The 259,879-nt window shown below is 33.8% G+C and overlaps 33 protein-coding genes, 3 long non-coding RNA genes, 1 other non-coding gene and 2 pseudogenes across 59 annotated transcripts; 19 read left to right on the top strand and 20 right to left on the bottom strand.

Annotated features, from left to right (window-relative positions):
* Nucleotides 1-5,391: 5,391 nt before the first annotated feature.
* On the top strand, nucleotides 5,392-7,292 carry LOC108835063 (probable pectate lyase 5). The gene is made up of 4 exons (XM_018608367.2): nucleotides 5,392-5,589; nucleotides 5,667-6,407; nucleotides 6,507-6,645; nucleotides 6,782-7,292. Exons 1-4 carry the CDS (start codon nucleotides 5,471-5,473, stop codon nucleotides 7,001-7,003), a joined length of 1,221 nt encoding a protein of 406 aa, XP_018463869.2. The 5' UTR covers nucleotides 5,392-5,470; the 3' UTR covers nucleotides 7,004-7,292.
* Nucleotides 7,293-8,710: 1,418 nt separating this feature from the next.
* On the bottom strand, nucleotides 8,711-10,232 carry LOC130497887 (uncharacterized). Of its 2 annotated transcripts, XR_008936921.1 has the most exons (3): nucleotides 9,905-10,232; nucleotides 9,531-9,721; nucleotides 8,711-9,349 (listed from the first exon to the last, which is right to left on the bottom strand). It is a non-coding gene; the product is annotated as an uncharacterized LOC130497887 (long non-coding RNA). The 2 variants fall into 2 exon arrangements; XR_008936922.1 differs by having other exon boundaries at nucleotides 8,711-9,721.
* A 6,530-nt stretch (nucleotides 10,233-16,762) lies between these two features.
* On the top strand, nucleotides 16,763-19,173 carry LOC108816707 (protein terminal ear1). The gene is made up of 5 exons (XM_056990381.1): nucleotides 16,763-17,447; nucleotides 17,556-18,048; nucleotides 18,309-18,431; nucleotides 18,513-18,654; nucleotides 18,739-19,173. Exons 1-5 carry the CDS (start codon nucleotides 16,877-16,879, stop codon nucleotides 19,027-19,029), a joined length of 1,620 nt encoding a protein of 539 aa, XP_056846361.1. The 5' UTR covers nucleotides 16,763-16,876; the 3' UTR covers nucleotides 19,030-19,173.
* Nucleotides 19,174-21,155: 1,982 nt separating this feature from the next.
* On the bottom strand, nucleotides 21,156-22,181 carry LOC108815957 (uncharacterized). Its single transcript, XM_018588501.2, has 2 exons — nucleotides 21,951-22,181; nucleotides 21,156-21,472 (listed from the first exon to the last, which is right to left on the bottom strand). The coding sequence occupies exons 1-2, from the start codon at nucleotides 22,053-22,055 to the stop codon at nucleotides 21,386-21,388; spliced, it is 192 nt and encodes a 63-aa protein (XP_018444003.1). The 5' UTR covers nucleotides 22,056-22,181; the 3' UTR covers nucleotides 21,156-21,385.
* A 7,455-nt stretch (nucleotides 22,182-29,636) lies between these two features.
* On the top strand, nucleotides 29,637-31,998 carry LOC108833457 (histone-lysine N-methyltransferase, H3 lysine-9 specific SUVH7-like). The gene is given in 3 exon segments (XM_018606873.2): nucleotides 29,637-30,441; nucleotides 30,570-30,752; nucleotides 30,755-31,998. Coding segments are annotated over 3 exon segments (2,232 nt in total).
* Nucleotides 31,999-33,696: 1,698 nt separating this feature from the next.
* Nucleotides 33,697-36,659, bottom strand: LOC108816993 (protein SIEVE ELEMENT OCCLUSION C). Its single transcript, XM_018589571.2, has 7 exons — nucleotides 36,346-36,659; nucleotides 36,167-36,265; nucleotides 35,636-36,076; nucleotides 35,376-35,484; nucleotides 35,161-35,282; nucleotides 34,428-34,928; nucleotides 33,697-34,351 (listed from the first exon to the last, which is right to left on the bottom strand). The coding sequence occupies exons 1-7, from the start codon at nucleotides 36,562-36,564 to the stop codon at nucleotides 33,809-33,811; spliced, it is 2,034 nt and encodes a 677-aa protein (XP_018445073.2). The 5' UTR covers nucleotides 36,565-36,659; the 3' UTR covers nucleotides 33,697-33,808.
* Nucleotides 36,660-37,134: 475 nt separating this feature from the next.
* On the bottom strand, nucleotides 37,135-40,263 carry LOC108816995 (E3 ubiquitin-protein ligase RGLG5). 2 transcript variants are annotated; one of them, XM_056990723.1, is made up of 10 exons: nucleotides 40,205-40,263; nucleotides 39,469-39,765; nucleotides 39,319-39,403; nucleotides 39,094-39,234; nucleotides 38,908-39,021; nucleotides 38,699-38,796; nucleotides 38,282-38,361; nucleotides 37,958-38,191; nucleotides 37,620-37,866; nucleotides 37,135-37,532 (listed from the first exon to the last, which is right to left on the bottom strand). In XM_056990723.1, the coding sequence occupies exons 2-10, from the start codon at nucleotides 39,721-39,723 to the stop codon at nucleotides 37,452-37,454; spliced, it is 1,335 nt and encodes a 444-aa protein (XP_056846703.1). In that variant the 5' UTR covers nucleotides 39,724-39,765; nucleotides 40,205-40,263; the 3' UTR covers nucleotides 37,135-37,451. The 2 variants fall into 2 exon arrangements, with proteins under 2 accessions (XP_056846703.1, XP_018445075.2); XM_018589573.2 differs by lacking the exon at nucleotides 40,205-40,263 and having other exon boundaries at nucleotides 39,469-39,898.
* A 13,640-nt stretch (nucleotides 40,264-53,903) lies between these two features.
* Nucleotides 53,904-54,882, top strand: LOC108815925 (sufE-like protein 2, chloroplastic). Its single transcript, XM_018588462.2, has one exon. The coding sequence runs from the start codon at nucleotides 53,996-53,998 to the stop codon at nucleotides 54,803-54,805; it is 810 nt and encodes a 269-aa protein (XP_018443964.1). The 5' UTR covers nucleotides 53,904-53,995; the 3' UTR covers nucleotides 54,806-54,882.
* A 2,645-nt stretch (nucleotides 54,883-57,527) lies between these two features.
* Nucleotides 57,528-59,499, bottom strand: LOC108814210 (alpha-L-fucosidase 3). The gene is made up of 4 exons (XM_018586728.2): nucleotides 59,188-59,499; nucleotides 58,894-59,103; nucleotides 58,285-58,457; nucleotides 57,528-58,195 (listed from the first exon to the last, which is right to left on the bottom strand). The coding sequence occupies exons 1-4, from the start codon at nucleotides 59,408-59,410 to the stop codon at nucleotides 57,689-57,691; spliced, it is 1,113 nt and encodes a 370-aa protein (XP_018442230.1). The 5' UTR covers nucleotides 59,411-59,499; the 3' UTR covers nucleotides 57,528-57,688.
* A 1,145-nt stretch (nucleotides 59,500-60,644) lies between these two features.
* On the bottom strand, nucleotides 60,645-62,558 carry LOC108816251 (F-box protein At1g30790-like). Its single transcript, XM_018588822.2, has 2 exons — nucleotides 62,278-62,558; nucleotides 60,645-61,969 (listed from the first exon to the last, which is right to left on the bottom strand). Exon 2 carries the CDS (start codon nucleotides 61,937-61,939, stop codon nucleotides 60,758-60,760), a length of 1,182 nt encoding a protein of 393 aa, XP_018444324.1. The 5' UTR covers nucleotides 61,940-61,969; nucleotides 62,278-62,558; the 3' UTR covers nucleotides 60,645-60,757.
* A 586-nt stretch (nucleotides 62,559-63,144) lies between these two features.
* LOC108815271 (F-box protein At1g30790-like) lies at nucleotides 63,145-65,060 on the bottom strand (annotated as a pseudogene).
* A 2,155-nt stretch (nucleotides 65,061-67,215) lies between these two features.
* Nucleotides 67,216-70,970, bottom strand: LOC108814963 (uncharacterized). Its single transcript, XM_018587619.2, has 3 exons — nucleotides 70,812-70,970; nucleotides 70,544-70,651; nucleotides 67,216-67,704 (listed from the first exon to the last, which is right to left on the bottom strand). The coding sequence occupies exons 1-3, from the start codon at nucleotides 70,902-70,904 to the stop codon at nucleotides 67,456-67,458; spliced, it is 450 nt and encodes a 149-aa protein (XP_018443121.1). The 5' UTR covers nucleotides 70,905-70,970; the 3' UTR covers nucleotides 67,216-67,455.
* An 8,247-nt stretch (nucleotides 70,971-79,217) lies between these two features.
* Nucleotides 79,218-81,552, bottom strand: LOC108836501 (uncharacterized). Of its 10 annotated transcripts, none has more exons than XR_008936669.1 (6): nucleotides 81,184-81,552; nucleotides 80,365-80,855; nucleotides 80,212-80,234; nucleotides 79,951-80,127; nucleotides 79,796-79,865; nucleotides 79,218-79,608 (listed from the first exon to the last, which is right to left on the bottom strand). It is a non-coding gene; the product is annotated as an uncharacterized LOC108836501 (long non-coding RNA). The 10 variants fall into 10 exon arrangements; XR_008936671.1 differs by lacking the exon at nucleotides 80,212-80,234 and having other exon boundaries at nucleotides 79,218-79,255; nucleotides 79,399-79,608; XR_008936667.1 differs by lacking the exon at nucleotides 80,212-80,234 and having other exon boundaries at nucleotides 80,365-80,522; nucleotides 80,688-80,855.
* An 8,176-nt stretch (nucleotides 81,553-89,728) lies between these two features.
* LOC108814154 (uncharacterized) lies at nucleotides 89,729-91,038 on the bottom strand. Of its 2 annotated transcripts, none has more exons than XM_056991210.1 (2): nucleotides 90,533-91,038; nucleotides 89,729-90,305 (listed from the first exon to the last, which is right to left on the bottom strand). In XM_056991210.1, the coding sequence occupies exons 1-2, from the start codon at nucleotides 90,905-90,907 to the stop codon at nucleotides 89,967-89,969; spliced, it is 714 nt and encodes a 237-aa protein (XP_056847190.1). In that variant the 5' UTR covers nucleotides 90,908-91,038; the 3' UTR covers nucleotides 89,729-89,966. The 2 variants fall into 2 exon arrangements, with proteins under 2 accessions (XP_056847190.1, XP_018442160.1); XM_018586658.2 differs by having other exon boundaries at nucleotides 90,539-90,970.
* A 2,133-nt stretch (nucleotides 91,039-93,171) lies between these two features.
* On the top strand, nucleotides 93,172-93,912 carry LOC108817728 (uncharacterized). 2 transcript variants are annotated; one of them, XM_018590491.2, is made up of 2 exons: nucleotides 93,172-93,386; nucleotides 93,491-93,912. In XM_018590491.2, exons 1-2 carry the CDS (start codon nucleotides 93,384-93,386, stop codon nucleotides 93,728-93,730), a joined length of 243 nt encoding a protein of 80 aa, XP_018445993.2. In that variant the 5' UTR covers nucleotides 93,172-93,383; the 3' UTR covers nucleotides 93,731-93,912. The 2 variants fall into 2 exon arrangements, with proteins under 2 accessions (XP_018445993.2, XP_018445994.2); XM_018590492.2 differs by having other exon boundaries at nucleotides 93,191-93,386; nucleotides 93,460-93,912.
* A 59-nt stretch (nucleotides 93,913-93,971) lies between these two features.
* Nucleotides 93,972-97,759, bottom strand: LOC108817770 (conserved oligomeric Golgi complex subunit 5). Its single transcript, XM_018590558.2, has 3 exons — nucleotides 96,614-97,759; nucleotides 95,458-95,931; nucleotides 93,972-95,077 (listed from the first exon to the last, which is right to left on the bottom strand). Exons 1-3 carry the CDS (start codon nucleotides 97,700-97,702, stop codon nucleotides 94,157-94,159), a joined length of 2,484 nt encoding a protein of 827 aa, XP_018446060.1. The 5' UTR covers nucleotides 97,703-97,759; the 3' UTR covers nucleotides 93,972-94,156.
* A 2,008-nt stretch (nucleotides 97,760-99,767) lies between these two features.
* LOC108814373 (protein POLLEN DEFECTIVE IN GUIDANCE 1) lies at nucleotides 99,768-103,228 on the top strand. The gene is made up of 11 exons (XM_018586927.2): nucleotides 99,768-100,494; nucleotides 100,574-100,725; nucleotides 100,840-100,943; nucleotides 101,106-101,194; nucleotides 101,381-101,454; nucleotides 101,582-101,732; nucleotides 101,819-101,986; nucleotides 102,139-102,236; nucleotides 102,308-102,430; nucleotides 102,553-102,621; nucleotides 102,707-103,228. The coding sequence occupies exons 1-11, from the start codon at nucleotides 99,903-99,905 to the stop codon at nucleotides 102,914-102,916; spliced, it is 1,830 nt and encodes a 609-aa protein (XP_018442429.1). The 5' UTR covers nucleotides 99,768-99,902; the 3' UTR covers nucleotides 102,917-103,228.
* A 1,106-nt stretch (nucleotides 103,229-104,334) lies between these two features.
* LOC108817899 (binding partner of ACD11 1) lies at nucleotides 104,335-106,200 on the top strand. 4 transcript variants are annotated; one of them, XM_018590729.2, is made up of 6 exons: nucleotides 104,335-104,470; nucleotides 104,883-104,960; nucleotides 105,050-105,153; nucleotides 105,242-105,317; nucleotides 105,395-105,478; nucleotides 105,547-106,200. In XM_018590729.2, exons 1-6 carry the CDS (start codon nucleotides 104,465-104,467, stop codon nucleotides 106,060-106,062), a joined length of 864 nt encoding a protein of 287 aa, XP_018446231.1. In that variant the 5' UTR covers nucleotides 104,335-104,464; the 3' UTR covers nucleotides 106,063-106,200. The 4 variants fall into 4 exon arrangements, with proteins under 4 accessions (XP_018446231.1, XP_018446229.1, XP_018446230.1 ...); XM_018590727.2 differs by having other exon boundaries at nucleotides 105,544-106,200; XM_018590728.2 differs by having other exon boundaries at nucleotides 105,047-105,153.
* On the bottom strand, nucleotides 106,177-108,058 carry LOC108818515 (ABC transporter I family member 17). Its single transcript, XM_018591507.2, has 2 exons — nucleotides 107,618-108,058; nucleotides 106,177-106,717 (listed from the first exon to the last, which is right to left on the bottom strand). The coding sequence occupies exons 1-2, from the start codon at nucleotides 107,967-107,969 to the stop codon at nucleotides 106,275-106,277; spliced, it is 795 nt and encodes a 264-aa protein (XP_018447009.2). The 5' UTR covers nucleotides 107,970-108,058; the 3' UTR covers nucleotides 106,177-106,274.
* A 292-nt stretch (nucleotides 108,059-108,350) lies between these two features.
* Nucleotides 108,351-110,118, bottom strand: LOC108817898 (heat stress transcription factor A-8). Its single transcript, XM_018590725.2, has 2 exons — nucleotides 109,690-110,118; nucleotides 108,351-109,409 (listed from the first exon to the last, which is right to left on the bottom strand). Exons 1-2 carry the CDS (start codon nucleotides 109,924-109,926, stop codon nucleotides 108,480-108,482), a joined length of 1,167 nt encoding a protein of 388 aa, XP_018446227.1. The 5' UTR covers nucleotides 109,927-110,118; the 3' UTR covers nucleotides 108,351-108,479.
* A 2,996-nt stretch (nucleotides 110,119-113,114) lies between these two features.
* LOC108814193 (alcohol dehydrogenase class-P) lies at nucleotides 113,115-114,861 on the bottom strand. Its single transcript, XM_056991030.1, has 5 exons — nucleotides 114,715-114,861; nucleotides 114,459-114,595; nucleotides 114,330-114,376; nucleotides 113,614-114,256; nucleotides 113,115-113,539 (listed from the first exon to the last, which is right to left on the bottom strand). The coding sequence occupies exons 1-5, from the start codon at nucleotides 114,746-114,748 to the stop codon at nucleotides 113,261-113,263; spliced, it is 1,140 nt and encodes a 379-aa protein (XP_056847010.1). The 5' UTR covers nucleotides 114,749-114,861; the 3' UTR covers nucleotides 113,115-113,260.
* Nucleotides 114,862-115,575: 714 nt separating this feature from the next.
* LOC108814774 (auxin efflux carrier component 6) lies at nucleotides 115,576-119,164 on the bottom strand. 2 transcript variants are annotated; one of them, XM_018587399.2, is made up of 7 exons: nucleotides 118,657-119,164; nucleotides 117,704-118,338; nucleotides 116,752-117,010; nucleotides 116,584-116,669; nucleotides 116,347-116,504; nucleotides 116,111-116,187; nucleotides 115,576-116,005 (listed from the first exon to the last, which is right to left on the bottom strand). In XM_018587399.2, the coding sequence occupies exons 1-7, from the start codon at nucleotides 119,085-119,087 to the stop codon at nucleotides 115,939-115,941; spliced, it is 1,713 nt and encodes a 570-aa protein (XP_018442901.1). In that variant the 5' UTR covers nucleotides 119,088-119,164; the 3' UTR covers nucleotides 115,576-115,938. The 2 variants fall into 2 exon arrangements, with proteins under 2 accessions (XP_018442901.1, XP_018442902.1); XM_018587400.2 differs by having other exon boundaries at nucleotides 116,752-117,007; nucleotides 118,657-119,163.
* Nucleotides 119,165-129,803: 10,639 nt separating this feature from the next.
* LOC108816805 (peroxidase 13) lies at nucleotides 129,804-131,155 on the top strand. The gene is given in 5 exon segments (XM_018589369.2): nucleotides 129,804-130,079; nucleotides 130,190-130,375; nucleotides 130,479-130,644; nucleotides 130,724-130,870; nucleotides 130,873-131,155. Coding segments are annotated over 5 exon segments (1,026 nt in total). The 3' UTR covers nucleotides 131,124-131,155.
* Nucleotides 131,156-132,840: 1,685 nt separating this feature from the next.
* On the top strand, nucleotides 132,841-134,413 carry LOC108815048 (psbP domain-containing protein 4, chloroplastic). The gene is given in 6 exon segments (XM_018587708.2): nucleotides 132,841-133,197; nucleotides 133,474-133,577; nucleotides 133,662-133,773; nucleotides 133,871-133,940; nucleotides 133,942-134,096; nucleotides 134,179-134,413. Coding segments are annotated over 6 exon segments (789 nt in total). The 5' UTR covers nucleotides 132,841-132,914; the 3' UTR covers nucleotides 134,244-134,413.
* Nucleotides 134,414-134,949: 536 nt separating this feature from the next.
* LOC108814247 (carboxyvinyl-carboxyphosphonate phosphorylmutase, chloroplastic) lies at nucleotides 134,950-136,865 on the top strand. Its single transcript, XM_018586781.2, has 6 exons — nucleotides 134,950-135,385; nucleotides 135,492-135,565; nucleotides 135,790-135,872; nucleotides 135,954-135,978; nucleotides 136,075-136,250; nucleotides 136,325-136,865. The coding sequence occupies exons 1-6, from the start codon at nucleotides 135,081-135,083 to the stop codon at nucleotides 136,694-136,696; spliced, it is 1,035 nt and encodes a 344-aa protein (XP_018442283.1). The 5' UTR covers nucleotides 134,950-135,080; the 3' UTR covers nucleotides 136,697-136,865.
* A 583-nt stretch (nucleotides 136,866-137,448) lies between these two features.
* TRNAQ-UUG (transfer RNA glutamine (anticodon UUG)) lies at nucleotides 137,449-137,520 on the top strand. Its single transcript has one exon. It is a non-coding gene; the product is annotated as a tRNA-Gln (tRNA).
* A 1,789-nt stretch (nucleotides 137,521-139,309) lies between these two features.
* LOC108816139 (chaperone protein dnaJ 10) lies at nucleotides 139,310-141,595 on the top strand. The gene is made up of 9 exons (XM_018588709.2): nucleotides 139,310-139,660; nucleotides 139,741-139,800; nucleotides 139,889-139,971; nucleotides 140,053-140,191; nucleotides 140,281-140,410; nucleotides 140,479-140,816; nucleotides 140,899-140,979; nucleotides 141,069-141,200; nucleotides 141,291-141,595. The coding sequence occupies exons 1-9, from the start codon at nucleotides 139,574-139,576 to the stop codon at nucleotides 141,369-141,371; spliced, it is 1,131 nt and encodes a 376-aa protein (XP_018444211.1). The 5' UTR covers nucleotides 139,310-139,573; the 3' UTR covers nucleotides 141,372-141,595.
* A 780-nt stretch (nucleotides 141,596-142,375) lies between these two features.
* Nucleotides 142,376-144,755, bottom strand: LOC108817460 (F-box protein SKP2B). Its single transcript, XM_018590155.2, has 5 exons — nucleotides 144,461-144,755; nucleotides 144,054-144,299; nucleotides 143,603-143,951; nucleotides 143,400-143,541; nucleotides 142,376-143,012 (listed from the first exon to the last, which is right to left on the bottom strand). Exons 2-5 carry the CDS (start codon nucleotides 144,257-144,259, stop codon nucleotides 142,633-142,635), a joined length of 1,077 nt encoding a protein of 358 aa, XP_018445657.2. The 5' UTR covers nucleotides 144,260-144,299; nucleotides 144,461-144,755; the 3' UTR covers nucleotides 142,376-142,632.
* Nucleotides 144,756-148,880: 4,125 nt separating this feature from the next.
* On the bottom strand, nucleotides 148,881-152,510 carry LOC108817461 (ACT domain-containing protein ACR3). The gene is made up of 7 exons (XM_018590156.2): nucleotides 152,248-152,510; nucleotides 151,190-151,298; nucleotides 151,052-151,097; nucleotides 150,853-150,967; nucleotides 150,700-150,767; nucleotides 149,752-150,462; nucleotides 148,881-149,549 (listed from the first exon to the last, which is right to left on the bottom strand). The coding sequence occupies exons 2-7, from the start codon at nucleotides 151,258-151,260 to the stop codon at nucleotides 149,211-149,213; spliced, it is 1,350 nt and encodes a 449-aa protein (XP_018445658.1). The 5' UTR covers nucleotides 151,261-151,298; nucleotides 152,248-152,510; the 3' UTR covers nucleotides 148,881-149,210.
* Nucleotides 152,511-163,427: 10,917 nt separating this feature from the next.
* Nucleotides 163,428-165,129, top strand: LOC108814847 (uncharacterized). Its single transcript, XM_018587477.2, has 2 exons — nucleotides 163,428-164,178; nucleotides 164,779-165,129. Exons 1-2 carry the CDS (start codon nucleotides 163,523-163,525, stop codon nucleotides 164,831-164,833), a joined length of 711 nt encoding a protein of 236 aa, XP_018442979.1. The 5' UTR covers nucleotides 163,428-163,522; the 3' UTR covers nucleotides 164,834-165,129.
* A 758-nt stretch (nucleotides 165,130-165,887) lies between these two features.
* Nucleotides 165,888-168,419, top strand: LOC108814426 (TOM1-like protein 4). Of its 2 annotated transcripts, XM_018586995.2 has the most exons (10): nucleotides 165,888-166,136; nucleotides 166,245-166,392; nucleotides 166,475-166,553; nucleotides 166,640-166,738; nucleotides 166,821-166,934; nucleotides 167,017-167,153; nucleotides 167,247-167,328; nucleotides 167,406-167,491; nucleotides 167,572-167,778; nucleotides 167,851-168,419. In XM_018586995.2, the coding sequence occupies exons 2-10, from the start codon at nucleotides 166,283-166,285 to the stop codon at nucleotides 168,320-168,322; spliced, it is 1,386 nt and encodes a 461-aa protein (XP_018442497.1). In that variant the 5' UTR covers nucleotides 165,888-166,136; nucleotides 166,245-166,282; the 3' UTR covers nucleotides 168,323-168,419. The 2 variants fall into 2 exon arrangements, with proteins under 2 accessions (XP_018442497.1, XP_018442499.1); XM_018586997.2 differs by lacking the exon at nucleotides 165,888-166,136 and having other exon boundaries at nucleotides 166,258-166,397.
* A 7,878-nt stretch (nucleotides 168,420-176,297) lies between these two features.
* On the top strand, nucleotides 176,298-177,018 carry LOC130497446 (uncharacterized). The gene is made up of 2 exons (XR_008936431.1): nucleotides 176,298-176,621; nucleotides 176,732-177,018. It is a non-coding gene; the product is annotated as an uncharacterized LOC130497446 (long non-coding RNA).
* A 2,218-nt stretch (nucleotides 177,019-179,236) lies between these two features.
* LOC108817444 (PH, RCC1 and FYVE domains-containing protein 1) lies at nucleotides 179,237-184,908 on the bottom strand. The gene is made up of 9 exons (XM_018590129.2): nucleotides 184,472-184,908; nucleotides 184,034-184,120; nucleotides 183,861-183,950; nucleotides 183,659-183,745; nucleotides 183,434-183,553; nucleotides 180,524-182,611; nucleotides 180,297-180,443; nucleotides 179,644-180,104; nucleotides 179,237-179,564 (listed from the first exon to the last, which is right to left on the bottom strand). The coding sequence occupies exons 1-9, from the start codon at nucleotides 184,523-184,525 to the stop codon at nucleotides 179,411-179,413; spliced, it is 3,288 nt and encodes a 1,095-aa protein (XP_018445631.2). The 5' UTR covers nucleotides 184,526-184,908; the 3' UTR covers nucleotides 179,237-179,410.
* A 5,086-nt stretch (nucleotides 184,909-189,994) lies between these two features.
* LOC108833372 (nuclear speckle RNA-binding protein A) lies at nucleotides 189,995-191,863 on the top strand. The gene is made up of 6 exons (XM_018606796.2): nucleotides 189,995-190,252; nucleotides 190,484-190,593; nucleotides 190,702-190,948; nucleotides 191,033-191,094; nucleotides 191,191-191,272; nucleotides 191,541-191,863. The coding sequence occupies exons 1-6, from the start codon at nucleotides 190,180-190,182 to the stop codon at nucleotides 191,636-191,638; spliced, it is 672 nt and encodes a 223-aa protein (XP_018462298.1). The 5' UTR covers nucleotides 189,995-190,179; the 3' UTR covers nucleotides 191,639-191,863.
* A 14,720-nt stretch (nucleotides 191,864-206,583) lies between these two features.
* On the top strand, nucleotides 206,584-208,062 carry LOC108814328 (extensin-3-like; annotated as a pseudogene).
* Nucleotides 208,063-214,425: 6,363 nt separating this feature from the next.
* On the top strand, nucleotides 214,426-217,422 carry LOC108817215 (protein TWIN SISTER of FT-like). Its single transcript, XM_018589859.2, has 4 exons — nucleotides 214,426-214,660; nucleotides 215,543-215,604; nucleotides 216,086-216,126; nucleotides 216,967-217,422. The coding sequence occupies exons 1-4, from the start codon at nucleotides 214,460-214,462 to the stop codon at nucleotides 217,191-217,193; spliced, it is 531 nt and encodes a 176-aa protein (XP_018445361.2). The 5' UTR covers nucleotides 214,426-214,459; the 3' UTR covers nucleotides 217,194-217,422.
* Nucleotides 217,423-218,068: 646 nt separating this feature from the next.
* On the bottom strand, nucleotides 218,069-221,445 carry LOC108818054 (tubby-like F-box protein 1). Of its 5 annotated transcripts, XM_056990996.1 has the most exons (6): nucleotides 221,225-221,406; nucleotides 220,686-220,812; nucleotides 220,090-220,511; nucleotides 219,907-219,994; nucleotides 219,125-219,257; nucleotides 218,069-219,038 (listed from the first exon to the last, which is right to left on the bottom strand). In XM_056990996.1, exons 3-6 carry the CDS (start codon nucleotides 220,474-220,476, stop codon nucleotides 218,279-218,281), a joined length of 1,368 nt encoding a protein of 455 aa, XP_056846976.1. In that variant the 5' UTR covers nucleotides 220,477-220,511; nucleotides 220,686-220,812; nucleotides 221,225-221,406; the 3' UTR covers nucleotides 218,069-218,278. The 5 variants fall into 5 exon arrangements, with proteins under 5 accessions (XP_056846976.1, XP_056846973.1, XP_056846974.1 ...); XM_056990993.1 differs by lacking the exon at nucleotides 220,686-220,812 and having other exon boundaries at nucleotides 221,225-221,445; XM_056990994.1 differs by having other exon boundaries at nucleotides 220,090-220,812.
* A 16,845-nt stretch (nucleotides 221,446-238,290) lies between these two features.
* On the top strand, nucleotides 238,291-240,595 carry LOC108818212 (trihelix transcription factor GT-2). Its single transcript, XM_018591111.2, has 2 exons — nucleotides 238,291-238,713; nucleotides 238,957-240,595. Exons 1-2 carry the CDS (start codon nucleotides 238,484-238,486, stop codon nucleotides 240,434-240,436), a joined length of 1,710 nt encoding a protein of 569 aa, XP_018446613.1. The 5' UTR covers nucleotides 238,291-238,483; the 3' UTR covers nucleotides 240,437-240,595.
* Nucleotides 240,596-246,087: 5,492 nt separating this feature from the next.
* On the bottom strand, nucleotides 246,088-248,625 carry LOC108818091 (trihelix transcription factor DF1). The gene is made up of 2 exons (XM_018590954.2): nucleotides 248,158-248,625; nucleotides 246,088-247,684 (listed from the first exon to the last, which is right to left on the bottom strand). The coding sequence occupies exons 1-2, from the start codon at nucleotides 248,427-248,429 to the stop codon at nucleotides 246,289-246,291; spliced, it is 1,668 nt and encodes a 555-aa protein (XP_018446456.1). The 5' UTR covers nucleotides 248,430-248,625; the 3' UTR covers nucleotides 246,088-246,288.
* Nucleotides 248,626-259,879: the final 11,254 nt, after the last annotated feature.

The raw sequence follows: 259,879 nt of genomic DNA, 5'->3' as shown, positions 1-259,879 counted from the left end.
TTTTTATAAATAATTAGCACTGTTTAACATTATATCATTCGGTAAAGGAATATTGGGTCTAATCATTTATATTTCTCAATGATTAGAATGCATTTTCTTGTATTTATATATTTGTTTCACCCGTTTATCCAAGCCATTGCGTTCCGCGTATGTATGTAGACCGTTGACGTATATACTAATCGTCCGCAGTTGACAATAAAGCTAAACTTATGCCAAATTAGAATTTTTCAAATTCCATACTCCTTAAAATGGCTAATCTATCGCAATAGTTTATAAAGACCCTACACGTATATTTAAAGTTATCGTATCGAGATGTTTGGTTCTTTACTTTAAGGCAATTGTATTCTTTTAACTCTTCTGTATCTTGGCGATAAATAAACAAAATAATGACTAGACGTCGGTAGAAATTGACAGAAGTATTAATCTTATACAAGCGGAATACGAATTAACCATAGACTAAACAAGTAACCATATAGTTAGACTCTTAATCTGAAAAATACATTTGTGGAAGTTCCTTTTATAACGAAAGCATACATGTTTAGAATATCCATTTTGCAAATGAGATCATCAAATAAAAATCATACAAAGATTTAATAAGAACGTATACAAGTTGGTGTTTTGGCCGCATATAGAGATCACGGGTCTCCAGTTTTCTTTAGCGACATAAAAATATATCTTAATATGATTTATCCTTTCATGTAACTTTAGGTTTTTGGTAATGAGAAGAGCTAAAATTTTAATGTTATTGGGTGAGGAGGAAACTAAATAATCTAGATAATAACTACACGGTTGAACAAAAAAAAAAAGATAATAACTACACGATTTAACATGTGAAACTTAATATATGTAGTGACTAGTAAAAAATAGCAGAATTACAATTTTAAAATAGTAAAACTTCTGATGGGAAGAAATGAAAGCTTTAATATTTGATATATTTAAAAGAATTGATGGAAAGATAAAACACTTTCTTTGGCAGATTGTATCAGGGTGTGTTGCAGTTAAAAAGAATTTAAAAACCCGAGGAATGCAAGGGGACACTATTTGTGACAGATATGGGAGTACAGAGGAATCTTTGAATCATGTATTTTTTGAATGTCCTCCAGCACGGCAAATATGGGTATTATCAACTATACCAACACATCCACATGTTTTCCCCTCGGAATCATTGTATAATAACATGGATCATTTATTCTGGAGAGTTTTACCCAAAATGACTGATCATCAATTTGTATGGATCCTATGGTATATTTGGAAAGCAAGGAACAGTAAGGTCTTTAGTAATCTGGATGTTGATGCCATGGATACACTAAAGCTGGCTGAAACGGAGGCTACTATGTGGGCTGCGGCCCAAGAGTTGACTATCCGACACACTATACCACCGCAAGCATATCAGCCTCCTTCAATTTCAGGGAGATGGTGCTTCACAGATGGTTCATGGAAGGATAAAGACTCTTTCTCGGGACAAGGATGGTACAGTACTCTGGAAGGATATGAGGGATTAATGCGGGCACGAAATGTTCGGGCAAGTATATCTCTCCTTCACTCGGAGGTGGAAGCATTGATCTGGGCAATGGAATGTATGAGGAATTTACGTCAGTTTCAGGTTACATTTGCAACGGATTGTTCTCAGTTGGTGAAGATGGTTTCGGAACCAGAAGAGTGGCCGGCGTTCGCAAGTTATCTGGAGGATATCAGAAGCTTACAAAGTAGTTTCCATAGCTCACAGCTCATCTATGTACCAAGGACGGCAAATTCAAGGGCGGATCGTTTAGCACGCAGTGCCAGACAACAATCGTCTTTTGTCATTCACATGGATGCCGAGCTACCAGTTTGGTGTAGAGAGTCAATATGAGTCTGTATGTTTGATGGAAAAAAAAAATATTTGATATATTTTTACTTAGTTTAGAATCGGCATTATATTGGTTTCATATTTATATATTCCCTCCGTTTCTTAAAGAGTGTCGTTGTGACATTTTTCACACAGATTAAGAAAGTTGTTGAAATATATGTAAGTTGTAGTTAATTATACCTCTTTGACCAATAATATTTTAGATAAATAAAATTATTTATAAAATCAATGCAGTTTACAATTAATTTTCAGCTGAAAGTTAGTATAATTTACATTGGAATTGTAAAGTGACACTCTTTGTGTAACAAGAAAATGAGTTCAGAGTGACATTTATTATGAAACAGAGGGAGTATTAAGTTGATTTTGAGAATCGCAAAATGTGTGAATAAAAAGACGTGATTTTACGAGTGTGATTAGTAAAAATTTATGAACACACACAATCATTCCATCATTGTGCACATTACCAATCATATCCTACGTAGATAAAAATGTTTAAATCGTATTCATATGGATTCTTCTAATGAATCCACTTTTATCAAGATATCATTGTAAAAATCCTAGGTCTCTCATTTAAATCAATGGGAAACAACTTTTTTTATGGGGGAAACAACTTTATCTTTAAAGTTGTGATATCTCAAATCTCTTATATATTTTTGTCGTTGAACTTTTTAATTTTATCACACTTCTAGTACATTTATTTAATTTTCTAATCAACCAACTTTGTAAACATTTTTCTTTATTGAAATTGGTCTGAAACATATTACCTCATAAAAATAACATATGAAATATAATGAAAATTAATGGTTTTTTGGTACTGGAAGTTAGGCAAATAGAACATTAATATTGATGCATATTAATGATACCAAACCTGTCCTTCTGCAAACTAAAATATAAATTAAATTATTTCATTTTACTATAACAAAACAATAATTTTCGTGACTTATATAGATTTTCTTCGATTACCTTTATCAGTTTTTTTTTTTTTTGTAACTTACCTTTATCAGTTTTGCTCCCAGTTAACTTTGATCAGACTACCTTTGAACAAACTTTTTTTTTTTTGCAAAAGATTTTACCTTTGAACAAACTTAATAGCAAAACACAAACCATATAGATAACAAGAACAAGGTTCTTGATCAACATGCCATCTCCGAGCCGATCACTGGAAAGAACTATATCAGGTTCTGCTCCATTACCAAAGTTATGGGGGAAACAACTTTATCTTTAAAGTTGTGATATCTCAAATCTCTTATATATTTTTGTCGTTGAACTTTTTAATTTTATCACACTTCTAGTACATTTATTTAATTTTCTAATCAACCAACTTTGTAAACATTTTTCTTTATTGAAATTGGTCTGAAACATATTACCTCATAAAAATAACATATGAAATATAATGAAAATTAATGGTTTTTTGGTATTGGAAGTTAGGCAAATAGAACATTAAAATATTGATGCATATTAATGATACCAAACCTGTCCTTCTGCAAACTAAAATATAAATTAAATTATTTCATTTTACTATAACAAAACAATAATTTTCGTGACTTATATAAATTTTTTTCGATTACCTTTATCAGTTTTTTTTTTGTAACTTAACTTTATCAGTTTTGCTCCCAGTTAACTTTGATCAGACTACCTTTGAACAAATTTTTTTTTTTGCAAAAGATTTTACCTTTGAACAAACTTAATAGCAAACACACAAACCATATAGATAACAAGAACAAAGGTTCTTGATCAACATGCCATCTCCGAGCCGATCACTGGAAAAGCAAGATGAACCAAACATAATTTTTGAGAATCATTTGCTGGTTGAGTTTTTCTAAATTAAGGCTGGTTGAGAGCTTTTCAAAAAAGTTTGATTAGTAACCCCAAAAGGTGGAATGATCCCGAATATCACATTTGTTTGTTGATTACAAAATTCCAAAAGAATACTTGAAATCTAGCTACTCTCACTTTCATTCCCAAAATTATGTTTCAGCTTTCTAGACCTTGACCTCGACCTTTATTTTTAGGTCGATTCCCGTTTAAGTTTTTGGGTTCAAATGAAATACTCGTGCCAAAAAAAAAAAAAAAAAAAACTCATGCCTAGGTGTGAGAATGGCCAGTGGCATGCATAAGTAGATCTGATGGCTGACGGTGGAGGGCCTGTTAGTAATGAACGGTCAAGATGAAACCCATGATTGCAGGGTGTGGCCAGACAGGGCTCACATGGACGAACATGACCTTTATGTAGTTATCCACGTCAGCCACTCTCTCTAATCCAGAACCAAAATTGGTTTCCGATTAATGGATCTAGTAACCCGTTCGATGTGCCCATTGTCGTAAACTAATTGAGTTTATGAATAACGTTAGTTTTGTGAGTCAGCAATGATTGGTATGGGAAATGTGTGGGTCCATTAATCCATTGTCTTAATTAACTCTTAATCATTCAAACATGTGTTACGAAATGGAAATTTCAGAAAAAATAATTTGAGATTATTAAATAGACCGACAAATGTAAGTGGTTACGATTTTCTTTAAAGCTAGATAATGTTTTTGTTAACATCTTAAAGAACTATATTATGTTTTTGACCCAAAAAAAGAATATATAATTTTTAATGTTTCAATTTTAGCTAAGAGAAAATAAACGAGGGATGATAGTATAACACATAGGTATTATTACTTTTTGATAATCCAGATCCAAGATCCGATTAATCTCGGAGGTATGGAGACAAAATCAGAATATTTAATAGCTTTCCAGACCAGAACTATCCTACTCGACCACGTCTATGCAGAGTCGGCCCTGGCTAGAAGCCAATGACTCGAACACGAGCGAACTTGTGTTTACGCAACAATTTTGTTTTTTGAAAATAAATAACCTATCACGTCCCTTAATTTTAGCCAAATTTTGCAATAAATTCCGCACTATTATGTTATTACGAAGTCTAGTCATATTAAGAATTGCACCACCTTAGTTTGTCAAAAAACTTAAAAACATTATTCTTCAAATATTTATATTACATTATCCACTTGACATGTGTTCATATTAGAATATCCGTGAAATTGACCAAAATAATCGAGAACTTGGAACTAGAAAAATCAATTTTCTTTTCTAGTTGTTTGATTAGTTTAACATAGGTTTTCCGTACGCAGCTAAACATACGTAGCGTATCAAAGCCAATGGTGTACTTTATACTAGCTTTTTTAGCTGCTTGCGTCGCTCCAATGTACGTATATCAGCAGCCATTCGAAACATAGGTGAAATAATGCACCTTGGTGAATAAAAAAGGTGGTTAACCAAACATCTTGGAAAACTATGTATTAAACTATGCAATCCAAAAAAAAAAAAAAAAACTCACAAGACCTCCCATAAAAGATAAAATGAACCAATTTAATTTTGATTTTTTTTCTCTCTACAATATTCCTATTCAATACGCAGGTATTTTAAAAATCATGTCTCCTTTTTAGTTCATATAAAAACAATCAGAAAATGGGCCCTTTCTTTATTAAAACATAAATTAATTGGAGGAAATTTTCCTATATAAAGAGCACTTTCTCACCATTTTATCTCATCACCAAACAAAATATTCAAATCTCACAAACACATACTAAATAAAATCATCTTGAGAGACAATAAACAGAATGACACTTCTTCACCTGTCTCTCTCCCTGTTCTCATGTCTCTTCCTTGTCCTAGCTTCGACCTCCGTTGCATCCTCTCATGTCTCTGACCCTGAACTCGTAGTTCAAGAAGTTAACCAGTGCGTATAAACTAATCTTTCTAAAATATAAATTTTGTATCATCCGCATTTTAACATTATTGTGTATATATTTGTAGTCAGATAAATGCTTCGAGGAGGAATCTTGGTGTCCTCTCATGTGGGACCGGAAATCCAATCGACGACTGTTGGAGATGCGACCCGAAATGGGAGAAAAACCGACAACGACTAGCTGACTGCGCCATTGGGTTCGGCAAACACGCAATAGGCGGCCGTGACGGCAAAATATACGTGGTGACCGACCCCAGCGACAAAGACGCGGTTAACCCCAAACCGGGAACCCTAAGACACGCAGTGATCCAGGAAGAACCGCTCTGGATCATCTTCGCACGTGACATGGTCATAAAGCTAAAAGAAGAGCTGATCATGAACTCCTTCAAGACCATAGATGGACGTGGAGCGAGCATCCACATCGCTGGCGGCGCGTGCATCACTGTCCAGTACGTGACCAACGTCATCGTCCACGGCATAAGCATCCACGACTGCAAGAAGAGAGGCAATGCATACGTCAGAGATTCACCGTCGCATTACGGGTGGAGGACCGCGTCTGATGGTGACGCGGTCTCTATTTTCGGTGGGTCCCACGTGTGGGTAGACCATTGCTCGTTGTCGAACTGTGCGGACGGTCTGGTCGACGTGATCCATGGGTCAACGGCTATAACGATCTCTAATAACTACTTGACGCACCACGACAAAGTGATGCTTTTGGGACACAGTGATTCGTACACGAGAGACAAGAACATGCAAGTTACCGTTGCTTTTAATCATTTTGGTGAAGGGCTTGTTCAGAGAATGCCCAGGTAAAAAAAAAAAAGTTAATTTTTAGAGCTTTTCTAAACAAGTCCTTAAATTTTAGTATTTTCTGAACTAAAGCCCTATAACTTCTGGAAAAATGGCAGATGTAGACATGGATATTTTCATGTGGTAAATAACGATTATACGCATTGGAAAATGTATGCAATTGGTGGGAGTGCGGCTCCAACGATTAACAGTCAAGGCAATAGATTTCTTGCTCCAAATGACAAAGCCTTTAAAGAGGTAGCTAAGAGCTATGTAATTATATTTTAGCCATATGTATATATCTTTTTTTTAACTAGCCATATGTATATACTAGAGTATAAATTTAACTACAAAAGAAATAAAAAATTAACTACAACTATGTGCTTTTAAAAAGGTGACTAAATACGAAGATGCACCACAAAGCAAATGGAAAAATTGGAACTGGAGATCAGAAGGCGACTTGTTCTTAAACGGTGCGTTCTTCACGCCCTCAGGTGGAAGAGCTTCTTCAAGATACGCAAAAGCTTCTAGTCTGTCTGCTAGACCGTCCTCGTTGGTAGCTTCTGTCACGGGCAATGCTGGTGCTCTCTCTTGTAAGAAAGGATCTCGATGTTAATCTGATCCATCTACTTAAGTTATAATGTACCTAATTAAATGGAAAGAGGATGTGCTCGTCCTCCTATGTCAATATTTTGTTGCCCTTTAATTTTTTATTATGGGGAGGGTTAAAGTTGTAAGTTGGATTTGATGTGTATACTAAAGTATTATATGGATTCCGTTTGGACCAATGGGTTTCTTTTAAACTTTTTGGAGTAGGGACCAATGTATGTTATGGTGGGGGTTTGTACAAGTGCTGCAAGATTGTTGGCTAATTATTGTCATAAATAAAATCAACAGCTTGATTATTGACTGAATGTTGCATAATGTAGCTGAAATGTGAAATATATTGTGTCCTAGTTGAAAAATTATGCTTATGTTTTTGGGATGGCATTTAATTTGTCTGCATGATCTGTAATAAGTGAGAGGCAACTGTCGAGTGTGGTTTTTTTGCCAGTCTGACAAAACTAAGATCAGAATTATCTCCACTAGTTGGACTAGATCTGGCTCTTGCTCTTGTGTTCCTGTGATGAGACGAAATTAAATTCAGCGTTTGATCAATAATTGCAATTGAAGGAGAAGGAGCCGAAAACTTTTTCAGTGTGACTTTAGGATGTAACATTAAATGTTGCCTCTAACTAATTAATCATGAGACGAATGTATCATAAAGGTAATGAAGTTCAAAAACGTCGTACCTCACGGGTTCCAAATTGATTTTGAGTGAGGATCCTATCATTCTCGATATGGAATTAAACTTTGTCGGTGGAGCAATATTTCTCTCTTTCTGTTTTTGATTATTTGAGATTTTGAGCTAATTTGGAATAAATAAACCAATTGCGATACCATGTGATCGTTTTCTTTTTGGCATTTGGAATGGGACAGAGCCTTCACGTTCATAGTAGCTTGTTCCAACGCAAAAGATGAAAAAACAAGAGTCATGTTTCACTTCACATATACCTTATCAATACAAGTTTAATTCAGCTACTGCACTTTTCAGTTTTTTTTTGTTGTGTTTAATAGTATTCATGCGCAATAGTGCTAAGATCTAAATAACTAAAATTGTTCTCAACCAAACAAACAAAGAAAGCTTGATCATTCATGAACACTAGGAGCGAGACCCCGCGCAAGCGCGGGGATATTGATTTTTTTTAGTTTACTGTAATTTTTTTTTCTTTAACTTTGGAGTTTCTGTAGTTTGTGAATTTCTTTTTTTTTTGTTGTGACAAATGTAGTTTATGAAGTTGTTATTGAAGCTTTGCAGTAGGTGTGGGTAGAATTGTATATTATTTCTTTCGTGAGTATTTTTTGGTAAACCGTAAGTCGTTTGTGTAGCTATAACTGGTTATGTTGTGGTGAATTTATGAATTTGTTATTTTTAGTGTTCAAATGGCTCTCCTGCTTCTTTGAATTTGTTTAATTTTTTTGTTAGTGGTTTTATGTGTATTACGGTTATTTGATTGTTTTGGTGTGTTTTATTCTTTTGCAATGAAGACTATTTTAAGTTCATTGCAGAGTTGGTAATTAAATTGCATCTATGATAAAAAAATTATTAAACATAAACGTTTTAAATGTCTTTATTTAAAGAAAAAATATTTTAGGCTGTAATCTACATTTTTTGTAGTCTTCAATTCTATCTCAGAGAGTAAAAAAAAATCATGTTTACATGACCGACGTTTATGCATTATTGACGTTAAACTTTACTGACTTATAAAGTTGAAGAAATCGATTAATAAGTGAAGACATGTTACTCCCTTTGTTATTAAAGTCAAAGTAATTCTTACACCAGTAAGAAATAGTTTACAGCAAATCAGAGAGATCCAAAGTACACAATTCAAAGCAGAGAAAACATGTAGAAATAGACAATTGAAACAGAGGGGTTGACGGTTAGATGGCCTTGCGAGAATCACTTACGGGGGCGTTAGTTATTGGCGGCTGCAGAACCTGGCAGACTTGCTTCACCAAGTCTCAGTGAAATCTTTGGCGCATCATATATGTTGCTGGCAGATTCTGTTGCTTATCCTACCTCTGCCTGAGTGCCAAATAAGATGTGAAGCTTCACTTATTGCTGAGACGGTGAACGTACGCTGAGGCTGTAGGGAGTCACACGTAGCTTGAAAACATATCCATTGCCAGCTAGCTCCTCAGGACAATTTGGTAGCTCCATTTTCTCACCGCTACTAATCTAAATTATGTAGGGGGTTTGTGGGGCTTCAGAGTAAAAGAAACAACTATATACAAATTTTAAGAGGAATTGTGAAAGGAAAACGTAACTCCTCAAGAATCAAACTTGCTGCCTTTTTCTTGATGAGTTTTGTCATCTCTGTTGTTTGTCCCTTCCGTTAGCAATAGCTAGTAGTGAGGAAAACTGGTGCAAGAAACAATGGACCAGTCATGTTGTTGGAGGACACAAAAAATCTGACCACAATCTAATACTTGAAAAGAAAATCAGTTTCATGTGTTTTGAGGAGGACAACAGTGCTAACCTTAGTTGAGTCTATTCTGGAACAACATAAGAGTACTAATGTATGTTTAAAGAATGGTGTTACCTGCTCAATAGAGTTGGAACCGTGGATCACAGAATTCTCGTAGTGACACAAATCTTAGAGAAGAGACCAAAAAATGCTGAGATTATGTACGATGATCAAGAATAAAAGGCGAGATCAAGAAAGAAAAAAAACTTATAGTTCTAAAGAGACGAAAAGGATACAATCAAATCTCCATGTTTAGATGAAACTCACTGCAGGTGATGACAATGCGAGAGAAACTGTTAACAACTGAGGTTGAAGAAGCATATGAAAGAAATCACCAATCGGCAAAAGGTAATGAAGAATGAGAAAATCTCACACACGCAAAGAGAGAAAAGGAAACAAAAGAAGGATTAAAAATACATAAAAGAAAAGGAAGATATTTTAGTTGTTACCATTCATATGTCCTTGAGATCCACTGCTTTTGATTATTTCCATGAAGCTTTTGATATTTCTGATTGTGTTGAACCTGCAATAATTAACTTTTAAGACACCATAACGGAGAGGTCGACATCGTTGAACTTATTTCTCCTATGTATAGATTTGACATGAAGGATCCAAAAAGGTTGAAATTGTAACCGAGTTAAATATGAATAACAATTATTGGCGAAATTAAGATACGTTGAATGATAAGAGAGGCTAAGAGATATATGAAAGGAGAAATCTTTGGGCTTCCAGATTAAATCTTGACGGCGAGAAAGAAGACTGGAAGAACGAAAAGAATGAAACCTTAATCTATTCAACGCATCGTTTGACTTATAATCTAACCGAACATGGAAAACCAAAATCAGACCAAACACCAAACATAATCGACCTATCAAAACCGGGCAGAATGTGGACCCCACAGACTTAAAGAAACGCTGACGTGTACACCTTTAGAAGAGAGAAAAGTCCCTCATTATATATATGATTGTCGGCAGAAGACAGAAGGTACATAATAATAATAATATGATTTTTGAGACGTCCCAATAAAATCTTTTTAGCCAATAAATTTTGAGACGTCCCAATAAAATCGTTTTTTTTTTTTGAATATTCCAATAAATCTTTGCAAACAAGACGTTACAAATCAATGATTCCTCAGCCCCATGGGAAAAAGGAATATATAATTTAATTAACAGTTAATATCTATATAAAATATAAAACTCTCACGCTGGATAGTTTGGATAATGGAGTGTGTTGAATCTGAAAACTCCCAAGAACTTGACCTAAAGATATGGATTAGTATCTGAAAAGAGTATTAAAAACCTAAATAAATATCCTAACTACTCAATTTATGATTATTTTGATCCAAATGTAGAAAAGATATGAAAAATAATTATTAGTTAAACCTGAAATAAGTTAACATTCAAAAAGTGTGATAGAAATTTAGAAAGAATTATAGAAAATTTTAAGAGTCTATAGTATATTTTTAACCAAATCAGAGCACACATAAGTATATAAAACCTGAATGAGACTTAGGAGGGTGAATTCAAATCCCAAAAATCTAACATGAATTCGAATAATTAACCGAACGCCTAGATTAAGATCTTGATTGGTAGAACTGATGAAAAGGCACAGCAGTATGTTGTAGAAACAATGTGTTGCAAAAGCTTTATACTCTTAGTAAATTTTTTAATAAAATGATTAGTACATCTATAGTAGAATACAATTTTTAGAATTATCATAAGAATTAGTATATAATATATATATTAAATTATAATATTTAATAATATAATTGTTATTAAAAATAATGAATCTTATTTATTATATAAATTAAATTAAATTTTAAATATGAATATTATTATTTTAAAAATAAATGTAAAAAAAAAATTTTAAACATAAAGTTTATTTTTAATGTAAATAAATTTTGATATTATCAAAATAAAATAAATTAATTATATATAATTTATTTATAAATTATCATTATTTATTTATTGGTAGAGCAGTAAATGATTCATATATATATAATCATAAAATTATACAACATATAATTTATTTATTTCTAAATAATATATTATATAATATATATATATTTCTTTTATGATATGTAATATAATATATATTCTGTAATGTTTTTTTCTTAAAAATATTGAATGATATGCGTAATTATATAAATTATATTATATTTTTAAATGTAAAATATTTTTATTTTTAAACTTAAAATATTTATAGCAATTTTTATTTTTAAAAGTATATAAATTATTTTTGGTTATAAGCACAATTTTTATATTATTAAATACAAATAAGCTAATATATATAATTATTTTTAAGTTTCTATGTATTTTAACTGCATATACTCTATCAAAGCTTTATATGAGAGTATTGAAAAAGTGTATTGAGAAAATAGCATTTAGAAAGATATTAGCATTTTCTAAATGTTTTTGTGATAAATGTTGATCGGATAATTGATTATATTATGCTAATGCTCTGAACCAACTTCTGAACCAACTTGGTTTGTTTTCCAACTATATTGGGCCCATGTTAAGAAGACCCAAATATCTAAACAGAAATATTCAAAGACATATTTCCATTGGCCCAACGTAGCCCAAATAATTAGAAAACATAACCTTGCCAATTAGACTACCCACAGTCGAATTGTTACCTGCACGTGCCAACTGCCAAGTACGAAAATGTGTTTTTACGGGATCGCTTTCTCCTTCACCGCGACGACCAACAACGATTAGGTTTCTGCCAATAAATAACTTATACAATGATGCTTTTCTAGCTTGCAAACCAGAAAACAAAAAAGAAAACTCGATGACGAGTAAATGAGTTCTTTTAGTCATTAAAAAAAAAGTAAATGAGTTCTTCTACTTTGCATCATAGTAAAAGTGTACACTATCTTTTATGTTATATACTATGTGGTATGATTCGTTTCGTGTTATAATAATTCTACTATGAACCACATGTTTGACCGTTGCTACAAAAAAATTGGTAGTTAGTTTCGTGCTGGTTTACAGAAAAGTTTTTTGTTAAAAGTTCTTGGTTTACGTGTCTTTCTTATGATGAATCAAAAGTTTTGCTTGTTCTTCAATGGTTTAAATTTCATTTTTGGCAACTCTAAAAATGTACTATAAATCTCGAATAATATATACAACATAGTATAGTTCAGTCTTCTATATATTTTTTCACAGTAAGCTGTAGAAGTTCATGTAATAAATGAACTACTGAAGAATACGGCATAAAACACGACAAACCAAATGACAGCCCAAAAACAAGGAAGTAGGTAACAATAACATTCCTTAAAACAAGGATTTCATCAGGGTCCCTCATTGGTCCTACCCTCTTACTCAAATCCCCTACATGTATTAGAGAATGCCTCTGTGCATATACGCTCACGTATATTTATTTATTTATTCATTTTTGGTGAAACATATTATCCAATTGTTTCAACCTTTTTGAGAACTGTTAAATTCATTCTATTCATTGATAATTTTCAAGACAATGCATCTGATTTTCTTTTAATCTTTATTTATCTATTCATTTTTTTGAAACGCTCACATACATTTATTTATTATACACACATATACAATAAATATTTTGGTGATAATGTATCACCATATACAATATATAATTATCTGAAAACATCTCTCTCCCTCTCTCTCAGATGATGAGTGAACAGGAGCGGATGCAGAAGTAAACTTAATAGGGGGCACAAACTATTTTCCACTGTATTTTATTTTTGAGTTGGGAGCACTTGATACATTTTACAGCATTCGTTAAAGAAAAATGAAAAGTTAGTTGGGGATACGTGCCCCCGTACGTTATGCTCTCCGTCATTGTGCGTGAGAAGTAAAAAAGAATATTGGTATAGGAAAAAAAAAGTTTGGTCAACAATTACTCTTGTTTTTTTCATTGTTTACGTGAAAAATATGTTATCTATAGCATTATACACATAAAGATATAACCATACAAACGGAATTTGTACTAAAGAGAATATATCTAGGCAGATGGATGGTGGAATTTGTAGTCAAGAGAATATATCTAGGCAGATGGATAGTTTGCGTTGAGATGGTGAGAGACATGACAGATCGGCCCATGAACCTTTGCGGTGAAAATGGGGAACACGACAATACAAGCGATTGCATCCACATCCAAATTCTATATATTATACATGGATAATGGCACCCAGTTAATAGGAAAATGTGTTCTTCTAGGGTTAAAAGTTTAGGTTTTAGGTTCATTTGTTCTTTGAGTCATTTTTTTAATTTTTTTTGTATTAACGCCAAACGGTATTTACGTTATTCATAAACTATATGTAACTATATGTGGTCATAGTAACAATATCAAAATAAAACAATCAACAAAACATAGTTTTTTATAGGCAAAATTCAGCAGTCTTAGCTAATAATCCATTGTAAAAATTTATGCTCGAGAAAGTTTGAGATTTTGGAAACGTCTATTTAGCGTTGTTACTCTTTGAGCTCTGTCGCTAAATTGTTTCATGCTCTTGAATTGTGAATAATCTTTGCAAGTTCTTGATAATCCGTTTAAAAACATTGACGTATAAAGTTCCGACTAGTTTTTTCGCTATAATCCGCAAACACAGTTTTTATGGTTAGTAGTGGTTATTCACGTTTTGAAGCAATCACAAAAAATTACAATTTGCTTCAAATCGTTCTGAACTTTTTAAAATTAAAAACTGATTCCAACTAGCGTTTGCTATTGCGGATGGTTGTAGGTGGATAAATAAATAAAAAGTTATTTTCTAAAATATTTTAAATAAAAATTTAAATGGAAGTATTATAAATAAAAATATGTACACATTTTATATTTTAATTTATATTCACGATTCACGAATAATATCATAATTTGTTTTTAAATATTAATATACATACATATATAAAGATATACACATATAGAAATGAAACAAAATATTCTCTTAAAAGTTTTACTAAAAATCTTCAAAACAATTTTTATTAAAATTAAAATTTCAACTAATTTAAGATATTAATTAAATAAAAATTATTATTATTATTATTAAACCGCTTCAAAATCTTATAATCAACCAATCACAAATATCCTGCAAACACACTAATTAATTTATAACTGTTGTACCAGTCATAAAAAACGTTTAAAACACTAGAAACCACAATCATCTATATCCGCAAACTCTTACAACCTCAACCGCATCCATTTCAAGCAGTCAAACCCTAATTACTCTTTTCTAACCAAACCACAACCACAACCACTTAGATGAATCATAACGCAAAAAATTATCAACCATACATATATTCTGAAAACTTACGACTTGTGCTGATCGAGAATCTTTTTGTATGTCAAGTTCTGATATTTTTTAATATGCATCTCACGCCAATCTCGAATGCACCCTCAGCATGTCTAACAGTTTCCAATAGATCTACAGTAACTCCTCTAAAAATCTTGTCACTTTGAGCTCAAATGTACCAAACTATTAATGGATGCGAGACTCTGTCATGTTTTAACTATTTTAAGTTGCTTTTTTCTATAAAAGATAATCTAGATTAAAGCATACATTTGATATCGAAAACACTGATGGGTGTGATGGTGTAGTTGTTAAGGACCAATTTTACAGATAAAATTAAAGCATACTGAAATAAAATTATTGAGTATTTTAACGAGTATTTCTTATTTGATCTTCTGTGTGATAAAGCATTGTACATAAATCATTACAACTAACAGAAAAAAAAAGATAAATGGAATAGAGCTTACAATAGCATCATGTGTATACTACAAAGCGGATAATCGGAGAATGATGCATTGGCAAAAACACATGAATTATATCAAATGGTACAAATAAACATTTCAAATCAAAGTTAGAATTAATTTGTTTTTTGTGATCAACCATGTTATTGTAGTTAAATATGAGGAAATATTAGTTTTGCAAATAGTAGATCTAAGAAATTCAACGAGAGTGATGCAAATTACTCAAATTCTGTAAAATTCAACTCTTTAAATCAAATGTTCCTTCAGTTGTGAGAAACACAACAAAAACGATAAAAAGAAAAGCAAATGCGTTATCTTGAAAATTATCAATGAATAGAATAAATTTAACAGTTCTCAAAAAAGTAGAAACAATTGGATAAAACAGCTATAAAGTAAACCAATTGACGAGATAAAAGACTGAAACTAAAAATATAAAGATGTTTATGAGATTAAATGAAATTTGTTTGATGTCAATTTTCCGTTTATAAAAATATAATGATATATGTTTGTTTGTTTCTGCCTTAGTATTATATATTTGTCTTTTGTTTAAATAATGTATTTATGTATGTTCTGCATTAATAAATTATGCATGTTTCTTTCTATTTTAGTAATGTATCTTTATTTCTGTTCTCTTTAGTTAAAAGTTGATGTCAAGCTCGTTACAATGCATTTTTATGTTCATGCATATTGAATATAATATGAATTTCTAAACCATTGATCACCAGTGTTTGATTAAGACGATTTTTATTTGTTTAATCATTAAAATTTTGTTTTGTATTTATTATTAAAAATATCTAGAAAATAAAAACAAATAAAAATATTTTTAATTTGTTTAAGCTTGCCATTTAAATTTGAATATTTGTAATTGATTATTTGTGTTATAAACCAAATATTTAAAACTAAAAATATGATATGAAATTATTTGACGTTATATTCAATTCTATTAAAAGCATTGTTAATGAAAAATTGAATATGTATTAAAATAATATATTAAAATGAAAAGATGATGTTAAATGTTGAAAAATGTAAAAACAATAGTATTGGATAATATACACTATAGTACTTAGTCTAAGCCAGAGAGAAAATTTAAAATTTTCATTAATTATTATATGTACAGTTAAAATTATCATTTTTGGCTTTAAATAGCTTAAAGTTGTGTTAAAATTATTATTTTTGGCTTTAAATAGCTTAAAGTTGTATCGCAAAGATTTTTTTTTTGGTTTTTAATTATATATTTATTCGATAAATTAAGATATATACAAAGGGTTTTATTTGATAACACCACATGATCACCATCTTTTTCGTCGTTGTTTACAATTTTATCAATTTTTTTCCAAACCGCTCGAAGAATCATGGAAATACCAACCAGACCGTCCATCATCCATTGTAGTGACATCCTCAAAGGGCAAAAATATCAAATCCTAGCACGAGTGAGTATATACAGTAAACTATACCATCAGATTAAAGAACCTTGACTTTACTTGTCAAAAAAAATATGAATGGAAATAAATAATGAAAAAAATTCTATAGAATAAAACAAAACTGAAAATCCCACCTTTTGCACTTCATCCCCTGCGGCCAAATAAAGAGAGAGAGTACGATCACTGAGGAAGATCAACGCCCATCACTTTATTACTATCCGTTACCGGTCACCGAAAACACCAGTTCCTTAAACTCTTCACTTTCCTCCCGTTTAAACCGCCATGTCTCTAAGCGGACACCTTAACCCAACAGCTCCGGTGTTCTTACCGGCTAACCTAAACCCAATTCCTTACTTTATTCCGACAAGAATCTACCTCCCTCTCCCTCTACCTCCTCCTCCTCCGCCGCCTCACCTTCGTTTCTTCCCTGGTTTCTCCGGAGCTCTCCCTCCTCCTCCGTCGTTGTCTATACCGACTAGAACCCTAGTGCTCTCACCAGTACCAGGTGACGTCAGCGAGTCATCGATTCGTCGGGACATGGAGGTGTTCGGCGAGGTTCGCGGAGTCCAAATGGAGAGAGCACACGAAGGTATCGTGACCGTTCACTTCTACGATCTTAGACACTCGCAGAGAGCGCTGAGGGAGATACGCGAGCGTCACATGCATCAACAACAGCAGGTTCGTTTCGGAGCCGCGGCGCGTGGGCTCGTCTCCGGAAGAACGGTGTGGGCCCATTTCGCGTTTCCAAATTTCAGGGCCGTCCCCGAAGGGAACAATCAAGGCTCGCTTGTGGTTTTCAACTTAGAACCAACAATCTCTTCGGCAGCTCTCCGTCAGATTTTTGAGGCTTATGGTAAAAAGACAAAAAGCTCCCGACTTGTTTGTTTGTTTGTTTTCGAGTGTTCTGTAATAAAAAAAATACACGCTTTTTTTTTATTCGTTGATTGCATTTAATACGCAGGGAAAGTGAAGGAGCTGAGAGAGACGCCGTTCAAGAGAGAACAGAGATTCGTTGAGTTTTACGACGTCAGAGACGCCGCGTTAGCTCGCCGTGAGATGGACGGAAAATTAATCGACGGTAAACCGATCGTTGTCCAGTTTAGCCGTCCCGGTGGGTTTAACAAAAAACTCATTCTCGCCTCACGTTTCGATAAGAGCTTCCTTTCCAACCATCACCATCACCATCCTCCGCCGCCACCGCCACCGCCACCACCGCCGCGGTTTCGTCAGTTGAGAAGACAAGAGCCGGTTAAGGGAAAACCGGTCAAACCCAACCTCTCTTTGGGTGATAATGAACGGTGCGAGCAAAACAAGAAGCGGTCTAAGATGCATACGAGTACGACGAAGAAGGATCGTATCATCGATGGTCGGTTCATCATAAACGAAGAAGCCATTGCCGAGTCTAGAGACGGTCGTACCACGGTGATGATCAAAAACATCCCGAACAAGTACACGTAAGCATATAATATGCGTTGTCTTTTTCATGAATACTTTGTGATAGCGATGGGCATGTGATCTGTCCATAATGTCCAAAACGAGGAAATGCTTTGTTTCTGTTTTTATTCGGTGTTTGACGGAAGTCAACAGGACCCTCCGGATATAGTCTTGATCTTATGTGCATGTGTTTCTATTTTTGTATACTTAGGGCCCATTGAGATTACTAATATCATTGTCTAGTCAATTTTTTTTTATAATATGGTTTTCCTATGTGCAGCCAGAAGCTGCTTCTGAGTATGTTGGACAGACATTGCAACGACTGTAACGAAAAGATCATCAGCGAAGGGGACCAGACGCCCATGTCAGCTTATGACTTTGTTTACCTCCCAATTGACTTCGGGTAATAATAATCACCTAGTTTTATTTGATTAAAGTAGTAAACTAATAACTAATGAGCTGATTGCATTTTGTTGATTATTAGCAACAAGTGCAACGTGGGATATGGGTTTGTGAACATGACAACACCTGAAGCTGTGTGGAGACTTTACAAGGCCTTTCACAATAATCGCTGGAGACTCTTCCAGTCGAGTAAGATCTGTGAGGTCACTTATGCTCGAGTCCAGGTACACAAAGGTTTAGTCTTTTGGCAAATTACATTGGAGTTATATAATTAATTATATGTAGTTTTTTTAAAAATATGGGAAAAGGGACTTGAGTCGTTGAAGGCACACTTTAAGTACTTGAAGCTGCCAAGAGAAGAAATGGAGTACAAGCCGGTGATTTTCTCGCCGCCGCGTGACGGGCGGTTGTTAACGGAGCCCATCTCCATTATTGTTGACCTCGGGACCAAACCAGCGGAAGATAGCTGTCCCTCTCGTGACGAAACAGTCACATCTTGTTCGTCTTCGATTGAAAGATGTGATGGTTGGCTTGGGGAGAGAATCGAGAACGGCGGTGTCGTTTCGGATGACGAAGGCAAAACAGTAGTGAAAATTTAATGATGGTTTCGGCTTTTAGGCGGCGATCTATAAATATGTAGCTGTATCGATGTCTTTTCATCTCCCTCTCTCTCTCTCTCCTCTTTTCTTTTGCCTTTCTTTTTTTTTCTGTGGGTTTCTTTGGATGTTTAATTATGTGTAAACCACGTTACAGCATTGACATATGCGTATAGGTTTTTAACTATATAAAATATTTCAATTAATATTAGTTCAGTATATAATTAAAATTTACATATCGGAAATAAAGCTAATTAATAAAAGATAACTCTTGCATAACAGTCTTTTGTGTTTTAAAAAAATGTGTAACAGTCTTTCGCGTTTTTGGAGAGTTTTGCTAGTTAAAATCTTCCTTTTATTTTCTAATTTATTTTATTATTTTAATGTTAAAAACATTGCTATATATTTTCATGCTCTTAGATTTTTGTTTTGTAGGAGTGCACAAAAAAAAAAGATTTTTGTTTTGTAGCCAACTTTTTGTTAGGACAAAATTAAGGTTGTGCAAGGAACCTTTGTCATTTGAATTAAGATCGTGGAAAACTAAGCTCATTTTCTAGGAAATTCCACTTATCTATTTCTCATTACTGTGTTTTTAACATATTTATCAATTACTGTATAAAAGCTACTTTCTTGACATCATTATTCATGGTCTTTAAGCTGTTTAACGAATAGGTTTATTATTTAGAACATCTCAAATATAAATTTTATTTTTTATTCTAAAATAGAGTAAAAATGATTATAGAATAAAATATTAGAATTTTATTTTATTTTTCACTACATAATAAAATAATAAACAAACAGAAAATAGAGTAGAATTAGATTATTTTTTTATTTCATACTCATTCTTATTCTATTTGAGAGGAAAAATGGAATATGATTAAAGATGCTTTTAGATATAGTTTTAGTGTTTGTTTATAAATATATTATTTTGCTTTGAATGAACTCTACATAAATTATATGCGCATTAACACATGCATCAAAGGAAATCGTACAGTCACTTCCACGTTTTATCTATCTTTTCATATTTCTTGCCACTCGCCTTTTTGCAGTCTTCTTTAAGAAATTGTATTTTGCATATTTAATGATTCATTTTGAATATCTCTAGTCAATAGATTAATAATAGCTCGCCCTTAAGTCTTAACTTTTTAGATATTCAAACATTTGAATATTAATAAAATTAATATTGTTACCGGATATTCATTTTGATCCATGAATATTTTTAAAATTACAAATCTATTATAAATATAATATTTAATTACAATCTTTTAAAAACTACATTGGCATCTAAATATTTAATTTAGTGAATAAAATATCATAAAACTTTGGCATCTAAATATTTATGATTTATTTATTTCTGACGATACTAAATTTCAATATTTAATTCAATTCATAAAATTGGATATATCTGTATTTTTCTGGTCAAATAGAAATAAATATCTATTAAATCAAATTTTACAATTACTTTGTCCATCCCAAATTGAAAGTGAACAGACGACGGAGCAAGCCACATGTTTACTCTGGTAAATTTGATTCCAACTGTTTGTTATGGGGTTACAATTACATACTACTCCCTCCGTTTTATATTATTTGTCATTTTAAGTCTTTGCACATAGATTAAGAAAATATTTAATTTTACATATTTCCAAAATAAAAATACTATTACCAATACACATCAACCAATATAAAAATAGAATAGAGAATATTTTCAATAAATTTTTCATTGAAAACTGAAACAAAAGTTTTACCTTAGAACGACATATAATTTGAAACGGAAGGAGTACATGTAAACAAATTCTGTTACGTTTCAACATATTATAATTTCGGAGTACATGTAAACTTTTAAAAGGAATTTATAGGGGTGAGATAACACCGTTTCTGAAGAGGTAGTTCCGCCACTCGATGGAACGATCAAGAAGAAGAAATACTACAAAATCAAAACCTGAAAAAAAAAACTCTTCCTGTTCAACTTCTTTATTCCAGTTGAAACTCGACTGATATGTTCTACCTAGTTAGCCGACAAAAAAAAACAGTTAGCCGACACGAACCAGAAACTGGATCTGACATCTGTAACCTCCTTAGACTTGTGCAAGAACACAGAATCCATGGTACAAGGTTAATGAAGACGCAAGTAGAGCAAGATACTGATACTTGTTCACAAGTATTTCATTAGTTGAGAAAGAACAACAAAGACGAAATTATTCATGATCATCCCACGCTTAAAAGCATATATGGTACTCTCGTTTTATGCAAACTCCATTTTAGTCCATAACCAGTGAAAAACAAATGTCAGGAGAGAGAAGTGAAATTGATAATAGTTGATTAAAGAAAGCCAAAAAACATGACAGGAGAAGAAAGATGATCAGGCAAGAGGATCCTCCTCTCTAGCTTTCCGCAGCAGCTCTGCTCTAACCCGTTTCACCTCCGCTTCCTTCTCCATTCTTTCTTGCTGCAACATAAACACATTTTCGTTATTGTTAACAGATCAATTATCACTACTTTGTTAAGTGCAAAAAATCAGTGACACAGCTTAGCTCCTAAACAAGCCGCAATCACTAATCTCTACACAACTCACATCTCTCATCACTACTTAATCAATTGATATCCCATAACTTTCACACAGAAATTAGAGTAAATAAACCAAGCACAAGTTAAGATTAGCTTCTATTCATTACATGATTGTAAAAGTCTAAATCTGTTGTCCGAAGAGCAATAGACGCAAGATATTTTATGTTCCGCTATAAACTAACATTCCATAATCATAATAATGTCTTTATCATCGACAGATTACACACGAATCTGAAGATGAATAAAATCAAATTGGACAGCCTAGGGTTTGACCTAAATCCCAAATGATTCCATTTCGATGAGATTCATACAGTTGACAGCAAAAAAATAAAGGTATTGAAATTTGAGGAGAAAGAAACCTTCTCGTCTTGATGAAGAGCGATCCAGACGTGAACTTTGTCCATGGACTGCCAGAAGGCGAAAGCAGCCAATGTCATCCCAAAGTATGTCAACACCTTCACCATTTTTTACCTTCTCCTCTTCGTCGTGTAAGCTCCTCCCTTCCGCTGCGTTTTGTTTTGTTTTCTCGGCGTCGATTGAGAATGAAGAATCGCAGATCGAGCCCTGAGATGTTGTTGGATGTATGGTGTTTACGGGGTCAGCATCTAGTGCGGAGAGGTTTACCTAATTACTGTGTTACTATCGTAGATTGGATCTTCTTAGTCCCAGAAAATGGCACGTGTCTTTAAGATCAGATAGATTTATCATTTTCTTTCGTTTTATGACATTTACTAAATAACAAATAATAAAAAGTAAAAAATATTATTTTATTTATTTCGAAAAACATTCATTATTTGAAACTTTCCTTTTGAACTTTTCATTTTTGACAAATATTTCCTAAAAATCATTTTTGAAATTTTATTTCGAAATCTGAAAATTCTTTTCCAATTTTTTTTAAATTATTATTTTGAATTTTATATCATAAATTTTGGATCCTTATTCATGTATTTATAAATTTTAATTCAGGTTTGTTTCAAATATTTGCAAGGTTCCGGTAATTTAAAATTTTCAACTCCACTAATGTATGACGAAATTTCTCAACTTAACATATAAATTGATTTTGATTGAAAATATGGATATTAAAACAATAGATATTTTTAATATTTTTTTTTTGTTTTGAATATTGTTTAGTAATTATACACATTTACTTTTAGAAAATTTCAAAAATATCTTATATATTTTGGATATATTTTATATATTAAATCAAAAATTGATTAGTATATTTAAGTATATATAAATCTATTTTGGATAAATTCGGTTATTCAAAATACTTTGATTTAGATCGGATTCGGTTTCAATTTTCTAGATAACAAAATTTTGTAATATTCGAATATTTAATTAATTTCAATTCAGATTCGATACTATTTTTTGGATCTGATTCGTTTTCGGTTCTTCGAATTAGGGTTTTTGTCTGGCACTAGCCAAAACTCTTCCAAATCTATATGTAAATCTATATTAATTGATCCTAGAATAAAAGTGTCTTCTGTTTTTTAATAAAATCTGATCATTTTAAATTTGGTAACTATTTTCTGTGATAATTTTTTTTTTAGTGCTAGGGTATTTATCTTCATATTTTATATGTACGAGGATAAATGCCGCAAGAAAACTGTAACAGCAACAGATGCTCTCTTCTTTGAGTGGCTCGTATTTTTCAGGTATGCCATCTTACTATCCTTTTTCGTCCTGCTTGATCTTTTGATTTTTCTTTTTAGCGTTTGATGTCGTTTCTATATTCTCTATGAGTTATTCCCAATCACTTGTATAATGCAAACACATATATGCTGAGGCATACTGATGGAGAGAATATTTGGATATATTCCAAATATTATTATTAATTAATAGAATAATTATGTTAGGGTTTTAATGGTTTTCCTATTTTAAATTATACTAGAGTTTTCTAATTTTAGTGATTTATTATAAATAGGCATCCAAGCCTAAAGTTGTATTCAGTTTTATGATGATTTAATAAAAAGAGTTTTCCAGAAGAGGTTTTGATAAACCACTGAGAAGAGTATTCTCAAACCCTAAAGAGGTTTTTATAAACCACTGTGAAGAGTATTCACAACCCCTAAGAGCTTTTAATTAAGCACTGTGAAGAGTATTCACAAAACCCTAGATTCGTGTATTCTTGGAATAAACAGATCTAGTTCTATCCCTAGAAGCTTCCGCTACATCAGTTGGTATCAGAGCCTGGTTCTTTTGATTTCTCAATCGAAGACGATTATGGATGTCATGGTGAGTATGAGCATCTATCCTATCAAGGCTGCGTTCGTTAACTTCGTTTGATCAAGATTCGAGGACGAATCTTCTCCAACCCGGAGAGAATGATGGAGAGAATATTTGGATATATTCCAAATATTATTATTAATTAATAGAATAATTATGTTAGGGTTTTAATGGTTTTCCTATTTTAAATTATACTAGGGTTTTCTAATTTTAGTGATTTATTATAAATAGGCATCCAAGCCTAAAGTTGTATTCAGTTTTATGATGATTTAATAAAAAGAGTTTTCCAGAAGAGGTTTTGATAAACCACTGAGAAGAGTATTCTCAAACCCTAAAGAGGTTTTTATAAACCACTGTGAAGAGTATTCACAACCCCTAAGAGCTTTTAATTAAGCACTGTGAAGAGTATTCACAAAACCCTAGATTCGTGTATTCTTGGAATAAACAGATCTAGTTCTATCCCTAGAAGCTTCCGCTACATCACATACACAGCGTCACACACATATTTGTTTTCCACCATATTATTGGAAACAGTCTTTAAATAAAAAGTCTTTGAATAAAAAGTCTTTGAGATAAAGGTCATTGGCATAATTTACATACATGCCAATCAAGAACTCGAGGCCATAGTGACTTGAGTTTGCCTGTCAACTACGTGTAAAATCTTCCGTAATCTGCAGCTCCAAGAAAACCATCTTCAATAGAGTGGCACCTAAATTATAGAGACCAGAATTAGGATTAAGAAGATCGAATAATGTATACATAGGAATTCAAGCAACTTCCCATTCCGTCAAGCGTATACCATACAGCTAAATCATCAAATTCTCTAGGAGTTATGAGTAAATAAAGTGACATGGAAAACTAAACTACAATGGCTAACAACGATCCAAAGTCTGAGGTTGAGGTCGAAGCAAGCAGCTATACAAATATATAGGATCACAGCAACATTAGTCTACAATTGTTGAGAGGAAATGCTAATAAAAAAAACAAGAAATTTTAACTGAAAAATCCAATATATATGAAAAATCATTAAAATGGGGAAAAAATCATCGAAAAGCTTACCTTGATCACAATCAGAAATAACCAACATACAGAATAAGAGTGTTAGGAAGAGATTCTCCGGGGGAACATCGAAGAAAACATTACCACAGTGTGGCCGCCTACTACAAGCACATTGTCTAGCAGCACTGGGACTATTAGGGTTCTGTCGAACAGGTGAAGGTACTGGTCTACGACTAGTTGTCTCATTGGAAACAAGTTGTGAGCTTCCTCCAGCTGACAGGCTTGTCCAAAGCCATACTGTCCTTGCAGCATGAACTAGCACCGCTGATCCTTTTTGAGGCTGTGCCAAGAGAATATTGTACCGTCTCACCCTTAATTGGTGAAGAGCATTTGAAAAGTCTCTATCTCCTGATGAGATCAGCATAAAAGTTGCGGGTGGAGGATTGTCCAATGCCCAAAACAACATGTCCACCAAAATCTTCTTATCACTCGCTTCTTTTACTCCACACACATCACAAACATAGAAGAGAGAAGATGGTAGATCGGTGAAATGGGTTGAGGAAACATTGTTTGCCTTAACTAGAAACGTAGAAAGACTGGAATCATGGTGAAGACGATGGTAAGTTTTATGTTAATATTGATCATATATATGTTTTTAGGTTTTTATTATTTTGGTTATGCCTGATTGAGTAAATTTTACCTCAAAACTACTGTACATTAAGAGGGAGAAGAGCCACAGATTCACAATAACTCATTATTGATTAATTTTTTTTTTGAAACCGTCAATACATTAGAACCTTTTCATTCTCTTCATCAACTTTATTTTAGTTCCTGTGTACTGTACGTCGTAGCACTTCTAACGAGGGATTATAACACAAAGGTTTTGTACTTTGCAGGGTTTATCTACTGAAATTATTCTGGTGGTCATGCGTTTACTGGAGGCTGAGGAGTCGTCTTTGGGTGATACTCTCCCTATTCCTAATAAGGGTCACGTTATCGGTTATGATAATGGCACGGTTTTCGACCCTCCACAGGGAGTTCATTTATGCTAGATATTATTGCTTCATATAAATATAATGCAATATTGCTTGTCTCTTAATATATCCATCTATTTTTCTTCACTAATATATCTCTTATCTGGCTAGCAAAATGTTCTATTTATAAGAGTTTTGTAGACATGGCTAGCATAGGATTATCAACAATTAATGCTACTAATAATCATATATTTGATGAGCTCGGATTTCAAATCATGAGTTATGCATCCATAGTTAGCTAAGGACATGTATACCAAGAAATTTCTAGAATGCTATAACTGCTGTAAGTTGGCTGTTAATACAACTCAGTTTGAATCTCAACTACTATACTATATACATGACGTATATATAACGCATATGAGTTTCATTCTAATATAGCAATGTATAATCTTTCATGCGAGTGCATTCCAAAGTTTTAGCACTAGCTTTTGCACTTACTTATTGACAACGAGTAACATTTAGTTTTTTTTTCTTCTTTCAGTTAGTTCTACCTATCATGTACTAGTTACACTTCTTCTAGAATGAATTAATCTAATTGATTTCACCATCATCAAGATTACTTTGTAGCATAATTTGTTGCACTGTTTCTTCATCATGTTTGTTTTGTTTCTGTCAGACTCTGTTTTGCCTTATCAACAAAAAGAAAAGAAATTGCTGGCGAGCTTTTGGCAAGTTTTTTTTTTTTGAAACACATGCATATATTAATTAGACCAAATAGTTAGGTGAGTGCCATTACAACAATTGCATCTGTCAAGACAGTTTTTGCAAGATTATCAGCAACCATATTCCTCAAACGCGGAATCCACTTAAAGGAGAGAAAAACAAAAGAACCTAAGCAAGAGTGGATGTCTGCCACAATGCTATAGAGTTCCGACATTGGTGAAACATTGTTCACCGCTTGGATGAGTTGTAGTGAGTCCGATTCACAGCAAACGCTGAGTATCTCCATCCTCCTGCATTGAAACACCGCCTCCCGAAGTGCTAGGCCTTCTGCGAGGAGGGGGATCTAACGGAAGTCTCCGTTGAGGAAAAATCTCTGGTGCTTTTGGCAAGTTAATATCCATTTTATTCTCAGATAATTATTAAAATTTATACATCTGACATTGTCGGAATTTTGTGGCAAATCTTATGGTATACCTAACGTCATCAGATTTCACTCTCTCTTAACACTTCCACTATTTTGAGACAACACTCAAACTAACTCAAACACGTACATGCCCCTTGAAAATGTGTAGTTTTTTGTAAAGTTGTTCTTTAGACTTTAAGTAACAATGCTCAAAGATGAAGAACAAGGAATCATACTTGCATAGGGGTGTCAAAATGGGTCATGACCCATTGGTTGACCCAATCCAAGTTGACCCTTTAACCCAAATGAACTGTTTATTTTTGATTCAATGGGTTAATGGATTAACAGGTTAATGGGTTAACAGGTTAATGGGTTAACAGGTTAATGGGTTAACAGGTTAATGGGTTAACAAGTTAAATAGGTCTATTGGGTTGGGTCAAATCTGACCCATTTAAAAAATTTTAATTAAAAAAAAAATCAAAAAATCAAAAAACAAATTCTCACAAAAAACAGAAAAACACAATTTTCCGCCACAACCAGAAATGCAATTTTCCATCAAAATCGAAAAAAAAACAATTTCCCGACAAAACCGGAAAATTGAAAATTTCCGCCAAAACCGAGAAATATAATTTCATGTCAAAACCGGAAAAACGCAATTTCCCGCCAAAATTGGAAAAATGCAATTTCTCGCCAAAACCGTAAAACGCAACTTCCCGCCAAAATCGGAAAAACAATTTTCCGCCAAAACCGAGAAAAACACAATTTCCCGCCAAAAACGGAAAACACAATTTCCCGCCAAAACCGGAAAACGCAATTTTCCGCAAAAACGAAAAAATTGCAATTTTCCGCAAAAACCGAGAAATATAATTTCCTGTCAAAACCGGAAAAACGCAATTTCCCGCCAAAACCGGAAAAATACAATTTCCTGCCAAAACCGTAAAACGCAATTTCCCGCCAAAATCGGAAAAACAACTTTTCGCCAAAACCGGGAAAAACAATTTTCCGCCAAAACCGAGAAACACACAATTTCCCGCCAAAACCGGAAAACGCAATTTCCCGCCAAAATAGAAAAAATTGCAATTTTCCGCAAAAAACGAGAAATATAATTTCATGTCAAAACCGGAAAACGCAATTTCCTGTCAAAACCGGAAAAACGCAATTTCCCGCCAAAACCGGAAAAATGCAATTTCCCGCCAAAACCGTAAAACGCAATTTCCCGCCAAAACCGGAAAAAACAATTTTCCGCCAAAACCGAGAAAAACACAATTTCCCGCCAAAACCGGAAAACGCAATTTCCCGCCGCCAAAACCGAAAAACGTAATTTTCTTTCGAAAGCGGAAAACACACAATTTTCCAAAAAAGCAGAAAAATATTATTTTTTAATTCGATCAAATTGGTCTTAACTTAAAAATGATTCATTATAAAGATGTTGGGTTGATGGGTCAACCATTAATCCATCTGACCCATTCAATTTAATGGGTCATAGGTCAACCCAACCCATTTAATAAATGGATTGGATTGATCCATGACCCTTTAACAGTCAACCCATTTGGGTTATGGGTTGGGTTGACCCATTTGACCCATTTTGACACCCCTATACTTGCATAGGTTGTATTACGTATAATGCTAATTAGTACAAACCCATAAACGTATGTATGTTAAGATAAACCCAAGAACTGCAACAAATTGAAAGTTAATGATGCATTTGACACCCCCCAAACCGGGTTCGAGCCTTCTTTACACTTTTTTTACCAAAAAAAAATTAAAAGTAAATGAATAATAACAATTTTTTTTCATAAATGTTAATAAAACACAATTCAAATATTCAAAGAGTATATGATTTAATCTTTTTTGGGAGTGTTTATCCAAACCAGTCAAATCTTGACTAAACTATATATAGATATGTTGAAATTTATTTTTTAAATTGGAAATAAAATATTTTTATGTTTAGGTCAACTATATTTTTGAGTCAAAACTGGTAAAAGTATGAATGACAACTATTAGATACAATTAATACAATGAAATAAATCTAAGAGATTTTATTGCTAAAATTTGTAAGGTGGAGATAAATCAAACATGATCTAAAGGCCCTTATTCGTTTTTTAGACATCACACATCATGCTGAAATCCTTATAAATAGAGACATTCTCTTTATATTCTTCTTCACTTCCAAATATCAAAGGATCATTGTATTCGGCTACTTCAACCATTTCTGTCAGTAATTTATGTTCTGTTTCTTGTTCTACTTTCCTCTTTTTTTCTTGTTTTCTTTTGAAGCACATATAGTTCTCAGTTCTTGCAATTCAAAGGCACGTGTTAATTTATTGTTATGTTATTCTTACTTAATATTTACTTGGCGTTGAGCTTCTTTCATAAGCATGTTTATGTTTATTAGATCGAGGCTTAATAATTTTTCTATTCTTTCTATGTTTTTGTTGATACAGAGTGTAATTGATATTATATACTTAATTATATACACATATTTTGTAGATAATTAAATGTAATTTTCTTCATTTTTTATTTTCCGCCTTTTCAAAACATCTATTCTTGAGCACTTATTTTGTTTTTTTTCTTTAAAAAAAAAGAATTATTACATATGATATTTTTGAATATATAAAAAAAATCGTTTAATTCTTGGTATGTTTTATATTAGATTGATGTTACTAATCTCTATTATTCTTTTTAATCCACAGCGACAAGATTTTCTTTTAGCATTCGACATGAGTCCAATTGAGGATAAATGGCTTGGAAGTTGGAGTATTGAATCTGACGATGATAACAATCATATTGAAAACATATCATCATCACCAACTTCTCTAATGTTTTCACCGTTTCAATTCCTTGATGATGAAACCTACTACACAACACCACATCTTCCTTCAGCAGTCTCATCCTTTCAAACCATTATCGATGAAGCCTTCATCGATGAAACCTACAACACAACAACATTTTATCCCCTGACGGTCTCACCGCTTCAAACCCCTGATGATAAAACCAACAACATAACATCTCCCTCTACTCTAGAGGTCGGACCTCTTCAAACTGTTGATGATGAAAACCATAACACAAAAACACCTCCTCCTACTCTAGAAGTCCCACCCCTTCCAACCATTGATGGTGAAACCCACAAAACAGAGCCACCTCTTCCTACTCTGGAGATCACCTTGCTTCCAACTGTTGATAATAATATTAACAACACACCACCTCCTCCTCTAATGGACTCATCGCTTCAAGCCATTGTACCATATGAAACCAACAAAGACTCCACTAGTGCTGCTGATGGTCCTGGTTCTGGTGCGATCAAAATCAAACGTGGTCGGCCAAGAGGTTCCAAGAACTTAAAGATGGCCATAAAAAAGCCGAAACCTTATGATCCCAACAGCAGAGTGGTTACGTCTTGCCCAAGTTTCGACTCGGGGATAAGTGAAGCAGAGGGAGAAACAGGAAACAAAGAGGTCGCCGAATCAGTCTTGATGCAGTTTGATGCAGTTAGGCGTCGACTATGTCAGCTAAAGTGCGTTAAAGGTATATTTACAACCAAGGGTGGTCCTGTATCCCCAATTTCTTTTTTTTTTTAAATAGAAAAATTTCTCATAATTGTAATTCTTTTTAAAATAGTTTTGCTAAATTGTTTATGACCCCCATAATTTCAGGACCATCCCTGCTTACAACCGCCCTCACTAACTGTAAGAATTTGGGTGTTAGGACTAATACAAAGAAAAGAATCGGCTCGATCCCTGGAATAAAGATAGGTGATATATTTTACTTTTGGGGAGAAATGAGCTTAGTTGGGCTACACATGCAGATGGTTGCCGGTATTGACTATCTAACTATCAAAAAGGTGCAACAGAAGGTCCTTTAGCTACAAGTGTGGTAACATCAGGACACTACGATGACGAAACAGAAGACCTTCAAACTTTAATCTATACTGGACATGGTGGTCAAGCTACTGATCAGAAACTTGGAAGAGGAAACCTTGCGTTGCAAGAAAGTAAACTGAAAGGAAATGAAGTTAGAGTGATAAGAGGTGAAGAAGATCCCAACAACAAGAATAAGAAGATATACATTTATGATGGGCTTTACATTGTGTCAGATTCCTGGACAGCTAAAGGAAAATCCGGTTTCGAAGAGTTCAAGTTCAAATTGCTGAGAAAACCAGACCAACCTGCTGGTTATGCAAATTGGAGTAAGTGTACGGATAATTCAAGAAAAGATTTGATACTTAAAGATCTTTCATATGGAGCCGAGATTTTGCCAGTCCCACTGGTGAATGAAATTGATGAGAATGACAAGGAGATGCCTCAAGATTTCAGCTACGTCAACTCTTCGACTTGGTCAGGTATGACGATTGTTCAGAACTATCAATCTACCGCATGCACCAATTGTCAAGCTCGGTTATGCGAAGATCCAAAGTGCATTTGTGTCCAAAGGAACGGTGGCGACTTGCCATACCATAACCGTATTCTAGTATGTCGTAAGCCAATGGTTTATGAATGTGGCGATACGTGTCCTTGTCCTCCTGACTGCCACAACAGAGTAACTCAAACTGGTTTGAAAATTCGCGTTGAAGTGTTTAAGACGGAGAAGTGCGGTTGGGGATTACGTACGTTAGAGCCGATTCGAGCAGGAACTTTCATTTGTCAGTTGGTTGGTATGGTTAAGAGACTACATGACGTAGACGACGAATATGTGTTTGATTCTTCTCGCGTTTACAACCAGTTCAAGTGGAACTACGAGCCAGAGCTCGTGGGTGAAGATTGTTGGGACCAAGTCTCTGAAGCTTATGAACTTCGGTGGCAAATGTTGGTCAGCTCGAAAGAGTATGGAAATGTCAGCCGGTTCATGAACCATAGCTGCTCGCCGAATGTTATGTGGCAGCCTATTGAATTTGAAGATTCTCGTCAGCCGTGTGTTCGCATTGCGTTTTTTGCGATGAAGCATATACCTCCACTGACAGAGCTGAGATATGATTATGGAATGTCTTGTAAAACTGAAGAGGTTGGAGAAGATGGGAAGGCAATTTTCAAAGGCAAGAGGATTTGTCATTGTGGTTTAGTCAAGTGTCAAGGCTCTTTTGGATGATTTGGTACCTTTTTTTTATGTTTTGTTTCCTTTGTTATTGTTATTTTTTAGCTTTCCTGTTATGGTTATTGTGGGTTTCTAAAATCTTTAAGCAATAATATTTCCATCAATAAAACTGGTTAGAGTTTGTAAACAATGATTCAAACTAACTATTCATATCCAACTTTTTTTTAAAACAATTCATATTCAAATTGTATTAATTTTTTCATTGTTTAACTCCTACTAAATATCATGAAAATTCTCATATATTTTATATATTTTATTATCAGTTAAACGTACATTATGACAAGGTCCATATCAAACCTAATTAAGTATATATATATATATATATATACATATAAATATTTACACTGTTTAGTTAAATATAAAAGAAACAAAATGATCAAAAAATCCAACATATATACCAATAAATTTACTAAAATATATAGAACAAAAAACTAACCTATTGTTCATATATAGAACAAAAAAACTAACAATTCGAATTGTGACTAGATAAACAATAGGTTAGTTTTTTGTTCTATATATTTTAAAAACTAACAAAAAGAGAAGGCAAAAATGAACAAGGGTTCCATCTGTTACAAAAAATAACAACTAAAAGGCCTAATCTAATTGTAACTAGATAAACTGATGATAAAACGAAAAGGATAATATATAATAAAAATTCTAACTAGATAAACTTTGTTAGTAATTAGATAAACAATAGGTTAGTAATTTATATAGAACAAAAATTATTAAGCCTCAATCTAATAAATATAGAACATAAAATATAGTAACAATCTTAGTCTCTGTGTGTTCCGTATTTTACAGCCAATTTAACACAATAATCCTTCAACCGCTGCATGGTATATTGATAGGACTGAGGCATTTATTCCAAAACTGGCTGAATCGAAACACGAATCTGAAAAGCGCAGCTTAGAACAAGACTTATCTAATTCGGTTATTCTGTTAATTGTGGTGCTCTGTAACTCGTTTTGGTATGAAAAAAGTGGGGTGTGGAGTTACTTAGAAGGAATAAATATAAGAGTTGCGTGTATTATGCTCACTGTTGCTTTTGGTTCATAGTAGTAACCTGTAGAATCTGATATGATCGAAGAACTGAGAAACATAATTAACATTGATCTCGTTAAACCAATTTTTACGGAGCTTATTTAAACAAATTTGGTGAGACTATATTTTCTAACTTGTATGTATTGTACGACTCAACACAGGTTAGAGAATCCAAGTGAAGGAAAAACAATTTCAAAAGAAATGGTTGTAAATGAGCTAATAAATAAGCTCATTATTTGTGTTAAAAAAATGATCACTCAAATCTCATATCACCTAAAGATGATTACTGTTAAGGGAAAAACTTATTACTCAAATAACCTATTTCTGTTAAGGAAAAAGTGTCATATCATTTACAAAACGAAAACAACCGAAAAAGTCACATATATCACCTAAAGATGATTACTCAAATCTCATATCACTCTTATAGACAGTAGTTATAAATTTTATATCTTTAGTTATGCTTCTTTTTTTTAATGCACAATTTTATATCTGTGCCTATATAACTTCTTAAACTCTTCATATTCAATAACACAACACAGTATAACAAACATTCATCACAATAATCAAACGTTTTGACAGCTTTGTATTAAAATTTCAAATCATATTATTAGATAGCAAAACAGAGATTAGATGATGTTAGAAAAAAAAACAGAGATTAGATTTCTTTATTTGTTGGAAAACGAAGCAACAGATTAGAGATTATCACGGGCCATATTTTCACGGGCCATATTAAAGTGTTATAGCAACGGGCCTGTGAGTTTACTTACTGATAGGCAACAAACCTCTTCATGGGCCTTTTGCATTTCTCGCACGTGACAACTCTCAAACCTTCCTCAAACGGAACCACCACCACCACCGTGTGACTCTCTTCGCACGGCTCCTCCTCCTCCGCGACTCGAATCGCCTCCGTGAAACTCATTCCCGCCGCGGAGTCTCCCCACCGCAAGATCCGCCTCATCCTCTCCGTCAGATTCTCTCCGACGATCTTCTCCGTCGATCCCTTCCCGACGATCGCCCAGCCCTTGCGTGTACCGTAATCGAACTCAAGCAGCTCCGTAACTTCTTCGAACACGCGATCGCGTTTCGACGATTCGGTTCGTCTGAGTTTCGATCTTTTGATGGATTCTAATCGGAGCCAGAAGAGCTCTTGTATTGAGCTCTCTTCCTTGGCTGATGTTCGTGTACTGAGTTCAATCAGCTCAAACTCGAACCCTAGATTTTGAATTCTTCGTGCTAATGACTTGGTTTCATCCACCCAATTCGAATCATCGCTTCCGAGTATGATTATCTCTCTCCCTTGCTTCACCTATGAGTATTGATTGGTTTCACAATTTGATTGAAAGAGTGTTACTTTATGATAGTAGAAGAGAAGTTTGAAGTACCCATGTGTTGAAGTCAGGATGAATGCCATCAAGGATAAGCTTCAAGGACCATCTATCATCTTCTTCCCAAAGCTCGTCTTCTCTGGAAACTGTAAATGGGTATGCTTTAACACCCCAAACCAACACCATGTCCATGGCGTTCATGTTCACAACCTTCCCGTTAGTATCCATCACCACCACCACCATTGTCTCCTCGCCATCTCGGTACGGCCATTCTGTTCTTAGGAAGTTCAGTACCGTGGGGTTCATCAACCATGGCCGCTTTACTGAGATGCATGGTAGGGAATTGGAGGAGAGTTTGAAGGTTTCCTTCTCCTCGTATGTCCATTTTTGGGACGTTTGTAGTGGAATCCATAAGATTTCGTAGTTTTGTTTTGTGTTGGTGTTGGAAGGATGATCGTATAGCTGTTGAAGCAGGAAGTGAAATGGCTCTGTGGGTAAGGGTTCTGGCTTTGATAATAGAAGCAGTATTACCTTTTCTTTCAGGTCAGTTATAGCTATCTGCCATTGGATGATAAAAGAATATTGAATTAGTTAACGTTTAAAAAGGTAGTAGAAGTCTTGATGAAAGGTAAAAGAGGTCTGAATACTGAGATGTGTGTAGATGATGTATATTTTAAGGATTTAAAGTAGAATATTTAAATAAATAAAAGGAGAGAGACAGAAAAGAAAGCAAAAATGGGACAAAAGAGGTAAGTAAGATGCAAAAGAAAAAGGATTGTTCTTTTTGTACCTGGCTAGAGTATTGTTGAAGTAGCAAATCATCTTCTAGAGAGAAAAGTAGTTGGAGTACCTCTTGGTTGTCTTGATGAGTCTCCCTGTTAATGTTTCTAAGCCTTTGATGGATTGTTTCCTCTTCAGACATGAAAATATAGAAAGCAATATCAGAGATGAATAGTATTGCCTTAATATAGTTAAAACTGTACTTTCGGAACATCTGGAGCTTACCTATCTGTGTACTGCATTCTTCAACTTGCTTGCTGAGACGGGTATGCATGCTGCGCAACTGATATCCCAAACTCGAAAGCTCCCCTGCAGCTCTCCTTGATTCCGTTGCCTGAGAGTATTTCAGAGAATTCCTAGCCATGAGAAAACTCAATGTTGATATGCTAATATGACAGGAACAGTTTTTTCATGCTGCTTTTCCTTTCGTAGGGATCTGCACCTGTTGGGGCTGCTTGAAACAAAAGAAGTATAGAAAATGTTACCTGTTGGGGCTGCTTGAAATAATAAGGGATCTGCTGCAGGCATGCAAGTGCACTTTTGACGACCCAGTAAGTAGCCAGACGGATGTTAGACATGGTTTCTCCCACAATGCTGCTGTCTAGCTTCGCTTGTTTAAATGGAAGTCTTTCAAACTCAGTGATGCATTTGGTTACGTCAACAAGAGCTTTAATGAGCAAGCCTAGGGAGTTTAACCATGGTCTGAACTTGGTTCTCTCGATAGGCAACTGGTTGAGTGTTGCAATAGATGCTGCCACGGGATCATTAACGCCTAGATGAATTGGTAGCATTAGTCCTCCGTATGTTGCAGCAAGGGCTCCAAGTACTAACACAGCTTTTGCATCCCATCTGTATTCTTTCAGAAGATCGAACAAAAGCATTGTTCTTGTATGGATCTCATTTTCCCCCATGCATGGACAAAGCATCTGCAACCCTCAAGAGTTTCAAGATCTCCGCTCCCAAGCATTCTTACAGGAAGAACTGATTTTTTAGAAGGAAGAGATGATCTGTGTTACCTGAACAGAGATTCTGGAGATAGCGTATGGTAGTGTCTCCTTTGATTCGAAAACTTCAATGTTGGTCATACAGTTTTCAGTCGGAAGCGGCTTAGAAACCTGAAAATTAAGTGGCGTTTGTAATTGGCAAGCGTCTAGACAAGTAGAACAAGCCCAAGGGGGTGGAAAGGAGAGCTCACATCACTTTCCAGAATAAAGCTCAAGATGGCTTCTACTTCTTGAAGCAGCGTTTTGGAATCAATCCAGCGACCGTCTGGATCATGGGTACGAAGTAGCTGCTCAACTATGATATCTTCATTCAGAGCAGAGATGTTCATCGGGGAGTTCATGGTAATTGGTTGTGTTGAAAAGACTTGAATTTGGAGATGTCTTGTCTCTTTGTTTGCGTGATCAGACATAAATAGAGGTCTCTGTACTTGAAGATTGTTCAACAATCTGACAGGAATCTTATACAACGATGTGCAACCATAGCTTTATCTTTTCCATTATTCATTTATTTATTTTCACTGTGGCAATGCTTTTATTGATGAAGAGCAATCAGTCTAGATTACTAACCATCATTGTAAACCTGAAAAACGTTGATTCTCAGACCCAAGTCGCGTTCATGGGACAGTAAATGAAATGATTGATTCTCAGGACAAGTAGCATTCTTAAAAAGAAAGACTTGCGTTCAGGGGAAAGTATCTCTTTAGCTTCATACACAATGAACAGTGAGTGAAACGTTTTATACGAATAAAAGTATAAAGACAAAATCTAGTACGAGGCAACGATTTTTTTACTCTCTAAGATCAAAGATATGGCACCATAAGTAGCCCTCTTGTACTGTTTGTCGTCGAAAGCTCATTAACAGGACCCATAAGATGTCAATTAGTACAGTGAATCAGGTTCAGTACGGCTACAGTGTTGAAGACTGTAGATTTCAGACAAGTAAGGTATAGATGTTGTCTGAGACATGTGCACATACATCATGGGAACGAACATTCAATAAGACTCTTCAGAGAAGAAAGATAGAATTCATATGTACAAAATCTGTTAACACGAGTCTGTTGCAGCAGAATCAAAGATGCTTTATTTTACTTACATCTCTCCCCTGACGATACAAGAGAGAGTGTGTTTTTATGTGCAATGAGAATGCAAAAACTGAACAAATTTATCTACAAATGCAAGCAAGGACACTGGTCATATCTCCACCACAAACCATTGATGAGAACTAGTTCCAAAACTCACTCGAGCTGTGTTCTGAAAGATGTCTGATCACCTCGAGCTCCCCTGAGAGAGTTTTATCTTAATAAAGCTTGATACGAACCGAGATTGAGCTTCGGCAAATGGGACAAACATGGAGGTCTTCCCCACAATCTGAACAAGTCTGTGTCATGAACAAAAGCAAAAGGAAAGCTTTAATGGTTTTGTTTGAAGTGCAATCCTTAAAAAGTTATATAGACTGAAAATGCACCTGATGACCACAATTGAAAGCCATGTTCTTTGGTATCACTAGACATACAGGACAAAGCTGGCCATCGTTACGAGCATTTGGAAGTGGTGCAGTGGCGGCGGCAACACCATTATCATATGGTTGTGGTGGTGTTCTGGTCTGAAAGCTGGTTGATCGAGAAGTTCTTGGACTGTTGTTGCGCATGGACTGAGTAGCATAAGTTGGTGGTGGAAGCGCAAACCTGTTTGGACAGTTTCCAGTTCTTCTTCTGTAAATTTTGAAACAAAAAGGAAAAGAGATATTTATATCACAGAGCTCACATAAGCTGCTTGCTGAGATATGGAAACTACTCAACTCACCCTAGTAAGCCTAGCTCAAGGGTGGCTTTGTACTGAGATGGGATCTCCATCAACGCAGAAAGCGCAAACTCTGCCTCTTTTCTTGCTGGATCAACGTTCTTTGACATTATCTCCGTGAAATTCACAAACTGGAAATTGTCAAAGGCACGAGCGGGGATGTTGTCATCAAACTGTCTCATAGTGTCCCAAGGGCCATCTCCGACACCAACAAGAACTATCGACAAAGGATACTCACTGCAGACATGAATCCAATCACAGTTTAGAAACAAAGCAGAGATGATCAATCAAGAGAATGAAGAAGAAATGGTATGTATTTTTTTTTACCTTGCTCTAACAATGGCGTCAATGGTCTGCTGCTCTTGTGGACTCACTGCCCCATTCTCTGTATCAACACTTCTTGTCACCTAACACAATGAAAACCGCTCAAACAGTTACAACTATACAAGTGTCTGAGAATGCTTATAACCGCACTCACAAGACGGTTCTAATCAATGTTCAGTGTTCAAGAAATTGTTAAGCAGTAACTAATTATCAAAATTAGATAGACAAAACAAAAGAAATTAGGAAAATTTGTAGATTTATACTAATATTATTATTTAATTTAACATATTTAAACTAATTTAGATCGATTTTAAACCTAGTCGTACAAATGGGATGGATTTTAAGAAATAATTTTTTTTAGCTAAAACTGAATTACCACCACCTATACCGAACCATGGTACTAATACAACGGTTGTGTACCTGTCCATCAGCGATAATGAGAAGAACATGGTACTGGCCTCCACTTTCTTCCACAATAGTCACGGCCCTTTCGATGATAGGTGCAAAAGATGTTGGACCTGTTGCACATAACCACAAGGATAATCATCACAAAAAAGAAACGTAGAGCAAAGAGTAAGAAGAACATGAGCAGAAGAAGAAAAAAGGCAACTCTTAAATCTCATTCTAACCTGCAAGGCGTAGCTGGGGGACAATATCTCTGTAACACATTAGAACTTCTTCAAACCCGTTACAGAAAGTATCATTGGGATTGAAACTAAATACATCCTGATCATGTGTTGTAGCTGCACAGTAAAAAAAACAACCTTAAAAATCTATAATCACAGAAATAAACAGTTCTTTGAAGAGGATATTACCATCTCCGAATCCATAACATGGGATCAAGTTGTCTTCATCGAAAACCGATAGAGTCTTTCCAATGATGGAAATAGCTTGCTGATAAGGGTTTGGAGTAGTTCCAATGTAATGCAGGCTCTTCCTACCGAACGATCTCGCCCCTAATAAAATCAAAATCATCACCAGACGTCAGCATTTGATTGGCTATTATACACATAGAGAGAGATAACAACTTGGTCTTTAACCTGTCCACTCGTTGCTCTTGGTGACATCAATACCAACAATCAGATTCGATGACTCCAAACCAGCATGTGCAAGAGCAGCAGTAACCTGTTAAGAGAAAGATAATCAAACAAAAACTCATACAAAAGAAAGTGATGATCTGTAATTCGAACCTCATCGATGGAGCGGTAGTTATCACCAATCCGTGAATACTTCCTCTCAAGATTCTTCTGAGTTTGCCACCGTGGATTGTTATAGGAAGGTGCAGGGCTTGCAGATGGATGGCTCGGTGTGTGATAGAAGCTGCTTTGGTGGTCTCCACTATGCCCCCAAGAAGAAGCAGAGGAGGAGCTCGCAGACGGGCTACCTGAATACCTCCTACTGCTTCTCCCTCCTCTGTTCGAGTCCTTTGAGCTGCTTCCTCCCATCACAGACAACCAAATCCAGATCAAGATGAATAACACAATCGCCTGCAACACTTCAAGAAGCATATGTCAATGATTCAGACAAACACAGCAGAAAGTAGCCTCCTTTATGAATGATCCAGATAGAGATATATATACACACACACACAAAGAGTATTGACTTGACCAATCTCAGTTTTGTTTTGTTTTTTTTCTAAGAAAGTCTTCTCCTTTCACATTTTATTGAATAGGTAAATTTCGAGTGGATTTACATTTAAAAATAAAGTAATATTGTTGAGAGAGTCGCTTTCAAGGAGGACTATAGCATTGGCCGTGAACTACAAGGAAACTCTGATGAGAGATTTTCCGGCGAGAAATGATAAATTAAAACCAGTTCGGAAAATTACAAGAAACTATTAAATTAGATTTTTGACTGATTCAAAAACATCAAATTGCTTTGGAAATTTCCATTGGGTTTAAACTAATCGAGAGAGGTCGATGTTACCTGCAATGCAATTGAATCCGTCAAAGGATTTTTTTTTTTTTTAATGTGTGTGAAGTTGATAATGATATGCAGTAGATATTATTATAATGGGCCCCTTAGTGGACTAGACTCTTAATTATTCTTTTTAATATATTTGTGCCAATGGTATAGGTATTAGGTACCTACATTTCAGAAAAAAATGTGATATTTTTTTAATAAAGTCTGGTATTCATTCAACTGATGGGGCTGGGCCATAGGCTCATTTTTCAAATGAAAACCCAACCGTATTTGGAGCTAACAGAGAAGGTAAGAACCGAGCCCAATAAAGAGAACCAAAATCCAGATTGTAAAGTAGGATACAAATTGACCGATCTCAGACCCAGCTAATGAGTACGTTCTCTTGTCCTCTACGAGATTGAAGATGAAACAAAGATAGGTCGAGGACTGACGGAATAAGCGAAAACTCAGATTTTTTATAGAGAAAATTGGTTTCTATACCCATAACCACTCCCCTAATTTGGCACTTATTACCCATCTAACTAAACAACACTATTCTTTTCCACAAATGTTCTTATACTCTATTTGATGTGCTACATCTAGCTGTCTCAAGTGGAGTCAGATTTTTCATTTTTGTCTTCTTCTTCCTCTAGTTTCACACTCTCTTTCTTCTTCCATTTTATCTCTAATTTCATTTCTTCTTGAATCTGTAATTGAATCGAAATAAATCAACCAAATTGCACATATTTTTTTTGTGAATTCTTCTTATATATCGTTCTTTTTTTTTTCGTTTCTGGTTACCGTGAACCAAAACCCTACATATATCTGAAATCGAACAAGAACTTGGTAGTTGATTTCGTTTCAAGGAAATGTGATTCAGTAAAAAGCTTACTGTCAGCAGTGAGTTCCTGTCGATCATTTTCTTCAGTTGGGTTGTTTGTTTTTTTCTTTTGTTGTCGGATCTGTTGTTTCGATTATTCGGTATAGGAATCATAATTTGTTTCTCAGGTAATTTTGTTTGTGTATCCACATCTGGTAATTTTGTTTTGATCTTTATCATTGTCTGTGTTCTCAAAATAACATTAATATTAGCACGTTAAAACATATATATATATAAAAGTAAATATATTTGTTATACGATAAATTATTGTTAACATGCTAACTTGTTTTATAACATGGTAAATGTTTTTATTTTGCTCGTTAACTTTAATATTAGCTGGTTAACTATATATTTTATCCATTAAATAATGTATTAAATTGATAAATAATACTAAATTATATAGTTTATTATTAAGTTAATGATCTGCTTAAAGCTCTATAAATAAATATAACTTGATAACAAAATTCGTAGCGTGTAACAAATAGTATTTCAGGTTAACAAAATTTGTACCATATTAAAAATATGTTTAGTCGCTAACAAAAAATGTAAAGTGTTTGATGGTAATTCATCAATAAGTTATCCTGTTGTTAAAATGATGAAAAACTAATCTTAAAACTGGGTTTTATTTTTTTTAATCTGTAACTAGATTTTGACCCGCGCTTTGAAAGCGCGGGATATTTTGTGAGAAAATTTTCATTAACAATGTTACAAATGTTTCTTTAATTTGATTTTAACTTTTTTTATTTAAAACAATTTTGCATTCTTTTGTACAAACATGTTTTCCTTTGCATTTAAATCAGCATTTTTGTATCCGATCGGGACCAGTGGTCCAATCAGTAAACTCAGTAATCCGATGTGTAATCTGGTTTGAGTTTCCAAATAAAATTGATTGTTTAAAAACCTGCTAAAATCCAAGACTAACCGGTAAAAACCGATGAGTGACCGATATGTAATCCAAAATGATTTAAATTGTTATTTTTTAAAATTAATTTTAGTGTTTTCATAAATAATTAGATACTTATTAGTTTTCATTTTATTGTATTTTTTATTTTATGTCTTAACTTCGACTTTGTTACAACAAATTGTTTTAGTTAACTTTTATATATTTTATGTGAAAATAAAGAAAATAATTGATTTTGAATCCTTATTATATTTTTAAACATGGTTTTTAATTTATTTTAATATTTGTATTTATAGTTATATATTAAAGGCTTATTTAAACTATCGACCTACGGTTCACCCGAGGTCGACCCTATAACTCAATAATATAGATTTTTAATTAGATAAAATAGAATTTATAAAGGGGGAATTTCAATTTTACCATAGAGCTTACATATAGAAAGCTTATATAAATTGTGGGTTGCCAATTGATACATTGTGATGAAGCTTAGATAAATTGCTTGGTATATTCATTTTGTATACGTTTATATAAAAAATATATATAGAAATCATGGTGTGTATATACAATTAGTTGGCACTGTGTAACTGATAAATCCTAATATATGTATTCAGACTAAAGTTTGTTCACGTTATTATATGAAAGAAATTATATAAGGGCCACTTTTGTTTAGTTGATTAAAAATAATGCATATATAGTATTTCAGTTATAGAAATGTTTGAAATAGTTTATAGTATTCTGCTTTAATAGTATATATTACTTATATTAATTTATGGTTTATAAAGTAATTTATGAATTAGGTTATTTACTATCTTTATTAATTGATATAATAATTTAATTATGAGTTATTTTGATATGTATTAGGAAATGTTTGAATATAGTTAGATACTTTAAATTTTTAAAACATGTTAGTTAATGTTAAACCAAGCATGTAATCCGTTTTAGATTAAAATTTGATTTGAACAAATAACTATATTTTAAAAGTGTTAGTATGGTGTATTAATACAAAAATAATTTACTAACAAAATCGGAAAGCAATGTTAATGCAATCTTGAGAGAATGAGATATTAAATGCTGTAATATTGTGGATTAAATGCAATAAAAACGATTTGTTTATATTTATGGTCAAAATTAAATAATCATTTTATGCATAAATATAGGAGTGGCAAGATTTTGTAATTAACTACAAAAATTAAGGGCAGAATCCTAGTAGGGATTCTGCTTTAATAATATAGAACTTGATTGAGAAATGAAAGAGAAGAAAAAAATAAGTTGGATCAGAAGTGGAATAGGAAGAAAAAAAAAAGATAAAATATGTTGCAGGAAGAAAAATGTGGAGTTTGAAAAATAGGTGGGACCAGAAGAAAGAGGATGTCAGACGAGAGGAAAAGAAGCATAAGTTAAAGAGAAAGAGACTGAAGGGCATTCTCGTCATTCTGATGAATAAATGATATGATCTAATTGCTTTATGTCAATCAATAGGTAAATTGCCAATACATGCTTCTGATATGTGGGTATTTGATCAATTGCCCTTTTTTATATTATTTTTTTAATTATTAAATAAAATAAAAGTTGGTATTACCAACATAGAAAAAAAAATGAATTTACGGTCATGCACATTTTTACAATGCTTTCTTATACCATCGCCGGCATTGTTGTAGGTAATATTTACCCATTACAATCCCGTCCAAATGAAACCAATCAGACCGTACAATTATATATTTATAAGTGACATCGCAAACTCTATGAATGAATAGGGAAAAAACGTTCAGGAATATTAGGAATGAACAGGGAAAATGCATAGGAAAAAAAATGTTACACCAAAAAAAACCCGTAGAGAAATAAAATCATAATGAAGAAGAACATTATTCTTTATCAATTTTGGTGAGTAACAAATTTGTTCTATATTTCTCTAAAATTAAAAAACGAGAAGGAATACAAAAGAAAACTATTTTTTACAAATGGTAAAACAAATTAGGAATAATAAAAAATGCATTATTTTTTTCATTTTTTAGTCACCAGCTAGATTCTTTATGATAAATTAACACTATACAAGAAAGATGGTACGAATATTAAAACATACATAATAGAGTTAAAGGAAAAAACAAACTGTTTATAGCTGGGACACTCCAGTGCAACCGTTAGCTATGACGACTTATTATTTAACTACGATCTCCCAAGTCTCTTTCCGACATTATGGGCTCCAAAGAATCGGTAATCGAATCGAATATGCTTTTGATTTTCTCGGAATTAATTTTAAGAGAAACTAAAAGAATTATTGTGGGAAAAAGGAGTCGTTTAAAAGAGAGAGCGATATATGCACGTACCTCCCACATAGATTGTCATCCTAGAGGCGGCCTTAAATTTCGTTCACCGTATCTTCTGCATTTAACATCAAACCTCAAATGATCCAAAACATTTCGTATTTTGTTTTGCAATCTATTTCATAATAATATATAGCCGCTCTCTTTGAAATCGGTTCTTCAGTTGACTGAACTCACACTACCCCACTCTTCTAAATCAGTCCATTATTAGAACAAAATATCACTCCGCAAACCCAAACTAATCCCCGTATAAATATTGCATTTTTTTTTTGCAACTAAAATATTGCATTTTCTTTTTGGTTTAAATTTCAGTTTTATTGATCAGCAAAGGATAAAAGTAAAATTGAGCTATATATTGAAAAGGATTAATGAAATAACGAAAGAGCAGATCATATAGTCATCTTCTTTCACAAAGCAAAACCGACAAAATTTCGAACGATTTTCTACATAACCTATGTAAAAATAGGATATATTTGATATACAAAAAGAATATATAAGACTATAGACTGAGGTCTCTGCTTATACACAACCTATGTATATATAACTCCCGCTAATTTTTCTTTTACATTTTTCATAATCATATCATATAAATTGCATTTTTATATAAGAAACGGTTCATTTTACAACGAATATTGTGTTTTTTGAAAATGATTTCTAATTGTTAAACGAAGAATTCAACGAATATCTATGGTATTAAAATTATGTCCTTATAGTGTATCATTATTTAATATTTATAAATAAGATGAAAAGGTGCTGCTATCATTTTGCTCGTACTAAAATATTCGGTCTATTATATTTCCAAACAAAATGGAATATGTTGTAAAACTAAGTGGGGAAATTTGTTTCTATTATTAATCTCGACCATGGGTCTTACATATATATATACATCAGGTCGTGTTTATCCTAAGTGGATAAGTACAACAGTCGATAAGCATTATCTCCTGCGGTTGGTACGGTCCTGGTCGGTCCGGTTATGTCGATCACAATCTGGTACATAACACTCCCCCTTGATCGACACATCCGGTACTGGTTCGTTGCATGCTTAATGTTGCCTCATTAAAACCTCTCCTGGAAAACCCCAAAACCAATGTGGCAAAATGGGAAACCATGGACAAGAAAAAGAGTACAACACATGAACTCCCCCTGATGAATGCATCACTGTAGTAGACGCATTCCATCTGGTATCCGAGTCTTCCTGAACGTTGAAGCTGCATGTGACTTGGTGAAGATGATCAACTGGATTCTCTTTGAATGAACTAGTGAATGTTAGACGTCTTGATGTCTTTGGAACTCCATAAAGATGTGGTCAGGATGTACATCTTTGCTGCTGATCACTCCATGTCATGGTCGGACTGATGGCGCTTCGAACGATGCTTGGATGGACTTTATAGTCTGCAATAAAACTCTGCAATAAAACTTTACTTGCATGTCCTTTTCATGTCCAACGGATATACTTTGGTTATATGGCTTTATCAAAACATGGACATTCAATATATATTGAGTCTTCTGACCCAAACACATACGAACCACTTCTCTTTATATCTTTTGCCCATTTGGACTTATTTATCTTCGTATGTGCCAATTGTTTTATCCATTGTAGCCAGTCTTTCTTTATTTCCTTTTGTCGATCAATGTTATGTTATAGACCTTGTCTATACACGTCCATTACCATGAGTGTCTAAGGTAAAACCATAAATAATTATTTGCTGCAATGGAACTCATCAAACTATGAATTCGCAGTCAAATGCACTCATGTCTTTTATACATAGCTATCGATCTTTTCTTGCCTTTAGCAATACTATACTTATTAAGCCACGACCAGGTATGCTTCTGGTCACTATCTTAGATTATGGTTCTCACTTTAGGCGTGCTGACTTAATCATTCACACACTCACACGGCTATGATAATTTCTGCAGTTTTACCATATGTAAGACATAGCATGTTTAATCAATTGATAACTTGTATCATTGAAATCATTGAACCTCTCTTTAGGTTAGTTTGTTATAAACATAACACAAGGAATTATAATATCCTCTATAGGGATATATGGACTGGTTGTACTAATTATTTTCTTAGTCTATCATTCGCAGCTGCCTTGTTTCAGTCCATGAATAGCTTAGGAACAAAACTATTCTATGAGAATTTCTTCTCATCTTTTTGATACTTTTATCATTTCTTTATCCAGTGATCAATATGCTACTTACTACATTTCTTTCTACTTATATCCAGACCTTTTCGAATTTGTAGTAGCATCCACCACATAGGAGTATATCTCCTTATAATCTGTTCCTTTGGTCTCTGTGAGCATCCTTGTGTAATCAAGCCATTCCTTGAATACTTTAAATAGGAATATGAACACCTTAGTCCATGTCTCACGATTTCTTTTCCTTTCCCACACAAGACCTATTTTCACTGGTTTTATCTTATCAGATGGTGTTTCTATATATGGCCAATACACCCATCTCTTTTATAGATTCTTTGAATCTTTCTTTGAACCCCCACGGTTTTCTTTAGTCTATGAATGCATTCTTGTATTCTCGTGGGTTCTGATCCTCGCTTATATCTTTTAAACTCAAGTGCTATTTCCTTATGCATCTTTATCTTTTATGTGTCGACACTTCTTTTATAGTGTTCCATTGTGTTCCAGACATGAACTAATCGATTAGAGATTTCATTCTTACTAAGAACCTTCATTTACCTTGCAGTTTGGCGTCCCAAACTACATGGTCTGGTATCTTAGATGTTTAGCTGCGCAGCCTTATCTCAATGTCTGGTCTGGTTTCTCTTATGACCTCAGATATGTCATTTCTATGCACCTTTCTTTTCATTTCTGAGGTTCCTTATCTTATGGAACATATTGGTCTATCTTTAGACTCTATAGCAACTTGATTATGTCTCTTCTAGGACATTAATTTCGTGGTGCTTAAGCTGGTATGACTTAGTCATTCTTTTTCTTTTCTTTTCGGGTCTAATCTGTCTGGCATTCTTTTAGCTAGCTTTGTATGATCTTTCTTTGGACGTCTTAAATCATATTCTCTGGTCCGAGGATCTTGCCAAGACAAGGATGGTTAATATCATTCCATTTCTTTATACTTGTACCAGCTTATTTCTTTCTCCCCCTGATGTTGGATAGTCGGATTTAATCATACAATCCGTGAACCTTGCCTTAATCTGATCACCCATATTTGGCTCAAGGTTTCTTATAAAATCGTGGGAGAAAGCTTTCTCATATCCAACATATATTCCCAATCTTATCTCATCTTCTTATGAGGTTTCATCCTAAACGGCACATATTATTGTGGTGGTCTAAACATAATCTCTTAGGATGGTCTATGTCTGGATCATGACCCTTTATCATCTTTAGATGGGAATATCTATGCTCATTTTATATGGCCTGATGCATATTTTTATTACATGTAAATCCATGTGTTCCCAAGCATTAGCTAGTGATCTTTGTATCACAAAGAATTCGGCCAAGTTCTATCATGGTCATAGACCATATCACTCGGATTTTTAGTGTTGTTCATGTACCACGGGAGTGTCATTTCTCCCCCTCATGAACATGCTTATAAATCTTTTAGATACTTGGAACATTATAGCCTATTGAGTTTCCCTTGTGTACATGTTACACAACGTGAGATTCTATGGGATAACTCTTTTGTGCCTTTTCTCGATATCAATCTTTGCATCAATTTTAAAGACCTGGATGGCTAGTCCAGTCATGCCATAAAGTGTATAAAATTTCGTGGTCAACCTATCTGGTTACCTAGGCCTTTTGCCTTTATCATACTGATATTTTAGCATAGTTTAGATCAGTTGGGAGTACAGTCTTGACCATTTTTATGCCTTGGGCAATTTTTACTTTCTTTATAATCTTAAGGAACTTATATTTCCTTTGCCCATTGGTTCAATGTGGAAATCATTCACTTTTCAAAATTTTATAACTCAAATGGGACTTTTATTTGGGTGAATAATTCATGTCCCTTTTAGGCAATGCCTTTGGTCGGATGATTTTTAATTACTATACTCATTTTCTAAATTTTTATTTGTCATTTATCAATCAAGGAATTATCAAGCCAATCAAGCAAGATAATATAAGACCAGAATCAACTTTTATTATTGCTATAAATTTTATAAATGACAAGCAAATCAAATCAAAACATAAAACATGAAATCAGAATGTCTGAATCTTTGATTCTTTAATCAATGTGTAAGCCAACCTCACAATTTATATTTTCCATACGGCTTCCTCAGATTTTTCTTATATATCATTTTCATCCTCAATGTTTTCAGGAGGTTTCATATCATTGTCTTGTTTCTCAATGTATGTTTACTGAATTTTATCAATCAGTTGATGGTATCTCGAATTTTCTGCTTTCTTTGCTCGGCTGCCAATAGGCATGATAATAAGTCTTTATAGGTCGTGAAACCTTTTAGACTTATGTGATAACAACATATCCTTTGAATGAAATGTGGAATAGTTCATATAAAATAAGTCCTCTTCTGTTACCACTTCAGCACATAGTTTAAAAACTATAGGTGATTCTCATTTGAGCAGAATGATATTTGTCAACGGATTCAAAATCCTAGAACCTGAGAATCTTTCATTCATCTATGGCCTTTTGCCATAATACCATTGAGAATCTGAAGTTTTGTTTTGACCAGAAGTCATAAGGATCCCTAGTATTTTCATACTGCTCTCTCAGATCCTTAGTGAGATGATAGCACATAATTGTTATGGCTTTTTTTTTTTTTTTTTCACTTTCAGTTACATAATTACCTTGATTAATACATTGTCCGAGTCCTCTTGACATCAGGACTACTGAAGTGTTCATTTGCCATTTTCAATCAATTATCTCCATAAAGATTTTAGGGTAGTATAATCTGAAGTTTCGAAATTCGACATCTGAAATCACATTATCCAAAACATGTCTTAATTTATGTTAAGTAATCTTTTTAGAAAATTTTATTATTCATATCAATATCAATACTTCTTATCACACGCACCAAAGAAAGAATTTTTTTTTTTAATAAGTATTGATGCAAGCAAAATAATCGAAGTTATGATGCAATCTTAGAAAACATTTATAGATGATCAATGAATCAGAGAAGTTTCCCATAAAATTCTATAAAAAGAAATTTCAGAAAAAGAAATTTCTATAAAAGGAAACTTTCTAAAAATGGAAACTTTCTAAAAATGGAAACTTTATATTTTCGAAACTTTATATAAATGAAAACTTTCTATTTTTGAAACTTTCTATAAATGAAAATTTTATATTTTCGAAATTTACTATCAAACAATCAAGTAGACAATCGAATTTCAAGTTAATCAAAAAATAGGGTTTTTTTTTTTTTTTTTTTTTTTTTTTTTGATGAAATCGATCAGATTTAGATTTTAAAGGGGATTGATCGATTTCTAGGTTTTATCGATTTGATCATTAAGATCAAAGAGGTTTTGAGATTCAGAAACCATTGTGGTTTTGATTTTAATTGTAAAACAATCTCATATCGAACTTTTGGTTTAAGAGTTTCGATTTACTCATGGAAGGGTTTGGACCTATTAATCTTTGCTAGGGTTTGATTTGGGGTTTTGCAAAATTTTAATGGTCATTCCTTTATCAATCAACCATGTTCGATTATGAGTTCTTTTAGGTTTCAAAGTTTACCTTTAGAACTTTGAAGTGTAGATTTGGACCACCGAGAGCTGGAACAAGTCGGATCGCGAACTGCATGACCGGAACGGATCAGAAGCTGGTCGCGTGTCTTAGGTTGATCAAAAACCTCTTGTATCTTTAGAAACCTTAATCAAAAATGAATCAAAATAAGTTAGTATAGATAGATGAAGTAAATCGCAGAAAATAACAAAGTATAAAGAGAGGCTGCGGTTTAGGCTTTTGATTAGGGTTTTAGGGTAGTTGACGGCGCGGGTTGGAACGGAGCTTGAGGGCGCGTTTGAGATCGGATTGATACGAGGTTTGCGGCGATGGATTCTTCACGTCAAGAGCTTCAATTTGATATATTACACGTCGTCTGGTTTCTTACGGTTTGAGAGAACGAACGGTTTGAAGTCGTCGAATGAGTTTTAGAATTTCAGGGTTTTAGATCACTTGACGGCGCGTCTTAGAATAGAGCGTGAGGACGCGTCCGGAGTCAGATAGAGGCGAGGCCGACGGCGTTAGATTCGTCTCGTCAAGAGCTTTAATTTGATATATTACTCGTCGTCTGGTTCCTCATGGTTGAAGAGATCGATCGATTTGAAGTTGTGCCGAAATTAGGGTTTTTAGGGTTACTGGCGGCGCGTATTGAAACAGAGCGTGAGGGAGCGTCTGAGATCAGATTGACACAAGGTTCACGGCGTTGGTTTGGTTTCGTCGAGAGCTTCAATTTGATATGTGGCTCGTCGTCTGGATCCTTACGGTTGGAGAGATAGAGCGATTTTAAGATGCGCCATTTTTAGGGTTTTTGGTGGTTTTTGGTAGCTCGGGTTTTAGAGAACGTATCGTGCTGATAACGTGTTGTAAAACTAAGTGGGGAAATTTGTTTCTATTATTAATCTCGACCATGGGTCTTACATATATATATACATCAGGTCGTGTTTATCCTAAGTGGATAAGTACAACAGTCGATAAGCATTATCTCCTGCGGTTGGTACGGTCCTGGTCGGTCCGGTTATGTCGATCACAATCTGGTACATAACAGAATACATAATACAACGCACTAATTATATGATAGCATGTGTGCCTCGTCAACAATAGAACATTTTTAAACGTTGGATTAACCGACACACCTATGGAACGTTAGTAATTTAATACACCATCACACTACATTGTACTTGTCGTATTCAAATCTTTCAGAAGTATCATAGTTAATCAACTGAATTGGAGTCTTACGTAAGCAAGTACGTTGGATTTGTTTTGGAGAAAATAAATAAAGGAATCCAAATTGGTTATTGACTATGCCAAAACGATATGATTCTCGATTAATTATACTATTACAAAATATAAAAATATATTACATAAATAATTTTATAGTCAATATTTTTATTTATTTTATAGACATTCTTATTAAATTATACCATTTTAAGTTGTTCTATGAGATTTATGTTTGACACTATTCCTTGTATTATAATAAAAACTAAAACTTGATATGTGTCTTCGTGCGGATGTTTTGATTTAATTTGTGTTTAACATAACGTAATTTATATATAGAGTAGAATATATTTTTTTATAGTATAGATTTTTGATGATAATTTTTTTTATTTGTACATGATTTTATATTAAAATTTTATAACTTGATGCAATTTGATGTAACTGTACTATTCATGTAATAAACTTTTTTGTTAATTTATTTTAAAATGAAACAACATACTAAAATTTTTGATTTTTTATATTACTTTTTATGAATTATTATTGATTTTATGATACTTTTTTTCTTGAAAATTGAATGCTCAATTTTTTATATTTAACTAAATTAAATAAGGTAGTACTATATTTAAAATTATTTTATATAACATATACTATATATTTTAGTTTGTGTTTTTATTTTCACCTCAAAAAAACAACAACCATTCTAATTGATTAATTTAAATTAATTTCAAATATAGTGGCAGAATTTTATAAATAAAAATAAATACAAAAAGAAAGTGTTTAACTATTATAAATGCAATGGATAAATGTGTGAATAAAAAATACTTAATATTTATTTTATGATATTTTGTTTTCTTGAAAATTGAACTCTCAAAATATTTATAGTTGACTAAATTAAATAAGGTAATACTATATTTAAAAATTATTTTATATAACATATACTATATATTTCAGTTTGTGTTTTTATTTTCACCCAAGAGAAACAGCAAGCATTGTAATTAATTAATTTAAATTAATTATAAATGTAGTAGCATAATTTTGTAAATAAAAAATACAAAAAGAAAGTATTTAACTATTATTAATGCAATGGACAAACCCTTTAACAAAAAAAAAAGTAAATGCAGTGGATAAATATGTAAATAAAAAAGTATTTAATATGCTATTTATGTTTCCAAACAATTTCAAAATGTACTTCAATTTTAATAATATAGATGCAGTGGCAGAATTTTGTAAATAGAAATAAATACAAAAATAAAGTATTTAAACTATGGTAAATTCAATGGATAAATGTGTAAGTAAAAAAAACTTAATATTCTATCTATGTTTCCAAATAATCCACATTTAATATGTTATCCATATTTCTAAACAGTATCAAAATATATTTCAGTTTATAATATGAATTATTTGTAAATTTCTTCTTCAATATTTTGCATAATTCGTTTTAAAACTTAAAATCCTGATCAAGTGGTATAGAAAATATTCAAGTTCCACAACGATATAATCAGTATAGAAGAAGTAAAATGGTCATTGCGATTTTCTATCTCGATAGTTTATGAGAGCACCTTTTAATAGAGGGTTTTTGTTCTTGGGTTCTAAAAATACATATGTGTGTATGTGTATATTGTGTGTGTAATCTAAATACTTTTGGTTAGATTTTTCGTAAATTTTAGAACTTTACAATTATTCACACACATATAATACATACATACACATATGTGTTTTTAGAACCCAAGAGTAAGAATCTCCATTGGGTGCTTTCAGGTTCTGAGAACAATTCTCTCAATTCCACAGGTTGTTCTCTTAATTTTATTTTTGTTTAAAGAAAACTAGTTTCTGCTGGCCAAGTTTTTGTGTAAGTACTAAACCAAAAAGAAAACTTCTTTTTTTGGTAAGTACATAAACTCTTTTTTTTTGTAGAAAGAAAGAAAACAAATGTGAAATGTATAATTCGTTGGACCCAGAGGAAAAAAAACAAAAGAAAAGAAAACGGAGATAATTTAGACCACTAAAGCCACTACTGTCCAGTAAGACAACAAATACTTTTTCTCTAACTGCAATCTTTTCCACAATCATACTTTAAAAAGGATATAAGTTTATTATTATTTTAGTAATTTCTTTAATTACTATCATAGTACTTTAAATAAATTAAGTAAACATAAAAGGTAATTCTATAAGCATGATATTTAATAATGTAGAAGATATTCAGGGAGTAAATTAATAGACTAAAAGTTATATAGGAGAAGAAAAACAGTTTGAAATATTTGTCAACTGATTTTGAACATGGACTGAGATATTCTGAACAAATTTTGGATAGAATTGATAGCTAGAAATGAAGGATGAAATATTTCTTCAATAGATTATTTTCAGTTCTTTTTAAAAATTTATTTCACATGTCATAAGTTATTTTGAAAATGTTGGTTATTTAATTTATTTTGAAACTTTGAAAAAAAATGTATTTTTCTTTTCTGTATTTTTCAATTATTATTTTTGGAAAAAGAATTTCCACGTGGATGATGCTTTTTATTATACAAAGGATTAAAATCCAAATGCTCTTATAGAAAACTCAAATAGATTTCTAATTGCCATCTTCTGAAAATAATTTTTGAAAGATGCAAATTCTTGGATAAAAATAATCAAAGCTTAAAAATAGTGTAATATTAAAATAATTCACCATTATAACAAATTTAGAAACCAAATAAAAAAAATACAATAACAAATGTTTTGGCGCGTTATAGAGAATACTTTCTAATTGCCATCCTCTCTCCGTCGCGTAGTTCAAGGACTTTTCCTCTGATCATCCTTAAATATCTCTCTCTCCCTCGTCTTCTTCTACCCTGTAACCGAACATGAACTCATCGTCGTTGAACGTCCTTGCTTCTCATCCTCTTAGTTCTATCTCAAGACCAACTTTAAAAGCTTTCCATAGCCCTAAGTTTTCTTCTAAAAGGATCAGGTGCATGCACGATTCCAACATCAATCTTAACTTCGGTTCGAAACAGAATCCAAAAGCTCCAAACCACGACTTTCCTGTTTCTTTTGCCACGGCTTTCGTCGAAGCTCCCTTGGGAACAACAACAACACCAACCTCGGCCGACAAGCTCCACCTCCTCGCATCCGAGTTCCGATCCTTAACGGAGCCCATCGACCGAGTCAAACGTCTCTTGAGCTACGCAGCGGCTCTAGCTCCCCTCGACGACTCGGCTCGTGTTCCGGCGAACCGAGTCACGGGATGCACGACTCAGGTATGGTTGGAGATCAAGATCGACGAGTTCGGTAGGATGAGGTTCAAAGCAGACAGCGACTCAGAGATCTCGAAAGGGTTCTGTTCTTGTCTTATCTGGATCCTCGACGGTGCTAAACCAGAGGAAGTGATGGGCGTGAGAGGCGAGGACTTGTCGGAGATGAACGTTGGTGTTCACGGGAAGGTCCGGTCAAGGGTTAACACGTGGCATAACGTGTTGATGAGTATGCAAAAACGGACCAGGGCTCTTGTTGGTGATGCCGACGTGGCGCACCGAGAATTAGACAGACCAGCACCCCATCAACATAATATTTTGTTTGATCATGTTAATGGAAGAAGTTACATGGAATCTTCTAAGGTTCATCGTGGTTACTCCATTTCGCTTCTTCCTTTGGGTTATGATTTTACGATATGAAATGTTGTTGGTGTGTGTGTTTTAGAATGTTTTTGTAAAGTTTTCTGGTACATAAATGGAAAGTTTGTGTTTCTGAATTTTGCAAACTTTTAGTAAGATTATGTGTAATATGACACCCATAAATGTAAGATATTTTATTTGGGTTAATATTTTTTTTTGGGTTGATATGTTACGAAAATAAGTAGTTCTGATAGTTGATTTCACCTGTTGACACTCTTAAAACCTGGGTTTGATTCCAACTTAACACCATTCCACATTATTATTTTTTTCTTGAGTAATGCAGTACATTGAACGCCCTTATTAAAACTAATGCTGGGTCCGCCTCCGTCGTTGGCAACAACAAAAACTTTTAGTTGTTGGTCAAAGAAAGCATAGCGCAGATAAATGATTGCACAAAATAAAAAGAGTGTGTTCAATAAAAAATAAAAAAATAAAAAATAAAAAGATTTTAAACTACTAAATATCGATGATTATGAAATCCTCTCGCGCAAAGTATTGAATTGATGAAAAATAACAAAGACTATGAAACAAGAAAACTATGGCATGATTTTTGTGTGTTAGTAAAGAATATAGGTCGTTTAGGGATTTTCCAAAAGAATTATTGTCGAATATGAAAAATGTCTGGAGCCTCCTTTTACTTATTGAGGTGATAAATAAACCATGGATGATGTTCAGTCAATCGTCACCATGGATGATGTTCAGTCAATCAGTCAAGCGCTTCTCGTCTATCAGATGCCTACTATGATCGACCGGTTTGGGCGGCTCCTCCGTTGCGTGGTAGCTCTTGGTATATTCCGTCTTGATAGACCAACCATGTGTAGTTAACTTGGCAGGTCAATCACTAGATCGATCACCTCTCCTTTTTTCAGCTTGTTCCATTTCCACCAGACTAATTTCATTTACTTGTAACATATTTGAAATTTAATCGTTGGTTTCACCTCAAAACACTAAGAAAGATCAAAGCTCACATTCTCAGTTATTTATGTTCAAATTTAAGCATATGATCGAATCATGGGAAACCTCCATCTCATGCAGATTTCCAGTGCATGAAGACAGTCAAATGTCCCTAAAACTTTTGAGTTTCATTTTGACGTCCGAAAACCTCCAATAACTTGTAAAAGCTTTAAAAGTCCATACACACAAAACACCAATATTTAATAGTTTATTTATTAATATCTGTAATACTTTTATTAAATTAGTAAAATATAAAGTATACCAACTCTAGTTCGCTCAATTTTTGTTTATTAGTATCAAACAAAAATAGTCTAAGCATGAAAAATGTTTGAAAACATGGGAACTCTAATTTTTTAGAACATATGGTGACTCATGACTAGGAGACCAATACATTAACACATTCTTGCATCTTTTAATACTGATCCATCATTCGAACCCAAACCTAACTTTCCACTATAGCCAGTTATCTCTTCAGAACTATTAAAAGTTTTTTTTTAAATCAAAATGTTCACTAGGAATTAAAATGTTGTTTTAAGAGCATTTCCAATTCATCTATATATTTATTTCTATAGTAATATTTAGAGGTAAAATCACTCCAATCAATTTCTATTTTTTTTTATAATAGAGATTATTATTATTTTGTTCTATATTTAGGAGAAGAAATACATTTCTTTCCTTTTTTGTTATATATTTAGAAGAAGAAAAAATTGAAGATGGTGAGGCTAAAATGTATTTGGAATACTAAAATCTAATGGTGCATATTATTGGAAAAGTTGTAAGTGAAAGTAAATCATCACTTGATTGCCTTTAGAAAGAAAAGAAAATTAAATCACTTGGCATCAATTTCCAACCCCTTCTGTCGTTTACCTCTCCATAATTGGACTTTTCTTGGAATCGCCGTGAATGACCATATACGTCTCTATGATGATGATCCAGTAACAGTAACAGATCTTTTTAGAAGCAACTGTTCTCTTTCCTTTCTTGTTTTCACGTTTTAAAGGGAAAAAATGATTTTTATGTTTAGGAGCAGGCCCGGCCCATGACGGAAGCAAAGGAAGCGACCGATTAGGGCCCAAATAATTTGGGCTAAAATCTTTTGTCTAGTTTTTAAGTTACGTGGGCAAGATTTTACGTTTTGGTTTAGATTCTTATATGTTTTGGGTTAGTTTTGGGTTAGGATTCGTATTTTAAACTCCAAAACTGAAATCTCTTATTTATTTTTTCTGTGTGTTTCAAGTGTTTTTTAAACCTCAATAGTTTTCTTTTCTTAACACAATTTAACACAATGATTCTCTATTGAAATTACTCTGTTTTTCTCATTTACTTTTTGTTAAAAGATAATTATATGTTTTCATTGTTGTTTTTGAATTTAATCATATGAAAAGGTTGACATTTGGTTAAGAGTAATAACTAATAACTAAGGACAAATTTTTAAATCTCAGTTAGGGTCTCCGATAGGAACGGAGCGGCACTGTTTAGGAGTTTGATGGGAACAAAGTTATATATTGAGAATATCAAGGAGACACCAAGTTCTAAACTCTTAGAAGTTTTTTTAATTTTTGTGCACTAAGACAAAAATATCAAGTATTATAAAACTTAGAGAGTATCATATTATATTTTACATAGTATAAGTAATAGTAGATTTTATTTGTTTGGTGATCAATATTGTTATATAAACTAATTTAATATAGGTATTTTTATTCGATCATCCTCCATATAAATATGCTTGTATTCTATGATGTTTTGCATCCTTTGTAGAGTTGATTGATTATGTAAAATTGGGTTGATAATGATGAAGCTTATCTCACCAAAAATCTTATTGCACTCTTAAATAAGCTCATATCAGAAAGAGCCAAAACTCAGAATTCTAGTAAACTATAGAAACAAACTCATTAAAAAAGCAAAGCTTCTCTCTTCTTCTTGGTTTTGTCACTGCCTGTGACAGGCCATGCTCAACCCAGTTGCAATCTTATCAAAGATAAATTTGTTAGCAGCCTGCGTGAAGTGCACACCGTCCCATATCACAGCCTTGTCAGGCTCATCGCACGGCTTTCCAATGTAAACCTCTTTTCCTTTCACAGTCACCTTCTTCCCACACCAAATGTTTTTGTTGTAGTTGTACTTACCTCCATGACCGCAACATGAAACCAACGACCTCTTGAAGCCGTGACCCTGTGCGTGAACAAACAACTCATGCTTTGCAGAGTAGACATCTACGTAAGTGATGGCGGCTTCAGACAAGGAAGCTCTAAGCTCGATCACTGCTTGTTTTAAGGCGTCATTGAATTGTTGAGCCAAATGGTTCAAGGGAGAGAGACATCCATGTGAATCAAAGTCTGATGCCTTAAGCGGAAACCATTCGATCACATACGCTAAACAACCCATAGGTCCTGTGTTGTGAATCCAAAAGTATCTCCCTCCTTGTGCGTAAATATACTATTCAACAAAAATAACAAACACATTTATGATAATCACTTTTAAGCAAAGGCATTGGTTGGAACAGAGTATAAAACAGAGAGGCTGACCGTGACAGCATTCTTGAACTGGCTGATGATCTCAGGAACATCTACTGTTCCAATTTGTTCCACTGTTTTATTGGCGAAGTAACCAGCAGTGAGATCGTTTTGTCCGATGTCAAAAGTGTACAACGCCTGAGAGAAACTGTCGGCTTCAGGCAGCATGGTCGTATAAATTCCTCCTGTTACATTTTTTTACTTGGTGGTAAATAGTAAACCACTTTTTCACATTTGGATAAAATTAAAACGCTAGTTGTTGCCATTCGAAACGTTTATGAAGTTTTCGACGTTTTTGAAATATTATTCCACTGTGTACTACGGTGTCCAAAAAAACTTTATTTCTCTAACACTAGCTTGTTAGCACAAACTAGTTAAAAATAACCAAATCTAAACGGGTATATAGTGAGGATTTTAGGTATTTTGGAATATTTTCTGATAAATTTGGACAGTTTAGCTATAAAATATCTGAACCAAATCGTAACCAATTGGTAAAACCAAATCGTAACCAGTTTAGCATTCCTAATTCAGTTAGTACATTATTAATCTAACATATCAAGTCAAACACATTTATCTCTTTCTTATCTCAACGATACAAGTGAGTGAGGAAGAGGCTCGTACCGCGACTGCGAACGGTCTGGGATCTGTTGTGAAAATTGGAGAACTGTACGAACTGAACATCGAGTGAAAATGGACTGAAACCACTTTGACGAAGAGTGGAGTTGAGAGCTCTGATGGGAGATCCGGCCGTAGCAAAGTTAGCGCCGTGGCTGAAGTTCGAACCAACCGAGTCTAGGAACGCACTTAGATATGGCAATCCAAGACTCTCCGCTGCGCCAAGAAAGCGGAGACAAAAATCATTTAAAACGCATTAACAAACGTTTGATAAGTGTACTGATTTAATTGATTTTTTACCTATGAAGTCAATGACAAGGCGACCGTCGCAGTACCTCCCTGAGGGTGAGCCGAAGAAGGAAGAGCCGTGAGGAGGACCAGCCTGGCCAAAAGCGGCGGAGAGACCGCCGGTGTCGGAGTTAGAGTCGCCGAAGTTGAAGATTGCTGGGAAATGGCATTGAGCATGGGCTGATGATAGTGATAGCAAAGAGAGAGCAAACAAAGAAGATATGATTGACTTCATATTGGTAAAGAAGAAGAAGAAGAAGGGATCTAAGAAAAGTAGCTAGTTACAAGCATCCAGCCCAATCACGATACTCATCATCTTAAAACAGAGATACAAACAAAAAAGGTACGAAAATAAAAAGAATATCATTTAGAAAAAGAAAAAAAAGTGACCCCGACTGAAAAAGAAGTAAAGACCGAAAAAGTAATAATAAAATGGCAATAATGAAAAAAAATATTTTTTAACTTGTCCCATATTATTTTTTTTGAAAACATTATAAAAAGTTATGTCATTTTTCACCAACATAATGATTTTTACATTTTTTAAGATAATAGATTAGTCTATCAAATTAAATATTTTTTTCATTAAATTAATCATAAATTTACTTAATAATCTATAAAAAAATATTTTTCTTTTTTTTCTTTAAATGAAAATTACAGAACTACACAATATTATTAAAATATATGACAATTTTAAATAATAAATAATTGATAAAAAATTTGTTGTATTCTCTATAATTTTTCCTTAACTATATATCTTTGAAATAAGTTAAATAATGACATTAACTATATAATAAAAATTCGATTTTTCATATAATATTATATTTTAGTTTTTAAAACGATTATAAATTAGTAAAACTGTAAAAATTCGACATCGAAAATTCTGTGATCAATGTTTAGAAATTTAACTTATTACAAACCATATGAATATGATAAAACATTAAAAATTAATAATAATCTTATTTAACTGGTATTCAGATTAGTTGTCTAAAGATGTCCCAAAAAACATGAGTGGATTGGCTAGATATACAAAAGAAACATAGATATCAGGTAACTGCCCAAAACAATAGATACAAAATTATTATTAATTTTTAATCTTGTTGGGTTCATTGCCTCTATGTTGTTGGGTAACTACGTAATATTTATATTTCTTTTGTATATCTAGCCAATTCACTCATGTTTTTTGGACCATGGGATGTGGTTTGATTGTTTGTTACAAATGTTGAAACATAATAAACCTATACGACTCACTCCTGTGTGATGATGATCTTGTATCTTCATTGTGACACTATCGATTAATCTGTAAGCCTTTGATATAGTGATCTGAGCTGTAAACATCAGGTGCCACTTCTACTTCGTTTGTCTGTTAATCTAGAATGCTAGTGCTTCTGGACCTTTGTTAATTTGTTCGTAACTAACTAGAGTATTTGACAAAAAACAAAGCAATCTAAGATCTTCAAACAAACAAACAAAAAAAAATTTCCAGGAACTAATGGTTTCTACAAACGCTGATAATCAACTCATGATGAAATTGAATGGAAGAAGCTAATTAAAATCCCTGAATAATAAATATTACAAAAAACCATCACAAGAACCTAATATTCTCAATGTGACCTGGAAAACATAATATCGTCATAAGACCATTAAGCTGACCGATCCCACGGATACGTCTGAAATCACCATCCACCATTCCTCGGATCTCTGCTTTTCTTATACTCTTTTTGTCAAAATTATAATAGCAAACATAAAATAGCTGAGATGACTCTAACTCTTGCTTTAAATACGGGTTGAACACCATAAGCTCTCCCGTATGACTCACTCCTTTGGACCTTACGTAAAACCCAAGTAAATCTTCCCACGTAGAAGGTAAGTCACACCTCATGCTCGACCATTCCTGTTTCTTGTCATCCTCAAGAACCCACAATGTCATAAAATTTTCAGTGCAAGAATAATCTACACCTCCCAGTTTCCCCTTGTAATTTATAAGAGTGATTCGGTGTATTTTCGCCTCTTTGGGTGTTTTAATAAGCTCAATCATCTCTGATCTAAAGTTGAACTTAACTATTCTTGACTTTCCAACCCCGTAGTATAGTGCACCATCAATGCATGTCTCTCCGTAGACAGAGTGATAGTAATCTCCGGTCGTGTTCTCGATCTTTCTCCACTCTTTCTTAGATGAACTCACAGTGCAAACAAAATGCTCCAGTTGGTTATTTCGCCTTTCATGGTCGAACATCATCAGACACAACACCTTGTATTGATCTTCGACTGGATCGTAGCCAAGACGTGCGTACAAGTGTCTTCCGTCGGGTGTAACGTCTGGCAATTTTACAATTTGTCTAGTGGTGGGATTATAAACGGTGATCGGATTATAATCGGGTCTCTCACCTCTGAAGCAGACAAAACCGTTGATAGAACCAGAGTCCAAGTAAAAGCCGGGTTCCAAGTTCATCATGTCGTCTCTGGCCATGACTGTGGAGGATTTGTCATCGTCGTTGTTGTCATGTTCAGGAGCCGAGAAGATGTAACACTCTTTGGACCAATAGCAACTCAAGGATAAAAGGAGATGGGGACGAGCCTTTGACCTAGTCAGGAACAAGTCTGCGAAAACTTTACTGCGGATAGTAGAGAACCACAGCTTTGACACGGATTGGAATCTGATAAGTGATTTGGGAGGGAGTAGATAGAGTATCTCAACTAGGAGATCGAGAGGAATGGTACTTGTGCAGTTTCCATCACCCAAAAGAGACTGTTGCCTATATTCCATGACGACCGCTTGGTGGTGAATTCCACAACCCTAGATAATGTATAAAAATAAAACAAAAGTATCAGCTAAAAGAAATATATATAAACGGAAAGAAGGAAAAGTGCACAAAATAAGGATAAATAAAAACTGATTTCAATATTTTTTTTTCCTTTCCAGAAAAAGTGCACAAAATAAGGCTCATGAGAAGCGAGAGACCCATGTTGAAGAAGACAAGGCGATGGTTAAAAAAAAAAAGCACATGTTGATGATCAAAGAAGACAACAAACCAAACAAGTAGCAAACCCGGAAGAAGCAACATCGAAGCCAAGAAAACAAACCATAGAAGAAAACTTGCTTACCTAAGAGAAAGAAAGCAAGATGGACAAAAAGAAGCTCTTGGAGATTCCTCTCTTTGTGTTAAAAAAAAAAGGAGATTCCTCTCAAGAGGGAGACAAGAATCACAAGAGAAGAACGAGAAGATTTTAATCAATGGATTCATGAGGAAGTGTTGGAACTGAACCTTTGATTAATATGTACAAAAGAAGTGGAAGCAAGAAAACTTTCCACACGAGAAAAGAACAAAAGGAAGTGACCAAGGAGAGTCACGTAGAAATAGAAAGTCACCGTGGGAGAAGATGCCACTTGACATTGGTTACAAACCAAAGAGGAATTGAGTTGTGACTTAGTCGCAACAAATAAAGTCAAGATGCAACTAGCCATGTGCTTAGACAAAGCCAACACAACAAAGAGTGTTGTGTTGGTTAAAGTCTACGTAGTAAGGTGTAGTTGTTAGAGTTGTTAAGAGTGGTTAGTAGAAGTAAGGGCTAGACTTTAGTTGTTAAAGTGCATATGTATGTAGTAGTTAGTGAAAAACTACTATAAGTATGTATGTGTGTTGCTGTAGAAAGATGATCCGATTCTAATATGAAAAAAGAGTTCGAGAAAATAACAATATATACATACAAATATAATATCTCTTCTCTGTCTACAAGAATAACGACAACGTGAGAGAGTAAAGAGAGAAGAGTAAGCTTGTGTGATGATCAATCACAAGAAGAAACAGAGAGTGAGTGAAGAAAAAACAAAGACTGAACAAAACAGTCTTGAGTGAACAAGAGAACAAAACAGAGGCTCGCCGTGAATGGAGAGGTCAAAGCCAAGAGAGAAATCACAACACTAACACGCTCACCAATCAGATAGCAATAGTAAACACAAAAGAGCTCAGATGACTTTCAGGATCTTGAAACAACTATAGCCTCGTTGGTTTGAATTTCTCCGGTGAACAAAACTGTCTCCTCAGTTAACAGAGATCTTGCCACTCACGATTCACATCACATGTCATTCTTGTTTCTTAGTATCTTGCACAATCCACATAACCATCTCAGATGAATGGTAAGTCATACCTTGAACATGCTACTTTTCTTTGGTGAGTTATAAGTCTTGGATAACATGAGAGTGCGTTATAGTCTTTGGGTCCTTGAATAAACTCAATCTTCTCGGACTTATCATCGAATCTAGCTATTCTTTTATGACCAAATCCATAGTATGCAGCACCATATCGTCTTTCATGAAGTGGTAAGGATATTTAATGACTTTCTCAATGTTTTTCCACTTCTTTTGTCGAGATCCCAGTGTAATAACGAAATGCTTTTTAACGTCTTGTATACGTAGTCACCACCTATTGATCTGAGCTGTAAACATCAGGTGTCACTTCTTAGTTTGTCTGCCCTTGAATGCTAGTGATTCTGGACCTTTGTTAGTTTGTTGGTAACTATTTAATTCTCTTGAATTTAATACTCGTCGATTGTTTGTTTATTACACTCCATGATCACTAACTAGAAATTTTGGCAAAAAAGCAACATAATCTTCAGAAACAACTTTTTTTCCAGTAATTAGTTTCTAACAAACGCTGATAATCAACTTATGATCTTCAAATTGAATGGAAGAAGCTAATAAAACCGTGAATAGTTATTACAAAAAAAAAACATTACAAGAACCTAAAATTCTCAATGTGACTTGTAAAATATGATATCTTCATATCAGTTAGCTCACCGATCCCATGGATACGTCTGAAATCACCATCCGCCATTCCTCGGATCTCTACTTTTCTTGTACTCTTTTTGTTAAAATCATAATAGCAAACATAAAATGGTTCAGATGGGTTTAACCATGGATAGAACACCATAAGCTCGCCCGTATGACTCACTCCTTTAGACCTTACGTAAAACCCAAGTAAATCTTTCCACCTAGAAGGTAAGTCACACCTTATGCTCGACCATTCTTGTTTCTCCGCATCCTCAAGAACCCACAGCGTCATCGAATTTTCAATGCAGTGATAATCTACACCGCCCAATTTTCCCTTGTAATTTATAAGAGTGGACTCGTGGTATATATGTTTTCGAGATATGGGACTCTTGGGGTGTTGTAATAGACTCAATCTTCTCTGATCTAACGTTGAACTTAACGATTCTTGACTTTTCATTTCCGTAGTATATAGCACCATCAATGCATATCTCTCCGCAGACGGAGTGATAGTTGCGTCCGGTTGTGTTCTCGATCTTTCTCCACTCTTGTTTCTGAGATGAACTCACAGTGCAAACAAAATGCTCCGGTTGGCTATTTCTCGATTTAGAGGGGACCGTCACCAACACACAACACCTTGTATTGATCTTCGACTGGATCGTACCCAAGACGTGCGTACATGTTTTTCATTCTGTACATGTTTTTCACTCTGTTGGATGTAACCTCAGGCAATTTCACAATTTGTTTAGTGGTGGGATTATAAATTATTATCGGACTACAAACGCGGAGCCCAGAACCAACACCTATGAAGCAGACGAAACCGTTGACTGAACCAGAGGCCAAGTAGTAGCCGGGTTCAACGTTCGTCATGTGGTAACTGGACATTATCGTGGAGGTTTTGTCATTGTCGTTCTTGTCATGGTCAGGAGCAGAGAAGATAAAACACTCTTGGGATCGTGTTCCCCAATGGATAAAAGGAGACGAGGACGAGCCTTTGACCTAGTCAGGAACAAGTCCACCAAACTTTTGCTGCGGATGGCAGGGGCGGACGTAGGTGTTCGCATAAGGGGTCAACCCTACTCTTTTTCATTTTTTCTATATTTTTAATGAAAATATCATTTTCTCCAAAAATATCCATACTTTTACAAATGATATTAATTAATGACATTTGAATCTTTTGATTTTGGGACTGCAGATATATATTTAATGGATCAATGAATAATAAGACTTACACGTACTTATAAAATATGCTACTTTTATTTAATAAATATTTTAAGTTCAAATGTTAGACATATATATATATATATATATATATTCTGAAACTAAATTATTCAAAAAAACATAATGACATCATAATGCTATTTTCTTAAATCTATGTATCATAAAATTAATTTTAAATCTAAAATAAAAAATAAAAAAATACAAACTTATAATAGGTTATTAATAACAAAAATAAGCTAATATTGTCATATTAATAAGTTTTATATTATCTTTTTATTTGGATAACATAATAAAAATATCATAAAAGTTTTGAAGAGTACAAGTTTATGTAATATTAAAAAATATATGATTAATTTAATACAAAAATAAAAATGCTATCAGATATTTTATGTTTATTGGATCATTGGTATCCGATCACATATTAATAACGAGTTTTTGGATTTTTACCGGGTTCTATCAGATTTTTAATTCACAATTTTTTATTAAATCTGAACTGAATTATATACAAGTTACGGGTCTATCAGTTCAGCAGATCTGGGTCGGATATGAAAATACTTCTTAAAACTCAAAAATTATTTTTCAAAAAACTTTTAAATTATATGTTCTCTAATAAAAAGTTATAAATTCATGCAAATCACTATTGACCAAATATTTTTTTCTATTTCTTTTTATTTTGAAGAGAAAAAATAAATGATAAAAACATAAAAACTCAATTGTTATGATCTGAAACAAAAATAATGGTAATTTGTAAATCAATTTTGGGTTAATAAGTAAAAACATACCCGTATTTTTTAAGTGCAGGTCAAAATCTAGTTAAATATTTCAAAAGCATAAAAATGATATATTTAATGGTTTTTGAATTATTATTATTATGGAGTTTTTCATATATGACCTAAAATTTTAAGTCAAAAACAAAACTAATCCATGTTTTTTTAAACCTTCATTTGTCCTGTTCATCATAAAAGTTCGAGTTATTTACGAAAATGTCATTATTATTATATTTCTTTTCCGAAAATTAGTGTTTTACTCTGCTATTCACATTTTCATCAAGTATTTACAATATTTTTATTACCATTAATATACTAACTACTATGACCAACCAATTTGAAGCTCTTAGTGTACCAAAAATTGATTTTTACTCTTCTTATCTCATTTCCTATGTATAAAAACCATATATCTTTCATATTCTCTCTAAGTTCATCTAAAATACTAGGATTTTGATTCTAAATTTGTAAGGTTTATAGATACATTGAAGTTCATGATTTTTGTCATTAACGAGTGGATCACTTTTCTGGTGGAATTTTGTTTGCTTGGAAAAACTAAGAAAGTTATCTCTTTCCTTGTGAAAGATTTTGATCTTGGAATATGGGAGAGAGATTTCTTTCTTAACCGCCATCAAAAACCAATACAAATTTTATTATTAACATCAGTTTAAGTATCTATATCAATGAGATTTTACCAAAATTTTCAATATTAATTATAACAAAACGCGTACCAGAATTTTGAACTTCAAAAATTGTAGTAAACCTATTATTTGATTACAATTAAAAATTTACATAATATCTAAACTTAATTAAAACATTTTCTTAGTCAATTTAGTTTCATTCCATTTCATTCACGTACTTTTTTTTATCCTGAATGAACTATAACTATATTCATTTTGATTCCATTGATTCTACAATAATTTTTGGAATGAGATTTATTTTATATTCCGGGTGAATGGTAAAGAATATTTGGAATTCAAAAGAATAGACCATTCCATACAATTCCATTCCAAAAAATATAAAACCAGTTGCACCTAATAATATTTCTTATAAACTAATTTTTCTGTAACCAAATTGTCTAGTGGTAAAGGAATTATAGCGGGAGTTTCTGCCATGGATTTTATTCTCATTGGCCACCTAACCTTGCCATATTGATAGATTGGTTGCATAACCGCATGTAAGACTTTATAGAATTGATTTTTTTGATCTATAAAACCTTTTTGATCCCCTCGATTTAAAAAAAAAAGAAATAAATTTTCTGCAATCAATCCGGCCACGTGCATGGACAACTAACGTAACTGATTATAGTTAAAGATTTTTATATAACACAAGTAGCATCATCACTACTTAGTAATCATAATTAAGTTCATCAAACAAGAACACTTTTTTTTGTCAAAGTCCCATGTCTGATTATTGGCACACATATATGCATCTTATTTATTATTTGGGATACAATCATTACTTTTTTTAAGAACTGGAACCGGTAAGGTATTTGGCTGCAGTCAGATTCGTCCTTTCACTCCATTCGCCCTAGTGATGGCCCCAGCTGGTGTTACTGGCCCGCGAGTACTCCGAAGACTTCTCCACTACTGCACGGCCATTGCCATGGCTGGGGTTCACACTGTCATAATTTGGAGGAACCTGGGGAGCCATAAACCTGTCTTGGTACTTTTTCCCATGCGAGCCATTGTGCTGCATCCTATGCTCTCTGTAGTGCTGCATCCTGTGCTCGCCATAGTATTCATCTTCATGCCGCCCATGCTTACCCTTCTTTCCATGCTACATTATCATTGGCCAAATTACTTATGGTGACACCCATACAAAACTATAATTCTTTTTAATAGGATAGACGATATGTGCATTTAAACATGCCTAATCATAGGATTATATCAGATACATAAATATATGAATAAGAATCACCAATTTCTTTAAACAAAATCTTAGGACCGATGTTCGTGAGTTCCATATATTGTAAAACAATGACACAGAAATGTAATCAAATCATTTATATACTAAAATGCAAGTTGTTTGGCGAATCAAATACTAGCATGTGGCAAAATTTTAAATAAATTAAAAATTAAAATCATTTATATAATAAAACAAAAATCATTTTTACCAATCAAACTTTGACATATGTCTGTGTTTAATAAAACTCAATATCAATAAAAGACTTCTTTCGACTATTGATTTTTCTGAAACTGTAAAAATCGAAAACCCTAAATTTTCTCAATCAAAACCAACACGTTCATATTCTATTAGGTTAGAGCCATCTATAACTTCCAGTCAAGTTCTCCATTTCAAATGGTTTCAATTCTTAAAGTGACTTTCATGTAACTAATTTTGTTCTTCCTCACCCTACTCTTTCCATCGTTTCATCTATTTATTTTACTATTCCAATGTAAATTTATATTTAATTTCACCTAAAAATTAATTGTAAACTGCACTTATAAGTTTATTTATCTCAAATAATATTAATCAAAAATATGTAATTAATAACAATTTACATATATTTCCGTCACTTTTTAATCTGTGCGAAAAATGTGAAAGTGATACTTATTTAGAAATGGAAGGAATATTAAGTTTTATGTTTCTTGTCTTCTCAATTTTATATTCTCTAATTCTTTCTTCGCCAACATATTCTCTAATTCTTTTTGCATGATTGAGGTTGAAGATGATAATATCTAGGTATACCTAAGTATGATCTGTTTCAAATCTTAAAAAAAAAAATCTCTTTGTCACCAATTGTAGCAATTGTAAGTATATCTGATAATCTGGTATTTACAAACTAAGTATTTACAAATCTGTTTGTTATGGATTGACTATTTTACGAATATTTTTTATAACAGATATGTTTTGTCCTATTCTTGAAATTCCAGGTTGGTGATGTCTACAAAGGAATGCGTTTGAGAAGAATTCCAAAATGTATTTTTTCTTCTTTTATTTTTGGTTGGACAATTATCTTTCTACTAGACTTCAGGTATCAAAACTTCTGAATAAGTAGTTCAAAACATATTTTCTCATAATTTGTTTTAGTTTCATTTTCCATTTTTTATAGTTAAAATAAGTAAATTTATATTGTAAAGAAGACTTACTTATGAACAACTAAAATGAACCGATCAAATGTAATAATTATACATGTTTTTATTTTATTTTTTATTTCTATCTTAATTTCTATCAAAATGGCTTCTAAACATATATCTCTTTTTCACTAAAAGGAACTTGAATTAACATAACAATCCTATTAACGCTTTGAACTGTATTCTTTGAATGCAACACTTCTAAGTTTAGATATCCATTTTATCCATCTCCAAAAATATAACTAAAAATAGTAATTAGTATTTGATAGAAAAACAGAACATTCAATTTTTAAAAACAAATAATTTAAATATAATAAAATGGCCCGTGCACAGCACGGGGTGATAATCAGGGGCGGAGCTATTAACAACGAAGGGGGGTCAGCTGACCCCAGTGAAATTGCTAATTTCTTCACTAATTACAGCAATTTTATTTAAATGACCCCCATATTAATTGTGCCTGACCCCGTTTCTATTTTAAACTTCTCATTACTTGAAAAGAAGAAGAAACACTTTTGTCTCGTTCTTTCATGACTAAAAGGAAAATATAATAATTTAAGATCTCTACTTTCTGTTTTACGTGTAAGAACATTAACTGTGGCATATTAATTGCAAAATGAATTTGTATCCATGTTTCAAATTTCCAACCTTTACAGAAATAATAAGTTCGTGTTTTCGGTAAGAAGATTACTTATTTTGTATTCATTCCGTTATAAAATAATATATATTTTAGATTTTTCACATATATTAAGAAAATATTTTAAATTTTGATCATTAAAATTTATTTTGTAATTAACTACTTTTAATCAATTAGAATTCAATACACACATTTGATATCTTTGAAATTTACATTATATCATGCATTGAAAGTGTAAAAGAAAATATATTTTCAAAAAAGTTTTGTATAAAATATGGATTATTTTAAACAGAAAATATTTTTTTTTTCAAAATGTGGGTTTAAAAGTAGAGAAATTCTTTTAGATAGCATTTTTAGTTTATTTTCACAAAATAGTATTTAAGGAGGAAAAATGACTAAATTTTTTAATTAAAAATTAAATATACATTTATACCCTTTAGATTAACTAATCTAGGTTTAAAGTTTTAAGTTAAGGAAGTTTTGAGGATGAAATTTCAAATTTCAAAAATTAAAAATAAATATTAAAATTTACAAAGAAATATTTTGATTATTTTATTTTTAGAACTGTTTTTATGACAAATTTTTTTAAAAAAACTATTTGAGAGAATTGCCCTTAAAAATATATAGGTTTACTAAAATGTAGGTTATTTTCTAAATGTTTAAACTAATTTTACAGTAATTTAATAAAATTATATTAATTTTTGCATACATCATTTATAATATTTTATTTTTATTTAAATATATTAGTTAATTATTTTTAAATAAATTGTGACCCTAGTAAAATATAATCTTGGCTCCGCCACTGGTGATAATACTAGTTGTTTATAGTAGTGTGGTCACTGCACCATCACGATTTACACAAATCATAATACATGTTTTTATAAGAAAGGGATTTATATAAGAGCACCTTGGGAGGAGAAAAGAGAAAGTTGAATACTGGGTTCACCACCATCTTTGTTGCTTTTTCAAACGGCTGCACCACCTTCTCTGCCACATTACCTACGAACCTCGAAAGCTGTGTAGTTCTATAGGTTAAAATCGACCACTAGCATTATAACTGATAAAAAGAAAAGAACACCTTGGACGAATATATGTACTTCAAAACATAAGATGTCGTGTTGCACAAAAAAAAAAAAAAAAACATAAGATGTCGTGACACCAAAAGAGAAGCTTACCTTGTGGTTAGGCTGAGCCTCGCAGTCTGAGTCTGAGTCATCAGAGCTCATGTAGCTGCAGTTTCTTTGATCCTTTCGGCCGTACCTGTTCATTTTTCTTATATATATACTTGTCTTAGTTTTTAATGATATGGATAATTTCCTAAACCTTACTCGTGTTCTATTTATATATAAATCTTGTAGTGTGGCATAGTGTTCATTTAAGATAGTGTTTGATATGATTCCTTCTGATAATTGTAAAATATTGATATTTATCTGAATCTTATGCTCTCTTCTGCCACCACCATGCCAAATTTGAAGAGACATAATTGTTCTGATTCCGTTCGTCTTTATTAACAAATCTACACGTTGGAAATTCAAATTTTCTAATAGACTGAGTATTGATGTAAGCATATTAAAAAAAGAAAACATATCTAGTCTAGTTCAATTTACTAAATTTTTTTTTGTTTTTCTGTCAATTTCGGTGATCATTCAGATTTTAGAATTATGTATAACTTAGATAAAGAAATGATACATAACCCTTAAATAACCTGGAAACCCAACCCAAAAAGTACTCAAACCAAGACCATATAAAACAGAAGAAGAAAAATTCATTGTATTAAACAAAGGTTAAGAGACCTGCTCCACAATTAAATGAATTAACCAAGGTTTAAAGACCTTTTCCAGATATATAATTAACAATTTCGCGAAGTCTATAACTAGATAGAATGAAAATTTTGGTTTGAAGCGTTTACAACCCAGCCCAGCCCTGGGTGGCCTCTTGATTGTTCTGCTTTTTTGGAGGAGAGACGTCAAATAGTCGGGACAGGCACTTCCAGAAAAGTGGACAGATAAGTCCCTTTCTCTTGTGGGAGAAGTGCCACTACGTACTCGCGATGAACACGGTCGCTTCACTGTTGAAAAGACGTTGAGATTCTAAGAGAATCGTTTTATCAACATGTCCCTTCCGCTTTCAGACATCAGGTTCATGACGTAGTGATGGTGACGATAATGATGCTGACGACTTCTATGCTAAATTGGTGGGTTGTTGAGTACCATTTTTTTATATTAAAGGTCTTGTTTGCTCTCTTCTTGTCATCTTGTGGTCGAGATATGTTGGAGATCAACAGATGTACCATTTATAAAAAGTTTTTTCTTGGGTCATCAACTAAGGCTTGTGACCACTAAATGAATGAAAAAAAATGAACAAAATGAAAATAAAATTTCATTTGAAAAATTGAAAAAAAAATTAAAATAAGAATTTTTGTTTATTTTGTTCCTCATCAAAACTGCAGAGAAAATTTTTTCTTTATAAATTCATTCCTCCATGAAAAATTTAGGGGAAAAAAGTGAGACCTACCTATAACCAATTTGACAGAAAATTCAACCCAACTAGTATAAATTTTGAGAAACAAAAAATTCACTATTATTTCATATTTAATATCTATTAAAAAAGAAACAAAACAATAAATATTTGTCAAGTTATATTTTGTTTTTAAAATAAATAAATAGTAGTAATCACAGAAAAATTTTAAACCGTCAGCAAAATACTAAAACCAACATTTTGATAAATCATAAACCCTAAATTATAAATATACTAATTAAATCTTAAAAACATTAAACCCTAAATCCTTAACCCTAAGTTCTAAACACTAAACCTTTGGTTTAAGAAAGGTTTAAGAGTTAGAATTTAAAATTTATCCAAAGATTTAAAATTTATGCTTTAAGATTTAGTGTTTTGCTGACGGCATTAACAATATTTAAAAAATTTCTATTTTGGTAACTACTGTTACTTTTTATTTTTCAAAAATATAATATAACTTGACAAATTTTTATTATTTTGTTTCCTTTCTAAAAAATATTAAATCTGAAATAACTAAATACTATTGGTTAATGAACCTATAGGTTCACCCATAGAGTGAACCCAAGAAAAAGCTCTTTATAAAATGAAAGACGTTTGATTGAATTTTAACAAAATTTAGGGTCTTACTGGTTAAAACGTAAAAGTTGTGGATGCTGTTGGAGGAGATTATAAATATGGATAATTGCGATTTCAAGTACTATTATTAAGAATTTTGTATAAATGGTATAACAGTTAGAAATTGGTGTATTTGCAGAATATTTATAACTCGTTAATTATGAAATGTTGCTTTTATTTAATAGAAAATATAAATAAAAATATTATTTAAACAAGATTGTTGAACTCATTATTTAATAATATGTTTTATTTAATATTTTCCTTAATAAGGAATATTACCTTACGTTATGTTAAATATCTACTCCTATTTATAAGGAACATCCGTTAGTGTATCTTAAATTGTTGTTACTAATCAATTTTAAAGAAACACTACAACCAACTGATAATTAATCCAATGTCTCGATACTAATCGATTTTTATTATAACACTATGCTACTGCATTTTCAAAGCACGGGATTATTTTCAAAACAAAATAAATGTATATGATATAAATTTATATTTTTGATTGTGCATTTATATTTAAATATTACACCTGACACGTTACATTAAGTGTTCAAAAACCTGACTCGAATTGTCGGTTAAACCGATAAAACCGATGACCCTATATGTAATTCGGTTTGGTTTTTAAAAAATCGTTATTTAAAGATTCTATAAACTCGCAAAAAAGCGAACCTGACTACCAGTTGAACCGATGGTAATCCATTATGTAATACAATTTGGCTTAAATTGTTATATTTAAAGTATTTTAATAATTCCTGAATGTTTAGATGAACGGTGAATATATTATGAATGTGGTGCTCCAATTTTACAAAAGTTAGTCATACAAATTTCAAGTCAAACTAATTTACCATTTCGTTGTAAGTTTAATGGATTAATATTCGAGAGGATACATACTAAAGTAGAAATAGATTTGAGTATCAACGATTCATATACGATTATTACAATTTAGTGATTTAAGTATGAAATAAATATAATCTTTTATTCATTTATTTAGTTTACTTTTATTGTTCACATGTTATTAGAAATTTTTTGATGTTTTGTTTTTGGTTTATTTTAAATTTCATCTCATTATTCATATTAAACATTAAAATATTTTTAATTTAATCTTGTTATATATTTTTATTATATATCTAATAATAATTTGTTTTGATTGGATTTTGACCTGCAATTTAAAGTATATATAATTAAATTAAAATTTATATGAATATAATTTTGTGAAATAGGATAATTCATTTATATAAACTGCCTCATATCAATTTTAATTATATTTTAAAACTTTAAATTACAATACAAATTTATGTTATATTTTGTGTATTATAAGTTAAAAAGAATTCTTTAAATTACAACAATTTTAATTATATTTTTAAAACTTTAATTCATCACGTATTTTTTTATTGAATTTTTATTAAACCTTAAGATATTTTAATTGTTAAAAATTCAAGTAATAACTAATTTTAGATTTATAATAACTATTACTTGAACTTTTTAAATAAAAAAAAATAAAATTTCTTAAGGTTTGATTTTTCCCTTTTGAGTATTATTATAAGTTTAACAGTTTAACTTGAATTATTATAAGTTTAACAGTTTATTAACGGGGAAAACAATTTCAAGTAATTTTTTTTTTCCAAAAATCAGGTAAAACTGTTAAACTTATAATAATACTCAAAAATAAAAATCTCAAACCTGAAGAAATTTTAAGTTATTTAAAAATTTCACGTATTTATTTATTATAAATTTTTTAAAATTATATTAATTATTTTAAAAAAATTCTTAAGGTTTGAATTTTTCTCTTTGAGTATTATAAGTTAAACAATTTTACTTGATTTTTTTAATTCGTGCTTTTAATTTAGACAATTTATAAAAATTATTTGAATATCTTTATTTGTTTAATTTTTTTTAAAATCGATTCTTCTAAAATGTATTTTAATTTTCTAATTTTTATTTAATTTTATGTTTTTAATTAGAAAACTGACACATCATCAATATTTACACTAAATAAACAGGTCCAATTTGCTTTTTAACTTGATGAAGAAGTAAGCCAAATTTAATGTTTTGTGATAAAGATGTCATGTTGAATGTTTAAAGTGATAATGAAAAAAATTAAAGGTTTGAAGATCAATAAGTACTATTTTAAAGGTTTTATGTGATTTTTCCTTTGTTCTTTGATATGTAAATAAAAAAAAATTATTATGCTACTACGATTATCCCATTTCGTTGGCTGAGGCAAACTGAAAAAAGAATACCAGAAAAAAAATTTGCACTAAGCTTTTGATATGTTTAAATAGTATATATATTAACATTTAGAACTGTTTCTTTTCAAAAGATTATTATAGCTAGAATAGATTTTTCATCCGAGTGAATATACCAATCCAATATATTCACTATTGTCAGTATGTATAATATTATGAAGGGATGATACTTATACCAATTTCCAATGCATGATTTATTTATGCTAAAAGAATCATGTTATGGTATGATATGAAAACAAAATCATAATAGTAAAATCATTAATCTAGAACAAAAATATATTAATAGGAGTGTTGTTAAGTAGCAAGGCCGAGACGCTGATAGATTCAGTTTACAAAGTGTCTTGCCATTTCATTGATTGACCACACCAAATGGATAACCGTTAAGGGTTGCAAAAAAAAAAAAACCATGCTATCGTATGGGAAAGCAAAGTGAGATACTTTCGCGTTCATGGCATTTGGATGGAAGGCAATGGAGCCAATATTATATATGCGGTTAAACCTCTACAATAATACATCTGTAACAACAACAAAAAAAGGCCAATGAGAGAGTGAATCTCCCTGTTAAGAGGGCTAAACAGCCTAAACTATAGGAGAGAAAGGAGTGGATGGAGAAAGTAGAAGATTGTAGGAAGCTATATTAGGGATGTGTATATCTTCAACAAGGACGAGGTGAGTGAGTTAGTGTCCAGCAAGCATTTCTCTCACACAAGCTTTTCTGGATAGATGGTGCGGGATTAATCACACCACATGTCCTCTTTGTAGATCCATCCTTTAGTTATGGATCATACTTTGTGGAGGAGACTAGGATGTTTATTTTTCACTAATTAATAAAGTTCCTTGAACTGCTCTGCCTTTGTGGTGTTGAGCTTAATAAGATAATTAAAAAAAAGTTGTAATTCTATTTAAAATTTCACATGATAGTCGTCTAGTACACACCGGCTTTGTTACACTACCAATAATAAAAGCAGTACTTAGGACACGATTAGATATTGCAATTTACATATCATAGAAATCCTCTATGCTATCCGAAGATGAACAATGAGTATGTTTTCCAGGATGACACTAGATCGTGGTGGTCATGTCCACTTGCTGAATTTCATGTGCTCTAGTTTGATGAAATTCTCTGCTTCTTTGTCAATATCCTCATCTTTTGCCATCATCTCACTCTTCACCTTCCTTTTATGATGAGACGACACGTTCATCACGTTACTCAAGTCTTCGTATTCCATAACTTGACTCGGCTTCTCAAACATGGATCCCCTGTGAAGGTGAAGGTGATAGCGATGGTGATGGTGATGATGAGCGTTATGCTCAAGGAAGTTACCAAAAACCATTTTTCTAATAAAAGGTCTTGTTTGCTCTGTACTTGCTGTTACATTATACATTTGAAATCATCCTATATATAAGACGTGTAATAGGATTGAAGTCTAATGATAAGGCTGAATCCGATACCCGTTTGGATAAATAAGATTATTCCAGGTTTGGCCAAAATTCTTGGACCTTTAAATTTATAGATTATGCATTTCTTTATTGTTGTATAACTTTATGGTTTAATATTTAGGGTTTTTAGTGATTTAAATTTCCAACTATTTTTAATGGAAAATCTCCAACTAAAAATTTATGTTTTTAAACATTCAACTATTAAACTGTTAATGTTGTTAACCCTCTGTTAAAAAGTTTTTTTTTCTAAACGGAGACTCATTAAATTGAAACAATATGTTTCATATAATTATAGAACCGACACGAGATATTTACAATCAATAGATATTTTAGTGGTTTAAACCCCTAACTATTTTTAAATTAGAAAAAAAATATTCAACTAAAATTTTATGTTTTTAAACCCTCAACTATTAAACCTTTAATGTCTTTAATTCTCTGTAAATAATATTGTCTTTTTGAATGGGAACCTGTTATTAAAACGCGACCTTGCATTTAATCACGAAAACGATACATGATGCTTAAACACCATTTATCGATAGGAGTGGATAATCACGATTCATCCCTATTTTTTTTAGAAATTAGGATTTTTCCTTTTCAAGAACCATCAAAAGTAAGTTAAATTAAAAGGCTATGTTGTTTCTAATCCTGAGTCTTTCTCTTATGTTCACCTTTTAAATAAACTAGATCGTTTTCCGCGCTACGCGCGGATAAGTGCCTCTAAATTTTACAATTGTATGTTGCATAAATTGTAGAATTATTTTGATTTTTAAACTCATTTTGAATTATAATGATAGCAATTTGTTTAGATTTTATTATTTTCGTGATAAGCATCTTCATTTTATTTTTGAAGATGAAAAAGAAAATATAATTCCATGTATTTATTTTGTGTTTATCTACATTTTTCTTTCTTATTTGTTACTTTTTATAATTAGTGATATATATACACATATAATAATTGGATTTATCATTAAACTAAAATATTTTTATGAAAACAAATAAAATAAAATAAGGGCAATTTTCTCAAATAACAGTTTTTAAGTTTTTGTCACAAAATAGCTCTCAAAAAATAAAATAACCAAAATAGCACTCTTTTGTATTGAAAATTTTAATTTTTTTATTTTATTTTTAAAAATTTGAACATCCCACCCCTTAACTCTAAATCCTAAGTCTTAAATTAATTAACTCAAGGGTTATAAATGCATATTTATCTTTCAATAAAAACTTGTTTTGGTCATTTTTTTCTTTGTGATGCTATTTTTGCGGTATCATGGTATTTTTCTTATTAAATAATTTATATAAGCAATAACAACAAATTTATTTGTATTTATTTGTTAAAGGGATTTTTCGTGGTATTTTCTTTTTTATTATTTAGTTGCAAGAATAATATTTATTTGTTATTTAAGTAGAAAAGTTAACCTTTATTTGTTTTATTTTTCAAAATATTTTATTAGTAATGGAAATTATTTTTTATAAATATTTTCAAAACATCTACCTCCAAAGGAGAATATTTTGAAAATATTAACTTTTTATTTACAATAAGTACCTCATATTTATAAAATATTTAAATTAATTTTATTTACTTTTATTCTTTTCAAGAGTTCCATAGAATTATGACTTCGTTTAAATTAAAATTTCTTTAAAAGACTGTTATATGAAGAAAAACATGATTCTATTTTATATAAAAAAAAATATTTCCCAAAGTGATTTTTAGCTATAATTATTAAAACTTGAAAGTTAAAAGACCATTTGAAAATATTAGTTATGATTTTATAATAAATAAATAGTATTTTATATGAAAATAGAAATTTATGTTTTAAATTAAAGAATATATAGTTTGATTATAACTTATTTTCTCTATTGTATCTTTTAGAAATGAAAATAACAGTAGATAGCAAATGTATTTATCTTATACATTATATATCAATGTTTTGTTTGTCAACATGGTTGATATGTTTGAGTGTTTATTTAGTTATTATATAAGGTATTTCACAATATAATTATACATGGATCAATAGTTTTATTTATTTTGATTAATATAGTATGTAAAATTTGATTCGGTTTAAAATTCTTGTATTTTTTATTTATTTTGAGATTTGTAGGTTTTGGGTAATTCCAAGAATTTGGTTTAATAACATCACTTTATAACAATTATATATTTGTTTATTTTAATTAGATAACTATTTATAAATTAATATAAAAGACTGGTTAAAGATAACAACATATTTTAAAATAACAAATTATTAATGTTGTAATCCAAAATAATGTTTTTGTATAAATAGAAGATAAAAATTTAGAAACTGAAAGATTCATAACATAGTATAATTTTTATTATACAGATAATATATTTATTAATAAATATCTATGAAAAAATTAAGTCCGCATGTGCGGGTAAAGCACCAAGTTTACAAATAATCTTAGTTTTGACTTTAGAATCATTGAGTTCTAATACCAAAACTGAACAAAATGCATAATAGAAATAAAATTAAATAAAAAATTGATCCAAACGTAAAAAAACATACCATTGTCCAAACCAATCCAAAAAGAAAGAACAAACTTTCTAAACAAACCATCACCGAACTTGATATTTAAATCATATAAACCAATAAAACCATCACCGAACTTGATATTTAAATCATATAAACCAATGATGACTCTCTAAATTAAGAATCCCGGCTTTTTCTAAAAGAGCATAGTCTTTTTTTAAATGCTGGTTTGCAATTTGAATGATTTTTTGTCATAATAACTCTAGTTGAATTGCAGTGGTAGCTGGCTCGCCATGCCTCCTTCCGTTTATTTCCCTTCATATAATAATATTATTCCGTTTATTATCGAAAAACACAGAAACACAGTGCTGCAAGAAAACTTGTTTCATTTTGCGGAATTAAAAAAGAAGAGCTAGTAGAGTAGTTGTGACAAAAAAAAAGAGTAGTTGTGACACTACACTTATGCGTAATGATGTCCGATGGTTGAGTTTTTGAAGTGGCTTCTTTGCAGAGGGGCTACCTCCCTCAACTGTGATTGCATCGGATGCCTTCATCCATGGCCACACCAGGGAGACCGGTACTGGTTACAGGAGGTTCAATGTCAGCACCGAGTCCAGTGCTGTTGACAGGCATACTAACATGGACACTATCAGAACACGGTCCCAGCCCTTGACATAATAGGCAGACATGTATAGAAGATGTAAAGAGGTAAGTCAACAAATTTTTCCAATAAATAATGTCTGTTTTTTCACATTTGGAATCCTTGTTTCCACTGGCTCTGTGCATTAATGAAAACTATGACGCTAAAGAACACTTAGCTAGCCAAGAAAAAAAGAGTTAAGTTCTGGGTTCTACCTTGTTTTGGGACCTAACATTCTTGCGCATCTAATAGGTCTTGCATCTGGACAGCACTTTTAAGCTTGGTCTGCAAAAAGGCAAGAAAAAAAGCTGAGAATATATAAATTAATCAAGACACAAAAGTGGATGACAGAAAAGCTCGAGACTCTCACCTCATCTCTCAGCTTTCCACCATTGTACTTCAAGATCATGATACAAAAACCTTTAGCTCAGAGAAATGAATCACTTCTTGGAGAGTGCTGAGAGATATCTAGGGTTCTATGATTGAAGTACCATATGAATGCATGTGAAGACTCTCAGACTGTCTAATTATATACTCCGTCAGCGTCCTTGAAAAGGAAGATAAGAAGCAATAAAGATGAAGTAGTGGGTTACCAAAAAGCTTTCAGTTAAACTTAAATTATATATATTACAATTCTTTAAGTTATTCCCCTGCCTGCATCCAATCAAGAAGAACGATTCAAATTCACACACACATAAACGATATTCTTATTGAATCATGAGAAAGGTATATATATATATATATGTATATATATAAATATATATGTGTGTGTAAACTAACTAACCAAATGAAGCTTGAGGACTGATATTAATCTCATGGTAGACAGAACTATACTTGATTCTGACTATGGTCCTCGGTGGCGGCGCTCCGACAGGAACGGAACACTGGTTACGCTTCTAAACTAACATTCCTTTTGATCTTATTTCCATGTCTGACTTCTTGCTTAAATAGAAAGGAGATTATGTAAAAAAAAAGGAGATTATGTGGATGGAAAACAATGATATGACCTTGCAGTTTTTTTTTAAGAATCAAGCTAACATCATAAGGAATCGAACGAAATTATTTTGAGCAGAACAAATAATGAAAATTAATAGAGTAGACACAAACCTTGATTGTTAAACTGTGATACCCGTTTCACCTTTTCTAGATCAGCTGGAGGATTCTCTGCTGCTGGTGGTAGCTTTACAGATTGGCTTGTTGAGAATTCTTTGTTGACAGGATCAATCTTCTTCCTGACAAAAACAACTTCTTTTCACTCGTGATCAGCCAAAGCTTCTGTATGCAATTAGACCATTGAGATTCTTAGTCCTCAAACATTAAAATACTGAAAAGAATCAAATGGTTCCTCTCTTAAAAAAAAAGAGATTTGATCCACAAAATTCATCTAAGCCCTAGGAACCAGACTAAATCCAGCTTTTCATGATATTGATTACTTCAATCCCAAACTCAACACATCCTTTACGGACATATCACACAAAACCCAAAAGAAAAATATATTTTTTCTGTTCAACGTAATTGCCAAGTTGTGAAATCAAAATTCAAGTACACATAAAAAAAAACTAAATAAGATTTTAAAATGAGGATGGTAGCTTTTCATATATACCTCACGGATCAAGACGATGCCTTTAGTCTCTTCCTCGACACGACCAAGCTGAGCTTAAATTGAAATCACCAACAACATGGTTGGAGAAAATGACTACCAGGGAAGGTTGCAATAGATTAACAAAATGTGAAGCCGGATGGATATGTTTACCGATATCAGAAAAGCCGGATGTAGTTTGTTGAAAGAAAAGAATATGGGTATATAAAGGAGGAGGAAAAGAGGGAGGCGAAACGAAATCGTTAAGAATAAAATGATTGATGGAAGTAAAGAACGGTATTGATTGATGAGAGTCGGCTGAGTTTCTATGCTGTTCGATCGGAGAAGAAGAACTGTTACAGAAACGTAAAACTCGTTTACTCCGTCGCATTTTTTTTCTCAATCATCTTTCAATATACTTGAAGCCTTAAGCCCAAATAAAATGTTTTTAAGTCCATACGTAAACAGAAAGCCCAGACGGAAAATAATTGTGTTAAAATCCAGTATGACGTGGACAATAAAATACTCCTCATTGGTTGATTTAAATTGAGGACGTGGACAGGCTATCTATGGAGTATATTCTCCTTTTAGTATTGTATTGATTTTAAGTAAAATTTTGAGTGTAAACAGGTATATAACCTAGATTACTTAACATTCCAACAGACTTTTTGACTTATTAGTTTTACCATTGATGGTTCTTGAACGGGAAGAAAAAACCTACTTTTTATGTAGGGATGAAATGTGATTGTCCAAGCCCAAAATTTTAAAGCATTTTGTTTCGTTTCTGTAATTAAATGAACCGTTGCTTTCTAATTTAACGGATTCATGTTCAGAAAAAACAACTTTGTTTAGAGAGGTCTAAATGCATTAAAAGTTTAATAATTGAAGGTCTAAAAACGTAAAGTTTTAGTTAGGTGTTTTCCATCCGATTTAAGAACAGTTAGATATTTAAATCACTAAAATATCAATTGATTGTAAGTATCCCGTGTCGCTTTTATAATTGTATAAAACATCACGTTTTAATTTAACAGGTCTCCGTTCAGAGAAAATAATTTTTTAATGGAGAGTCAACGGCATTAACGATTTAATAGTCGAGGGTCTAAGAACATAAAATTTTTAGTTGGAGGTTTTTCATCCGATTTAAAAGTAATTGGGGATTTAAATTACTAACACTCTAATATTTATAAATAACAAAAGATTAGTACATCTCGTTAGCGTTAGAAAGAAAGAATACAAACAGGTTAACATGGAAACCTGAAGAGGTGGGCCAACGATTAGAGGATAGTTGTTATTGAGAACGAGAATATATGCTCATGTACAGACAAATAGTACCATGAAAGAATACATTCAAGGTACTAGATGCATTTATCAACTGATCAAAGTGGCGTGTCTGACCGCAACTTTAGCAAAGAACATTGTGTAAATGCAAAAACGACACAAACAATAGTAATGCAAAAGGCAAATCAGAGAGATAAAATACACAAGCACACCCAATAGTTTTATTAGAAATCGCCTTGTACAACTCAATTACAAGTTCTGCTTAATCAGCCTCGCTAGCCTGTTAACACCCTAACAGCTGCTACTGAACAATTCCTAAGCTACCCGCTTATGTCTCTCCACCGTCAAGTACTTCAGCCCCTGCTTCAGCACGACCCAGAACACTTCCAAACACTTCTCTCTCTCTATAAGATCAGCCTCTATGTCTCTGTCTCTCTACAGACGACCCATAGCTATCTTATATAGTTCTCCACGTTCCCGAAACCCTAGTCTCCAAGGAACCACAATATGGATATCTTCCATATCAATAAGTGCAACTTTCCTTTTCTTGGAATGCACTTATTCCTCTTCCTTTAAGTCATAAACTTGCTCCCCAATTTTATTCCTCTTTGCCTTTTCTTCAAGATACTCCCTTGCTCTCCAAGTCTACACGACTCCAGCTTAGCATCTCGACTCCACATGGTCTTCACCACTCACTACGACGTCTGCTTCAGCAACTACGTCAGCGACTACTTCAGGGCGGACATCTTTACATCAACACATTGGAAAAATGCATGTAGCTATGTTCAAAAGGGTTATCACTATGTTCAAAAGGGTTATCTTTTTTTTTGTGGAATGGTCTCTTCGATCATGCATGTTGATAGAAATTGCATCTAATGCTTGCAAATATTAATCACACAAGCATGGTTAAGTCGTAAGATCACAGGTTTAGAAATATATTAAGCATTCCGGGCTCGAAACCTACCATCTCAAATATATATACCAGTTTGTGTAACCAGATAATTCACATGAACAACCGAATTAATCTACCCGGCACCGGTGGATAGACCCAGAGGATTAGTTGGTTGGGATCGGCTAGCCCGGATACCCGAGGTTATCAAATTTTTTTTTGAAGAGTCTCTTAACACAGACCACGTAACCTTTCTGGTGGGTCTTAATTTGATCCATCCTTTTCATGTAGACTTTAAGTCAACTTCGATATTCCTCGTCGAGATATTGCTACTTTAACTGCCACAACTATTTTACATGAATACTGTTATTTTTATTTTCCTTACATAGATTTATCACGAGTACTATATTAAGGCGAGCAGCCCAACTGGTACTCAGCAAAGCAGCAAAGCCCAATCAGTAAGGACAGAAGAGACATTGGGCTTTGCTCAGTCGACGAGATCCATCAGTGTTCCTGCAACAAGACAAAGAGACTCAGTCAATAAAGGAGAAAGCAGAATCTCGTTAGCAGTAAAGCAGAGTACAGTCAAGCAGCCTCATCAAGTGGATCTATCAAACCGTTACGCTGCATTACAGGATGAGGATGCATGAGCTAATGTATGAGCTGTCATGTGACAGCAAGGCATTGATCTAGATGGTTCCTTAAGCCTATATAAGAGTATGCATTGTAACCGAGAACAATCAAGTTAATGAAATGAACATTTGAACTTCAGTAAAATACAAAGCTTTATCTTTTATCATCTTTGTTTCCTTTCAACCCACATGGTATCAGAGCCATGGAGGGCAATCACGATCCGCTGTCTACCACTCATCTCACTATTACTCAAGTCGTTACCCTAAAGCTCAAGGAAGGCAACTACTTGCTATGGAAGCTGCAGTTTGAGCAGTTCCTATCCAGTCAGCAGCTCCTTGGCTTCATAGATGGTTCGCAGGAGAAGCCTTCTCCAACAATCACCGTTCAGAATGGAGAAGAGACTACAGAAGCTGCGAATCCTGAGTTCCCAAAATGGATTCAAAAGGAGCAACTTGTTCTCGCGTGGCTCTACGGTACACTTTCTGAAGATGCGCTCAAATCCGTGTATGGTTTACACTCCGCTCATGAAGTCTGGCTTGCTCTTGCCAAAAAGTACAACCGCATATCAGCAACTCGCAAGCTGGATCTACAGAGGCGTGTGCAAACCACACAGAAGGGCAACAAACCGATGACTACCTATCTCGCTGAAATGAAGTCCCTTTGTGATCAGCTTGACTCCATTGGTGCGCCTATCAGTGAACCAGAGAAGATCTATGGCGTTCTCAATGGGTTAGGAAAGGAGTATGAATCGGTTTGTGCCATTATCGAGCATTCCATGGACTTGTATCCAGGCCCTTGCTTTGAAGATGTTTCACACAAACTCATCGGTTTTGAAGATAAGCTCCAGTCCTACCAAACGATGGCCACTGAAGCAAACCCACACCAAGCTTACTACACAAACCGTGGAGGATATTCAGGCAGAGGTCGTGGTTACAACAGAGGAGGATACAGAGGACGAGGATACACCACTCAAGGAAGAGGCTTTCCTCAGCAGTTCGGTCAGAGTGCAGGCCGTGGCTCCTCTTCTGCTTCAGACCAACGCCCTACCTGTCAGATATGCGGCAAATACGGCCATCCAGCCTACAAGTGCTACAAGAGGTTCGATCAAAACTTTGTTGTTCACGAGAATCCTCAGGCTCTTGCAGCGATGACCGGTGGAGCTCCGATGGGTTACAATGGAGCCGAATGGTTTCCTGATACTGGTGCGACTCATCATGTCACTAGTTCTGCTCAACATTTGGATACTTCTCATCCCTACGGTGGCTCAGATCAAGTGATAGTAGGCAATGGTGAATTCCTGCCTATAACTCATGTCGGGTCTGTTGCTCTTCCCTCGATGACAGGTACCTTACCTTTAAACGATGTCTTGATCTGTCCATCGATAACTAAATCACTCTTGTCTGTATCTAAACTCACGGACGACTATCCTTGTGCATTCACGTTTGATTCTGGTGCTGTGATTGTAAAGGACAAAGTGACAAACCAGCTTCTCAGTCAGGGACGCAAAGTTAAAGGGCTCTACAGATTGGATAATCCTCAGTTTATGGCGTTTTACTCTTCAAGGCAGCAGATTGTCAGTGAGGATGTTTGGCACAAGAGACTGGGGCATCCGAATCAGCAAGCTCTGCAACATCTATCATATATCCAAGCTATTTCTTTCAATAAGATCACTCAGTTGTTGTGTGAATCATGTCAGTTAGGAAAGTCTTGTAAACTCCCTTTTTCAAACTCAGATTATAAAGCTAGTAGACCTTTGGAAAGAATTCATTGCGATGTCTGGGGTCCAGCTCCTGTTCAATCAGTGCAAGGTTTCAGATTTTATGTTGTGTTCATCGACAACTATAGTAGATTCTGTTGGTTTTATCCACTGAAACTGAAGTCTGATGTTTTCTCAGTATTCAAGTTGTTTCAAAACGTCACAGAGAACCAGTTTAATCAAAAGATCTCCATTTTTCAAAGCGATGGTGGTGGAGAATTTATTAACAAACAGTTTCAAGAGCACTTTGCCTCATGTGGAATCAGACATCTAGTCTCCTGTCCGCACACTCCTCAGCAAAATGGAATTGCAGAGAGGAGGCACAGATACATAACTGAGCTTGGTCTGTCTATGTTGTTTGATGGGAAGCTTCCTCAGATGTTGTGGACCGAAGCTTTCTTCACAGCAACATTTCTGAGCAATCTCCTACCAACTTCAGTTCATGAAAAGATGATTAGTCCCTTTGAAGTTCTTCATGCTAAGCCTCCTATCTACACTGCTCTGCGCGTCTTCGGTTGCGCCTGTTACCCGTCTCTGCGTCCTTATGCTGCAAATAAGTTTGATCCCAAGAGCTTACTATGTGTTTTCACTGGTTATAATGAACGATATAAAGGCTATCACTGCTTTCATCCCCCAACAGGCAGGGTTTACATTAGTCGTCATGTAATCTTTGATGAGCAGAGGTTCCCCTACACTGATACTTATAAGCACTTACTACCCTCTGCGACGACAACCTTGTTATCTGCCTGGAATCTTCAAACTCTTCCTCCTCAAGCAGCAACTGAAGATGCTGATGATACACAAAATACAGAACCTGATATTCCTCGGATAAGACATCATCCTGCAGTATCTCCTGCTCATTTACCTCCATCTCCTGCAGTGAGCAACAATGTAGCTGATCAAAACAGCTCACCAGAACAGAGCATTGCCTCTAACGACTCGGCTCAGTCTTCTGCTTCATCTGGTCAACATGAGATAGAAGTTGAGATGCCTCCAGTGGTTCAGCAGAATCAACACTCTATGGTCACTCGAGCTAAGACAGGTGTGGTTAAACCAAACCCACGTTATGTTCTCCACACTGTTAAAGACTCAGTGAAGCTGCCAACTAGTCTTGCTGAAGCTCTTGCCCATCCTGGTTTTAATGCAGCAATGAAAGAAGAGATTGATACGTGTCATGAAACCAATACTTGGAGTCTAGTTCCTGCTCCACCCGACACTCATTTGATTGGTTGTGGATGGGTTCATCGAGTTAAACTACATGGTGATGGAACAGTTGAGAAGCTCAGATCACGACTAGTTGCCAGAGGAAATCAACAAGAAGAAGGAGTGGATTTTCTTGAAACATATAGCCCGGTGGTAAGAACATAAACTGTAAGAATGATACTACACTTTGCTGTAACAGAGAAATGGGTAATCAAGCAACTCGATGTTAAAAATGCTTTTCTACATGGAGACTTGCATGAAACGGTTTACATGAAGCAGCCTCCCGGATTCCAAGATAAGGAGCATCATGACTATAAGGAGCATCATGACTATGTCTGCAAGCTCCACAAAGCTATTTATGGTCTCAAGCAGGCTCCAAGGGCTTGGTTTGACAAATTTAGTTCATTCCTCATTGAGTTTGGCTTCACTTGCAATACTGGAGACCCTTCTCTCTTCGTGTATCAGCATCAACAGAGTGTGATGTTCCTATTGCTCTACGTTGATGACATGATTTTGACGGGAAGTGATCAAGACTTGGTTAAGCGTTTGTTACACTCTCTGAACACCAAGTTTAGAATGAAGGATATGGGTAAACTGAGTTATTTTCTCGGCATACAGGCTCAGTTCACTCATGACGGTTTGTTTCTGAATCAGTCAAAGTATGCCTCTGATCTTCTTACTGCAGCCGGGATGATCGACAGTGCTCCAATGCCTACTCCATTACCTCTACAACTTGATCGTGTTCCTCATCAAGATGAGCTCTTTGCTGATCCTACTCACTTCAGGAGCATTGCTGGGAAACTCCAATATCTTACGTTGACACGACCAGACATACAATTTGCGGTCAACCTGGTCTGTCAACGTATGCATATGCCTACAATGTCTGATTATCTTCTTCTCAAAAGAGTCCTGCGTTATCTGAAAGGTACCATCGAGATGGGATTATATCTTACATCGAACTCAGACTCCTTGGTTAGAGCATATTGCGACAGTGATTGGGCAGGCTGTAGAGATACAAGAAGATCAACTGGTGGGTTCTGCACTTTCTTAGGATCAAACATCATTTCTTGGTCAGCTCAATGACAAGATTCAGTATCAAGATCCTCCACTGAAGCAGAGTACAGAACTTTATCTGACACTGCAGCTGAGTTAGTATGGATCACTGGTATGATGAAGAGCATTGGAAGAAAGCAAGATGGTCCGTCTGAGATCTACTGTGATAATCTATCCGCAGTTCATCTCACAGCCAACCCCGTTCTTCACAAGAAGTCAAAGCATTTTGCAACTCATTATCACTTTGCCCGGGAAAAAGTTGCTGATGGATCTCTTGTTGTGAAGCACATACCTGCATCTCTGCAGATAGCAGACATTTTTACTAAATCTCTGCCACATCAAAGCTACTTCTCTTTACGGTTCAAACTCGGTGTGGATTTGCCACCCACCTCGAGTTTGCACGGGGGTATTAAGGCGAGCAGCCCAACTGGTACTCAGCAAAACAGCAAAGCCCAATCAGTAAGGACAGAAGGGACATTGGGCTTTGCTCAGTCGACGAGATCCATCAGTGTTCCTGCAACAAGACAAAGAGACTCAGTCAATAAAGGAGAAAGCAGAATCCCGTTAGCAGTAAAGCAGAGTACAGTCAAGCAGCCTCATCAAGTGGATCTATCAAACCGTTACGCTGCATTACAGGATGAGGATGCATGAGCTAATGTATGAGCTGTCATGTGACAGCAAGGCATTGATCTAGATGGTTCCTTAAACCTATATAAGAGTATGCATTGTAACCGAGAACAATCAAGTTAATGAAATGAACATTTGAACTTCAGTAAAATACAAAGCTTTATCTTTTATCATCTCTGTTTCCTTTCAACCCGCATACTATACATCATATTTTTCACGAGTACTATACATCATCTTGTGAGATCCCAATATATGTTTATCAATGGCCGTTAGCCACATGCATGCACAGACCCTATCCGAATCTAAATAAAGCGAGTACTATACATCATCTATGTGAAGTATACCCCATATTCTTACAAGATGATTATTGGGGTTTAGTGGCATGCACATATGCCATGATTAGACAGTAGACTACAATGGAACTGTTAGAAGATGATGTATAGTACTCGTGATAAATCCCGAATTCAAACTGAAAAGAAAACAATTGAAATAACTTCTTTAAATTAGTTTGAATATTGTTGCTTATAATCTGATAAATAAAAAACTAATCCAAAACCAACTAAAATCCCGATTGAACATCTATCAGCTACCAATAAGACAGATATTTTTCTATCAACAGGTTAGTCATGTCTCTAAGTTGAATAGTCGGCAATTTCATATGTTTTGTTATATTTTCTTGGAAATGATAAGCCTATATTTTAGGCTTTAACTGACTCAATACAATCCAACTTTGATACATATGCGTCAACTGAATTCAAATCACCAAAAAAAAAAAAAAAATCATTTCTAATTTTGTTTTATTTTATTATGTTAATACTCCAACTGCATTTGTTGGATGAACGGTAAATCCAAGTGAAGCAACTGGGGAAGTTTTATAGTTTTAAAGTGTGGTTGCAGTTGATGATGTACTTGTAAGTCAAAAGTGACACAAGATGATCTCAAAATATAATTATTCAATTCTTGGGTTTAAAGCTTTGAATTTGTAAGGAAAGATATATTATTTCCAAACACCCTAATTTAATTAACTTGCAATCGATCGACGATCATCAAGTTTTTCTTTTTATTTACAGGCCATAATATTTCTTCAAACTAATCTTTGTGAAATCAAATTTTCCATGTGCATGGGAATATCAATTGATAATACTTGCATCATTTTTATTCAACATAAGCAGCAACAACAACACTCTTTAGTAATCATAAGTTCATCAAACGAGAACGCATACTTTCTGTTTTTTTTGTTAAAAGTCCCATGTTTGGTCTTAGTACGATACTGAAACATGTTCATCACACACGTCTTAGTTATAATATTATTATTCAGTATACATAATCATTACTTTTATTTTGAACTGGCAGAGTAGTTGGTTGCAGCTAGAGTCCCTTACTCCCCCACCCCGCCTTGTAATGGCCGCCACCGCTGTTGCTGACTGGCCAGTTTTCCGAAGCATTGACCACTACAGCATGGCCACTGCCAGTGCCATGGTTTGGGTTCATGTAGACATGATGTGGTGACATCTGAGGAGCCATAAGCCTGTCCTGGTGCTTCATCCCGTACTCACCGTGGTGCTGCATCCCGTGCTGCTTCATCCCGTACTCACCGTGGTGCTGCATCCCGTGCTGCTGCATCCCATACTCACCGTGGTGCTGCATCCCGTGCCCGCCATGGTATGCATCTTCATGCTTCCCCTGCCATCCATTACCCATCTTTCCCTACAAATCATCATTAACAAAATTAACAACGGTGAGAGAAACTATTTATATCATAGAAATTATATCATAAAAGACTTATCATATCAATAGAGATAACATATATTAATCAGATTCCATTTTATTTTCAGCAATAATGCATATTATTGCGAAAAAGATGTCAGGCACTTTGAAAGAATGTCTTGAACGTAACATGTTTTTAGGTTGCGACACCTTACAACATAGCTTACACTTACACTATGGTGAGGTTGAGACATCGGAGGTGGGGGCATGAAGTTCATATGAGGTGGCTGCTGGTGGTGGTTTTTGCCGTGGTGCGGTAACACAGTAGTGTGGTGGCTTCGGCTGCTCTTATAGAATTCCTCTACATCTGAGTCGTCTTCATCAAAGAGAGGCATGTGAGCCATGGGTGGACGGCCGTGGTTGGCCGGAAGCCTCACGCGGTGGTCGTAGCGGGCTTGACGGTCAAAGTAGCCTCCTTCTGACTCCATATGAGACTTGTACTCCTTGTGCTCCTCAAAGCCGTAGCCTCTGCTTCTGTGATCCTTGTGGCCGTAGCCATTGCCGTATCCGTGCCCGTACTCTGCGATAAGATTGTCAAGCATTTATTTATTTATAAATATACTTGGCTTAGTTTTCTTAGATACAAGTACGTGATTTAAAATATTTCTGGTGGCTCTATATATATACAAGATACAAGACTTGTAGTGTAATGTTTGTATAAAGTAGTGTATTCCCTCTGGCAATCACTTCTATATCATGATGATATTTATCTGAATCTTATTCTCTTTTCCACTACCACCATACCGAAAGTTGAGTAGACACATTTGTTCAGAATTCTGATTCGGTTCGTCTGTTTAATTGATATTGTCCATTCACGTGTGAAATTCGAATTCTAAATTGACTTTATACTAATAAAAGGATACTAATCAAAGTGAAATTAAACATGATATAGTTCTATCGATTGAGCTTTTGCATTAGATTATATGACTTAAAACTATAAGGTGGAAGTAGAACATGAAATTGAATACTTTTATGAATAGATTGTTCTCATGATTCGTCTTGTTTTTACATAAAGCTTTGTGTTCATATTTTCTTAGATAAGTACCGATGATTATTTGTAACCTCACTCTTTTTTTTTTATCGAATTGTAACCTCACCTTAAAATCAAAAGCATCTTTGATTCTTAGCTGATTAGTTTGTGGTGCAAGTTCCAAGTTGAGAGTTTGCCGTACTCATAAGTCATATTGATTATTAAAAAGTTAAGTTTTCTTTTGATAAATTAAAAAGTTAAGTTGCATTCATCGTTTGTAGATACTTTAAAGATTTGACTCCGAAAGAAAAACGATTTATATAGCGATAAGCATGAACTTCTTTTTTTTTAAGTAGATAGGTTATTTGTGCATCTAATAACACCACTATTACTACATAAAAAGTTAAACAAATAAATAAAAAATAGTAGTATTTAAAAATATATTTTAACACCGTCAGCAAAACACTATACCATAAAATCTAAATCCTAAACACTAAACCATTAGATAAATTCTAAAACTTAGATAAATCACAACCCTAAATCAAAAACATTAAACACTAAATCTTAAAAACACTAAACGCTAATCATAATCTCTAAACTCTTGAATATATAAGGTTTAGAATTTATTGTTTAAAATTTAATATTTAGTATTTAGGGTTCAATATATTTTTCTTACGGCGTTAAAAGTATTTTAAAATTTTCTTTTTAGTAATTATTACTATTTTTTATTTATTTATATCCAAATATTTAGGAGTTAGGATTAAGGGTCTTGTATTTTTAAGATTTAGTATTTTAGTGTTTAGTATTTTTAATTTAGAATATAAGATTTATTCTTGGTTTAGGTTTTATTCAAAGATTTAAGGTTTAGGTTTTATCCAAGGACTTAGAGTTTATGATTTTGAGTTTTGTTGACGAAGTTAAAATAATTTTAAAAAATTTGTAATAATGCTATTTTTTATTTATTTTTAACATTTTTATTTTAAAAATATAATATAATTTGAAAATATTTTTGTTTACTTCTTTAAAAAAATATCAAATATAAAATAACAAAATCATATTAGTCGGTGAACTTACAAGTTGATCTTAGTGGATAAACCCTTTTAAGTAACTCGAATTAGATTATTTTGCTGTTCTCAGATTTGAGTTCCCGCCTTCAAATCCCTTTTCCCTACTTTAGTTTCCACTGTTTTCTTACGGACAAGCAAATGAGATAGGTTTAGAAGAGTTGATGTATCTTTTGTTTCATGGGTCTTTCTAAGATGTTTTTAGGCTAATAAAATTGCATTTTGTATCGTATCTTTAGGAGTTGTATAGATGTGTGTTTGTAAGATTTTTGCCTAAAATAAATAGAGTTCTAAAGTCTCTTTGATATCTTGACAAAAAGTTGTATTTTGACTGGTAAAAATTTTACTACTTCGGATATCCAATCTCTCCTAACTTAATACCCATTCGGGTATTTTACTACTTCGGTTCGGATTTCGGTTCGGGTTTTTTGGGTCGGGTTCGGGTGCCACTTCGGATATCGGGTAAAGTGCCCACCCCTAAGTAAAATAGGTTGTTTCAAAATCCAAAACTCATCTTTTTTTTTTTTGTAAGAAGTATTAAATTTCTTATTTGAATTCGTGGATTAAGGAAATTTCCACAAAAGTATGTGGTATAGACAAAAGTGGAGATGTAAAAAAAGAAAAAAAAAAGGAAAGAACAAAACGTGTAATCATCTCAATACTTAAATCCCAAAAAGGGAACACGAGGCTAATGCGTTTGCATAACGATTGACGACTGATAATGGTCTCAAAAGGATATCCACCAGAATCTTCTAGTTGACCAACGACTTGAGTCCACATTGCAGCAGCCTTTTAAGTCTCTCAACGTTCAAAACCCGACTCTTCCTCGAGTTTCAATTATCAAAGGAATGGTCAATTTCGAAGAAATGTGTAGAGGAGAATCGTCACAATCTGACACGTAACCACATCTCACCGAGAACGCAGCCCTTGTCTCGTTTCTCTTCATGTTTGTATATAAACATAGAGAGATAAGATCAAGAAAGAATGGTGAGTCGTCGCTCTGTATATTATTATCTTCTTGCCGTTCTGCACCAACCTGATTTCTCTTCTCTACTTTCAGACATAACTCGTGTGTAGTTTTCACCTAGCAGAACAGAGTTATAACTGGGCTTTTCTTTGTTTGTCCTCGGGTTTGTGCGGTGAAAATGGAGAACAAGATCAGTAATGGAAACGAAGATGGTCCGAAACATAGCCAAGTGGTGAAGATAAAGAAAGAATTCGAAAAGATAAGGCAGCCATCGCTGAGAAAGGTCCTCGCCGAGATCAAGAGGCGTCAACGTTCACGTTCACCACTCGGCTTAGGTGAGAGATCTATTCCCGTCGGGAACTGATGAGAGATATAGTAGTAGTACTAGACTACTAGTAGTAGAAGAACCTCCTTACGAGAGAGGGTTCTTAATACTTATATAGCGTCTTGCAGCCTTTGTTGTATATATGACAGCTTGTATTATGTCATGTAAATACTCTTTGGTAAGAACATGAACTATGAATCTCCCTTCTTTGCAGAGTAAAACTCTGATGTTAACATAAAACATACACAGAAGAAGCAAGAGTTCTTCAAACGAAACCAAAAAAAAAAAAAAAGCTCTATGTAGAAGAAGGCACAAGCCATGTCATGATGTCTGAATCTCGATTTACATGACACGAGGTATTGTCACTATGACTGTAAGAAAACTCCTTGAGACAACAAAACATGTTATTGATTCGAAGAACTCTTAAAAGCCTTGAAAAGATGAAACAAAGCACACATAAGGAGCTTATAAGTTTCCTTCTGTCAAAGAAGAACCAATTTGAAGCATTAGTGGATACACTGGACTAAACTCCTTGTCCCCTCTCGACTTGATCTTCACTGCATAATCATCCAAAGTCGCTTTTATCCCCTTCCAGATCTGATCCTCTTTTTGGTTATCAAGCCACAGTGAGTACTGCTTTGGACTCAGTCTGTTCTTCTGCATCGGTGACTCTAACTCGTCTGGGCCTCTCGTGTAGAGATGATGTAGGACGATGCTCGGTGGTAGATCCTGGATGAGAGGAGATGATCCCATTTCAGATGTTTCCAGGAAAACCAATGGCCTAAATGCTCTAAGAGCTCTGTACGGTGCACCGAGCTGCTCCACAGGGAACAGATTCTGTCCCACCGCGAGTTCCAGCTCTGCCATGTCTCTAGCCATCCTGAGTTTCCCCCATTCTGATAGTGGTCGCACCAGGGAAGCATGCCTTATGTAGAAGATCAAAACCCTTGAAGCCATTTGTCTCGCGAGTCTAGTGCAGATTGATTCTGTCCCTGCAGTGTTAGCACTTGCTGCGGAAGGCAACAGCCTGGATAGGAACTCCCTACGGAAGTGAAGAATCGATTTCTGCAACTCCTCCATGTATGGGGAGGTGTTACTGTCCAAGGCAGCATCGTCAACACCAAAGTTTTGGTCGTGGATCTGAAGAATGCATGACTCCAGCTGGTCTCGCATCGCTTTAAACAAAGGTGTAACTGGCTCGCACGCCGCAGCGTATATCGCACCCAGATGAGGAGATAATACATCAGCGGCGATACTGGGAAGGTCCGCTACCATGGATGAGATATGCGTGTGGATTCCTTGCAGATGCTGACATAATGTGAAATTCCTGATCTGTGTTGAAGTTGCAGGACCTGTTATCTGGCGTGTCTCAGGCCCTGTAGAAATCTGCCATATACATGTAGCCGCGTTACATATCAAATATAAAAGCATACATAATGGTCTAACTTCTCTTTCTGCTAAACCCCAATTAATATATCAGCCAAAGGAACAGCTAACACATGTACATTTCATAGCACAGGTAAAAATAGCTCTAGTTTCCTAACAAGGAAACTATAGTAGCCGCACGAATTATTACTTTATACACACACATTCTACCCTTACATCTGCATGCAACCTGCATTATATTCAAACAGAACTTGAGGCCATACTATTCAAAGTTTATAGAATCTACACTCAGTGAGATAGTGCGAATAGGAAGAGGACAATGTCTACCATATACCACCAGTTGCGAAGGGAAATAGAAGACAAAAAGAAGTAACGTATACCTGGCACTCAGCTCGTTGAGCAAGGTTACTAAGAGCCTTGCCTATCTCACGCAAAACTAGAAGAGTCAAACGACCATCTGGATGAACAGCCTCAATCTCGTCTTGAATGTGTGACAGTACCTGTGAGATCTGTTCTTTGGAAGGTAAGCTCCCACGGCTCGACATAGGGAATATAGAGTTCACAAGATCTGACAACCGTCCAAAGCATAGTGATAAGAAAGCAGTTTGGAATATTGCAATGCACGAAACCATTTGTTCTTTCCTTTCTGAATCAACCGCAGGTAACACTCCTTTCACATCGGTGTCGCGAGCGATCCTCTCAAGGAGATTTTCTATCATAGACACCAGCTTTGGATATCCCATGGTGAATATTTCTTTCACAAAACTCGAAGCTGTGAATGCAGACTTCATTTGGCTGGTAAACGCCTTCACAAGTGCGTCCCAGACTCTGTCTGTTAGCATAGAATCACCTTCCTGTCGCATATAAACACTTCACATCAGCAATATAACCTCAAAATAAAGGCTGGAATCTAGTTTAACCAATTTCTCCCCTGAATCACAAAAACATAGAAGGATCATAAACTAAAGTTGATCAAACATCAATCATGCTCGATACATGTGACGAGAATCTTCTCATGCATATCCAAGAACACTCTATCTTTCTCTCAATTATATTAAACTAACGAATAAACTCTGAGAGCCTAAATTTCCAGTGAAATTCAAGAAGTTCCTTATACCTTGAATCTAACCCTGACATCACAAACCAAATGCTTCATTTTTATGCAAAAGCATGGAAGCATCACTAACTAACGTTGACCAACACCAATAATGCTCGCTGAATGTGACAAGAATCTTCTCATGCATATCCAAGAACACACTCTCTCTCAATTACCTAATGCAGCTTAAACTAACAAGTAAACTCTGAGAGTCTAAGTTTCCAGTAAAATTCAAGAAGTTCCTTATACCTTGAATCTAACCCTAACATCACAAAAAACACACACCAAAGGCTTCTTTCTTATGCAAAATCATCTACTAACATTGATCAAACATAAATCATGCTCCCTAAAAGTAACAAGAATCATCTCATCCACATCCAAGAACACTCCATCTTTCTCTCAATTACCTAAATGCAGCTTAAACTAACGAGTATATATACCTTGATGACTTCATCAAGAAGAAGAACATGAGTAAAAGGATCCCTCTTCTTGGACAACACACGCTGCAAATGCCACACAGCAACCACAATAGCATACAACTGATCCATACAACTCCCCATCCTCTGCCAAAGTGCATCCCTAACCTTACCTCCACCACCGATATGCGGCGCTCCGCTAGACCTAATCCCTCCAGGCCCAAACCCACCACCACCACCAGGCCCACCAGAAGAAATCGCTTTCATATCCATAGCAACCCCAACGCTCTTCACAGCCATCCCCTTGTACTTGTTCACCAACTGATCCACCGTCTGCTTCAGCTCCCCGAGGTTATAGAAAACCTGCAACCCAGTCCCAACCTCGGCTTGATTCATCCCTTCCACGCCTCTCTCCAACACCTTCATGGCTTCAGATCTCAGCTTCTCCCCGATCTGGTCGACGAACTTGATCTCCTCGTCGATGGCCTCGATCCCGAAGAGATCGTACTCTCTGCACATCGCTGAGATCTCGAAATGGAGCTGCGCGGATTTCGCGAGATCGATCTTCTCCGGATCCGATCCGTCCGTTAGATCGCGGAGCTTCTTGGAGAGGCGGAGCGCGCGGACGGAGTGGGAGAGGAGCTCGGAGGCGGAGTGGAGGTTGGTGAGCTGGGTGGATTTGGAGCGGATCGAGCGGACGGGCTCGGAGAGGTCGGATCTGACGCGGCGGATGGAGGATTGGAGGGAGGAGACGGAGGAGCGGAGGGAGGAGAGAGAGGTCTCGGCGTGGGAGAGGGAGGAGAGCTGGGAGAGGAGCTCGGGGTGGCGGGAGACGACGTCGGTGCGGAGCTGGGCGTCGAGGAGGCGGATGGCTTGGTGGAGACGCTCGGCGGTGGAGGCGGGGGAGCCGGAGGCGAGTGCGGCGGAGGAGAAGGTGGAGGAGGAGAAGGATGGGGAGAGGAATGGGGCGAGGATGGGGTCGTTGGCGAAGGAGTCTAGTGGAGAAGATGAGTTGGAAGACGGTGAGGGTCCGGAAGGAGGTGGGTTTTTGAAGGTGGAGAGACGTTGAAGAGAAGGTGAGGATGACGGAGAAGGAGGTGGAAGTGCCATCATGATGATTCCTCTCGCGGGGATGGATTATTCGATTATGAAGTTGATCTGATCATCCGTCAGCTATGTGACCTTGCTGATTTGGTAGAGTATCAGTGTATAAGAAGCCTTTTAGGCTAAGGGGTCTTGTAAATGTTGTGGCCCAACAAAGGATTAACATTATATGTTTGGTAAGCTATACCAAACATTATTACTTAATCTGTTGAAAATAACATATTTTAACATTTGAAACCGGGTTTAAAATTTTGTAACCTGTAAAATATGAGGATGATTCTATTATTTCGTAAACATTACAAAACAGTTTTTTATTTGAATTTATTTGTCGAATACCCAAAATCGAATGTGAACTCGACTTTGATTCAAATCATGTACACTGTTTTGATGATTATTTAAAAAAAATAAAGAAAAATATTTTGAAATCATTATAAAAAATTCACAAATTGAAAATTTGGAAAAAAATATTTTACAGATTTTGAAGTTGTAAACAATAGATCCTTTGTTTTAACGTTAACTAGATTTTGACCCGTCCGACCGGGCGGGTATTTATTTTATATTTTTAATTTTTCTTTTAATATTAAATGATGTATTTGTAATATTTAAATATAAATTTAGATTGAAACTTAGTTTTTACAGTTATAATAAAAATTAAAATAAAAATAAAATATTATGATATAAATTTTAAATTTCCTAATTAAAATAATATAGAAGTGAGTCTTCATTTTTTCCAATTCAAAAATCTTAGCATCTCTCAAATACAAAGAAATAAAATTATAAATACATAAAATATATAATCATATTTGAAACTATAATTTCTATTAAAATAAATTTGTTAAAGAAAAATAACGTTGTGCTGTTTTTGTTTAATTCTAGAGTTTGACCCGTGAGACCGTGACAGTACAAATATTTTTTTTCACTTAAATTTTTTTCTCTGTACTAATGGTATACTATATATATTTGTAAATTAAAATGTATTACATAATTGCTAATATAACATTTTAAAACATAACGATTTTATTTATTACTTTAAAATAATTATATTTTCTGATTTAGTCATCTATTATCATATAAACAAATTTTATATTTATAACTAATTGGACATATATAGGAAGCATTATGCTAATAATATATGGAAAAAATATTTTATTTATATGTTACATGAATTGATTATGACGTGTGATTTTTTATTTTATTATTTATTACTAATAGATATTAAAAATATTTAATATTTTACAACGAAATATATTAGGAAATATATTTTAGTTAAGATTTTATTAAGGAAATCTATTATTTAAATTAGGAAAAAACATTAAATGCTTAAATCTATTATTTAAATTAGGAAAAGACAATCATACTTAAATATAACTTCATTCAATGCTTCAGTGGCATGACAATGTAAATATAGTAAAAAATTAAGGGTTAATCTAATTTTGTACTTCTGTTTTAATAGAATAGATAATACTTTTGTTTCACAAAAAATATTGTTTTGATAATTTTTTTTGTTACACAGAATATAATAGTTTTACAAATAATTTTATTTATTTGAAATAATATTGGTTAAATATATGTAACTAATGAGAAAATAAATATATTTTACCTATTTTTAATATGTATGAAAAATATCAAAGTTACATTATTTATAGAATGGTGAGAGCATGTATTTTCTGGTTTATTAAAAAGCTTACGACTATTTTTCCTAAAAAAATATTTTCTATGTCATTATAAATGTCATTTGCATTTTTCTTGTTTCGAAATAAGGGTTATTCTATATTTTAATACAATATTTCATATATATAATCTATTTATTTTTTATTTAAATGATTATATAAATAAGAGTATATTAGTATAATGTAACAATTTTTTAAAGTCCATTAGTTTTTTTGTATCCAAGTGGGCTACTACTGTACATAGGGATCTCTGATTACTGATGGAATGCGGGAAATCACACTTTTGTCACAGCTAAGAATCGTGAAAGCGACATCAGGTGACACTTGTCAATATATAATTGGCATGCTACGTCACCGTCCCTCTTGAATCGCTTCAAAACGTACGACGCCTGCTGCCACGCATCTAAACGGCGTTTCCCAAAAACAGCGTCTCCGCCTCGACAACGACAATCCCCTCGCCCCTTCCACCTCTCCTCTCTGTTTTTCCGATTTGGCGATTTTATTTTGCTTCATCTCTTCTCCATTGGTTCCTCTTGACAATGACGGTTAGGTCCAACGGGAGAAAACTCTCCTTCGAGATTCTCAGCTCCTTGGACAACGACTCACGTCCGCCAATAATCCCCCGTTCCAGCTCAGATCCGGTCACCGGAATCGACTCCACTGAATCTCCTAAGCGAAGGAGACAAAGGAAGAAGAAGAAGAAGCACAACAAAGTCGAGACTATCCCTGAGAATGGCGATCCTCAATTCGCATCGATCGCGAACGGTTCCGTGGAGGATCCCAGCTGGGCCTCCTGCGACGACGGCGGTGGTGAGAGATCGGTTTACGAAAACAGGTTGAATTACTTCAGCAGCAGTGGTGGCAGTACAGTAACGCAGACGATACAGCACAACGGGTTCAAGTTCGGCGAGCTGAGGCAGAGGAACGTCAACGGGAGTATGGACTCGACTAACGATGAGAGATTCTCCGAGACCGTGGCTTCTTCTGATAAGGAGAATCATCCGCCGTTTCAGGAAGTGCAGAATCAGTTTCCGAGGAGTGAGACGAATGGGGGGAATGTTGTGGTGACGGCGAGACTTGACACCGAAGCTTCTTTGGACTGGAATCAGCTTATGGCTGATGATCCTGATTGTAAGGTTTCAATCTTTTTTCATTTGTTATCTACGATTGTTTCCGTGTAGTAATGTTCTGTGCTGTTTGTTGTTATCAGTTCTTAGTGCTGAGACGAGGTCACCTATGAAGTACTTTATGGGGGAGATTTATGGTGGGGTCTCGTTACGGAGCACAACCACCACTGGGAATGATGTTGAACGGGAGAGGATATATGATATGATCTTCCGCTTGCCATGGCGATGCGAAGTGGTAAAAAACACACTCTCTGAACGTTCTTGGTTTAGCTTCCTTCTTGTAGTTGATGAGTTTGAACGTGTGGTGTGAGGAACTACCTAAACTGAAGTTATATTACATCTTATGCAGCTTCTACACACTGGCTTTTTTGTCTGCGTCAACTCGTTTCTGTCATTGTTGACAGTCATGCCAATAAGAGTCCTGCTGATGTTTTGGGGTGCTCTTAAGAAGAGGTGAGTTACTTCCTAGATTCTTCCTTGATAGTATAACATGCTATGGACTAGTCTATATTACCACAATGTGCATCTTTGACTCGACTGTATATATATCTTCGATATAATAAACGATTCTGTTGTTCCGATTGTGAGGAAGTAACTTAGTAATTTTCGTGGCAGGCAGTTCAGGAGGCCTTCCTCATCGGAGCTGTCTGATCTTGCTTGTTTTCTAGTTTTGGCGTCTGGTACCATTCTTCTTGGCAGAACAGGTGCACTAAAATCTTCTTGATTTGCATATTTTACGTTTAATCTATCAAAACATGTCTAATGAAACATGGTTTGGATAGGGCATTAACTTTGTCACTTACTAGAATGGACTTTTCTGTTCAGCTCATCAAAAGTGATGTGGAAATGAATTCTCCAAACAGTTCTCTAATTTGTTTTGTTTCCCGCAGATATCAGCCTGATTTACCACATGATTCGTGGTCAAAGTACCATAAAACTATATGTGGTTTATAATATCTTAGAGGTAACTAGATTTTTTTCACTTTTACTTCCTTCCATCACATGCATAAGTTAGTTGGAAAGTTCACTGCTTCTATCCAGCTTGCTCCCTGCTCTATCCAATTGGTACTAATACAGATATTGTGTTTCAGATATTTGATAGACTCTGTCAAAGTTTTTGTGGAGATGTATTTGGGGCTCTGTTTAATTCCGCAGCGGGACTGGCTATTTCCCCTCCTGAGAAACTGAGATTTTCTACATGGAGATTCGTTTCGGATCTGGCATTAACGATGGTTGCGTCGAATATCCTTATGACTTGTTTCCTAGTTTGGTTCCTGTTTAACTACTTTCACATCTTTATTCTCTTGTCTCCTTGACTGTCTCTTCACTTCTCCATTCATTCATTCTATTAGCTCAGGCAATTACGTTGTCAACTTGTATTGTTGCTCACAACAATGCCTTGTTGGCCCTTTTGGTGTCAAATAACTTTGCCGAGATCAAGAGCAGTGTCTTCAAGCGTTTCAGCAAAGACAACATTCATGGTCTAGTATATGCGGGTAAGCTTCTACTACATTACCTTAAGCTACTCCCACAGATTTGAACAGCAGCTTAGTTCTTTTCCAACCACCTTTGAGGATGTGGTCGGATTGAGACTCTAATTCCAGCTATTTACTGGTATGATCTGGTTCTTTTACTATTTATCTACCAGATGCAATAGAGAGATTCCACATATCGGCCTTCCTAGTCTCTGTTTTGGCTCAAAACATTCTCGAGGCTGAAGGTCCATGGTTTGGAAACTTTGTCTACGTAAGTACTGGTAAATTAAACACAAGTCTCTTTACAGGTTGCTCTTAATTAATTTTACCTGGACTCTGCAGAATGCTACTATGGTCTTCTTCTGTGAGATGATGATAGACATCATCAAGCATTCATTTCTTGCGAAGTTCAATGGCATCAGACCTATAGCGTACTCTGAGTTTCTTCAAGCTCTCTGTGAGCAGGTATTAGATGATATAAGCTTCTCTCTCCCTGTCTTTGTTCCATTAGCCCCATAACTTATATTGCTGCGAGTGTTGTGTTTCTGACATCCATTTATCCTTTTTCTGGTAATCTTCCATGACAGACTTTGAACATTCACCCGGAAGATAGAAAGACAAATCTCACATTCGTCCCTATTGCACCCGCCTGTGTGGTATATTCCTCTTCCCTTTTGGCCTAGAAACGTAGGATTCTTGTGTTGAGTCAAAATGAATAAGTGAGTGTTTTTTGAGTTTCAGGTGATCAGAGTACTGACTCCAGTATATGCGGCACACTTGCCTTGTAGTCCCCTCCCATGGAGAGTGATGTGGATGGTCTTTTTATTTGTCATAACATGTATAATGCTGACAAGTCTCAAAGTTCTCATCGGCATGGGACTTAGGAAACATGCAACTTGGTATATTAACAGATGCAGAAGGCGAAACTCCTCCCATCTACACAACGATTAGTCTTGAGTCTTAAAAACTACAGAGAGAATTGAAGAAAGGTCTGACACCTCAGCAGGATGGAGTTTGGTTTGCAGAAGGAGGAGTAAAGCTACCGGGCTGCACTCAACTCCGATCCAATTCACAAGTTCGTTTTGAGATATGAGATCATCGTTGTGATCTTATACATGTTTAATATTGGATGAAGAGATTTTGGTATCGTTAGGCAAATATGTACAGAGAGATTCCATGGACCATTTTGGCAAAAGAACAAAAAAGCTATCGCAGGACAAGTTGCCATAAATACTACTCTCCCATCACAGGACACTTTCATCCCATTACCCTCTAACATGTGATGCAGTGTGAATAAAAAGAGGTTCATTAATCACGTGGTTCACCATTGGGTTTAAGATCAACTTTGTGATCCTATACGTATTGAATATTCAAGGAATCGATTTTTAACATGTGTAGAGACTCTAGAGAGTGAGATTGCCTCTTCTATATAAAAAAAAATACTTCGCTTAAACCCTTAAAAAAACAATTCTATCTGTTTTCTTAAATTAAAATCATGATATGCACCCACACAAATGTATTTCTAAATGATTGATGTTTTAACTTTTGTTTTATATTTAAACTTATTATAGACTTTAATAAACTATATGAGTTTAGAAATAGAGTATAAAAATATGAAAGATTAAACTTTATTAAAAAGAAATAAAAAATTAATCACAAATAAACACAGAAAAAGTTTTAAAGTAAAATAAATGAGAAGAGGTACATAAAATTCTTTTTTTTACTAAACAAGAGGTACATAAAGTTGAAGAGTGAGAACTGTGTAAAAGTGTATGTATTGTATGTAAAGAGAATTTTAGAATTTTGTATATATATATATATAGAGAAGTAAATTTACTTGTTTGTCATGCTGTTTTTAATTTTAGATTTAGTCATATTTTATAATTAGTTATTAATCTTAATAAATAATTTGAATGATTTATTGATAATTTATTATCATCTTGAAAATAATTAAAATAATATAATGATAATATCATAGTTAAAATATTTAGTAATATTAAAATATTCTATATTTTATAATATATTTGGTTTATTATTATTAAGTCGATTATATTTTAATATATATTTATGATAGTATATAACTTACCCATAAATTTAAACAAATTTCATTAATTTTATAATCATCATTATCTAAAAAAATTATATATTATATTATCTAAAATAATTTATATCACAATATTTTAAAAATAAATATAAATCTGTGTATAACTGTATATATTTTTCTGTGTATTATAATGTTTTAAATTTTATTTAACGTAATAAAAGATATTTTATCAAGATTAAAAAAATATTGTATATAAAAAATTAATATTCAATTGATTGTGCAGAATATATTACTAGTCATAATTTCCCAAAATATTACGACTTTCTAACATTAAAAAAAAAGGAAACGTCATAGAAAAGTATTAAAAATCTGGTAAACGCTGTGACTTGCAACCCTTTTCTTCTCCAGTAGATTTGATTTTCCCACTTTACACTTTCTCCACCGCTCCTGCAACAATGTCGGTAAGCTTTCTCTCCCTTCCTTTTGTTTTCTCTTCAGATTCGGGTTCTCAAGTCTTATGCTTCCTTCGTCCCTCTATCTTCAGATCTAATTAGATAAAGAGTTGCGTTTTTTTTTTACTTGTTCCCCGTGATGAAAGTTGTACTGAAAAACTTGAGATTTCCGCTAAAAATCATCAACTTTACACCGACCCTTGATCTGATGATGATATTGAACAAGTCTTAGATCTCTTCACTGTGTCGGTTACCAAAAAAAAAAAAAAAATCGAAACTTTCTTCATTCAAAGTTTTTTTTTTTTTTTTCTGAATGTGCTAACTTTAAACCTTGATTCTTAGAAGATTCGATTTCACTTAGTTATTAGCTCTGGCCTTTTCTTGTCTTTTATGAATTGTTGATCTCTATATATCTCTACAGGCTGCTTTCATTCCTTTAGATCATCAATCTCACCACAACATCCTCATGGACTCCCAGCCTACTACTACTACTTCCCCTGTAAGCACAATATTTCTTGTTTATTATCCACTGGAACAATATGTCTATAATAAGCCTTCTTGATTCGGTCCCGTTCGTGTGGCTAGCAGGTGAAAACAGTGAAGATTAGCAATGTTTCACTCAACGTTTCCAAGAAAGATGTCAATGAGTTCTTTTCTTTCTCCGGTGACATTCACTACGTCGAGATGCGAAGGTAAACTTGCCCCTTGTTTTGTTATAACATGATCTTTTACCCCCAAAAAAATATCTAATGTTAGTTTTACTTAAATCATCAATCACAGCGAGACGCAAGAAACTCAGCTTGCTTATGTTACTTTTAAAGATCCACAAGGCGCAGAAACTGCTATGCTCTTAACGGTATGTACTTTCTTTATGTGTTTGATTGAGCATATTGTTGGAATGTAAGATTATTATTTATACTTCTTTCTTTTTAGGGAGCTGTCATTGCTGATCATCGTGTCAGTATTACTCCTGCTGTGAACTACGAGCTACCACCAGAAGCCCTTGCACTTGACTCGGTAAATCCTAATTTGCTTTAATGTTTCACCTTCAGTTGTGTCATGTTTTGTCTCCTCTGTTGCAGCAGGAATACTCATTCAATGGCTTCACTGTCAAGAAAGCCGAACATGTAGTAAGTATTATGATGGAAAGAGGTTACGCTGTCGGCAAAGACGCAATGGAGAAAGCCAAAGCCTTTGACGACAAACACAACTTGGTCTCAAACGCCTCGGCAACCATCGCCTCCCTCGACAACAAGATTGGTCTGAGCGAGAAGCTAAGCATGGGAACAACCGTGGTCAACGAGAAGCTGAGAGAGGTGGACGAGCGGTATCAAGTGAGGGAGATCACGAAATCTGCTCTAGCAGCTGCTGAGGAGAGAGCGATCAGCGCAGGCACAGCTCTGATGGCTAACCCTTACGTCTCAAGCGGAGCTTCTTGGTTATCAAACGCCTTTGGTGCAGTGACAAAGGCCGTTAGAGCTGAGAATGGAGGAGAGGGGAGGAAAGAGATTATTCAGCTTGATGACACTTCACCTAAAGCTCCTGCTGTTGTTCCTGTTAGCTCGGTGGACACAGACTTCATCACCAAACTAAGTTTCTAAAAGATTGCATTGTCTCAAACTCTCATTCTTTGTGCATATATATGCTTTTACATATTCATTTGTCATCTTTTCATTGCACAAACATAAACTTTATTGTTGTTTTGTTGGTTCTCATTGTTTAGAATTTTTTACCTTGAAGGTTTAATAATATAATTCAGCGGAAAAAAAAATATAAACCTTATTGTTACATTCAGACAACATTTGTCATATTCTTAAGAACTGAGTTGAAGAAACCTCCTTGCCATTGGATGCGTAGCTTGAGATAGCTCATCAGGTTTAAGAACTTCGACGATCTCTCCATCAACGACAAGGCAGACGATATCCGCAACTCGTTGGATCTGCTTGATACTGTGAGAGACGATCACAGTCGTGATCCCTCTCTGCTTCTTCAGTTTCACTATAACATCCTCGACGTTCTCCGTCGATATGGGATCCAAAGCGCTCGTTGGCTCATCGAGAAGCAGCACCTCGGGGTCGTTGGCTAGAGTCCTTGCAAGTGCTACTCGCTGCGCTTGACCGACGGATAACTCAGAACCAGTCTTCTTTGCAAAAGAAGCATCGAGATCCGCGAGAGTTAGCAGCTTGTAGACATCTTTGTCACTTAGCTTATGCCCTCTCAGGTTCGGACCATATCTCACATTGTCCGCAACCGTCCCTGTACAACCGAAACCAATCATATAAAAAACAAGACATGTGTAGTTCTTAAAATCGGTTTAGCAGCAAATCAATTTTACTCTGAAACTATTTTCTTAGTGTCTGACTATTGACTCAAATTGTTTAACTCATTCTAATTCATTTTAAACCAAATCTACATTATTATAAGAAATTGTGTTAAACATGTAATAATGTTGTTATAAATCTATAAATGGACTAATTTATTTAGTTTTGTAAATCTAATTTTGATAATTCAATCAAAATAATTTTAAAGTTAAACAAAAAAATTAAAATATCTTAGAAAAAATAAAAAAAATATATAAATAAATCAATTATTTTTATTTTTTGAACATTGGTAATAACAGTTACAGCAACAGTCCCTGTGAAACCAAACATAAGACCATCTCTAACCCACTTCTATTTTAATTTCTATATTTTCCTCTAAAATAGAAAAACTCTATTATATAGGTGGATTTGTTCCAATGTATGCCTCTATAATAGAGTTTCTCTATTTTTTTTTTTTTGGACAACGAGTTTCTCTATTTATAGAAGAAAATATAGAGATATGCTATTTCCATCTCTAAATATAAAGGTAAAAAATAGAATTCCTCTATATTTTCCTCTAAAATAGAGAAACTCTATTATAGAGGCATATATTGGAGCAAATCCACCTCTATAATAAAGTTTTTCTATTTTAGAGGAAAAAATAGAGGTGTACATCGGAGATGCTCTAACATATCAGAAACCAGACATTGGTTCCAAACTCCAACTATAGTAGTAACCTTCAAACAATCTTAAAACTCTTGACTTGTTCACACGTTTTCTATAAAGCAGCAGACAACTTTTCTAGATCGATTGAACAAGAAAAAGACGACTTTTTTTTAATTTTGAATTGTAGTACCTTCAAAGAGAACGGGAAGCTGGAAAAGCATGCCGACTCTACGGCGGAGAGCGATAACGTCGATGCTCGCGATGTCTACGCCGTCCAAGAAAACAGTCGTCGCCGGAGGCTCCCAGAGACGGTTGAGAGATCTCAAAAACGTTGACTTTCCGCTGCCACTTGGACCGATCACGCCAACGATCATCCCTTTTGGTATATCCATCGACACTCCTTTCAGAATCAGAGATCCGTCATCGGAGACTCGGGTCAGGTCTCTCACCCGTATCTTCGGTTCTTGACCAGACAGAGCCTCCACGTCCAGTAGGTGCTCTCGCAACGCTCCATTGGATTCACCAGACAAGAGTGATGGCATCGTCTTTTGAGTTTTTTTTTTAATCTTTTTTTTGTGTTTCAGTTTTGATGGTTGAGCAGTATAAGAAAAAGGTCGTCTTTATATTCAAAAGAAAAAAGAAAAAAGGTTGTCTTGTTTTAATGACGTGTGAGCAATAAGATCACAAGACGAGATGAGGAATCAGTCAGTTGATAACGACTGTTTATTATTCCTTAATACAACCAGTCTCAGTTAATACCTGTTCCAGTTATTACAAGATTTCTCTGCTTATGTTTTAAGGAAAAAAAAGAAAGAAAAAGACAGTACCATTTTACTTTTTTCCATAACAAATCAAGGCTTATGTACTAGTTGTCGTTACTACTAAACAAAAGTAAAATCTTAGCAGACTTGTATAAGTCCATGTTTCTAAAACTTTTTAATATTTAGTAAGATGCTGTAAGAATAGCTCCGGTGAAAATAATATTCCAGAGCCTAACTTTGTTGTTTCATTATATATAATAACAAAAGTTCAAAAACTCATTCTCTGGCTACTTACTGATCTGAAGCCAGTAATCTCATATGCTGTGTAAGAATCTCAAGATTCCTAGACCTCTCTGGAGTAAGCTGTCCAATATCAAAATCAAAGTCATCTGCTTTCTCCATTTCTTCTTCTATCAGCTCCAGCGCTAGACTCTTGTCTAGTTCCATTCTTCCATCTTCATCCTCCTCCTCCTCCAGTGTCACATCATTCTTCTCCTGCATCTTATTCTTCTTCTTCTTTGAAGGGCTCAACAGCAAAAGCTTTTCCCAAGCCCCATCATCATACAGATCAGGTATGATCAACGGCACACGATTCTCATCCAAGCAGAACTTCAACATATCCGCATTTCTCAAGAAATCATTAACCTCGTTGGAGCTCGATTTTGCTGCTGTTCCCTCTGATGGTGTCTTCTGGTACGTTACTAAAGGAAGACCCTTCGAGTTTGTTGTTTCTCCTTCATCGGTAACTTCTTCCAAAATCTTCGCCCCTCCTCCTCCTCCTCCTTCCGTCTTTCGCCAACTGTTTTCCTTAGGCTGAAGCAACTGAACCAACAGACTCGGGTTCTGCATAACCATAACCAAAAACGAAAGCATCTCTTGCTGACTCTCTTCCATCCCTTGAACCCTGTCTTCCAAGTGCAGCATCTTAGCGTCTGTGCTCTCCTGGTACTGCCTAACTTTCACCAGCTCCTGCGCCAATGCCTTCTTATCCCCTTTCAAGACATCAACTTCTTTCCACAGCTCACTCTCCCCACTACACTCTTTCTCCTGACAAGCATCATCAGCATCAGCTGTACAAGTCTTTCTCTGATGCTGCTGCTCACTACTAGTACTACTCTGAACATTCTTCCTCCTGATAACATTCTTTAACAACTCCTTTTGTCCTCTCACAAACCCATCATTAGCAAACTCCCAACGATCTGCATCAACTTTTCTAAATCCCTGAAACCCAAAAAAAAAAAAAAAAAAACACAAACTTTACTCTTCTCTCACCACCACATCACTATAATTGACCCAAAAAAAAAACATCTTTCTTGATAAAGTAATCAAATTTAACCACTAGTTTGACAAAGTAATCAAATTTCTTTAAAAAAAAAAAAAAAAGAAATCAACTTTACAGATTTCAAGAAACAACAAACGGGCAAATTCAAGAAAACATCATAACAGTTCTTTGATTCTGATGAGAGCCAATTCTAGCGAGAAAGAGAGAGAAGAGACTGACGTAGATATTGAGCTGACGGATGAAGCTAGAGAGGTTGCTGTGTTTGAAGTATTTGGGCAAGAGGTGAGTAGAGAAGAGGGTGGTGTCCGAGATAACGAAGCTGTTGTCTCCATTACTACTCCACGAGATGATGGAATCGGTTGAGGAATCGTCGACCATCTCGTAGCATTTCCTCAGGAACGGAGCCACTGAAGGAGACGAAGAAGAATCAACACGGTCCGACGATGATTTGACCATACCTCTCGAGTCTCTGCTTTTTGAATTCTGAAAAACCTAATTTGTTTTTTTGCTGAGATTAATAATGAAAAGAGAAAAGGACTTTAGAGAATTTTAGGGTAGAGTGGGAAGAAGAAGAGGATGAAACTTGTGCGCAGGGCAAGGGATCGCTCCTCGCAATCGAAACGAATTTTCAAGGAAGTGAGACGGTTTTGTCGCTTTGTTTTGTTTTTCTTTTTTCTTTTTAATTGGTAAGTTTAGATATTTATAATTCTTCGGGCCCAGTTTCGAACACTTGAATGCCACATAAACATTTTAGGGCTTATTTGTCAAAAAAAAAAAAGATTTGAGAGAGAAAAAAGAGTAAAGAAATAGAAAGAGAAAATAGGTGAAAAAGAATAGTTTTAGTTTTTTTGGCAAAAGAAACAGTTTTAAGCTTCAACTAGATTTTATTTTCCTTTTTTTTTTTTAAATTGACAAATATTTAGTAAATGTCATATTTTCATATATTTGTTTTTTTATAAAACACTTAAGCTTTTTATCTTTCTTTATCGTGTTTCATTTTAAAAGAGTATAGGTCTCAGCACAATATCCGAACCCGAAGAACCAACCCGAAACCGACCAGAAAATCAGGATCCCGAACCGAATCAGACCCGGAATAAATATCCGAATGAGTTCTAAATTGCTATATCCGAAGAACCGGTCCCGAACCCGACCTGAACCATGAGTACCCGAAGATATCCGAAATGTGAATATATATCTAAAAATATATGTTATAATTATATTTATAATTATTTTAATATTTTAAATTAATATTATAAGTTAAATATAGTAGTTATTTTTGGTACTTTTGAATATTTTTGAATAAAATATGATAGTTTGGATAAAAATTTGGGTATCTGAACGTCGAGGTCTAATGAGTATTTATGTTTAGAAGATTAAACTTTCTTTTTAATGAATTAAGTTGGTATAATTCTGATAAATTAATTTTATTATGTGGTTAATTTTTTTAATAAAAAAATAAATACTTTTAGTAAAGATTTATACTTTTCAATGAAAAAATTCAATTTTTTATGAATGCTTAAATTATATTAAAAAAGAAAAAACATAATAATTAAGTGATTAGTTTTTGTTCACTACACAAAATATTAAGAATGCTTGAAAATAAATAATTTGAACTTGGAAAAAAATAAGAATTGGATATGATTTCTTAATCGGCCCAAATGGCCCAAAAGAAATAATGTGGGCAATGGGATGAATAAAAAAAAGGCCCAATACAGATGTGTTATTAATATTACTTGATTGCCCTTAATGAAATATGCGATGTTAGTAAAGAAAAAGGTATTTTTAGTAAAAAAAAATAATAGGATCATGCTTTAATAGTATAGATTGGTGACCAAAATTTTGGAACAAAATGATCGTGAATTTTTTATTCCTTTATTTTAGATCATTCATGTTGATTTTTTGTCAGACTATAAATTCACGAGATCCACTATCGGAAATATATTTTAAGTTTAGATTTCTTAAGTATTTTTTGATGTTTTAAATATATTTTAGATATTTACTTTTGACTATATTTTTAAAGTATTTTGAAAAACTTAAAAGTATATTGTATCTATTTTGGATGTTTTAATATATATTAAATTTTAAAATAACTAATATATTCAAGGATATAAATTTATTTCGGATGTATTTGGCTATCAGAAATATTTTGGTTCAGATCGGATTTGATTTTGATTTTTTAAATACCAAAATTTTAAACATATTCGGATATTTAATCAATATCGATTCAAATTTTGTAATACCTTTTTGGATCAGGTTCAGTTTGGTTCTTCGAATTTAAATTTTTTGCCGAGTCCTATATATAGTCTTAGAAATAAAGGTTTTGGTTTATTTGATTACCTTTAAAAAAAGCTTTTGTTATTTTTTATAGTTTTGAGCTTACATCCCAAAATATTTCAAGAGCGGACCTATATAACACACATAAATATTTGTACTTTATGTAATTTTGTTTGTGTCTATAATTTTTTATAATTTAATAAAATTTAGTCGGGGATACCAACAAGAGACCGCCTACTACGTTGGGGACTGGGAGTTGATGGAGCCTGCTTGCTCTGCAACTCGGCTCAGGAGTCCAGGGATCACATCTACTTCAACTGCGACTATGGGTATAACCTATGGAGGAAGATAACTGGGAGGCTGCGCTTGGTGGCTCACCGGAACTGGCCCGATACTGTCGAACAGATGAACTCTTTGCCTCCGCCAACTGCTCAACGATCTCTAACTCTATTGGCATGGCAATCGACGTTCTATTGGGTCTGGAATGAGAGAAACGCTAGGCTCCACTCCAACACCTTCCGATCCATAGAACAACTCTTCAAAGTGATTAATACCCAACTAAAGAACAAGCTCCAGAGCTTCAGAGGGGACAACCCAACCCGATCATCACAGATGATGCAAAACTGGTTGAGAAGTGCTTGATCACCATCACCGCTGCTCTCTTATTTCTCCTCTCGTTAACAACGAGGCTAACTAAAGACATCGATCAGAAGACTATCAGACTTTCAACTTGGGCTTCTCTTTTACTTTTTTTTAGGCTATTAGTGGGTTCTATATGTGATTCAAACTTGGGGTTGGGCTGACTATAGCCAATGGGTTTGTAAAAACATTTTCGGTCTTTTTCTTTATTTATGCAAGCAAGTTACTTGTTGTTCAAAAAAAAAAATGCAAGCAAGTTACAAAAACAAAATTAGTCGGGGAAAAAGAAAACACGTTATTAAAAAAAACACACAAACACGACGGTCTGCTTAAAATGTGGGCTGGTATTAGGCTAATTGCGTTATTGGGTCGACATTAAAAAAACCACCTCTAGTAATCGGAACTAGTGAATCGAACCGATAAAATTGATTTTTGTAGTGAGGAGTACCAAACATCTTGACCGCAAAATTGGTTGCGGGCCTCTAGCAGTCTCTTTGCGCAGGGAGAAGATGGATTCCATTTCATCTGTTGTTTCCGACCACACCGCATCACTATTGTCGGGGAATTTCAGTTTTGCCAGCTTCTAGCTTAAGTAGCCTTCCCGCCGCCAATCATTTCCTTCCAAACAACGCCGTTTCTTCTCGAAGATGTTCTAGATAGTGCGTAGTAATAATCTAAAGATTCCCTTTTTATAAGTCTAAAAGATTTCCTTCTTAATAGAATGAAACAACTATCATAACGATATGTTAAAATAGATTTAGAGACTTAAAATAAACACATTTCAGAAAAGCCAAAAGCAATAAGAGATGAGACAGTAGTCTACTAATAAGTAGACATTTTATTATTGGTAAGGAGAATGTTTTTTGGTTTTCATTTTTCAAGCACCCATGGTGATGATGCAACGGATACTCTCTCCCTTCAACATGTAGTCAAAGGCCTTGTTGATCTCAGAGAAGGGCACTGTGTGAGTGATGAACTTCTCAAGCTCCAGCTCCTTGTTCATGTACTTCTCCACCACCCCAGGAATGTCAGTTTTGGGTTTGTAGTTCCCAAAGAAAGTTCCCTTGAGCGTCCTCTCGTTCAGCAAGTTCATCGGATGTGTCTTGAACGCATCGTCTTTGCTTGGCACACCTACCAGCACCGCAACACCCCACCCCTGAAAAAAACCAACAAAACATCACATGTCACATGTCACACATTAATAAATGGTTTGGTCTGAATAGACATTACATCGTGAACACATTCGAATGCTTGAATCATAGCTTGAACGCTTCCAGTGCACTCCACACTCCTGTCCACACCACCGTCCGTCATCTCAGCTATGACTTGCTGAACCGGTTTATCATGTTCCCTAGGGTTCACAAACTCCGTCACACCGAACTTCTTAGCTTCCTCGAATCTCTTGGGGTTAAGATCAACACCGATGATCCTACCGGCACCAGCCATCCTAGCACCTTCCGCAGCAGCCAAACCAACAGCACCTAAACCGAAAACGGCGACGCTCTGACCTTTCTTCGGTTTCGCCACGTTCAAAGTCGCTCCCATCCCGGTGGATAAACCGCAGCTGACGATGCATACTTTGTCGAGAGGAGCTTCGGGGTTGATCTTGGCCACTTGACCGGAGTGGACCACGGTGTACTCGCTGAAGGTGGAGGTCCCGAGGAAATGGTGGACCGGTTTGCCGTTGATGGAGAATCGAGACTCGCCGTCGTGTATCATCCCTCCTCTCTCCGTGTTGATCCTGAGAAGGTCGCACATGTTGGATTCCTCCGAGTGGCAGTGACGGCAGTCTCCGCATTCTCCGGTGAAGATGGGGAGAACGTGGTCTCCTGGTTGAAGATCTGTCACTCCTTCTCCAACACTCTCCACAATCCTATACAAACAACATATAACAACTTATAAAAGCAGAGACCAAAACTGAATTAAGATTTAGAGAGATTGATTACCCTCCAGCTTCATGTCCGAAGATACGTGGAAACAAAGGCGTTTGTCCCTGTGGAAGACGACAATATGCTGAGTTTAATTACAGAACTAAGAGAACAGAAGAACATGAGTTCTTGAATCTCTTTTATTACCTTTGCTTCCCAGAAGTAAACATCAGTGTGACAGAGAGAAGTGAAGAGAATCTTGATTCGAACTTCGTGCTTCTGCGGTGGAGCAACCTCTACTTCCTCCATCACCAGTGGCTTTCCAGCTTCCCATGCCACAGCAGCTGCAAACCACCAACCATTAAAACGTCACCGTTTTGGGTTAGTTTCATCATATAACAACACTTATGATCAGAACCCTTTTATACAAAAAAAAAAAAATAAAGGATATAAAAGATGAAACCTTTGCATCGAATAATCTGTCCGGTCGTAGACATGATCAACAGTGATGAACTTATAGATCTTTCTTATGTTTTTTTTTTGTTTGTGTTTGATTGTGAGGAGATGAGAAAAGACGAATGTTTATTTATAGTCGAGAGGCCATGTGTTGACAGATAACACAATACCACTGGGATAGTTTTGGGTTACGCCTTTACTAGGGGCGTTTTTTTTGCCTAATTCCACTTGGCGCTTACGGTATTCGTCCACGTGGCATTTTATTATTCTCTAGTTACGAAACTTTATCAGTTAAATTATATTGAAATCTCTTAAGTAATTACTTTCGTCTCACGCCGTGGTTTTTTTCTTTCTAAAAGCAGCATGTCGGCACCCATCGAAATGGTTTGTCTCGGCTGTTTAACGTTAATTTGGAAATTAGGTGGCATTTTTAATATTATCCTTGGCCATCAAGATTTTTATTTTTTATTGAAAATGTATTCTTGGGCATCAAGATGCAATTTAATTTTGTTTTTTATTAATGGTGCTAATCTTGATTGGCTTTTAATTACCTTCTTTACCGTCATTCTCAAGTCTCAACATAGATAGCATTGTGAGAGTCAATTTATTGTACTTTTACCTTCTTCCTTATTACTTGTTTCTTCCGAATTCTATTCTGAACCGACAATGTATTTTACTTTTACATTTTCTGGTAATTCATGATATATAGTATATACTATCCTTCAAGTAAACGTTAGGATGGTTATGTATTTCAAGAAAAAAACAAGGGTTATATACTTATATATGACAAAGTCATACGAGCTAGCTAGGGTCTATGTAGAATGATAGCATTTTCAATTATTCATGTGTATTATTGATTGTCACGTAATGCATAAATAGTATTTGGTTTGATATTGGTCTTTCTGACAAGAATTTTCATGATGATTCTTATATGGATCATGCTTTCACTATTCATAAACCCATTTAGCTTTACAGAAATCCAACGTTGAAACAATATTCACGACTAATTCTTGACCTTAACCTCTAGGCACATGCACTTACCTTCAATGTTAAAAATTAAGTAAGTACATAATTTAAAACGTTCCCATAACTATTGAGTCATGGACCAGTAATTTGAATGTAAAAGCTAATCTTTTCTTACAAGCTCTTAATGACAACTCTTAAGAGCTCACTAGTCTCTATTTCCACGTCTGTTTATCGTGAATTTTTATTTCTTCAATGTTGTTGTGAATCATAGGCCCAAGAGCACGTAGTACAGAATAGTTACCGGTAAAGATACTATCATACCAAAGATAACCCTGAAGAAGAAGAAAACATCAACACACACATAAATTCCACATTTTAAAACACTCAAACCATTTGAGTAGAAATGATTAAAAAATATATAGAGAACAGAAACTCACAATGTACTGAGTAAGTCTGGATGCAAACCATACTCCCTCGCAAACACAAACGGTACTATTCCTTGAGGCAGAGCCGCCTATGCATGAAAGAAAAACATATAGGTCTCGTCAAGCTTACTAATATACCATTGATAATCAGCATTATACATTTTTCAAAATTATAGCCATATGAAATTATATATACTATGGGAATTAATTGAAGGAAACTCTGAATACTCATATGAACCAATGTTTACCTGTACGATGGCAGCATGCAACCTAGAACCTTTCAATCCAACGATAACTGAAGCAGCAGCCATGAAAGCGGGACCTGTGATGAACCTAATCAACATCCCAATTGTTGCTTTCTTCGCCCCACAATTGATCATCTTCGGCTGTAACGCCATGAATAGGCCTGTAAATATAAATTTATTGACAATTTGTACATATGCTTTAAAAAAAACATTTTATCTAGCTTATGAAAATTAACATACCTAAACTAAACATGGCCATTCCAAGACCTGCATCTGATATTATCTTTATCGAAAACGCAACAATATCTGGCACCGCTATATTCCATCTGCTCATCCATTATCACAAAAAGCTAAATTTAACAATCAAAATATAAGGTTATAGAGGGAATTAAAGAATGGATTACTAACCTGAAGGATATAAGTGACCAGACAAGACCTATGATGCTAGAATAAGTGTTAGGGTTTCTAGAAAGCTTGCGTCCCACGACAGTTAGTATGAGCCGCACCATCAAAGCGGCACTTGGCATTTCTTGCTTGCCAATAGCAGCAACCGGAGCTGTGTCTTTCCCGGCGGCTCCTTCCTCCATGGAACAAGCAACACCGGCTGCCGTAGGCGGTGGTGCTGCCCTAAGTGCGTCTCTGAAACTGATCTCCTTCTCTGGAACTGCTACATAATCATATATACACACGTCAGCAATGCAGACACTACTATATAATCGTCTTGTTACTAGTAGAATGTACTAATGGGAACATATAGTTAATAGAGAAGTATATAAAAATCATGCGTCGGTTACGCTGATGATTACACACGTGCTCAAGGAATATGATAGCATCTCTCTTTCTTAGAAAAAAAAGATTGACTTGTGAGACCAAAAAAGTATGGATACAAAAAAGTCAACATCTTGTTCACCATTTTTGTAATTTTATTGATTATAGTAAGCTTGCGGGTGGTATAATGGGTCCGCTTTATTTACATGCTTCATCATGTTGTTTCATTAGAATCTTAAGCTCACAATCACGAGATAAATGATAAAGCTAGCAAAATTCAAAATATGCAAACAAAAGATTAAATCAATTGAAGTTAATTAGATTAGATTTTCAATTAGTATGTTTATATTCCTTGGGGTTTGTAAGGTAAAAGTGACACAAGCCAAGTTTTAATCTGAAAAAGCTGTATTCTATGAAGTCTGACAAGATTTTTTATTCCAGATTTTAATAAAACAAAAGGCCAACTAATAAAAAAATAGCAAATGGAAATAAAATAATTAAGACATGAAAAAGGCTTAAGGAAAATGACTAAACGCCGCCGTGTCAGTGTTACGAAAACGAGAAAGCACCACATCTTTCAAAGAAAACGTACCGTTAATACTATCCTTGCCTACATGTCTTTGCCCTGACTCCCACGTCATCTTCGGCGACGCCGCATGCCGGTATATTCTCCCGGCGACAGGAGATTTCATCCAAACCGGCGTGCCGGCTCCGTTAACGTCAAGCTCGTTGAAGTTCGAGGCACGTGGCGTAGGCTGCAACGAGTAAGCATCGGAAGAAGCATAACCCGATAGCCTCCTCGGGCTGACACCACATCCGGGTCGGGTAAACCCGAACCCGCCAAGATCACCGTTACAAAACATGATCTCGTTATTACCGTTATAAAACTGAAGCGCACCACTTCCCCCTCCGCCGTTAAAGAAACGGTTAGGAGTGTTGACGGAGAAAATCTCGGCGTTGGAAAGATTTGAGGCTCGAGGGGTTAGGCATAGAGAGGATGAGACAACAGAGTCGGGTACGGATGATATGGACCGTCGGATCCTCAGCATTACACGACCGTTGATATCGGTTTCAGTTTCTGTACGGAGAGGGTCCATGCCGTCTAAGGAGATGACGTCATCGTCGACTTGGATCCTAGTGATTGAACCGGCTGCTTGACCCGGAAACTCGGTTCGGATAAGCAACCTGGCCCCACGGAGCTCAAAGAGGAAGAGTAGTAGAGTATACCTAGACATAGATATATTTACATTTTGTATCATAGGTTATATAATAGTTCAACTGATTAAGCAAATCATGTATGTTCGAATCAACTAAAACACCACACAGTAACAAAAAATTCATCTGATTGTGCTTGTTTTCAGTCAGATATATAAATCGGTAAATAATTTATTAATTATTAGTATTTTTTCCTATACTTGGTAACAACTATAATGTTTTATAATCATAGACAAATTTATTAAAATAATGTAGAAATTCTAATATTTATATTTATACATAAAAATAATGTAAAGAAAGTAAACGTATATGAAAAATTGAATAACGTACCAAATGATGCATTGAAGAACAACGAGTTGGACCATGAGGTTCTGAGTGTAGTCTCCGTACATAGCTTGAAGCAAAGGGATGCCCATAACGAGAGTATTAGGGAGCGTGGCGACTGAGAAGAGAGTAATGAGCCAATCGAGACCACCTGACTTGAAGAGAATGGCCCATAGAGAGAGCAAAACTAAGACCATGACTTTAGACAAAGTGTCGGCGATGATGAACATCATGTCCATTTTGTAAGGGTTGTTTTGTGAGATGAAGTGGAAAGAAAGGATTGGGACGGCGAAAACCGAGACAAAACGGTTGATTCCAGAGCATTGTTCCGCCGTGAAGATCTTCCACCATTTGACAGAACCATAGGCTACGAACATGGCGAAGTAGAGTGGTGCCATTGCACACATCACTTTGTAGAATTCGCTTCCAGTTATCATCTTCTCTGCTCTGAGTCTTCTTCTTTGTGGGTTAGTTAAGGTGTGTAGTTTGGTCGAGACATGTCATATGTGCAAATGTGTGTTGGGTTATATAGGAACTTGTTGACGAGGTTACCCCTAGTCTGTTTGTTTATTTGCGTATCCATCATAATTAATGTGATGACATCCTAGTTTTCATGGTGTTCTAACTTCTTAAAATTATTTTAGGTAACTTCAAATATGGTTTTGGATATTCCGGTTAATGGTATATGGAAAAACTTAGAAAAAATTGATTTGATTCGTCACTAAAATAATTTTTTTTTTGGTTTTACATCCTTTTAAAATTTTAGAGTTAAACGTGATCGAGATAAAGTAGTAGAAAGATGAGTAACATATTAGAAAGTGTCGTGTGAATGATACCAAATACTAAAAAAAATCACGGTGATTATAGGGTCAATAAAAGAAACTTTCGAGCCTCTAAAAATTAACACACTCATGTTAGAATGGAACACATAGGTTGAGTTAATGGGTATAGAAAATTCATTAACCGTGAACAATGGAGGCATTACCGTTTTACTTTTCATTTCTTATGTCATCTGAGAGTTATGATCTAATCATTTTTCGAAATTAAATTCAACTTTTTATAAGTTTACTATATAGTAGTATACATTATTTTCATTATAAATTTTAAGAGTTAATCAGAAAATATTTTCCACCAATTATATTAGAACATCTCCGATGCTAAGATATTTTTATATGTTTTTATAAATAAAATACAATTATATTTATAATAGCTTAACTATGTTGTTAATTTTAAATTATATATGAACGTTAAATTAGTTATAAATAGTCATAACATTGTTTCAGTTAATTTAAAATTTTTTTGTTTGAAAAAAAGTTCTCATAATCTTTTTTCTCTACCTTAACTTTTTTCTATATATCAAGTAGAAAAAATAATATTTACCTTATACATATATGCATATATTTGGTCCATTCGGAGATGAAGTTGGAGATGAAGTTTCTCAAAATTTTGGGGTGGTGTTTTATAAATCCAGTGTGAACAAAAAAAAAATACATGTTTATTTAATTGTGGCATGATTTATTTTCTTCAATAATCTTTACAAAATCGGTAACGAAGAAAAAAATCATTTTGTATCATTTATTGGTGTTCAGTGTTTTGACTAAGTAAGCTTTTCACCTTTATTATCTACCTAATTTTGTTGTTTTTTCACTCTTTCTCATGATCAGGTTAATTTATTTGGTATATTTTAGGAGGTGATTGGTTTGATTGTATTTTTAAAGTCTGTAATGTAAAATTTAGTCAGTAGAAACTTTTTCACTATATATATATATCGGCTGAAGCTATAAAAAATAAATAGAAAAAATAAGAATACTTAAAATATATTCTGCAACCATATATTTTTCCTATAACACAAAAATGGCTTCAGTAAATAAATTGTTTACAATAAATTTTTAAATTTTTTGTTGTGGTTTTTGATGTTGACTTAAAATATGATTAGTAATTTTTAAGGTTTTAAATAAAAGTAAAAGCTAAATTATGTATCTACAGTCCAACCAATTACCAGAAGAGTCATTTACAACCATTGAAATATTTGATATTTATAGGAAAAAGAGACCAACGGTTATAAAATTACTCATTTGCTATAGAGTTGTTTTGTTATCATCGACAAAAGAAAAACGTAGATGAAGATAATCATCGTCATTTTGTTATAAAAAACTAAAATAAGTCTCAAATTTTTATTGGGACATCGAAAGAAATTAAATATGCTTTGTCGAAATAGGCTTTCACCCAAATTACCTCCCTAACTCTTTTGTTTTCTTCTCTTGCTTACGATAAAACTTGTTGTTTGGTGTATGTTATAATAGAAAACTAAACTGCTATTTAAGTCAAAATCCACCACAAATTGGTGGACGAAAATGAAAATTAAAATAATGCAAAGTAAAGCGATAAGCAACCTAACAAGATATTCACTTATGAGTCATATATTTGTCTTATGCAACTTGTTTGATGTAGTTAAACCTCTATATATATATTCCTACATTTCATTCTGGTACACACAATATTATCATGAGACTCGTATTCTAAAATAAAAGTAAATGGAGACATCAATAGTTCAAGAGACAAAATTAAGTAATTGGTAAGGAAGCATAGTATTATCCTATTAATATATGATTACTTTTGTAACTCTACGGATGTCAATTCTTCAACAACAACAACAAAAATTACATGTCAACTTAGATGATAAGAAATTGGCCTGCATAATACGGATTACCTTGTTAGTATAGTCACATACATTTACGCACGTCTATATTAATTATATACATGCAATATATAATGTGTGCATAAAGGAAGAGAAAGGAGATCCTCTTAGAATCTAAGATCAATGATATTAGCGCCATGGGTGGAGACTATACGGTGTTAGCCTTTTGCTTTAAAGCTTAAAAGATTTTGGCCTTTTCAAAAATTTAAGAAGTAAAGTCAGACCTAACCTTTTTTCTTATTGAAGACAAAAATATATTTTGTCAATAAAAGGCTATACAAAAGTTCGAGATTATTGATTCCGTCCTATATGTCTAACCTAAACATCTATCTTAATTACTATATACTAATTAACATGTAGACAGGATCCCTGTAGGATATATTATAAAATAACGTTCATCTATGATTATAGTTTCCAACCGCAACAGAAATGACAGTAAAATGTTGATGTAAAATGTCAACCCTGAAGTAGTCGCTGACGTAGTTGCTGAAGGAGACGTCTTGTTGAGTGATGAAGACCATGTGGAGTCGAGATGCTGAGCTGGAGTCAACAGACTTGGAGAGCAAGAGAGTATCTTGAAGATATGGAAAGAGGAATAAACTTGAGAAGCAAGTTTATGACTTAAAGGAAAAGGAATAAGTGCATTCCAAGAAAAGGAAAGTTGCACTTATTGTTATGGAAGATGTCCATATTCATGTTGCCTAGGAAACTAGGTTTCAGGAACGTGGAGAATAATATAAAATAGCTATGGAGTCGTCTGTATGAAGAAAGAGACACAGAGGCTGAGTTTATAGAGAGAGAGAAGCTCTTGGAAGTGTTCGGAGTTGTGCTGAAGCAGTGGCTGAAGTACTTGACGAAGGAGATATATAAGCGGTGTAGCTTAGGAATCTTTCAGTAGCGTGTGTTAGGGTGTTAACACTAGACGTGTAAAAGCTGAATTAAGCAGATCTTGTAATAGATTGTTTAAAGAAGATTCTAATAAAGCATAGTGGTTGCTTGTTTTGTTGTGTCTCTCGGTTTACTTTCTGCAGTACTATTGGGGTGCCCCTTTTGTTCCAACAAGTGGTATCAGAGCGGGTCACCTAAGTTACTGGTGAGGATCCCGAAGGCAAGAGGAAAGAAGGGAAGATAAAGTACAGCAGAAAGCATGGTGGTTGAGTTTATGCTAGATCCAGAACAATATGGGCATTGGAAAGCAAAGATGAAGGCAAGCTTACAAAGTATTGATATGGATGTTTGGGCATCAGTAGAAGATGGCTATGAAGTTCCCAAGACAGTAGATAAAGATGGTGTTGTGGTCAACAAACCATTGGCTAAATGGACAAAGCGTGAGAAGGATATGTCAAGACACAATGCAAAAGCTTTATTTGGTATTTTTACATCAGTCACAAAGAAACAACTAGATCTTATTCAAGGATGCAAGAATGCAAAAGAGGCGTGGGATATTCTGCAATTACACTTTGAAGGAATTGAGAAGGTTAAGAGCTTAAGGATGGATTTTCTCAAATCAAAATTTGAGAACTTGAAGATGAAAGAACATGAATCTGTATCAGATTTTAGTTCTCAACTCAGTGGGTTAGCACAAGAGGCTCGTGTTCTTGGCATGGAATACAAGGACAAGAAACTGGTGAAGAAGTTTTTAAGGTGTCTACCAGAAAGATTCACAGCTTATAAGGCAGCAATGTTTGTGTCTCTTGACATAGATAAATTCAGCTTTCATGAAGTTGTAGGGATGTTAAAAGCTCATGAGATGGAGCTTGATGACGTGGGGAATCATACTGAAGTGAATTTGGCAGTTGATGAAACAACAAGTCAAAAATCAGAGAATGAAGATGAGGTGATCAAGATGATTCGCGTGCTTCACCAAGTACTACAGGAAATGATAAAGTGGCAAGGACATGAGAAAGTTGGTTTGAGAAAGCGAAGACATGAAGCTGGCGAGCAATGTGTCAATACAGAGGTGCAATGTTACAAATGCAGAGGATATGGGCACTTCAAAAGGGAGTGTCCAACTTTCAAGAGACTAAGATTCAAAAGCGTTGAGGGTAATGAATTTGGTAATGCTCAGAAGAAATGTGACAATTTACTGAAGCAAAAGAATAACAGTGATGTCAAGAATGAATCTGATATTGATTCAGATGATAGTGAAGAGTTGAAGAACTTGGTGGCGTTTACAACTTTTGAGTCTGGTTCTAAGACGAAATCTGCGGCGGGATCTGCATCAGCATCTGTGACAAGGGCTTCATGTGGAAGTGATGATGATGATGGGGATTTTGATCTTGCTGAGAATTCTGGAAAACTGTATGAGAATTGGCTCAAACAGGTTGAGGCGAATTCAGAGTTGACAAAGGAGAAGGTCAAGCTAGAAGCTCAAGTTGCTGAAGCACTTAAGTATGCTTCAGAGAAAGAAGAAGAAGCACGACAGATTAGTGCTCAACTTGCAGAGACTCAGAAGGGTTTGAGGATGCTGAATGGTGGGACGAAGCAGCTAGATCATCTTCTTAGTATTGGGAAAAGTGATCGATGTGGCCTTGGATATCAAGGAGAAAGTTCTACAGCTAAAAGTATTTTTGTATCAGCAGGGAAACCTGGGGTTTTAGCTACGTCTGCTACAAGACCAGGGGTTAAAGTGTCTGCAAAGAAGACATCCAATGGAAAGACTACAATGAAGACTGTAACTGATGTGAAGAACACGACTGCTACACGTACTGCTACGGCAACTGCTACGGTGACTGCTCCAGAGAGAGTTTCTAGATTGAAGAGTGCAACTCAACGGAAGTTTCGGCCTGTTTGTCATCATTGTGGTGTTATTGGGCACATTAGGCCAAGGTGTTACAAGTTATTGAGGGAGAAGAACCAAACGGTGCAAGCTTATGGTATGAGGAGACATGGTCCTATATGTTATTCTTGTGGAGTTCAAGGACATATTCGACGTGAGTGTTTCAAGTCTGTTCAAAGGGCTAATCATGGAGGATTTGGGCTCAGGAATAAGTGGTCTAGGAGATTTGATCACTATGGAGATGGTGGAATGAGATTTCCTCCTTACTTTGGAGGATATAAATCTTCATATTAGTTTTTGACCATGATGTGACTCATAGGGGGAGAATGAAGACGTGGTTTTCTATCTAGAGGTGATGAGTTCACATGCATAGTCAAAAAGGAGGAGATAAGTATTAGTTCGCGGAGTACTACAGGAGGTAGTACGTAACATGTTACATGAAGCTGGAGTTATATTAGAGTACGTGTGTTGATTGCCTGAGCTTGGAAAAGGAAAGAAGATACGTGCCTTATGAGAAAGATATACCTCGTAGAATAAATAGAGAGGTTTCCTTAGTGTATGTTACTGCTTGGTTTCGAAGCAGTGTTTGAAGTAGTTCATAATGGAGTCCGATGTGGACTTAGTTTTATGGCATTGGAGTTGATGTTCTGTGTGGTGGAGTTAGCCATCGTGTGGAGCTCGTGGTGAGCGTGTGGTGCGTTGAAGATAACGTGCTCTTGGTGTCGCTGGTGTGCGTTAGGTGCTGACGTACTTGGTGAAGTACTTCCGAGAAGTGGACAAGATTGAAGCATAGACTCAGGGGGAGTTTGTCTATAAGGCTTGACATTTAAGCATATGTGTTTTAGCTTAGTATGCAATCAAGCAGGGGGAGAATGGTGACGTTCTGGTACAAGGAGTGCATGCATATCTCGTGAGGGAGAAGAGTATGGTGGATGACGTCCTGATGTAGATTGTGCTTATCTCATGGGGGAGAAAAACATGGTGTGGTGCACATCCCGTGGGGGAGAAAAGCACAATTAGCATGGAAGCTTCCAAGTGGGAAACATGGTTGTTGAACCAGAACAGTATTGTGCTTGATTGGCACACAAAGCTAAAAGGGGGAGATTGTTGATGTAAAATGTCAACCCTGAAGTAGTCGCTGACGTAGTTGCTGAAGGAGACGTCTTGTTGAGTGATGAAGACCATGTGGAGTCGAGATGCTGAGCTGGAGTCAACAGACTTGGAGAGCAAGAGAGTATCTTGAAGATATGGAAAGAGGAATAAACTTGAGAAGCAAGTTTATGACTTAAAGGAAAAGGAATAAGTGCATTCCAAGAAAAGGAAAGTTGCACTTATTGTTATGGAAGATGTCCATATTCATGTTGCCTTGGAAACTAGGTTTCAGGAACGTGGAGAATAATATAAAATAGCTATGGAGTCGTCTGTATGAAGAAAGAGACACAGAGGCTGAGTTTATAGAGAGAGAGAAGCTCTTGGAAGTGTTCGGAGTTGTGCTGAAGCAGTGGCTGAAGTACTTGACGAAGGAGATATATAAGCGGTGTAGCTTAGGAATCTTTCAGTAGCGTGTGTTAAGGTGTTAACACTAGACGTGTAAAAGCTGAATTAAGCAGATCTTGTAATAGATTGTTTAAAGAAGATTCTAATAAAGCATAGTGGTTGCTTGTTTTGTTGTGTCTCTCGGTTTACTTTCTGCAGTACTATTGGGGTGCCCCTTTTGTTCCAACATAAAATCTCTTATTATCTTGTATGTTTATATAAGCACACGCATAAACCAGACAAAGAAATTAAAAATATGAAATTTGCTTTCTCGAATCACGACTCTCGAATGAAGTTGTCTTTCTCGCTCTATGTATATTGCAATATTAGATCACATCGTCTCTTTATGTTGTCATAGAACACACTTACACACAAATATACAAATGAAACACGCCGTCGAATACGATGTCTTACATGATACTCCCTTCGTTTCAAATTATACAATATCTAGAAAGTTTATGTTATTTAAAAGTAAGATATTTTAAAGTTTTAAAGTTAACTTTAACTTCATTCAAAAATATTCGACTAATAAAATTTTACAGTTTTTTTATAATTGACTGAATGATTTTAAAATTACATCTTCAAAAATATTTTTTTAAAAATATAAATTTTTTAATCTTTGTGTATTTAACCAAAACATCATATATTAAAAACAAAGGAGAAACTATGTTACAAAAGGTGTTAGAAAAAAAATATGTACAAAAATATATATTAAACAACAATGATGATGGAAAAGAAGACTAAGAGGAAGCGCATGGGATCGAGGAAAAGGGAGGAAATAGTGTGGGATTATGGGTAGGTTATAAATCATATCAAATTCAAGTGCGAGAAATGATTAATTCATTTCAAAATTATAAACTACATACTCTATTATTTATAGTAGTAAAAATATATAAAATGAAATTTTGGAAAGTCAGTGAAAAATGGTCTGAGATAAGGGCGCAAGAACTAAAACGTGTCTGGTCTAGTCATTGGGAGAGAGAGAGAGGTAGGGAGTGTGTATATCAAAGGAAAGTGACATAACATAAGTCTAACTCTCTTCTCTTCGCGTGCCATCAATTCATCATTTTGTTCGTTTCTTATTTTTGTTGCTTTGGGTCATTTTCCACCAACCTATGTATTTTTCGTTACAAACACGGTTACATTATTCCGTATTGTCAATGTATACGCATATGTACATTAACAACGTACATAACATTTGATAAGATATTTAGATACGTAGAAAATTTAGGTATTTCGTTGTTGCATACTTTATAAAAAACATCTAAGTTCATGTGTTCTTGATCCATTTGAGTTAAGCATATATTAGAATTCCACATCGTTTAGTAAAAAGTAGTAAAAGAATAGGATAGCTTCTTATATATTGTCCAAAGACCAACATCTCACACAATGTGGGATCCTGATAATCTATGGAGAGATGTGAGTGGAATACAATCCAATGAAATCAATCTAAGTCCACCATCCGAGAAATACCACAACAAAATAGAAATACCACAACAAAATAGGTCATTTATATATAACACACAAATGGAAAACTGTCTATGTAGGAAATAATCTGATGGATCAAACTATAGACTCTAGTATCATACTAATAATTGGTATAACTCATATTCAAAATCTAATTCGAGAGTAAAAAATTGTCACATTACATATATACTATCCAATGACCAATCGTTCCATAGGATGTGGGACTCTAATAGCATATACTTCAATATTTTTTTTGAGAAAAGCCATGATCTTTTGCGTTTCATGTACTATATGATCTAGTTTAATAAGTGGTTTGGCTTAAGAAAATCTATAACTTTAAGTTTTAAGTAATATCCGGTTCAGACATTCAGGTTTGCTTTCGAGGCCTTAGGAATAAAATATTTGTTGGCCCAATTGTTCATAAAATATAAATCTCCATCACTTGTTTAGTTGTTTACAAGTGTAAAATATAGCATTTTCTTTAAGTTTAAAATGCTCTTGATGTAAAAAGAAAGGCTTTAAAATTAAAATGTAACCAATTTGAAGCATTTATGATCATAAGCAAATTCAAGGAAAATATGCAATCGCCAAATTAATGTTTCCAGTTCAAAGACTTGAGATATTGTCATCTTGTGATATAGAACACACAAAAGGATTTCCAAGACATTTTAATTTATTAGAATAAGATCATATACGTAGCTGCATATTTACTTCTCTCACATTTAAACACTAGATTACTACTTATCAAAGTTTCCAAAAAAACACACTAGATTACTACTTAAGTTACAGTACTACTTATCAAAGTTTCCAAAAAAACACACTATATTACTACTTTTTTTTTTTTGGTAAACCGGCTTAAATATATATATATATATATATATATATATATATATATTACTACTTAAGTTACAGTTTTCCTGATGAATTATTAGAAATATTATAACTGTTTTTGTATCCTCTTTGGCACTCTTCTGTTTTATAAACTCAAAGAAAGAAGACGATGCAGAGAATGCAAAATCCTAGAAACATCCTTTGCTGTTATAGCGAACAAGCCGACTTCCACGTGCTAGCTGCTATATTTAACAAATATCCTCACGTGACAAAGAACTAACCTTGTATATAGACAGAACGTCGGACCATTTCCAATGGTTTTACCTAATTTTTCATTCTAAACTGGTATAACTCTGTAGTAGAGTTGGGATATATTCTAATGATATTTCATTTTAAAATGGAAAATACAGTGATAGACAAAAAATAATAATTTACTTAATTTATATATAAATTAATCTAATTTTACTCTATTATAGAGTGAAAAATAGAATGCTATTAAAATATTTTTACTCTAAACTCTATTTTAAAATGTAAAATGGATGAGATTGGAGATGTCCTTATAACATTTATTTTGAGTGAGAGAGTAGTCTACCTAAGAACAATTCATCGAACTTGTCGCACTTCTAAAATTTGTTGCCATGTGGGGTTATTTGGTTGAGCTTTTAAAATATTCACATTGGCAATTTGCAGAGAAAACAAAAGACGTTACGATTAATTTTGTACATATCTCTTTAGTTTCTGCATGCATGATGCAGTTTCCTAACGTTAATACTCGCCACGTTAATATATTATCCACGTTTTAGTTATATCCACGTTAATACTCGCCCTATATTAGGGATGTCAAAATAAATTATCGCTTATGAGTTGACTGAGCTCACCTCAATTTTTTCATGAGCATAAATTATATTTCTTAGACTTATTTAATAAATGAACTTTATAATCGAATTTAAATTAGATCACAAATTATATGAACGATCTTTAATAATGAACATGATCTAACTCATAAGCTTGATTGTTTTCATATTAAATATATATATATATATATATATATATATGATTTCTATTTTTCTTAAGTAAGAAAGATAGTTTGTATATTAATCATATTTATTTATTTTAATTAAAATGTTTTCACTTTATATATTTAGATATAAATATAAAAGAATATTGATATCAATGTTCATATCATATATCTTTAGAATTAAAATATAAAACAAAATATTTTCAAGACTCTCATGTAAATATATATACGATTGGAATAGATGAAGAGTTTGAAGATGAATCATCTCAAAAGATCATTGATTCAGCTTTGATTTAATATATTATTAGGTGTTGGTTTTATTCAGTATTTAATACTAACATTTTGGGTTTCTAATATTTGAATTTTAAATTATATTATCAAAAAAATATTCTATATTTTTATAATTTTATATATTTTATATTGATCGCGAGTTAGTTCATTTAACTTATAATCTAGATGATCTGAGTTCAAGTTTACATATTAAAACTCATATAATAAATGAGCTGAACTGAACTATCTCATGAAAGAGTCGAGTTTATTATAAGTGGAGCGAATTAACTCATTTTGACACTTCTACTTTATATTGAGTTTTTTATTTATAAATAAATATGTAAAAACCTTACTTAATATTAATATTTTGTTTAAATCTAGAATTACGGTTTACAAAATTCGAATAAAAGTTTTGTCACTTCCGTAAGCATTTTAGGCAGTAACAGCTATACAAATGCAATGAATGACATTGACATAAAGTCAAAAAGTATATTTAATATCCTCCATGCATATAATTATAGACGAAGCAAGTAAACCTTTCCAACATACCTTAAATGATCATTCATAACAAAACGAGCCTCGAAGTAAGAGAGAGTTTACCGAATCATTCCTTTAGTTCGAAAATGATCGCCATTGCAATATTTCTAGCTTTGTTCTTTGCTCATGATCAATTAAGTTTTTCAGAGGCACAACTCCAATTTGGGTTCTACTCAGATACATGTCCATCAGCAGAATCCATCGTACGTGACGTGGTTCAACAAGCAGTGACCAAGGACCCTGGAAATGCTGCTGTCTTACTCCGTCTCCACTTCCACGATTGCTTTGTTGAGGTATGGTTCTAAGAAAAAACCATTGCAAAAACCATATGGTGTCACTATTCTTCAAGATGCTTTTTGTTCCGAGTTTACCAACATAAATTGGTTTGGTTATGTTTTTGGAGGGTTGTGATGGGTCTATTCTAATCAAACACAAAGTAAATGATGACGAGAGGTTTGCTCCGGGTAATGCTGGCGTGGGTGGTTTCGATGTTATAGATAATGCTAAATCAGAGCTTGAACGTTTGTGTCCAGGCGTTGTGTCTTGTGCTGACATCGTTGCTCTTGCTGCTAGGGACGCTGTCGTTGCGGTAACACTACAATACTTCCGACCAAAAAAAAAAAAAAGAAAAGAAAAGCAAAAGGACCATTTTTTATCATTGTATTCATGTTATTGTTTTTGGCAAATAATAGGCAAAAGGACCTTTTTACGAGGTTCCAACAGGTCGAAGAGATGGCCTGACATCAGATAAGAGAAACGCTGCGAACTTGCCAGATGTTGAAGATTCCATAAACATTTTGAAATCAAAATTCAGAGAAAAGGGGCTTTCAGATAAAGATCTTGTACTTCTTAGTGCTGGTACTTATCCTAATCTCAACAACTTTACGCAAATATAAATATATTTTGTTAATCGAAACTTTATAATTTCTGGTAAAAGGTGCACATACTATCGGTACCACAGCATGTTTCTTTATCATGTCACGCTTAGATGCTCAAGATTCAACGTTAAATCCCGAGTTTTTCCAAGTGCTGAGATCAAAGTGTCCGAGAGGTGGCGATGTGAATGTAAGGATACCGTTGGATTGGAAAGCCAGTTTTTGTTCGACGACCAAATATTCAGGAACATCAGAGATGGCAAAGGAGTTATCAAATCGGATTCTGTACTGTACCAAGACAATGACATGAAGAATATAATTGATTCGTATTTGGCAAGGAACGAGAGTTCGGAGGCTAATTTTGCTGCGGATTTTGCTGAAGCTGTGGTAAAGATGGGTGCCATTGGGGTGAAGACTAATGTTGAAGGAGAGATCAGACGCATATGCAATGCTACAAATTAGTCTCGATCTATGATTCTTAAGATCATGATAAAACATGTAAACAAAAAAATTGGTAAAAAAAATAAAACCAATTTGTATAATAATATCTTAAATAATAATTATTTATCCATTTTTATAAAATGCAACATTTACATCCGCAGCAGCTGTAGTTGTTAGATATGTAAAAAATATTGACAAAAGTCTTTAACAACAAATTTTAAAATAGAAAATCACAATTATTTATCCGCTTCTACAAACTTCAATATCTATAACAAGTATTTCCAGACTATATTTAAGAATTGATTTGTACATGTATCATCATTACAATCAATCTCAATAAAAAAATGATATGGTTTAAAAGAAATATGACATGTCATCAATTTAATTGTGACATGTAAAATTTTCTATATTAATATTTATGTTTTTGGCAAGATTTCTTAAATATGGTAATGGTTATTTTCTATATACGGATACATATTTTTGGCAAAGTTTCGTAATATAGTAATAATTAATAAATTTTACATCAAAAAAATTTATATCAAAAATATTATTTTTCTACAAGTATCCATTTTGGTAAGATTTTTAAAATATGATAATACTAATAACTTTTCTATATCTATTAAAATAAAATAATTATATATATAAATAATAATTACGAATTTAATTATTTTTCATCAATTTATGAATAATATTTTATATTATCAAAATAAGTGTAGTTATAATTATAAATTTATCAACTTATATATGTTATTTATATTAATGTATATATTTATTAGACTTAATTTAAAATAAAAATTAACTGAATAAAATATAATATGAATAATATAACTCTATAAGTTTTAATTATTATTATTACGATTTAAATAAAATTAAATTAAAAAGTTAAAGTAAACTTGAATAAATCAAACTAGAAAAATTACACTATATTTTTACTTTTTAACTAATAAAATTTAAATTTAAATACTGAAAATTAAAAATTTGTTTATATAAAAGTATTTTTAAAATTTTATATCGGCGCATAATGGAGGAAAACTCCTAATTCTCATTAACACAAATAGAATACACACAACTGCTCTATAACACTACATTCACCATTAGCTTTGGTTATTGCTAAAACTCTTGTGAGCTCTGAAGTATTTGATCAATCAAGTATTCTCATACAAATACATTCGTAAATGTACGTGAACTTGCAATATACTTAACCGTTTCACCATAATATCTTGAGTTCGAATATTTCTAGATAAGATTTCGCGTAAAGTTTAGAACTCCACAGTTACATACATGTATACACTTTTAAGTTTCCAACATTAGAACTTCCTATTAGAGGTATTTTAGAATCATTTTATTTTATTTTTTTCTTCTCAAGAATGAAACATAAAATTCATGCATATATAAATCATCTAACAAAAAAAAAGTTAATCATCTAACCAAAGAAATGATTTTTCAACCAAGTTGTTTTGATCTAGTGGTAAAGGGACTCCGACTGGAGTTTCCGTCCTGGGTTCGATTCTGTTTGGCCACTGGGGTTAGCTTTAAATCGCAGAACACGTGGATTGCCGTTGGTTTTAGTGAGATTAGTCTTTGGGCCTAGAAATCCTTTGGGATCATCCCTGGTTAATCAAAAAAAAATGATTTTTCAAAAAAGAAAAAAAAATGAAACATTTATCTTGTGTATGCGCGCTTCAACATGACACGGTGGTGACACGTGTGAGGCTATAAAACTATTAGTATCAATCACAACAGAATAGAAGCCACACACTCTGTTTCGATCTCTCTCGGTATCGCAGCGAGTTCGAAACAGAGTAGCGAAGAATGGAGACGGCTCTGCTCCGGTTCTGCGTTAGTTTCTCCGGTAACCCCCACCACAAGAAAATCGCCGCTGCTCATCACAGAGCCAGTTGTGAGATTCCGGGAGGATCATCCGAAGACGAGTGGTCTGCTAAGGTTTTGAGTAGAAGATCGGTACTTGCGACGGTTTCTGGACTCTCATTGGTCTCTTCGACGTCTTTAGCGTTTCCAGGGGAAGGATTAGCTGTCGTGAAACAAGGTCTTCTCGCCGGGAGAGTTCCTGGTCTATCCGAACCCGATGACGAAGGTTCTTGTCTCTCTCTCTCTCTCTTTTGTCTGTATATGTTTCAAAACGCGACCGAAAGAAAGATAAAATATTCAAATTTATGTAAGATTGCAATTTAAATTTGCATGTAGATAGATAGTAAAAATATAATCCATTGAATCATATATATTCGCAAATCTTTAGGCTTTTATTTCTCCAAAAAAAAAAAAAAATCTTTAGGCTTTAGACATTGCTTCTTGGAGTTGTATATTGAGTTTGGTGGGGGTGAAAATGTAATTTGGAATGGTCTCAGGACAGGTTGGAGAACATACCGAAGACCAGACGAGAAGTCAGGAGGGCATGGGGTTGGTTGGAGTCCTATTATCCCTTACGCCTTCTCTGTTCCTCAAGATTGGAACGAGGTTTGCTTTCTTCTTTTTGTTTATTACTTTTTTTTTTGTTTTTAATTGCAATTCATTTTTAGTCATTATTTATATAATCTATAGGTACCTGTGTCGATAGCTGATCTCGGTGGCACTGAGATTGACTTGAGATTCGCTAGTCCTAAAGAAGGCCGCTTGTCTGTAATTGTCGCTCCCGTTCTTAGATTTGCAGATAGTAAGTGCTCTCCCTCTCCCTGATATTCATATCAGTCTTAACATTCATGTATAATGATGATTAATTATTATTGGTTTCATGAATTGTTTTTTGACAGACCTTGGGGACAACGTGAAGATTGAAAACATTGGAACACCAGCGAAGGTGATCAACGCCTTTGGACCAGAAGATCGGAGAAAACGTTGAAGGGAAGGTGTTAAGTTCTAACGTAGCGGAACACGAGGGTAGGCTCTATTACCAGTTCGAGCTAGAGCCACCTCATGTACTCATCACTGCGACAGCTGCTGGGAACCGCCTTTACTTGTTCAGTGTCACCGGAAACGGTGAGTTCAGTATCTCTCCTCTAGCAACAGTGTTTATATGATACTTTGAACACATAATTATAAATTGGTTTTGATACTATAGGGCTTCAATGGAAGAGATACTACAAGGATCTGAAGAAGATAGCTACTTCTTTCCGCGTTGTTTAGAGACATTTGCAAAAAGTTTTCTTTTTGATTCATGCATGGGTTCTTCTACAAGTGAACTCAAATAGTTTATGGATGACCCACCAGTCTCGTACGTCATATATATTTGTATAAAGTTGAGAATCCTGTAACTTTACAGTAAACCAAATCCAAGCAGTACATTAAGTCTGGCATACTGTCTTCTCGATTTAGATCCATATAAAAAGTAAAAAAAGAACCTGGTGGTTTGTCTATGGCCTTCACTGGGAGGGATCCATTTTTATTGCATTGAGCCATAGCCATTGCCATAGTTCCCTTTTCGTGACTTACTTGCAATGGAAGTAAAGTTGTGCCTTCGACCTATCCTTGGTTAATTGGTTTTAGGCATATGGCATTTTACCCCGATATTTTTTGGGTATTTTTTTGGATATTCGGGCACTTCAGATAATTTCCCGGTATTAAATACCCTAACCAAACTATAACCGTTGATTTGCAAACATTAAAAACCGAACTAATACCAAACCGAACTAAAACACTAACAGCTCTTTAACAGATCTAAAGCTTTTGTACCCCAACCGACTGTGATCTAAACCAAAGATCTCAATGTTCAGGCCTACCGTTTAGTACTCGTGATTAAAATCTCATTATTTCACTAAACCACCAACACCCACAACAAAATAAGACAGTCAAATTAAAATCCAAAGCACGTGGGTGTGTTTACCTAACCAAACACACTTCACTTCTGGTCCATTTATCGGCCTCGGTTTATCACGTCTCTCCACAATCCCCCAATCAAACAAACAAACACGATACAGAGAGACGGTGAAGTAGAAAAGACTTATCGAGATATAGCTTCCAAGAATGTCGATGATGCTCACGGCGGTCAAAACCCCTTCCCTCTGCAACAACACCCTAAACCTGACAGCTTCACCGAGATTCCCACAACGTGCCAATCCTCCTCGCGCAGCGAGATCGGTGAATCCGACGGCGAGGATCCAAACACGCATCCATCGTCTGATCCAAGACCAAGGCATCATCCTCATGCCTGGATGCTACGACGCTTTATCCGCTGCCATCGTGCAGCAAACCGGATTCTCCGCCGGTTTCATCTCCGGTTACGCTCTCTCCGCTTCTCTTTTGGGTAAACCGGACTTCGGTTTGCTAACGTGCGCCCATTTGACTCTCTCTACTCCTTTATCTTCTTTCTTTTGTTTAGACTTTTTTGTTTTGTTTGTACGCTGTCGTTTTATTTGTTTTCTTTTGTCGTTTTAGACCACCGGAGATGGCTGCGACGGCAAGGTCCGTCTGTGCTTCGGCTCCAAACATCCCCATTATTGCAGATGCCGGTAAAGTTTCCAACTTTCTTAGTAAAGTTTCCATCTTTTGTTCAGACAAAAAAAAAGTTTCCATTTTTGGTAGTAAAGTTTCGAACTTGCTAGTAAAGTTTCAAACTTTGGTACAAAGAAGAGACATAATAAAAGCTTGTTGATTTTTTTTTTTTTTGAATAGAGCATGACTGAGATGAAACTATGCATAGCTCTTACTTAGGAGATCCATTGATATGTTTCAGATACTGGTGGAGGTAATGCACTAAACGTTCAAAGAACTATAAAGGACTTAATCGCAGCTGGTGCTGCTGGTTGCTTCCTTGAGGTATATAAAGCATTAAGTCTTGTTGTGTATTGTATTTTTTAAAAGTTCAATTTGAAATTTTGTTTGATTATTTCTTGGTAGGATCAAGCATGGCCTAAGAAATGCGGTGAGTGTGTGTGTGACACATTTTTTTCTTCATCAAGTCATTGTGATAAATCATTTCATTTTATGATCTTTATGTGTTTTTTTTTTTCTGTGTTAGGTCATATGCGTGGCAAACAGGTTATATCAGCAGAAGAACATGCTGCCAAGATAGCATCAGCACGAGACGCTATTGGAGATTCTGACTTCTTCCTTGTCGCTAGAACAGACGCACGTGCCACTTCTGCTAAATCAGGGCTTGAAGACGCCATCGCTCGTGTCAATCTCTACATGGAGGTATAGGTACCAAATCACATTACAGATATGGTATCAAATGTAATAAAAGCAGATTTGTCTTTTAAACTGTGAAGGCGGGAGCTGATGCTTCCTTTGTGGAGGCGCCGAGAGACGACGATGAGCTCAAGGAAATAGGCAAACGCACAAAGGGTTTCAGAGTCTGCAACATGATCGAAGGCGGAGTCACGCCGTTGCACACGCCTGAGGAGCTTAAAGAAATGGGGTTTCACTTGATTGTTCATCCCTTGACCGCGCTCTATGCATCGGCTCGAGCACTTGTGGATGCTCTCAAGACTCTTAAAGAAAACGGAACCACGAGAGGTCACTTGGAAAAGATGGCGACTTTTGAGGAGTTCAATAGTTTGGTGGATTTAGAGTCGTGGTTTGAGCTCGAAGCTCGTTATTCGAACCTTAGGAACGCTCTTGGGACGACAACAAAATCTTGAAGAGGCTGCTGCTGCGTACTAGAGAGCCATAAGGTTTTATCTTCTTTCAAATGTCTCTGAAGCTCTTCTGTTTTGCTAATTTTACAGACGATTTATTTGAGCAATTGTCTCATCAATAAGACAATAATGTAACTTTTGCAGTCGTATAAAAGTTCCTATTTCCTATTTATCCGAAAATTATTGGCTGGTGGAGAGTCTTTAGTTCATACAAAAATGAACCGTTAAAAAGGCTGTCTATTCCCCTATTCAAATTTAGCTGTGCTAATGTAACAGGAAAAGTATTCAGATGATATGGATCCCAAGAGATGAGCGAGAACCTCCACCAGCCTTCTTGTACTTCCAGACAAGTAAGGGGTTCCTCGAGGTGCTGGTGCTGAGTCAAACAAACGTCAAGACTCTGTTGACGAATGAGCTTAGGCAAAAATGATCTCTTAGTAAAGTGTTGTGTTACTCGCACTGACCCTTGTCTACTTAAATTTTGTATTATTATTTCTATTTCTTGTGTGGATGGTACAAGAAAAGCCATATGTTTATGGGGATAGTAGATTTCAGTGTCGTATGTGAAGCTAGGTAGATGTGAAGTTTAAATCTCGATGAGGTTAAAATCTTGTATTCACAATTTGAATAACGAAAGTTAAAGTTGAACAAAAAAAAAGGCCATATGTTCCTCTTACAAGTGTCATCTTCATTTAATTTCCTGGTATAAATTTTGCATATGTTGAATAAAAGTATTGTATGATTGAAGTCAACAAGGTTCTATGGTGTAGTGGTTAGCACTCTGGACTTTGAATCCAGCGACCTGGGTTCGACTCCCGGTAGGACCTCTTTTTTTTCTTAATTTTCAACCTCTATTTTTATTCTTCATTCCTCTTAGAGCAGCATTAACGGGAGTGTTTAGTGGAGTGCTTAGGGTTTTTTGTAATTAAAAAAAAAAGAAAATTACCTTTTATTTGAAGCGCCGTGGCTTAATTAGGAGGCAGAAGCAGCGTTGCTTATGGACACGCGTCATACATGGAAATCTTCTCCTCTCTCTCATCTACATCTCTTTCCCGACTGATCAGTCGGTTTCTCCTACCGGACTCCTACCTCACCTTCGACCGTCGTCACTAAAGGAAGCAGCTTCGATCCTCATCTCAATCCATATCCACTCGACGAGATCTCTCTTCCCACCGTGATGTCGAAGGCTCGTGTATCTACACCGACGTGAACATGATCCCGTCCCAAAGAGTATTGGGATTACGAGTCTCTCAATGTTGAGTGGGGGTAAGATTGAAAGTCTGAGTCTTTTTGTGGAATTGATACGAAAGTTTGAGCCTTTTTGGCTGCTGCTGTGTTTGATCTGTATGATGATGCTTTTGTTAAAAGATTCAAGCTTTTCTCTCAAAGACATAAAACTCTTCCACGAGACCTCTACTTCGGCGGCTGCTGCAGAAAAGAAAAATCAAAATCCTCTCAATGAATTCCTGGGGTAAATCTAATCTGGTCGAATAACTGTATTGTTTTGTCTTTTTGAAATTTCTGTTATGTTATCAATATTATCCTGTTGAATCATGTTCTGTTTTAGCCTACGTTTTAGGCTTATAGCTCTATTTTCGTTTCGATTTGATTATCCTGTTAAATCACATGCTGAGTTGATTCGATTCTTAAATCACTTCTTGTTTTGCCTTTTTGAAGTTTCTGTTATGTTATCAATATTATCCTGTTCTGTTTTAGTCAGTAAAGATTCAAGATTTCTGCTGTATATGATTGATTACATGTTTCCTTTGTGTTTGTGGTCTAACATAGTCGTTGGTTTTCTTAGAGTGATATGTATTGATGGAGTGTGTAACAACGCAGGTGTGATGGAGTGTGTAACAACGCTTCAGAAGTGACCAGAGGATACTTGAGAAGTGGGAGACTTCATTGGCTATGTGTGTAAGTCGGTGGCTTTTCTTGCTCATTTGTTGGCAAAGTTTCCTTTGGTAGTCAGCATGTTCTTGTTCTTACAACTTAGATAAAAACAGAGCTGAATTACAACATTCAGTTTATGTTTCTCTTTGAAGGATGATTGCGTCAACACATCATGTATACCTCTGATGTTTATGTTTCTCTTTGGAACCATAGAGTTGCTTGTTTCTGTGAGAACTAGAGAAAGTTTGAGCTTTATTTTGGTTTATAAATTAGTTGAAGCTATTGGATCATAGATGATATGTGCAAAGACCTGTTTGAATATAAACAATGTGCAGCCAATTAAGAACATTACAGATGCTAAACTGGCAAAAAATTTGCAGTCAGTTCTCAAAGAGTTTCAGAAAGCTCAAAGACATTAAAAGCTTAACAATTTTTTTAAGCATCCCAAAATAAGCAACTTTGCATTGGAGGATCAAATTTAGAAGTTTTTTAATTTGAGTTCTTAATACATAATTATTACTAAAAAATGAATAAGCACTCCTAATGGAGTGCTAGGGTTAATGATGCTCTTAAGTTTCATTTAGCTAAATGATTAAATATACAGATGACAGTCATATTGCATAAATCATCATCTTCTTTTTTCTTCGGTATGTTTAACAATACTGAATAATAAAAAAGCAAATGAATAATAAAAAAGGAAGCATGAGATGAATGATGATATAAAGCAATTGAGTGGACAGTTAAAAAGAGATAGTGAATGTGTAGTGTAGCCTCCCGCTATAAAGTTTTATTATTAAACCAAAAGTGCATAACTGTAAAGACATCTCCTATCTTTATTTGCTTCTTCAAGCAGATCACACAGACCCTGACTCTGTTCCAACTTCTTCTCTTCCCCACATCTCCTAAAAGCTTCACACACAGACTACCAAAACCAACCTTTATTTTCTTATCTACACAAAAATTTACATCTCTTGCTTTGATCTGATCATGGTGAAGGAAACAGTGTACTATGATGTTCTTGGTGTCACTCCCTCCGCTTCCGAGGAAGAGATTCGCAAGGCTTATTACATCAAGGTTTGTTGTTTTTTATAATTTGCTTTCTTTTTTTAAAGATTTTTCACTGTTCTTGGATGACTGACTTTTTAACTCTTTAGGCAAGACAAGTTCATCCTGATAAAAATCAAGGTGATCCTCTAGCTGCTGAAAAGTTTCAGGCAAGTTCTTTATAATAACATCCATTTTCTGGTTTTTATTAAATAGTCTTTGATAAAATCAAGAGTTTACTTCTTCGACACGGAACAGGTTTTAGGTGAAGCTTACCAGGTTCTCAGTGATCCTGTTCTTCGTGAAGCTTATGATCAGACTGGAAAAATCTCAGCTCCCAAGTAATGTTTTCTTCTTTTGAAGAAACAATGTTTTGTTTCTCTCTTCTTTCTTTGAGAATCTTTAATGGTTTGATGAATCAGAGAAACTATGGTTGATCCAACGGCTGTCTTCGCTCTTCTCTTTGGAAGTGAACTATTCGAGGATTACATTGGTCACTTAGCTGTTGCATCAATGGCTTCTGAAACCGAAAACGCTGATCAGATTCATGACAAACTAAAGGCAAATCAAACTCATATATTTTAGATAGCTGTTTTATATACATCAATCTTACATAAACAAAGATCATTCTTCCTTTTTTTTATTTGCAGGCTGTTCAGAGAGAAAGAGAAGAGAACCTAGCTAGGTTTCTCAAAGATTTTCTAAACCAATACGTCCATGGAGACAAAGAAGGTTTCATACACCGTGCTGAATCTGAAGCCAAGAGACTATCAGATGCAGGTCTTGTCTCCATCCTTCCTTTATTTCTTTTACTTGTTAGTTATTCTTATGAATGGACTTGTGTGTAGCTTTTGGAGCGGATATGTTGAATACAATTGGATATGTATACACAAGACAAGCAGCTCAAGAGCTTGGGAAGAGAGCTCTTTACTTAGGAGTTCCTTTTGTAGCTGAATGGGTTAGGAACAAAGGGCATTCTTGGAAATCACAGATGAGTGCAGCCAAAGGTGCTTTTCAGTTACTTCAGCTGCAAGAAGAGAGTAGCCGGAGATTCAGGAAAGATGGGACTAGTCCTGCCAATGAGTTGGAGTCTCATATTCAGACAAACAAAGAAACACTGATGGGATCTCTTTGGAAACTCAATGTAGTTGACATTGAAGTGACATTGTTACATGTGTGTCAGATGGTGAGTTCTTTTTGAATGCTTATGTATGTTGGATCTCAAGACACAAGATATGAATGATGGTGATTGTTGAAACTATGGTTAGGTATTGCGTGAAAACAACTTGAGAAAAGAGGAGCTTAAGTCTAGAGCAATGGCTCTGAAGATTCTTGGGAAGATTTTCCAGGTTTTTGTCCAACAAGATAAAACCATATCACATTGCTTGATCTGTTTTTGTTTCTTTTGGCTGATTCAAGATTATTGTTGCTTGTACAGCAAGGAAAGCAATCTAGGAACGGTGCAACATCAAGAAGAGAAGATGAAGAAAGCAGTGATGATGATGATGACAGTAGCAGCGATGATGATTCTTCACAACCACTTTCATACAGAACTCCTCTGCTCACTCAGGTACAATTCTCACTTAACGATTCATTTTATGATGCTACTTGTTAAATCCATCAACAAATGTTTAGATTCTTGACTTTAATATTTTTACAGGGGATTGGTAGACTCTTCAGATGTCTCTGCAATCCAGCATTTGATGTAGACGATGATGAAATCGTATACAAAGGCAAATGATCAAATACCACATTGAAAGTGATGGTATCACATGTGCATGTGATTGCAGCCACAAAGTTATTTATTCTTTATATATATAAATTTATATTTTGCAATGATGATGATTGATGGATCAAACTTTAACAAAGTGTTAAAAATAAGTACAAAAGTGAGGAAAATGCACTGTTTGTACTTTGTAATCATTTACAAGATTGCTTTATAATTTTTTGTTATAATATTTCTTCCATTGGTGCTATTCACACTCAAATTGAGTATTCAACAATTATCAACAACCATAAGGGCCAAATGATCTCAGACAAAGCTTTTTTTACTTAACAAAAGAGAGCTTAAAGCTTATTTGTCTGAAACATCAAGCTTCCCCCACCTCTTCACTATCTTTGTCAATAGTTTCAGCACATGATTCTATCTTTTTATCCTCGGCCTTCATCTTCTTCTCTTTCTACTGTCTCTTGCCTGAATCTTGCTTTCCAACTCAACCACTTCATCTTCAACAAACCTGAGGGCCAAGTGACTAGAAGTTTTGTTTCATTTTGTTGCAATCTTCCCACTCCCTGTGCATTTTCATTCTACTCCAACTTGACTCCATTTTCATTTTGTTATTCATATTATTGATGGAACAATTACAGAAGATTCTATGCATGCAGATGTTTATAAATTTGTTAGAACTGAAAAGGTAATTTACTTTGTACTCAGTTCACGGTTAACTTGCATGGTCAAGTAGAACCTGGATTTTTCTTTTTTCACATGCTTCTCTGTCATCAGTGTCCTCACAAGCGCTGAGTTTTCCCAATCTTCAGAGGATGCAAACATGTTGGAAGGTTATGACTTCTGATGTTATACAATAATGAATAACATGATGTTATCGACGTGTCATTTCATATATATCATAGTTTTTTATAGTTAATGATACTCATCTCATATTCTCATGTATGATTATGTGATAGCATATAAATGATATAGTTAACAAGTATTTTTCCATTTTTATCAGAGTAAAACAAAGATAATAGGTAATCTGGAGTCTGGATATTTATATATTATTGATGGAACAATTACAGAAGATTCTATGCATGCAGATGTTTATAAATTTGTTAGAACTGAAAAGGTAATTTACTTTGTACTCAGTTCACGGTTAACTTGCATGGTCAAAGATTGGAAGAAAAAAACTCAAACAAACAAGCCTTTATTTATTTAACCTCTAGGCTTGTATGTACACATGCCCAGGGAGAGAGAGAGAGGGCCCCTCTTGTCTTTACACACTAGTTCAATGAGCAGAGTGAGGTAAAGCAGAGTGTGTGTGTGCGCGGTGAGCCTGGAGGATGCAAGCACAATGAACCGAGGTTAAGTTCAGACAACCACTCATAACAAGTGAATGCCTGCCTGAACAAGTGTGGAGCGCAGGGAAAGTATCGCAGACCGCTTGAACCGCTGAAGGTGTGAGGTAAGTGCATTGGCTAATGTTAAGGCTTCTTAGTCCTTCTTCATCGAATTTGCCTTTCTTTACTGATCTCCACAACTCATGTTTGTTCTTCACTCCGCTCTGAGCCAGCGAGTACATGGCCCTGTCGGTTATGTTTCTGCAGTAGTATAGCCCTAATGACCTCAAGTGTACACAGCGATTCGCCAAAGCCACCACACTCTCATCTGGAACAACAACAACAACAACAACATGAAATGTCTTAAGAGGATACAGAAACTCTGATGGTTGGATCTGAGATTTATGAGACCATAAACATACTTAGGAGATGCCACAGTGTACAATACTCTGTTTCGCAGATAATGTCATTTTGATTTTTTTTACACAGATTAAAAATAATTAAAATGCTTACATCCATTTAACCAAATACTAATAAATAAAATTATTTATAAGATCAATATATGTTATAACTAATCTTAAGGTTAAAATAAATATTTACTGCATTGCCAGAGTAATTTTTTAAAATGTGGGGCTAATTCTAATGTTTCATCCGGTTGTGTCTAGAACCCGCCCTGACTCTTATAAACCGTAAAATCTTATACTTAAGTGTTTACCTGTAATAAGTACACAGCCACAAAGATCAAGGCTTCTTAGATCAGGACAGCCATCAGCTAAACTCATGACTCCATCATCACTTATCTTCTCACACCACCCCAAGTTTAGCGACTGCATTTGACTACAGTTCTCTCCAATAGCCTGCACACATTTGTTTTAGTTTGCTGATATATACAGAGAGAGTTTAATGTATAAACGGTACCTGCAATGCGTTATCTGATACAGCTTCCACACAACCACAAAGATTCAGAACTCTGAGCTTCCTGCAAAACCTTGTCAAGTACGCCAGAGCAGAGTCGCTGAACGAAGTGCAGCCGCTAAGGTTGAGGCTAGTGAGGTTAGTGCAACCGCGAGATAGAGAATAGAGGGAATGGTCAGTGAGTTTCAAGCTTTTGCTTAGGTCAAGATCTTGTAGCTCGTGACAGTGATTCGCTATGGCTTCCACTGCGTTGTCTTCGAGTTGCGGTTTGTCTTGTCTTAGTACTAGAGTCTGAAGCCTACCGAGTTTTGGAGCTAGAGACAGAACCAAACCGTTCATGTTCTTCTTGCACCTAAACAAGTAACACACATAAAATAAAATAAAAAAATCAAATATTCCTCCTAGTTTCTTACATAATCTTGGAACTGAAACCATCTTGGAGAAACTGTTTTACCAAGAGAGGGAGAGACGAGTGAGACCAAAGGAGATAGCATCTCTCCAGCCAGAGCAAACACCAGAAGCAATGATGACCGTCCGATCATCAACAAGGTTAAGGATCCTCATGAGAAGCTCCACAGGGATGTCTTTCCACTCGGTGATCACGATTCCTTCCATCTTCTCGAAGCATAGGCTAACTGATCCTCCTCCTTCACTCACCATCTTGTTTAATATACTGACTCTATTAAGCGGTTTCTTGATTCTACCCACCAAAACGTATGAAAAATAAATTAAAATTGAGACTAAAACGCAGTAAACATTAAATGTCTTTGCGAAACTCTTTTTGATCACTTCTTTTATTGTGCAGCAAAAAAAAAAAAACATAATAAATCCTCTGTTGTTTTGCTTGATGATTTAATATACCTCTGAATAAAGTGTTCTTCGTGCCTCTTTTTCTGGGTTTCGAATTATTTGCGACTCTGTGATGTTCTCGAGTCTTCTTAGCTCTTTGTAAGCAAATGAACCCCGTGGACGCTTTGTGAGAATGATAATGAGAGAGGAGAAACAAAATTACCAAAAAGGAGTTTGTATTATCAAAGGGGAAAGAGGCAAAGACTAAACGTACGCGGAATGTCTATACGACACGTGATGCCACGTGTCGAAACCTGACTGGGGCTGCATTACTATGAATCTATCTTGAATTCGACCTTTTCTTTCTTTCTTTTAGTTTTTTTTTTTTGTTTGAAAAAGTTCTTTCTTTTAGTTTCATAATAATGATCACAGTTTGTAATATGATTATGATTATAGTTGTAGCATGTTGACAAAAAAAACAAAAATTCTTTTCGTTTCAGATATTTGGCGAACTAAGATCCAATCGATTAACTTTCAAAAAACTATTTTATCGGCATACTGTTTATATTATTGTTTTGGTCAAACTGCTAATTTTTTTTGTGTCAAACTGTTGATTAAATTTTATAAAAAATTAGGGGGAAAATAAGATGAAGCCGGTAAAACCTTTTACTTATCCATGGAAGCCCGAAAGGATTTATACTAATATAGTTTAGAGATTCTATTGTTATATGATGGCTCTGTCCTAATTGATGTTTTGGTGGAATATTGTAGGAGGGAATTTTATCCGGAGTACAATTATCTAATCTATTAATTTAGAGATTATCTACTATTTGAAGTTTTCATTTAAATTTTGGACTCTTTCATAGTTGTTGTTAGAATATATCATGCCTCTTATACAATGCAACCTATCAACTTAAATTAAACCAAATCTTAACCAATATAGATTAGTTAAACCTAACCAATAACATTTTTATAATATTTTTGGTTTATCTCTTAATATAATTAGATCATATAAAACTGAACCACTCTTAAATCAACGAGTTCCATATCATTCCAGACATAAGAGAAAAAATATCCGACTCATTTACAACGTAAGCATACAAAGACCATGTATGCTTATACTCATTGATCTTCCAAAAACCAAATAATTGTGGCATAAACTAACATAGGCTCATGTTCGTATCACTAACTTTACTTCCATATATTTACTATTCACCTACATCATATCACAACATACACAGTTATGCAAGAACATGATTTTTTTTTGTTCAAACAACCAAATAATAGTGGCATATGGTCAGTAGATTTTTTAAATATGTTTTTTTATATATTACATTTTACGAGACTATGTGTATAAGTTTTTTTTTTGAAAAAGGACATAACTATGTGTATAAGTTAAAAAATAAATAGTGTGACAAGGCAAATTATTATACTAAAAATGAAAGAAGATTAAATACAAACTAATAACAAGTACAACACAAATTATAATACTATTAAATTCTATATATATTTAATAAAATATTATATATATGTTTAATATGTATATATATATATATAAATGTTACACAAAATATATATAATATTATATACACATATTATATATACTATATATTATTAATTGAAATTTAACAAATCAATTTCCGCCCTTTAGGGCGGGTCCTAATCTAGTTATTCTTTATTTAGGTGTTACATTTTAGTTTTAAATATTACTTGAGTTGCATAAAGCCAATTCACAAAATCTGTTAGAAGAGAGTGAAATAATGAATGTTCTCTGCTGTATATTTATGAAGTGCCACTGATTACTAACAAAACGATATTGCAAGACGAAACTTCCACCTTCTATATAAAAGAGAATCGCGAAATGAAACACTCTTGACCGTAATAATAAGATCCATATAATGAAGAACAGAATAAAACTCGCAAGAGCTACAAAAGTGCACCTTAGGATGAGGATGTACTTGGGTTGGTGAGCACGTTTTTCAAATTCCCACCAATACTTCATTCCTCCACCCATGGATTCACTATTAAAGACTTGATTGGTTATATACTTACTGACATGTTTTGTTACTAATCAAAGTTACCGTAATCTAGTAACATCTACATAATACTCACTGTATTACATGTTTATAGTTGACTTTAGATTAATAATGATTCTTCTTAAATACTTGTTTTACTAGTATGAAAGTTATTGGACCGCTTTGATAAGCATATATGTTTACCATTACTATGATAACGAGTAGTAAACAGCTAAAAACATATGTTAATTTATTTAATAAAGGGAGATTTGATGAGTAAATTCTTTGGCATGTCAACGAAAGATAAATCTAATAATAATAAAAACTGTCTATCTTCGAGACCTCAATTAGCCGGGTTGGCTTTGTTTTTTTTTTTTTTTTTTTTTTCCGGGTTGGCTTTGTTTGTATGCTCACGTAACATATAAGAAGTCTTCAAGAACAGTTATGCCATATATATAAAAATAAAATACGCAACCTGAATCTTAAATATAAACGTATTATTTGATTGTTTCTGTGAGAACGAGTACATATAATTCTTCTGTAGGGGTCACGCAACGAGATTATACCTTTTAAGTATTGCTTAAAATACATATATGGACATTATAAAGAAGTATAGAAAGGACATGGAAACAGCAAGCCGTTTACTTTTTCTTGATTTCATGCATCATTTAGACTTTAGACCGGATAGCTAGGCTGGTTAGCCTTATCCGAGGCCGCACTCCATGAGGTTTTCTTTTATCGCTTCCCTACTTTCTCACATCTACTCTTCTTTAGCCTTCCTCAATTAAAGGGCCTATTATTAGCTAAATTTTATTTAACCTTACTTCATAAAATATTTGTTTGTACAGAGATTGAATTACATATGACTGTATATTTTCATTGAATTATTCTACAAAGTATATGTCTTATTCTACTGCTTTATGCTAAGAGCATCTCCAATGTAAAACTCTATTTTTTCTTTTTAAAATAGAGTAAAATTGAATATGAAATAAAAATGTTCCAATTATACTCTATTCTCCATTCTATAATAAAGTCATGAACAAACAAAGAATAAATTATTTTATTTATGGAGTAAACTTCAAAATTGAGTGAAATATTGGTTTAAAGCATTTGTTATTTCATATTCACTTTTACTCCATTTAAAGTAAAGAAATAGAGTTGGATTAAAAATGCCTTAAGTCAATCGACTGACTTTCATGGTTGACCAATTTAAAAATAGAATCCAAACATAGGTTCCATATTATTAAATATTCTCTCGGTTTCAGATTAATTGTCGTTTTAGAATCTAAAATTTATTTCATTTTAAAAGTCATTTTATGTTTTATATATTTAACTAGGTGTTTTGTCTCTATATGCAGACATAATCGTCTTACAAATATTTATTATTTTATATCTTATTAATTCAAAAGTTTTCTAAAAGTTTAAATCAAACATCAAATTATTATATACGATAAAGTTTTCATCAAAATATAAATGCTTATTATTAAGTCAAATATTTTAAAATACTCACATATATTTTTGTTTGATTAATATTTAATTATAAAATATTTTATCTTACTTTTAACTTTTATAATAGAAAATATTATTTCCAAATAACAACACAATATATACATATATATATATATATATATATGAATTATCTACACAACACAATAACAACACAATGTATATCTTATTTTAAAATATTTTTACAGTAACTAAATAAATCTAAATGTTTAAGAGATCTGTTATATTTTAAATATTCATTTTTTTTCTTTACAAGTTTTTTTGGTATGTTTGTCGTAGAACATGTTATCAACTACTGCATTTGTATCCGTAGAACATAAATATGACTTTTTGTGGTAATACATATTAGCATAATTTACAATTGTTAAGAAAATATTTTTTTTTCAAACTAAACACTAGTAAATTAAAAATAATAAACTGTATATACTATCGATGAGTTTATATTAACAAAATCCAAAAAATTAAAAAAATTTAATACCAAAAATGTAGATATAGTTTTTTCATAGAGATATAAGGGAAAAATCTTTCTTAAAATTATTTATTATCTAATATATATTATTAAAATTATTTTTAAAAAAAATCACTGACTCACCTTATAAAATTCATTTTTATATAATAACAAATAACATAATATCAAATATTTGTATAGATGAAATATTGTAATTATCATATTTAAATATTAATAATTGTATATATAAAATATTTATAAAAACTATTGAATAAACCTAAAATTATGGAAAAATATGACAAATAGGCAAATATACTTTTCAAATAATAGTATAGATTGTAAGTTCTTTTTAATTTTACCCATATTTTCCTAGTTAATTAATTAACATAATCAAATAAAATAATTTACTAACTAGAGGTAAAAGATGAAATTTAGTGATTTATTTAATTTGTGTGAAAAAATCTAGAACAATAAATACAATGAAACATGAATATTATTTATCGACATAATAGAATAGATCAACTTCTAAAAAAGTAGTTTATAACAAACATGAATAATATACATTTGACCAAAGATCATGGTTCATTTACAAAAGCAAACCTTCCATTAGGAAAAGTTCCATACTACTATTATATTATAGACATGTTCAAATGGTGCATTTCACGGTCACACTATAGCTAAGTAACCAAAAACCCGGTTTTGGTTCGGTTCAATTTCCGGTAAACCACCAAAATCTCTGACCAAGTCAAAACACCCCACTAGACCTTATAGACCACACAATCACACCTACTACACCTTTTACGGTACATTTATCCACACAACGTAATTTGATTGATATGACTTACCTTTTCCCTCAAGGCAACAACTTCTCCAGCAAATTCCCAAAGAAGAAACTGGTTTTAGCCCATCCTCTTCCTGTTCCGGCTTGACCTTCTTCTTTCCATCTCTTGCTTGGAACCTTGTTCTTGACGTTAATCATCATACTGTGACCGATCTCTCCTCGTAACGCCTCGATTGTCTTCACGTCCACTGGATTCCCTGAAGCATCTCTCACATAGAAAACGTTAACCGCTTGTTCTCCTACTGTCGTGACACCAGCTCTCGTCACTGAAAGCCCGTGCTCTCTCAGAATCCTAGTCACTTCGGACAGTAATCCAACTCTGTCCTTCGCGCACAGCTCCAGACTCCAACCCTAGAGTTGAATATCAGACAGTAACATAAGCACTTGTTGCCTTCTAATTAAAGAAACACCAAAATAGATGTGACAGAAACTTAAGCACTTGTTGCCGTCTAATGCAAGAAACACCAAAATAGATGTCACAGAAACTAAAGCACTTGTTACCTTCTAATGCAAGAAACACCAAATTAAATTTGTTTTTAGGGTTATAACTTACCTCGCTGACTCTTCTATGGATTGCGGCTTCTAGACATTTGATAACTCTCTCTTTCTCTCCTTCTGAGTCAAGAGTGCAACCATCTTTGTGTCTGATGAAATACTCCTGAGAGGCATGAGGACCGTTGGATGTAATCGTTGCGTGAAACACAATGTACTGCATGTCCGTAAGCGTGCATACAATGTCGAACATGAGCTTGGCTCTATCCTCGCAACTCACGTTTATCACAGAATAATCTTTCTCTTCACAATTCTCAATCGTGATCTTTGGCACGGAACCATCAACCTTAGTCACTGCTTCGTAGTCTCTATCAGCGAAAAGCATCTGATGAAGCCTACGGTCAACATGAGTCGAACCAATGGAGAGACACGTCCTTGCAGCTTTCTCATCATCTTCTTGTTCACACCCACGCAGCACAAGGTTGAGCTGTTCTTCCATGGTAGATAATCTTTCTGGATCATCAACGGCTCTAGAGGTTTTGTTATCATTCACATAGAGAACACACGCGATCCTACGGTTATGAGTCCATGCTTCAGCTGCCACTACATTGAAGTGGAGGTCTGCTAGTACGGCTGAGACCTCAGACAAGAGACCAGGACGGTCACGAGCAATAATCTCGACCGATGTATGGTCGCCTAATGCATGGACACCGACTCTTTTACCTGGCCAAGTGTTTTGTGAAGCCGAAGCATAGCCCTTTGGTCCTAACACCTGACAAGAAAAACAATAATCATATATATATTGTCTTAGAAAACCAAAGCATATATATAGACAGAGCCGGTTCTGGACACAACCAAGTGTAACACTGTCCTTGTAGACTTCCAAAAAAATTCGAATTAATATATAAATATACAAAAAATTAAAATATTTACTAAATTGTTTATGGCCTCAAAATCAATCATGATATATTATACAAACCACACATTTATAGCGTTTGTAATTGCGTACCTTCTCGATGTAATCGATGGTTTTGCTATCAGTAACTTTGTTTCCTTGTTGATCAGTGACATGGAATACTATTAAGATGTGAAAACAAAACCAGTGAGATGCTTCATTGTAATGAAATTTGTTGTTGTGAATGTCTAAATGTGAAAGTATTACCGTCCATGAACCATCCACCATCAGAAGAGATGTAAGCTTTGGTGATAGTGAGATCAAGATCGGTTAGAACTTGCACAACTTCAAGTAGTATTCCAGGTTTGTTCATACTGTCAACCTATTAATAAACACTCATACACGCATCAAATTTACTGACAATTATCAAATCGAATAAATAGGAGAAATTAAGTAGGATGGTTACCTTGACAAGAGTGCATTCTTTGCAGCTAGTGTTGTCTATAGACACACTGCAACAAGAAACACCATCTAGAAGTATAAGCTTTAGAAGCAACATCCAACACTTAAATGTAATAATCTGAAATGAGTTGGTGATTATTACCTGGGAGGATTGATTCTGGTGCTCAAGTTCTCATATTCAGGATCGAAATACGGCCAGTAAACTTTAGCCATTAGAGAGAAATAAAGATCTTTCACGCTCTTCACACGTTCTGCAGTTAACCAGGAGAGCCTTTATATATCAGCAAGACAAGACAGAGAACAAGACAAAAGATAAGAAGAAGAGCAGGCTTTAGTTCAGTCTCTCAACAACTTGCAAGAAGATAAGATATAGGGGAGTATAAATAAGTGAATCTTGGCCACTAAGTAACTCGACAGAAGTAGGGGAATCTAGACAAGATAGAGATAAAGATTTCACAAAGAGAGACCACAAACTGAGATTCTCTGGAAAGTATCTCACTGTTCCTCTCTGGTCCTTTCACAACCAAAGAAAGACAGAAGAATAGATTCCTAAAAAGATTTCTTACTATGAAAATCAAAACTAATAGTATATTTTATGAGCAACTGTTTTTATTCTTTTTCCTTAGAGTTGACGTGAGATTCTCTCTACTATTTGCATAAAGGAATCGATGCTTAAGTAGCTGTCCAAAGTGAAAAAACATGGAAACAAAAGTTATTAAATAGTAATAAAATATAAAAACTTTGATGTGAGAAGATCTTATTGGTGGTCAAAGATGGAATCTAAAATTGTTACACTGTATAATATAAAACAAAATAATAAAATACTACTCATTAAGACAATATGCCAACTTGCGACACACTGAACATAGACACCAACAACATGAAGATGAGACAAAGTTCGTTAGCCGATTCCGTGAAATACATCAAATCTATTCCCACTTTATAATATATAAAACTTATGGGATTTGTCGACATAATAATGGTTCTCAAACTCTGTAGAAATACATGTGCGAGTTTCTATAGAACTCGTGTGTGTGTTTTAAGTTTCTCCACACAGAATTTAAGATAAATCTATTACAAAACACACTTGTGACAGAACCACAGCTTGAAAAGACAATGAAACCAAAACACAGAATCGAATAAACAAGAAAACGCTATGGATTTCACAGAAATAAGAGAGTACTGAGAATAGGTTTTTACCTTAGTATGAGAAGACAGCTTAAGCTTTGTGGAGTCGGAGAGACAAAGAAATCTATGGAGATTATTACAAAGGGACCAATTATTTTTAAGGTAATAATAAGATCTCTTATTACATCTTCGAAGACAAAAGATCCAGGCGAGAGATAGAGACAGAAGCTAAAGTGTCCACAAGGAGAAACAAAAAGATGTCTGTCCACCTGCCTCTTCTCTCTGCCTAAACGTTTCTCTCTCTCTCTCTCTCTCTCTCTCAATGAGATTGAAACTTTTCTTTCCGTCAGAGGCTTTAATAGGGATCTAGAGAGAAATAACAGTACGACAAACTTTATAAAAATTTAACTGAAAATATCCCTTTTATTAAATCAGTATTAGTCAGACCTGACGAAGCGAACATTATAATATTTAGTGGTGGTGTTTCAGACGAACTATTCCACATTCCCCCACACACGCTCGCTACAGCGCGTGTTAACACACTCCATAATTGGTTTGTGAAAGGGAACTAAACACTGCTTAGAGATCAACGTGATGCGTGTGTTGGAGTTAATAGTGGTAATTTACATCACTAATCTGAACAAAAATTACTTTGTGAGTAACGCAAGGAGCGCGTGAAAGTGGAAGCGTTTGGATCTCACGGGTTAATACGGGCGGTTGTTTTTTGTCACTTAGTTGCTTTGTCGACATGGAAAGCTTCATAATAAAATTACAACAAATAGCCCTCTTGCATGAATATGTTTGTAAGAAAAAATAACACGTATCGGTATTGCCGATTTCTTGTGGTGTTGGTTGACCATAGCTTTAACAACGTGTTAAATAACGTTTCAGTGAGTAAACGACAGGGTTCTATAAACGGTTAAAGCATAAAAAGTAAAGTAAAACGATAACAGGGTACATAAACCATAACGGTTTAATATAATACTCATATGTGATATAATATTCGTTCTGAAAAACATGTATTTTGGGGCAAAAGACCGTCTTCATTAGATCTCTTGTTACATTTTGTAATCCCCGATCATTTTCCACGACCCAAACCGCATTCTACACTTCTCCTTGCATGGACAAACAAATAATATAAAACCTGACTCTGGATTCAACCGGTGCAGAAGATGATATATAGAAGATGGTTATTTTAATGTTTTCAAATCTGGATAAACGGAGATACTCATCGGAAACCGATTCGTCTGACCTCCACTTGATTTAGGTCTAAGAGATAGCTAACAAAAACATGTTTGACCACTAAGACGAAGATATGATTATACTTTAAGTCTTATTTGAATATCTAAATTGGACTAATCGTCAGTATCGTCTTTGTGCAGAGCAATTGAGTTTTAGTTCATATTCTCTAACTTAAAAAATGATAAAAAGTGGACTGAAGAAAATAATGTAGGCTAAAATCTTAGCGAAGAAATTTGCTATTTCAAAATTACAAATGAGCATATATATACAGTATTTGCTTCTTTGTTTTTTCATGCTTCTCCTAGCACCAATACAATTTGTTATTTATTTGTATTGATCACATTATCCCTTGAAAGTATTTCACCAAATTAATGTTATTGTGTGGGTGTGATATATGAGAGAAGATGATCCGGTGTCTTTTCCCTTCAATATAATCTCCTCCCCATATTCTATCGACGTCACTCTCTTTCTATATGTTTCTTCGTTTCTCCAAAATAATCCCAACCAATGGTCCATTAATTTCTTCATTTTGCTAAATTACACCATCATTTTGTCTTTATATATCAATGCATACATCACAAACAGTTCACTTCTTTTTGTTGTCAACCACAAACAGTACACGTATAACCAGCCAAGTTTGCAATAATTCACACCAAGAAGATTCTTATAGAAAGAAGTCGAATGGTTTTTCTCCTTTACTAGAACTATTAACAAGTCCAAAGCTTGTTAGTTTGAAAGAATCAAGTACTAAATGTACCTTATATTATATATAATGTTTTAGAAATGCTCGTTTTTCTTTATATCGAATTACAACAAATTGTATCAAATTGTTGTTATTAGAGAGATTTTAAAGATTTCTTCTCTTCAAATTTGGGTGGCTTATAAACTTCATAATGCTTTAATTTGGATATCTAAATTTGAATTTTTTCATCAAAGATTACGGAGATAAAGTTTTGATGACGCCTAGAGATTTCTTGAAAAGGAGTAACCTTTAAATAAAGAGAAAATAAACTAGCAAGAGATAGCATTTGATGTGAATGCTCAATAATGTATTCCACATTTTGTGTTCAATGTTAATTCTATTATCCTCTCATTATTTTCGTACAACACCAACAAGAAAAGATAAAGTTATACCAAAGTGCTTTTCCTACAAAGAACATTGCTTAGTGGAACAATGTGATGGCCTCAACATCTCCCACCTTAAATGTTGAACAGCAAAAAATATCTTCAAACACTGTCTTCAAACAACCCTGAGTCTTCGAAGTCAACATTTACTATTTTTAATTGGACAACAAAACCATAGTGAATATTGATCTTGAGGTTTGTGTTTGGGCACTTTCTTCAAATGTACGGATCATGTAGTCCATCGTGTGATAAGTCAGATGCAGAAAAAAAGGACCAGGACTCGGGAGCAAATAATTACTCTATGGGCCAGAAAAGAAATGTGACAAAGAAGTTTAGCTTAAATTTACCCAACAATCTTCTGACTGGACCTTGACTGTTTTTCTTCTATTAGTATTATTCACACTCAAATCGAGTATTCAACTAACAGCCCAACTGGAACCTGGACCATACACGAAAAGTGCTCCCTGTCTGGAACAAAATCTATAAACCAGCTTCATTGCCTCAACCAATCTTCTTCCATCTTCCACTAAACAACAGTAAAGGTGATCCAAATGGGTCTTATACAAGCAACTTTCATTTTCTTGAACAACTCCATCGCTTCAAATCTACGACCATAGCATAACATGATATCATTAAATGACATGGTACTTTTACCATTGTGTCAAACATTCTTCTGCCATGCTCCCCAGATCTACATTTGCAGTAGAGATCAATGAGAGAGGGTGATACTATTTGATCAGAGTCAAGATCAACAAAAGTTGCTCTCGCAAAAACCTGCTCACCAAGTTTGAGAGACTAAATGCTGCACACGCATTAATGACACTGGAAAGCAGTATTGCTGGAAAGGTTAGACCTAAGTTCCAAGAAACCAAGCTCTTTTGGGAAAAAAAAATCTCTCGAACACCCATTTTGCGTCTTAAACTCTTCCACAGTTGATATATATATACCTTGATCATAGAGTTCAGTAAGATAGTGTCATAGGTTTTCACCTCACCAAAAAGTTTGCAAGCTACGATTAGGCTTACCACACGTGGTGTACATGTCAAGCAATGTGCTAACAACAATAATGTCAACAGCTACCCCCAAATTTTTTTTTTTTTTTGAAAAAGGCATTCATATTTAAATTGCAAAAGAGAAAGAAAAAAGTTTACAAGCCTAAGCTATAGTTAACCGGCCCAAGCCATTAATAAGCATACAACCCAATAAGAGAACCCATAGTTTAAGATCAGAACCCATTAAGCCCAAAAAGGAAAGAGAGGAACGATAGAAACTATGTTCCATTCCTAGTTAGATGATCGTTGGAGAGCCAAAGTTGGAGGAGACGAGAAGACAAAGCCGGGGAGCCAATCCTGAAGCTAAGCAATCGCTCCTTGATTTGTCTACAAACAAGAGTGATGAGAGAGTCTGCTGTGCGGGATTGGTTAGAGTGAAGCCTTTTATTTCTCTCCTGCCAAATCCAATATATGACCGCTTGCCAAGCCAACAAGGTGATTCTTCTCGAGTGTTTGTTCCCTGCCAGAGACTGCATCTGAACAAGAGTTTGATTCCAATCATGAGTAGGAGTTATCGTGCATCTCCTTGCTATCGAATCCCAGATTGACCAAGTAAAAGCGCATTCATAAAAAAGATGATCACGCGATTCAGGGCAGGAACTACAAAGGAGACATGTCGCATCCACCGGGAGACCCCATTGTAGAAGTCTATCGCGTGTAGGGCTCCGATTCAGTGTGAAGAGCCAAGTGAGGAAGTTATGTTTAGGGATCCCTCTAGAGGACCAAACCGCTTTTGCCCAAGGTATTGTTGCTTCTTCACCTCTAAGCTTTTGATAAATATGAGCAGTCTGATATTTCGAACTAATCATGTCATCAATAGCCCATTCATAGGTATCCGGAGATTCCGAGAGAGAAAGAGTAGTAAGGAAGACGTGAAGAGCAAGATGCTTATCTGTTCTTGCTGGAGGAAGATGCCAATTTCCTTCAGAGTATAAGTCAGCTACAGACGCAGTTGCAGGGATCCCTTGGCGAGAGCCGAGACCCGTTAGGAGATGAGCCTCCAGCGATCCAAAGGGTGTCCAGTTGTCAGTCCAGAATCTACAATTCAAACCATTACCCACACGCACTTTTATCCAGCCGTAGACTTCACCTCTAAGCTTGATAAGCTTATTAGCAAGCCACGAGTTGTTCCTGTGAGGCCTCACTGTCCAGAAATTAGAGAGAGAGCCATCCAGTACCTCATTAATGTACCACGCAACCCAAACAGAACCCGCCTGAAAAAACAGCATCCAGATAAGTTTTAAACACGAAGCTTTATTCCACAACCCCAAGTCCTTAATTCCTAACCCTCCACATTCTTTTGGCTTTGTTACAGTTTCCCAGGAGACTTTGGCCGAGTGATGTCCTTCCGTGTTCCCTTTCCAGAGAAAGTGTCCACAAAGAGAGTTGATTTTGTTGATGCAAGCTTTAGGGAGTAAGAAGGAAGCACACCAGAAGTTAGTTATCCCTGCAATTACTGTTTTAATGAGGAGCAGACGGCCCGCAAACGAGAGAGTCTTGACGCTCCAAGAGTTAAACTTCACCCTGATTTGTTGTATCAGAACTTCGCAGTTGGCAAGGCTGAGCTTCTTGGTGCAAAGAGGAACTCCCAGGTACCAAACTGGCAGAATCCCATTAGGCATACCAGTTGAAGCTTTGATGGTGTCAATTTCTTGTTGCGGCAGGCCCGATGAGAAGAAGGAAGATTTCTGTCTACTCACCGCCAGACCCGACCTCCGCTCAAATTCATCCAAAACTTGCAAAACATTCTGAACAGAGTCTATTGATCCATCTATGAAGATGAGTAGATCATCAGCGAAGCAAAGATGAGTAAGGCGGGAAGAGCTACACCTCGAGTGGTACTGGATTCTCATCTCAGCAGCAGCTTTGTTCAGCATAAGAGAGAGGACGTTCATTGCAATGACAAAGAGGTAAGGAGACAACGGGTCACCCTGCCTTAATCCTCTTTTACCTTTGAAGTACCCTTGAACCGTCCCATTATAACCTATCATGTAGCTCGGTGTACAGATGCATGCTCGGAGCCAGGAGAGGAGCTGTTGCGGGATCTGCAGACCTTCCAAGCAGTTGAAGAGGAACTCCCATGATAGCGTGTCAAAAGCCTTCGCAATATCAACTTTAATGGTAATTTTTTTTGCCCCCGTTCTCCTATGGTAACCGTTGACTAATTCTTCCGCCAGAATGGTCTTTTCAATTAAGAGTCTATTTTTTACAAATGATGTTTGATTAGGGACAATCAAGTCAAGCATAATGGGCTTAAGTCTCCGAACTAACAAGCGAGCAACAACTTTGTAGAGAGTGTTGAGGCAGCTTATCGGCCGGTATTGAGAGATCGAGGACGCGCCTGGATGCTTAAGGACCAGCGACAAAATAATGGAGTTGGTGGCCGCTGGCATGAACGAGGATCTGAAAAAATGAGCAACTGAGTCGAGGAACTCGTGGCTAAGAAATCCCCAGGAAGCTTTGAAGAAAGCAGACGTTAACCCATCAGGCCCCGAAGCCTTGTTGGGATTGAGCTTGAAGAGCAGCTTTGTGACTTCCTCTGCAGAAGGGACAGAGATCAACTGCTGCAACTGAGCAGGATTCGGAGAGAAGTTGATTAGCTCAGTTATCCATTCTGCTGGAGTAGGTAGAGACTGTGGAGGCAGTACTGCAGGACCAAGGATGTTTTGGAAATGTGCGATAGCGTGGGCACTCATCAGAAGCGGATCAGAGATGATATTTCCAGTTGGAAGGAGAAATGATCTGATTGAGTTGTAACTCGTTCTCGTCTGAAAGATGCGGAAGAAGTAGGTGGTGTTCTGGTCACCTTCAAGTAACCAGTTGATGCGAGATTTCTGGCGAAAATAAGCTTCTTCTATCTCTCTCAGGAACACCCACTTCTCAAAATTGCTAGCCCCAAAGTTCTCCAATGTGATCCACCATATTACTAGCCATTCTCAAAATCACTGCACTTTGCATACAAACCAGCTATAAAACATCGCCAGGATCCACAAAATTGTCGGTTGATGCCGGACACTGGTTAATTAAAAAGAAAAACTAACTACAAGAACTATTCGTTACAGAGTAATATTCAACACCACTGATCAGAATCCGAGCATGTATCTGTTTCCCGCAATTAAAAGCTTCCAACTCGACACTAGCCCCTAGAATTGTCGTCGTCATTGTGAGCACATCAGCCCTCAATATTACATGTATGTTTAGTTTAAATATAATCTTTTGAGAAAAAAATATATAATTGAAAAAGAGTTCTAGAAGGAAAACAAATCTAGAAGAAAAGGGTCTTGGTTACTTACTTAAGTAGAGGTGATAGAAAAAAAAAAGCTAAACCCGTGAAGGCTGCAAAGATATCTGGTGAAGTATAGAGACATTACTCATAACATAAATGGGGTCCCTTCAAGTCCTTTCGGTAGTAATACGATATCACGATGATAAAACGAAAACTATAGGATTGCATAATCTCTTTATTATTTGTGTGATTTCTGTGCTTTATAATATTAATAAAGCCTAACATGAATAAAAGTTCTTTTGTTTATTTATAATAAACGTCCATGAATATATGACTAGTTGAATAATTGGAGAGTAGTAAAAAAAAGAAGGAATGGTAGATTTGCTCTCTCTTCTCTTTAGGTTCTTGAGAGAAAGAAAGCAAAATCGCGGTGGTTCCTTCCCCGACTGCTCGCGGTGCACGGTGGTTTCTCCAACACGGTGTAGCTGTCTTTGATTCCGGCGACGCGTCTGTTTCTTCGGTGGTCGTCTGGCTTTGTTTTTTCTGGCGTCATCATCATCTTTTTTTGGTGAAGGCGGCCGGCTTTTGGTGTGATGCATGTTGGTAGTAGAGATTGTGGCTGACGGGATCCTTATACCTTCATTACATTCGATGGAGGTGAGTTCTCTGTTGGGAAGATGGTGGAGACGGGAGGTTCTCCAATTCAGCTCTGTTGTAACTCAGAAGCTTTCTCCGGCGTCAAGTCTCAATTTGGTTTGAGCGTGATTCGGTGGGATTCGATGTTCGTCGGGTTTTCCTTTTCTGTAGTGGTGATCTTTGGCTTTGAGAGCTCGGTGCGTCGTCTGGTGTGTTTCCGGCGATACGAGTTTTTCGGCGTGTCTCCGGCGAAGTCGAAGCGGTGCCGATTGAAGAAGAGTTGTGACGCATGTCCCTCTTCTTTGACGCGTGTCTAGACGCGTTGCAAGTGGTTTCCGGGTTTTGAGGTTTGGGCTTTCGGACCCAAGTTTTTGTGTGTTTGTTAGCTGCCCTTGTGTCCTTTGGGCATTTATCGCTTTTAATAATTTTTTTCAGTTGGAAAAAAAAAATTGGAGAGTAGTAAACAATTTGTCGTATTTAGAGAAAGAAAAAACAAATGAATTTGTCGCTCTAGAGCGCAAATACTCATCAATAAATACACGTTGACATTATAGTTTTTTGAGAAGGGACGTCTGTTATCAATTATTCGCTATTTTTATATGGTTACACGTGGTTGTCGAAATTGCTAATCCGATTTTAATTCACAACGATCATGATCATAATCATGAGGTCATCGATGACATAGCTACTCTTTTGGAAAATTACCTAAATAACTATTTTCTCCGTTTCGAAGTCATATGATATTTTAGAAAGTTATGTTGTTTCAAAATATAATATGTTTTGAGATTTTAAAGTTAACTGTGTGACTAATAAAATTTTACAGTTTTTTATAATTGGTTAAATAATTTTAAAACTATATTTTTAAGATTATTTTTTAGAAAAATGTAAATTTCTTAATTTTTTTGTGCATTCAGTCAAAACATCGTATATTAAAAAATAGAAGAAGTATATTGTTTGTTTTCTTTGGAACAGAACACATATATCGTTTAGTTATTTTTTTTCCTTGGCGTAATCGTAGTACACTAATTGAACGTTTTTCTCTTGAAGGATAGAAATTGAAAGTTTCATTAGTTTTGTTTTATTTCTCGTTTATGTAAATTCTTTATTCATAGGTTTGGTCAATACACAAAAAAATTTCTATGATTACGAAACAAAAAAAACTTCCTACTATATTTTATAAGTATCATTTAGAGAGTTATTTAACTCGCATTTAAGTGCCGAACCTTTTGTTAACAAAAATGTGACTTTATTGTATGGAATTAGAAACAACTAATGAAATAAGAAAATGTTTGTCGTCGTCACGATGGATACGTTATGGAATTAGGAAAGATAAAAGAAACCATTGGACACGCTTATGCCTTAGTAGACACGTTCAAAAGACTTATGAATCTGGCGTATCCCTTACGCACTAAACGTCTCTATACTCATAATAGTCAAAAAGCTACGGCAGATTAAGCAAAATTTGCCTAAAGGAAGTTTCGATTGTTGCATTGCAATAGCCTTTTTCATTTCTCATGATAAATCTTCATGATTTCATCGCACTAAGCAACCGCAATTAACATAATAGGACCATCTCTAACCTAACTCCAAAACACTATTTTAATGTGATTTTTACGTAAAAAAATTTCTCTAACACAACACTAAAAACTACACTATTTTAGTGAACCACTATAATTTCACACCAAATTTGGTGTGATACTATTCACCACACTAAAATACTATTCATCTCACTAAAATACTATTTATTTAACATAGATAAATAAATAACAAATAAAAACATAACTTATATATAATATTACAAAATTATTTTTAGTGTTAAATTTAGTATTATAGTTGGAGTTAAATTTTTTAGTGTTAAAGCTACACTAAAATAATGTAATTTTGATACCAAAACAGTGTTATGGGTTGGAGATGCTCTAAAGTTAGTTCAGATATTCTATACAATTCATAAGTATCTTAATCTTTATCAGATGCACGCTTTTTTTATTCTCTTTTCATTTCATAATGTAATTACATTTATTTATATTGTTATTTTAAAATATAAATAATTTTCACATTTTAAAGTTATTTCTAATATTTGTTGATATAGTTTGACCAATCAAATTATATAAATTTAGAAGGGACCCCATCTGTGTAATGAGTAACGTCTCCATAAGTCACCAAACATCTTTGCAGCCTTCACGGGTTTGGCTTATTTTTCTATCACCTCTACTTAAGTAAGTAACCAAGACCCTTTTCTTCTAGATTTGTTTTCCTTCTAGAACTCTTTTTCAATTATATAATTTTTTTTGTTTTCAAAAAAGATTATATAATTTTTATCATTGGTTTATTTATAGAGTACTCTTATTTATATATAATCTATATATAATCTATATATAATCTATGTATTACATGATATTTTTAAGTTTTTAAGAAAATAACCAAATTCTTATTCTTTGTGGTTTTAGCTAAAACCTAAAACTATATTATGAAACGGAATAATAATTTTTGGTGATGATTCGTTCGACTATAACTGTAAAAATTTAGTTGTAAGTAAGTTGGTTGTACTTGTAGAGTTGTTACTAGAGATTTTTATGTAGAGATTTTTGGTGTAATTAGATTTGTTGTAACTGTAAACTATATGTTGTAGATATTTCAAAATAAAATATGTGATGCATATATAAAATAATTATTTTATCAATTAAAATAATAAATATTAACGATTTTTTATGAATTATCAAAGTTTATGTTATTTAAGATGTGATATGTAAATAATATTTTTGCTATTTAAAATATTTCAACAATCTTTAAAACACACATAACTAAATTAAAATATTTATAGATGTTTTTGCTATGATTATCTAATTTATTTGATATTATAGATAGTTTTATTCATTTTTCAGTTTGTACATCATATAAAACAAAGATTTAGGGTTTTTGTCTAAAATTCATAGGAAAAAAATTGTTTTAGTTTTTTTGCTGTACCTTTAAACGTAAAACTAAAACATAATTGGTAAAAATTAATAAAAATTTGTTCTAAAGTTTAACTTTCAGAAATAAAATTACAACATGATTAATAAAATTTAATGCTTTAAAAATAAATAAAGCTAAAATAGAGAAATACAACTCAACCAATCACCCCCTTTATCTTTAATTACTGATCTATATTAAACCAAATGACAACAATACCCTAACTAAACCCCCAAAAATGTTGCCAAAAAAACCCCAAAAAGATTTCCATTTTATATTAATTTCCAATATATTGGTCTGTCCTATAAAATCACAGAAATAAATATCTATCTTATTAAAACATAAACATTCTGTTGGACCTAACATTTATTTTGTAAGTTTTTAAATTAAATATACTTTATACTTTATAGTTAAACCTACATTAAATCACTAATATTCCTTTCTTTATACTACTATTCATGTTTCCAAACTATATACTTATTTCTTTATACTACTATCAATGTCTCCAAACAATATATTTTTATACTACTATCAATGTTTCCAAACAATATATTTTATAAAATAACTAATATTTTTAGTAATTAATCTTAGTTATTAATTTTTGTTATTTTATATCTATCATTTTCTCTTTAAAATTTTGTAGAAACGTCATAATTCATAAATTGCAAAATAATGAACTTTAAAATTTGGACTATAAGATTACAAATTATGAAACTATTACAATTTAAATCAAATCAGATTACATATCGGTCATCCATCAGTTCAATCGGTTAGTCTCGGATTTTTGTGACTTTTTTAATATGAATATCTTTAAAATCTAAATTGAACTGTCAGATCTTCGGATTAACCGGTATAATCACAATCAGGTTGGATTTAAAACACTGATTTAAATGCAAAAATATTTTAAATACACTCTTTAAAAATTACCAAAATATTTGTTAAGTTATTAATGAAAATTTTTCATCATAATATTCCGCGCTTCCAAAGCGCGGATCAAAATCTAGTATAAATTATTACATACTTTGATGTGATTTGTTGTAGCTTCTTTGTGAACAAAGACTAAAAATCGCATTTTTATTTGTCTGTGGTGTTAGCTTCCAAAGCAAAGATCAAAGCAATGTTTGGTCCTTCATCGAAATCGTTCAATACCCATTTGATATTCCCCAGAACGTTCGATGATCATCCAGATTCCGGCGTCTATTCGCCTCCTCTGTGGAAGAACAGTCCACCGAAGAGTCCTCCTTCTCACGTTCAAACCAATTACCACACTCTCTCCCCCGTTTCAAAGGCTCAAGCCATCGCTCGTGGCCAGCGAGAGCTTATGGAGATGGTCAGCAAGATGCCCGAGTCGTGCTACGAGCTCTCCTTGAAGGATCTCGTCGAGGTTAACACAGAGGAAGAGAAAGATCGGAAAGTGTTCGACGAAATGCCTCAGAGAAAGGCCAAGAAGCCGAGTAGTAAAGCTATGAGGAAGGTGAAGAGTGATAAATGGGTCGATCCGGTTCGAAACGGAGATGTGAACAGTAGTGGGTTTCTTCTGAAATTAGGGTTTCCTGTTAGCTTGGGTGCTAAGAAAAGGACGAAGAAGAAGAAGGATGAGGATGATGCTTCTGTGACGAGTAGAGGCTCTTGGGTTTCGGAGGATAAAGATTGGTGGAAGTCAGAATCGAGTAGGAGTCAGAGAGGTGTGTCGAGGATCAACAGTAGGAGCTCAAAGAGTAGTGGTGGTAGTAGCAGCAGGAGCAACAGCGATCGAAGCCGAAGCAGTTTAAGGTAATCCATAAACTCTGGGATGTTAAATGTTTCATTCTATATATATATATATATATATATATATATATGTATATATATATTTGATCATATAAATGCTTAGTTAGTTCTAGACTACATAGATGTTGAAGATTGATACAGACAGAACACTGAAATACGATTTGGCGTAAGATGTTTTGATCATATAAATGCTTTGTTAGTGTCTGTATTGATGCGGACGAACTGTTTGTGATACTCTTCTGTCTCCGTCACGTGATTCTTGTAAATATATTGTGAATTTGATCCGCTTTTTGGTGGGTTTGAAGTTGATGTCCTAGAAAGGGTCAATGTAGCTGTGTTGGTTGCACGAGATTTTGCTTGAAAGTTTTGGATCAATCTTTTCCTGTTCAAAGGTAATGAGAGAAGTTAATGGGTCCTAGAAAGGGTCAATCTAGCTGTGTTGGTGGTGGGTTTTATGTTGCACATGTGCTGTGTATAACACTTTAGATTGATTGCAAGGGCAACTAGATTCATGATGCCTAACTGTCTCTCTCTCTGTTTCCTGATTCGTATCTCTGGAACTTTTGGAGTTTAAATGTTTGAATTGTGGGGGTTTTGATACAGGGATGAAAAGAGTGGATGCTTATCTTTCCTCCGGAGTGTACATGCACGAGACTAAAACGAAAAGTTCTTCATTTGGTTGTACAAGATTACTGATTCATCCAACTGGAGTCCAGGAATGGTGAAGATGGAAGTATAGGACATGTGCATCTTCAATGTACAGCCCAAGATTCTATCCCTTTCTTCCGCTTCTTGTAGTTCTCTTTTCTTTGTAAGCCTTATGTCATGTATCTATAGAACCTATGCTGATGATATTTTATATATGTAGATAGATACTCCAGCGTTTGCTAACATAAACCTATAAAAGTTTACATACCAATGCTCATCAATAAATATCAAATTTATTTTTATGTTTTTGCTGCTTTTGGCCTAAAACTAAATCAAGTGCCAATCATATTTGCCTTGGCTTAAACTTCAACAAGAGTGGAGTCAGTCTTTCTGTGTTTGGTGATTGGTACTGGTAGGTCCTTCTTTCTAGACGTGTGTGTGTGATTCGTCTGTCGTTTATGGAGTCTATTCTTCATCCAAACGCGTTTTCCGCTTTTTTGTTTGTTTTCTTGCGTTTGGGAAACGCCCTTATGTAACAGCGGTTTTGGGATTCCTCGGAATACAAGTCAACGACTATTACTAACATTTTCTTTAGGTTAGTACTCCCTCCGTATTTAAAAATTTGATATTTTAGATTTATATAATTTTATCAAAAAACAGATTAATATAATTTTTAATGTTTTAATTCTAATTAATGAATTAATTAAAATATAAATTTTAGTTTAAAGATGCAGGTGGTATAACTTATTAGAAATAAATTAAAAAAAAAACCAGAAAATATATAAATAAATAAATATTCAATTTAATATATGTACAAATATATCAGATTTTAATTTAAGAGAGAATATTATTTTTTGGTTTATGTAGAAAAGACCAGAAGAAAGAAGCATTACACGAAGTATTTAATAATATCGTGTAATAACAGTTGACGGTGACTCGGTCTAAATGTCACCGACTGTGACATTAATAGCGAAAGGCAAAGACAAAAACCCAAATCATCGGTCTAAATGTCACCGACTGTGACATTAATAGCGAAAGGCAAAGACAAAAACCCAAATCACAAGTTTGCCTTTTTCGTGCATCTAAAATAGAAGAAGAAAAGTCTGCAGTTGATTCTAGAACGGCCAAAGCCCTGACCTTGCCTTGACTCGATCTAAAGAATAATCCTTGCCGTGTCCGAGAAACAAAAAAGTTGAAAACTTTCCCCCTTCAAATCCCCTCTTCAAATTGTTTCATCTCTTTCCGAATCCTGAGCCAACATTAACAAATCTTCTCTCGTTCCACTCTTCTTCTGGTTCTCTGGTCTTAACAAGGTAAAAAAGAAAAGTTCTTTGCTTTGATTCAGTGCTATGTTTGGTTTTGTTATAGCTCTGGACTAAAGTGATTGTGGTGTGTGTCTTTGATCTGTTGTACTTATGTAGAAAAGTTTAGAGCTTTTGATTGGGCAGAGATTATAAAGATGGCGAATGAAGCGGCTGCATGTGCAGAGAGAGCTACAAACGATATGTTGATTGGTCCTGACTGGGCTATTAACATTGAACTATGTGATATCATCAACATGAACCCTAGGTAAGGTAAAACAAAACCATACTAGGCTTGTTTCAGTTTCTCTTATGTAACTTTTTTTACTTTTTTTGTTCAATGAGTAAAGTCAAGCGAAAGAAGCAGTGAAGGTGCTCAAGAAGCGGTTAGGAAGTAGAAACTCTAAAGTCCAGATTCTTGCTCTTTATGTGAGTGTAATATACTTTTGATTCATTCAATGCTTTTGGCTTGGTTTCATGTCTCTGTTGAAAACTCATTGTAAGATGGATGGCAGGCGTTGGAGACTTTAAGTAAGAACTGTGGGGAGAACGTGTGTAAGCTTATCATAGACCGTAATGTTTTGACTGATATGGTCAAAATAGTGAAGAAAAAGGTTTTAGCCCTCTCACTTTGCATCTCTCCGTTCTATTTATGGAAACTTGGCTTACCTTTTACGTTTATAACAATTGTTGTAGCCGGATTTGAATGTGAGGGAGAAGATACTAAGTTTGTTAGATACGTGGCAAGAAGCTTTTGGTGGACGTGATGGTCAATATCCACAGTACTACAGTGCGTATAATGAACTCAGGGTATGGTTTACTTGAGAGAGATCAATGTGTCTTTTTTATTTCACTAGCTGTGACAATGGTGTTTAAACTTAATTTTAATTAGTCTGCTGGAATTGAGTTTCCACCACGAACGGAAAGTAGTATGTCCTTCTTTACTCCACCTCAGACTCAGCCCATTCCATTAGATGAAGATGCTGCTATTGAGGCGTCATTGCAAGGAGATGATGCTTCTAGCTTCAGGTAACTACTCTCTTCTACCTTCTAATGGTTTGGTTTGGTTTGTTATGGTGAAAGTTTTGTTTATTTTAGATTTTTTTTTGTTTTTTTGGTAAGTATGGAAGAGATTCAGAGTGCTGAGGGATCTGTTGATGTTTTGATGGACATTCTCGGAGCACTTGATCCCGCTAATCCTGATGTAAGAGTTTTGCTTATAGCTATGTGTCTTACAAGGGAACTGATAGTTTGTGTGGGAACTAACTGTTGTTGTTGTAGGGATTGAAAGAAGAGCTTATAGTTGATTTAGTTGAGCAATGTCGTACTTATCAAAAACGTGTTATGACTCTTGTCAACACCACAACGTGAGTTTTCTTCTTCTTCTTGTTTCATGAATGTTACCTCTCATTTTCATGAGATGGTTATTCGTTTTTCTTTTCTTCAGAGACGAGGAGCTTCTATGCCAGGGATTGGCATTGAACGATAACTTGCAGCGTGTTCTTCAGCGTCACGACGATATCGCCTCTGTTCCTTTAAATGAAAGCAGCACAACAACTCCTCCTTCTCCTCCTACAGCTCAGCTAGTCAGCATCAATCATGATGATGATGAAGACGATGAATCAGATGATGATTTTGCTCAGCTATCTCACAGGTAAGAGTAGTATTCCTATTTTGAGAGATCAACATTTTGTTTTTTAAAACCATCTATTCACTTCTTTACAAGGTCTAAAAGAGATTCCAGCCCTATTCTTCCTCCACCACCACCACCTCCAGTACATTGTACTACTGAGTCGAGTATGGTGGATTTCCTTAGTGGTGATGTCTATAAACCTCAAGGCTCCTCACAGGGAGTAAAGCAGCAGCAGCCTTCTCCTCCTCATCCTGCTCCTCCTACTGCTGCTGCTGCTGCTGCGTCGTCTTCTCCGCTAAGAAAATCTCCTGTGCAACCTCCTCCTGCACCATGGGATACTGAGGTTATCAGGAATCTTCCACCTCCGCCTTCAAGGCACAACCAGAGGCAGCAGTTCTTTGAGCATCATCACCACTCGAGTAGCGGCTCTGATTCCTCTTACGATGGTCTTGTTGGACAGACCAGGAACCTCTCTATGAATAGCGAAACCAAGAAAGCAGAGGATATGCTTTTCAAAGACTTGGTTGAGTTTGCCAAAACTAGGTCATCCAAGCCCAAACATTAGGTCGCTTTGAGTCTTTTGCTTGTGTGACAATCATTGATTTAACAAACATATGATATTACAGTGTGCCTTTTTCTAAGTACATTTGTGTTACAACCAATCACGTTCAAGATATATATAACTTTAGCAAAAAAGAAGAAGAAGATACATATAACATTATGCAACAAAACCAAGAACTAACAATAGAATGACTTATTTTTAAGTTTTACTGTTCATCTTTTTTATATTAGTTATCTTGTAGATGGTTCTATAAAGATTTCGGTTTTTGGCTCCATAATGAAAGTATTCTTTGTCGGTTTATTTGTATACGATTGCTCATCAGTATACAAATAATATAATCTTTAGATGACAAAAAAAAAACGAAAACAGAATCAAGATATTGAACAAGTCCATTGTTTGTTTTCTGAATAAAAATAGAATTAGCATATCCTCACCTACTTTATATATGAATAAATTCCCAACTTATATTTTTCATGTTTTGTAGGAACTATTGATTATAATTTCTTTGAATGTTGCATTGAGAATTAAGAGATTTTTTTTGTTTTGTTTTGTAATTTAGATATTTATGTCCAGATTAAACTAAAAACGAGAATGATTGATAACAATTTGTAAAAAAAAAAGATAAAATAGTATTTTATTTATTTATTAAAAATTGATACGATAAAAAATATAGAAAGAACATCAATCATGAGTTGACAAACAAATATTTTTCTCGTAACCTTTAACCCTATTTCTCCTTTGAGAGATTCACACAGTCATCGATTGTATCTAAGACTATCATCATCAAGATTCAAGAGCCATAGAGATGCCGAAACGTTGTCATACCTGTAGTCTATGCTCATGTCCCAATAATAGTTCCGTGAAGTCAAGCCTGCCAGTATTGTCTTAAACGAAATGTTATGGATTAGAACTTCAAGGTTTGAGAGCTTTAGGTCAACAACATGTGTCGGGTACATCTGTATCCGGGTTTGAAATTGATGAAGGCAACTCACATATTAATTCATTGGATGAAGATGTTGAACCATGCAAACTAACTATACCTTGTTTGTTTTGTTTGTCTGTCTTCTCTTCTGCAGCCTTATGTTGTTTACGACGCTTGAACTAGTATTATCTATCTATTTCTATTTCTTTATCGTTTACTATATGTTTTCATGATGGCTAATTATGTTGCAACAGAATATCATAAATTATCTAAATTAAATCTCTAATCAGTAACGTGTCCGAAAAGTAACTAGAGAAATTGTCTTAAAGATACAGTGCAATGTGAATGCAAGTAACAAGGAATAACTCTCTAGTCTTGATCCTTCTCTTGGAGACTGAATGAATAACCGTGTCCATGTCTATCCTTTTGTAGATGTCCATATATATACGTTTGGTCTGCAAAACAAGTTCATACTAGATTCTGATTCTCCATTCCAAAGAACATATATATTTTTTGTTTTAATTTTTATATTTGAGTTTTTTGATAATTATATTTATATTTAATATTAATTTAATTCGATAAAATAGTATATTAAAGAAATGAAATACATACTTAAACATATATAATAGGTTATGTTCATATTTTAATAGAATTGATAATCAATTATACAACCGGAAAAAATAAAAATTCATTTAGTTAAACTCAACAAATGTTAAAATTAATAACTTCAAGAGATGTGGCAAACAATTCAGCACTTTATTCTAGCCACTAACCAAACGCACCATTAGTTTTCGAAGGCTTACCATCCCTTTTCCATATTTCAATGTTTTGTATGAACCATTAAATTTCAAGTTCCTATTTAAAGACCTAAAATAAATATAAATAAAGCAAAGTTCATTTCTACAAACTAAAGTAATTTCTAATTCACTAGACACGAAGATCATTTCATTGACTCTCATTGCAATAATCATATCCCTGACATCATTTCCGACTTCGAGCAAAGCTAACAATAGAATGAATAGATATTGAACAAGTCAATTGTTTGTTTGGTGAATAAAAATAGAATTAGCATATGCTCTCCTTATTTATAGGAATAAGTTCCTTACATTTTTCATGTTTTATATGAACTATTGACTCTAATTTCTTATTTAAAGGACTTGAAACAACATGAAAAAACACAGTTGATTTTACAAACTTTAAAAGCCATCTTGTTTTTATTTTTGGAATCTTGACCAGCTTCTGCAATGAAAACCATTCCATTGATTCTCATTGTCACCATCATAGTCTTGACATAATTTCCAATTTCCATCAAAGTCGCTGAAGCCGCGGCAGTTCCACCAGCGTGCAAAGGGAAGGGGCCTTGCATAATGAGCATTATAACCGGGGCAGCAGCAAAGGTTGTTGTATGAAGTATAAACAGGGCGCTGCACAAACTTGTTTACAAAGTATCATTAAGTCCAAGGATATTGCGATAAACAAACGTATGTTTGGTGTTTTTTAAAAATGTAATCAATGTAAGTAACAGAGAGTGCTCTACTTTATAATAGGAGAACAAGCGCTATGGAAAATATATTTTCATATATTGTATGTCACTTTTATATGATTGAACAGACCATTCTTATACGTAATAATAAGTGGTTTTGTAACTTCCTGACTGCCCATGGATAATGGACCATCCACACATGTTCTCTCGGTCCGTGGATTCATCCCGTTCTAACGATTTGTCCGTTAATTTTTCAAAAACTTGAAATCATTATTTACTAACCCTGCAATCACCATCCGACATTTTCTCGTGCTTTGGCCACATTCGCACGGTATCGCGAATCACTTCTCGATAGACCACTCATCATTTTAGTACTCCAGCCCAAACATGTTTAACTCTAGAGTTCTAAACGAATGTGTGACGGAAAATATAAATCAACTTTGGTGACATAAATAGCCAAATCAATTATCTTAAGTATTTTCATATATCACAACTCGGGATGTTATAATTCATCCACTTTCAAAAAATGCAACGTCCTCGTTCCGCCTCACGACAGGTATCAAGACGCTTCTCAAATCAGAACCGAGACGGCTAATCAGCTCTGATACCACTTGTAACGCTCCGACTGTCCACGGCTAATGGATCATCCACACCCGCTAGCTGTGGACGGTCGGAGCTTTACACATCTTCGACGAGATAACAAATGAGTATATATTTGCGTAACCTTACATTCCTTTTTCTGGATCCAGATCTGGATTCGTCGGATCCGTAGACTTAATAACTAGATTTCAATTTGTGGTTTGTGGATATTCGGTCCGGATACATATATATCATACTATCCGCATATATCTATATTTAGATCTGGATTCGTAAAAATAATTAATTTTTTTTTTTAAAAAAATACTAAAATTCTAAAATTAATACATAAATTAAATATTTATACAAGATTTGTAAATATATATATGTGTATAATATTACAAATTAAAATATAATATTATAAAAATAATATTATATAAAATATTAATATATCCACTATAGTTATTAATAAAATTAAAAATTCAATATATTTTAAAAATCCGGATCAAGATATTTGGATCTAAAAAATCAAAATATTTGGATTAGGAGTTGGTTTTGACGGATCCTAAATTTTACTATCTGATTCCAAATTCAGATGCTTCAGGTGTCTTATGTTCTAAGCGGATCCGGAACGGATCGCGGATCGAATCCAGATTCCGGATAATAAATCCAAGGCTTAGTGCACAGTCATCGAATGCATCTATTATTATCAAGGTGCTATTGGAGATGCCGAAACTTTATCATACCTCGACGTCTAGCTCATGTCCCAATAGTTCACGGTGACGGCGTGATGTCAATCCTGCCAATATTCTTCTTTTTTTTAAAAAAAAATTGTAACTATCATTAACTTCTTAATGAAAGTCTGATTACAAAGGACTTGCGATCTCTTTTGCTCTCAAACTGATCAGAGCTCAAACTGATCAGAGCTAATCTGATACAAAGGACTGAAAAATATATAAAGAAAAACCCAAGTATCAATCTAAGATCAGAGCATCCATCAACAAGAACAACACTTTAATCTACAAGCATTGCTACAAGCATCAACAAAAGTTCCTTACAAGCACTTCCTAATACTATTATTGAACTAGGAGAAGACTAGGCAGAGCTGATTTACCCGAGACGAAACCATGAAGCTTCTATCTGCTGCGACGACGGAAGGTCAGGAGGGGCCACCCGGAGCTGAAGAGCGGAAGAATCCAGAAGACATCTCAAAGCAGGTGAAATCCACAGAGGGAAAGACTCTAACATTGCGACCTTTAGAGAACACGTCGGGTCAGTCCTCAAGAACCCTAAGCATCCAACCATCAAGAGCACAAAAAAAGAGAGAAGTAGCTACAGCTTCAGCATAGGTAGTGAAAATGAGAATTCAAGTCACAGGAAAACTCTTGGGTCTTGATTCTTCTTTTCATATATATATATATATATATTATTTGAACGAAGTTGGACAAGTTATCTAGGTTTTGTGAATTCATTGATTTCTTGCATTAAGTCCCCTGTAAATACGCATACATTTTGCAGCATGCAACAAAATACCAAAGGAAAAAAGTAGAACGAAGCTATTATTGACGACTCAATTGTTTTGGTTTGTAAATAATTAGAATATGGAGGCTTAGCATCCCCCATCCTCCCGCCCTCCTTCTTTATAGGAATAGATTCCCACTTCCTATATTTCAGTTCTTTTATATGAACCATTAAGTTTCAAGTTCCTATTTAAAGATCTAAAACTAATATATATAAAGCAAAGGGTCATTTCTACAAATCAAAGTAAATTCTAATTCAATAACAATGAAGACCATTTCATTGACTCTTATTACATTTTTAATATCCATGGCACCATATCCAGCTTTGAGCAAAGCCCCTTTCGGCACTCCTGCGGCCGGCGGCGGCTCTATTGGATTTAACGCCCCTACTGGCCCCGGCTATAGGAGTGGGGATACAGCCCCAGGAGGCTCTACTGGGATTAACGGCCCTACTGGCCCCGGCTATAAGAGTGGGGGTCCCGGCGCCTATAAGAGCGGCGATACTAGCAATGGCTATAAAAGTGGATCTACACCGGGTAAGCGATATGGAGGTGACACGGGTGCGGCTATCGCTGTGTTCCCCAAGAAACCTGTACCGACGCCAATGCCAGCAGAATGCAAACCGATTTCAGGATGCGTCACTAAGCATATAGCCGGAGGCAACCCCAAGGAGCCTCAATACCGTGGACCATGTTGTATGGAATTTAAAAACAAAGTATCGTGTGTGTGTAAATTCCTTTTGTCCAAGAATGCTAAGCAAATAAACGCTGCCAATGGTGTGATTCGAAGTTGTAATTTTAAAAATCCCATTTGTATAAAGAAGCCAATGCCAGCAACATGCAGACCAGAGGTTAAGCATTGTGTCGAAATGCATATGTACAGAGTAGGAGCTAGCAATCCTACATTCGGAAGCCCATGTTGTCAGAAATTTAAAACCTCGAAACGATGTGTCATGGCGTTTAGAAACTCCCCAGAGCCTCATTTAAGCCATGCAGCTAAGGGTGTTATTGCAGGTTGTCACTTTTCATAAATAATTATACAAAGGAGCTAAAAATGGATAATATTGCAAACCTATTTGAGACAATGTAAATATTGGTTTTTATTTGATGAAATTAAAATATCAGTATTACTTTATACTGACTTGTTGTATTTGTATGTGTGAATATGTAAATACTATCTTTTTCAGAATGAAAAATATGCACGGTATGATTCGTATCTGTGTTATGCGCATGTTCATATAAATATTTTTACAAAATGTTTGTTGTTTGAAGTCGTATGCTTTGTGGAAATGACAATCCAAATGTAAGCGTTATTTACCATGAAGAGCTGTACGGATGAATCCATGGCCCAAACTTCTTTAATCTTGAAAAAAAAAAATTAGGCAAATTTCTGCTTTGGCTGCATCCTACACGCATGGAGTATACTTGCAGACCTAAATTGTTGAGTTTATCTTTTGAAAGTATGAGAGTTAACAACAATAATAAATTATATATCTAACAGATGTTATTTTTATAATTTCTTTTTATCATTCAAGATTTTTGGATGAGCTAGATTTTAATAGATGGTTCTTTAAAACATGTCATACCGAAGTCAAATTTAGTAACTTTTTGTAAAACAACAATTGAAGGTAGATGACTATTTTTACCTCTAGCTTATATTACCCCTAGTTAAAGAGCTTTCTGAATACGCGTTTCTTAAGAAGATGAATCATTAGTGGTGATATTTCATGAAAATTTGTCTTGGTCAATTCTTCCTAAGACCACGATACTCACTCAAGACTCAGTACAATCAAGCAAAAAAAGTCATGCGAAAGAAAACAGAAATATCTAAGCTAGATGGCTTCTCTACCGCTACTAGTAGGGTATGGAGTGACAAAAACGTTTTTGTGTGATAGCTATTACTTTTATCAACATAAAAGTTTTGTAGATAAATTAGTATACATTCAAAGGTTGATACTCCATAATTGGACCACCGTGTAGAGAGGTTTGATGTTTGATAGGAGCAATGGTATGTCTAACGTATATGCATGTTGATTAGTCACTATCAGTTTTCGATATGTGGTTTCAAAATTTTAATGGAAATTTAATTTTTCAGTAAACTGATATTAACCGGCGATCATTGAAAGAGAAAAAGGAGAATTTTGCTACCGAGTTAAAAACAAACAAAATCTATTTACTTAGCCATTTTCAAATACTAACATTCAGAATTAACATATAAGCTGATTTATCTATATTTCATCTATGAAGATTTACAAAATAAACATATAGACATACATATATACATATTTATAAATTCATCAGCTGTAATTCCGTGATTACAAATAAACAAAGACGCCACAAAGTCCACATAGTCTTGAACATTATATAGGTAGTTTATTATCTGGACTCCATTTTCAGCTGGTATCATATCACGTTTTTAAGTCCTTAAGATAATAAAGTGGAAGGACTATTCAATAGCTACATTCATCAGACTATTTAATAGCAACATTCATATGTTAGTCAAACTTTGGTCCAAATCACCTATTTGTTATCACCCCAACAAAATTACTAGGCTGGGAATGTGAAAACTATTAATAGAATCTTCAGCTTTCTATTGAATTAGATAATAATCAGGTCTGGTCAGTAATTTTTTTTAGTAATACAGTGGTTGAGGAGGCGCTGAGCAGATGAATTGGAACCCTTCACGCTAAGAAAACCATAAGAGCATCATTAACCGGGGTGCTTAACAAATTTTAAATAAAAAAAAATGGAAAAGAGGAAGAAAGAAGAAGAATCTGGTGCTTAAACAAGCACCATAAACACATGTGCTTAGATACATGTGGTGGGCTGCCATTGAGCAGTTTTTTTTTCTTAAACATTTTTTAAAAATATTTTTTTTTCTCAAACACTTTTTTATGATATACAAATATTTTGAATAAAAAAAACTAGTCGATCCGCAGGTTGGCGGAGCGGGCGGGGCGGGTCGACCCACAAACCCAGCTCTACTAACTAATACCAATTTTTTCAAAAAATGATCAAAATGACACACAAAAATGAAAAATAAAAAAAAAACTTTTTTTGTTCTTTTTTTCTTTCTCGAACACTATTTTTATGACTAAAATGACACCCAAATATGAAAATAACCTAAATAGCACCAATTTTTTCGAAAATGACCAAAATAACACTCAAAGATGGAAAAGAAAGAAACTTTCTTTTGTTTTTGTCCTATTTTTTTCTTTTCTAAAACACTGTTTTTATGACTAAAATGACATCCAAATATGAAAATGACCTAACTAACACCATTTTTTTAAATGACCAAAATAACACCCAAAATGAAAAATAAAAAAATCTATGTTTTTATTTTAGAATCTATATTTAAATGTTTCTTTTTATGTTTTATTTAATAAATAAATTGCATCTTTTAAAAAAAAATATTTTGAATTTTTTTAAAGAACCCGAAAATAAAAATCTCCAATTAGAGCACGAAAGTGTTGGGGGTGCTTAGCGTTGCATCTTAAATCACTTTTACAACTTAATATTATTTAAAAAAAGAATAAGAACTGCTATTTGGGATTTTGGATTAATGATGCTCTAAGGCTATAACTAAAATAATAAAATTTGTTTTTATCCGAATATTATAGTCTATAAATACTAATCACCCAAGGTTCACATGACTCAGGCTTCCAACTCTCATAAATAAGAGAGACAAGGAGGTACTACATACTAATGGCTAAGATGCCAAGTTCATCGAAGCTCCTTGCGGTGATGATTTTCTCAATCATGGCGCTTTTCGTAATCTCCCAGGCTCGAACCCTTTCTCCTGGTACGTTTATCATATAAACATATAATATCAAATTATATCTTGATGAATCATTGGTTTCGTATTGACAGTGGCATTATTATTAATTAATATGGTTACGACCTGTGTTACAGGTAGGAAATTAACTCAGTACCCGGCTCCGTCTTACGGACAGTACTCTCCTGTTCCTCCTGGATGTTTCAACCCACCTTATTGTCGTCCATGAGAGTTTTAATTTGGTCACATGAACAATTTTCCAATAAAATAAGGTGATGTATTATGTATATGGGTTATGGGTATCTTCATATATTATAATATGATTTGCTGGGGAATAAAATGCTTGTGAAATCCATGTTATAAATACAGTATGTTGCAGTTTGTAATGAATAAGTGATATTTATGTTTATTTTGTTTGGTCATTCATGATGATGTCTCTGTTTAATGAACAAAAGTTACCATAATCATATATATATATACTAGTGACATGTTATTCCCCTCTAATCATATTGAATAAACTGTGACTGGTGTGTATTGCATAATAAATAAAAAATTGATGTCGGGGGAGGGTAAATAAACTGTATAAATTCTAGACTATTTCTGAAAAAAAGTTGAAAGATTTGTAAGAAAATTTAAAGTCAGAATTCCACATCTGAATGCATATCCGCATAGTACACTGTCATAAAAATGTGAAGATATTATTAGTTTTGTTACACTTAAAAAGTTCAATTGAAAAAATATAATAAAAATGTACACTGTCATAAAAATGTGAAGATATTGTGGTTGACTTATTATCACTTATGTTTTGGTAAACATATTGGTCACACAATTAGGTAATGACGACAAATAGTTGTCATTAGTCTCTTAATCACAAAAATCAAGGATTACTTCAAATTCATAAAGTAAAAAAGCAAGACGACCTTGGTTACAACTTACAAGACTTCAACACTTTAAATGATTGTTCTTGATTTTTTTTTTGTCACAGAAATTTCATTAGAAACTAAGAAATAGAGAATGGGTCCAAAAATGACCCAACTCTTGAATCCATTACAAAGATAAGAAGACTTGAAGAGCCATTTTTACTAAAATAGAGAAGAGCGAGGAATAGATTGATGCAAAACCAGAGGAGATCGAACGGATGTCTTTCACAAGTCCGATGATTTCTTTAGACTAGAGATTGCCGAAAATAGCTCCGAGGAGTGTTGAATTGTCGGAGAAAACCTTGAGTTTTGGGAACTCGAAGGTTAGCACCATGCAATAGGCTGATCACATCGCGAATGCCTCTGCGATTAGGGGAGATCCGATGTAACTTTTATCCAAGGATCCATGGATCGGAGCTTCTAAGTCGTGGCCTGAAAATATCCATCCAAAGCCTGCTAGCTTCCCGAAGGCTGCATCCATCTTACATGTGATCAAGTTGCTGTCTTGTTGAATCCTTTGTGCGTGTCTGATGCGAGTCTGAGTTGATGAGGGTGTGCTTCTTGTTTCCTTGACTGTAGAGAAAAGCCTTATATGCCTAGATTTGAATCTAATATTCATGAGCAATGAAGAAGAGACTGCGTAGATTCTCCTGGCCTGTGATAGCTGATAAAACAGTGAAGCAAAATCAAGCACAACATTACGGCTTGGGGCTAGGTGAACCCTGTATACTGAAGTAAGACAGCGGCATATGAATTGGCGGGATGCCTCAGTGAAAAAGCTGTCGTCTGAAGAACATGGAAGGGAGGTTGAGTCACGCTTTTTATTATTGCATTGAAGAAGGGAAAAAACCAGCCAGCCGGAGAAACAAAACCACAATCTGAAGTAGCACATTGGTGAGGATTGACCATTCCCTAGACAAGTCACCACCAATATTTTGACAAACAAAAGCCAGTCCTCAAGGCTTTGGTGTGCTGTGTATTGGATAGAAAACAGTTTCGAGATGATTCTTTCATCCAACCAGATAATAAACATGACTTCCACAACTACATTTGAGATCAGGCTGAGCCGGTGGTAGTTAGTTTCCCTATGGAGACAAAAAGTTGGAGAGAGTGCAGAACTGGCCGTGGAACTTTTGGTGAGTAGGAAAGGGGAGATTAAGGATTGAGGAACTAAACCGGTGGGTACTCTGAGAAGTTGATTTGTAAGAATAGAGCAAGGCTCAGACCTGTTTGCCACCAGATGAGAGACTAGAGATGTTGAAACCTCTACACCATACAACAGGAGAGAGAGGTTGAGGACGCCTGAGACAGAAGACTCTAGATCTGCAGCTTGAGTAACCATATGAGAAGAGGGGTAGCGGGATTCATCGACGTACGAGAGAAGAACGAAGATGAAGACTGCATCTGGAGGGTCTGGCGGCTCAGACGACTTCACTGGAGTGAGAGACTCAAACGGTGGTGGAGGAGGCTTACTCGGTGGCGGATCTGGCGGAGGCCTTGAAAACGGCTGAAGAGGAGCATTCACCATTGAAACCGAGAAAGAAAAACGAGCTTGAAGGTGGAGGGCAGGATGACGGAGCTGTAGCCGGTGCCGCTTAGCAGGAAGAGAGGTCGTGACTGGCTGAGCTGCGGTGGCTGACCTCCATTTTGAAGAGCTGTGCGGCGCCTCGGGAAGTGCGTCAAATGATTGTTCTTGATATAGTTCTGTTTTTGTTGCTAAAGTGAACAGAGAACAGGTGGTCTTTTTATATATACAAGATTACATCTAAGGACATGAACATTAACCTCCCAAAGAGAGTAGATCAAAAGGAAGAAGGATTAAGTTGAACAAATCAAGAGTTTCGGGGAAAAAAAAAGCAAAGAAACTAAAACTTATAAGTGCAAAACCATACAAACCTACTGAGGAACATCTTCTTCTTCATGGTCTCCGTCTCTATGCGTTTGAGAAGCTGTTGGTTTTTCAGACACTCTCACATTATATTTCTCATACACTTTTTCTCGATTCTCCGACCACCATGTCTCTGCTTGATGTTCACCGAATCTTCTCCGGCTGCAAAAGAACATAGAAAACCTTTAGCATCAATCATCCGCTTACTAGCATACATAAAGAAGATGAGTAAAGTGTTAACCTGAAGCGGACTCTTCTTAGCTCTCTAGTTCCATCATGAAGTGCCACAAGGGTTATATACACACCAGGCTCATACTGTTCGATCCACTCTGCTTCTACATCATTCGTATTGTCAAAAGCTCCTGTGTGGCTCGAACCATTGTCGTTTTGGAACTGGAAAGGCTCGTGTCTCTCACTGATTACTGACCCGCTGCTGCTAAGCCGCGGATCTACTGGATAACCGTTGTTGTTGTTGTTGTTGTTTCTTTCGCTGGCTCTAGGAGTGTGCTTTGGCGATTGGAGACTAGACCATGATGCATTGGCAAAGGCGAAGTCAGAAGGAGCAAGTGAAGATACAGAGGAAGTCATGGACTCCGATCTTGAATGAAGGAAACCATTTTCTTCGGGGAAATTGAAACCGTTTTGTAGGCAGGTGAGTTTGATGCTCTCACCAGGAGGTAGCTTCTCAGCTACATCCTTGAGCTACAGAACCAAAGATTAGCTTATTACACATCAAGCTTCAATACAGTTCACAAGTATATCAATATTTTCAAAACCTTTCTGAACCAAACCAAATTCAAAACCGAAAGTGAACCGAAAACCAATTTTTTTTTTGTTCGGTTCGGTTTACATCCGCAGGGCAACTGTGTGTGTGTATATCAAAAAAGATTGTACCTGCGCTATGAGTGACTTTATTGCTTCCTTAGCAGCTCTTGATTTGGCAGACTCTTCCTCTGCCAATGCCAAGGCTTCCTGAGTCTTCTTAACCGAGTTCTGAAGCTCTACTTCTTGGAGTTCACACTTCTGAGTCAAACTGTCAACCTAAACCCAAACGAAAAAAAAAATGCATAAGAGCAATGGAACCAAAGCACAAGAAGCAAAAGCATGATCAAGATTCACACCTGTGTTCGCAACTTAATGATCTCCTGATTCAGAACCTCATTAGTTTTCTTCACATTATTTGCAATCCCCACCGGGAAATAAATCCCAGAAGTCGAAGGCATAGGAGTAGCAGAGCGAGGAGGAGGACTAGACCTCCTAGAGAAAGGTGAAACCGACCTGGAGCTAATAACACCACCACCAGACGGACCCTGAGCTAGCTTCGGAGTAGACCTTCCCATATTAGACTGCACCGCATCTTTCAGCTGCAACAGAGAAGGCAGCTGAGAGCTACGGCTATCACTCTTCTTCCCTTGTTTAGCAGCTTTGCTATCCAACTGCTTGATCAAATCCACATTAGACGCACCACCAAACTTAGCTAACCTTATCTCAGACTTATCCAATCTATCCTTGTTCTCCCCCGAGAGACGAGGCACAATCCTTCTGTTCGCATCGCTCATCTCAGAGACTTTGCTCAGCTTAACATAACAAGAGTCGCAGACACGGTACAGCCTCCCAGCGCTCGGAGCCAACGCGGCTCTGAACGCTTTCTTGGAACTGCACGAATGGCAGTGCACGAGTCCGCAGTTGTAACAGTTATGTCTCTTCCTCGTAAAGCCAAAAGCTAGTCTACAGGCTGAGCACTGAGACTGCTCAGCACCAGAGACCCATCTGTGCAGACATATCGCTGCCGTGTAGTTTGATCCGCAAGCGATGTACTTAACGTGTCTGTCTTTCAAAGCTTCCACTAGAGTCGGTAGTTTCCGATCCTCTAGATCACCGTGTCCTAATCTCCCGTTAGCTCCTTTTCCCCACGTGTAAACTTCGTTTCTAGACGTTAAAGCCGCCACGTGATACGCACCGCAAGAGATCTCTTCGACAAACTCGCTAGCGAGCTTGTCCTCCACCAAACAAGGTAGCTTCCCGTCTGTATTTAAGTTTCCGAGCTGGCCGTAGACAGTACTCCCCATCGTGAACACTTGTCCTGAAGTCGTTAAACCAACCGTTAAACTATGTCCACAAGCAATCCTGTGAAAGTTATAATCAATCAACGCAGGGACGCAAGTCGGTTTAAGCCTAGCGTCCTTATCACCGTGTCCTAGACGATTCTTATCTCCATCACCCCACGTGAAGAGCTTCCCTGACGATACAGAGCTAGCATTCGACTGCGTGACAATGATCTCCACAACAGCAGCCGTGTGCCAAACCCCACACGAAACCGCAATCGTTCTCAGTCCTGACAAAGACTCAACCTCCCTCGGACACTGAACCGTCTCCCTGTCTCCATGCCCCAACACACCAAACGTCCCATCTCCGAACGTGAAAAGCCTCCCGTGCGACGTCACCAAGGCGGTGTGCCAGGGTCCGCAAGTCACCGAAGCCACGTGGAGTCCTTCCAGAGGACCAGCGATTCTCTTTGGTATCCAGTGACTAATAGCAGAGCCGTGACCAAGAAGGCCAACGTTATGCGTCCCATCACCCCATGTGTAAAGCTCTCCGGTTAGAGTAACAGCACAAGTGTGGAACTCTCCACAAGCAACGAAGTCAGTAGTAGCTGATAGAGAGTCAACGAGACGAGGGTGGAAGACGTCTTTCCCAATACCGTGACCTAGTCTACCTCCAGACTCTTCACCCCAAGTGAAAATCTCACCTTGCCTCGTCACAAACGCGGCGTGCCTCACACCGCACGCGATCTGATGAACGTCAAGGACGATGTTCGACTCCAGCGGCTTCGGGACAAGGACGTCGGTTCTCGTGGTAGTCACGTAACTCGCGTTCTTGTCAATCCCTACCTTGACGACATTGTCGCAGATCACCTCACCCCAAATGTACACGTCACCTAGAGCATCAGCTTCGTCTGCTGCGGAACCGTGACTAGAACTGCTCTGTGCGCTAGAGACGCTGACTCGAAACCCATCTGAACCAGGGACCTTCGTTTGCATCATGCTTTTGGTGTCTAGTAAAACATGTGACTTCTCTGAATCAGTAGTTGAAGGAACCTCACTCTTGGGAGAAGCAACTGGATCAAAACTAAAGGGAGTCCCAGGAGAGCTGTGACTCGTCGCAGAGGTGCTGCTTTGGCTGCTCGATGTCAAGTCTCTGCTGTTGCTCTGCAATGTATACAAAACAAACAAATACACCTTATCACTTAAAACTGTAATAGATCACACTAGGTTTAAAACAAATCACTCACCTTATGATGAACACATATAAATATATAGTTGGCAGTGGCAGAGTTATATTAAGAAAAAAAAAGTGTGAAAACAAATCACTCACGTTTGTGTCACTTAGAACTAGACCTCCTTTCGACGAATACTGTCTCCAAAACATTATTATTTTTTTCGCCTTGGTTTTCCACATATTCTTAAGTGGTTTCAGTTCAGAAACTAAATTTAAAACGGCCATTTGAAAATAGTATAACGAACAGCAAGAAGAGTTTGTGGTCAATGGTGTGTAGGGGATGATGAAATATCTTAAGAGTGTCTACTTATTATACAGAGACATACGCTAGGGTAATATAACTTACTAAGCTCCGTATATTATCAATTTATGAGAGCATTAACCCTATGTTTACTTTTATGTAAGATAGGGTGATTTTGTGGATATATACTTAGGGGATAACTTTCTATAAGCAGAATTTGCTATTTATTTTAATGAATAATATTGTGGTCTAGCAAATTGTATTTCTATATGAGTAAAGAATATAAAGGAATAATGTAAATGAATATCTTTGCTAAATATATCGAGTTAAATGTTTCAAAAAGATAAAATATAGAGATAAGATCATGACAACACTTTTTTTTAGAAAAATTCCCTAATCTTTTTTTTCACGAAAATAGTCTTCGAAGGTCAAAATGATCAAAATAAGTTTCATTTAAAGGGTATTTCCATTGTATAAATTTTGGTTAGGACTGATTTGCCAGAATACTTACATCAACTGAGATGTTTCCGCCATTCCAGCCATCAATCTTTGAGCGTCCGCCTTGCCCGGCAGATATTAATGTTCTAAGGCCTCCAATCCAAGCTTCAGCCTCAGCCTTGTCCTTACAAATCTATTAAGAAGTGAACTGTTATTATTATGCCTGGAGTTAATTAAACAAAGCGTTGCTGAAATAAAGTTGTTCAAAAAAAAACAGCAGTTTCATAATAGGACTAACCAAGTCAAGAGACTTCTTTTTTCCGTTGTATAAGAGAGAAAAAGATAAGTAATCTTTCTCTGGGCGAAGGTAACGCTGGAAAACAGCCTATTTGCAACAAAAAAAAAAGGGAGTAAATGGCTTATTTATCAGATATCTTCTTGAAAGCCAAGACGAATGCTTTAACACTACTGTAAAGAAGTGAAGAATGTCTTCTTCTTACAGTTCTTTGCCCAGGTACAATTTTAGATACAGAAGCTAACTTAAGTCGCTTTTCACCGCTACTCGATATCCAGATTAAAGACTTTTCATCCTGCACAACCAACATCAACGAAGCATTAGCTTTCTCAGATGAATAAAAAAAAAGAGTAAGTAGTTGAGCAGAAAGCAACTCACACTAGAGAGTCTAAAAGGATAAAACTTTGGCTTTCCTTTGCGACCATATTTCAAAAGCTGAGAGCCCTTCTTCAATGTAACCAATGCCTGCCAAAATGCAAAAGATACACATAAGAATGACAAAGAAAACTAACTCCTTTGCTATCACCCAAGCAATCACGTTTCAATGGTCACTTTATATATAAAGATCCAGAACATAACAATTGAATGAATGTACACACACTGTTAAGGCCATGCTTATTTTTCCTTAAGGCCTAAATGTTCACTAGAAAACCAGATTTAAATTCAAATAAAAGAAGCTCCAAAAGGTTTCAACTTTGAGCTTTCAGACAACTACTAAACCACCTTAATAGTCTACTTTGTGGTAATAACAAAGGTTTGAGCTTTTTTTTTGTCTACTACAACTAAATAGGACAAGAGAGATAGAAAGAGACGAACTTGTTCAAGGGTGTGGTCAGAAGAAGCATTACTAAAGGTCACAAGATCTGCCATTCCATGTGAAATAATCACCAGAACGACACCACCGCCCTCCTCTTCGATCCTTACCCTTGTTCATCGTCTACAATCAAAATCCCCGGAGGTGGTTCTAGCCGCCGTCGAAACCATCAATTAAACCCCCCTCCCGCCAAGGTTATAACTTTTACCGCTTAATTGAACTCTCAGATCCAACCAAACTTCTCCAACTCGGAAAAAATCACAGCTTTTAATTCAGAATTTTTTTCCCCTAGAGTGTGATGCTTTTGTACGCTTGTGATGAGTGATTCGACTCTCCGGAGGTAATAGTGGTGGTAAGAGAGAGAGGATACGGCGGAGAAGCAAAAAGGAAGGAGGGGGAAGACAAGGAAGTCAGAGACAGCGATGACAAAGGGAAGAAAGAAATCAAATGACGACGGTCAAATACGAAATTTAAAATATTTAAATAAATAAACGAAACTGTTTCTTTTTTTTTTGTTGTAGAATTATTTTATACTTCTCCATTTTTGTACTATTAAAATTAACTTTAGGAAAATTAGATTATGCAGAGAGGAGGCATCCCTATGAAAGTCTATTGAGAGGCTAGTGAAAGAAAAAATAAAGGCAAAGAGGCGTTCCCCATGCAGTAGTAGTACATACATACGCGTAAATCAAATTATAATCTTACAATATGCATGTTTTCTTTTTTGTCAACATGCATGTTTTATTAAAAACCAGAGATGATGCGATATGTATGAATCATGATCATGACCGGTCGGGAGCATAAGCAAATGGAACCAACCGTTTAGAACTATCACAATTTTAAGCGAAAATTTTAGTTGTATACATAGCATAAAATTTTAAGTGAATTTAGGACATCGAGGAAAAATTGAAAATGTTGGACTTACATGATTTGATAATTTGATACACATCACTAAGAATCAGCATTTTTTGGCAGAGGGGTATATTGAATGCATACACCGTATTCGTATCAATTCCAGAGATAACAAAACAATCCACAAGGTCAACTAAACCGACTTTTCTAATCCGTGTTGAGTTTATTAAACAAAAACACTTTTGATTACCTACCTAACCTTCAGTATTTGTTTTATGAAAATTCCTTTTTGTTTAAAATGTGAATAATATATCGACTCTTGTTAAATCAGGTCTAAAGGGGTGAGTGGATCCGTTTTTATGGAATGCTAACTCCGGTTAAATCAAGCTAGTTCATTCAGATTAGGATGGTAAGCATTCGGACCGTACAATAGTCTAAGTAACAAAAATGTATACATATATATACATGTTTTGTTACTATTAAAATTGCACTGTAATCCCTCTTTCGCCTTACCTTTTCATCTTATGTACGGAAGTATTATCGGGAATGTGCAAACAGGCTCAACAGAGTGGAGACATCGCAGGAGTGAAGGTGGCACGCAACTGCCCGGCAATTAACCATCTCCTTTTTGCTGATGACACCATGTTCTTTACTAGAACGGATCCACAGAGTTGCAGAGCACTGGTGGGAATTCTTAAAAAATATGAGGAAGCGTCTGGCCAGTTCATTAATTTGGATAAGTCAGCCATTACCTTCTCGGCTAAGACCCCGAGTGCGACAAAGAGGAGAGTACGCCAGCAAATCCAAATCCTTAATGTGGGAGGGTTGGGGAAGTATCTAAGTTTACCGGAGCATTTTGGCCGGAAAAAACGAGATATATTTGCTGCATTGGTGGACCGGATTAGACAGAGATCACATAGCTGGACGTCAAGATATCTGTCAGGCGAGGAAAAGATGGTTTTGCTTAAATTGGTGCTTGCAGCAATGCCGACGTATACTATGTCGTGTTTCAAGTTGCCAATGTCCCTGGTTAAACAGTTGCAATCTATTTTTACTAGATTTTGGTGGGATGCTTCCCCGGAAGTTAAGAAGATTTGCTGGATCTCTTGGCAATCTCTTACTAAATCGAAGAGTGCGGGAGGTCTTGGCTTCCGTGAGATAAGCCAATTCAATGATGCTTTATTGGCGAAGCTCTCCTGGCGTATTTTGAAGAATCCAAATTCTCTCCTGGCCAAGACCCTGCTAGGAAAGTACTGCTTACACTCTCCCTTCTTAGAAGTCCAGCAGCCATCAAGCTCGTCACATGGATGGCGAGGACTACTGATAGGCAGAGACCTACTATTAAAGGGGTTGAGTTGGGCTCTAGGATCAGGACATGACGTGGATCTGTGGACAGAACCATGGCTCTCAACTTCGGAACCAGTAGCATCAATGGGACCGCCAACTCTGGCTACCAGCCTGTGGAAGGTGAGTGATCTCATCCAACCAGATTCTAATGAATGGGATGTCGCAAGAGTCCGCAGCACATTACCTCAGTATGAGGAGAGCATACGTACGCTTGTCCCTAAATCATCGCAACTGGCGGATGAACGTGTCTGGTTATTTAATACTTCAGGGGTTTATTCCACAAAGTCGGGATATGCGATATCCAAGCTCAACAATGGGACGCAGGATGAACAAGATTTTAACTAGAAGAAGCTGGTTTGGCAAGTGGATACAGCACCTTAAATTAAGCACTTTTTATGAAAAGCAAACAACAGAGCGCTTCCTGTGGGCTCAGCTCTAGATGCTAGGGGAATGGCAGTAGAGTCGGTTTGTAAACGATGTGGGGAACGAGAGACGGAAATACATGTCCTCTTCCACTGTCCTGTTACAGTGAAAGTTTGGGAGCTGGTTCCTTGTCTGTACAAACCAAGTCTCCAAGGCGTCCGATCAGTTTCAGAGCTTCTCAAGCAATGCACGAGGATAGTCTCCTTACCACCGATATGTTTAGGAAGTACTCATCTGTACCCCTAGATCCTCTGGCTCCTATGGATAAATAGGAATAAGTTTGTTTTTGAAAACAAAGTGTTTTCAGAGGAAGACACAATTCTTAAAGCTATTCGAGATGCAAAAGCCTGGAAGGCGGCTCAGACTATTGTCCAAAAGCCTTCTATCCCACAGTATGTGGTCGGGTCGCACCTAGCACCTGCTCCTAACTCTTTTACTTGGTCTACTTTTTCTGATGCAGCATGGGACCAAGCTACAGGGAATTGCGGGCTTGGGTGGCTACTCCGGGACTTTGGAAACTCTATCGCGGAGTCCTCATCATCTCACCGGCTTTTCGTGTCTTCGGCTCTTGTGGCTGAGGCATTGGCGGTCAAAGCTGCAGTGGCAACTGCGGTCTCTCATTATGTTAGCAGTCTCACTATTAACTCCGATTCCAAGACTCTCGTTATGCTCTTGAAGACTCAAGGTCAAGACGTGAATCTTCGAGGGGTGCTCCATAACATCTATGTCTTGGCGCGATCTCTTACTACTATCTCTTATCACTTTGTTCCTCGTGTAATGAATTCTCAGGCAGATACTATTGCAAAAACTGCTCTTTCTATTATTGCTTCCCCTACAAGTATTGTAGACTGAACCTTTTGCTTTTGAATTTAATCAATGGATGTTTGCTCAAAAAAAAAAAAAAATCAGTGGCGGAGCCACATTGTTGTGTGAGAGGAAGGCATTGACCCCAACAACTTTTCAAAACTTAACATAAAATGTTGAATAAGTTCAATATGCCCATTGTTTTTAGCAAATATACTCTTAGTTCACTGAAGAATTTTACTTATGCCCCCAACAAAAAGAATTCTCTGCCTCCGCCCCTGACTGTAATTGTTCAATTGTTCCGCATATTACCTGCCACTAGGATTTAGTCCGGTCTAAAAACTCTTTAAAACAGGGGTTTTGTAATAATTTTACATGGAGAGAGGTTTATTCTCAGCCGCAACCACATTGAATGTTAGTTGCCGGTAGAGGTGAAAAGCCAAAAACACTCCTAAGGGGCTGAGTGGGTCCGTTTGGTCTGCTGCTTTCCGTCCACATTTCGGGGAGTTACTCGAGGAGAATGTATCACTTTATTCTGAATCAGCAATAATAGTGTATCTCCATTTTATCTACCTTTTCTTTTTATTCTTTAATCAGTTTATACTTGTTTTTATGGTCTCTTTATTTAATTTCTGTTTTTAAAATTTTCACCGAGATAGTAAATAGTTTAGTGGTTACTTGTTATAAACGAATGTGAATGTGGTTTTGTTTGATAGCAACGCATAACTACATAGGATCTAGCTAGTCTTGGTTTTGTAAAAGCAAATCGAAACCTTGGATTGGATGATGCACATGCCCAAGAACCAAGACACAAAAGTTGTAGGAGTCCAATTTCCCATACAAAATATATATACTATCCTATGCACAATATTTATAACATATCCTAATATGTATGCTGAAATGTTTGTGTCATCTAGACTGAAACAAAATACAGTATATATTTGAATATTATATTTAATGAATCATAGATCAAGTAGAGTTAAAAAATCAACATCTGAATACCTATCTTTGATTGGAAAATTTTGAGTGCCTTGAAAGGAACAATGTATACGTATGTACGTTATCCTCTACAATCTTTGTGAATATACAAATGGCATACATTTGGTGCATTTAATACTTACTGAAACGTAAATACTCACTAAATAAACAGTCCTCATATCATAAGGTCCGGAGATATAATAAATATAATCTGTATTTAAAACAGCATCATGCATAAAACGGTGAAACTTAAGTTTTATTTTGGTGGGAAATATTAAGTAAGAGGAGGGAATGCGATGATATATTATATGATTGGACTTCAGAGAAATGAAAGAAAAAATGATGATGAAGGCAAATGCTTGAGAACAAAAGAAAGTTTCGGTGAACAAAAAGAAAAGCTCCAAGGAAACATGGATATCTACTTACTTTGTTGGTTGTTGTTCTGCATGGGACCCCTCTCTTTACCTGTGACATATCCACATCTCCTACCTTTATATATACACTTGAAAATATTAAAAACATTTTGTTTCTATTTTGTCGTTCTTTATACATGTATTTATATATGTCAATAATTCACCTATACAAAAAGTTTCTTCATTGTGACATTGCTTTGTCAGCAGCAAATGAGAGAATCATCATAAATAGTCCAAGACAAGATCAAAGTATTTAAGAAAGAACCTATAGATAGACATGCGACAATCCGTGATAAGCTTTGCACACATTCAATTATGATACATATATACATAATGCATATTTTATCAAGAAAAAATGAATTAGTGAATAAAACTCTTGAATTACCACACCACCTATTGAGGATTTTAAAGAAACATTCAATTTCACTCGGAAGAACTTTTTTCTCAAAAAAAAAATTTAATTTAACATAGTCTAAGATTTTGTTCTATGGAGGTGTACGTATAACCTTCGACCAAAACTTTCAGTTATTTTTTTTTTAAAAAAAACAACCTTTGAAATTAAAATTTGGTTTGAAACGTGCCAAAACTGAAATGGGCCCCGAAAGTCGTTAAAATGGGCCAAGGCGACGATGATATATCAGCCCACTAAAAGAGAGATCAATGTCGCTGGTAGGGATCGGGTCCAAACATACCGGACCGGGTCGACACGATTCGGATCCTTAAACTCCGGGTGAAGAATGGAATCAGAAAAATGTCGAGATTGAACCCTACTACCAAGCAATTGAATCGGGGGAGAGAATCGTCGATTCGGGAAGCGAAGAACTAGCGAGCTAGAATCGATAGTCATCCCGCGAAATTAGTGATTTTCCTCTGTTGTTTCTGTAGACTTTCCCATGGCGGATGGGTACTGGAACCATCCTCCAGGTCCAGGTGGTGGTCCTCCAAAACGTCGCCGTCCCGATTTCGGTAATTTCGTTTCCTCTCTCTCTCTAGACAGATATCATCTATAGGTAGAAGAAGCTAAGCTTTGTTTGATCATCATCATCACATTGTGATATTCATGCTCTTAATTGAATGTGATAAAGATAAAGATAATGCGGAAACAGATTAATAAACTTAATTAGCTACGGATAAAGAGAGATCACATGTTTTATAGTGAGTGAGTTCACATGTTATGTTTTTTTTACCGTCTTGTAGAAACTCATGAGATGCACGGTGGTGGTGGTGGTGGTTGTTACTTCCCGCGTGATGAGGATCTTGATACAAGAACTATTGGATCAGCTTATGATCGGTACCTCCAAAGCGTGGTACTACTTTTCTTCTTCTTCTTAGTTCTTATTCCATTCATTTTTTTTTCTTTTTTCTTTATTGACCTGAACTTCATTATTATTATTATCTCTCTGTCTGTTTTGAAGCAAACAAGTTCTATGCCATTGGGAGAAGCAGGTCCTCCACGTAATGGTGGTGTTGTTGCCATCGATGAGTTTATGATGAGACGTGGTCAAGGTTTAAACGGTCGGGATATGGGTGGTGGTTTTGATCCATTAGATTCTGTTGACAGGCGTAGTAACAACCGTGAGCCGCTTCCTCTCCCTCCAGATGCCTCCAACACTCTCTACGTTGAAGGTCTTCCTTCTAATTGCTCTAGGAGGGAAGTTTCTCGTATCCTTTTCTCATCACTCACACTTACTTGACAAAGTTTTTCTCTTGGTTATCCACTTTCCTTAACCGGGTGGGTGTCTCTAGATATCTTTCGACCTTTTGTAGGATATAGAGAAGCCAGACTTGTGACCAAAGACTCCAAACACGTAAACTTCTCTATTATGCTATGCTTTAAAGCTTCAGATTCGCTTTGTTCCAGAAAACACTAAAAGGGTTGTTCATATTTATGGTTTGATATGCAGCGCAACGGAGATCCTGTTGTTCTTTGCTTTGTTGATTTTACAAGCCCTGCCTGTGCAGCAACTGCTCTTAGCACCTTACAAGGTAATTTATAATAAAATTTCTTCTTTTCTATTGGACTGTCTTTTGATTACTACATATTGTGATGGAACTGAGTTCAGTGTCCAAAAACAAAAAAAAAGGGAAACCCTACACCTTCTGCCATAAAATACTATGTACAATAGCGTGAACTTTTAACTCGCAATACCCTCGAACTAACGCCCTAATCCCTGAACCATAATCTCTATAATCATTATCCTATGCAGCTATGATCTGAATCTCATGTTAGTTAGAAACCAATACATTTTGACAGGCTACCGAATGGATGAAAACGACCCTGATTCCAAGTTCTTACGGCTTCAGTTTTCAAGAAAACCAACTTCAAGACCGGGACAACGAGTAAGGAGGTGATGATGCACTACATCAAAACCAAATGGTTATTTATTGTCTCTGCGTGTCTGCTAAGTTTTAGCGAGAAGAGACATATACCTACTTCAATGAAACCGAACATTACATCACTCGTTTGTATCATTGTATTGTTAACGCAACCGGAGTCCAAGAGAAACAAATATGGAGTGTAGAATCTGTGATAGAAACTTAAAAAGGCTATTTATTATATTTGGTTCCTTTCCTAGATTTCGAACTCGTCTTGTTATAAAGTTGTGTTGTTGGTATCAAATGTTCATAACAAAAAAAAACTTGGCTTTTAGATAATGATCCTTGGGTTTTATGAAATTTCTATATTAATATGCTCTGCTTTCTCCACAAGTATTAGTTGTATAAATTTTCTTCTTTTCAGTTAACATTTTTGACTTGTATTCCTCTCCCTTTTGTCTTCTCTTTCAGTTTTGAAACGATTTATATTTTGTCTTCCAATACTAATTAATGTATATGGATCATATGAAGACATGTTTGGAGGTGCTGTAGTCGTGGACGACTTGTGGTATTTGAGATTAGTTTTATTTAAATCTATTTATCGTTTGAATTATGGAACGTTGTCTTGGTACATTCGTTGTATGAATGTGTAAACATTCTGTATCAAACAAATAGACGTGATTGCTTTTCGACTCATGATTTGATCATAACAATATGATTCAATGTATTCAAAGGTTTATTTCTGTTAGTAAATCATTTTTAGGCAAATAAATAAGAATTTGAGAGAAGTACAAAATGAAACCACCTATTTACAGAAAAGATGATATGACCTAGTGGCTCAAGAAGCGTAGTTGAATTATGGCCAAGCAGGACGTCTCCGTAGTTGAATTACGAGCAATAAGAATGGGACTTTGGAGGCAAGTCTATTTTTATTTTCTAATAACTTCATCAAACAGCACATATTCTTATGATATTTTGCATTATAAATAGTTAATTTTGTCCACATTTACTGCTAAAACTAATATTCAAATAAGACTTATCACTGATTCACTATATATCTTAAATATGCTTGACAGTACTACGACTTTACGAGCACTAAGTATTTGATTAGCCACTAGTTTTGGAACGAACTCCTTAATAATCATGGTCTTTGAGTCGTCCCCTCAATCATAGAAATCTAATTGACAATATATATAAAAAATAGCTTACTTTGTTTAATTTTTAACCACTTGAATTACTTTAAATTTGATTCCGTAAATACTTTTTCAACCTTATCAAAACGTATTGCTAAGATTGGACGTCATTTATTTATTTTGAAGTTTAACATAAAGTCATAAACGAAGTTGTTTTAGGCTCTTTCTGATATTTATTTTGCTTTTCTTTCTGAAACGAGATATCTTGATAAACAAACTACAATTTGTACGCTATTATTTAGTAAACTAGGATAACACGTGCCCAAGATAAAGTTATTATTTTTAGGGAAAATTGCCAATAGAGAACAAAAAAATAAGGGTGTTGTCCCTTTGGTATAAATCATTTTTTGTCCAATTTTTCTCCTTTTTACCTTTTGTATTTCTGAAAATTAATGAAATAAATAGTTTTGTGAATCAAAAAAATATTAAAAATATAAACAATTAATAAAACACTTATATACACAAGCTAATATTTTTTTCTTTTTCAAAAAATTGATAAATAAAAATTTGAAAATACGTTCTACTAAAGGTAGAATGTGCCTTCTACGGAAAATTGTATAGCAGAAAACGATTTCTAAAATAAACACGTTCATCTACTATTTTTAGAACGTACATTCTACTATTTACTAAATTTCTAAATAAGTGGAATGCGCATTCTACTAATCCTAAAGCTATCTAATTTTCGTTCGGATGCATCTTCTACTTTTATTAAGTATTCTAAATTTCGCGGAATGTGTTTTCTAAAATGTATTCTTATGTCTACTAAAAGTAGAAAGCGTGTTCTGGATTTTTGTCAATCTTCTAAACTTTTAGAAGGCGCTTTCTACGAATAAGATTACCTGATTTTGCGAAAATTAATGAAAGTTTCAGTTAAAGAAATATTCTAAAAATCTCCTAAAAATATTTTAACTTCCTAAAACGTGTTATTTTCGATTTTACTTGTCAAAAATTTTTAAAAAATGATTTTTCCTTGTCTTCTTCATTAATCTATGGTTTTTCCATAGTTTTTCTTTTGATTTCTTTTCATAAACTCTTGTTCTATATCATACATATCTATACAACATGTGGTGTTTTGAAATTAGGTGCAATTTTTTGTAAAGTTTTATTTTTTATTTTTATAAAGTTTACAAATTTTATTTTTATTAAAAACATTTTAAATTTTTTTATTTTTATTAAAAGTTCGATAAAATTAAAAAAGTTACAAACATTTTAAACTTCTTATAAAAATAAAACTATGGAAATTTTGTTTTAATAAAGTTAGTTTAAAGTTTTTATTAAAAAAAATTTGTAAAGTTTTATTTTTATTTTTTATAAAGTTTAAATTTTTTATTTAATTAAATTTTTATTAAAAACGTTTTAAACTTTTTATAAAAATAAAACTTTGTAAAATGTTTTTAATAAGTTTATTTAACGTTTTTATTAAAAAAATTATAAATTATTTTTATTTTTAAAAAGTTTATTTTTATTAAAAAATTTAAAGTTTTTTAGTTTCCCTTTTTAAAACGTTTTTAATTATTTTTTTCAAAATTCTTTTAGTTTAAAAAATAAAACTTTATAAACTGTTTTTTATTAGGTTAATTTAACGTGTTTTATTATAAAAATTTGTAGATTATTTTTATTTTTATTATATTTTACAAAGTTTATTTTTATTAAAAAGAATTAAAGTTTTTATTTTTATTTTCCCTTTTTAAACATTTTTATTTTATTTTTAAATTCTATTAGTTTAATGTGTTTAATTAGATTAATCAAGGGTTAGTTTTGGGATTATTAAAAAATTATACTAAAAGGACAACTAAATGATGGTTTTATACTATAGAGACAACCATGCTGAATTTTTGTTCCGTTTTGGCAATTTTCCCTTATTTTTATTATGTTTTGAAGAATGAAATAATAGTTCGGTTTTATTTGGATTAGGGGTGTTCAATCCGAATATCGGGTTTGTTTCAGTTTGGTTTGGTTTTTTCAGTATTTCGGTTTGTAAAATATAACTAATATTCTAAATCCATATTTACCTCGCTTCGATTTGGTTTATATACCGTCGGTTTGCATTTTATTCGGTTTCATAAATTATTTAGTTTAAGATCATATTATATATTATACGAATTTTGGAGTCATGATGTCAAAAAGTTATTTATTAAAAAAAATATATTTAAATAAAAGAATAAAAAACAAAAAAAATGCTTCTATCATCTAATAAAATAATGAAATTTAAAATTAATATCAAATCTTTAAATTTAAAAATAAAAAATAAAAAACAGAAGCATGAAATAATTTTTTATTATTCTTCCATATTTAGTGTTCATCAAATTAATATGTCTTCAGTTGAACACAGCTCTGTTTGTTTAAAGATAAAAAAAGTTGTAAAGAATTTCAACTAATTGTTATCCAACAAATTTATAATTTTTACTTCAATTTAGTTACTATTAAAATAAAGCAAAAAGATCAAAACATAAAAACTAAAAAATAAGAAGCCTCAGTTGTATTAAATTGTTACTTAATTATAGTTCAAGTGATTTAAGTGATTTAATATATAGGGGATATGTTGGGTTGAACATTTCTAATTGTAATTATGGACCGAAATATATTTTGAATTTATGATGACTCTGATCGATTTGGGCTTAAATTTTTTACAACTTATTTATATCTATAAAAATTGTAATGTGGTCAATAAGTCGATTTTATTCCAAAAACAGGTTCTACAATTTTTTAATATTTAACTTTCACATCATTGAGAACCATTTTAATGATTTTAGAATTAGCACCTTATTATTTACAAAATCGAATTACTTTGACTTTATTCTTCCACATAGTTTTGAAAGGTTTCAACTGGACGATTAAACTGATGCAGCCAATCTTGTTGCTTTAAATCGTTAGTATATATATTATTTAATTCAAATATTTATTAAATAAAAATTCATATTAATACAATTTTATGATCATTTGTATCTTATTATAACAAAACTAATTAATCTATTGATCACAAAATTTTCAAAGTGGGATCTTCAAATTTCTAATAATTTATAGACATTATGAAAAATTTAAAATCTAACATATAAGAAAAAATCTAAATGTTTTTATTATATAGTTAATGTGATTATTTAATACTATTAATAATATAAAATTAAACAAAAAGAACTAAGATACAAAAATTGTTATCAAATATTTATTATTCATAATCATTAATTTTCATATATACGTTAATCATATTAGATAATTTCATAGCTTTTATTTAAGGAAAGTTATTTAATTTGAATATTAATTAATAAAAGTTCATATTAATATAATTTTATGATCATTTGTATCTTATTATAACAAAACAAATTAAGTTATTGATCACAAAATTTTCAAAGTGGGATCTTCAAATTTCTAATAATTTATAGACGTTTTCAAAAATTCAAAATATAACATATAAGAAAAAATCTAAACGTTTTTATCATACATTTAATGTCATTGTTTAATATATTTAATAATATAAAATAAATAAAAAGGAACTAAGATAAAAAAATTTTTATTAAATATTTATTATTCATAATAATTAACTTTCATATATACGTTAATCATATTAGGTAATTTCTTAACTTTTATTTAAGGAAAGTGCGAGATTGTTTTTTTGTACATTATTTCATCAATTCGATAGTTAGTTTAATAAAAAATCTAATATAAGTTAAGATGGACCAAAATTTTTTTCTAAAAATAGTATATTTTATATAGCTATTTATTAAATGAGACTTCATAATCATATGGTTCTATGATCAGCGCTTATATAATAAGTTTATAATTTATAAATATTCTTGAAAATTCATTGAAAGTATTAATATCCAAATATTTATGTAATATTAAATGGTACATATTTTAATCTATATATATTTTTTATTATTAAATGATATTTTTTACTCATATGATTTTAAAATCGTGTGTATCTTTTTATAAAAAAATGTTAAACCATTATTCATTAATTTTAACATAATAATTTTAATATTTTAATCATTTACTTTCGTTTTTTAAATTCAATATATAACATATACAAAAATCCAAATTTAAATTTTGTAGATAATTTGATTGTTTAATTTATTTTAATAATATAAAATTAAACAAAAAATGATGGAAGATATATAATTTGTTATCAAATCTTTATTATTAGAATCATTAATTGTCATATATGTATATATATATATATATATATATATATATATAAGTCATTTATAGTAATTCCGTAGGTTTTATTTAAGGAAAAAAATAAATAAATCAAATTAGACCATTCACTTTTTCAATTTCAATGTAATCATGATACGTACGATTAAACATCCTAATTGAGTGACACATAGGATAGGAGTTTATTTTAATTACTAACAATTTGAGGATCTAACTTTTAAAATGTTCCTCCTTTAATATATAGGAGATATATTATTTAATTTGAATATTTATTAAATAAAAATTCATATTTATACAATTTTATGATTATTTGTATCTTATTATAACAAAACAAATTAAGCTATTGATCATAAAATTTTCAAAGTGAGATCTTCAAATTTCTAATTATTTATATTTATTTTGAAAAATTCAAAATATAACATATAATTTTTTTTTTATTATATAGTTAATGTGATTGTTTAATATCTTTTAATAATATAAAATAATAAAAGAACTAAGATACAAAAATTGTTATCAAATATTCATTATTCATAATAATTATTTTTCATATATACGTTAATCATATTAGGTAATTTCATAACTTGTATTTAAAGAAAGTGTGAGATTGTTTTTTATACATTATTTATCAATACGATAGTTAGTTTTATAAAACATGTAATATAAGTTAAGATGGACCAATCTAGTTTTCTAAGAATAGTATATTTTATATATTATATTTTATATAGTTATTTATTAAATGAAACTTCATAATCATGCGGTTTTGTGATCATTCATATCATTTTATAACAAAATATTTAAATCATTGATAACAAAATTTTCAATGTGAAAAATTTAATAAGTTTATAATTTATAAATGTTCTTGAAAATTCATTGAAAGTTTTGAAATTAAAATATTGATGTAATCTTATATGGTATATAGTTTAATCTATATATATATATATATATATATATATATATATTTGTTTTATTATTAAATGATAATTTTTTCTCATATGGTTTTAAAATCATGTGTATCTTTTTATAATAAAAGTGTTAAACCATTGATCATTAATTTTTAGGGAATCATAATAATTTTAATAGTTTTAGTTATTTATTGTCATTATAAAAAAATCAAACTATAACATATACGAAAAAATCTAAATTTTAATTTTATAGCTAATTCGATTGCTTAGTTTTATTTTAATAATATAAAATTAAACAAAAAATGATGGAGGAGATATAAATTGTTATCAAATCTTTATTATTAGAAATTTTAATTGTCATATATATATATATTAGTTATTTATGGTAATTCCGTAGGTTTGTTTTAAAGAAATAAAAGAAAATAGTAATTATTTCTAGCGGAGCAATCATAAATGCTTCTATCGTAAATATCATATCATATCATCATATCATATAGTTTTTAACAAACGAATTTATCTAGCAACATATAAAATCGAATGTGAACTTACTTACAGTATAACCTCTTTAAATTAATAATCTATAAACTAATATCTCTATAAATTAATATAATTTCATAGTCCTTAATTGAGTTTTTGGTTTAATTAGTTTTTGATAAATTAATAATCTTTATAAATTAATAAAAATATAGTTTTGGTGTAGTCTCAATATTATTAATTTATAGAAGTTCCACTGTATTTTTCAATTGAATGTAATTGAATACATAATTGAATGATATCTAAGCATTAGGGTTTTTTTTAATTATTACAAAATTGAGGTTACAACTTTTCAAATGTTTTTCTTTTAATATATAGGGGATAACGTAAAAATGTATACGTTTTACTATATATATTTGGGAGGAGGGGTGAAATGTTCAATTGAGCTAATATCTTTTTCTTTTTGCAAAAAATTGATCTAATATCTTTGTAGATTATATAGGCGGTGATTAACATATCATTTCATCGTATCCAATCACTATTTTATTTTATTCTTGAAGATTTTTTTGTGGCTGGACGAAAGACTTTAGGGGATTGCGAATTTTATAATATATGGATTCAAGTGGATCTAGCCATATAGGTATTCATATTTATATATATTCTACTTCTACCTAATCAACAATATTGTTGTAGTGTTATATTATATAGTCTAATTATTAAGAAATTATTCTACTTTGTCATAGTTTCGAGATGAAAATTATTTTGTTAGCTAATATTTCCAATAACTCTTCTTTTGCTATTTTGCTATTTTGCTTGTAGACTTAGAATTTACCAAATATAGACGACTTTGAAGTATATCATTGGATAAAACAATGAAGTATAAAGTGTTATGTTATCCATCTTTTGTAAATTTGGAGCCAATGGGATTAAAAGGTAAGCAAAATTTATAAGTTTGATCCATGTAAATATTAATATGTTTTCTTTTAAAAGAGTAAATATTAATTGGCTTTGGCTCCGAACCTCCTGATATTCAGAAAAATAAAAATAAAAATATGTTTTATGTTAATGTACAACAAAGCTTAAATTCCTTTAAACCAAAAATAAAGTGGTTGGGTCTTGGTCTAATGTTCGGTACTCAATTACCTACTAGATATGTACATATAGTGCATTTCAACATCGTTGAGTCTTTTCTGTACTTGCAGATTTAATTACTCAAAACATATATAACAACAAAACTTAATTTCCCTAAAGCAAAAGAAACTTCGCAAGGTCTTGGTCTAATAGTCAGTAGTCAGTACCTACTACAAGTGTCCATGTAGACGTAGTGCATTTCAGCATCGTCGGTGTTTCCTCAATTTACTTATAAATGTAATATACAAGAATATGGTTAGCTTAATAATCATTGGGGTTTACATGCTGGGTAGATAATCCTGGGGAAAAAATTATCACAACTTAGACATGGACTACTACAACAAAAAGGTAAGGTGTTCAAAGTTTGTATCATTCCGTTATGGTAAGTACAGTAAAGATTACTAACAATTATGCTAAGTAAGAAAATAAGAGGGACGAGTTTTTCTTGAGAGAAGACAAAATCAAAAGATGAATACAAAGTTGTTAAGGAAAGACGTATACAAGCCGCCTGGCCCCCGCGACGCATTGAAGTCCACGAACCCTTGCAATGCTTTCACACCAAAACAAAATTTTTGGTCAGATATTACAATGTACAAAAGAACGAATCTTCACAATAACTCGATAAACAAAAGTCTGAATGAATTGACAAAACAAACAAGGTTCGAAATGAATGCAATTTAATATAAAATGTGACAGGTAAATAAAAAATAGTGTTGTAATAAAAGACGGTCAGTATCTAAATGGTTTCTTTAGCTCAAACCGATTGATTACTAGCATATATGCATCAGCCGTCCATATGGACATCACGATTCACTACAAAACAACCATTTAAAAGAAAATTTTCTCAAGTAAGTATTCCCGTAATGGAGGGAGTCTTTACACTTGTCACTAGCTTTAACGATTCTAGTTCATTTTTATATGAAAATGCAATCAGCGGTTTTTACCAAAAAAATGCAATCAGCGGGAGTTGTTGAGGTTATTGCATGAGATTTTTGCATGAGATTTTATTTAAAAAAGTCAATGATTTGTTTGGTAGGTTATTGAAAATCATGAGCGTAAAGTAGAAAGCAAACAAAGCGACTTGTTGAACCTACAGTACTTCTACCAAAAGATAAATGTAACTTTATAATTGTTAAGTTTAATTCTATTCTGGATCCAAATTTAGTAACAAAAAAAACATAAGTATCAACAAAAAATGAACAAAAAGTTCAGTAAAAACCCGAAATCAGAAAGGCAATATCGTTTGCAGCTGCTGCAGTTCACAACTTTTCTATATACTTCCATTAACGTTAGTTATAAGTTATATGCTTTTCTAACGAACCAAATTGTTTTTAAGCAGACACTAGTGAGTACCGTGTTTCAGTAACAATGCGTAGTTAATAAGTTGGCTTAAACCAAATTATTAATGACGGGAATTATATTAAGTTTGCTTGCGGTCAATTTCTGTAGCATCAAAATTTTCAAAATTAGTTATATAACTTTTGACGCCTAACCAAAATCCTGAAATAGTCGGGTTTTTAGAAGAAAAAAACTATATAGAATGTTAAGTTGTTGATTAGTCTAAATCCTAATCCAGCTGGCTACTTACCCATTTGATAAAAAAGCAATTTACATTATATTATCCAAAAATGTGTTCTTTTCTAGCGTTGACGAAGCTTTGGTATTAACTTATTTCCAAGGAGAAATTGGCTATAAATTGATTTATCGTCTATTAGAGTCCTACATCGTTAATGATGTGTGGTTTTTGGGCATATATATGTGATTGGGCAATCCTCCACTCTTGAGCTAACTTTTGGGTGTGAGTTAGGCTCATCACTAATATGGTATCAGAGCCCAAGGTTAAGCGCAGCAGATGATTTCCCATATAAATAGTTGTCTATCTATGTAGCCTATAAAAATGGCTCATCTTGCTGTGGTATGTTCGAGATGTTGGGCTTTAGATGTTTCCGTGTTGGACTGTTTCCCACCCACATCTCGAGAGAGGCTATTAGAGTCCCACATCGTTAATGATGTGTGGTCCTTGAACATATATATGTGATTGGACAATCCTCTACTCTTGAGCACGAACACAACATGCAAAATTATCCCTTCTTGTATTTTAAGTCCGAAGTACATGCATAATCAGAAAATTTGAGAATCTCTCCTTAAGTTGTGTTTATTAACATTATATATAAATTAAAATACAGGGTATCTTATATATTTTCTTTTTTTCGAAAAAACTTTTTATCTTTCTCCTTGAGTTGTTTACATCAATTCAAAACTACGCATATCTCTTTCTCGAATGCAATTTAAAAAATTGGTTGAGCATTATAATATATTTTGTCTTAATCTCAAACGTAATTTAGACTCGTCTAATGCTGATTCAATAATAATGAGAGTAAGAGAATACAAACTAATCTGAGTAATGACAAGAAACGTCTTATAAAAACGTGTGAAGCAAAAATCTAACCCTGAAAACAAAACAAAAATAATCAAAGATTGACTGTCACCGGCACAAGAGAATGACGGACCACCTTCTCCTTCAATGTTCCTTCTTCATTCAACTTGGCCGCCTACCTTTAATCTTCAAGACTTTAACGCGGCCTCTAATTTTCTATATCCAATAAATCAAAGCTAAACAAAAACAAAATCTTTCAATAATGTAATTAGTTAAATAAATTTTAAAAAGCAAAATTTGATTTATAAATATAACTTTAAATAGATGTTATAGCTGATAAAATAATCGTGACAGTGCGTAAATATTTTAAATACATAATGTTGGGTAAATGATGAAATCACAACATATATAGCAGTATTTAATTTCTTTATAAATATAAATTTTAAGAAAATAAAAATTAAACACATAAAACTTTATTCGCATATAATAGATGTTCGCGGGATTATGACAGATCACATAAAATTAAGTTATTACTTAATTAAAAATACTGCAAAATATGTATTATTAGTCTTATTTCAGTTAGTCTTTATCAATAAATCTATACTATTAAAGCAGGATCCTATTGATTTTTTTACTAAAAAATACCCTTTTATTTACTAACATTACATATTTTATTAAGGGCAATCAAGTAATATTAATAGCACATCTATGTTGGGTCTTTTTTTTGGATCCAGCTCACTGCCCACATCATCTCTCTTGGGCTATTTGGGCCAATTAAGAAATCAGATTCAATTTTTATTTTTTTCTCCAACTTCAAATAATTTATTTTCAATCATTCTTAATATTTTGTGTAGTGAACAAAAATTAATCAATTAATTATTATATTTTTATTTTTAATATAATTTAAGCATTCATAAAAATTTGATTTTTTGATTGAAAAGTATAAATATTTATTAAAAGTATATAATTTTTATATTAAAAGATTAAGCACATAATAAAACTAATTTATGAGAGTTATACCAACTTAATTCATTAAAGTTTAATTTTCTAAACATAAATACTCATTAGACCTGGACGTTCAGATATACATTCAGGTACGGATTGGTTCTTTCGGGTATCGGGTTTTTCGGGTTTTGAAATTAAACCCCATTCGGGTATTATAAAATTTCGAGTCCAGGTAGGTTCGGTTCTCATGCATAAGAACCTGAAAATAATCAAATAACCAAAGTATCTAAAACGGGTTCGGTTATTTGTATTCAAAGTAACCAAAGTATCTGATTCGGTTCAAATTTTTGTATCCAAATTACTCAAAAGTAACCAAAAATAACCAAAAATATCCATTCTATACAGTTTTTTGGGTAAACTATTATTCAAACTATCATATTTTATCCAAAAATACTCAAGTACCGAAAATAACTACTATAGTTAACTTATAATATTAAATTAAAATATTAAAATAATTATATATATAATTATAACATATATTTTATATATATATTCACATTTCGAATATCTTCGGGTACTCATTCGGTTCTCGATTCGGATCGGGCTCGGGACCGGTTCTTCGGATATAGTAATTTAGAACTCATTCGAATATTTACCCCGGGTCTGTTCGGGTTCGAGACCCTGATTTTTGGGTCGGTTTCGGGTTGGTTCTTTGGGTCCGGATATTGTGCTCATACCTATACTCTTTTAAAATGAAACACGATAAAGAAAGATAAAAAGCTTAAGTTTTTATAAAAAAAACATTTCCTAAATATTTGTCAATTTAAAAAAATAAAGGAAATAAATCCGCGCTTTGAAAGCGCGGGTCAAAATCTAGTCTAATCTATTAAAACTGAAGTAAAAAAAAATAACCTTGAGTTTTCCTCAATAATTACATATTATTGCCACTGGTCTAAACCGATATTAACATTAAAACCAAACCTCCGAACTTCAATTGTTTTATTTAACCAACCACATTGATTAAATGACACTGATAAACAGACGATAACATTATAACCAAATCTCAAATCTCCTAAATTCAATTCATTTATTTAACCAACCACTAAGTCCAATACTGTATATGTATTTAGAATTTAATTTCCACAGCTTATCATCCATCTTCACTACTGTAGTCTACGGCATTATAACCCATGTATAGCATATACCTAAACCATTTTAATATCACAAATAGTGTCATATAAAATTCATAACAACAACTATATATCTCTTTGTACTCAAATTACAGTTTAACTAAAGTTTGCAGAAATTATATATGTGGTAGACCAAGATGATGCCTATATCTTGTGATCAGGTCGTTTTGTATAGATTACCAAAAAGTATTATGAAACCTGTTTATTGTAATGGTAATACCGAAGTTTAAAAGTTAGACCCCCTTAACCCAAATCCATTTAGTGAAAATTATTTGACATATGAAAAAATATAAATCAAATATATATTAACCCAGAAAAATCAGTAATTAGTTACTATATTATGCACTAGATTTGTAATCGATATCATTGTGTTTAAAAAGAGAATCAAAAATATCGTAACTGTATCTAATTTCGCCATAATCAAAGATTAAACTTTCCTATATTCTCTTTGATACGTGTAAATCAAGTTTTAAATCTTTTTAATTATAATTTCTTCAAAAACCTACACCTTCGGGCAAACAATATAAATAAAGCTACTTCCTACAGTTTAAGAAAGGATTGAAAAATCTGACTGTTGTTGACAAAAAAAAAATAAAAAAAATCTGACTGTTGAAAAAGATGGTAAACATAAAGAATATGCAAATTTTGTTTTGTTTAGAAACATGAATAACAGTATAAAAAGAATATAATGTTGTTTGAAAACATATATAATAGTATATTAAAAATGAATTTATATTATCAAAAGATTGAAAATCTACTATTCCGAGAAACTATCAATTTGGGCAAATTTTAAAATATAAAAAATGAGATAATTTAATTATCTAAAATATCATTTGTATAAAATAATCATAAAACAAAATTTAAATGTTATATATTTTATATATATATATATATATTTCAATTAATTTTAAATTTATTTATATCAAAAATGGATTCTAAATATACATATATTCAAAACTTACTTTTACTAAAATATTTTCCAATACACATATTAAAAATGTATTCAATATATATAACAAAAATACAATACAAAGTCAAATTTCATATACCAACTTAAATCATGATTTTTATATTTCACATTAAATTTTTAAAATATAATTTATGTGATTATTTATATGATAGTACATATAAAATACTATTAGTTATGTGTTTGCTCTGTTTTTTTGAAGGAAAAAATAATAGATTGTGAATTAGGGTGGGCGTTCGGGTACCCATTTAGGTTCGATTCCGGTCTGTTTGAGTTTCGGGTATATGGGGTCAAAGATTTCAGTCCCATTAGGATATTTTAAAATTTTGGTTCGAATTCGATTCGGATCTTTGCGGGTTCGTTCGGTTTGGATAACTCATTTAAATTATTTTTAAAATTCATTATATACTTTAAGTTTCTTAAAATCTATATCAAGAATAATATATTGCATATAAATTTGGATAACATATGTCAGCATACTTAAACTTAACATATAAATTGGTTTGATTTAGATAATTAGATAGAGAATCAATAATTATTTTTAAATATTTATGGTGTTTTGAGTATATTTTAATTATTTTAGATATTTATATTGGGCAATTTAAATATATATATATATATATATATATATATATATATATCAATTATTTAAATAAACTTAAAAGAACCATATATATTTTGGATGTTTTTATAAACATTAAATCTCAAATAATAATATATATAAGTATATAAATCTATTTCAAACATTTGGATACCCGAAATACTTCGGTTCAGATCAGATTCGGTTTAAGCTCTCTAAATACCGTAATTTTGAATATTTAGATATTTAATTAATTTCAGTTCGCGTTTGTTACTTTTTTTTATCGGAATTGGTTTGATTTTTTGGATTCGGATTTTTTCGTCCAACTCTAATATTGACATGAGAAACAAATAGCAACATATTTTATAAAAATATACATTCGCACGGGCATTCGGGTCAAAATCTAGTTTAGTATTATAGTAAAAACATATACAAATATTCCAACTAAATATAGTGCATCAAATTGTAGCAAAAAAAAAAACTGAAATATAGTGGATCTTGCAAATCTATCATATGACATGGCTTCAATACTCTATATTAACTGTTTTGATGAAGTTTAAGTGTCATAATAGTTTGTGTGACTATTATTGATGCGTTAGTACTCAGATTCAAACTCGTATAATCCACCCTTATGGAAGATAATATTTTCATAAATAAAAACTAAATAAGGTATTTTCATTTCCTTGTAAATAAACTCAAACATAGTTACGTTTACCACTCAGAATGTGTTATTTTTTCATACTTTCCATCTATTTTTTTCTTGCCAGTTTCTAGCAAAAATGTCGGTCGTTGTTTCTGTTAGCTTTAGATTCAATGTTCTCTTTAATCAATCATATATGATATGTTCAGAACATGCAGAACAAATAGATCAACGACGACTAAAATAATAGAAGGTAAAATAAAATCGATAATAGTTAAAAAAATCAATAAAGAAGTTTGAGAGACCAACCTCATTTCTTTTCTTTGTATTACATAGTTAATTATTGTTGTTTTATTACATATGACAAAATGCATTTACCATCAGGGATTAAAAAGTGAAATTCAAAATCTATATAAAGGGTGATTAGGGGAGAGAGTAAGAGCATCAAACACAAAGAGAAACACATAACAAAATGGGGTCCCCAATGGCCTCTTTGGCAGCAACTTTGCTTATCTTAGCACTCTCTCTTGGCTTTGTATCTGAAACCACCGCAAATTACTACTACTCTTCTCCTCCTCCACCGGTCAAACACTACACTCCTCCAGTGTACAAGTCACCTCCACCACCTGTTAAGCATTACTCTCCTCCGGTGTACAAATCCCCACCTCCACCAAAGAAGGATTACGAGTACAAATCCCCTCCACCACCGGTTAAGCATTATTCTCCTCCTCCAGTTTACAAGTCTCCACCTCCTCCCAAGAAACATTACGAGTACAAGTCACCTCCTCCACCGGTTTACAAGTCTCCTCCTCCTCCGGTTTACCACTCTCCTCCACCACCTAAGAAACACTACGAGTACAAATCACCTCCTCCACCGGTTTACAAGTCTCCTCCTCCTCCGGTTTACCACTCCCCTCCCCCACCTAAAAAACACTACGAGTACAAATCTCCTCCTCCACCGGTTTACAAGTCTCCTCCCCCTCCAGTTTACCACTCTCCGCCACCACCTAAAAAGCACTACGAGTACAAATCTCCTCCTCCTCCAGTTTACCATTCTCCCCCCACCCAAGAAACATTACGAATACAAATCACCACCACCACCAGTTTACCAATCTCCCCCTCCTCCGGTTTACCATTCTCCCCCACCACCCAAGAAACATTATGAGTATAAATCACCACCACCACCGGTTTACAAGTCTCCCCCTCCTCCGGTTTACCAATCTCCTCCACCACCTAAGAAGCACTACGAGTACAAATCTCCTCCTCCTCCAGTTTACCAGTCTCCTCCCCCTCCGGTTTACCACTCTCCTCCACCACCTAAGAAACATTACGAGTACAAATCTCCTCCTCCTCCAGTTTACCAGTCTCCTCCCCCTCCGGTTTACCACTCTCCCCCACCACCAAAGAAACACTACGAATACAAATCGCCTCCACCTCCCGTCTATTCTCCTCCTCACCACCCCTACCTTTACAAATCTCCACCTCCTCCATACCACTACTAGATAAGCTGATCGTCTGACTCACTGTAATTATCACTTCTCTTACTTACTAACAGCATGGTACATTTCAATCAAATTAGTTTCTTATTTCATTCGTTCACATTTATTCTTGCAGGAGTTGACGACACTACACAAGAAAAACAAATAATCTTTTGGTCATATAATAAAAGATACAAGATCATTAAGAGAGAATCGAAACGGATATATGTTCTAAGAGAAGTTTCCCATTTGATGTGTTTTTTTTTTCTTCCACAAATAAGTTGTTGTAATAAACTTCAAAAATGTTTGATGATTGGTCCCTTCCTGCATGCAAACTAGTCATAAGTTTGTAATTTCGAGTCCTGTTTTCCAAATTCTTCAGTTTCAAAGTTTGATTGTTTACTTAAATAAAAGTATAAGTTCCCTTTTTAGTTCCCCTTCTCCACCACAATTATCATTCCTAATTTTAATGGGTTGCTATGAAACTCTCAAATGAACCATTATATAAAAACCCATTTAACTAGATTATATACTAAATTTCCTATTGTACATGAAATGGTATATATAAATCAGACGATCTAGTGGAACTGGTCAACACCCGACAGTCGTCATACTCTGAGAAACAAGTGTTGCATAAATAACTAAATACAACTTCTTAACTCTATTTGATTCCGAAAAATAATAATAATAAAAACGAGTTAGTTGGCGGTAAAATACCACAATACCATGAGCTCAGCAGCAGCATCAACCAGTAAATAAATATTACAGTATCGAACGTGACCTTATTCGTACCTTACACTTGTCACATGTCTTCCTCTTTCTTCGAAGAACTAAGGAAATTTCATGTTTTTGTTCCACCAACACGTGAGTCGTCAAATTTACAGCACCAAATAAATTAACCATGAAATTACGAAAGGAAATTTAGTTATGAAATAGTGATCATGTAAATATTTTGCTTTTTCTGTTTCAGTAATAATATACTAATCGTTTCTGTAATTTCGTATTTGGACTCAACATGTTTGCATCTACGTAAATCCTAGTAAACTTGGAAGATTTAAATACAAATTGCACATCTAATGACCTGAGTCGTTGTTCTTGACACGTAAATCCATCAGGTTTCACCTCTGTTCGACTGTTCCTCTTGATCCCTTCTACCGTTAGAAGAAGTTGAGAGCATTTGTGATGAAGAAGAACAAAAAATATCTCATATAAACAACACTCAACTTGATTTATATTTGTGGAAACAATGAACTTTTACTAGTTTCAAAAAAGCAATGAACTTAAATACCGTTATTATAAACTAAAGCTAATAACCAAGTTATACAATGAGTAAACTAAAATAAACCACTCTTAAAATTATACATGCTATACATCCTTAATATCCAATCAAACAATTCAAAATTATTTAATGTTCGGAAACCGAAGTTCGTTAATGTTTAATAACTTTAATTGCATGTTACACTTTTAAAAGTCATATCACGAAAAGAAAAGTTACTGCCTATAAAAAGATCATTATTACGTGTGTGCTTGTAATAAAGATCAACAAAATTGTTTGTAAGAGGACAGAACAGCTTTCATCTTCGCCGATCGCCAAGCTCATAAGCTCATTACGTGTGTTTGTTTGTTATCCAAGTGGAAGGCCATTTTGGTGGCAATCTGGGCCATTTTCCTTGAATTGGGCTTTGGCCGTTTCAAAATAGCGAGGGAATACTAACATTAGAATGACGCATAGAGTCCACAATGGACTGGTCTAAAACCATCAATTTCCAAGTCGTTCCTTGATCGTTTTGATCTTTCACATCATCTTATTCGGTTAGTGTTGATTGACAATGGATCCAGGTGTGCGAGTTCAAGCACACCTCAACTTCGAGAATATCAATTTGAATTCTTTCCAATCATTTCATTTACATTTATTTAAGAGATATATAACCTTACACTTGTTGTTTGTATTTAATTTACATACTACTCTTAGATATTTATATAAGAATATTCAATTTAGAGAACCACTCATTACGTGACACAGATAAATCGATATTTACTTTTAATAGAAGGGTACATAGAGAATCAAACTTTTAGGAGAGCAACTTGCACTTGTATGTGCAACATTCAATTAATTGTTCTTCAAATGAGACTGGTCCTTTTTAGTAGACTTGTAGTCATTTTTAAGTTTCTCTTGAGACTGGCATGTTATATCTTTAATATCATAGCTATCACGCAACAACATGGTCCTTTTAGTCTCACCTGTATATATGCTTGATTGGAAACTTTCGAAGACTTTGATGCATGCTCTCTTCAAAGTAGCGTTATATTTAACTATTTAAGTATGTCGTTAAATCATATTCTGAATCTAAATGGATATGCTCATCACATGTTGGTGACTAATACAACTGATAAGCTGCCACATCTGGAACGGCCTTTGGTGAGCTTAATGAGCTCTTGTGTAGATTCACCAAGTACATAGAAATATAAAAGTAATACTTGCAAGTTGCAAATATGCAATTGATCAACAAACTTGGGCTTTAAATAAATAACCAAAAAAACTTAGATTCACTGTGATCTTTAGACTCTGCAGCCGTTTTTCTTCAACTGCCAGCCAAGGAGAATGATTGTATGGGAAGAAGAACCTATATGCCTCATTACCTCTCCTTCCTCAAAACTAATCTATCCGAGTATATGTTCTAATTAGATATGTTTAAGCATGTTGTAATAAGAATCCAATGATACGAGTAAGAAAGACGGTGATGCTTGCTGACATCTACATGAAGTATATACTTTACATGTAATAATTGAGGAAAGAAAATAGCAGACGTATATGTATGGTACTGTGTGATGCGAGACTTGATGTCATTCGAAAAGAATACATATAATAAAGTAGAGTCCATTATACTATCAGGCACTTTTTTATCTTTTTTAACAAGATCACAATTAGTGCATGAGGCACATTTTTCCTGAAATGAAGATGGAAGTGTGCTAGAAATGCCCTTTCTATTTGCCTAAGATAATATCGTAAAGGCTTAGTTTGTGGTGGTTAGTTAATAAGATCATTTTTTTTTCTTTTTGAAACACTGTTAATAAGATCGTTTAGTTAGGAGAGTTTATAATTAAAACCAGTTTTTTCCCCTTTTTATTTCTGTTTTTATATCCATATGCATATATTTATTTTATGATCTTTTTAATTCTAATATCATTAACATATTATTGTGGATAAATATTATATACAAATAAAGTGTGGATGATATTTAGACATGCCAATTGTAAATCAGTTATAGACATTGTGGATGTGGATGATTATTAAGAGCCTTTAAATATGTTTTGTATTAATTTGATAAGTACACTATATAACAGTAAATTAAATGGACAAACAAATAATTAAAAACAAACGAACACTAGACAATACAAATTATATATGATCATGAAAAGAGTGAAGACAAGTTGTATGAGAAAATTGTGGATGAAAGGATTGTGGATGGACAAATAGATAAATTACTTGCGTGATATTTCGCATATGGGTTAATAAAGAAGGTAATTCCTAAAAATTCAAAGGTTTATGGACGAAATGAAAGACATCAGAAGAACAGTGAATATTATGCAATTATGAGGAAGGTTTAGAGTGCAAACTGGAAGTTAGAGGTTGATTTGAGAGAACCTTTTTGGACGATTTAAAAGTTTGAGGCACAATGGAACATAATCAGAATTGAGGGACCTGCTGTGAAAATATAAAGAAAACGTCATTGGAGGTTCTATCGAGATCTCGGTTCACCGCAGCTCGTTACAGCGGACCGGTGTAAGCTAATCTGACCAAATCGATGATGACTCTTTCTTTTCTCAGCGACGATGGAGGAGAATCTATCCACAGTTACTGTCATTAATATTATTGTCAGTGATCCATGAGGATTAGCCGGCGGTGTCAATGACGGTAGCTCCGGTGAACATCATAACAAGCTATTTTTTGTATTTTATTTTATATAGAAATTTTAATATGGGCCAAACTTGTTATTGAACTCCTTGATCGTGTATTTTTGCCTTTAAGATTTGATTAAACAGTTGACAAAAACAAAAACAAAAAGTGTTTAGTTAGTTTGCTTGAACGGTAATTGAGACATTCTATGTAGAAAATGTGTGTCAGATACTTGTTTGTGTAATTGATAAGTGATAAATTGACTGTAATGTAAAGGGTTTATTTGCCAAATAACCAAAAAAATTAGGAAATTAGATTTTGGGAGAGAGAGTAGAGAGAGATAGGAAGAGAAAGTAGGAGAGAGGGTGGGGTTTTAGTTATTTTGTGAATTATAGTTTTTTTTAGTGTTATTGAGCCTAATTTCCCATGTAAATTTTTCTATAAAGTAACCTGCAGCAACATTAAATTATTTTCATCCTCTTACCAACATTAAATTATTTTCATTCTCTGACTTTCTTTTTGAAACTTTCATTCTCTGATGGACCATATACTTTATTTCCAGAAAATAGAGGGTAAAATGACCTCCTATACTTTAACTTTTGTTCCAAAAGGATTAAAACGAATCGAACATAATTTAGAGAAGCACAAATCCAAAAGGAACAAAAGGGAGATCTCCTACATGAAGTCTCACTCGGTGTGCCATGTGATCAGCATCCCCAACTTTAAAGTAAGTGCTTAAAATTGAAGGCATCAGAAATAAAGGATGTGTGGTATTACAAGAATGTATATGTACACAACCTGCTGTTTTTTTTTTTTTGAAATTCAACCTGCTGCTGTCTTAATCTTTTTCTTTTGCTAAAGATTTTTCTTTTTAAAACGCTACAAGGCCTTAGCAACCTGTTGTTTACCCCATATACTGAAGTTGATTTGTTACACTCAACACGGAATAAATGAATTGACAAGCACCAATTAAAAGCAAATGAAAAGCTTCAGTAAAAAGAAAAATTGCAATTAAATGTTGTAGAAAATAATCAATTAAGTTAGCATTTTTCTAGTTCCTAAAAGAATTTCCTAGTTTTAATATATTGATGATGCAAATTAAGATTCTTTTTAAGTTTTGTATTCATTATATTCGATTAACAATTAACTTGTTAACGAATTAATGATATGTCTCATATCGGTAACTGAAGAAATAGTTAACATATGTATATACTTATATGAATAGTATTAATTTATTTATTGTCAATTGATTATAAGATACTAGAAGCTAATGATAAATTTGTATTTAACATAGCTTAATTATAAGAAAATCATCACAACTAGGTTCTTGTCTTTGCTTACTATATACTTCATCCAAAAATTGCATATTTTAGAAATTTCATACATATTAAAAATATCTAAATTTTAATTATAATATATTATTCTTGAGATTAACTATCCTTTGTAACTTTTAACCGATAGAAATTCAATAAATATAATTATTATTTTTTGAAATTTTCAATTTACCATTATTATTTAGTAAATTGATTTGTTACACTCAAAAATGGAATAAAATGAATTGACAAGACCAATTAAAAACAAATGAAAAACTTCATTAAAAAAAATTGCAATTAAATGTTGTAGAAAATAATCAATTAAGATAGCATTTTTCTAGTTCCTAAAAGAATTTCCTAGTGGATGACAAAAAAAAAATTCCTAGTTTTAATATATTGATGATGCAAATTAAGATTCTTTTCAAGTTTTGGGTTCATTATATTCGATAAACAAGTTCATATGTCTCATATCGGTAACTGTAGCTTAATTATAAAATCAACACAACTAGGTTCTTGTCTTTGCTTACTATATACTTCATCCAAATATTTCATATTTTAGAAATTTCACACATACTAAAAATATCTAAAATTTTAGTTATAAATATATTATTCTTGAGATTAACTATCCTTTATAACTTTTAACCAATAGCAGTTCAATAAATATAATTAATTTTCTTGAAATTTTCAATTTACCATTATTATTTAATAAACAGTGTATTAAAAATATAAAAATATATCTTTTAAAAATATATATTTTCTGAAAATATATATATTTTTAATACACAGTGTATTAAAAATATAAAAATGTATCTTTTAAAATAAATATTTCTTAAAACATGGATCTTTTTATAACAGAGGATATATCTATGCTAAACCGAAAGAGACACCACTAAACTCCGCGTAAAACTGACAAAAAAGAACCAAATCAAGGGACCAGGGAACAAAGTTATGTCCAGTGCATAACTAAACATTTCGTCCCAGATTGATGACATTTTCTGAGCGATATATATCTACCAATTACGTTTTTGTACCCATAAGATGCTTGTAAGAATAATAGTTTACTAATGTTAATTTCTCGGCTGAAGCTTAGAAGTAGATAAACAGAACTACAGAAGACGTGAGAAAGAGATTAGGCAAAGTTTGGCTCTCTCAAATACACATTACCTATACACAGTATGTGTCTTCTTCAGCAACTAGGAGCGATCCGCTATAAAAAAAATTATTTATGCACAATGCATGGTTGACCGATGTATTTTAACCCCCAAAAAATGTAAACAAAACCAAAATATTATTGGCTAGCGAGTTGCAAGTTGGTGACATATAATTTGGAATATTGTAGCGTTTAATTTGAATGGTGGATTTGGGATACAAGTATACAAACATCACAACCAAGAGAAAAAAGGGGAAAAATGAATACGAAGACGATAATTCAAGAAGTGATATACGTACGTCGAACCAGTTTTAGATTCTTGAAGATGACGAGACAAGAACTGTAGTAATGATTTATTTCAACGACTCGAATATGTTAAGGCCATTCCAAAACATTATAAATATAGAAATAGAAACATAGGGTTTACACGAAGAAAACAAAAACAAGCAGACTTGAGATCAAAGATCATGTCATTAAGTCCAAGAGACCCTCTTGTGGTGGGAAGAGTTGTAGGAGATGTTGTTGATCCTTTCACGAGATTGATTTCTCTTAAGGTTACTTATGGCCAAAGACAGGTTTCTAATGGAACGGACTTAAGGTCTTCTCAAGTTCTAAACAAACCAACGGTCGAGATTGGAGGAGATGACCTCAGAAATTTCTACACTTTGGTTCGTCTTATATATTTTCATTTCTTCAATTATTTACTCAATTTCCTTCCTTTCAATAAACGTATATGGTATCCTAAGTTTTTTTTTTGACTTGTATGGCATCCTAAGTTATGATGGTGGTCTCCACCTTTTTTTAAAATGTAAACTAGAAAGTTAGTGTTTTTTCAGTATCCTCCTCCATGAAGCTCGCCAAATCCCAACTTAAGTGTAAAGAATACTATAACTGGATAGCTCTTTTGTTTTTATGTAAAGCCTTTCATGCATCTACCCGACGTGATGTTTTCTCTTAAAGTCTTGCATGCGTGAATAATTGTTTTGAATTTTTGTTCAATTATTACTCAAAAAGAGAATTTTGTTGAATCTCTTTAGGGATTTTTTGTTACCTCCGGTTAATCAATTTATATTCGATGGTTTAATTTCAAAAGTTACAATAAAACTGCTATAAACTAAAAAAAAAAAATATCCAAATTACAATATTTTATTAACTTTGAAACTTCTATATATATATCAAAGTTACTAATCGTACCCATCTATTTTTAGAAAGGCATAAAAATCAAGCATTAAATCATTAAATGTAATCATCGGGTATATATATATATAGTGTGTGTGTGTGTGTGTGTCAGTGTGTGTATGAATTGAATACATATTGCGAGACCAGGACTTAACTACTACTTTTTTGTAATGTAATTAATTAACTTCATTGTTGAAATAGTTTAAGCTTTTAATTATTTATTGTGTGCTATATCATCTGCATTTCAGTTTTTAGAAAGAAAAAAAAACATTTATACTCGTGTCATCTACTTTGATCTTCTTTATTTTTTTTTTGCTTAATTGATCGCTTTGATCTTTCGTCGTCGCCTTCTTACTTGGATAGTTTTGAAGGTTATGGTGGATCCAGATGTGCCAAGTCCAAGCAATCCGTACCTCCGAGGATATCTCCATTGGTTTGTATATGATCTCTTATCATTTCATTAACTTAAATATACTTAAGAGAATAATACAAGCTCGCAGTTCTCGTAAGAATTTATTGTACTTCAGTGTCATATTTGTAAATGAAATGATTGGAGAGAATTCAAGATACTTACCCTTAAGTATCTATATGTAAGACTGACAGAGAGATATAATCTCTCTGTAATTCATCTGAAGTGACAAGTAGCTCTCTTGAAGGTTTATTCTATTTTGCCCAAAAAAAGGTTTATTCTATTTCTATATGTCTCTTCTAGTTATATATAAGTACAACTCCAAACAGACCTACATATTTCTATATAAGACTTTTGCTTAGAATACTTTCACCTATATATAAGTAGATAAATTATGCAAATTATTGGAACCTTTGAAAGGCGTTGATGCATGCTTTGTTAAAGGTAGCATTTAATTAAAATTATGCGGCTAAACAATTTTATAAATCTAAATGGATACTTACAGGTTGGTGACAGATATACCTGCCACAACTGGAACAGCTTTTGGTGAGTTTATTTAATTAACTATATAGATTCACTAATAAGTACGTATATATATACATATTCCTAGACAAAAGCCATATATGCAAATATGCAATCAATCAAGTGTTTGCCATGAAGTCAGTGCCGGTCCTGAGATTTTCATGGTCCAATACGAAATACAAAACTGAGGCCTTCAAAATAATATGTAAAAATTATATTGATAAAAACTCAAGTTTATAATAGAAAAGTATCTTTAAAACTAATAAAAATAATCAATTCTTAAATATAGATATTATTGCATTTTTTTTCTTAAATATTGACTATTGTGACTTTTTTATCTATGATGTTGATGACAGGAAATCAAGAAGAAAGTTAAAAACTAAAATCAAAATTTGAGGTTTTGGTACCTGATAAAAGAACACAAACCAATCAAACAAATTTTATTCAATATTTGCTCTTCTAACTCTTATGAGTGAAAGAGGCTAAGTAAACCTAGATGATAATTATTCTAAATCAGTTATTTTATTTTTTTGTCATAAATATTTTCCTTTTAATTCACTCATATTTAATAACACAAAGGAAAAATAAAATTTCATTGTCTTTGTATTTTAGTGATATCCCACCACTTTCTTAGCTTATAGAGAGAATATGCACATAAAAACATTGATATATTAATAAGTAACAGAGAAAACTAGGCCCTAAAATTTTGCAAAAATAATAGGCCACATACGACCGTATCGAAGGTTTGTGGTCAAAGCCGGGCCTGCATGAAGTAGACATTATCCTGTACAACATATGGTCTATATGTCTGTTGCAGCCATTCGAAGCGTTAATCGAATATATGTTTGATGACCTTTTGTTAAGGCAATGAGTTGGTGTGCTACGAGAATCCATGTCCCACTTCAGGAATTCACCGAGTCGCATTGATATTGTTCCGACAACTCGGAAGACAAACGGTTTATGCACCCCAGTGGCGCCAAAGGTTCAACACTCGTGAGTTCGCTGAGAACTACAATCTTGGTCTCCCCGTGGCTGCTGTTTACTTCGACTGTCAAAGAGAGAATGGCTGCGGAGGAAGAAGAACCTCGTAGATATATATATGCCCCCATCTCAAGTAACCTAATTAGATGTTTATCTAGAGGTTCTTGTAATAAATATATTATTAGATAAACAAAAAGAGGTGATGCATCATGCATGTTGACATCTAAATAAAGTACTTTTATATGAATAGTTGAGAGGGAGGAATAGAATGAAAATGTCCTTACGTGTATGGTATGTGATGCGACATTTAATTTCAATCTAAGTATTCAACGTTACATATGTTTTCATTGGCTTTTGGTTTAGTTCTTAATATTGGCCTCTCAGAAGAGAGTGAATAGTGAAGCTTGTGCATTTGGAATCTACCCTAGAAAATTGAGAAGGCAAATATTTCTTTTTTTTTTTTGTCACAGAAATTTTAATTAGAAACTAAAAGAGATTTGAACACAAAAATGGCTCAAACCCAGAGTCATTACAAAGATAGATGGGCTTGAAGAGCCACTTTTACTAAGCCATGGTCTTTTGAGTCTTCCGAACTAGCGAAAAGCAAAAAAGAAACAGGTGCAAAACCAGAGGAGATTTACTAGAATGGGACCTAGAAGGTGTTACAAAATAGAACCGAAATCCGAAAAACCCGAACCGAACCCGAATGGGTACCCGAACGCCCAGGCCTAGTTCTTAATATTGGCCTCTCAGAAGAGAGTGAATAGTGAAGCTTGTGCATTTGGAATCTACCCTAGAAAATTGAGAAGACAAATATTTCATATATATATATATATATAAAATGCTGAAAGAAAATAATAATCAGTTTCAGGTCAAAATAATGCCAATTAGTATAAGGCTATGATAGTATCAATTATCAACAGTTATTCTCGTTCTGCTTTTGACCATTATGTAATACATCAAACTACAGATTTGAAAATTAAGCTTAGAGAAACTATCTTTTGAATTTGATGCATTAACAAACAACATAAGCAGAACATGATAAAAATGATCATATAAAGATTCTTGAAACAAATCTAACACTAAGATTCTCAGGTGAAAATAAAAAACACCAAATGATGAGAATCTCTCTGATCTGAATCATACAAACCACATGTGATATATATATTACATACAAAGCTGTCTTCTTCTTCTATCATTCGCATGCGAGTTTGGTATCGAAACTGCTCAAACATATAGCAAAAGCCTGAAACGCAGACAGCGGATACCTGAAGTCCATCGTGAACATGTCTTTCCCCACTTTCCCAAACTGCAACAAGATCTTGTCCGGACCATCAGCCTGGCCAGACCCCTGAACCTGAGCCTGCGGTTGGTTTGCTGCAATAAGCTGAAAGTTCTTGACCGATGCAACGGTCACACGTCCCCTGAAGTTCAAACACCAGCACTGAAGCTGTTCATGCCACCTAGGCGGCTTGTTCTTGAGCACAAGAGGCGGCGAAACACGCTCTTTCCCTTCTCCAAACACAGCCTCTTCCTCCTCTCCCAGCGGGCCAAGAATGTCTGAAAACCTAGCGCTGTTAAACTCGGCCGAGTAATCGCTGATAAACTTCCTCGACGAGGAGGAGGAGGATGTAATGCTGCGGAAAGACTCGTCGAGAATAGACCGCGGGACAATGGCCTCAGGTTGTCCAGGCACGGTTCCACCTTCCGCAAGAGAAGAAGCGGGGATAGAGTCCATAGCACAGTGCATTCTCCTCGGACCTCGAGTGCCAAGAACGTTTAGCTCGTATGACACTTGCGCTATTTTGTAGCTACCGGTAGGGACTTTGGGTGATACTCTCTTTGAGTAAAACCTGCGGCTAAGTCCTAACGGTTGAACAGTCTGAGAGGTCTTGTTGTTGTTGTAAGGAGGTTGTGTGTCGTATATAATAAACTTTGTCCCTAGAAAATTAGACCTGAGGAGAGAGGGATCAACGCTTAAAAGCCACGCTTTAAACATTGTTATATAAAAATAAAGAAAACTCTTTTGGGTTTTGTTTACCTAATCTTGCCAATGTAGGTGTTGCTTGATCTTGAAATGGTGTCTGCATGCATAGAGATGACGTACTCTGTGTAAGTGGTTCTTCTTATGCGTTTCGCCGAAAGAAGAAACTTTCCATTCTCAACCAACAAAGCTTAAAACAGTAAAAACACCCCAATATGAGTCAAAATGATGCAGGGCATATTCAAGATATATTTTAGTAATTATATTTATTATTTAATTATCTTAGTTATTTTATATTAACAATAATCATTTTTTAGATAGGTTATCTGATTTTTTTAAGTTCATCTTATTACTATTTGGTGTTTATCTAGTAGTAGAATTCTGTTACAAGAAAAACAAAAATCTAGTAGTAGAATACTTGTCTATATAAGGTTTTTGCATTCTTTGATATTCCCAGTGTCAAAATGTTGTTTTAGGTTTTCCGCACAGATTAAAAAAAATTCATTAAATTTTATTACTTCACCCCTAACTAATATAATTTTTATTTGATTATGTTAATAATGATCTATAAAAATATGGGTAAAATTGGGAAAACTATCAAATATATGCACCGAAAACATAAAATTGACTCTTAAAATAAAATAAATTTTAAACTCTAAAACGACAATTTATACGAAAAAAGAGTATTATTTAGATTTTTATTAATTAAAAAAGTGATCTCAAAAGATATTTTAATAAAAAGCCACAAAGAGAAGAGCATTCTCGAACTCTAGAAGCTTAGGCTACATCAAAAAACATAACACAAACATTGAACAAGAAGAGAGGAAAGGAAGCTATACCAGGACTGAGACAAAGGTATAGATGGTAAGTCAGATTAGACTTATCTCTTTTGATAAAGCATTGCATTGTTGCATCTCTTGGTCCAGGCTATTACATAAACCAAACAAGAAAGAAAAAATCATGATACTAACCAACCATATGTGACATTACTAGAAAAAAAAAAGAATCAAAAATCCTTTTACCTGTTTAAGTGACACAGGAAATGTGATTTTGCCTGAAAGCTCGGGCCTCTGAACAATCTCTTTGCACATATCTCTCCACGACCTGCAAACAGAAGCACAAGCAACCACGTGTTTCCTTGCAGGCCACACGCTTTCGCTCTCTTCCAGCCTTTTGATCACATCGCGCAGCAGCTCAGGAGGTAGATTCGCCCAAGGAGTTTCTTGAACCAGTGGTAGTGCTAAAGGAGGTTGTTGTTGTTGTTGTTGTTCCTCGTGACAGTCTTGAACCGAACCGCGAGACTTACCAACACCTTCTTTGTTCAGGCTGCTTAACTTGAAGTCGAAACTACGACGAGATAGACTTCCTATACTGTCTCTCACATCGCGTACTATGCTACGGAACGACATTCTTTTTTTTTTGGTGTGTTGTTCTCTCAAACGTTCTGAAACAGAGAAAAGTTAAAGAGAGTTTGAGTTCAAATTTAGGAACGAGACTTAATAAGAAAGCAAAGAGAAAGAAGAGAAGAAAGAAAGGAACATTGTTTAAAGCAGAAACACACCACACCGCACAGGCTTTTTGTATAATAAAAGAGAGGAAGATAAACAAAACTTCAAACCTCGTTCAAATGAAAGAATCTTCGGAATAAGTAATAAAGCAAAAGTGAACAAAGTAACCAACAGACAGTCTATGCTCCTCCCAAGAACATAGTCTCTGAGTTAGTAACGGTCCCAAATGATAGAGATCTGATTCAAAGTAGTGTTAACCCATCTGAACTATATTCTTTGGATTCAATTGACAGAAAAAAAAATAAAAAGATAAAGTCTTTACTTAAAAAAGGAAACTTTGGAGAGTTATTGGAAATGGTTGTTCAAAAAAAAAAACAAGTTGGAAACAAAGACTATTGATTCAGGATGTATTATCACAGTTTTGTGTCTTCTTACCTAAACAATTTGATTGGCTAAAGCTGAAACCTTTTACTTGAATTGGTCAATAAGAAAGTGAGATCTATTGAATTTTCGTAATCACTGTTTTAAGAAATTGACCAAGTTTACAGAACATAGAGAGCAATAGATCTGTAACCTATTAGCTGAAATAAATCTTGAATTATTTTTTTTATTGTAAGATTCAAATCATTTCAAAAAGAAAGAAACTTACAGAGAAACCAAACAGAAACCAAAATCTCTGTCTTCCTTCCTTGTTCTGTTTTTACTCGTCTTCCTCGTTTCAACTGCTTTAGCCTTTAGGGGCTGTTGTTGTCTCTCTCTCTCTAGAAGTTATTATATGTCTTGTCCTCGAGCACGCGGAAACAAACTGCGTTATCTCCGCTACACGAACACGAACACATCTCTCTTGCTTTTTTCCGATTCTTTTATAATAAAAATATTTAGGAAACTGTTTTTTACTCTCCGAGTAGATTTCTCTCTGCTTGTGCTGTAAATTAATTTATTTAATAAACATATGCTTTATTATAATAATAAACCAAAGAAATTGTAATGTCAAACAAATATGTACAACTTTTGATAGAAAAAAACAAAACAAATACATGTACAACTAAAATACATCCACTGACCAGCGAAAATATATATATATTTCAGCAAGTTGATCTTTAGCCGTTGACCTCCTCTCTGCTTCTCATTTCTTGAAAAAAATATCCAGGAAATAACTTTTTTATAGAGATTATCACTATAATTGTAAAATTAGTTTCTTATAAGCCACTAATGTTATTATCGTCTTGGATTTAGGTATAGGGCCGTATAACTTTAGAAAATGATTTATTTGTATTTCTATATAAGTTAATATCTCAGTAAAATTATATTTTAAAATGCAAAAGAAAATACTATTATAGATGAAATTTAATAATATTAATGGATGTCGCTAATTAAACCGTTTATCAATCACTACTTACGAAGTTTAGATGGTTCAGAAAAAAGTCATTCTAGTGTTTATCTGTCCAAATAATTAAGGAGACTAGGAGAGTAGTCCATAAATGAATTCATTTCCAACGCTTTTATTACACCAAACTTATAACCGCAACTCAAGAGTGTTTCGTCTTTGGCTGCGATCAACAAGAAGATTCAATTAGTGCAGACCAATGCTGATACGACAAGTCTTCATACTAAAAAAAGATGCATTTTGAATCCTTTTGTAGCAAAAAGGATAATGATTTCCCTCTGATTGGACTTCACTTTATATTTAAATTCCACTGTCATTGGTTATGGTCAGTTTCTTCAACCTTCTCATTATTTGTCACCAATTTCCATTACCATAAAGAAAGTGCTAGTTTTTGACCCAAAAAAGAAAGATAAAAAAGTGCTAGTTTATATTCTCGACAATAAAATGGTAGTAGTATATATTTTTGATTGGGAAAAATGTTAAACAAATCCTCAACTTTGCGATTTGGACCATTATAATCCCCAACTTTCAAATAACCACAAAAATCACATATTTATTATCAACTATCTAAAAAACCTATAATTTTTCGTTTAATGGATCAATTTAAACCCGACGTTAATTACACTAACTAAAACTCAATTAATTCTCGTCGTTAACCGCAACGACACTGTGTTTTGTCGATTAAAAAAACACATCTCCTCTCGTTATTTCTCAAATCGATTTGGGGTTTTCTCTCAATTACGAACCCTAAAACACGAACCATCACCAAAAATCTTCGACGAACCAAATCGTAGAGAGAGGAGATGGGTAATCAAAAGAACAAGAAGTCTCGACAAGGGAAACTCGGTGGTGCCAACTCTGTAGCGTCTATGTCAGCAGCATCGGGACAATCTCGTGGTGAGTTTCTCGGAGAATCATCCAAAGCCGTTGGAGCCAAAAGTGGATCGAAAAGAAAAAGTGGAGTCGACGATGTAGGTAAGAAGAAGAAGATGTGTTTTTTAATTGACAAAACACTGCGACGTTGTGATTAACGAATAGAGTTAACTGAGTTTAAATGTTCTGTCATATAATTAACGTCGGGTTTAAATTGATCAATTCAACGAAAAATTAGAAGTTTTTTAGATAGTTGATAATAAATGTGTGACTTTTGTGGTTATTTTGAAAGCTGGAGATTATAATGGTCCAAATCGCAAAGTTGAGGATTTATTTAACATTTTTCCATTTTTGATTTGAAGTTTGATTACGTGGAATGAATGATATGGATAAGGTAAAAAGTGTTATATTTATTCCAGAAATTTTGAACGGCTGAGATTGTTCATGTCGTGATGAGATTAGTTGAGCAACACACTCTCGTCATAAAGACTGACTTATGCACAAAATGACTATTTCTACATACTACACGGTATACGAAATACCTAAACTACCCATGGTGATATACTTGCTATTCGCCCCTACTTCTGCTGCGGAATCCTTTATTTGACCAAAAAAAAAAAAAAAAAAATCCTTTTTGCGTAGCAGGCTAGCAGCCCACTGAGAATCTGAGAGATAGATTGCAAACATACGCAATACATTATCCAAGTGTGTGTTTGTTGTTTACAAAAAAAAAAAAAGTGTGTGTTTGTCAACTATTCTATATTTCTATATGATTTTATTTTATTATAATCAACCAAGAAACATAAACGATTAAAATATCAAGGCGAGAGACGCATAGGTGGAGAAAGAGATGTGTTCAATTTATTATGTTGTGTTAGAATAGTGTTCGGAATCAGTGCTGTGAACGATTTGCAAGCTAGGAACAACTAATTCAAATTCGAGTTATAAGAAAGACGACAAGAAGAATAAATTTTGGTAGATATATGTTTTTTATTTTGGAAAGCCATACGTCGTGGCAGGTAAGGGACATCAAAGAGGTTGACTTTGGCAGGTACATGCTTAATTTCATGAGAAAATTTAAGGAAAGTCATGGTTCAATTTACTGAAACACTTTTTTTTTGTGCAACACAATTTTAATAAAACACAAAAATGAAAATCTAAGGAAATTACAAATTTATAATGTTGATTATTACAGAATACTCCATACTGTTTAAAATTTTGAATGTTTAAAATGAAAGTTGGCATGAAAATAAAGAATGTCTGAGCGCCAACCCAAATGCAAAATTATCCATCTAGCTAATAACAGTATACAGAACAGGTTGAGTATTGTAATGTGAGCGAGATCTAGGGGTTGACTGGTTTTTCCGCTACCACCCGCAAACGTAGTTTTTGCTGTTCATAGCGGTTGTTGGCGTTTCAAAACAATCACAGAAAACGTTACAAATCGCTTCAAACCGCTCCGAACCTCTTAAAATCAAAAGTTGGTCCCACCTAGCGTTTGCGGACGGTTGCGGGAGGGTAAATTTTTTTCTTTAAAAATAGAATAAATAAAAATAATACTAAAAATATCCAATAAAAATTAAATTGAAATAATAGAAATTGTAAAATGTATTCATATTATATTTCAATTTATATTATAAAAATTTAAAACTAAAATATTTTCTATAAATTTTAAAAATTTAATAATATGATTTTTTAAATATAAATTTTATATTTATCATATTATTATGATTTTTAATATTTTTATAATTACATAAAATTTAAATATTGTTAAATAATAATTACATAAAATGTAAATATTGTTAAATTATTACTTAACAGATATTGAGTTTGGTAGTTTACCAGTCATAAGAGTCCCGCAAACGCAACAATTTCTAACAGCTATACCAGTCGTACAAATCTCTAGAAAACGCTTAAAACCGCAACCACTCGCATCTGCAAATTTCCGCAACCACAACCGCAACCGCTGCGATTACACCAGTCAGGTCCCTAGTCACGTAAGACTATATATGAGGCGCTTCAACATGTCACGCGTCAAGAGAATATAATAACGTCAATTTGGTACTAATTATTGATCATTTAACTAATTTAAATCTGCATATTCACACGTACGGACCTACACACACATATATGTCTGATGTGATTAGAAGATTAGAACTATAACCAAATGCCGCGAGCAAGTTGCTCATATGAAACATAATTTCGCAAATGTTAATAGACGTTCCTTATCTGCTTTGTCAATCTTGTTTTGATAAAGAGAGTATTGATGAGAAACATCTAACATCGGAAATATAAAAATTAATCTACTACTATATAAAGGGTTTGGATCACTCCACTAATTATAAGTTGATTTTAAGTTGGAAGCTCATAATTAACTCGAATCTAATATGGTATCAGAGCGATAAAATCCTTTAACCTAATTTATTACAACTACTATTACACCGATGTTGGGCCCTCTGTGGATGTTATTCCCACATTTTTCACGCTTCAGACTTAGATATCTGAGCGTGAGGGAGGATATTGATGAGAAATATCTCACATCGGAAATATAAGAATTAATCTACTACTATATAAAAGGTAGAGCCAATCCACTAATTATCAGTTGATTTTAAGTTGGAAGCCCATAATTAACCCGAATCTAACATGGTATCAAAGCGATAAGATCTTTTTACCTAATTTACTACAATTACTTCTGATGTACCGATGTTGGGTCCTTTGTGGATGGTATTCCACATTGTCCATGCTTTAGACCTAGATGTCTGAGCGTGAAAGAGGGTATTGATGAGAAACATCCCACATTGGAAATATAAGAATTAATCTACTACTATATAAAGGGTTAGGATCACTGCACTAATTACCAATTGATTTTAAGTTGGAAGCTCATAATTAACCCGAATCTAATAGAGAGCTTTTACAATTTTCATCTTGGTTTGTTTTTAGTGAAGAGTCTCCGACTCTGTATCTTTTGTGGAATATATAATATGGTGAATTACTAGATTAAAATATATTATGTGAACCGGTGGTGGTGGCCTAGTGGCGCTTGAGGGATTTAAAAAACCCAATAAGGTGAACCGGGGTTCAAACCCCGCCGGCCACACGGATATGAGCTATTGCTTTCGGCTCATTTGAATGTCCATGAGAAGGTCTATCTGTGGGCTGTACCTCCACCCGGGGGTTAGGCTTGTGTCATTATTGACCCGGGTTTAACCCTTTTAAGTTAAAAAATATATATTATGTGATTTATGTTTGTATAGAAACGATGATTCAATTGTGTTTCTTTTTAAATACATGTACAACTAGGTGATTACCCGCGCACATGCGCGGGGTAAATTTTATATACTAATGATTATTGAATATTAACTTTGGTCAATCAACCATAATTATATTGTATTGTAACACACAAGTCTACAATTTTATAGATTATGAATCATTAATATAAGTTGCTGAGTATCAGGCCATGTTTATTGATATTTTGGTTTTTGTGAAGCCACGACATTATCGAAAGTATCAATGAAAGAAGAAAAGGAAACTAAGATATGAATTGAGTTAGTTTTGATTGATTGCATCTCCACTTATAATTTCACTTTTAAGCCTTTGTTTTTTCGATCTACTAATTTGATTTTCTCACATATATTTTAACTTTAGATCTATAATTTACTCACACATATAGTTGAATTCGATTTATATATGTGTGGAGTAATGCCACAATGTATTAAATAGAGAAACAGAAGATCGAACGAACGCGATCTGAACCAAAAATATTTTAGGTATCTAAGTATATTAGAATCAGATTTATATACTTAAATATATTAATTATTTTTAAATTTAACATTTAAAAGAATATTTAAAATACATAAGATGTTATTAAATTGTCCAAAATACTTTATAAAAATAGTTAAAAAATACATGTTTAAAATAGCTTAATGATACTCAAAATACCAAAAATACTTAAAATATCTATTGATTTTCTATCCGAATATTCGAGCTAACCAATTTTTATGTTAAGTTTAAGTATTTTGGCATACATTATTCAAAATTATATGTTTTATATTATTTTATTTTTAGATTTGAGAAATTTAAATAATATATGAACTTTTATTAAAATAAATAAATAAATGGATTATCCAAACCTAAACCCAAACCGAACCTACAAAGATTCGAACCGAATCTGCAAAGATCCGAACCAAAAAAACTAACCAAACCAAACATAACCTAACCAAACCGAATGGAACCCGAATGCTCATCTCTAATCAAATATAAAAGTGATTATTAAAAAATATAACATATAAAATCTAATTTATATGATTGCTTTGTTGCTAATATTATATGATTTGTTTGTTGTATTAAAGGAAACTAACCTAGTATGTGATTATCACAAAATCAATTTTAAAAATTAATCACATACGTATCACATGTACTTTTTAAATTTGAATCTATATGATCGTTAAGTTTCTATATTTTTAACAGATTCATCGCCTACTATGAATGTGTAATACAATAAAAAAAAGTTTTTTTAAAAAAATTAGGAATATAAAAATGAGAAATTGCCAAAAATACCACTTTCATGATACCACTTTTCAAATTTACACTAACCAACTATACCATCAGATTTTTAATGATCAATATACTATTGTACCCCTAACTAATAAACCTATTCTCTATTCTCCTAGATATTTCTTCACTGTGTCCGCTCAAAATTTCCGGCGTGATTGGACTACTCTGGTGAGAACCGTCATCTTCTCAATCCATCAGCCAAGCTTACGTTCTTCCCAGATTACTGTGAGACGATTTTGAAGAAGGTTTGATCGATATTGTTTCGAGGTTATGTAAATGCAAGGAGATTCGTCTCCGTTGATCAAACCCATCAACAGAGCCGCCGTTCACAGAATCTGCTCCGGACAAGTCAACCTCAAATGGTTTTCCGAATCAATCCGTTCATGAGCTATGCCGTTTCTGGACCTCTCCTAGGGTTTGCTCGAGCTCCAATCCGCACTTAAAGGATGCGACTCTAAATTGATTTCAGTCTTTGTGAAAAGCTTTGGGTTTTTGATTCGTATCAGTTACGAACAGAAAGGTGGGGATTGGAATTTTAATTTGACTGAGAATCATTCGTTTGTAAGGCTATGTGATACACATAACCGTTCCTGATCATAGCAAGATTAAGAAAAAAATATATTCATTGATTATTTAGTAATGGCCGACATTGTTGATTTTATTAACATTATTTTGATGCTTCTTCTCCTCGTTGTTGTTGCTTTGCAGATTCTTTCATGCAGAGTGGAGACGCAGCGGAGCTTCGTCCCCAAGTATCACCCTTTGTGATGCGTACTCGGCGATTGGGATGGTGGGACTATGTAAATTTCTAGAGCACTTCGTGAATTTTGTAATATTACGTATCCCATTTGCAGATTCATCCCCGTCTTTATTTATGAGGGAGTTAGTCTCATCAATGGCTTCTCTTTGTTGCTCATGCCTTCTTGAAGCACTGCCAGTATTCAGATTGCTTATGAATAGAAATTTCAGCTGCATTGTCAAGACACTAGTGGATGCTTACATTGTGGTTGCTAGAGACTTGGTTGGAACTAGATTGATATGTTGTGCTAATTGTGTCATGACTTCATTTTGATCTTTGTGCTCTTTTCTGACATGTATTCATTTATTTAACGCCAAGAGAAGATCATTTTTGAATCCTCATGCGTGTTGGCAAGAGACGTACTCATTGCTACCTATGATTTCGCTGAGATGTGTCGTTTTACAAATGACATTAACTTGCATCTTAGTGCATTATAGGACTGGAGCTTTCATCACTGTGAGCAAAGGGAAAATATTATTTCTCAGGAAATTGCTGCAAGTGTAACATCTGATCATAGGTATCACTCCTACCTGCTTGGGGTGGTCCCAACTGGCTGTTGCAGATGATTGTGAATGAAGCATACAATTAAGTGATGGGTGTTTCTATTTTATCTACAGCTTTTCCTTCTTTAGTGGGTGTCTACTGATATCTCCACCATCTTGAACTCTGTTTTTCTATTTGGCTCTGTTGCCCTTTGTTTTAGTCTTGAACACATGACCATTATGGTCGACACACTTGTGATTCTGGTTTCATATATGGAACAAATTCATCAGTGTTAAAAAAAAGAAGATCAATTTTTTGGTAAGCACATGAAACTCAATAACTCATGCCTACAGCTTGCATTTGGGGGTTTTGAAGATGGATCAACCATCCATGTGTTTGATACTCCAATAATATATAAATCGTTATAAAATGTATTAACTCTAATCGTTATAATATATTATCATACCTTTTTATAAGGTATTATAAAAGAAGCTGTAAAAGTATGATGTTCTTTAATATGCAAAGAAATGGTGGAAAGTTTGTTAATTTGGTGATTAATAAACTCTTATAAATAGATTTTTAAACCTTGTATATTAATTTATTAACACTTATAAATAGCTTATAAGTTCTTGTAAAATAGTTTTATAAGCCCTTTTAAATAGTTTTATAAACTTTGATAAATAGTTATATAAATATTTATATACGTTTTATAAACTTTATAGATGATTGATACAAGGTTTTACAAACTCTTATACAATTTATAAATGGTTCATAAATGGTTTTGTAAACTCTTATAAAATGGCTCTTATAAACTCTTATAAGCTCTTATACAATTGCCTAGGTATCTGACAAACAAAATGGCTTGAAATTAATTAGTAACAGTAAATGTATTTCGACCCTTAGCGCTCAGATCCGAAACTCTCAGCTGCTTCTCTCCAATGCCGCTGCTTCTCTCCAATGCCACTGCTTCCAGACGTCCTGTGATGGTTCTTGACTCTGAACCCATTATCCGCGACATGGCTGCGTTACCAAGCTCAGCAGCTTCATTACGACAGCGCCACCATGATCATGAGGCTCAAGGCTACTATTCAATCTTTTGAAGGGCATATGAATTCTGTTACTGAGAAGAGTGCTAAATATGCTCAGATTGCTTATGAGGAAGTGCCCAAGAGTCTTTACTGCCTTGGTGTTCATCTCACTACTGAGTGGTTTCAGAACTCTGAGTTACAAGAGAAGCTTATAAATATATTTATAGACCTTGTAAATTAGTTTATGAATACTTATAAATAAATGTATAAACTCTTATAAATAGCTTATAAGTTCTTGTAAATAGTTTTATAAAACCTTTTAAATAATTTTATAAACCTTTATAAATAGCTATATAAATATTAATATGTGTTTTATAAACTTTATAGATGGTTGATACAAGGTTTTATAAGCTCTATAAATGGTTCATGAATGGTTTTATAAACCTTTATAAATAGTTATATAAATATTTATACGGTTTTAGAAACCTTTATAATTTTTTTATAAACTCTTCAAAACCTATTAAAATCTTTTATAAATCCTTACAAATCTTATATAAACTTATATAAACCCTTTATAAACTTTATAAACCCTTATAAATTCTGTATAAAATATTTATAAACACCTGTAAGTGATTTTTTAAACCCTTTATATATTCTTATAAACCATTATAAACATTTTAAACATTTTGTGATGACTTGAAAACAAAACTTATGGAAGCTATAAAGCAGTTTCAAGATATTCTTGTTGTGAGATCAGAGGTTAGATTTGTAGTATTTGACTTTCTGACATTAGAGAGTGCCTAATTGAGAGTTCACATTTTTGTTACATTAATATTTTTATAAGTTTATAAGTTATTTTTATAAGGTTATATTAATATTTTAAAGACTTCTAAATCATGTATAAGAGTTCATAAATATTTATAAATCATTTATTAGAGTTTAGAATTCAGTTATAATCATTTATAAATCATTTTATAAAGGTTTATAAATTAGTTATAAACATTTAGAAAGTAAGGGTTCTTCTGGCTTTCCTTCGACTCTATATAAATATTAAGACAAGGGTTCTTAAGTAAGTGATGTTACAAAGCATGTACCCAAAGCAATCAAAAGGGGTTTGGTGTTAAACCAATTTACATTATATTATATGCCCTGAAAATGAAACAAACTCTCCTGGTTTAGCTCCAGCAGGTGGTGACAATGGTTCCACCACTGAGTGGTCGTCATTTGAAGCACAAAGAACCTGTAGCAAAGAAACCATTAACAAAAAAGAAATGCAAGTGTGAAAAGCTTACAACATTTTGATCGTTGATTAACTGGATTGATGCAGATAGAAGAAAGTCTTAGCATCCATATCCTGACATTACATCTCATAGCTTTTCAGGTTTGACATATGTGATGAGCGCAACAAGCAGGTTCTTCGTCATCATAACAAATCAACCAAGGAACAAAAGAAAAGTAAGCTTTTAAGTTTCAAGAACCTGACAATGGTATCTATTGATAAACCAAAACTATATGCATACAACCAAAGATTCTTTTATTTATTAGTAACTTAAGACATCACTATACCATAGTATTCTTACACAGCACCTACCCAAACATACAAATAAAGCGACATATCCATAAGCACTTCAAATTTACAAAGCTTTATACAAAGAAGAGTATACACAAACATACACATACCAATACATATGACCTTGATTTATAAGGGGTTATAATTTCTAAAAATGCAGTGTCCACCATTGGAAAAAAACTTTCTTTTAACCAGAACTATTCAAATGACAAGCCTATATCAACCTTCTTTGATTTTGGAGAACAAAAGGAATCAAATCCAAAAATTACTAGAAACCCAGATTTATAAGGGGTTATAATTTTTCAAAAACTCAATGTTCATTATAGAAACTCTTTCTCTTAGATCGATCTGTTCAAATACAAGTGTAAACCAACTTTCTTTGATTTTCTTATAACATAAAGACCAAAATAAAAAAAAAATTACTTGAAACAAACAATAAAAATACACAATTAGAAATATACAGACTGGGAATCTTGTAGAGGAGCTGACATGTTTGAGGCTTTGAATCTCAATTCTCCCGAACAGACGTGATTGAGTTGCTGGCTACGTGAGAGAGAGACGATTTCATCGCCGGATGATTACGCGAGGAGCTAATTGTGAGAAATAAGACACTCGATCTCGTCGCCGACGGATACTCATGAGAGAGAAGACGATGGTTAGAGAAAATAAGGTAAGGCTAATTTAGTCTTTTACCTATTAATGAATGTGGTATTTTTGAAAATGTCATCTGATTAGTGGTATAATTGAATTGTGGTACCAAGAAAAGTGTATATGTGAAATTTCCCCTATAAAAATATATAGTCATAACCGTATTTACAGTCATACTTTGTGTTAAATTGAGGAGAATACAAATCAGCAATCTTCCTACGTGATTGACAAAAGATTGAAAATCTTTTATTTATTACAGCCGAATCAAAGACATGATTAAGCTTAAAAATGACATAATTAGCGTAGGAAGATTGTATAAATCATGTGGGTTGTCACGCAAGTAACTCGTGATAGAGAATTCATATTGATAATTTGATTTGATAATATCTCTTATTAAAGTTTTTCAATGGATGATTTGATTTGATGATATGAAGCCATTAAGATTTATAATGATTTTATATTATGATTTTAAGTTACCAAAAAAAGATAAAACATAAAATTTAGGAAATATAAAATAATACATGAAATTAGTATTTAGCAGTTTCGTAAAGATAAACCCTATACAAAGTCTAGGATACGGGTAATACATATGATAATACATATGTTACAAAAAAGATTAAACATTTTATCTAGGAAACTGTTTTTTAAAGATAAACCAACTTTTATTTAGCAAACAACTCGTTTGATTATAATTTATATTTGATAATATCTCTCAAATAATACATGAAATTAGTATTTCGCAAAAAAGAGTCGTCATTTTATTTAGGAAAGATAAAATAATATATGAAATTGGTATTTAGCAGTTTTTTAAAGATAAATCCTAAACAAAGTCTAGAATGCGTGTAATACGTATAAAAAACCAAATTTTATTTATATTAAGGTAATGCGTATGTTACAAAAAGATAAAACATTTTATTTAGGAAGTATTTAGCAGTTTTTTTAAGATATTAGATAATATCTCTCAAATATCTGTGATTTAGGAATTAGTATATTGAGTACTACATGTAATTTACCAATATATGAAAATATCACATGAAAAAAAATATTACATGAAAAAATAATGATGCTAGATAGATACGGGTGAAACAAAATGTTAAGATAATTCGTCCAAAATGTCCATATAATTCGTCCGTATGAAACAAAGTGTAGGATAGATACCATAGTATTTTAAATAATTATGAAACATATAATATACGATTAAAATCTCTGTGATTTTCGGATGAGTAAATCGAATGCATTTGATTAATAATCAGTAGTAGCACATGGTAAATAATAATGGGAAAATATTAATTGTAGGTATTATTTCTTAGGTTAGTCAATTAGGAAAAAGCTTAGACTATATTAGTTAAGTTATAATTTAATGACCAATGGCATCTATTGTAATTACTCTAGTTAACTAAGGGTCTTTTAAAATATGTTGTGAGAAAATATGTGGTGATGACACATAGGAAATGACACTATTGTAAATCACACATGAACTAAAGGTTATTTATTTCTAATGCTCCTAAAATAATATATAAGGGATTTTACTTTTGCTCTCTTATTTTCATCCCTATTAACAAATCTCTAATGATTATGACTTATGAGCTTGATATCTTAGCCACGATTTTATTATTTTCTTGTTCGAGATATAAAGGGACGCTGGACACTCTAGCAAATTTCCCAAGAAAAAAAAGACATCCATAGACCATGTTGAGTATAACTAAAGTAAATTACTAACTATCTTGTATTGTCTTACTAAAAATGATCTGATCTTTTTTTTCTTCTTGCAATCTAAAGTAGGTTATATAATCGATTAAGACATAATTAGCTCTTTTGCCGTCCTATTTAACGCGTTACTGTTTTGTTCACAATTGTATTTGTCATTTTGTTTCTTTACATGGTTTCATTTCAAAGTCGTTTTTGGCATCATTTTATTTGTAGTTGATGTTCTCGACTTTGCTATTACACGTGATGATGACATGTATCTACAGTTTCGTTGTTTGCCATTTAAGTATCAACTTTACTATTTGTTTTCTGTTCAATTTATGTAAGTTATTTTAAATTATGTGGAAAAGTAACCAAAACCCATAAACAAAAACTTGAACAATTTCGAGTGGAACTAGCTTCAGTTTGTTTTCGAAATTTCATAAAAAAAAAACCATAAAATTAAGCAAAAAAGTCAAATCGAATTCGGAAATTAGATAGCCCATCACGCATCAATAAGGCCCTCATCTCACAATATTTTTGAAGTACATAGGTATATTTGAAATAGAATCGAAAGTAGCGTTTTAGGCCCCAATCTCAAAGCTTTTTGATATGTGAAGGCCCAAAACTTAAAACCATTCTCCTGGCCTATGTTATACCCAGCAAACGTAGTGGGAACATATGTACAACTAACTACAAGTGCCAGATGTTCAGGATAATTGACCTAAGAAAAGAATGACATGGTAAATTAAAGTGCTATCTATAAGAAAATCAATAAAAATAACAATGGGTCCCTCTAATATTTTTTTTGCTATTGTAGCTTACGTTTTTTATTTGGGTCAAGCCAAGCAAGGTTACGGTAAGATCAAAATATGTCAATTATTCCAATTATTATAATTGACAATGATCTGGCTGATAACGATGGATGGTAACGAACTTGGCATATTGCATGACAAATGAGGTTGACCATCTTAATATATAAATATTGTACAATTCTTTTTTTTTACAAACTTTAGGACTTGAATATTCATAGTAAAAAAAGTAAATTTTTTTTCTTTTTGGTAATCTAAAAAGAAAAGTATTTGTTACCAACTTATATATAAATGAAAAATGAAACCAAACTAATCATCACTGGAGTTATTTTCTGTACAAATATATATATATATATATATAGCTAATTATCCAGGAGCCACGGAATTATTTTCTCGACGTTATATAATTGCCAAATGGAAAAAGTGGTTTCGCTATATTAAGAATTTTAAAAAAAAATTCTTTTTGTTGCTCTCACATGGTTTGTTGGGAAAAAAAGGTAATTCATTTCGGACGGAAGAAAAAGGCTTGAGAATTCCACGTAAGCGGAATAATAATCCTACGTTGTAAATAACGCATCGAGAAAATGTTACACGTGCCGGCTAAATCAACCATTGTACGAGTTAGACAGATTGTACAGTCCTTAATATGACACGTCATACTATTTTAACGGCTCATGATTCCGCGCGTAAGGTTGGTATCGCCGCGCAACGTATCGATTTTGGGTGATCCTATAAAATTATAACATTAGACTTTTTAAAAAACATTAATGGATCATAATACAAATACTTTGCCGTATAGAAATTAAAATGTATATACCGAAAAGATAGCAGAAAATGGCAACACTTAATTTGTTGTGTCAAATCGATTGTGCAAAAGGAGAGTACACGTAGTCTTTATGGAACGATTAGAACTATTGGTACCATCTTTTACCAGAAAAAAAACTATTGGTACCATCCTCGAAAAACAGGAGGTGATCGGTGATATTTAATGAAAACAATTTTGTCTTAGTCATCACCCATTTCGGTGATATATATAATGAATTTTATGAAATATTATACCATGAAAGTTAACCCTAATATAATTTTTCTATTGTTAATAATGTATCTTACGTACGGTAAAATAACGATCACATTATTCACTACTCTCGTTGGTTAAATTTCCTATATTTCCAATGTACTCTCAATTATATTTTTGTGTATATATAAAGTATAATCGGCGTATTGTATACATACGTAGAAAGGGATCAAGTTGGGGTTCACTTTACAGAGCCATACGTAGTGGAAATACATCTGAATCCAGCTCATTGTAACCACTGCTTTTATTTTATTTATCCCTTGTCGATTTAAAAGAAAATTAATAATCGGAATATAAAATATAATTTCTGAAATAAAATCATTTTAGTATGAGTAAATAAAATGATTAATTAACCAAATACAAAAAAAGAGAGGAGGGAAATGCGGAATAAAGAGGGTGAGTTTGGTGTTTCGGACAACAAACAAACTGACAGTAAGATTGTCCATTCTCCTATTAATGTTTTGTTATACTTAAACAAAACATCTCCATAACTATAATGTGATTGCTTTCCTAAATGTTTCGTTTTCATGGTTATACATACAAAAGTACGGCCATAACTATACAAATGCCAAAACTATGATATCACAATTGCAATGTAGAATTTCAGAAATTCTTCTAACTATATTTTCTGAGAATAAACTGAAAAACATGAAGTAGATGGAAATATATATAGAAATAAAACACATAAATTATCTCGAGCCTGTCAATACCAACAAATAGTTAGTTACACAGTTTTAGTAAGTTCGTCGATTTTTGCCAAAAAATCAATTTGAAAACGCAGAAATAATTCAAGATATTACGTTTGCGTAAGTTCTTCACTGTACTTTAGAAAAAAAAAAAAGTTCTTCACTGTAAAAGCGTGTACAGCCTAAAATTGACAAGTGGAAATTAGGGTTGATTGTTTTTCCATTTATGGTGGAGGTTAACATGTAATCAATCTGTTTCATAATAAATGTCATTCTAACATTTTTACATGTTATACAAAAAAATGTTAATTTACAATTTCAATATAAATTATACTTATTTTCAGTTAAAAAATTATTTGTAAACAGCATTTATTTTATAAATAGTTTTATTTATTTCAAATACTATTAGTCAGAAAAATGTAATTAATAACAAATTACATATATTTACGTCAATTTCTTAATATGTGTGTAAAATACCAAAATAACACTTATTTAGAACCGAAAAGAATATATATATATATATTTACATTATTCAGTTTGATTTAAAACAGGTTGATCATCACTGAATGACATGAAAAATACAAGAACAAAAATGAATTAAAAAGTGAAATTATTATCAGTGGTTGCGGAAGAAACAACAAAATATTTACGTAAAAATATATTATTGGGCACCGGATATTTCAATACCATTAAATAAGGTAGGTCATAAGCTAACTAAATCATGTCTCTACTTGCTTTTTCTCATAAATGCGTTGATATCCGCCTAATAACCATATACTATAACTTAGACATTTATCTAACTCCACGTCTAATTTAATACCGTAATTTGATGTTACATCAAAACTTCCACATTTATTAATTACACCCATATCGCTTTTCTACCACAAATCGTCCATAAAATTCATAAAAATGCAATGTTTCGCCATTTATATTTAAGAAAAAAATAGCATAATAAATATAGACGGTGCACAATGACGTGGGGTTTATTGTCTACATAAACTACTTGCATGATTAGATAAGAGAGGTCAACATTTGGGGGTAAAAAGGTAAATTACAGTCGGTGACGTGAATAATTTGCGGTTTGATCCAGCGGCGGTGAGAAGCTAATCTGGGTCCACGCTACACGAATATTATCCCTATCGTCTCTATCTGCAGCTGTTCTTTTTTTTTTTTATAAGAGTTAAACCCGGATCACTATTGGAACCAGACCTAATCACCGGGGAAATCGCAAGCCCGCGGATGGACTCCTTCTCTTGGGCATTCAAATGGGTCCTAAAATATGGATTCATATCCGTGTTAGGTGAACAGAACAATGTGACTTAATTTCGCATAGCATGAGGATCGAACCTGAAACGTATTAGCGTCCCAGACCCGTCCACTGCCACTTGACCACAAGGTCCGTTCTATCTGCAGCTGTTCTTGCTGATTATCTTTGATTATTTTTTTCCATTTATATAATAATTTAAACGAAAAGCATCCATTATGATATCAATCATTTAAAACACTAATGTAATAATATTCTTAGGCTTCTCCACAGCTCACAATCTTATAATATTATTTCAAAGCGAATCATCATTTTGATTGTTTATCTAGCTATTTACCATGAATAACCAATTATAAAATTTTCTCTAATGTATGTGTAAACAGAGAGAAAAATTCACAGGTCACAAGTGGCTAAGTGGGACAGTAGTTTAATACCGTCCAATTATACATACACGTTAAAATACGTTTTATATAATTATAAAAATATGTGAATCGATGTTGAGCAATTATTTCTAGTATTAGATAATAATTTTGATGTTTGCAAATTTCATTTTAGCAGTTCATACATAATTCACTTCAAACTTTAGAACTTTTTTAACTAGTCTGGTACTACAATCCATGTCGAGAGTTTCTGAAAAATTAATTGTCTAAAAGTCTGACCAAGCAATCATTAAGCAAATGTTACAATGAACCATACACCTTTATGAGATAAAATATACAAAATGAAATTATTTTTTGGTACCAAAATTTTCTAGTAAGCAATGAGAAGATTCCCAAATTTAAAAAGACAGAAGGAAAGCGAAACAAGTTCTCCTTTTAAGTCCCACTCCTCTTTGTGTGAAATAGAAGAAAAAATTATATATACAAAAAAATATCACGTACAAAAGATGTATTATATTTATAAGATTAGATAAATCGTCCATCCCACCCAATTAAATACCCCTATGATAAAATCACAATAGAAAAAAGAACAGAAAATACAGCCACAACCTTCGTCTTCTCTTACAAACTTTCATTGACGAGATCCAAACTAAAGTTTTAAGTATGTCTGGAAACTCTTTAGGACTGTTAGATAGCTCCGGTGGCGGCGTAGGCGGTTCAGCCGAGGAGGAGAAAGATATGAAGATGGAGGAAACCAACGAAGTAGGCGGTGGAGGAGGAGGAAGCCGGTGGCCAAGACCGGAGACCTTAGCTCTCTTGAGAATACGTTCGGAGATGGATAAATCCTTTCGTGACTCTACTCTCAAAGCTCCTTTATGGGAAGAAATCTCCAGGTTTTCTTATATATTTATGTTACATGCATATTTAGTATTTACTATTGAAAAACATAATAAATTCTATTGAAATCTCCTTTGGTGACTCTACTCTCACAGTTCCTTTATGGTAATTTCGTTTGAATTTTATTATACGTCTAGCTAATTATATCTTTCTACAAATTTACATCGTAAATATCTTAGAACAAATAAGATATTTTTTTTTTTGCTTCTTAAGTGTTCTATCGTTTGATAAATAATTAGGAAAATGATGGAGCTTGGTTACAAGAGAAGTGCAAAGAAGTGCAAGGAGAAGTTCGAGAACGTGTACAAATACCACAAACGTACAAAAGAAGGTCGAACCGGTAAATCTGAAGGCAAAACTTACCGGTTCTTCGAAGAGTTAGAAGCTTTCGAGTCGCAACCCGCAAAATCTCCTGCAGCGACCACGACCACGATCGCAACCACTCCTTTGATACCGTGGATCAGCTCTACCACTCCATCAACCGAAAAGACTTCTTCACCGTTGAAACATCAACAGCATCATCAGGTTAGTGTGAAACCCATCGCCACAAGCCCTACCTTCCTCACCAAGCAACCGTCTTCTACAACACCTTTCCCTTTTTATAGCAACAACCATACAACTACACTTGATACTGGTCATAAACCAACTTCGAATGACTTGGTAAACAATGTTTCGTCGCTGAACCTTTTCTCGAGCTCAACCTCTTCATCTACTGCATCTGACGAGGAAGATGATCAAGAAAAGAGATCGAGAAAGAAGAGGAAATACTGGAAAGGATTGTTTACCAAGTTGACAAAAGAGTTGATGGAGAAACAAGAGAAGATGCAAAAAAGGTTCTTGGAATCTTTGGAGAATCGAGAGAAAGAGAGAATTTCAAGAGAGGAAGCTTGGAGAGTCCAAGAGGTAGCGAGGATCAGTAGAGAATACGAAACACTAGTCAATGAGAGGTCTAATGCCGCAGCTAAAGACGCTGCAATCATATCATTCTTACACAAGATCTCTGGAGGACAACAACAACAACAACCACAGCAGCAACCGCAGCAGAATCATAAAGTACCTCAAAGGAAACAATATCAAAGTGAACAACATTCAATAACATTTGAGAGTAAAGAGCCAAGGCCAGTTCTATTAGAGACAACAATGAAGATGGGGAACCATTCATTATCTCCTAGTTCTTCAAGATGGCCTAAGACCGAGGTCGAAGCCTTGATAAGGATAAGGAAGAATCTTGAAGCTAACTATCAAGAAAACGGTACTAAGGGGCCATTATGGGAAGAGATATCTGCAGGGATGAGAAGGTTGGGATACAATAGAAGCGCAAAACGATGCAAAGAGAAGTGGGAGAACATTAACAAATACTTCAAGAAAGTCAAAGAGAGCAACAAGAAACGACCCCTTGATTCCAAGACTTGCCCTTATTTTCACCAGCTTGAAGCTTTGTACAATGAAAGGAACAAAAGTGGTGCATTGCCAATGTTGCCTTTAATGGTGACACCACAGAGACAGTTGCTTCTTCCACAAGAAACGCAAACTGAGTTTGAGACTGATCACAGAGACAGAGCTGGTAACAAAGAAGGTGAAGAGGAAGGAGAGAGTGAAGAAGATGACTACGAAGATGAAGAAGAAGAAGGAGAAGGAGACAACGAGACAAGTGAGTTCGAGATTGTGTTGAACAAAACATCTTCACCAATGGACATAAACAATAATCTTTTCACCTAAGTGGTTTTTATAATCTTTACCTTTATATATACTTTTCTGTTAAACGGCACAATGCGTTGAAGAAAAATAAAACATACACAACAAATGTAAGTAAATGGCTTTTATTTTTAGTTTTATATTGTTCCTTTTCGTGGTATCTAATAAAATAAAATTTATATATATTTCACTAAATGTAGATATATAGATTACCATGTATATCTTTACTATAGAGCCACAAGATTCAATGGTATCAACTGATGAATTTCGAATACTTATTGGCTCAATAGGTAGGGAAAAGCCAAGGGTAATCAAACATCTATATCCATGGCTACCCGACAGAGCTAATAAAATTTTGGACCTACGAATTAAAATTGGATCGTCGTTTTCATCATTCTACCTTCTTTGAAATTTATCTCGATCGAATTTTCCCCATTAAAAATTTTGAGTATGTGAATTTACCTTAAATCATCTGAGGAAACGTATTTTCCCTGTGCTAGATGGCGATGGTGCGTTTCTTTCTGTAATATGTGCCTACATACCACGAGGTGGACCCAACAAATACACATTATATTCGAATTAGTACAGTGTTTTCTTTTGACAACGAATTAGTACAGTGTTTTATTTCTAAGAAAATACTACATCATATTTGTAATATTTTAAGTATAGTTAAAAGATTTGTCCAATCAAAATGATAACTTAAAAGGAAAATGAATAAGGAAAAAGACATGAAGGTAAATGAAGTGCATAAGTTTTCTGAATGGTGTGTATATATATATATATATATTACTCAATGAGTAACTAATATATTTATGCTTTAAAAAAGTTGAAATATAGTATAATATATATCAGTTTAAAAATTTTGGAGTATATCAGATGCATTTTTTACAAGTTGATAATTATGATATTTAATATAATATTATTCCTTTTGATTATAGGCAAAAAATTATTGTTATATGAGATTTATATATTATTTTATTAGTTTTTTGATATTTTCAAATTGTTAACTAATAAATAACGTATACTGTTCGACTTTAATTTGAATTTTAATTAAAATGCATGAGAAAAGAAAAGAAACATATAACCAGTACTTCTTTTTGAATCTGGAACATTGCTAAAGCATAAACCAGTAAATTAAACATTAAAGAACATTAAAACCCAATTTTTTATAAATTATCAAATCATCTAGTGGAGATTGTCGTACAGTGATGAAAAAGAACTATCCAGAATGATATCACAAAGTATATATATATGCCACTGAAAATAAGCAATAAATGTAAATTTTGCAGCTGCGAAAATCTTAGGTTAAAATGTTAAATATGTTCCGTGGCATAATTCAAAGTCTTAGACGATAGACTTTGGCTCCTCAACGCCATGAGAAATCATCTGCCCAAAAAACTTCTTGATGTCCTCCCACCAAATATTGACCTTTATTATGTCAAAACAAAAGTAAAAGCTAACTCTGATATTATGCTTTGCACAAACTCATTTTCTCAAAAAAAACATTTATACCAAAAATATTCATTTTCCTTATGTCACTTCTTTTAGGTTGATTACAGAAACCTTTTTAATAATGTCTTGGATGGAGTATAAGATAATTATATTCAATAACTCATCCATTTTAAAGGGTTTGCAAACAATGCATAAATCTAATCTATATCTTTTTTCTCCAGAAAAGATCGTTGAAATGTACATATACTTTTTAAAACTGCCCTTTTATGTAAAAACAATAAAATATACATATCATCATTGTATTAGCTCCTCAAGAAAAGAGATGCAAATGGAAACTATAAACATTTAGGGAAAAGAAAAAGAAGAAGATTCCGTTCCAAATAAGTAGCCACCATTCTTTTTCACATATCATTTTCTCTTTTATATGTCTACTTTGGATTTTTCAAATTTCATTTTTCGTATCTTTTATTTTTTGGTATATAATTTTTTGACAACTTATATTTTTGCAAAAAAAATTGCGAGTTGTTTCAACCACTGTTAGATGTGATTCCATCAAAGTAGTTTTGTCAAAAGATACATATATACATGGAAATAGAAGAGAGAAGGATAAAAATAAACAAATGGAATATGTGATAAATATCAGCAAAAACTTCGTAAAAAAATATTTTTGACAGCGACCTGAGTTGATAACTAGAACAAAATCTTGAAAATTTAAGATAAATTAGTTTAGAGTTAGACCTTAATTCATAGCCAAAAGCAACAATATAATGTATTTATTGTAAAATTAAAATTTTGGGGGTAGATCGCTAAAAATGACTCCTGCATCAAACAATATATCTAGGTTATTTTTATTTTATTTTTTTTCTAATACAAAAATATGTATTATTTTTCTTTTCTGGTGCAAATCGTTACTGATTTAATATAATGACTAAATAACATTTGTGGAACTGGAAAGTAAATAACAGGGTGACATAAAACAGAAAATAGGGTGGGAAAAATGATTGGAGAACATTATTTTGAGATACAGCGATCAAATGCTGTCCACTTGTTGATTGCTTTTCACGGAGGTACTTACTCGGTGCCACAAATTGTTCGAATTCATTACAGATCTATGGTCTAAAATCATCTTAGTACGCACTACACAAATTTCCTGGTATATTCTTGCAATAATAATGACTCATCAGTCATCAGAAAGAATAATCTTATATATCTGTATAACTAATTATACAGTCTTTATATTATGGTAGTTAACAAAAAACCGTATCCTACAAAATTTTAGTTTGAACGCAATGTATGTGGCTCTATCACTGTGCTGAAGGAGCTTCCAGAAAATGGACCTCAAGTCTCAAGATCACAAGTTTTAGTTTTGATGATAGGGAGGAACCTACATAATTTACATATTTGGTGGATCCTTATCCAAAGCAACTATGATCAAGACTCAAAACTTCTTGGTAAACAGCTTTTTTTAGATGTCTAACTCACAAGGATAATTAATATTACTAACTTCGTTAATACATGCCAATTTTAAAAAAAAAACATTTAAAGCTCCAGTTGTCAAAATAAAACCAAAAGATTAAAACTTATGAATGGATATATTTTGATTAGCCAAAAAAATATTGCAAAACAGATTCCAATTATTTTTCCTATCAAGATTTGTAAATCTATAACATATATAACTGAACCCGGACAAATTTAACCGAGCCGAACTACGTCAAAATAACATCAAATCTCATTACAACTCTATGTAGACTTTTTTTTTTGAGAAAGAACTCTATGTAGACATTGATACTAGTGTGAGTAGTGAGTATTGGTCGATAGGTGAATTACTACCCTCACAAAATTGAAAACCAATCAAAAATATCTCATTACTTTCAAAATAACATCCAATGAACATATAGAAATTTCTGGACGTACAAATATTTCATACTGCAACTTTCAATATCGTTGACTGTAGTTTTCATTACTACGAATTAGTAAATACGAACATTATATTTTTCAACGGATTCTTTTCGTGTACTTTAAAATCTACTTATTGCCTTGTTTAATCATTTTTGAACTCCGAATTTCGAATTAAATTAATGAGATAGTTTTAATTCAACCGTACAAACCGAGACGTGCTTATGCGGTGAGAGAATGAGAAGATTATACTTTCACAGAAAAAGAAAACGTAGGCAGAATAATATGCGTTTGTTATCCAATCCAAATAAACAATAACACACACCAAACAAATTAAAGTGGACTCGCATTAGTCACATAATATAATGTTAGAGATCGATGAACAATAAATTACAACTGCAGTGAAATGGGAGTGATCCTTTCTCCGAAGGTTGGACAAGAGACTGTAGATTCGTATCAAGGTTATAACGAGTCATAAACAAATGTAAAAAAATGATAGTGTTTCCGTGTATGTTCAAACTATGTATCGTTCAAAAACTTGTTTTTTAAGTGTGTTGTTTTAGGGATTTAATATTCAGTTCAATATTAAGAACTTATTTTTAACACGCATTTATAAATCACGGCAAGTTCAATATTAAATAACTATAATTTAAATTTCATAGTTGATTTAAATACATATTGTCAAATTGTTTCCTACAGATATTAAACAATTTTTATAATATGTGTGATTTTTTAAAAAAATATGTTTAAATGTAATAGAGAGAGTGATTAGTAAAATACTAAGATGATTTTGTATGAGAAAATTTCGATAGGTTTTTAAATTTATATGGAACTAACCAACTTGTTGACAAATTCCTCATGTCATTTGCAAGTTGCTTTGGTTCGAACGCCTACATTGAAAGTTAAGATAAGGGCTAGCTATATTACCACTTACCAACTTCTTGACAGATTTTTTTTCATAACTTGTGGTAATCCAAAGATAGGGAAGTTTATATATTAGTTAAATAACTCATGGTTTGATATCTCTCGCTGCAATTCAATCATGATTGCTATCTCGTAAACATTGCTAATGGCAGTAAGGGACTTTTTACTCATTGGATTCAGTGATTATTCTGAACAAGTGATGAAAAGGTATCTATTGTTTGCAAATATATAAATATAATAGAAAAAAATCCATTCATTGACAGCTAGATATATGATATGAACTGGACTAACCCATCATGATTAGTTAGCAGCATCTTAGTTCTGTAATCTTCAAGTAACTAGACCATATATTACTTAACGTACAACCTAATTAAGTAAAGATCTCATTTTTTTTTTGAATTATACAGAGGTATCCTGGCCCCACAGAAGTGGTCCAGACTAGTCACGTGTCGCCACATGTCGGTCCTCTGTCCCTGGCGATGCCGAAATGTTAATTCCCCAGTGGCCGGGATTCGAACCCAGGTGACGAAACTCACAGCTGTAAACCCTTTACCAACTGAGTTAGAAACCCCGGTTTAAATATTTATTGAGATCTCATTGTTAACATGTTCAAAGTAGTACTTTATAACATGTTGAGTGTTCATTAACCGAACACATCTCGATCAAGTTATCAGTCATTTGGTCAGATGATGACTTAAATCTTTAAACCTCTATTTAACACAATCAAAGCCACAATGTGTTAATCCCTAATTAAGACTCCACGAGAGAGTGTTTGTGTACTTCAGTAAAGTATACACCAAACACCACGAGTCACGATCATTGGTAGATACATCAAGTTTTGGTAAATACAGATCTAGAAATGCGACCAAACATGTGTCGATAGGACTTATACATTAATCATCGTCTCAAATAAGAGTTTCGTATAAACATCGTTGGATCTGTCACGTGTGTTAGAAACTAGAATTTACGAAACTACCCTTACAGAAAGAGAGTCTTGCGTTTTAGGGCAACGAAGAGAAGAAGACAAAGAAGGAGATGGAAGAGTAATAAGATTCCTTTTTCCACGTGGACCCCAAACCCCACGCTCTCTCTCATTATGTGCATGTGAACTTGGCATCTTCTTTTTTATTTTATATATTTGTTCTCTTAAACTAATATAAAGTTTTTTGTATTTATTTACCAAGGTAACCGTCACTGAAAAGTATTACTTATAAATTATAATTACTTCTTTTTAATTTAATAATGCAGAGCAAAACAATAACAATAACATGTAAAAAAAAAATATACTACTACACATCATCATTTTAAGGTTTAAAAAAAAACAAGTTACAGTTTTTCTTATTTTGCTTATCAAAATCTCACCCTGTCCCCCCACCTATCTTAACATTGTTTGTTGAAAAAAATAGTTAAATCACATTTATTTTATTTTTCAACTTACTCTCTTAGTAACCTTTTCTCAGTATAACTTAAAAAACAAAGATAAGAAGAAAAAAAGCACCCCCATCCAATATTTAAATTCTCATCTTCTGTATCAAAACTTAAAAACAAAGATTTACTAATCTTTCACCACCAATCCGGTTCGAACCCGAACCACTATCCTCACATCACACATTATTCGTCGTCTTGTTATCATTGCTTGGCACTAGCTCAAACTCTTCTTCTCCATTCTCTTCCTCCTCTTCCTCATCGTCGTAGTCTTCTTCTTCATCTGTACCTTCATCATCATCAAAGTTCTGATCCAACGGCTGAGCAGGAGGAGGATGAGCCACCGTTGCAGGAGGAGGCCATTGCTGCTCCGGTTGGACCATCAAAGGAGCCGAATTATCCGGTTTAGTTGAGGAAGAAGATGCCAAGCTGTTGTTGTATTTGTTCCTCTCTCTATACAAAGCATCAAGCTGGTGGAAGTAAGGACAAGTCTTGGAGTCTTGAGGCCGTTTCTTGTTGCTCTCTTTGACTTTCTTGAAGTATTTGTTTATGTTCTCCCACTTCTCTTTGCATCTCTTTGAGTTCCTGTTGAATCCTAACCTTCTCATTCCCGCCGATATCTCTTCCCACAACGGTCCTTTCGGTCCGTTCTCTAGATACTTGGAATCAAGATTCGTCCTCAGCTTTATCAACGCCTCTATCTCCACTTTCGGCCACCGCGACGAGCTCACCCCGGAAGCAGACACCGGAGTGGTCATGTTCTGCTCACCATTGTCTGTTTTCACAATGTCTAAGGTTTGTACCACCACTGGCTGCGGAACCGGAGGCGGCGGTTGAGGCGGTTGGGGCGGTTGAGGCGTTTGATTGTTGTTGTTATTAACCTGCGTTTGCGGTTGAGGTTGCGGTGGCGCGGTTGATTGACTTGGTTTCTCTGAAAACTTCTGGAGAAACGCCATGACCGCGGCGTCTTTAGCCGCGGACATGGAGCGTTCTTGAGCTAAGATCTCGTGCTCGCGGTTGACGCGAGCCATCTCTTGAGCTCTCCAAGACTCTTCTCTGACCATTCTCTCGCGCTCACGCTTCTCGACGGCTTCCAGGAACTGACGCTGAAGCTCCTCTTGCTTATCAACAACCTGTTTCATCAACCTCTCGAAAAACTCCTTCCACTTCCTCTTCCTCTTCTTCTTATTCCTCCCGCCAATGTCGGCGTCGGAGGAAGTGGAGTAAGAAGAGGAAGAAGATGTCGAATTATCCTCCGAGAGGAAGTCTCCGGAGATGTTTGGAAACGAAGGTGTAGTTGTCGGGGGAATAATAGCAGTTACCGGAGGAGGAGTGGAGAACATTGAGCTGTTGTTGTTGTGCGATCGTAGAGGTGGTTGCGGTTGAAGCGGTTGATGTTGTTGTTGTTGATGTTGATGAGATTCGAGAGCTTCTAATTGATCAAAGAAGCGATAAGTTTTGCCTTCGGATTTACCGGTACGACCTTCTTTGGTTCGTTTGTGGTATTTGTAAACGTTTTCGAATTTCTCTTTGCATTTCTTTGCGTTTCTTGTGTAACCAAGTTCCCCCATTTTCCTGATTAAAAAAATTAAAAAAAAAACAATTCAGTAATTTGTATGAATTGTTCATGAAAAAGACACGAATTTAGTTTGTCTGAATAATGGTAAATAATAATTTCAGTAAAAATGAGAAAGTGGATCAATCATAACAGCATGAGTTTGAGTTTGAGTGAGTTCTTCTTGTCTTCAATCTCATGAATAAAACATGACCCAACTTATTTTATCTAAACTAACACTTAATTAAAAAAGTTTTTGAAAATTTGATTAGACACACTTCAAGAACTGTCCTGTCCGAATCTGAATCTCACAAAGATAAATTTCAGAAATCTCATTGGATTATTAAAGGGGGAAAAAAGACATCTTTACGAGATTTCGCTGAACAAAAAACTGAATCTGGGGACAGTTAAGTTAACTCAAAAAAAAAACCAGATCTTTAGTTTTCAAAAAGACACAAGCTTTGTAATAAAAATCGGCGACTTGGAAACGCACCTGGAAACCTCTTCCCACAAGGGACCTTTAGCGCTAGCGTCTCGAAACGCTAAACCCATGTCAGATCGTATTTTCAGCAGCGCCACCGTTTCCTGCCGCGGCCATCGGTTTCCGCCGAACCCACGGTCGTTCATCTCCTCCGACACCTCAAAAGCTCCAACTGTCGCTGCAGCTGCCGCAGCTTCTGTAGCGGCCGCATCGTTCGATTGTGGCGGTGGCGGCGCCTCTGCGGTTGCTGCGGATGTGGTTGTAGTAACACCACCAAACTCCATCGTTAAAAGGGTTTTTGATTTATTAACTTATTTTCTATTTTCCCCCGAGCTGTCTTTGACGAGAAGTTACAGAAATGAAAAAAATAAAATTAAAAAAAGGGAAAAATTAAAATGCATAGAAGGAAGGGAAAAGAATGGAACAGAGAGAGAGAGAGAGAGTTTACATGAGGAAGAAGAGTGGTGTAATCTCTAGGCCCAGGGTTTTATGGAGTTTAAGAGTTTTGTAAATACTTAAAACTTAAAAGTTAATTTTTTATATTTTATTTTATTTTTAAATTTCTGCTGATGGATCTGCTTGTAAATCTCAAGGAGCCATTCTATAAATATTTATATATTTTTCTCTCTCTTTTACCTATTTTATTTTATCACCTTTTACCTGTTCGGAATCGCGCTAGGCGCTATCCGTGCGGCAACCCGAAGCCTAGCGAGTTACTTAAAAATCGGGATAAACTCGGGGAGTACGCGGGGAGTAATTTTTAGTAAATTTAAATCTAGAACATTCAAATGATTCACCAAATACAAGTTAGATCATTTATTATAATTGCTGTTTCTTATTTTACATCTAATACAAACACACAAAAACTAATTTACTCACAAAAATCACAAAAATACATGCTTTTAATCATGAGAAAGAACAAACAATAGCTAGGCTTGTATCTTCTAATCATATTCTTCTTTAGTGATCTGCAAAATATATAATCACTCTGGATTACTATCCATTCTATCATAACCTGAAACATCAACATATCAATTTATACTCTCTTCTAGATATGATGGTAAAGCATAATTGTTTGATTTAAAAAGAGAAGAATATAACGTTCTCAAATCGTTTGAACAAGAAAGGTGTATAAACTACATATTATTATTATAAACTTTAGGTATCAGATTTTAAGAGGCAAAAATATTTTTATTTGCATTCTCCGCAATAGACACCTAAATATACTCAGCAAATGACACCTATAAATATATTCAGAAAACAAGATCTACAAATACAGCACTTCGACACTTAAAGAAAACTTTGTATAATTCAACACATTTTTCTCTAAACAAATTCGCTAAACACCTAAACTAATACCAACCTTCACTAATTAACTAAGAAAGTCTCTACGCATATAAGAAGCTTCGCTAACAACCTCATGAAGCTTCGCAAACAACCTAAAGAAGCTTGGAACCATTTATTTGCTCTTGATTACTTTTGATTGATAAAAAAAATCACAGAACAGAGTTTATAGGTTATGACAGATACCAATTGTGTTCTGTTGGAAGAGAAAGACACTTTTTTCAAATAACTCTGCGAGAGAATGGGCCACAAAAGTTGGGCCAACTTGGGAGATCACGTAGAATTACGTTTTTAGGAATTCACGTTTAGACGTAACTCGGGCGCGTTATGTAATTCTACGTTCTACTCGGCATAAAATCGCACTGCCGTAGAATGCCACCGGATTGGCCTTATACGGCACGGTCACCTCACGTATCACGTAAAAGCGGCCGATTACGCGGCTAGGCGGCCGCGTTTTAGAACAGGGCCTTTTATTGATTCTTTTCTTTTGTTTGAGCCAAAATGGAATCTTTATAATTTCTCTCTCCTTTATAAACCTGTATTTACTTACCGTGATAGAAAAGTTATACTGTAATGTGTGATTAAGATTGATATTTTAAACTTATACAAACCAATAAGCAAATATCATCATACTTATGATCCTTTTGTATTTCCCTGTGTCTGTGTGCAAAAGTAATACATTAATGATTTGTATTAAATTGAACGGTATCAATGTGAAAAAATTATATAATAAATTAGATTTAGTGGCTTCTTTCGAGATCATTGATATATATAAATAGACAGTCAAATTAACTAAAATATAGAAAGATATATTGCGAACATTTTAGGTGATAATCTTCTTTTGATTTTACAAAAACATATTTCAATTTCATTAGTTATATAATAAAGTACTTCTATAATTTTAAAAAATATTATTATAATATATTGTTTAATAAGTATAGATTGGAAAAGTGTGTTAAAACTAATAAATAGTATACTTATAATCTGTAATACAGTGATTTGTATTATTATTATCGTGTCATAAACTAAATTTGAGTGTAATAAATATAGCATAAAAGTTATTTGTGCTTAAATTTTGGATTTTAAAATGAATAAATAAATGGAATCATTTTTGAAATTTTAATTAAAGGAAAAGTAAAAGAAAGAGAGCAAATGGGGGATGTGAAGTTAAAATCAAGAGTTTATCATCATGGATTGTTTCTGTAATGATGAAAAAGTGGGCACAAAAAGGTATATACAAGGGAAACTTGAGGACTAGTTCTTAAAACTAATTATCTTCTTCTTCCTTTTCTGTTAAAGAAAGTTGTTTTTTTCTTGTCATGTTAAAAGAAAGAAATTTATTACGGATATGTATTGACAGCTGCGCATAAAGACGGTGGTGATTAGTTGGTTTTTGTCCGTCCAGCAAAAAAAAAAAAGCATTTTGTTTTAGTTTCAAACTTGTTTCATTTTAACATTAATCTTAACGCTTCGTGTCTCTTTTACCTTTCTCCTTTCGTATATATTTGTCTAGAAACGGTTCTATGGTTTTTTGGTCTCGATCTCTATGATCGATTTTGCTTCCGAGATGGTGAGGCTTCCAAAGCTCAGTCGTCGCCGGCTTTAGACTTCGGAGGGTGGCGGCTTCCTCAGCTGAGCCTCGTCGACTTTCGAAAAAGATATGTGGGTTTGATGACGATCGAGGATGGTCATCGTGTTTTGGTTCTTTGGGTTCAGTGCTCGTCTTTTTGGCGTCTGGCTTTATTTCTACGGCGGATGAGGTCTTCGTTTGAATCTCTCCGACGATGGAGCCTCGGTGGTGAAGAAACGAGAGAAGAGAGTGGTTCAAGTCGCAAGTGGTATATTAGGATCCGGATGAGATCTCGGGACAGGTTCGACGTAGCTGTCCGGTGGAATAGTTTTGGCGGCGAAATGGACGCGGTGGTTTGCCGACGGTGAGTTCCGGCGTAAATCTTGGCCTTTGGATCACGAAGGGTTGATAGCTGACGCGTATCCGGTGTGTTCGGTGGATTGACGCACGTGAACGGTCTGGGGTAACTAGTGGACGCGTGGCTTTGGAAAGCAGCTTTTGTTTCGGATTTGGGCTTTAAGGCCGTTGTTTCGGATGCCCTATGTCGGGCTAAAAATTTCGTTTGTAATAGACCTAGTTTGGTCTTTGTTAAGGTTTGGACTTGGTCCTACTTTTGGGCCTTGCACCTTTAATAAAATATATTTCTAGAGGAAAAAAAAAAACATTAATCTTAACGTGTTGAACTCGATCTTATCATTCATTCATAGTCCATGTACTAACATACGGAATAACTACAATTTTTTTTTGAAAACTAATTACAATTCTAGAAGTAAAAAGAAACATGTAAATACATATAAAGATTTTTATTGTTTATAATGAATAAGGTGCCACCGTATGTAGATATTTAGAGTCTCTTCTCTTGTTTCACCATAATCGTATTAAAGCCATATGCATACAATATCTGAAATCCAATTCGAACAATAAGTCAATAACACAGAAAATTGTTTTGAAATAATAATATGCAGTGTGTCTAGACAAACCTACATGTTTTAAACTTCACAATCTATATTTGGTTTGTGATATCTTTTATAAAAAAAAACGAGAACCAAAGTGGATCCTTTCATGCAATAAAACATAGTTCTGACTGAAAAACATTGAAACTCAAATATAGAGGTGAACCGTAAAAAAGATAGGTGGATATCAACTTTGCTTTTCGAAACGTTGCGGGAGACTTACGCAAATTTACATTATTGACCCTAACGTGGATCCCATTGACCTTTAATCATTGAGGGTTATTTAGCTATTGGTTCTTAGTTCAAACATTAAAATAATTCATTAATAAACAAACTAATCCATCCTGATTACTGATCTGGATTTGTCCCCCTCACATTCACATACAAAGATTATTCTAATCGCCACAAGTATCGGTCGCCTACAGTCTATAAACACGGACTTGATTTCAAATCAATCCGGAGATATTATGTTTTTGAAAAATCATAATAACCCAAATGAAAGCAATAAAATAAAAAATATAAATGATGAGCCGATGAGGGGATGTTAGAAGGGGAGTGGTTAGATGTCAAGTTGTTTCCGGGGTTGAAGTAAATGGTAACCATTTCCGTTGAGGCCATACATATTGTTATTGATTTTTGTACCAATTGAACCTATTTGACGGCCGTTGATTAACTAATTATCTAAATTCAATAATTTAATCATTTAAAACATGACGACCCACAAACAATTTCAGTAGTTTTTTATTAGTTTGGATACCCTGGACCTATAAAAGAGTCTATACTAATCTTTGAAAAGAAATGCAGTCTACATATAGACATTCTTTTCGGATAGTATTCAGCTGTGAAAATATCATTTAAATAACTAATTTTCAAATTTAGCTGAAATAAAGTTTTGATTTTTATATAAACCAAAAAACATTTAACTTTTATTAACAGGTTATTTTAATAATACACTTTTATTGATCATATAATTTTGATCATATCGTCAGTCAACATTTATAGTTAACTAACAATATATATAAAATAATTTTTAGAGTTGATGATTTTTTTGGCAAAAATAGAAATCAATATTTTTTTTCAAAATCTCGAAGTTAAATTTTAGAATAAATTTTTAGTAACTATAAAATTTTATAAATATAAATATTTAATAAATAAAAATATAATGTTTCATTATTTTCTTCAAAACAAAATTATGTAATTTTCATTTATATTCTAAAATAGTTAGTTAATATCATTATTTAATACTTATTTGTTAAATCATTATAAAGAACTTTTATAATTATTTATGTTAATTATGTCATTTTAACTATTCATATATTCTTAATTGGATTATGTTTCATAATTTTACTGTAAATTTTTTATTTTTTTTGCAAATATTAATATATTTTTTGATTCTCACTAGAATAAAAGTTAATGATATATATAGATTTTTCGTGATTCTAATGATGTAGCAACATTTTGGGTCTTAACAATTTTTGATGAAACTTAATTTTCACTAAAATGCAGAAAGAATCTTGTAACATATTTATAGATATTATAGAAATTTTGTTTTAGATAACTTTTTCATTTGGGAACAAAAATTTGAATTAACATTTCACTAACAATTATTTTTACAGTAATTATCAAACATAATCCAAATAATATTATATAAATAGTTAGGAAAATTGATCACGAACAATTATAAAAGTTCTTCATAATAATTTTATAACAAAATAATCAATTAATATGTTAACTAATTGTTTTACAATATAAATGAAAATTATATAAATTTTTACTTTAAGAAAATGAAAAAAATTTATACTTTTGATTTGAGTTATTTCTTATTTACAATTTTATTATTAATGTTATTAAAAATATATTTTCAATATTTAATTTTTGGAAAATATTGATTTATATTTGTGCTGAAAAACATAAACTTTAAAAATCATTTTATGCATATTGTTATTCAACTATAAATGTTGATTAACGATAAAGTAAAAACTATATGGTAAGCAAATATTTATGATTAAAATGACTTATCAACAAAAATTGATTATTTTATGTTTACCATAAATTTACTAATTTATTTCAACAAAATTTGAAAATTGATGATCTAAATGACATATTTTTTCGTATATTCAAATGTATCTTAAAAAATGAGCTCAAATCCATATGGTCACGTACTGGTATAGCGGAATTCAAACTCATGTTGCTTAGCATTCTAAAACTTGCATATTACTAGACCATCGTAATATGGTTAAACAGTTTGAATAGTACAGTAATTAATTCTCTCTTATCTGTTTTAACCAATTTTTTTTTTAAGATCTCATGGATAAAATTTGAACGAACCCGACTAATACCATGAATATACAAGCATGTGGAGTAAATACATAACATGTTAAACATTTCAGTATATTTTCTATCTTGCTGTTGAGAACAAATTATTTTTTTTTTCTATTTTATTACTGCCAACAAATTACTTTACGTTTCTAGCATATTTAAGGGGTATATGTTTAAAGTTAGTAAAGGGTCTATGTTTCAAGATCCAACATTAAAGAGTTTCAGCATATAGCAAAAAAGACATGCACTGCAGAGATTTAGTAGGAGAATATATGTTAATGGTTTGTTTAGAGGTGTATTAGGGTTAAATCGTGACCCATGTAAATAGTAAGGGTTGAACACGAAAAAATCACACGAAATACAATATCAATTAAACCAAAACTTTCCACATAACTATGAGATTAGCGAGGCTAAACTCTCTATCGCCTTTATAGCTTGCAAATTACATAGTTATTGTAATCGTAGTACTGTATCATTTTTGTTGGACGACTATCCTATTAATGAATAAGAAGTTGTTGAATCTTTTTATTTTGTGTTTCTTTTAGTAAATTCTTCGAATGGATCAAATAATATTTCTGTAGACACTGAATTTTTTATTTCCATAATAGTATATAATACTAACACAATGGTAGTTTTGTAGTAATTATAAAATGTAAATGATCTAAGAGAGCAAGAATTGCACCCAAACTAATTATGGTCAGCCTATCTAGCACAGCGTACATGGTAAACGATTTGGATATTTTATTGAAATGTTAAACCAGGGACCATCCTTTTGGTGGCTCTTTTGGTAGCTCCTAATAGTTTTTTTTTGTCATCAGCTCCTAATAGCTTTGAATATGATTTTATATGAAATGATATAATAGCCACTCGATTCTCGCATGGCTCTCGACTCTAACGTTACAACTTTTATCTTATTCTACTTAATAATTAAAAAAGTTTTTATCCGTCGTGGGTCTTTCTCATAAGTGTACTTCGAAGTTGAAAACAACCATTATAATAGCGGTTCTCATAAACAGTATTCGTACCATTAGATACGTATACCGTATATATAACTAGTAACGTTTTAAACGGCGAGTTTAAAACACTGTTGGGAATCTAGTTTTACAATGGCAGTTTAAGAAATTGGTAGAAAACGCAATAAATAAATAAGATTAACAGAGTTATTAGTGTGCAAAGAGAATGAAAAGCCTCAAAACTAAGGCAGCTTATTGTATTAGGGATTTGATTAAATTTTGAAGGTTTTAGATCTGGTGAGATTTGGTAGGTCTTAAAGATTTTGATGGAGACTTTGATGGGAAATTTGGTATAATTTCAAAACAAAACAAAAAAAGAAACAACTTGGTAATTTGTATCCGTAACAAGACCTTGTTCTTTGATTTTGATTCTCATTATTCTTTGCTCCCAACTCTCCATAACAAAAGCTTGCATTAGTAGGATCCAAATGAGACAAGGAGCTAGTTTTGTTTCTGATAACACAACGATTACAGAACATTATATAAACCTCATTGCTCAAGTCTCTAGTTGTTTAGCATTGCCGCCATCACTACATACTTCTCCTCTTCCTCTCCTATATTCTCATGCAATCAAATTTGTTAAGAGAGCTTAACTGGGTTAAAAAACATGGTGCTAAGTTCCATCACAAGACTAATGTCAAAGACAACATCGTATCAGTGGCGGACCCAGAAAATAAATGGGCTTGAAATGAAGTAAAAATGAGTGTCAAAACTGGTATTGAACCCATGTTCTAGGTGTGTCAGCAGAAGGGAATACACCAGCAGAACTAATGAATTTCACCTGTACTAGGTTTAACAAATCAAGTTTATATATTTTAAGGTGTTGCAGCTGCACCCCCTCTTTTCCACATGGGTCCGCTGCCTTCTTATAAAGTGTTCGGCAAATATAAGGAGGAAGGTATTGTTTCGATGAGACTTGTACAGCGAGAGATGTTGTTGTAGAACAAACCAGAGTGGAGAAGGTTGACACTGTCGAGATAAATGGATTCTTTTGAGGAAGAAGGTTAGTGATTAGGAGGTGGTAATAGAGAAGTAGCATCGGGAGAGACATGGCGTTAGGTAACGGAGAAATAAATGGGATCGATCATGGTTTTTTATGTTTTAAAATTGCACCTCAAGAGGTGGTATTCTTTTCTATTAAATTCAGTGGGTAAATTATTTTTTTTTTCTTCTAATAATCCACAATAATCTTAGATATAAGTTATTGATGAAATCCATTTTTTTCAATAAGGGGAGTTTTGATAGGAGTTTTACAAATACTACATCCAATAAGCATAAATTTGTTGGAATTTTTATAAACATCATATCCAATAAAAGAGCATTTGGGGAAAAAAACTAAAAAACTTTCAAATCCCTAATACAATAAACCCTCAGTAAATTCAGTTATTGATGACCCATGATAAATTTAAGAAGAATACGAAGAAGAAACATGCAAGTGGATTTTAAAAAAAATATAATATGTATACATTTTACAACTTCTATTATTTCAATTTAATTTTATTAAATATTTTTAGTTTATTTTTAAAAAAATATTTTTTCGCAACTGCATGTAACCGCAAACGCTACATGGAATCAGGTATATGTTGTATAAGTTTGCGGATGCAGATGGTTGCGGTTTTATTCATTTTATATAGATTTGTACGACTGATATACAACAGTTAGAAATTAGTGCGTTTGGAGGATTCTTATGACTGGTTAACCACCAAATGCAACAACTGTTAAATAATAAATTAAAAATATTTATATTTTATATAATTATAAAATTATTAAAAATCATAATATTATAATAAATATAAAATTATATTTATAAATTCATACTATTAATTTTTTATAAATTATAGAAAATATTTTTAAAAAGTTTACTGATATAAATTAAAATATAATATATGTACATTTTAAAATTTATATTATTTCAATTTAAAATTTTTATTGAGTATTTTGTTTATTTTTATTTTATTTTTTAAACAAAAAATTTTTACCCTCCCGCAACCGCAAACGTTATCTGGAGATACCTTTTGATTTTAAAAGGTTCAGAACGGTTTGAAGAATTTTCTGTGATTGTTTCAAAATTTTAACAACTGTTACCAACCGCACAAGCTGTATTTGTGGGTGGTAACAGAAAAACCAGTAGTATTCTAGTTTTAAGAGGTTTAAAATCGTTTGAAGTGATTTATAGCATTTTCTGTGATTATTTAAAAAAGTCAACAACCACTACCAATAGATAATGGTAGTGGGATAACCAATCATACCCTAACAATTATACGAATGTAAGACTAGCAACTAATTAAGAAAAATAGAGTTTACCTCTATATTAATTAAAAGATTTAAAGTTTTAGACAAAGGAGAAAAGGGTTGATACTAGTGTAGGTCCAAGTATAGGAATCTCATTAAGAACTTTTTTTATGTAAAAATGATTCATTAAGAACTTAAGGGTAACTATCTTGGGATAAACTTTTGTGTATAAAAGTTGGTTACAAAAGTTTTTTTTTGTGCTTAAATAGTTGGTTACAAAAGTTGGTAGATCCATTTTTGAATTACGAGCAATGGCACATATATAAGAGAAAGAAAGAACTTTTAATCACAAGTTCACAAGCTCCGTGAAGCTAATAGGTAAGATAAAAATTAAACTTGACGATGACTTTGACTTCATGATATATGTAAATGTGAATTAGGTAAATAATTTTCAAAAGCAAAAATAAAATAGGGTAAATATTAAATAATACTCTATATGTTTCATAATAAATGTCACATAAACATATTTCATGGAGATTAAGAAACTAACAAAATTTACTAATATACCTTTATTTATTATATATTTATTTATATAAATAATTTAAGTAAATATCTATTGGTTATTTAAAAGATAAAAAATGATTTAAATTGAAAAATTATATTGAAAATGTAGAATGATACTTTTTGGAAAAATAAAAATAAAATAAAAATTAAATAATATACTTTATGAAACAGATGAAATAATAGTAAAGACGAATGGAGAGATGTTAAAGCTAGAAAATATCGGGGTAAAAGAGTAGTAGAGAGGAAAATAAAGAAAATATAGAAAATCACATGGGAAGGGGAAGACATGTGGACTGTGAGTTATCTCACCATGTGTTTTACTTCCGAGTTTACCTGTCTCAAGCTCACCTTTTCTTTTGTAATTATGATGTGGAGTGTATATATCCGTTTAATTTATTTTAAAATCTGTAATTCACTCCGGATTTAATAAATACTAAAATTTATTATGTTTTGTTTGTAAATTATGCTAATCAGAATTTATTTAGATTATAATGAAACAGAACATATAGTTGCCCAAATTCTAATTTTGTAAGACAAACAAAAAGGTAAGATACCGTTCATTATTTAGTTATGGACTTATTAAAAAATGAATCAGGTGGTGTGTTGGAGTTGAGACGTAAATTAAAGGGTTTATTAACGTCAGGTAAACGATTATTTTTCAAAAATGTACAAGTTAAGCAAACACTGTGGAAATGCTAATATTAACAATCCTACCTTGAATTCAGTATAACATATGAAGGCCATTTATACTGTCTCGTTTGTTAATTAAGAACCCCTTTTGTAAACGATAGTATGCCTAAAGGAAATGAAAAGATGAAGAAAGGCAAAACAAATTGGAAGATAAAAAGGAGAGGAGAGGCTCTTGTGAGTAAGGAAAGGGCAAAAAGATGAAAGACAGAAAAAAACAAAGGCCATTTCACATTCTTCTTTTGCCTTTCTTCCACACAGTCACAGATCATACTTTTAACCTTTCTTTCCTCCAATTTTGTATATTACTAAAGGCTTTTGATCAAATTGTCATATGGAATTTGCTTTTTATCATTTATGCGGTGGGTATAAAAATCAGTAAACATAATGTCATGGTCTAATTTTGTTTTCTTACTAGCCCAAACCTAAAAACTTTTTGGGCCAAGCTTATAGTTTTCTATTTGTTTTTACGTTATGTTTATCATAAATTTAGATTTTCCAAGGCCAAACAGTCATAAGTTTTTTTGTTGTTGTTTTGTTTTCTTTCTCTAAAACGAAAAGGCAGATTAAAAAAGATACTTCAGTGACCTAAAAGCCCATGGCCGCATTCCCTTAGAGAGAATCAATTTCTGAAGAACGAAAGCTAATTTAGAGCAGTCTTAGTCTTTGACAAGTTACTGTCCATTCTTGTCCCTTTCACTGACACTTGCATAACCTAACTAAGCATATATAAAACCACTTTCTATATATGGAAATATGTAATCAGAAAATTAGGACATAAATCTATGGAAATGTGGAAGTCCCATTGGTCCAGTGGTTTGACTAAAGGTTCATGTAATGCTTCTACATCCGGAAGTGTGGGATTCAAACCCCAGAAAATACCAAATTATGTAGCTTATAGAGAAACGGATTACATGAGATCTTCAGCTTGGTGCATGGCGTACCATCGAACATGGATCTCATAGGACGGTTCGGAAAGGTGCAATCAGACGTGTATTCTCACAAGATGGTAGAATTATCGGCTGTATAATCGTCTTTGTAATATTCTCATC

The sequence above is a fragment of the Raphanus sativus genome, chromosome 7 (genome assembly GCF_000801105.2).
Source record: "Raphanus sativus cultivar WK10039 chromosome 7, ASM80110v3, whole genome shotgun sequence".
NCBI lineage: Eukaryota > Viridiplantae > Streptophyta > Magnoliopsida > Brassicales > Brassicaceae > Raphanus > Raphanus sativus.
The sequence above is the reverse complement of the archived record's forward strand: the minus strand, read 5'-3'. Positions and strand labels throughout refer to the sequence as shown.

Bases quoted from the DNA above. Each gene is read 5' to 3' on its own strand.
- LOC108835063 (XM_018608367.2), top strand. From the start codon at position 5,471: ATGACACTTCTTCACCTGTCTCTCTCCCTGTTCTCATGTCTCTTCCTT. The intron at 5,590-5,666 runs GTGCGTATAAAC...ATATATTTGTAG, and splicing joins GTAGTTCAAGAAGTTAACCA to TCAGATAAATGCTTCGAGGA. The intron at 6,646-6,781 runs GTAGCTAAGAGC...GCTTTTAAAAAG, and splicing joins ATGACAAAGCCTTTAAAGAG to GTGACTAAATACGAAGATGC.
- LOC108816707 (XM_056990381.1), top strand. From the start codon at position 16,877: ATGTCTCTAAGCGGACACCTTAACCCAACAGCTCCGGTGTTCTTACCG. The intron at 17,448-17,555 runs GTAAAAAGACAA...TTTAATACGCAG, and splicing joins TCAGATTTTTGAGGCTTATG to GGAAAGTGAAGGAGCTGAGA. The intron at 18,049-18,308 runs GTAAGCATATAA...TCCTATGTGCAG, and splicing joins AACATCCCGAACAAGTACAC to CCAGAAGCTGCTTCTGAGTA.
- LOC108815957 (XM_018588501.2), bottom strand. From the start codon at position 22,055: ATGGTGAAGGTGTTGACATACTTTGGGATGACATTGGCTGCTTTCGCC. The intron at 21,473-21,950 runs GTTTCTTTCTCC...TTTATGTTGCAG, and splicing joins CTCTTCATCAAGACGAGAAG to CAAGAAAGAATGGAGAAGGA.
- LOC108816993 (XM_018589571.2), bottom strand. From the start codon at position 36,564: ATGTCTGATCACGCAAACAAAGAGACAAGACATCTCCAAATTCAAGTC. The intron at 35,283-35,375 runs GTAAGCTCCAGA...TCATGTCTGAAG, and splicing joins AGAATGCAGTACACAGATAG to AGGAAACAATCCATCAAAGG. The intron at 34,352-34,427 runs GTACTTCAAACT...CAATACTCATAG, and splicing joins ATCCTGACTTCAACACATGG to GTGAAGCAAGGGAGAGAGAT.
- LOC108816995 (XM_018589573.2), bottom strand. From the start codon at position 39,786: ATGCTTCTTGAAGTGTTGCAGGCGATTGTGTTATTCATCTTGATCTGG. The intron at 38,797-38,907 runs GTTAGAATGAGA...TATGTGCAACAG, and splicing joins CCCCCAGCTACGCCTTGCAG to GTCCAACATCTTTTGCACCT. The intron at 38,192-38,281 runs GTAAAAAAAAAT...TCATGTCTGCAG, and splicing joins GACGCCATTGTTAGAGCAAG to TGAGTATCCTTTGTCGATAG.
- LOC108815925 (XM_018588462.2), top strand. From the start codon at position 53,996: ATGAACTCATCGTCGTTGAACGTCCTTGCTTCTCATCCTCTTAGTTCT.
- LOC108814210 (XM_018586728.2), bottom strand. From the start codon at position 59,410: ATGAAGTCAATCATATCTTCTTTGTTTGCTCTCTCTTTGCTATCACTA. The intron at 59,104-59,187 runs GTAAAAAATCAA...TTCTTGGCGCAG, and splicing joins CCTTGTCATTGACTTCATAG to CGGAGAGTCTTGGATTGCCA. The intron at 58,196-58,284 runs GTCAGCCTCTCT...TTTGTTGAATAG, and splicing joins AGTTCAAGAATGCTGTCACG to TATATTTACGCACAAGGAGG.
- LOC108816251 (XM_018588822.2), bottom strand. From the start codon at position 61,939: ATGGAATATAGGCAACAGTCTCTTTTGGGTGATGGAAACTGCACAAGT.
- LOC108814963 (XM_018587619.2), bottom strand. From the start codon at position 70,904: ATGAACAGGTACGGCCGAAAGGATCAAAGAAACTGCAGCTACATGAGC. The intron at 70,652-70,811 runs GTAAGCTTCTCT...AGAACTACACAG, and splicing joins AGGCTCAGCCTAACCACAAG to CTTTCGAGGTTCGTAGGTAA. The intron at 67,705-70,543 runs GTGCTCTTATAT...ATGATAATGTAG, and splicing joins TTCTCTTTTCTCCTCCCAAG to CATGGAAAGAAGGGTAAGCA.
- LOC108814154 (XM_056991210.1), bottom strand. From the start codon at position 90,907: ATGCTTGACAATCTTATCGCAGAGTACGGGCACGGATACGGCAATGGC. The intron at 90,306-90,532 runs GTAAGCTATGTT...GATGATTTGTAG, and splicing joins AACCTCACCATAGTGTAAGT to GGAAAGATGGGTAATGGATG.
- LOC108817770 (XM_018590558.2), bottom strand. From the start codon at position 97,702: ATGATGGCACTTCCACCTCCTTCTCCGTCATCCTCACCTTCTCTTCAA. The intron at 95,932-96,613 runs GTATATATACTC...TATATGCGACAG, and splicing joins TTCTTGATGAAGTCATCAAG to GAAGGTGATTCTATGCTAAC. The intron at 95,078-95,457 runs GTATACGTTACT...TGTATATGGCAG, and splicing joins CTCAACGAGCTGAGTGCCAG to ATTTCTACAGGGCCTGAGAC.
- LOC108814373 (XM_018586927.2), top strand. From the start codon at position 99,903: ATGACGGTTAGGTCCAACGGGAGAAAACTCTCCTTCGAGATTCTCAGC. The intron at 101,195-101,380 runs GTGCACTAAAAT...TGTTTCCCGCAG, and splicing joins CATTCTTCTTGGCAGAACAG to ATATCAGCCTGATTTACCAC. The intron at 101,987-102,138 runs GTAAGCTTCTAC...TTTATCTACCAG, and splicing joins TCATGGTCTAGTATATGCGG to ATGCAATAGAGAGATTCCAC.
- LOC108817899 (XM_018590726.2), top strand. The intron at 105,154-105,241 runs GTAAACTTGCCC...CATCAATCACAG, and splicing joins CACTACGTCGAGATGCGAAG to CGAGACGCAAGAAACTCAGC. The intron at 105,479-105,543 runs GTAAATCCTAAT...CCTCTGTTGCAG, and splicing joins AAGCCCTTGCACTTGACTCG to CAGGAATACTCATTCAATGG.
- LOC108818515 (XM_018591507.2), bottom strand. From the start codon at position 107,969: ATGCCATCACTCTTGTCTGGTGAATCCAATGGAGCGTTGCGAGAGCAC. The intron at 106,718-107,617 runs GTACTACAATTC...TCGGTTGTACAG, and splicing joins GCTTCCCGTTCTCTTTGAAG to GGACGGTTGCGGACAATGTG.
- LOC108817898 (XM_018590725.2), bottom strand. From the start codon at position 109,926: ATGGTCAAATCATCGTCGGACCGTGTTGATTCTTCTTCGTCTCCTTCA. The intron at 109,410-109,689 runs GTCAGTCTCTTC...TTTGGGTTTCAG, and splicing joins TCCGTCAGCTCAATATCTAC to GGATTTAGAAAAGTTGATGC.
- LOC108814193 (XM_056991030.1), bottom strand. From the start codon at position 114,748: ATGTCTACGACCGGACAGATTATTCGATGCAAAG. The intron at 114,257-114,329 runs GTAATCAATCTC...TTGTTTGTATAG, and splicing joins TTCGGACATGAAGCTGGAGG to GATTGTGGAGAGTGTTGGAG. The intron at 113,540-113,613 runs GTAATGTCTATT...GGTTTTTTTCAG, and splicing joins CATTCGAATGTGTTCACGAT to GGGTGGGGTGTTGCGGTGCT.
- LOC108814774 (XM_018587399.2), bottom strand. From the start codon at position 119,087: ATGATAACTGGAAGCGAATTCTACAAAGTGATGTGTGCAATGGCACCA. The intron at 118,339-118,656 runs GTACGTTATTCA...ATCTATGTCTAG, and splicing joins GTTCTTCAATGCATCATTTG to GTATACTCTACTACTCTTCC. The intron at 116,670-116,751 runs GTTAGTAATCCA...ATGGATGAGCAG, and splicing joins TGGTCACTTATATCCTTCAG to ATGGAATATAGCGGTGCCAG.
- LOC108814247 (XM_018586781.2), top strand. From the start codon at position 135,081: ATGTCGATGATGCTCACGGCGGTCAAAACCCCTTCCCTCTGCAACAAC. The intron at 135,386-135,491 runs GTGCGCCCATTT...TTGTCGTTTTAG, and splicing joins CCGGACTTCGGTTTGCTAAC to ACCACCGGAGATGGCTGCGA. The intron at 135,873-135,953 runs GTATATAAAGCA...ATTTCTTGGTAG, and splicing joins CTGCTGGTTGCTTCCTTGAG to GATCAAGCATGGCCTAAGAA.
- LOC108816139 (XM_018588709.2), top strand. From the start codon at position 139,574: ATGGTGAAGGAAACAGTGTACTATGATGTTCTTGGTGTCACTCCCTCC. The intron at 139,801-139,888 runs GCAAGTTCTTTA...GACACGGAACAG, and splicing joins TAGCTGCTGAAAAGTTTCAG to GTTTTAGGTGAAGCTTACCA. The intron at 141,201-141,290 runs GTACAATTCTCA...ATATTTTTACAG, and splicing joins GAACTCCTCTGCTCACTCAG to GGGATTGGTAGACTCTTCAG.
- LOC108817460 (XM_018590155.2), bottom strand. From the start codon at position 144,259: ATGGTGAGTGAAGGAGGAGGATCAGTTAGCCTATGCTTCGAGAAGATG. The intron at 143,952-144,053 runs GTAAAACAGTTT...TTACTTGTTTAG, and splicing joins ACTCGTCTCTCCCTCTCTTG to GTGCAAGAAGAACATGAACG. The intron at 143,013-143,399 runs GTAAACACTTAA...TTGTTGTTCCAG, and splicing joins TGGCTGTGTACTTATTACAG to ATGAGAGTGTGGTGGCTTTG.
- LOC108817461 (XM_018590156.2), bottom strand. From the start codon at position 151,260: ATGGCTAAAGTTTACTGGCCGTATTTCGATCCTGAATATGAGAACTTG. The intron at 151,098-151,189 runs GTAATAATCACC...TTCTTGTTGCAG, and splicing joins ACCAGAATCAATCCTCCCAG to TGTGTCTATAGACAACACTA. The intron at 149,550-149,751 runs GTAAGTTATAAC...ATTCAACTCTAG, and splicing joins TCCATAGAAGAGTCAGCGAG to GGTTGGAGTCTGGAGCTGTG.
- LOC108814847 (XM_018587477.2), top strand. From the start codon at position 163,523: ATGTTTGGTCCTTCATCGAAATCGTTCAATACCCATTTGATATTCCCC. The intron at 164,179-164,778 runs GTAATCCATAAA...GTTTTGATACAG, and splicing joins CGAAGCCGAAGCAGTTTAAG to GGATGAAAAGAGTGGATGCT.
- LOC108814426 (XM_018586995.2), top strand. From the start codon at position 166,283: ATGGCGAATGAAGCGGCTGCATGTGCAGAGAGAGCTACAAACGATATG. The intron at 166,393-166,474 runs GTAAGGTAAAAC...CAATGAGTAAAG, and splicing joins ATCATCAACATGAACCCTAG to TCAAGCGAAAGAAGCAGTGA. The intron at 167,779-167,850 runs GTAAGAGTAGTA...CTTCTTTACAAG, and splicing joins TTTGCTCAGCTATCTCACAG to GTCTAAAAGAGATTCCAGCC.
- LOC108817444 (XM_018590129.2), bottom strand. From the start codon at position 184,525: ATGGCAGATCTTGTGACCTTTAGTAATGCTTCTTCTGACCACACCCTT. The intron at 183,746-183,860 runs GTAAGAAGAAGA...TGTTGCAAATAG, and splicing joins TTGTACCTGGGCAAAGAACT to GCTGTTTTCCAGCGTTACCT. The intron at 180,444-180,523 runs GTGTGAATCTTG...GTTTGGGTTTAG, and splicing joins TCATTAAGTTGCGAACACAG to GTTGACAGTTTGACTCAGAA.
- LOC108833372 (XM_018606796.2), top strand. From the start codon at position 190,180: ATGGCGGATGGGTACTGGAACCATCCTCCAGGTCCAGGTGGTGGTCCT. The intron at 190,949-191,032 runs GTATCCTTTTCT...GGGTGTCTCTAG, and splicing joins CTCTAGGAGGGAAGTTTCTC to ATATCTTTCGACCTTTTGTA. The intron at 191,273-191,540 runs GTAATTTATAAT...ACATTTTGACAG, and splicing joins TGCTCTTAGCACCTTACAAG to GCTACCGAATGGATGAAAAC.
- LOC108817215 (XM_018589859.2), top strand. From the start codon at position 214,460: ATGTCATTAAGTCCAAGAGACCCTCTTGTGGTGGGAAGAGTTGTAGGA. The intron at 215,605-216,085 runs GTTTGTATATGA...GGATACTTACAG, and splicing joins CTCCGAGGATATCTCCATTG to GTTGGTGACAGATATACCTG. The intron at 216,127-216,966 runs GTGAGTTTATTT...CCTTTTGTTAAG, and splicing joins CACAACTGGAACAGCTTTTG to GCAATGAGTTGGTGTGCTAC.
- LOC108818054 (XM_056990993.1), bottom strand. From the start codon at position 220,476: ATGTCGTTCCGTAGCATAGTACGCGATGTGAGAGACAGTATAGGAAGT. The intron at 219,995-220,089 runs GTAAAAGGATTT...TTTATGTAATAG, and splicing joins TTCCTGTGTCACTTAAACAG to CCTGGACCAAGAGATGCAAC. The intron at 219,039-219,124 runs GTAAACAAAACC...CTCTCTCCTCAG, and splicing joins ACCTACATTGGCAAGATTAG to GTCTAATTTTCTAGGGACAA.
- LOC108818212 (XM_018591111.2), top strand. From the start codon at position 238,484: ATGTCTGGAAACTCTTTAGGACTGTTAGATAGCTCCGGTGGCGGCGTA. The intron at 238,714-238,956 runs GTTTTCTTATAT...ATAAATAATTAG, and splicing joins TTATGGGAAGAAATCTCCAG to GAAAATGATGGAGCTTGGTT.
- LOC108818091 (XM_018590954.2), bottom strand. From the start codon at position 248,429: ATGGAGTTTGGTGGTGTTACTACAACCACATCCGCAGCAACCGCAGAG. The intron at 247,685-248,157 runs GTGCGTTTCCAA...TTTTTTAATCAG, and splicing joins TTGTGGGAAGAGGTTTCCAG to GAAAATGGGGGAACTTGGTT.